The 265755-nt window shown below is 38.3% G+C and overlaps 7 protein-coding genes and 3 pseudogenes across 15 annotated transcripts; 5 read left to right on the top strand and 5 right to left on the bottom strand.

Annotated features, from left to right (window-relative positions):
* Positions 1 to 546: 546 nt before the first annotated feature.
* DHX33 (DEAH-box helicase 33) lies at positions 547 to 28888 on the top strand. 2 transcript variants are annotated; one of them, XM_079132435.1, is made up of 12 exons: positions 548 to 1468; positions 3926 to 4086; positions 4975 to 5202; positions 5392 to 5562; positions 9253 to 9438; positions 10142 to 10253; positions 11966 to 12125; positions 12299 to 12387; positions 21165 to 21292; positions 21686 to 21889; positions 25370 to 25456; positions 27338 to 28888. In XM_079132435.1, exons 1-12 carry the CDS (start codon positions 1171 to 1173, stop codon positions 27644 to 27646), a joined length of 2133 nt encoding a protein of 710 aa, XP_078988561.1. In that variant the 5' UTR covers positions 548 to 1170; the 3' UTR covers positions 27647 to 28888. The 2 variants fall into 2 exon arrangements, with proteins under 2 accessions (XP_078988562.1, XP_078988561.1); XM_079132436.1 differs by lacking the exon at positions 25370 to 25456 and having other exon boundaries at positions 547 to 1468.
* Positions 22488 to 23421, bottom strand: LOC306657716 (cytochrome b-c1 complex subunit Rieske, mitochondrial-like; annotated as a pseudogene). The gene has a single exon. The product of its transcript is annotated as a cytochrome b-c1 complex subunit Rieske, mitochondrial-like (transcript).
* Positions 28889 to 33324: 4436 nt separating the features above from the next.
* C1QBP (complement C1q binding protein) lies at positions 33325 to 38846 on the top strand. The gene is made up of 6 exons (XM_079132450.1): positions 33325 to 33669; positions 34439 to 34589; positions 36635 to 36728; positions 37845 to 37940; positions 38183 to 38305; positions 38445 to 38846. Exons 1-6 carry the CDS (start codon positions 33438 to 33440, stop codon positions 38592 to 38594), a joined length of 846 nt encoding a protein of 281 aa, XP_078988576.1. The 5' UTR covers positions 33325 to 33437; the 3' UTR covers positions 38595 to 38846.
* RPAIN (RPA interacting protein) lies at positions 38572 to 47585 on the bottom strand. Of its 2 annotated transcripts, XR_013762657.1 has the most exons (8): positions 47149 to 47585; positions 45897 to 46067; positions 44504 to 44564; positions 42440 to 42551; positions 42218 to 42281; positions 41000 to 41140; positions 38974 to 39054; positions 38572 to 38880 (listed from the first exon to the last, which is right to left on the bottom strand). XR_013762657.1 is itself a non-coding variant. In XM_079132456.1 (7 exons), the coding sequence occupies exons 1-7, from the start codon at positions 47227 to 47229 to the stop codon at positions 39025 to 39027; spliced, it is 660 nt and encodes a 219-aa protein (XP_078988582.1). In that variant the 5' UTR covers positions 47230 to 47585; the 3' UTR covers positions 38902 to 39024. The 2 variants fall into 2 exon arrangements, 1 of the variants encoding a protein (XP_078988582.1); XM_079132456.1 differs by lacking the exon at positions 38572 to 38880 and having other exon boundaries at positions 38902 to 39054.
* Positions 47586 to 47709: 124 nt separating this feature from the next.
* Positions 47710 to 78105, top strand: NUP88 (nucleoporin 88). 3 transcript variants are annotated; one of them, XM_079132434.1, is made up of 17 exons: positions 47711 to 48120; positions 50715 to 50884; positions 51589 to 51714; positions 55984 to 56070; positions 59405 to 59581; positions 62953 to 63139; positions 63602 to 63749; positions 65508 to 65606; positions 71600 to 71690; positions 73674 to 73775; positions 75587 to 75745; positions 76164 to 76289; positions 76395 to 76460; positions 76592 to 76672; positions 76957 to 77062; positions 77235 to 77353; positions 77873 to 78105. In XM_079132434.1, exons 1-17 carry the CDS (start codon positions 47818 to 47820, stop codon positions 77934 to 77936), a joined length of 2211 nt encoding a protein of 736 aa, XP_078988560.1. In that variant the 5' UTR covers positions 47711 to 47817; the 3' UTR covers positions 77937 to 78105. The 3 variants fall into 3 exon arrangements, 2 of the variants coding, with proteins under 2 accessions (XP_078988560.1, XP_078988559.1); XM_079132433.1 differs by having other exon boundaries at positions 47715 to 48120; positions 76936 to 77062; XR_013762656.1 differs by lacking the exon at positions 77873 to 78105 and having other exon boundaries at positions 47710 to 48120; positions 76970 to 77062.
* A 2370-nt stretch (positions 78106 to 80475) lies between these two features.
* Positions 80476 to 219130, bottom strand: RABEP1 (rabaptin, RAB GTPase binding effector protein 1). Of its 2 annotated transcripts, none has more exons than XM_079132431.1 (18): positions 218896 to 219130; positions 172855 to 172983; positions 142377 to 142580; positions 139950 to 140110; positions 136657 to 136776; positions 122720 to 122855; positions 117284 to 117462; positions 113602 to 113733; positions 106974 to 107441; positions 105630 to 105734; positions 103386 to 103502; positions 96842 to 96940; positions 89454 to 89594; positions 86732 to 86921; positions 85895 to 85950; positions 82924 to 83022; positions 81630 to 81746; positions 80476 to 80944 (listed from the first exon to the last, which is right to left on the bottom strand). In XM_079132431.1, the coding sequence occupies exons 1-18, from the start codon at positions 218927 to 218929 to the stop codon at positions 80843 to 80845; spliced, it is 2589 nt and encodes an 862-aa protein (XP_078988557.1). In that variant the 5' UTR covers positions 218930 to 219130; the 3' UTR covers positions 80476 to 80842. The 2 variants fall into 2 exon arrangements, with proteins under 2 accessions (XP_078988557.1, XP_078988558.1); XM_079132432.1 differs by lacking the exon at positions 218896 to 219130 and adding an exon at positions 181905 to 182017.
* On the top strand, positions 89601 to 93103 carry LOC306656881 (low molecular weight phosphotyrosine protein phosphatase-like; annotated as a pseudogene). The gene has a single exon. The product of its transcript is annotated as a low molecular weight phosphotyrosine protein phosphatase-like (transcript).
* LOC306656885 (non-histone chromosomal protein HMG-17-like) lies at positions 93108 to 96832 on the top strand. Its single transcript, XM_079132463.1, has one exon. The coding sequence runs from the start codon at positions 94439 to 94441 to the stop codon at positions 94760 to 94762; it is 324 nt and encodes a 107-aa protein (XP_078988589.1). The 5' UTR covers positions 93108 to 94438; the 3' UTR covers positions 94763 to 96832.
* Positions 152539 to 154656, bottom strand: LOC306657518 (vesicle-associated membrane protein 3-like). Its single transcript, XM_079133609.1, has one exon. The coding sequence runs from the start codon at positions 154628 to 154630 to the stop codon at positions 154319 to 154321; it is 312 nt and encodes a 103-aa protein (XP_078989735.1). The 5' UTR covers positions 154631 to 154656; the 3' UTR covers positions 152539 to 154318.
* A 31347-nt stretch (positions 219131 to 250477) lies between the features above and the next one.
* On the bottom strand, positions 250478 to 250950 carry LOC306658588 (large ribosomal subunit protein uL23-like; annotated as a pseudogene). Its single transcript has one exon. The product of its transcript is annotated as a large ribosomal subunit protein uL23-like (transcript).
* Positions 250951 to 265755: the final 14805 nt, after the last annotated feature.

Below are 265755 nucleotides of genomic sequence, written 5' to 3'. Positions count from 1 at the left end.
ATGGAGCTTATACTTTATTCTCTGAAGGTCATATTTCCTGTATACAAAGCAAACAACTTGTCAATCTTCCCAGAGTGAATTAGCAAGTCATATAATAGCTTTTAATTTAGGAGGGAACAGAGGAACTAGTTATATTTCCTCTCCTGGAGTTCTGAATGTTTTCATTGGCTCAAGTATCATGACAGGGCTGGAGAGTTGTGTAAGGAATTTGAGAATCTGGCAGCAATGATGGAGAGAAAGGAAGCTTAAAGACCATTTTAGTTCCATTCAACTCCCTCTTTCTCTGCTTGTATTACTGAAGCGCACCCCATTCATCCAGATGATGACTTTCTGAGGAAAAGATGATTATCAAAGTCATGGGATTCGTCTTTCTCTTCTGTTAATAAAGATGATCACACTGTCCTTTTCAAAATTGATTTTGTGACATCTGAATGATTTCACAAAACTCAATTTCTTCACTTGTAAATTGAGAATGTCAGGATCTATCACTTAACTTTATAAGGTTAATGCAAATGTTTGTATTTCTTATTGATTTTAAAGACGTAATTCCTTTGAAGAGCTACGATTATTGTGGACAGAGATGGGCAAACGCATATGGGAAGGGGTACCGGGGACCAAACTCGGGGGCACTGGAACAGTGAGCCACATCCCCAGCCCTATTTTTTATTTTATTTAGAGACAGCGTCTCACTGAGTTGCCTAGGGCCTAGCTTTTGGTAAGGCTGGTTTTAAACTCGTGATCTTCCTGCCTCAGCCTCCGGAGCCGCTGGTTTTACAGGCGTGCGCCACCGCACGCGGCAGGAAACGCATTTTTGCTGAAAGTAAACGGTATTACTAAAACTAAACGTCAACGAGAACATAGCTATTCTAGACCAACGTCCCACGGAACCGTTATATCCTATCTTTCTCTGTTGTAGTTCCGGGCTTTTTTGCGGTTGTACATCAGCCTTTACTCTGGCCGCCCCCAAGAACTGAAAGCCTTCCCAAACCCCCAGTGCATTCTGGGAATTGTGGTCTCTTCCTTAAAGACTAGCGCCGGCCGTGAGGTTATCGGTGGTCGCCAGGAACCGGCAGCACATGGCAAGAAAGGGGCGGTGCTTGATTGGTGCCGGCAAGTGAAACGGGCAGGAGCTGCCTGCTCTGACGCCTCCTGCCGCGGCGCACTCCCGATATGCCGGAGGAGGCGGGCTTCCCGCCGGCCAAGAGATTCCGGCCAGGCTCTGGGCCTCCCAGCCGCGCCGGGTCCTACCCTCCCGGGAGGCGAGTGGTGATGCTGCTGACTGCGGGCGGCGGCGGCGGCGGCGGCGATAGAGGTGGAGGAGGCCGGCGACAGCAGCCGCCCCTGGCCCAGCCCTCCGCCAGTCCCTACCGAGAGGCCCTAGAGTTGCAGCGCCGGAGTCTGCCCATCTATCAGGCGCGGGGACAGCTGTTGGCCCAGCTCCGAAACCTGGACAGCGCGGTCTTCATTGGTGAGTGGCCGCGCCAGCTGGTTCCTCTTTACTTTGTTCCTGCTTTGCCAAAACAGTTTCTTAGGTGTTTCTCCCTTTCATTTGCTTCTTTAACAAACTCGAACGCCTTTTCTGTGCCAGACCTGGAGAGGGACCTCGGAAAACAGTGGAAGTGACTGACGGGTGTAGAGAAAGACTCACCTTCGCTGAAAGGGTAGAGGAGCATATCGGGGGCTTTGGAAGCTTAGACGAGTGGATCCGATCTAGTCTGTGAGGAGATAACTGGGGAGATGAACATGGTAGGAGTGCGTTCTATGCAGAAGAGAGCCTGTCTGAGAGATTAGAGACTGGAAACAGTCCGTTGGGACAGAAAGAAGTAATTCTGATGCATGTAAGGAGCTGAGCAGAGTTGTGAGGCAGGGACCGATTTCAAGGGGTTTTGATCTCCCACATTTAGTAAGAGGAGCTCCCGAAAGACCTCAAGATGAGCTACCAAAGAAGGAAAGGAGACCCAGGAGTGCTGATTATCAGAGGAATATAGCTATAAGAAGGTAGTGAGTAAATGGAACTGTGAGCTTCTGTAATACGTTAACCCCTCAAAAAATTGCCCACTGGATTTGATTGGGACGTATTTCAACAGAACCATGGCGGTAAAAGCTAATTTGGCATTGGGCTGAGTAGGCAGAAGGTGAAGGAATGAAAGTAGAGGGAGCAGTTTTCTGTTTGAAGAAAAAGGAGAGGCTGAGAGGAACTTACAGATGCTCTTAAGTTAAGGGGAAGAACAGAGAGAGAGGCTGAAGACAGAATAGAACTAAAGGCAAAGGTCAGAGGTGCACTTGTCAACAAGGACTAGAGGAGAACTGACCTGGATAGGAGGAAGGCAGTCTCAGAGGAATGGCCCTGGAGATAGGAGGCAGGAATGGTATGATTGCAGATGGACTTGTAGAGAGAGGTAGAGGGAGATCACATCAGAGGATTGTTTTTTTCTTGAAAGAGTTGTGCTGATAATGGGAGTCTCAGGGCTTCAAGTAGGTCCTTGGGGAGACAGAAGACAGGCTGCAAAAACAGGAGCAAGATCCATGGTAGAATTGGTGCCCACATGTCTCTTAGGCCAACATCTGCAACGTTTGGTTATTTTATTTTAGCAATGCTCAGTTGCCCTGCTATAGAAACAGGAAGGATGCATTGGGCGACATGGATTCAACTTGTTAGAGTTATGCCTAGTAGATTCAACATGAAGATTGCAAAATAATCAAACTCTTAGTCTGTGATTCTTGGCTGGGTCAGAAAGGATGAGCAGTTAAAGGGGTCTGATGACTGAGAGAAATGGGACTGTGTAAGGCTTTGAGGTTAGAGAGGATGCCCAGGTTTCCTGAGTTCTTGTTCTATTCTAAACTGTGGAGGAGCTAGGACATGAAGCCTGCTTCTATATAAATGTCTTTTGAGCTCCCCCTGAGTTCTTTAACCTAATTAAGCACTGTTAAAGGGACCCACAGAGGGTAGAAAATAACACTTATTGGGCACTTACTGTGTGCAGGGTACTCAAGTCCATGGAGAGTCAGAGACCAACTGTTTTCCAGGACCTTCTGGTGTTGGAAGAGGACAGAAACATTTAAATATTTCTCTACAAACTAGTCTGTTCAGTATTAGAAGAGGGACGAACATAGCACAAAGGAACCACCAGTATAGCCCCAGGGCCCCTAAAGGCCTACCTCATCTTGTAGCTTTCTGGGTAGCAGCATGAGGGCAAGTATCAAATTCTGTAATAGTGTGGGCAAAGGCAGAGGGCATGAAAGAAAATGGCAGGTCAGGGAATGGCCAGGAGTTTGTTATGGTTGCATGTGTGAATGACATCTTTTCATGCTAATACATACCAATCTATATGACAGTTGTATGTTCATTTTATCTTATAACTCTACCAACTACCTATTGTTGAACACTTTATATTGTTTCCAATTTTTAAATGTTAAGAACCAAAATTTTTTATTTAATTTTTGTTGATGCATTATAATTAAACATAATAGTAGGATTCATTGTGACATGTTTATACATGTACATAACACAATTTAGTTAATTTCATTCTCTAGTACCTCCCTATTTCCCCCCACTCTCTCTTCCTCTGGTCCCCTTCTTATATGTTACTGATCTCCCTTCTTGTTTTTATGAGCCAAGTTGAAGAAGGCATCTTTAATCATTGTCTTAGGGTCAATTCCTGCAAGTGAAATTGTGGGTCAAGTGGCACAGATATTTCAAAGATTTTTTTAAAAATATAATTTAACTTCCCCAGAAACAATACCAGTGAACACTCTCAGCAGTAAACATGAGTGCACATTCTTCTGAGACTTTTAACCAACTCAGAGTATTTTCTTATATCTTTTTCTTATATCTTTTTCTTCTGACTTTAAGCTATTTGTTTGGAGAATTTTGTGTCAATTTACATTTATGTGAGACTTTTTTTGTTGTTTTTTTCATTCCTAGGGGAAACTGGCTCTGGGAAGACAACTCAGATCCCTCAGTACCTCTATGAAGGGGGAATCAGCCGCCAGGGCATCATTGCTGTGACCCAGCCACGCCGAGTAGCTGCCATATCTCTTGCTACTAGAGTGTCAGATGAGAAGAGAACAGAACTTGGAAAACTGGTACCTCATTTCCTTGTTTAATATCAGTACTATTTACTGAACAGTGCTCTCGCTGTGCCTCCTGCCTTTTATTTTTCTGAACAAGATTTCTTATACATTGCAAACTTCTTTTTTGCCACCACTGTTTAGGCCAGTCTCAGAGTTCTTTCCCAGTTCTGGAGAGATCAGAGGCTCTAATAGGACAGTTCCATTTGCTTTGCTTTCAAAAGCTGTTGGAGCTGGGCACAATAGTGCAGGCCTGTGACCCAGCAATTCAGGAGGCTGAGGCAGGGGGATCACAAATTTGAAAGCATCCTCAGCAACTTAGTAAGACCCTGTCTCAAAATAAAAAATTAAAAGGGCTGGGGATGTGGCTTAGTGGTTAAGTATCCCTGGGTTCAATTCCTAATATCAAAAATAAATAAATAAATAAAAGCTGTTGGAAAGTTAGATAAATTATTTTCCTTGAGTATTTTGAGACTTTAGTAACCTTGGTTAAAATATTTTTATATCTTTCTAGAAAAACTGTAAGCATCACTCTAGCATATATGTAGGTATTTAGAATGAGTCTCAGAACTGTATAGAAGACAGATTTATATTTGTGTTTGTGTGCATGTATACTAACTTCACTTAAAAACATCTTGGACATCTTCATATCTGTATACAACTTCATGTGAAACTTATTTATTAACTGGTAGGAGGTTAGTTTAAAATTCTTTGTAACACTCAACATAATTGCAGTTAAAGGCGCATGTCCACTGTCTGTCTCCCTTCGTAGACCATATGATCCCCAAGGGAGCAGGCCAGGTTAGTGTTGGTCTTGTACACTGTGATAGGTGCTTAGGACAGTGCTGGATACAAAGGGATGCTCAATAAATGTTTGATGCACCAAGTTGTTTCTCTATACAGGTTGGCTATACAGTGCGCTTTGAGGATGTCACCTCAGAAGACACCAGGATCAAGTTCCTAACTGATGGCATGCTACTGCGTGAAGCAATTTCAGACTCCCTACTTCGGAAGTATAGCTGTATCATTTTGGATGAAGCCCATGAACGGACTATCCACACAGATGTGCTCTTTGGAGTGGTGAAAGCTGCTCAGAAAAGGAGAAAAGAACTGGGGAAACTGCCTCTCAAAGTATGTGCAGCCCATATAAGGAACCAGGCCTGTTTCTTCCCCGTGTGTTTTCTTGCTTCAGACTCACAGAAGAAAGATAACCATGATGGGAGTGGCACAGGCCTTGACCATCTGCTTTAGGTCTTGGGAGGGGCTTAGAAAGGCTGCCCAATGCCTACTTGCCATCCTCCTTCTTGTTCTCTTATGAAGGTGATTGTGATGTCAGCTACAATGGATGTGGACCTGTTTTCTCAGTATTTCAATGGAGCCCCTGTCCTCTACCTGGAAGGTCGGCAGCATCCAATCCAGATTTTTTACACCAAACAGCCTCAGCATGATTATCTACATGCAGCTCTTGTCTCAGTCTTCCAGATCCACCAGGTATGGCATGGGATGCAAATTCCTGACAAATTGTTTTCTGTACAGTTGGTAGTGAGAGCATTCAGCCCCAGAGAGAAAAGCCACTGCCAGGCACAGTGGCACACGCTTGTAATCCCAACAACTCAGGAGGCTGAGAAAGGAGGATGGCAACTTCATTGTCAACCTCAGCAACTTAGTGAGGCTCTAAGCAATTAACAAGACCTTGTCTCAAAATAAAAAACAAAAGAGGCTGGGAATGTAGGTCAGTGGTAAAACACCCCTAGGCTCAATACCCAGTTCCAAAGGGGAAAAGAAAAGAAAAGCCAGTGAATACAACCACTTTGTGAGCATGTCATCAAGATAAATATGAAGGATTGGGGGCATAACTCAGTGGTAGAGCACTTGCCTAACATATACCACCACCCCCCTCCACACACACACATAGTCAAATAAGGAGTTCAATTTTCATTTTTACAGTATCTCTTATTTTCTCCGGGGGAAAAAAATTTTAACTCTGACCAGCAACTTTCTTCCACTGAGCCAGAAAACCATCATATATTGGAGCACTGGCCTACTTGGCTTCTTTTTTTTCACTGTCATAACCCCCAGTGAAGAAGTACATTTTATGTTGTAGTAACCCACCTGCTCCATACACACACACACACACTTTACTACTTGGGATGTACTCTGATATTTTCTACCTCATTAAAAAAGTCAATATTGACCTAATAAAGAGTTGCAACTAAGAGTTGTTGTTTTTTTTTTAACTCTATTAAAAGAACTATTTCAAAATACCTTCTCATTTTATTAAACATTTACTTTAAAAAAATGAGTTATTAAATCATCTCATTTTTGTTTAATTTGCATAAATTTTTTTTTAATTTTCCCGTTAATTTTCTGAGAAAATCTAGAGGCAGAGAATTAATTTTTACTAGGTCTGTGAAACTGTCATATTGACATCCTCTTGCTGCTTTCTCACAGCGATGCCCAGTCCTGCTTCCTGTTTTTTCTCAGTCTGGCTGCACTGGGTAGGGGAGGGAACCTGAGTTAAACTGAACTGTACTTAAGACTTTGAGTCAAATCCTAGATTTCACTCTCCTGCAACTTAGCTCCACCTTGCTCACACAAGTCCTCAACCTTTCTGGCTTCTCCAGGGAAATCACCTCATCTTTTGTCACTAGTTCCCTTAGGAAGCACCCAGGTCACAACTTTCCATGCCTAGCCAAATCTTTCAGCCACCCTCCCCATCTGTTTCATCTTTCAAAACTGAGTTGAACCCTCTCATCTCATTGTTTTGTCATTTTGGGACAGTGACAGTCAATTTGAAAGTATTTGGGGAAGAAAAAAGTCAGTCTGACTTGTTTAACTGCCAAAGCAATCTTGAAATGATGGATTTTTCGTGAATGGTGGTTGCTGGTACATTCAGGATATATGGTGGCTTTGATGAATTCTGCTACTGATGAAGTTTTGGCCATTTTACATTTTATCCTGTTTGTATATACCTCTGAACATTTGTCCTGTTGATAGTAGGCTCAAAAAAATACACATAGGAACTGGTCATGGTGGTGCATGCCTGTAATCTCAGTGACTCAGAAGGCTGAGGCAGGAGAATGGTAAGTTTGAGGGCTGTGGTAAAGCACCCCTGGGTTTAATCCCTAGTACCCAAAAAATAAAAAAATAAAAAATACACACATATATAAATATACAAATGTATGTACTTAAATATGCAATCATCCCTGAGCATCCAAAGTATGGGTTAGTTCCAGGACCATCCTTAATACCAAAATTTGAGAATGCTCAAGTTCTTACTAAAATATCATGGCATTTGCATATAATCTATACATACATCCTCCTGTATATTTTAAACCATCTCTAGATTACTTACAATACTTAGTACTATATAAATGCTATGCAAATAATTGATATATTGTTTAGAGAATAATGACAAGAAAAGAAGTCTCTGTATTCAATACAGGCTTAGTTTTTTTTAATGCTTTTGATCTATAGTTGTTTTTAAATTTTTTTATTCTGTTTTAGAGACACATGACAGTAGAGAGTATCTTGACATATTATACATACACGGAGTAAAACTTATTCTAGATAGGATCTCATTCTTGTGGTTGTATGTGATGCGGAGTTTCACTGGTCATATATTCATGTATGAACATAGGAAAGTTGTGTTTGATTCAGTCTACTGTTTTTTCTAATCCCATCCACCCACCCTTCTCTTCATTCCCCTTTTTCTAGCCCGCTGAACTTCTATTCTCCCTGCTACCACCCTTATGGTGTGTTAACATCCACGTATCAGAGACATTTGGCCTTTGTTTTTTGGTTTTTTTTTTTTTTTTTTGGGCAGGGTGGGGGAGTGACTTATTTCACTTAGTAAGATAGTCTCTGGTTCCATTTTTTATCAGCCAATCCCATAATTTCATTCTTCTTTATGGCTGAGTAATACTCCATTTGTGTGTATATACCACATATTCTTTTTTTGGTGCAGGAGAATGAACACAAGGGTTCTTAACAACTGAGCCACATCCCCAGCCCCCTTTTTAATATTTTATTTAGAAACAGAGTCTCACTGAGTTGCTTAGAGCCTTGCTGAATTGCTGGGACTGACTTTGAACTCACAAACCTCATGCCTCAGCCTCCCAAGCCACTGGGGTTATAGGCATGCACCACCATGCCCAGCATACCACATTTTCTTTATCCATTCATCTGTTGAAGGGCACCTAGGTTTGTTCCATAGATTCTATGGAATTGAGCTTCTTTAAACATTGATGTGACCTTGTCACTGTAGTACGCTAATTTTATGTCCTTTGGGTATAAACCAAGGAGTGGGATAGCTGGGTCAGATCTATAGATGTTTGAATCTGTGAGTGTGAATCCTGAGGATATGGAGGGCCAACTGTATACACATACATACACACATAATTATTACTAAACATTTTTCAATTATTTTGCCATCAAGCAGTATATATAATCTGTCCGACTGAACAGATGTTGTTCTCTTTGAAGGTGAAGAATCCAGTTAACCTCAGTGTGTCAAGCAGTTATGTAGTGTACTTTTCTTTTTTTTTTTCTTTTTTTCTGGCACTGGGAATTAGACCCAGGGGTGCTTTGCCACGGTGCTGTATCCCTAGCCCTTTCAGTGGTGGGGGATAGGGGGTAGCGGGGATGGGGTCTTGCTAAGTTGCTTAGGGCGTAGCTAAGTTGCTGAGGCTGCCCTTGAACCTATGATTCTCCTGTCTCAGCCTCCTAAGTCACTGGGATTATAGCCATGTGCCACCATGCCCAGCTGTGGTGTACTTTTTGGGTGCATGATGGCATCAGTGACTAAGTTCTCCTTTCCAGCATGATTGCTTCTGGAGACTTCCATAGATGAGGATTTCCTCAAGTTGCTTTGGGTTTATTTTATCAGTGTCATCTTTCAAGATGCTTGGAAAGGAAGGAAGCTTTATATAGATTTTATTTCCTTGCCTGATTGTGCTTTCCATGGTATTATCCCTACAAAAAAGCCATCTGGTAATTTTCCTTCAAAATGGTCTTGACTAGTTTCTAAACATAGCTGACTAACTCACACATGTTATGGTTCTGTGCATTTCTGGTAAAAATTTTCTCCCAGGGAGCTTTCAACATTTAGGCTTCTTATGTCTCCACACTCTGTGAAACATCATCAATAAACATTTTTTTTTTTTTCTACCTTTTTTAAAGGAAGCCCCTTCTTCTCAGGATATCCTAGTGTTTCTCACTGGTCAGGAGGAGATCGAAGCAATGAGCAAGACCTGCCGAGACATTGCAAAACACCTCCCTGATGGCTGCCCTGGGATGCTGGTCCTTCCTCTGTATGCCTCCTTGCCCTATGCACAGCAGCTCCGAGTCTTCCAAGGGGCCCCTAAGGTGAGGTCCCTGCTGCTTCTGTCCAGCTCCATCCCTGGGTACCCAGTCAGATCCACCAGTAGGGTCCATGTGCTTTTGCTGGGCTCCAGATAAGGTATGTGGGAGGGGTTGTCCAGGCTTCACTCAGCTAGTTGAGGAAGTGCAGATATATAATACACAACTACAGGTAGAACTGTCCTCTGAGAAGAACAGGGAAAGTTTCCAGGGGATGAAGGAAAGTACAAAGGCCAAGATGAAAGATAAGTGAGTGACTCTTCTAAGGGCCAGTATAAACCACATTTTGTTCATACTACTAGTAATGTGTGCCTCTGCTGTGCCAGGCACTGTGCTAATGCTCACATACATTGTCTCTCATAGTTTGGACTCTTCTAGGGGTACCAAGGCCCCGAGAGGGCAATGTTCAGTGGGCACAGTGAGAAATTGGCAGGGCCAGGATCCCAACTCTCATCTACTTGCTTTTGAATCTTGTGCTTGTCCCACTACATCTCATCACCTCAAATTAATCTTTAGGACTGCCATGTCATTTTCTCCCTCCCATCCCTGTCTAGTTTATGACCAACTATTACTACTAATGACCACCATTAATAAAAAAATCATCTTTTCTTGGTCGTGAGTGATGGTGGAAATTAATGGTGAGAATATGTTTTGAACTTCTGAATCATATGTGTGTCATGTGGCTTTTTGGTTTTCTTCCTCCTTTTAGGGCTATCGCAAAGTGATCATTTCAACCAACATCGCTGAAACCTCCATAACCATTACAGGAATAAAATATGTAGTTGACACGGGCATGGTTAAAGCAAAGAAGTATAACCCTGGTGAGAATTTGTAGCTCATGAATGTCTCTCCTGTGTATAGTGAGCAACCATTGAAACTAGTCCCGCATTGTTCCCCAATTGAGCATTTCATGTTTGTAAGTAACTGATATTGAATGGCAGGGACTATAAGTGAGATAGTCTAGAAATCAAGTCCAAAAAGGAGGCCTAAGGCAGGTATATGAGACAAGAAGTCAAAACAGGAAAGAAAAGCCCAGGTTTAGCAAACCTGAGAACATGGTTAGGGACCTGGCAGAAGATTTGAAAGCCCACTGGAAGTTGGGCTAGAATGATCACTGGAAGGCCACAGACAACCTGGTAGCAATCAGAGGCTCTTATGAGAAATAATATTTTGTGTATGCCTGGTTTGTGCTCTCAGGTTTCCGAGAAAGGAGAAGGATCCTTTAGTCTGGGGTAAGGGGCGGCAGATGGAGCACCATCATCTCCTACAAATATTCAGTGGGAGACTTGCTTGAAGTTGTTTTTGCTCATTTCTATTTTAGACCTTGCTTTATTCTACAGAAGATTTGAAGCAACTGAAATAGCCATTCCCCAATATTTAATTGAAGTGCTCTGTAGGCACTGGAGGGGCTCACTTTCACAGGTAGATTTCCTAGAGACAGTGTATATGAAAGGATGTGGGTCTCCATGCCTGGCACGGAGTATACCTTTGCCTAGAACACTGATGTTAGCCAGGCAGCTGGTCCATGCCTGTAATCTGAGCAATAAAAGGGTTAGGGATATATTTAATGGTAAAGCACCCCTGGGTTCAATTCCTACTATCCAAAAAAAAAAAAGTCATTTACTCCTAGAAAACCAACTTCACATGACTTGTTTTCTCATAGACCTGGGAGAGAGGATAAAGCACACTAGTGACTTAGAGGCTTTCACTTTCTGAGTCATTGATCAATAGTATGACCAACCTTCCTAGCTTGCTAGAAACCATCTGTTAGCATCAAAATCCTCATATCCACTGGGTACAGTGATGCACACCTGTAATCCCAGCAGCTCAAGAGGCTGAGGCAGGAGGATTGCCAAGTTTGAAGCAAGCCTCATCAATTTAACAAAGCCCTATGCAACTTAGTGAGACTCTGTTTTATAATAAAAAATTGAAAGGGCTGCGGATGTGGCTCAGTGGTGGTGCATCTCTGGGTTCAGTCCCCAGTACCAAAAAAACCAAAAAAGCCTCATATCCTAGAAACCCTAAGTCTCAAGGATACTAGGGTGGTTGGCCATCCTATAATCTAAGCCAAGACTTCTGAAACAACTCTTCAGGCCCTTTGCTATGAACATGAGGCTTTTCTGATGTTTTGTCTGCTTGTTTTGTTTTTTGGGGTTTTTTTGTTTTTTTTAGTTGTCAGTGGATCTTATTTTATTTATTTATATGCAGTGCTGAGTATCAAACCCAGGGCCTCATACATGCCAGGCAAGGCCTCTACCACTGAGCCACAACTCCAGCCCCATTTTCTGATATTTTCATAACAGATTCATGTAGGACTCATTGCAGGGCCCTTTTTTACTGTGGGACCAAAGCACTGTGGAGCAACCTGGTTTTGTGCTTTCACACTTAGCCTTGAGTTTTTCTGGACCCCCTGTATTACAGAAAGACTCAATGGTGTTCTGAAGACTGTTACATTTTATCATCACTGTAGAAACAGTTTTTTTTTTTTTTAATGTGATTAGCAAAGCACTGATGAGTCCCATTCTCCCTCTAGACAGTGGCCTCGAGGTGTTAGCTGTGCAGCGAGTGTCAAAGACCCAGGCCTGGCAGCGCACAGGGAGGGCAGGCAGAGAAGACAGTGGCATCTGTTACCGGCTATACACTGAGGACGAGTTTGAGAAGTTTGAGAAGATGACCATGCCAGAGATCCAAAGGTTGGTTCAAATCACGCTTGCACACTTGCTGTCTGCCCCTGTGTCAATCTTTCCTGTTGGCTTGTGTTTTCCCAGGGCTGTGGTTTTTGTTAATGCACCTCAGTGAACCATTCTGACTCTCTGGGGATGGGTGGTCGGGATGAATAACAATCCTGGTCTACCACTCTTCACAGGTGTAACCTGGCAAGTGTGATGCTTCAGCTCCTAGCTATGAAAGTCCCAAATGTGCTCACCTTTGACTTCATGTCCAAACCATCTCCAGGTAAGTTGGGTCCTCAGTATGACAGAAGGCAAATGAGTAGATAACAAGTGTACTCTTCCCCAAAAAAAGTATTTGGGAAGAAAAATAAGTATTTCTATCATCTCCTTTTGCTTATTTAACTTGTTGAGTAACAACACTATCGTTTAGAAAAGAGTCTCAAAACCATGAAATAACAGAGTCTGGGCTGCCAGACCCATCATGCAGGGACTTACAGTCAGGGGACTTGATCTCTGGAACCAGTGAAGTTCATCAAGGGAATCCATGGGATACTACAGAAATTAATTGTGGGAGTTGGGATTGTGGCTCAGTGGTAGAGTGCTTGCCTAGCACATGTGAGGCACTGGGTTTGATCCTCAGCACCACATATAAAAATAAATAAATGAAATAAAGGTATTGTGTCCATCTACAACTATAAAATATTTTTTTAAAAAGAAATGAATTGTGCTTTCATATGCAAAAGGATAGCAAAGATCAAATTTCTTGACTTTAAATTGGAAATTGATTGTTCCCTGCCCTTCATAGGTAATCTCTCCATGGTGGAAGAAAGTAACAACTAGATTCCTAATGATGGTAGCTTGTGGCACCTGACATCACATCAGTACTCTGTTGTCCTTTTATTCAGTTTTTATTTTGGTACTTGGGATTGAACCCAGGGCTGCTTTATCACTGAGTTATAGCCCCACCCCTTTTTATTTATTTATTTTTATTTGAGACAGGGCATCACTAAGTTGCTGAGGCTGACCTGGAACTTGTGATCCTTCTGCTTCTGCCTGCTAGGTCACTGGGATTACAGGTGTATACCACTGTGCCTGTCTTGATTTTGTTTTTTTTTTTTTTTTTTTTTTTTTTTTTTATTGTAAACAAATGGGATACATGTTGTTTCTCTGTTTGTACATGGCGTAAAGGCATACCATTTGTGTAATCATAAATTTACATAGAGCAATGTTGTTTGATTCATTCTGTTATTTTTTTCCCTTCCCCCCACCCCTCCCACCCCTCTTTACCCTCTATACAGTAGTTCCTTCCTCTATACTTGCCCCCCTCCCTAACCCTAACTCTAACCCTTCCCTCCCCCCCATTATGTGTCAACCTCCACTTATTAGCGATATCATTCGTCCTTTGGCTTTTTGAGATTGGCTTATCTCACTTAGCATGATATTCTCCAATTTCATCCATTTGCCTGCAAATGTCATAATTTTATCATTCTTTATGGCTGAGTAATATTCCATAGTATATATATACCACAGTTTCTTTATCCACTCATCAATTGAAGGGCATCTAGGTTGGTTCCACAGTCTGGCTATTGTGAATTGAGCAGCTATGAACATTGATGTGGCTGTATTTCTGTAGTATGCAGATTTTAAGTCCTTTGGGTATAGGCCAAGGAGTGGGATAGCTGGGTCAAATGGTGGTTACATTCCAAGTTTTCTAAGGAATCTCCACACTGCTTTCCATAGCGGCTGCACTAATTTGCAGCCCCACCAGCAGTGTATGAGTGTACCTTTCTCCCCACATCCTCGCCAACACCTGTTGTTGCTCGTATTCTTGATAATCGCCATTCTAATTGGGGTGAGATGGAACCTTAGGGTGGTTTTGATTTGCATTTCTCTTATTACTAGAGATGTTGAACATTTTTCCATATGTTTGTTGATTGCTTGTAGATCTTCTTCTGTGAAGTGTCTATTCATTTCCTTAGCCCATTTGTTGACTGGACTGTTTGAATTCTTGGAGTAGAGTTTTTTGAGTTCTTTATAGATTCTGGAGATTAGTGCTCTATCTGAAGTATGATTGGCAAAGATATTCTCCCACTCTGTAGGCTCTTTCTTCGCATTGCTGATGGTTTCCTTTGCTGAGAGAAAGCTTTTTAGTTTGAATCTATCCCAGTGGTTGATTCTAGCTTTTATTTCTTGTGCTATGGGAGTCCTGTTAAGGAAGTCTGGTCCTAGACCAACAAGATGAAGATTTGGACCTACTTTTTCTTCTATAATCTGCAGGGTCTCTGGTCTGATTCCGAGGTCCTTAATCCATTTTGAGTTTAGTTTCGTGCATGGTGAGAGATATGGGTTTAGTTTCATTCTGTTGCATATGGATTTCCAATTCTCCCAGCACCATTTGTTGAAGAGGCCATCTTTTCTCCATTGCATATTTTTGGCCCCTTTGTCTAGTATGAGAAAATTGTATTTATTTGGGTTTGTGTCCGTGTCCTCTATTCTGTACCATTGATCTACCTTTCTATTTTGGTACCAATACCATGCCGTTTTTGTTACTATTGCTTTGTAGTAGAGTTGAAGATCTGGTATTGCAATACCCCCTGTTTCACTCTTCCTGCTAAGGATTGCTTTAGCTATTCTGGGTTTCTTATTCTTCCAGATGAATTTCATAATTGCCTGCTCTATTTCTGTAAGGTACGTCATTGGTATTTTAATTGGAATTGCATTGAATTTGTATAGCACTTTAGGTAGTATGGCCATTTTGACAATATTAATTCTTCCTATCCAAGAACATGGAAGATCTTTCCATCTTCTAAGGTGTTCTTTAATTTCTTTCTTTAGTGTTGTATAGTTCTCATTGTAGAGGTCTTTCACCTCTTTTGTGAGATTGATTCCCAAGTATTTTATTTTTTTCGAGGCTATTGTGAATGGGGTAGTTTTCCTAATTTCTCTTTCTGAAGATTCATCACTTATGTATAAAAATGCGTTGGATTTATGGGCATTGATCTTGTAACCTGCTACTTTACTGAAATCACTTATGAGTTCTAAGAGTTTTCTGGTGGAATTTCCAGGTTCCTCTAAATATATAATCATGTCATCAGCGAACAGGGATAGTTTGAGTTCTTCTTTTCCAATTCGTATCCCTTTAATTTCTTTGGTTTGTCTAATTGCTCTGGCCAGAGTCTCAAGAACGATGTTGAATAGAAGTGGTGAAAGAGGGCATCCCTGCCTTGTTCCAGTTTTTAGGGGGAATGCTTTCAGCTTTTCACCATTTAGAATGATATTAGCCATGGGCTTAGCATAAATGGCCTTTACAATATTAAGGAATGTTCCCACTATCCCTATTTGTTCTAGTGTTTTGAGCATGAAGGGGTGCTGAATTTTATCAAATGCTTTTTCTGCGTCTATTGAAATAATCATGTGATTCTTGACTTTAAGTCTATTAATATGGTGAATTACGTTTATTGATTTCCTGATGTTGAACCAACCTTGCATCCCTGGGATGAAACCCACTTGATCATGGTGCACTATCTTTTAATATGTTTTTGTATGCGATTTGCTAAAATTTTGTTGAGAATTTTTGCGTCGATGTTCATTAAGGATATTGGTCTGAAATTTTCTTTCCTTGATGAGTCTCTGTCTGGTTTAGGTATCAGTGTGATATTGGCTTCATAGAATGAGTTTGGGAGGGTTCCCTCCTCTTCTATTTTATGGAATACTTTGAGAAGTATTGGAATGAGCTCTTCCTTAAAGGTTTTGTAGAACTCGGCTGAGAACCCATCTGGTCCCGGACTTTTCTTTGTTGGTAGGCTTTTGATGACTTCTTCTATTTCAGTACTTGAAATTGGTCTATTTAAATTGTTTATGTCCTTCTCATTCAGTTTAGGCAATTCATATGTCTCTAGAAACCTGTTGATGTCTTCGAAATTTTCTATTTTGTTGGAGTATAGATTTTCAAAATAGCTTCTAATTATGTTTTGTATTTCCATCCTGTCTGTAGTGATATTTCCTTGTTCATTCCGAATTTTAGTGATTTGGGTTTTCTCTCGTCTTCTCTTTGTTAGTGTGGCTAAAGGTTTATCAATTTTGTTTATTTTTTTCGAAGAACCAACTATTTATTTTGTCAATTTTTTGTATTGTTTCTTTTGTTTCAATTTCATTGATTTCAGCTCTGAGTTTAACAATTTCCTGTCTTCTACTACTTTTGGTGCTGTTCTGTTCTTCTTTTCTAAGGCTTTGAGCTGTAGTGTTAGGTTGTTTATTTGTTGAGTTTTACTTCTTTTATTAAATGCGCTCCATGAAATAAATTTCCCTCTAAGTACTGCTTTCATAGTGTCCCAGAGGTTTTGATATGATGTTTCTTTGTTCTCATTTACCTCTAAGAATTTTTTAATTTCCTTCTTAATATCTTCTGTTATCCATTCATCATATAATAGCATATTGTTTAACCTCCAGATGTTGGAATAGTTTCTGTGTTTTACTCTTTCATTTATTTCTAACTTCAATCCATTATGATCTGATAGAATACATGCTAGTGTCTCTATCTTCTTGTATTTGCTAACATTAGCTTTGTGGCATAATATATGGTCTATTTTAGAGAAGGATCCATGTGCTGCTGAGAAGAAAGTGTATTCACTCTTGGTTGGATGGAATATTCTATAAATGTCCGTTAAGTCTAAATTATTGATTGTGTTGTTGAGATCTATGGTTTCTTTGCTCAATTTTTGTCTGGAAGATCTGTCCAGTGGTGAGAGCGGCGTGTTAAAATCACCTAGTATTATTGTGTTGTGGTCTATTTGGTTTCTGAAATTGAGAAGGATTTGTTTGACATACATGGATGAGCCACTGTTTGGGGCATAGATGTTTATGATTGTTATATCTTGCTGATTTATGCTTCCCTTAAGCAGTATGAAATGACCTTCTTTATCCCTTCTGACTAACTTTGGCTTGAAGTCCACATTATCGGAAATGAGGATGGATACTCCAGCTTTTTTGCTGAGTCCATGTGCATGGTATGTTTTTCCCCATCCTTTCACCTTTAATCTATGGGTATCTTTTTCTATGAGGTGAGTCTCTTGCAGGCAACATATTGTTGGATCTTTCTTTTTAATCCAGTCTGCCAGTCTATGTCTTTTGATTGATGAATTCAGGCCATTAACGTTCAGGGTTATTATAGAGAAATGATTTGGTTTCCCGGTCATTTGGTTCATTTTTAAAATTTTGTTTATTTATTTGTTTGACACAACTTGTTTCCTCCATTATTTGACAATTCCTTTAGGATATTTCCTCCCTTTGCTGATTTGCTTCTTTGTTTTTCATCTCTTCCTCATGGAATATTTTGTTGAGAATGTTCTGTAATGCTGGCTTTCTTTTTGTAAATTCTTTTAGCTTTTGTTTATCATGGAAGGATTTTATTTCATCGTCAAATTTGAAGGTAAGTTTTGCTGGGTATAAGATTCTTGGTTGGCATCCATTTTCTTTCAGGGCTTGAAAAATGTTGTTCCAGGACCTTCTAGCTTTTAGGGTCTGGATTGAAAAATCTGCTGATATGCGTATTGGTTTCCCCCTGAATGTAATTTGGTTCTTTTCTCTCACAGCCTTTAAAATTCTGTCTTTATTTTGTATGTTAGGTATTTTCATTATAATGTGCCTTGGTGTGGGTCTGTTGTAATTTTGTGTATTTGGAGTCCTGTAAGCCTCTTGAACTTGATTTTCCATTTCATTCTTCAGATTTGGGAAATTTTCTGATATTATTTCATTGAATAGGTTGTTCATTCCTTTGGCTTGTTTCTCTAGGCCTTCCTCAATCCCAATAATTCTTAAATTTGGCCTTTTCATGATATCCCATAGTTCTTGTAGATTCTGTTCATGATTTCTTACCATCTTCTCTGTTTGTTCAGCTTTGTTTTCAAGGTTAAATATTTTGTCTTCAATGTCTGAGGTTCTGTCTTCCAGGTGTTCTATCCTATTGGATATGCTTTCTATGGAGTTCTTAATTTGGTTTATTGTTTCCTTCATGTCAAGGATTTCTGTTTGGTTTTTTTTCAATATCTCTAACTCTTTATTGAAATGATCTTTTGCTTCCTGTATTTGCTCTTTTAACTGTCGATTGGTGCGATCAATCAATGCTTGCATTTGCTCTTTCATCTCATCATTCAATGCTTGCATTTGCTCTTTCATCTCCTCGTTTGCTTCTCTGATCATTTTAATTATGTACATTCTGAACTCCTTTTCTGTCATTTCTTCTGCCATGCTGTCATTGGGTTTTATTGATGTAACATCTAGATTTGTTTGCAGCATTTTCTTTCCTTGTTTTCTCATGTTGTTCAGATATCAGTGGACCGCTGAGATATTGCAGATTTCCTCTGTTGATTTACAATGACCCTGAAGATTTCTATATATATCCCCTCTTAGCCTTCAGTAGGCTGAAGTCTTGGAGGAGGTTGATAATGCGGTGCTCCACAAGGAAGCTGCCTCTCTAGGAGTAGTGGCCTTCAGGTGGGGTATATTCCCTGCTAGTGGGCAGAGGTGCCTCCACTTGTTGACCAATGGTCATCCAAAGGGGACCTAGGCTGTGGGCTGAGGCAAGGCCTGTTTGGGCCTGAGCCTCTGGTTTTACTGTCCTTGTGGGAAACCTTGCCCAGCAGGGAAGACTCACCCGGTGGGGAGGTCTCGCTGGTCAGTTTCCTCCTAGAGGTTCCCCTCAATTTACATCTACTGCCTGGGCTGGGCTGCCTTCCTCTGCAAAGTTTCCAGGGGCCCGGCCCTACCTCCTGGGCCTGGGAGCCTCACCCTTCGCAGATGAATCTCCTTAGGCTGCCCCTCCTCAGAGAATTTGCCCATAGGCCTGGAACCTTCGCTCCGCCCTAAGCCTGTCTCTGTGCGGCTCTTCCACCCAGAAGCCTCCTAGATCCTGGGACCCTGTTCTGCACCTAATCGCCTGGCTGCGTGGCCCCTCCTCTGAGCAGCCACCTGTGGCCCCGAACAATCGCTCTGAGTCCCAGAGACCCGCCACAGGCCTCTTCCTCCAGACAGCTGCCCAGTATGCCGGTGCGGTCACTAGGAGTCCAAGAAACTCACTTCGTGCCTCCTCCTCCCACCAACCACCCGTAGCCCGGGGCAATCAATCACTCCGAGTCGAAGTGACCCTGCCCGTTCCTCCTCCTTCTCCAGATAACCCCCCGGGTGTTCAGGAGCAGTCCCTCTGAGTGGCTCTGAATCCACGTGACCCGCTGCACGGGTCCTCTGGGCCACCGCCCGGAGCTCTGGTGTGGTCCTTCAAGACCAAGCGTCCCACCACGCTTCTCCTCCAGGCAGCCCCCCTGTGTTCAGGAGCTGTCACTTTAAGACCAAATAACTCACCACTCGCCTTCTCCTCTGAGCAGCCGCCTGGAGCGCTAATGCAGTCACTGCGAGTCCAAAGGACCCGCCGCGCTCCTTCTCCTCCTTCTCCTACTCCTCCGGGCAGGCCCCGGGGTTCAGAAGTGGTCAGGGTCCAAACAGCTCGCCACGCAGCCCCTTCTCTGGCAACCGCCTGTAGTTCCCGTATAGTCGCCCGAATCCAAGCGGCCGCTCCTCTTCCTCCTCGTCCTCAGGGCAGGCCCCGGGGTTCAGAAGCGTCGTTCTGATTCCAAACAGCTCGCCGCGCGGCTTCTCCTCTGGCAACCGCCTGCAGCTCTGGCGCAGTCTCTCTGAATCCAAGTGGCCACGCTCCTCTCCTCCTCCTCAGGGCAGGCCCTGGTGTCCTGAGTCCACACAGTTCTCCCCGCCTCTCCTCCCCCGGGCAGCCGCCGGAGCCCCAGTGGCTGTTCCGAGTCCCAGCGCTGTGCCGAGCGGCCTCCTCTATGGCGCTCCAGCGGGGGGGAGGGGCGTCTCGCCGGCAGTTCTACTTCACAAAGTTTCCTGCGTTCCGGGACCCCCGTCCCATCCGGGGTGCCCCCCCAGGGGGTGAGAGTCACCCGGCTACTTTGAGTTGGTCCCAAGCGTCTCAATATCTCCTCTCTTGAATCCTGAGTTCTGGAGCAACACGTAATGCAGCCACCCTCTAGGCCGCCATTTTGAAAAACCCCCTGATTTTGTTTTTTTTTTAAGTAAAAAAAATGCAGTTGTAGGAAGGAAGGAGAGGAAAAGTGAAAAATTTATGCTTATGCAAGATGGTTATTCACTCTAATCCTTACGTTCTTAGTTTTCCTTTCCTACAGCAGCTGCTATGGTCATTTTCTAGTTGTTTTCTACAGAAAATGTATGGCATGCGCAGGAACGCATAGTCTCTTTAAAAACACCTATATCCCTGCCAGGCAGGGTGGCACACACATATAATCCCATGTAGTTGGTTCAAAGCCAACCTGGGCAACTTAGTAAGACCCTGTCTCAAAAATAAAAGGACTAGCTGGGTATAGTGGCACAATGCCTGTAATCCCACCAGCTTAGGAGGCTGAGGCAGGGGAATCACAAGTTTAAAGCCAGCCTTAGCAACTTAGTGAGGCTCTAAGCAATTCAGGGAGACCCTGTCTTAACATAAAAAGATACAAAGAGCTGGGGATGCAGCTCACTGGTTAAGTGCCCCTGGGTTCAATCCCTAGTATCGTAAATAGATAGGCCAAGGATGTAGTTCATTGGCACTTGCCTAGTGTGTGAGGTCCTGAGTTCTAACCCCAGCACTATTAAAAAAAAAAAAAAAAAAAGCCACAGAAATAAAGACACACATAGCAACACATATCATGTACTATTCTCCACGTGGGTTTCTCTTTTCATTGCTAAGTTTCTACAGAGGAATGAAATATATAAGGTGTAAGGAATAAGAAAAGCCAGTATCTGTGTTGCTCTTACTGGTGCCATCAAACCCCCAGGGACCCTGCTTGGCTGCTCCTGTATCCTTCCCAATGCCTCAGAACAACTTTTATTTGTAATTCTTTGGCTTTTTAGTGGTGTCATTAACAGCTGTGAACAATGTGCTGCGGCATGGTCGGGTATGTTTTGCTCTTATTTGGTGTGAAATTATCAAAAGCTCCCAGAAGTACTGAATTCTTTTTGGAATTTTGGTCCTTTTTATGTCTCTTTCTTTAGATCACATTCAGGCAGCCATTGCCCAACTGGACCTCTTAGGTGCTCTTGAACATAAGGATGACCAGCTTACACTGACGCCAATTGGAAGAAAGATGGCAGCATTTCCTTTAGAGCCCAGATTTGCCAAAGTAAATGATACCTTCTCCTCAGTCCCTTTTCTGTACGTTACAGGTTAGCTATCCTAAAGTTAACAGCTGAGCTCCGTGCTTCTAGACTTATCTCACTCGTTCTCTTACATAGTTATCAACCCCTACTTTTTTATAATGCTGGTTTATGTTGTGTGTGGGATTCAAAGACATAAGGCATGAGCCCTGTCCACAGGGATTTGGAATCAGTCAGGGAAGGCAATCATCCCTTTTACAAAAATGTAAAATGACACGACTTTGACATATAAAGTCATGGTTTTAGAGACACCGGCCCTTTAATTCCTTTGAACAAAAGCTAGAAAGAGTATACAGAAATACTCGATTCAGAAGCTAGGAAAATACTTGGCTTATACATTTTTAAATTTTGATTTTCAGACCATCCTCCTGTCCCCCAAATTCCACTGTACAGAAGAAATTCTGACCATCGTTTCCCTACTGTCTGTGGATAGTGTTCTCTACAATCCTCCTGCCCGGCGGGATGAAGTGCAGGGTGTCCGGAAGAAGTTCATATCCAGTGAGGGGGATCACATTACCCTGCTCAATATCTATCGGACCTTCAAAAACATAGGTGGAAATAAGGTGAGCCTTGTTTTGTTCCTTTTCTCAAGTACTCCTTTTTTAGGCATGTGTTTTTTGTTTCTTTTTCAGTGCTGGGGATTGAACAGGACGGGGAGGGATGTGGGGACCCTACCACTGAGCTACACACCTGGCCTTTTATTTTTCATTTTGAGACAAGATCTCACTGAATTACCAAGCATGGCCTTGAACTGCCGATTCCCTTTCTCAGCTTCCCAAGTTACTGGGGTTATAGGCGTGCACCACTACACCCAACTCAGGCATGCACCTTCCCTTTTTGGCTGAATCATCTGAAGAGCCACACAAAGAATGCCAGATGTTATTTCAGAGATGTCTGAGCAGTGGGATATCACCTGGAAAGAAATTTAATTATGGACTTTGTTTTGCTTGTGTTTAATTTGTACTTGATGTGGACAAGTTAGTTAAGTGTTTGGTGTTTTAATTTTGTAGCTACTGTATTAGTTTGTTTTTTGTTACTATAACATAATACCTGAGACAGACTAATTTTTTTTTCTTTTTTTTTTCTTGTACACCAGTCTATAATTTTTAATTAGAATTAGCTATCAAAGACATTGCACCTTTCAAGTCTGACTGAGCTTAACAGTATTCAACAGTGGCTTTATTAAGTGAATGCTTGTTAAGTACTCAACATTGAATTCAATTTACTTCACATTCATGTTTGCAAGTACATTATTAACAATTCTTAAATATTTCAAATCAACCAACTTAGAAGTACAGGAGGCTTGCCCTCAATTCTTCTGAGGTGACATGAAAAATGAAAGCAGCCTGGGACTTAAGTTCAAGTTTCTAACCAACAATTACTATATCATCACTGGTGAACTCATACGAGGGAACTTCCAGGTTGAGAGGCGCAGGCCCCTTCCTGATCCTGCCTGATGCATCATAGTGTGACCCATGGCAAGGGCAGTAATAACCACCAAAATCTCCTGCATTTGCAATGGGTACACAACCAAGATGAGTACAAACACCTATCAGGATAACCCATTCAGGTTTCTTTACTCCATCCAAATCATGCTGTGGGTCCCTCAACTGGGACACTTCAACTGCAGCTTCCTGGTCGATCTCCTTCTTGGTTCTGTGGCGCACAAACAGGGGTTTGCCTCTCCATTTGAAAGCCATGTTCTTGCCTTCAGGAATATCGGATAACTTGATTTCAATTTTCGACATGGCCAATACGTCAGCAGAAGCACTCATGCTGGAGACAAACTGGGAGACAACATTCTTGGCAGCATATGCAACACCCACAGTAGCTGTTGCAGTTACCAAATAAGAGAAACCTTTTCTAGCCTCGCTGCTCTCTTTTGAAGACTTTGTGCTATCTAACACTTCGGTGCGACGATAGTCAGAGAAATCAGGCACTTTGACATCCGTGTGGGAATAACGAACAGAAGCAGGGACATTAAGGCCCATGCAGGCGACCAAAGGCCGGCCCACGGCCTGGCCACTCAGCGACTCCTGCACAGGAAGGGTCGCTTCACGTCCAGCACAGGCGGCTCCGGGGTGGCGGGCTGACAGACCAGACTAATTTATTTGTAAAGAAAAGAGGCTTATTTGGGCTCACAGTTGTGAAAGTACAAAATCTATGGGCCTCATCTTGTGATGGTCTAGCAGAACCCTGAGGAGGCACAGAGCATCACATAGAAGAGAGAGGGCAGAGAGAAGGGGTGGGAGAGAAAGGGATTCAATGATGAGGGGTTCACTCTAGTGGCTGTATCTAAACCTAGCCACTTTTCAGAGGCCCCACTTGAAAACATCATAATTGGATTAAGTTTCCACTTGTTGAACCTCACGATGGGGATTAAATTTCTTTTATTTATTTTCGTTTTGATACTAGAGGTTGAACCTACGGGAGCTTTACCACTGAGCTCTATTCCCACGCCTTTTACTTTTTATTTTTAAGACAGGATCTTGCTAAGTTGCTTAGGCTGTCCTCCAACTTGTGATGTTCCTGCCTAAGCCTCCTGAGTTGAATGAAGCTTTAGGGAACATTCATACCATATCCAGACCATAGCAACCCCAAAATGTTTTTTTATCTCACCTACCCTTAACTTTCTTCACAATAGTTTTTGCTGGTATGATATTTCAGTTCCTTATACCAAGATAGAAAATGACAATATGTTCTCTTGTACATTAATAAAATCAGTAATTGTGTTATAGTGTGTATACTTTTGCTTTAAAAAAATGTCACCCCTCAGCTCTAGTACACATGTACTTTTTATCATGTGTACCTTACTTTTATTTATTTTTGTACCAGGGATCAAACCTAGAGATCCTTAACCTCCAAGCCATATCCCCAGCCCTTTTTATTTTTTATTTTGAGATAGGGTTCTTACTAAGTTACTTAGGGCCTCACTAAGTTGATGAGGTTACTTGCGATCGTCTGCCCCAAATCTCCTGAGCCGCTGCAATTACTGGTGTGCAACCACCACACCCGGCTCCTTGATTTGTTTCTAAAGGAATAAAACATTATTGATCACTGTCCTATAGTTGGTGTGCATTTTTTATATGTGCAACTCATTTCATATCCATCCACTTTATATACTCTAAAAAAATATTTTTTTACACTATCCTTTGGCAGCTTCTTTCTTACAGCACTGCAATGACCATTCAGTTCAGGTGTCCCTGTACACATGAAGGAGAATTTCTCTGGGGTTGACACCTAAGAGTGTATCTCCTGGGCCTTGGGATAGCTGTAGTTCAGTTTTACCAGGCTGGAAGGTGGCTCTCTCAAATTGTCTACTGTCCCTCTTACAGTTTAAGAGTTTCCATTTCCACAATCCTTTCCAACTCTTAAGTTGAAATAAATTTTAGTCTGGTTGATGGATGCAAAATCATATCTCAGTTATTCTAAACTGCATTGCCACAATTCCCTAAGAGACTGAACTTCCCTTACATAAGTTTTTTGGGCATTTATACTCCTTCTTCTGTGAGTTCTATCAGTTCATATCCTCTGCCCCTTTTCTTCCTGCCTTTTTTTTTTTTAAATATATTCTGGAGGTACTAATACTTTATTGGTATGTGCATATATATCAGTCTATAAGCTTTTCTCATGGTGAATTGAAATAAGGACTATTTTAGTTTCTCTTTAAATTATTAATTTTTGTTTGATGGTGGTACTGGGGATTTATCCCAGGGACACTTTACCTCTGAACTATATCCCCAGCCCTTTTTATTTTTTATTTTGAGATAGGGTCTCACTGAGTTGTAAGGCTGGCCTTGAACTTGTGATTGTCCTTGCCTCGGCCTCCCAAGTTGCTGAGATTACAGGCATTTGCCACTGCACCTGGCAAGATAATTTTGTTACTTCTTTTTGGCATTGGAAATTTTCCGTCTGAATTCAGCTGTGTTCTCAAAGTTTTGTTTACACACACACACACACACACACACACACACACACACACACACACACATTTTTCAGTGTAGAAACAAGAGAATTGTGATATTTCTTTTTCTCCTATTCAGGACTGGTGCAAAGAGAATTTTGTGAACAGCAAGAATATGATGCTAGTAGCTGAAGTCAGAGCACAGCTGAGGGAAATCTGCCTAAAGGTATTATCTCTTCCTTATGTTCTTTGGGGAACTAAGCTCTCACTCTTTTCTAGGGTAATATTTTAAGTTGCCTGTTGCAAGTGATTATAAAAGGAATTCTCATTGTAAAACAATTTAAAACTAAGCAAGAAAGTAAAAAGTACCCATAATTCTACCTTTTACTATTTTGGTTTATTTCATAATAGTGCTATTTTTAAAATTATTTCAGTTTTTACACAGTTACAGTGTGTGTGTGTCATATGTATGTATACATAGTTTATGTTCAGTTTTATAAACTTTTTGTTTTCTGTCATGCTTGGGATGGAACCCAGGGCCTCATGTATGCTAGGCAAGTGTTCTACCATTAAGCTACACCTTGAGCTACATCTTGACAAATGAGATAAAGGAAAGAAATAAGCTGGCCAGCACATACCTGTAATCCCAGCTACTCAGGAGGCCAAGACAGGAGAATTGCAAGTTCAAGGCCAATTTAGTGAGACCCTATTGCAAAATAAAATTTAAAAAATAGGGCTGGAATATAGCTTAGTGGTAGACCACTTACTTAGCATGTATGAGGCCCTGGGTTTGATCCCAGGACAACAGGAGGGGGAAAAAAGCAAGGAATAGCTGATTGACAAAAACAAAAGTTCTTGAGCCATCAAAGGAAAAATGGGATTTTTCAAAGGATAAAGAGAGCCAGGTGCAGTGGCACACACCTATAATCCTAGCAGCTCGGAAGGCTGAGGCAGGAGGGTCATGAGTTCAAAGCCATCCTCAACAAAAACGAGGTGCTAAGCAACTCAGTGAGACCCTGTCTCTAAACAAAATGCAAAACAGGTCTGGGGATGTGGCTCAGTCATTGAGTGCCTCTGAATTCAATCCCTGGTACCCTCCCAAAAAAAGGATAAAGAGGACAAGAAGTAGTCATACCTGACAAGAGATTGGTACAAGCAACTGGAACAAGCAAGCCATCAGGAGTTGCTGGTCCTCTTGTTCTGGCTACTGTCTGCTTACTTCCTTTCCCCTTTTCACTTCTACCTCCACGTGTACACGGTGGCTTTACATGGCCTGTCCACACAGAGTCCTGTGAGCAGAAGTCTGACAGAGATTGATTAGATTTCCTATTTTAGACTTAAATGCCTGGAGGAGAGCAGTTTGCCAGCCTAGGTCAGGCAAGTGTCCACCACTGGTCTATAGGGCCACAACCAGTGGTGCAAGGTTCCATCATCCACTTAGCAAGGGCATAGAGCAAGGACATTGACTGAGGACTAACATCCTCACTGCCCAGATGAGGGCAGCCTTTCCACTAGGAGCAGCATATGCAGAGGCCATGGATCTAGAGAAGAAAAGGCAGTTGATTATGGAGAATGTCTGCAGAAGAGGGGTGGGGGAAAAACAGATGGGGTGGCCTGGCAGTGGCTCATCCTCAGCTTTATCATAGGAACTTTTCAGTTTTTTTGCCAAGAGCAATAGAGATCCCAAGGGTTTTGAGTGAATAAACAGTGACTGGAATTATTTCTTTGGCAGCAGTACATGAGATAACTTGGAGTGAGGAGTTCATGATGTAGTGAAAATGAAAATGAAAAGGAAAGTCTTTTCCTTTCAGGGAAATCCTGATGGACCTTCCTGTGGTGTGGTTACGTGTATGAATATTCTCTTCCCTGTCCAAACTCTCCCAGGCAGATGTTTCTGTTTTCAATTTTCTCTCCTTGGACCGTGCCTTCATCCCCTGCCTGTGCTGATGCCTAAGGCAGTTGAGCTAACCACCTTTGAATGTCAAAATCTACTTTGACACACTTGGCAGTGGGCTGCATTTTAGGTCCAGTTGTTCCTGTGCACTATGTAATGTTGAGTAGTATTTATGATTGGGGTCTTTCCATCTCTACATATCTCTTGAAACAGATGTCGATGCCAGTCATGTCATCACGAGGAGACATGGAGAGCATCCGCCGATGCCTGGCTCACAGCCTCTTTATGAGCACTGCTGAACTCCAGCCTGACGGTACCTATGCCACCACGGACACCCACCAGCCAGTGGCCATCCATCCCTCATCTGTCCTCTTCCACTGCAAGCCAGCCTGCGTCGTGTACACAGAGCTGCTCTACACTAACAAATGCTACATGCGAGACCTCTGTGTCGTGGATGCTGAGTGGCTGTATGAGGCTGCACCTGAGTACTTCAGGAGGAAGCTGAGAACCGCCAGAAACTGAGCTGCCCCAGGATATGGCACTGTGGCTTTTGCTTGGAGCTTGAACCACAGCTGCCTCCCAGCAGATTCCCAGGTTGGCACCTAGAGAAGCTGTGAGTTTCAGCACAGCCAAATGCGCCCAGTTTCTAGGAGTTTGAAATCATCTTTGCTGAAACTCCTCAGACTGAACTGTGTGGACATGTACATATCATTTCAACCTTGGATACTTCAGAATTATGCTTTTGGTCCTTGCTGGGTGACTTTGGGTAACATGTGAACCTGTTTCTCATCTGCCAGTTGGAGATAATAATCATACTAACTTATAGGATTAGTGTCATATGTTGAGAGAAAATGAATGGAAAATTACCTAGAGCTTTGCCTGATGCAAGAGACACATGTACAGTGAATTGTGAGCCATCATGCATAATGTAGCTGTTTTCTACCTGATGTGAATTAAGAACAAGACACCCTGAGTTCTTGAGACTGACAGGTCACAGAGCTTAGATTGTCCTTGATTCTACTTTTAATGTCTATCTGTATACAGCTTTAAAAAAGAAACATAAGAAATTGCCTTCTGTAGAAGTTTCAAGAGGGAGGTGCTGTTGTCTTTTATCCCCTGAGATGGCCATCCCTACTGAGCCTTATGTCTCAGGGTGCAGACCAGTCTTTGTCTATCTATCTCCAACCAAATCAGTGAAGGAGTCTCTTGGCCCTTGGTACATGTTCCCATCAGTAATTTCAGGAGACATGTAAGTTACCTCTGTGAAAGTTGATTTGTACCTTCTGAATCATGTCAAGTGTATACACAGGAAACCAATCTGTTAGTTTAATAGCCCCCCAACATACCCAGTAGTCATTTTTCTCTTTACCTAAGCACCTATGAATGTGTGCACATGAGGGGTAATTCCATGCTCCCTTTCAGCCATTTCTGTGTGGGCAGGGCCCCTGATCAGAGCTGCTAGGGGTAAGAAGGAGGGAAGAGGTGCATGGTCAGTGAGAACCCAGAGGGCATCTGCTTCTCCCATTCACCACATCTGGCTGTTACATTCTTGCATCTTGTTGATTTTGTGGGGTTTTGTTTTTTTACCTTCTTTAAAAAATAAAAAAGGGCTGGGGATGTGGCTCAGTGGTTAAGCACCTGGGTTCAATTTCTGTTGCTAGTACCACACCTGGTGGTATGGATTAGAGCTTCCTCTAGAAAACTTCAAGTTTTTCCCTTCAAAATGGAATTGAGGCTGGGCACAGTGACGCATGCCTCCCAAGCTGGTGTGCCTGACTCCATTTTCTCTTGGAAAGTTCTCAGAAACATTCACATCAGAGAGAAGAAAGACACATTTGACAAGCAATATTCTTTCTGAGCATAAATGTTAAATACTGGAATTAATACCAGTTTCTCTTGTTCCATTGCCTTTAGAGTTTACTTTTCATGCATACAAAGATAAACATATATATCCTGGAAAATGTTTCTCCCTCATGATATTTCTTTTCTCTTTTTTTGGTACCAGCGATTGAACCCAGGAGCACTAAACTATTAAACCACATCCTCAGCCCTTTTTTATATTTTATTTAGAGACAGGAGGTCGCTAAGTTACTTAGAGCCTCTCTAAGTTGCTGAGGCTGGCTTTGAACTCTGAGAGATCCTCCTACCTCAGCCTCCTGAGTCACTTGGATTATGCGTGTGTGCCACCATGCCTGGCTCCTCATGATATTTCCAAACACTTCCATAGCATACACCATGTGCCTGCCTCTCTCTCTTTTTAACCATGGAGTTTTCTGCTTTATTCAGGGATTTTGAATTTAATTTTCTGGCTTTCACATACATAGACACAATGCCCAATGTCCTTGGTGAATATTTTGATGGGAGTGCTCTTTGGATAATCCTTTGCTTTTTCTAGATTGATATAGGAGAGAGAGCCATTTGTCCTTTTGCTCTGGAGAACTAAAAGTGACCACATAGTTCACTGTGGGCCAGCCCAAGACAACAGATGTTATGGAATTGATGCTGCCTTCTTCCATTTCATCCATACAGCTTGCTGTCCACCTATCAGTTAGTTTTATTTTGTTTTTTACCTTTTAAGTTATTATGATTGATTTTTCACTAAAAGAGATGCCACTTCTGCCTCTGCAGGCCTCTTTTGAGTTCTATCCTTCTATCAGTCAGCACAGTCCTACTGGTATTGGGCTGTTTTTGTAGGACTTATTTGTGAAAATGGATTACTCCTCTTTCTTTCTGCTCGTGATTTCATTTTCATAGAATTTATCATGAATTTGCACCACACAGAATTTTGCAATTCCTTTCATTTCTTGTTGAAATCCTCCTTTGTGACTTGTTAGCCTCACTTAATTCCTACCATGAGGGCACATTCCAAATTTCTCTTACTCCTTTTTATTTTGATAACACTTGTTTCCAAACATTTCATGTAATTTATTATATTAAATACTTTCTGTGTCTCTGAGACATGTAAGCTTCTAGACAGCAGGAATCTTTTGTCCATTTTTGTTCTCTGTTAAATCCAAAGCACCTAAAGAAGTACCTGGGAACTTTCTAGAAAGCAAGCACTTTCTTGCTGGATAATTAAGAAAGGCTTCTGACGAAGCTGTGGCAAAGACCGTCCTCAGACTTCACGGACAAACGGGTTTTCCTCCTGCTGAATATGTTCTCAAGTCAGACCCTTCCTGGCTCCTCCTGGAGTTCTTGGAACCGGCTGCTCTTTAAATCAACTGATGAAAAGATTATAATTGCTCTTTAGCTGATTGGTTGTATAAGAATACAACCATGTCTTCCTTTTGACTGTCAGCATCACTGTTATCAGGTAAGGTTCTATTTTCTGGTTTCCTAGTGTCATTTTTTTGCTTCATCCTTCCTGTATTGATTAGAAGCTTCACGTAATTCTTTTGGGACATTCTTGATACGACATTGAAGTTGACCTCATTCAATGTAAGGCAGGAATTGCCAGAATCAGTTTTATTAGGAAATCTTGTTAAAGGATCATCTTTAGAACTTCCATCAAGGTTTCAGAGGTTTTAGTGACTGCTCTATTCCTTGGGACTCAAGGTGAGGCTGAACATCATGGCAGAAGAATGTGGCATAGGGAAGTAGCTCACTTGATGAACAGGAAGCAGAGAGCAAAAATCTAGTTTTTTGGTTTTTTTTTTTTTTTTTTTTTTTTTGGTGTCAGATATTGTACTCAGGGGCACTTTAACTACTGAGCCATATCCTCAGCCCTTTTTTTGTATTTTATTTAGAGACCAGTTGCCCCGATTTGCTTAGAGCCTCACTAAGTTGCTGAGGCTGGCTTTGAACTCTTGATCCTCCTGCCTCAGCCTCTCAAGCCACCAGGATTATGGGCGTGTGCCACTGCACCCAGCTAAAAATATATTGTATTTTTAAATAAAACATTAATCAAGCTGGTGATTGATGGGGAGAGGAGCAACAAATTATCTCTATATAGAGGAGTTTTGGGGGTCAAGTAAAACTTGAAGTAGTTTATGTCCAGCTTAAATACCTGAATAGTTTCTGGTGTATTCTCTGAGGAGTAAAGAATGTAAAGAGCTTCTAAGTAGTTTAATGTTTCTGTATAGATATACATTTAGCACTGTAACATTATGGTAGGGTTTTAATACAGTAGTTTTTTTATTGGTCTTTTTTAAAAGCTGATTTTTAACATAGCTGCTCAGGGATTAAATCAGATGGTAAACCCATTCTGACTCCACATATTACTACAAGGAAATAAATGGTTATTTATATTGAGCTGCAGGGGTCAGTGCACTTTAAACTTTCTTAAGAAAGGTGAATGTTTCACAATGAATAATGCAGTATAATTTTGAGCTACTCTTTTTCAATTGGTAAAATCTCTGATAGTGTGATGCCTCTTTTCCAACCTGTGCAATCCATATCTGGACAATCACTAGTTCCCATGAGCAGCTTCATGTAAATAGATGCATTCCAAGCAGCTCTGCATGCCTCAGGCGTTTGTCTTCTATTTCCAGTAACCATGGAGTATGAAACACCCGGGTAACACATTCTGTTACAAGGGGAAGGACTGCAAACACAGGTCCTTGGTGAAATTCCAGAGATGCCAAAATGGGAGCAAGTTTTGCATTGTGCATAAAACTAAATATTTACTATGATACATAAATCCAAGTAATCCAGCCACCAGGAACTGCTTAGAACCATGGCCATGCATCTGAGATGCCATTCCTTGAGCATATAAGGAATTTATAAACAAAACAAGAATTCTTATATATTGTCTTTGATTAGATTGTTATAACTTGCAGACAAAGCTAGTGGGGGTGGAAATCAAGTTGCTGAATTTTGAGTCTGGTCTTGGCCAACACAACTATAGAAACATCAGCTCTTGTATATAATGCTCAATTTGCATTTGACTGTCAAATCAATAAAAATGAAACTTGTATATTTTACATGTGGCTTCCTTGTTGGATTTTCCTTTTCTAGTTTACAGAGCATTGTTTAGGAACTATTAAGTCTTATTGGCACTAATTTGGTAGCAATATGTCTTAGTACAGTATATATCCCATGTATCCTGGGAAGTTAGATCATTGTGATTTTTTTTCTTTCTCTCTCTCTTTTTTTTTTTTTCCCCCAGTAGTGGGACCCTCTACCACTGAACTACATCCCCAACCTTTTTAAAAAAGTTTTATTTTGAGATAGTGTCATGCTATATTATCCAGCTGGTCTGGAACTTGAGATCCTTCTACCTTAGCCTCCCAAATAGCTGGGATTAAGGTGTGTGCCACCATGCCCAACTTCCACAACTTTTAAAATACTATTATATCTAATGCTTCAAAGTCTCATTAGGGAATGAACCATTACAAGCATTACAACCATCCTCTACTAGTACTCATATTTCTAATCATACTTGCCCTCATTTGGTAAAATTAAAAACGTATCTAAAAAAAATGTATCTGCAAACTATGCGGAATCAGAAAAAGTACATTACAAAAGGAGTTTTTGTGACAGTAGTGAGGACAGAACCCAGAAGTGCTCTACCAGTGAGCTACATTCCCAGTCCTTTTTAATATTTTATTTTGAGACAGGGTCCTGTTGAATCGCCCACACTGGCCTCCAATTTGTGAGCCTCCTACATCAGCCTCAACCTAGCTGAGATTACAGGTGTGGCCATATGCCCGCTGATTACTGGTTCCTAACCCGAATCTGACTTAAGCCACGGGCTTCTTGCCCCCAGAAAAATGTTCCATTAGAATTAAGATGCAAAGTTGGAGGGTGCATAGAATGGCGACTGAAATTAATCATGGATCCTGCCCTAACAGGATATCATACTCTGGGATGAGGGGGAGCTGTCAGGTGCACCAGTACTGCCAAAAGGATTGTGTTGGAAGGAGAAGCAGCAAAGGTGTTGAGTGAGAAAGTCTGAACAAAAACCTTCTGGTGATAAGGAGAAGGTTCCAGGAAGGCCTCTTAAGGGAGGTGACCTTGGAGACTGGTGTGGTGGAGTTGAAGCGACAAGAGCGTATTCCACGAAGTCAGAAAGTCGGACATGGTTTGAGAAAAGTTACGTGGAAAGTTGGAGAGTAGGCAGCCTCTGGAGAGAGCATCAGGGACTCAGGCCAACTCAGTTGAGAGCAACTGCTCCGAAGTAAGGACTCCCCGGGGGCTGCACCGGAGGTCCCCAGCAGAGGGCGCGATCCCGTCCGGTTGCCTTAGGTCTTTACGGAGCAGATGTCGGAAACACTCCCGGTAGAGGGAAGGGCTTCCGGCGGCGCGTTAGGTCACGGTGCGCCTTGGCCGAGCTTGTCCTTTGCGTTCGCACGTGTCTCCCGCCTCTTTCGCGATGCTGCCTCTGCTGCGCTGCGTTCCCCGAGGCCTGGGCGCCGCGGTCGCCGGCCTCCGCACTGTCGCGCCCCACCCTCCGCTCCGGCAACTGCTGCAGCCAGCGCCGCGGCCGTGCGTCCGGCCCTTCGGGCTGCTCTGTGTGCGAGCCGGGTCGGAGCGGCGGCCCGGCCTCCTGCAGCCTCCGGGGCCCTGCGGCTGCGGCTGCGGCTGCGGCGCGCTGCACACGGAAGGTGAGGTTTGCGTACTCGGGCCTGGTCTTGGGGGTCTGAGAGGGAGAGCGTAGGCCAGGAGAGACTGCCCGGAAGATACACGGGGTCCGAAACACTTTCCCATTGATTGACGACCAGCGGGTTGAACCGTGGTGATCGTAACTTCCTCCCCCATTCACCAAGAGTCTCGTGGCTTTTGTTTTGAAATGGAAATAACATTAAATACTGGAGGGTGCCTTTACCCGTAGTTTCTCTTAGTCCCTTTTATTTTTGGGGGTGGGGGCTACAAACCCAGGGGCGCTTTACCACTGTTAAATCCTCATTACATCCTCGGTCCTTTTCATTTTTTGTTTTGAGACAGGGTCTTGCAGAGTTGCTGAGGCTGATCTCAAATTTGCGATCCTCCTGCTTCAGCAGCCCCAGTCGCTGGGATACAGGCACATGCCACCCGCCCAGTTATCCTTAAAGTCTCTTGAAAATGGAACTTTGCGAAGGCCCAAAGTCGTGGTTGAAAATATAATTATGTCCGTTGGCAAGTGGAAGAGGGTAATGAGTTAGTTATTGCAAATAAGTTCCAGAATCAAGCTTAGCTTCCCACTAATATATCATGGTACTTTTACAGAGAAGGAAACTCAGGCTTTGTGGTGTGAACTGGAATAAGGTCCAAGAACAACCATAGTAGAAGAGAGATTAGAAACAGTCCAAGTCCAGGTTTCTCACTGCAGTTAAGTTGGATATTTGTTTTAGACTAATTGACTTGTCTTTTGAATCATCTACATTTCTTTTCTAGGAGACAAAGCTTTTGTTGAATTTCTGACGGATGAAATTAAGGAAGAAAAGAAAATCCAGAAGCATAAATCCCTTCCCAAGATGTCTGGTGGTTGGGAACTGGAAGTGAATGGGACAGAAGCTAAATTAGTGCGGAAAGTTGCTGGGGAAAAGTAAGTACTGGTCCAGGAACTCCAGGTGATCAAATCCATGACCTTGTTGGGCACGGTGGCACATGCCTGTAATCCCAGCAACTTGGGAGGCTGAGGCAGGAGGATGAATAGTTCAAAACTAGCCTCAGCAACTACCAAGGCCCTAAGCAACTCAGCGAGACCCTGTCTCCAATAAATATAAAAAAGGCCTGGAGATGTGACTTGGTGATTAAGCATCCCAGGGTTCAATCTCTGGTACCCCCCCCCAAAAAAAAAAAAAAGTCCACGACCTTGCAGGACCTGTCCGGAACAATCCCCAGGATGGCTTTGGATTAGGCCCAGCACTTTGTTAACACGGATTCATTAGACAGCATCATGAGGTTCAGGTTGCTTATTCACTGAATACAAATTTGCTGTGGGCTAGTTATTAGTGAGGGATGCTGAATCCTGCCTACATTTATTTTTTGATTTCTGCCCCCCTTTATTTTTGTGGTGCTGGGGGATTAAATATAGGACCTCACATATGCTAAGCACTTGTTCTTCCATCAGGACGCCCCACTCCCAAAGTTTTAAATTTTCTTCGTCTTTATTTCCCCTCCAGTAGTGGAAATTGAACTCAGGGCCTTGTGCATGCTGTGCAAGTGTTCTAACACTGAGCTACACCTCCAGCTAAAAAGGGTTTATTTTCTTTTGTCACTTATAGTATTTGTGGCACCTTTAAAAAATCATTGCCTAACCCAAAGTTGTGGAGATTTATGCTTGTGTTTTCTCTTCATTAGTTCTTCTGTTTAGGTCTATATCCATTTTGCAACTTTTTTGTGTAGTGTGAAGTAGGAATCTGATTCATTTGCCTACGGTATAGTGTGTTTTTTCTCTACATAAGTCCGTTGTATATTCTATAACTTCACCTAATACCCCTCACTCCTGTTTGTTGTTGTTTTGCAGTATTGGAGATTATACCTGGGGCACTCAACCACTGAGCTACATCCCCATCCCCAGCCCTTTTTGTTTAAGACAGGGCCTTGCTAAGTTGCTCAAACTTATGATCCTCCAGCCTCAGCCTCCTGAGTTGGCTGGGATTATAAGCGTGTTCCACTGTGCCTGGTACCTAAGTAATTTTAGTAGGGTTTCCATGACCATTTTGGGGCCATTATAAATAATGCTCTGATGAACATCATAGCATTTCTGTGCCCAGGAACTCAGCTTGATCAGCAGTGTTGCAGATCAGACATTTGTGGCTGAACCTCAAAACTGCCATTCTAATAGGAAAGTGGCTTCATGGTAAGGCAGCCAGTTAGTGCAGCTCCGACTCAGGGAGCAGCATGTAGTGTATTCTTGTGTGGGGTGGGACCTGCTGGAGTAGCACACTTCTAGTTCCAGCACTTCCAGTTCCAAATCTCTTGTCACAGGAATTTTGACCCAAACTTTGAAACATGATTTGTCAGGTGAGGATTCTTAACTCTTAAAGCTGTTATTAGTTGATGTTTCTAGCCTGTTTTGTGATTATGAAGAATGAGTCTATACTGCAGCATTTATGGTGATGCCACCTTCTCAGGGGCAGATTTTGTGATGGAGAAAGTTCGTTAAAGGACTTCTATTCCATCCCATCAGCTTCTCAGCTGCTCACCTCCAGTGGAGGATTACCTGGGAAGACAAGGGTGGACAGTATCAGCTGGCTATAGCATGAGATGGCTAGTGGACATGTGGCATTGGGCACTGGGATGCTTGCCTGATGGAAGTAGCCCAGGTACGACTGGGTTTGGTTGAAATAACAGGGCCTGTTAATTCCACCACCCAATTCCTGATGTTTGGGACAGAACCCAGGGCTTCATATATAGTAGGCAAGTTTCTACCACTGAGCCACACCCCCAGCCAGGGCATAGTAATTTAACTTTGAGCTGTTGACACATGTAGGCAACCACCCCGTTTTGGAGTTCTACAGATATTCACGATGTACAGCCAGCTAGGGTAGAGACATTGTTTTAACAAGCCTCCATACTTACCTGTTACATTACTCAATCAAAAATACACCTTCCTATTTATTGTGTTTTCATCTGCTTTTCTAGGATTACTGTCACTTTCAACATTAATAATAGCATCCCACCAACATTTGATGGTGAGGAGGAGCCCTCACAAGGGCAGAAGGTTGAAGAACAGGAGGTAAGCTTGTGCTGTTAACCAGACTTTCTGTCAGTTCTGATAGGCAAGAAGTACTGGTTCTTTTTTCTTTTAATTTTTCTAACATTTGAGAGAAGACAAGGGGCACATCCTTGGACTTACAGAACAGCTGAATCAGTGTTAGCCCCAGTGCTTGTGACCCCTCCTTTCCCTGGGGTTGAATCCATTGCCAGGAGCAAGCTCAGGCTTCATAGTTAGGCCTGAGTTCTATTAATGGAAAGAACTGAAACTTTCATTCCTTTCTGTGATGGGGACATGTATAGAGAGTTTATTACTAGGAATATGTTCAAGATAAGGAATGTTCCTAACATGTCATAAGCTGGTAATAAACACCGCCCACTTAACTGACACAGGAAAGCCAGGGGCCTCAGAGATTTTAACACTTGGCTAGGTGAGATCATTCCTTAGGTTGCTGGCTTTCTTGGTTGGATCTGGATGGTACTCTGTCTTCAGACATTTTAGGAAGTGGTGTGCCTAACCAGGAAGCCATCCAGTGAGAGGGCATGGGGTCCCCAGACTCACTGAGCAGGTATCAGTGCTGACTTATTACCTATGAGAGCAGGCTCTCTGGTGTGCTTGTTTTAGCTATCCTGACTGGATTTTCTCTGATCTTGGACTTGATCTGTTCCCAGGGTCACCATGAGAGGAAAAGCTGCTGCCATTACTTAGCCAGTAGGATGGCCATTTGACCAGAACCAGTGTGCCAGGCTTTGATCCTGGTCCATAATTAAGGAAAGATTCCTGTAACAACTAAACTGGAAAGAATGTCTTAGAGTTTTGGGTCATGGGTGGAGAAAAAACAGGCCCGGGACAGTTAAGGGACTGATGTGCATCTCAGTTAACTGGTACCATTAACTAGAATTCAAATTTCTTATTAAACAACTGTTCTTTTACAAAGTAGGGTGCTAACAAGTAAAGCTCTTCGTAATACTGTGTTAAAGATTCTGGGCTCCTTATCTGAACACCGTACCATAAGACTATAAAAAATGGCTAGATTCTAATATTGGTGGCTATCACTGAACTACCTGACACCTTTGGTCCAGGGATGGACCCCTTTCAACAATGACTTCTACTGACTTTTTTTTTTTTTTTCCCCAGCCTGAACTGACATCCACTCCCAATTTCGTGGTTGAAGTTTCAAAGAGTGATGGAAAGAAGGCCCTTGTATTGGACTGTCACTATCCAGAAGATGAGGTATGTGAGATGGAATGACAGTCCCTTGGCACCCCCAGGCAAGGAGTGTCCTGGGACCTTTCTGGTCCTTTTAGCAGATACTTGTGAGACTTTCTAGACTAGCAAAGCAGGGAAAGATGTGCGCGTGAGGAGAGAAGGTGGTTAGAACCAGGGGGGTTTCAAGCTGCAAAAAGCCTTTCTTTGCTTAATTCTGGCCTTTCTTGGAGAACCCTTCAGTTTCCCTAAATACTGTTTCTTCTTAGATTGGACAAGAAGAGGAAGCTGAAAGCGACATTTTCTCTATTAAGGAAGTTAGTTTTCAGGCCACTGGCGACTCTGAATGGAAGGACACTAATTACACTCTGAACACAGATTCCCTGGACTGGGTGAGTTCTGGGTAGGATGGCGAGTGATCAGGCCTTGCAGGGGAAGGTCCCAGTTCAAGGAAAAGAAGAAGCATCTTAATTAGTAAGTATTACTGATTGTCTTTTACTTCTTTAAACTAGTAAATGTTTTTCTTTATAGGCCTTGTATGACCACCTGATGGACTTCCTTGCAGACCGAGGGGTGGACAACACTTTTGCAGATGAGTTGGTGGAACTCAGCACAGCTCTGGAGCACCAGGAGTACATTGCATTTCTTGAAGATCTCAAAAGTTTTGTCAAGAGCCAGTAGAGCAATCAGAGACACTGAAAGCCTTAATTTTATGGTGAGCTTTGACCAGTGAACAAAAACTACCCAGACACCAGACTGTGTGCTTTGAAATGGTTATAATCCTAACATCATGGGGAAAAAATAAGCAAATTTAAATTATTGCTATTATGCTCTCATTTACTATTCATTTGGAAGTTTTCCTGTACAAATCTATTATTTCTAGATTTTTGTATAACATAATGAAGGACAATAAAATTCTTTTATCTCCTCCAAGGAAGGTTGTCTTTTCTATTTCTTCAGATTCAGCCTGCATCAAAACACCAAAACAGACATGTTTGGAAAGTTTTAATACAAAATAAATTATAAGTAAAATATTTGTATACACAGGGAACCCTCTTACAGGGAGTGAGTTGTTTTCAAAGCAGAAGAATGACATGAGTCCAGCTTGGCTCTAAAGGATCACAGCCCATGTATCACAAACCTTAATTTAAACAGAAAACAACTTAGCATAAATTGAATTTTAGTCACAAAAAGTTACCTTAAGATACGGTTAAAAGTTGTGATCAATACTGACATTTAGTTGCTATAATTAAAATTACTATACATTAGATGGTGCTGCCTGAGTTCAGTTACAACTATGAATTAGGTTGATGGAATACTTTATCAAGGAGGGCACTGACAAGCCCACCTTTTGGGCTTTGTTGGACCTCTGTCCTATAGCCTTCAAAGCCATTAGCAGTAATGTCTTCAAACAAAGATAAAATCTTAGAGATAAACCATAAAATATCCTCACTCTTAGGAAACCAGCAACCGGAGAGATTAAATAGGTTGATAGGTTAGAGCTTGTACATCCCTTACAAATGTAGGACTTCAACACAAGATGGAAAATGGCAAAGGGGAGGTAAACATACATGTTCACACAGGCAGAAACAACTTGGAGGTGTACTAATCTCATATGCCTTCCCCTGATATCCTGTAATATGATCAGTAAACAATCCTTGCTGACTTGGCCCCACCACTATGCTAAGGAATCATGTCTGTCCTTTACCTCTCTACCTCCAGGGTGATATATTTATTGGCTTTCTCTGAAAGATGCCATAACCCTAACAGGTAGCTTAGTACATTCCATCCCCTGGTCAGTTTCACACTGTCATATTTCAAGCAGTTCAAACCCTTGTCATAGATTACCATCTTTTGTACCCACACCTACTTTCTACCCCATCTTCATCTGTGCCGAATGGCCCTACAGCCTGATCTCACTAGATCTACAAATGTAGGGAGAGCCACAGGTGTATACTCAGTAATTAGGCAATCTTTTGATGCTTTTTTTTGTTTTTTTCTTTTTGGAGACAGTCTCAGTAAGTGGCCCAGGTTGGTCTTGAACTCCCAGGCTCAAGTGGTCTTGCCTCAGCCTCCTGAGTAGCTGGGAATCTAGGGACATGCCACTGCTCCTGGCAGCTTCCCCTTTTTAACTCTCACTCTCATCCTCTTCAGTACTTGGTCTGAGACTCATACCCAAGGGGCACCCGCTACCCTGCTACTAACATCATCTCTACAGGAGACTCACTAGTTCAAGAAGGCAGAAGCTGAAGCCATGTGACCTGTGCCTCTTCAGATCTCCTTCCTCTATTTTAACTTATTTATAATAAATACTAAACACCTATTTTGGTGTCAAGGCCTGAGAGTAAAATAATACGATCCTTGCCCTAAAGGTCAAAGATATATCAATAGGTTAAGAGGAGTTATAGTATCAGGTAGAGCAGGAGCCCATAAAAGACTGGTCAGTTTTGTGTGAAGGGTTGGGTTTTATTGAGTATCTGGCATGCTGTAGTGCTTGCTAACACCAATGTTCCTCTTGCCTAGAGCCTAGAGCCTATAACAACATATGTCATAGTGATTCCTACATCATTACTTGGATTACTGTAAGAGATACTAGTTCCCATATCAAGCTTAAGGTTTCTAGACAAGTGGCTCCCATACCTACTGTGCTACTGTCCCTCATACCTGAGTTGCCACTCAAGGACCTAGAGCCTGACCTTCACCTCTGTGAAGATTTTTGCTGAGAGACAAACCTGATGTTGCTGTGCTGTGCTTCCTGTCCTGTATCCATTTGCAGAGGTGGTGCCATGATGGTTACCTGGGTCTTATGACCATCACCATCAGGTGATCTGAGGAGTCCAAGACAACTACAGCAGGTCTAACAAGAGCAGGCAGTGCAGCTGGATGCCAGATCCTAGGCTGCCTCTTTGCTTTTCAGGGAATAATTGATCTTTTAGGTGAGGTGACTTCACTTTCTATGAAGTAAATGCCTCAAAACATAAACTATTAAACATTTACGTGTCTCTAAGGATTATTTCCACCAAGATGGGAATAAAACAAACACCTGACCTGCTCTTACTACTGCCTGGGTCCCATGGGAGACTTACCAGACAGCTCATGAGAAGACTGGGCTTTTCTTCTATTCCATCAGTGACTGAAAACTCAGGGGTATGGGGACAATGTGTACTGTGGTCATTTACACTATCTTCTAAACAGGCACGAAGCTTCTGTTCTGACAATTCTGGAGACTGAAAAAGTTTAACCGTAACTAAGTTACTTGATTTTCTACAGGTTGAAAATAATGATTCCTCACGCCAACCAATGTAACTCTCGCTCACTTGCTGTGACTGGCTTGAGTCCTTAGAGCTTTAAAGACAGTCTTAGACTTAAGACTGCCAAGATCTCTTAACCAATCTCCCCACATTTAACCACCTCCCCAGTGCCATCTCCTTTAAAACACTGACTGCCATTCAAAGCAGGAACATTCAGCGCTAGTGCTAGTAGGTTACTTTCTAACCTTTTGCTTCTGCAGCTACTGTCTCAGTGTATCCTTACCATGAATCAGCAGTGTCTGCTCCCAGGTATGTTTGTGCTAACTGAACTTGCTACTGTATCTTCAGTGATTTTATTACAGGTTATATAAACCAATGATATTGTATAGGGAAATGAAAATAAAGTTTCATTTTTATGATAACAGAGTTTAGGAAACACTCAAAAGGATAAGTTGCTAAAAAAAAAAAAAAAAAAAAGCTTTTAAATTTAATTTAAAGCTTTTAAACTAAGTAAAAGAAAAATCCTAAAGTTCCATATCCAGCTTCTTGATTAACTTCAGAGATGAAACTGGACAACTCCAGAATGTGCATTACAGGAGTTGTTTTCAAAGCAGTTTGAAACTCACCATAAAATGTGTCATTTTTATAATTTGCCACTTTAACCAACTGCTCAATGAACTGGCAAACTTGCTGTCCCCAGCATGTCAGAAAAGAGGGTTCTTTCTGCATTTTAAGGTTACTGAAGTCTACATTCTGAATACTGGTGTGTCTCTATTTACAGAAACTTTCTATGGAAGATCAGAGTCAAGTGTTTCCAGACCTAAACTGTGATAACTCTATAGATTGGAAATGGTGGTGGTACTTTGTAGTGTTGGCCAATTCCCATGCTGCATATGTTCTTGGCATGACTGATGTGACAGTACCAATGTGATGTCACTGAACACAAAATTTGGAAGAGATGTGCACATCAGTTCCAGCCCATGACTGGAGGTTCTTCAAAACACAGATATATTTGGGAAGAGGTGACACAAAACCTTTATGTGGAATACTTACATGAGATGGGATATGCAAGCCACATTGACACACAACCACACCACTTGTTATTCTCAGGTTGTACCTAGAATCAGAATTAGGATCTTCAATCATCATGGTGGACAGACTTGACTCCCAAAGACCTTTTCATACAACAATTTTTTTTTTTTGGATGGGGGATCCCACTCACCTTAAAATGGGGGATGGGAACCAATAATGCCAAAAAGGTTTGAAAACTCTTACTTTGTACAAACAGGACAGATGATAGGCTTCGCTTCCCACTCAGCCAGCATGATGCTGAGATACTGTTCATCAAACTGCAAGCTCTTCTCATACTCCCTGATGATGCACTGTTCTGCAAGGCAAAAGGCAGCAGAAGTGCCTCACCATGTTTTCCTGAGGATGCCCTGTACTTAATGCCAAGCTTCACCTTCAAGAGTTTCTTCTACCTAATGTAAAGATTCAGGCAAAACTCAGGCTAATATCTTGTTGAATCTCCCCTGCCCGCATCTACCACCTCCTTGTGAGCACAGGAGGTGAAGTAGGCTAAGTGACAAAAAGATAACTTTCACACATCTCTGTAGGCTATAGGAGTAGAGATGTGAAATGTCAGAGTCTTGGGGGCAACTGGAGAAAGCTGATACTTATAGAGCATTTATTTCAAACTCTAGGCTCACTTGAGCCTCAAGTGATCAGTTCCTCAATGTCTGTGCACTCAGAACGTGTGTAGGATTGTGAGCTGAAAGCCAGTATCAGCAATTTAGCAAGGAGCTAAGCAACTCAGTGAGACTTTGTCTCTAAACAAAATACAAAAAAGGGCTGGGGAAGTGGCTCAGTAGTTAAGTGCCCCTAAGTTCAATTCCCGGTACCAAAAGAAGAAAAAGAAGCAACCAACTACAGCTGCACTTATTTGTTTACATACTGTCAATAACTGCTTTTCCATCACAACAGTAGAGCGTAGTCGGGATATCTAGCCCTTTACAGAAATGTTGCTGCTGATCTCTGCTTTAGAATGTTCCTTCTGGTTGAGTGCATAAATCCTTATCATTTTAGAATTTTTAATTAAATATACCCCCAAATAAAGATTTAGTGGGTTATATGTTTCACTACTTAGACAAGTTTTGTAGGTAGGGGGAAGAGATAATCAATTACAAAAGAAGATGACAACTAAACTTAAGAACCTCACAGTCTAACCGGAGCCAATAGTAACAATTATCATTGGTAGAGCACTTAGTATGCTTTAAATGCTGTTTAGATCCTTTATATATATTAGCTTCTTCACTATAATTAACCTTAGCTCAAAGATGAAGGAACTGAGACACAGGAAAATTAACTCTTTGCTCAGTTGCACATAATTTAAAAGTAGTAAAGCTGAGAAATGACTCTTTAAGGTCTGGTTCAAGAATATGTGCTCATGAATTACCAGAATAATAGCTATTGATTACTGAAAGCTTTCTACATGAAAGACACTGCTCTAAGTCTTCTCTACATATATTATTTAAGCCTTATGATAAACTTACAGGGCAGGCCTATCATCTCTATTTTACAGATGACAAAGATGAAACCTAGTCAAGATAAGGCTATAAGGGATAAAAGACAATTATATAAGGTGTTAAATTATTATTCTCTATAGTGCTATGACATCTCAAGGAATGATGCTCACATGATCCTAGAGAATCAATAAAGAATGGATGAGAGAGATGGCACTGAAATTGGATAAAGCAAGGGATATGACCATGTACCACTCCACTGTATCCTGTAAAGTAACGTGTTTCCTAGTAACCATTTTTTCTTTTGTTTTCCTTTGTTTTGTTTTTTAAATGAGAAGTCTCATTTAAAAATTCTGGGTTCTTAAGCCAGAATTGCCCAGGCTGGCCTCAAACTCCTGGGTCCAATCAATCCTCCCATCTCAGCCTTCTGAGTAGCAGGAACCACAGGATCAGGACACTGCACCTGGCTTAACCTGTTAGTAGAGAGCAGGACAGAATAAACATGGAACTGGATTCACAAAATTTTGCTTCCCAGTTCCACTACTTAACTAGTTGTGCAACCTGTGTGAACACCACTTTCTATTCTAATATGGTCTTCTAGGGTAGTCACAAAGGAAAGCAATATCATGGAAGGAAAAGTTATTGGCACAAAACCTCGTAAAGCCCAGCATCCCAGAGACCCTTATTATTGCAAAGATAGATAGTCAAAAATTCATAGTAAAACCAAAGACTTCCAGACACTTTGACAGAAGATGGTGGTAGAAAAGGCCAGTATTAAGAGTGGCTAAATATAGGAAAGACCACTCCCCAGGGTTACCTTGATCAATCAGCTCCTGTTGGATTTCCTTTAACACAGCCAAGTCCATTGGTAAGCTCAACTACAAGAGAAAGTGGAATCATCTTACATTTGAATTATTAATCTGCCACTAAGTCCAACAGTGATTCATGCTTACAGGCTGGCTTAAGAACCCATAATTGCTGAGCATGGCACCACATGTCTACAATCCCAGAAATTCAGAAGGCTGAGGCAGGAGGATCACAAGTTCAAGGATATTCTCAGCAACCTAGAGAAGTCCTAAGCAAGACCTTAACTTAAATTAAATAGACTCAGGATGTAGCTCAGTGGTTAAGTGCCCCTGGCTTCAATCTCCAGTACTCAAAACAAAACAAAACAAAACAAAAAACAGATTTACCTGAAAAATCAGTCTAGTCCTCCTACAGACTATGCTAACACTGGGGTAATGTGGTCATGATGAGAAGTCATTGGCAGATGATTAAACTACCCAGTGATAAAATAATGTCATCAAATTTGGGATAGACAGTATAGGGTAACAATAAAGTATATATTCTTCCAAGGTCATGTAACCACAGGAAAATTCTTAGTCTTTGTAAGCCTCAGTTTTGGTCTTTGTAAAATGGGAATAAAACCTACCCAAGAGGATTATCATGAATATTAACGGTAGTGATGTAAGGCAAACACTTAGCATATTGTAGGACACATAGATGTCACTGAAAAATGCCTCATCACAGAGTTTTGTCCTATAATCATATAATCCTCACAATATTGACATTATTTTATCCCTTTGTATTTGGTTTCTCTTTTTCTTTTCTTTTCTTTTCTTTTTTTTTTTTTTTTTTTGCGGTGCTGGGGATTGAACCCAGGGCCCTGTATAAGGCATGCACTTACCAACTGAGCTATTTCCCCAGCTATTTTATCCTTTTGTAAAGGTGAAAGCTAAAACTCAAAGACTGAAGTTAAGAGTTAGTAACAAAACCAGAATTAGGATTCCAGAACTCCCAACCTCCAATCCAGTATTCTTCCTTTTACACCATAAATGATTTCCTATTCATATTCAGTTCCCAACTCTGGCTGAGACTGTAATCAGAATGTTCCTAGAAACTTTTATAAAGCCAAATTCCTAGTTCATGCCTAATGAATCAAAATTTCCAGGAGTGGAGACAAAAAGAAATTTCTTCATAGTTTCATAGTGATTATGTTGTAAGTATATAGCAGTCTAGTATTTAAGAGTCACTGACCTGTAAGAATTTAATGTTAAAGGCAGAAGAGCCTGGATCAAAGGCTGTTAGAATTCAAATTGGGGGGGCTGGAGGTCAGCGGGTTTAGAGGAAATGGATAAACAGGTACAGAGAAGACACTAGAATTTCTTCCTGGTGCAACCCCTCCCTGAAAACACATATCAAAGCCTGACCTGAGTCAAAGCCTCTGGATAGCACTCTCTTGATTGCAAAGACTTCCACTCTTCTTCCATCACCTCTTGCACTAGAAAGGCATTCTGACCTCTCCCTGGCATATTGCTTCCAATCTGGCGGTACTTGTTCAGGAGCCTGTCACGGCTCTTTCTCATTCTCTCCAGGCATCCCTTGGAAAAAGCAGCAAGATGGGGGAAAATCAATTTCATTAAAAACAATTATAACAACAAAACCTCAGATTACTTGATAAAACATTTAAAAAAATTTATAGACACAAAATTTTCATTATACTCCTATCTAGTTATTTTTGCATATCCTTGTCCAGTCCTTAGTCACATGTAGATAAGTAAAATTATAATGCTTTGTTCACATATTCCCAGTCTACCATATTTCATATTCTCTTTAATGCCAGCTTCCTTAATGGTTGGGATCATAATATCTTATCCACTATCCTACTAAAGGACATTTATATTGCTTTCAATTTCTTGCTACTTTAGAGATGGCTGTGATAACAACGTTTCCCAATTCAGGGGTTTTTGTTTCCCAGGGTACATGTGGCAAGGCCTGGGTGACATTTTTGGTAGTCATAACTCTTATGGTAAGACCATATGAAAATCTAGTGGGCTAGAAACCAGGGATATTTTTTGTTGTGGAACAGTCCTCCACAACAAAAAATTATCTCCCTCTAAATGTCAATGGCCACGGTTGAGAAACTCTGCTATACACTATCTTTCTAACTTCAAATAATTTTCCTGGAATATACCCATCTAGAGAGAGGCTGTACCTTACTAGGAACTATACTGACTACTGAAGAGGTGAGGTACAATTCAAACTTAGTAACTGAGGCTCTTCTGACTATTCTCTGGAATAAAAACAATTTCTACCTCACATGACCAAACTATACGAAGTGCTTCTCTTCGTGTCCACTTAACAGTAGAGGGTGGTGTTATTGTAGAGGTGTGGAGAGTATGATCACGACCACACTTCAAGTATGAAACTAACCCGAATTCAAAAAGTTTACAGAGATTAGCCCACACAGGGTAATCCCACACCCAGGGGGCCAAAAACCCGGGAGGAGGCAGGGCGGAGATCAAGACTCAGGAGGCGCTGGAGGTTTGGGTTCCGGGTTCACCTCCACTGGCCAGAAGCTCCAGGCACCTGCTTTTTAGAGCAGGGCAGAGGTGAAGGCACGGAGGACACGGCCTTTGGGATGAATTAAGGGAGTGACCATGGCCCAAACCCCACACTCACCTGCCTGAAAGCCTCTTTCCAGGACGCCGAGCCCACCTGTTTGTACAGCGAGCGGCGCTGAGACCCAGCGGCTTCTGCCATCACTTCTCAGGAGTCGCGGCCAAGAACCCCGCCCCTGGGAGCGCGCATAGACCTCTGGGAGTTATAGTTTCTGGTGAAGATCACACGTAGCTAGCAAGGAATTGTGGGAAGCGTCTTTCAAGCCAGCCCCACACGGAGACAAATTTGGGCCAACCAAGGGCAGGAGGATGAAGTAGTGACATTTATGAGGTCAACCCAATCTGGACTGAGAGCGCTGCCTTGATGGAAAGTCCTGGATGCCTGGGTTTACCCAGATGGAGGTGTTCAAGAGGCAATTAGATAAGCAGATCTCAGATACCTCAGGTACTAGATTTCAAGCACTAGCGAATCAGTCTCTAAATAGGCACTGTTCTGTTAACCTTGTCCCGCCCACTTCGATTTCTTAATGAATGCCAACCTGGCAATTGGCTTTCCCCTGAAAATGCCCTTGCTTGATAGGCTAGTTCTTCTTAGCCCCTCCCCGAGGCCGACGTCCTGTTTCTGGGCTTCCTGCTCGATGATTGGCTGCAGCAGTGGATGACTAGCCGAGGGTAGGCTGCGCTCAGCAGCGGGTCGAGCAACTGGAGCTAGGAAAGCAGTTGGGACAACATGGCGGCTGCCGAGGGGCAGGTGGGCGACGGTGATCTGTGGCAGACCTGGCTTCCTAACCACGTAGTTTTCTTGCGTCTCCGGGAGGGACTGAAAAACCAGAGCTTAGCAGACCCTGAGAAACCGGCTTCTTCATCATCGTCCTCATCGCCGCCTTTGCCGTCGCAATTGCTGACGAGAAACCTGATCTTCGGCCTCGGCAGAGAGCTCTTTCTGTGGGACGGAGAAGGCAGCTCCTTCTTAGTGGTTCGCCTTCGAGGCCTCGGCGGCGGTGGTGAGGAGCCTTCGCATTCCCAGTACCAGGTATGGCCTGGCCATCGTGAACGCGACCCTCGGCCGGGATATGAACTTGTTTTTCTGTTTCGTTCTCACTTCATCTTTTTCATCTTCTGGTGGTTGTGCTATTCCGGGAAAACCCACTTCAAGCAGAAAAGCGCTCCAATCCAGCATGTTTACTGACTTCAACCCTGCCCGACGCTTGCAAGCTGTTCAGGTGCTTGTGTTCTGAGGGTCTGGGAGGAAGACGAGAACGGTGGGATACTTACTAAAATGTCGGTGATAAAAGTGCTCTGAAGAAAACCAGCAGGGTAAAAGGGATAGAGAACGTGTGGTGGAGTTGCTGCTTTTAGCGGGTTGGTTCAGAGAAACCTATTTTATGACTTGCCACTCAAATAGGTATAATCATAACTTTGTCTTGGGTTGTTTTGAGCATTGTCATAGAGTAGATTTGAAAGCAAGTTTCAAGCCTGACATTGAGGAACTCATTTTTAATGATTTCTCCCTTTTAGTAAATTAGGTCATCTCCAAAGATGGAAATTTTTGATAAACCAGTAGTATGTGAAAGTGGGTGTGATCAGGAAGTATGCTAGATTTGCAGTGATCAAACTGTGCTTTGTGTAGATGTTTATTTGTAGAAAATTGATTCTCCTTTTACATTTTAAAAGTAAATGTGGCAACCATTTTAATGAATAACATCTGTTATGTGTCATGGATTAATTCTTTTTGAGAAGTGATTTTAACAAGCTACTACCAATGCTTCTGCAGTTTCATACAAGGTCAAGAGTCTACAATGTACTTACTGTAAAATTTCAGTTAAGAATAATTATTAGATGTTCAGCACCCAGTGTTTTCCTTCTTTTTTTCTTTTTCTTCTTTTTTAAGAGATAGGGGACTTGGCATGTTGCACAGGCTAGCCCTAAATTCCTGTCTCAAATGATCCTCTCTCAGCTTCCCAAGTAGCTGGGACTATAGGTGCATACTATTGTACCTGATTCCAGCACACAGTATTCTGGTAGCATTCTACATTACTATGCAGCATTTTGAACAGTAAACTATTTTAAATTATTTATTTATTGTTTGTCTTCTTTCTAGACTATAAGCACCAAATGGGTGTGGGGTGCCTTACTCATTTTTGTATGCCCAGCACTTGACAGTACCTGTAATATGTAAGCTCTGAGTAAATACTGGTAACCATCTTCAAAACCTTCAGTCCTCTAGAATCTCAAATACTCAAGAGGTTAGAAAGAAAGCAGCTATCATGCATTGAATATTAATAAAAGCATGAGTAGTGACTTTAAAAACAATAACAAAAACCTACATTCTGTGATTGTTACAAATAAACTATTGTGATTGGATATGTAGCAGAAGCAAGATTTCAGGAGAAGCCTCTGGTTTGAGTTACTGTCAAAATCAAGTAGAAAGGTGGGAGTTGAATATAGGGAATAGAAGGAAAGAACCTCTGATGGAAAAAAAAAAGTCAATATGTTTAGAATCAGCAAAGGCAGCTAAAAGACACAGGCTTACAGACATCCATAACAATTAATAGAAATATCATTGTATTTTGGAACAGTCTGATCTAAAAAGATACTGATGTAGGGTGCTTCTCTATACATAAGGAAGACAACACATTGGTAGTCTCATCATTTATAACTGAAAGTGAAAAGAAAATAAAATGGGGAACTAGAACTTATCAGAACCCCCTTAAAATATCACTGTTTCATATTTTCTATAAAGCAGCATTCTTGAAACCATTTTATTGTATTACTTATGATATTTATTAATTCTTCTGAGTTCATTTTTCTATTCATTAAGCATATGTGTGTGTGTATGGATATATATACACACACACACATATATATGTATATATGTACTAGGGGTTGAACCCAGGGGATGCTTAATTACTGAGTCCTATCCTGAGCCCATTTTTATTTTGAGACATGATCTCATAAATTGCACTAAGTATATGAGAGTCCATGATGTGCCACATGTTAAGCTAGAAATACAGAGAAGAGTGGTACATTTCAAGTAATCCATAGTTATGTGAATTCAGCAAGTAAAAAAGTCAGAATTCAGAATAGTGGAATTATCCAGAATGAACTATGGAACTACAGAGAAGATACTTTTATTCCTGCTCACAATATCAGAAATATTTTCTTGCATGGGGAAAAGGTGTAGCCCAGTCTCTGAGAATATTTTAAGTCTTGTTAGCTGACTAAAAAGAAAAATGTTGCTGCAGCAAGAGGAATAGCTGTACAAAGACAAAAAGGCATAATCACAAAGACACATCAAGATTTCCCAGAAATGCAGGTTAATCTGATTGGTGTAAATAACAAGTAGGGAATGATAGAAATTTGAGATTGGAGTTGTAGGTATCGGTTGGTTTTGAAAAATTAGGTGTAATGGTCTTTAATTATCAAAGTTGGAAAAGCTGATGCATTTGTATATCATTTCAGTCTAAATGGCTGAAAATATTTCATCAACCCAAGTGTTGGTACTTACCCAGAATGTGTCATTATCCTGTAATTATAGAAAACTAGAGCATTATGGTGGTTTTAAATATCTACCACATATATCTACATTAAAATTAACTATGTTGACCAGTTTGCTTTAATTTTCAGAGATTGCTTTGCATAAATCCACCTCTGTTTGAAATTTATCAAGTCTTGTTAAGTCCAACTCAACATCATGTAGCACTTATTGGAGTAAAAGGACTTATGGTATTAGAATTACCTAAAAGATGGGGGAAGAATTCTGAATTTGAAGGTGGAAAAGCAACAGTGAATTGTAGGTAAGTTGTATGTCCACTTAGTGTTTTTCTACATAATTTGTAATACATACAGAAAATTGTCCAAGATCAGGGATTCTTAAAAGTGTGGTTATGGTCCCCAGACTGGCTTTCTATGATATGAATGCCTTTTGTATATGTGTGGGTATACTTTTATTCTGCTTGAATTATCACATTGTTGTTTTATTCAAAGTTTGGCTACTCTTTGAATTTGTTAGAAATGAGATTTTTAAAAAGCAGATTTTGTCTAGGAGCCAGAAGTTTGCTCAGATGTTTAGGTTTTATTAATAATTTTTTTCAAAAAATTCAGAAAAGTGAGAATCTGAATGATCTACTGAGAAGAATATAAGGTAGAAACCTATTATTAGCTCTATAAAATATAAGGGAAATCCATTTGAACTGTATATTTTCAAGATCTGTTTCCTAAATTTCAAAATAATGATAGTATCTGCCCTTGCAGTTTCCTTACAAGTGTTAGTAAAAAGATCAGGTACTGTATTGAAAAATGTAAAGCACTGATAAAATATGCTATAACTGAGAAAATATTTTCATTTAAATTCTGCGATATTGATTGGATAAGTACTTTGAATGTTCTCTCAGCAAGATTTAACAAAAATTTGAAGAAAAGAAAAGCAGTGAATATTAAAATAGATTTTTGTTTCATCCAAGTTCTATGAAATTTTTTGGAAAATTGTTCTTTATTTTAGTACCACTCCAATTGCTGAGAGATTTTTCACCAGTTCTACCTCTCTGACTCTAAAGCATGCTGCCTGGTATCCAAGTGAAATGCTGGATCCCCACATAGTGCTGTTAACATCAGACAATTTAATAAGGTAAATTTTCTTTTTACCTCTCTTGTCTTTGCAAATGTGAAGGCTGTGTTCCACTTTGCTCATTCACAGCTCAGGTTCACAACCAAATGAGTCACTGGATGTTGGAATGCTTTTATTTGATGGCTGTTGTGACCCATTCTCATTCATAAGATTTGCCAAACTGCCTGCCCTAAGTTACATGCTTTAATTTTTGCTGTTCCTTCTCAACTAGTCTTTCTGCCTCCAGTATGTCTTTTCCTAGTCCCTCCTATTAGTACTGTTCCCCAAACTTTTCATTATGTCACCCTATGGTGATAGTGTAGCATAGGGGAAAAAGAATATAAGTAGAGATGAGAAATTTGAATCCTTCCTCCACAGTCACTTCTGTCATCTGTCATCTGAGATCTTGAACTTCTTTGGGGGGCAAAGGGGCTTAGTTTCTAATTTGTAAAAAGAGCAGATTTGATAATTTCTAAAGCCCTTTCCAAGCTTTATATTCTGTGATTAAATGCTCTGTCCCCACTCAGTTAACTTTCTGGATGTGCCTTTGGTAAAAAGTTTATCAGGAGCACTCAACTAACCAGAGGTATTATTTTTATCTAATCACTGCTTTTATCTGTGCTCTACCAAATCTTGCTTCCCTGCTGAATGGTTGACCCCCTTAATAGCATTTTATACAGATTCCTTAGCCTTCTGGTTACTTATAATTATTAAAACTTAGTATGTCCCATTTAAAGCTCTGCTGTCAAGTCAGTTTTCAAAACCATCATCCTGGGCCTTTATAGGTCAGACTTATATCTTGAGGGACCTGAAACGAATGGATAGGTTGTGTGCTCCTCTTTTCATAATTTCTTTCGATCCCAGCACTTTGTGCTACAGAGTGAAGTGTAGGGATTGAGGCTGCCTCCTCTTTCTTCTGACTCTTAACTTCTTCAGAGTACAGATAGAGAGGGGAATAGGTGAGACAGAGATCTTACCTAACTGTTTGCCTGTCAGGAAAGGGGAGGTATTCTGATCTTGATTTAATCTATTATATCTGCTGCTTATTACCTCTGTTGATGTGGTAATCTCTGCACAGATGGTGTGTGTGTGTGTGTTTGTGTGTGTTTGGGACCCAGTGTTTAAGTGTTAGCTCCTTCCATTACTGAGGAACTCTTTCTCCCGTTGACTCCTGTCAGCTATTCATGCCCTAAACCCTCTCTAAAGATGGAGAGAGGAGATGGAGTGTTTGCAAACATGATGTCTCCTGTGCCTTTTTACTTGCTGTGGTCTTTCATATGGAGCCAAGTTCTCTTCTCTGCCTTCCAAGAGCTGCAGAAAACTGGATGCACTATACCATTGTCCTTTCTTAGGCTATTCTAACATATCTTCTTTAGAACTTTCCAGATAAGGGGTTGGGGTTGTGACTCAGTGGTCAAGCACTTGCCTAGCACTGAGTTCAATTCCCAGCACCACATATAAATAAATAAAAAATGAAGGTTCATCAACAATTTAAAAAATATTTAAAAAAAAGAAATTTCCAGATAAATAGATACTTAAAGTATATGCATACTTTTAGACCCTTGGGTATGACAAGATTCATCCAAGAATTTCCTTGGTGGCTTAAAGATTTCTGCAACACACCTTGCATTCAGGTAGGAATAGAGGTACCATTCTCCCTTATTACAGGTACCTCCAAATCTGCCTGGTTCTTCTCCAAAGAGTCTTCCCTGCTTACCCATTTGGCTTTGGAGTTGAGTAAAGAAAGAGGGGAAGGTAAACTGCCCCATTACAGCATCATTCTGTAATCCCAAGGATTCTTAGACACCCTTTCCTCTTAATCTTCTTTTTATATGCTGGAAAAACAAATGGTAGTGAGATAGTATAGGTCAAGTCCTTACTTCCTCATGTTAAGCTCTGAAAGAGGTACCTGGTCACATTTCTTTTTCTTTTTTAGATACTAGGGAATTGAACCCAGCCAAGGGTGCTTTACCACTGAACCACATCCCCAGCCCTTTTTATTTTTTAAGTCAGGGTCTCATTAAATTGTTTAGGGCCTTGCTTAGTTGCTGAGGCCGACCTTGAACTTATGATCCTCCTGCCTCAGCCTCCCAGGATTACAGGCCTGTACCACCACACCCGGTCCTATATATATATTTTTTTCTTCCTCCCTCCCTTCCTCTCTCCCTCCCTCCCTCCCTCCAGGGATGCTTTACCCATCCCTTTTTATTTTTAGAAAGAGGACCTTGTTAAATTGTTGCAGTTAGTCTTGCTTACCACATCCCCATCCCTTTTTATTTTTAGAACAGAGGACCTTGTTAAGTTGTTGCAGTTAGTCTTGAACTTGGAATCCTCTTCCCTCACCCTCCAGAGTGTCTGGGACTACCCTACCTGGTTGGCCCTAAATATTGAAGATTCTTTTTAAAATATGGGTTATTTAGTAGTTCTCATTCCCTAAACTTTGGACAGAAAGAACTTTGAGGACAAAAGGAAATTCCCACTCATTGCTCATGAGAAACTATTGTTCTCCAACAAAGTATTGCTGTCTAGTATTACTGTGTCTTTTGAAGTCAGTGATGCTTGTAGGAATCTAGGAAGACCATAGTAAATGTGCATTCATTTAGATCAATTTGTCATTACAAGTATTAAGTACTTATGACATTTTATTGATAATGGAGTAAACCAAGTTTAAAAATTCTTGGTGGAAAAAGATAAGTGACCAATTTGGTGCAGACTTTATGGGGACTTTTTAAAAATAGTTTCCCCTTTAACAATAGCCATATATGCTGTGAAGTATGTTACCTATTTTTATTTGGTTGGTTTTTGTACTGGGGAATTTAATCCAGGGGCACCACTGATTAGCGCTTTTTTATTTTTATTTCAAGATAGGGTCTCACTAAGTTGCTGAGATTGACCTTGAACTTGCTATCCTCCTGCCTCATCCTCCTGAGTTGCTGGAGTTACAGACATGTGCCACCCCACTGGTTAAATTACTTTCATTAAAATGATTTTGGGGGAAAAATTTTTTTTTTACTTTTATACTTTTCCTTTGAGAAAATAGGGATGACATGATATGGTGCCTTCATATAACAAAACACATATAGATTGCAGGCTAAATGTTATTCACTTTGCTGGGCATTTGGGATTTAAAGAAGAGTAAGATATGTTTCCTTTAGGTGTCTAATAGAGACATAATTATAACTGAAGAGAAGCTAGTAGGCTTGGGGGAAATAATGAGATGATTAAGCAAAGAGTACAGATGCAGGCTCAGGATGGAAAACATGAAGTACAATGGTATAGGCTTCTAAAGAATTTTGACTCAGCCTGGACACTTATAATCTAACTGACTTGGGAGGCTAAGGCAGGAGAATTGCAAGTTTGAGGCCAGCCTGGGCAACTTAGAAAGACCCTGTCCCAAAAAAAGAAAAGGGCTGGGAATATAGCTTAGTGGTAGATACCCCTGAGTTCAATCCCCATTGCCAGGAAAAAACTTTTTTTTTTTTTTTTTGGTAAGGGAGAGGGGGACACAGCTCATGGTGGAGCATTTGCTTAGCATCATACTCAAGGTACCAGCACTGAAAATAAAAAAGAAGAAATATTGATACAAATAGAGAACATTACTTCAGATCCTAAGGAAACTTCCCTCTCATATAAAGAACAAAGGAAGCAGGGTTCTTTGGCAAAGAAGTGGTTAACCAATGATGTCCCATCATTCTATATATAGAACACCCATAAAACTTAAAGCAAAAAATATACCACTTATGGTTACCTTGAAATATTATGTTTTTGGAGTTCTATTCTTTTGAGAAAAGTAATAGGGGAATAATTAGAATATTTGAAAATACGTGTATTTCACACATATAAGAAAAATATATTCCTTACATATATGAAAAAATATATAAAGGATATATGAGCTCTGGATCATGATTGCCAACCCATTTTAATGCACTTTTGTCAATTTCACTGAACTATTTGGAAAACTGAAAACTTGGGATTTATGGGTTTTAATAATTGGTAGGAAAATTCTCAAGTAAAAACGGATTGGTGGAGAGGAAAATACAATTTTAGGAAATGAATTTGCCGGGGGGTACTGGGGTTTGACCTCAGGGTCACTCAACCAATGAGCCACATTCCCAGCCCTATTTTATTTAGAGACAGGGTCGCACTGAGTTGCTTATTGCTGAGGCTGGCTTTGAACTTGAGGTCCTCCCGCATCAGCTTCCCAAACTGCTGGGATTACAGGTGTGCACTATGGCACCTGGCAGAAATGAAGAATTTTAAGTGCTTGTTTTCTTCTCTTTTGATTGTTAGAATTTATTCTCTACGTGAGCCACAGACGCCTACTAAGGTGATTATACTTTCAGAAGCAGAAGAGGAGAGTCTAATACTCAATAAAGGGTATGTTTTTATTTGTGTCATGAAATGTTTGTTCAGTTGTTTACTGAGATTATAAATGCAGTTTTAAGAAATTTCAAGATTCTCCAGATGTGACTTTGCATGCTTTTGATAATGTGAGAAGTAATCAAAGGTAGGCAATGTAAATAGGTAACAAAAGTTGTCTGGAAGCGGGCGATTAGCTTGGCCTATAGAGCGCTTGCCGAGCGTGTGCATGGGCCCAGGTTCGAATCCCCAGCACCTCAGAAGAAAGCAAAAAAATGAAAAGAAGTTGCCAATCTGAATGTCATTGTAACATTGTTTTCTTTTTAATAAACTTCCAAAATGAGTGCAGAAACATATTTTCCTGTTGCAAATTGATGAGAATACATTATAAAATAATGACAAAATTATGAAAAGTGAGTAAGCTGGAGACCTACTTAAACTCTTTGATTCTTCCATGATCTTAGCTTCTTTTCATGTTTTCTTACCAACTACTGAATCAAGTTCCTTTCTACTATGACTACTTACAGAGTGACTGAACTCACAAACCTCTGGCCTCCTGATCATTTTTCTGTGATCACACAATAGCAATATTTCTGAAATTCCATGTCTCTGTGATGGTCATATCTAATAGTTTTATTTTGTTTTTGTTATTCTTTTATTCCTTCAACATTCTATATATAGTTACTGTATATTTGACAGTTTCGGTATCTGAAGTCCTTGTTGGGTAGAGGAAATACTGTAATCTGTTCTTTCCTCAATTGCAGTCATGTTGCTTTTCTTATTGCCTATCACTGTGAACTTATATATACTTGGTCCTAATATTTGGGAATATTGAGAGTCTAAATTGGGGATATGTTCCTCCCAAAAAGATTTACAACTGTTTCTGCTAGGAGCCAGGGGTTGCTACTAACCTGAGACCATTTTTAATTCTCTTTGATGGTCTCAGAACTGAAAATTTCAGTTACATGATTGAATGTTTTATAGCACTAGCTTAAATTCCAGTGCATCCATCTCCACATTGGCAAATACCTGCCTCTGGGGTTGATCCTGTTCCTGTATCAGGACATTGTCTTCTGCAACATGCTTCCATGCTGACCAACTTTCTTTGGGGAGACACATGATCTAGATAAAAAGCAGTAGAGTACATGCAATGTTGTCAAGAGATTTGGCCCTGGTATCAACCCACCAACCCTCACCAGCTGTGACTTCTGGGCAAGTATTCCAATTGCCTCAAGCCTCATTTTCACGACTATATTCCATGAGTATAAAAAATTTTACTGGTTGTTTTTTAGGTTATTGTACAGAATAAAATGAGATGCATAAAGAATTGCTTAGCTCCTGGGTATGTACCTGAAGGAAATAAAGTCAGCATATGAAAGAGATACCTACATACTTATCTTTATTCATCACTATTCACAATATCAAAGCTATGGAATCAGCCTAGGTGCTTGTCAGCAGATGAATGGGTAAAGAAAATATGATATGTGCACATATATGCACAATAAAATATTATTTTGCCACAAAGGAGGAGAAATCCTGTCATTTGTAGAAAAACAGTTGGAACTGAGGTCATTGTGTTAAGCAAAATGAGCCAGACACAGAAATATAAGTATTGCATGTTTCCTCTCATATATGGAAACAAACAAAAAAGATGTCCTTAATATAGAAGAGAAACCATTAGGCAAAGGGTAAGTAAGAAAGAAGAGAGCTGGCATCATGGGGCACACCAGTAATCCCAGCGACTTGGGAGGCTGAGGCTGATTATGAGTTTAAAGCCAGCCTCAGCAATGGCAAGGTGGTAAGCAACTCAGTAAGACCCTGTCTCTAAATAAAATACAAAATAAAGCTGGAAATGTGGCTCAGTAGTTGAGTGCCCCTGAGTTCAAACACTGGTACCAAAAAAAAAGAGAGAGAAGGGAGAGTTACTGAGGGAAAAAGGGAGGGTGGCTACAATGAAAGCACAATATTGTGTAAGTGGGGAAGTGTCACCGTGAAACCCATGAATTTGTATAATTAATATGAGTTAATATTTATAATAGAAAAGTACTTGGCATGGGGCTTGCATAGACTAAGTATTCATTCATTGATACCTAATGTCATTAGATATATTACAGTATTTATTAAGCATCAATTAAGTTTCAATGGCTTGGGATTCATTTGAGTATCATTAAATTAACTTCTCTGTTTGTTCCCATTCCTTATCTTGATTTTTTAGTTTAACTCTGCTTTTATTCTATGATTTGGAGAGATGTTACTTATAATACCTTCCAATGATGTTGATTCTCTAAACTTTGTGAAATTGTGATTTTATTTTAACCATATTTATTAACTTTTTATAGATTTATAATCTTTGCATAACTTATTCTACTATACTATAAAATATAAAAGCAGCATAATTTTTGTCCTTCCTGATTATACAGGTAATGTATCTATTGTAGAAAATTGGGGAAAACAGAGAAAAGTATTAGGAAGAAAATGGAAATCTTTTGTAATCTCCTATTGCCTACCTTCAATATAGCTGCCAAAATGATGCTTTTGCTTTAATACAGTTACTTCACTTCCTTGCTCTCCACACCTCATTGATTTCCCAGAATCTACCAAGACTTGTAAGCCTGTCACCTGACTCCCTCTTCAGCTTCATTCCTCCCACTGTGCCCTAGCTTTCAGAGCTCCAGCCACCTTGTCCTCTTTGACATTCCTCAGATACCAAGCACCTTCCACCTAAGACCTCTGGCATTTATTCTTCTTCCACCTTAATTGTTCCTTCTCCAGATAACCACAGATCCTTCAGATCTTTGCTCAAATATCACCTATCAGAGTCCTTCCCAACTACCTAGCCTAATGTTGCACCTCCATCAGTATCCCTCTTGCCCTACTTTATTTTCATTCATAACAACATTTTCTGAATTTATATTATGTTTATTTCTTTCCTGTTTATTATACATCTCTCACCAGATGGCAGGACCTTTAATTTTGCTGGTGTATTCCCAGAACCTAGAACAGTATCTGGCACAGAGCAGGTGGTTAGTAAGCATTTGTGGAATTAATAAATCCTGCTTCTTGGAGACAGTTATCCATGTTTTTATGTGTATTTGTACATGTGTGCATGAATACGTTTTTGTTATTTGTATATCTATATTTAAACCATCTAAAATTAAAGTAGCACCAAATAATTTTATGACCTTTTTTCACTTAATTTTATGAAAATTTTCGAGTGTTAATGACATTATTCATAATCATAATTTTTTGTGTTTTTACTCCATTAAGTCTAAATTCCATACATACCTACCTCCTGTTAGTGGAGATTTTTTGTTTTTGTTTTCAACAAGTTGGCTTTCAAATTTCTTTGCAGAAGGGCATATACCGCATCTCTAGGTGAGACAGCAGTTGCATTTGACTTTGGACCATTGGCAGCAGTTCCAAAGAATATAGTTGGACAAAAAGGCAAAGATGAAGTAGTGGCATACCCACTGTACATCTTATATGAGAATGGGGAGACTTTCCTTACATATGTCAGTCTGTTACATGGGTAAGTTGGGGTGGTAACCCATATGAAATGAAAACTCAAGCTTGATTGTCATGATTAGACCTGAGAATCCACATTTCTGAGTTTGTGGAAGTGAACTGCTTTTAGATGCTTGCTTTGCACATTTTGGAGAAAGAGTTGGTACAGATCATTTGACCTTTCAGTTCCTCATTATTTGAATAAGCTCTGTAGTTTAAGATAGGACACAATTTGCTTGTGTTTAAAAGGCTATTTAACTGAAAAGATATTGTGGTTTATCTTATATGAACAAGGCACTATGGAAATGATTAGATATAATCTGGTGTCTTTTTTTCCCTTTCATGGAGAAAAAGATATACATATACATGAAGAGGTAATTACCCATACCACATTACTGGGACACAGTAAGAACCCAGAGCAAGGAGAGATCATTCTGACTGGAGAAATTAAGAAATTTTTCATAGAGAAAGACTGATGTCATGTGGGACTTCGTCTCATGCAGAATTAAATGAAGCACCAAGGAAGAGTAAAACTATTTCCATCATAAGGGCAGTATAAAGTAGAGTGTGAAAACAAGTTACATGTTTCATTCAAGGGTCAATGATTAGACATCTTGGCCTAGAGCAAAAGATTCATGGAAAGAATGAAACTGTTGCAAAATTGAGTTTGTGTTCTAGGAAAAAAGAATTTGAACTATGGTGGTGGTAGATTAAAGGCGGAAATGAAGCATAATAGATACTACAGAGGAATGATCAATAAGTATTAGTTACTGTTTGGATAAGGAAATGAGCCATTAACAGAAATACTGAGGTCAGGAAAGGCAACTATTTTCAGGGGAAGATTTCTTATTATAAATGTGAGATAGCATTGAATTAATAAAGTAAAAATATTCTATGAATGCTTAGAAAACACAGGATGTTGATAGACAATTGAGAGGATGTGAAAATCATCTGTCAGGTTGAGAGAGTAAATGGGATAAGATATGGGGAATGTTTGTAACCAGAGGCAAATGGGCAAGGGCTGACCATTTATCAGTCAACTTGACATATTTATTCAGGGTGCACCTTGTGGCAGAAGATGGAAATACAAGTTTGAAGGCAAGGTCCCTGCTGTATGATTCCTTGTCAACAAAAGGGCATTCAATTAAACCAATAACTGTAGTACAGTGTAATGTGCTTAGGTCATCACGGGTTGTTACAAGCATCTAATGAAGTAAATACTAAGGCCTATTATTTTAGGCCTATTACTTTTAGGAAATAGTAATACAAAAGCTTGAACTTGGAGGATTTAATTGACAGAAATGGAAGCTGAAGTAATTCCAGGAAAGAGAAGAGGGAGTACCAAATGATTAGAAAGACAAAAGAGTTTGATGTTGCAGAATGGTGGAGATTTACTCTGTAGTACATTCCCTTGGCAGAAATGTTCTCTACCTTTCACATGTTTTACTTGGGAGGGTTTTTGTGGTGTTTTTGTTTTTTTGCAGTGCTAGAGATTAAACTCACAGTCTTATGCATGCTAGGCAAGCACTCTACCACTGAGTTACAGCTCCACCCCATTTTGGGAGGATTTTGTGGTGACATCATCATCCTTACCCTTCTTCTCCTTACTGTTTGGCCCTCATTTGTCCCCATCATGATCTACCTAGTAGTATTAGTCCCAAACTGATGGCCGTCTACATCCTCTTGCATCTAATTGTCCCAAAGTTTTATTGATTTTATAGAAGTTTCTGAAATGTGTACATCCATATCACCATTCTTTTGTTCCTGCTCCAGATGTTCACCTTCTGCCTAGATCATATTCTCTTAGTTTCCTTTAATCCAAATTTGAACCCTTTTTGTCCTCCTCAGTGCTACCAGATGATGTTTATAAAATGAAGCTCTGTCACTCCTGACTTACATCTCTGGTGATACACTCACCTAGGAGATAAACTCTGAATAATTTAACATGGCATGCATGTTAAATCATACTCTCTGCTTCATAAACCAATTCTGGATATCTGTCTAGCTACTTTTCTGTTGCTTTAGACCTTGTACTTTGCTTCTTATCATAGTAAGCTAAGGTTCCTTCCTATTAGTTCCTTGTCTTTTGTGCTTCCAGAACTTTGTATAAACTGCTTCCCAGCTTGGAATCCCCACCCCCCAAAATAATTTGCTTCCCATTTTTTATATTTTTTTTTAACCTGCCTCATGTCTTTGTATCTTTTTGTTATTCTGTTGTACCCAATATATCCTTTTTTTGTTACAATTATTACATGGTGAAGTAATTGTGGTTAATTGTCTGCTTTCCCAACTCAATCATCAGTTCATTGGGTGTATCATCTAGGACTCTAATTAAATAAAACATATGCATCCAAAGCCCTGAAGAGAAGCTGCATCTCAGAAGAAAAGATGTGGAAGTCATTAGAATACAGGGGTAGTTAAAATAATATGCTACCATGTAAATGTGTATTTTGAAAATAGACCACTGGAGTACACCAATATTAAGAGACAGAAATTAAAAAAGGACATTAGAAGGCCAGGAATGTAGCTTTTTGGTAGAGAGCTTACCTAGCATGCACAAGGCCCTGCAAAAACAAAAACAAAAACAAAAAAACAAGAAGAAATTGTTAGAGGGTGTTAAGATATCAAGCAGCAATACTTGTTAACCAAAGTTAATGTAGCAGAACATCACATTAAGCCTTTTGGATTAGAGAATCCAAAAGGATGAGAATCATATGGATAATCTTTGCCAGAGTAGTTTCAATGGACTAGTGAAAAGGTTAACCATAGGAAATTCAGGGCAAAACCTTTCAACCTCTGCATTATTGGCATTTTGTTCTGAATAATTCTTGGTTGTGGGATATGGGTGGTGCCCAGCAATAATTCCAACTACTTAGAAGGCTGAACAGGACAGCAAGTTTGACCTAGCCTGGACAACTTAGCAAGTACCAGTCTCAAAAAAAAAAAAAAAGAAAAAGAAAAAAAAAAAAGGCCTGGAGATGTAGCTCTGGTAAAATGCCCCCTGGGTTCAATTCCAAGTACCAAGGGAAAAGAAAAAAGTGAATAGTCCTTTTTTGGGGGGATGGGGGAGGCAGGCTTTCCTGTGGAGGAATGTCTAGCACCATCTCTGGCTTCTACCTACTAGATACTAGTTTCACACACACAGACCCCTGTTGTGACAACCCAGAATGCTTTCAGATATTAACAGTGTCCCCCTCAAGGGCAAAATCAGCTGTGGCTGAAAACCACCACCAAAATGTTGGAAGGAAAGTGAAAAAGTGGAGACATTAGGAATACTTTATATTGGTAATGAGAGTTTAATACCTAGAGGAAGACTAAGTCAAAGAATGGCTTTAGGGCATGGGCATGGCTATCTTGTGTCAAAATTTCATAAACATGTTTTTATTCTTTCTTTAGCCCTGGGAATATTGGAAAGCTGTTGGGTCCACTGCCCATGCATCCTGCAGCTGAAGATAACTATGGTTATGATGCTTGTGCTATACTTTGCTTACCCTGTGTCCCCAACATCTTAGTGATTGCTACTGAATCAGGAATGCTATATCACTGTGTTGTGCTAGAGGGGGAAGAAGAAGATGACCAAACAGTAAGTGCAGGCTAGTATTGGTCTGTTTCAGATTTTTAACATCAGCTATAGTTCTTGGTCCAATATGAATATTTAATGAAGAATTTTAGCTTATATCTGATACTTTGGAAATTAAACACAAGTAACTGAAGCACACTTAAAAATCTAGATGGCTAGAAGTTAGGTTGCACCAAGTTGATCCACCAGTTTGCCTATTTCTTTTTCTGACCTCTGTATTGTAGCCCCTGGTAGCAAATAAAGGAACCTTTCAATCACTCAACTGGCTTTTCTATAGACTTATTAACATAATCTTCCTAAAGGAGGAGACTTCTTTCACTCAAGAACAACAACACACTGTTAAGATAGGGGATGGAATTAAGAAGAATTTGAAAGCATTGTTTGACCTAGCTTTTTCCTCCTGTTTTTAATTGTGTGTATTTTCAAATGAACATGCAGTTTCAAAATTATAATACTTCTTTACAGTCAGAAAAGTCCTGGGATTCCAGGGCTGACTTCATTCCTTCTCTATATGTGTTTGAATGTGTTGAACTGGAACTTGCCCTAAAACTGGCATCTGGAGAGGATGATCCCTTTGATTCTGACTTTTCATGTCCAATTAAACTTCACAGAGGTAAGTTATTCACTAAATTTAGCTCTTTTATTCCATTTTATTTATACTAAAACAGTCACTGGCTGTTACCATATAATTTGTTTTGTGGTTCCAGTCTTTAACAAAGTTAACTGGGTTCTTTTTTACCTTTTATTTACTACATAGTATACTTTCTGTCTAGTGAATATCAAACAAATTTCTCAAGTTTTAAGATAGTGGTCTTCAAACTGGATTCACTCAGATGTGTAATAGTGACTTTTTCCTACCCCTATAAAAAGTAGATTTCATGGTCAATGGTAGGATGCAGGGGAATGATACTGGCCATATAACATTGTTAGAGTGTGTGCATGTACAAATATGTAACAACAAATCCCATCCTTATGTACAAACTATAATGCACCAATAAAAAAAAATGTGGAAAGAGAAAAAAAAGTGTTACGCAGAACTCCAGTATATAAAACAAAAATAATGTAACATTACTGTAAATTCAACATTAAGGAAGTAAAGCTATTAATAGGAAATTTTAATTTAGATGCTTATGGATTATTGTTGCCATCTTATCAAATTTACTATGTACATTATTTGTATATTTTGTTTTATTTCAATATTTTAAAATTCTTAACCATAGAGATAAATAGCTATAAATGATAACATATTCAGGAGCTCATCTTTTAGTCTCAGGATTGTCTTTTTTTCAGTATTTATTTTTAGTTGTAGATGGATACAATACCTTTATTTTTTATTTATTTATCTTATCTGGTGCTGAGGATCCACCCCAGGGCCTCACATTCTAGGCAAGTGCTCTACCACTGAGCTACAATCCCAGCCCTCAGGATTGTCTTAACTGATATGTAGGCTCAGAAGGAAGTTCAGAAATTTTTGTTTCAAAGCCAGTTAATTATAAAATTATGTAACAGGGCTGGGGATATAGCTCAGTTGGTAGAGTGCTAGCCTTGCATGCACAAGGCCCTGGGTTCAACCGCCAGCACCGCCAAAAAAAAAAAAAATTATGTAACAACTGCTCCCATTTCTTGGTGTAATATAAATAATTATCAAAAAGAATCCAAAACTGAAAATAAACTTTGGACTTATCTATAAATCAACATTATGAATATACATAAAACTTGGCTTCTTGTTTGATGCCTAACTTACTACATATGACAGAACTACTATTCACTGAGTGGTTATCCTGAAGTCTTTTCAGTCTCTGTGCTGTAGGAGAGCACTTACTTCAACAAGTTCATGTAAGTAGATGTGTGCAAGCATAAGTTTTCTACTTATGCTACCATTCTTAATCACCATTTTATCTTGAAGAACTTGAAATAAATGTATAAGTAAACCAAAAGCATAAATGAGTTATCTGACAAGTGTTCATGCTTTGGTGAATTTCATTTTGTTATTTTCTAAAAAAATAACATTTGGATTTTATTATAATTTTTACTTAAAATATATTTGAAAATTAAATATAAAAATTTTAGGGGCTATGGTTGTGGCTCAGTGATAGAGCACTTGCCTGGCATGTGTGAGGCACTGGGTTCAATTCTCAGCACCACATGGTAATAAATAAATAAAAATAAAGGTTCATCCACAACCCCCCCCAAAAAAAAAAAAAAAAAAAAAAATATATATATATAAAGTTAAATTTCAAAACCCCTTGACATAGTGCCACAGTATGAAATGAAATTCATATAGACTTCCATCAACAAATGTAGAATACTAGGGTAAATTATTTCAGTTTTCTAATGGCTACCTTTATGTCATTAATGAGTCTATTTACAGACCCCAAGTGTCCATCAAGATATCACTGTACTCATGAAGCTGGTGTACACAGTGTTGGGTTAACCTGGATTCATAAACTCCATAAGTTTCTTGGATCAGGTGAGTTTACCAACTTTCTGTGTTTTTCAGTAGGATTCAGATATTCTGTCAAACAAGTGGTTTGGTATAAGAAAACAATAGATGAAATTGGTTAAAAAAATTTGTTCTCTGGAAAGTTCCAGAGAAATTGACAAACTTTGCTGGGCATGGTAACACATGCCTGTAAACCTGGCATCTCTGGAAGCTGAGGCAGGAGGATCACAAGTTTAAAGTCAGCCTCAGCAATTTAGCGAGGCCCTGCACAACTTAGTGAGACCCTGTCTCAAAAAATAAAAAGGGCTGGGGATATGACTCAAGGGTTAAGCACCCCTGGGTTCAATCCCCAATATCCAAAAAAAAAAAAAAAAAAAAAGACCTTTAGTTAGAGTACAAAAAACTAGAACAGAGAAAACTCAAAATCATAACAATCGGGTACAAAAGAGGGAATATTACTTCCAACCTTATAGAAATCAAAGAGAAATAAAGGGGAGGGGCTACTATAAAAAACTGTATGCCAGTTAGATAACCTAGGTGGAATGGACACATGTCAGTAAAAAAAGAAATGACCAAAACTGACTTGAGACAAAATAAAAAAATTGAATCTATCTGTCAAGTAAAGAAATTGATGAGGGGAGAAATTAAGAAACAAAAAACACTACCCAAAAAGAAAGCCCAGGACCAGTTGGCTTCAAATTTAAAGAATTCTTTGAAAGCTTCTCCAGAAAAGTAGATGAGAAGGGAACACTTCTTAACTCGTTCTGTGAGGTCAGTATGACATTTGTAACTAAAACCAAACAAATACATCCAAGGAACAAACTATAGACAGGTATCTTTTGTAGATGCAAATGTAGATGCAAAAAATCGTCAGCAAAATACTAGCAAACCAAAATCCAGCAACATGAAAAAAAGGATTATGCGCCCCAACCAAAAGGGATTTATCCTTGAAAGCAAAGTTAGTTTAACATCTGAAAATCATTTAATGTACGTATGAATAGAATAAGGGTCAAAAACCATATCATCATCTCTATAGACACAGAAAAAGCATTTAAGAAAATCCAACAACTTTCATGTTAAAAAAAAGTCCACAAACTAGTAATAGAAAGGAATTTAGACTGATAAAGAGCATCTCTGAAGAACCCAGAGTTGACACCATGCTTAATGAAGACAGAATAAATGCTTTCTATATAGCTTTCTATTGCTTTTGTAATAACTCACACAAACTTATTGATTTAACACACCCCAAGTTTATTACAGTTGTATAGGTAAGAAGTTCTGCATCAGTTTTACAGGGCTCAAACTGGCAGAACAATTTTCCTTGGAGCTTAGTAGAAAATCTATTTCCTACCCTTTTCTAGATTATACCATATTCCTTGGTTAGTAGCCCCCTTCTTCTATCTTCATATGAGCAATATATCCTCCATCTTCAGAGCCAGCATTAGTGGGATGGGTTGAGTTATTACATCGTATCACTCCAACCTTTTCTGATTCTTTCACTTTCAAAGAAACTTGTGATAACATTGGGTCCACCCAGATAATCCAGGATCATTTTCCTAATTTAGTCATCTGATGAGCACTTTTAATGAATTGTTTGTGACCTTAATTCCCCTTTACTATGTAGGCTAACATTTTCAGTTTCTAGTGATTGGGGTGTGGGCATCTTTGAGAATCCATTATTCTGCCTACTGTAGTCCACTCCTTGTCTATCCCCACCCCTGCAAAATTCACGTCTGACCCAAATGCAAAATACATCCACCTTATCTTAATATTCTCAAAAATCTCAAACCATATAGCAGCAACACTAGTTCAACATCTCATCCAAATCTCATGAGCTCGAAAATATCCCATATCTCATCATTTAAATCAAATATGGGTGAATTTTTTCTGTTTATGGACCTATGAAACAAAACAAGATACTAGTTCCCAGAACACAGTGGCAGGACAGGCATAGGATACCATTTATAGACATTTCAGTTCAAAAGTGGAGAAAATGAAATTGTTACAGGACCAAGCAATTTCCAGATTCAATACGCATAGATTTGAAGGCCTGGGAATAATTCTCAAGTTGACTTGTCCTGAATTTTTTAGAGATGGTAGCATTTGTTTTTAGTCACGTATTTTCATCAACTTGTTTCTTACATGTAGAATTTTAGGGTAGAACAGCCTTCTCTCATCATCTTTCTGACCTTTTTAGTCCAAACCAACACTGTTCCAGCTGTTATAAAATTTTCGAGAAACTTTTGGGTTTCCTGTGTATATCATAGATTCATTTCAGTAGGTAAGTAGTTTATCCACCACAGGTCCTTCCTAGATAATCCTAACTCTACTTTTGGATTTCTGTTGGGAGGGCTAAATAAGTCACACTTAAAATCTCTTTATTCTGTGTCACTAAATATTCTGACTTTAATGAAATTAGGATAAAGTTAATCAGTAGGGATAAAGAAGGACATTTCATACTGCTTAAGGGAACCATAAATCAGGAAGACATAACGATAGTAAATATTTATGTCCCAAACAATGGTGCATCCCTGTACATCAAACAAATCCTTCTCAATTTCAGGAATCAAATAGACCACAACACAATAATTCTGGGTGACCTTAATGCACCGCTGTCACCACTAGATAGATCTTCCAAACAAAAACCAACCAAAGAAACCATAGAACTCAATAACACAATCAATAACCTAGACTTAATAGACATATATAGAATATTCCATCCATCAACGAGTGGATTCACTTTCTTCTCAGCAGCACGTGGAACCTTCTCGAAAGTACACCATATGTTATGCAGCAAAGCAGCCCTTAGTAAATGCAAAAAAATAAGAGATACTGCCTTGTGTTCTGTCAGATCGTAATGGACTGAGAGTAGAAATCAATGACAAAAAACAAATTACTCCAACACTTGGAGACTAAATAATATGCTATTGAATGAAACATGGATAACAGAAAACATCAGGGAGGAGATAAAAAAAATTCTTAGAGGTCAATGAGAATGATGATACAACATATCAAAATCTCTGGGACACTATGAAAGCAGTACTAAGAGGAAAATTCATTACATGGAGCGCATTCCAGAAAAGAATGAAAAGTCAACAACGAAATGACATAACATTACAGCTCAAAGCCCTAGAAAAAGAAGAACAGAATAACAGCAAATGTAATAGAAGAAAGGAAATAATTAAAACAGAAATTAGTATAGCCACGTTCATGGCCTTTTCTCTATAGCATGTTTTTCTGACTGACTCTCTTTATCATCTTTTGCCATCCAGATAGACTGAGAATTTCTCAGGTCATCTGGTCCTTGTTCATTTTTGTTAATAGTTTTTCCTTTGATTTTATCTTTCCTTGTATTATACTATAGTCAGCAAGAAGAAACCACCAGCCTAAATGTACTTCAAGACTTTGCTAGGTAATCACCTCAAGTCAGTGTCCAACTTAATTGTACACGTTCTCTTTCCCCTTAAGGAACCAAAGCTATCTCTTCATGCTACTTGAGCATTGTAATGGGGGTCTTAGGAAGTTAGCCAAGAAAAGGAAATAAAAGATATCCAGACTGGAAAGAAGTTAAACTCTCTTCTTAGATGACATGACCTTTTATATAGAAAATCCTAGGGAACCTGCCAAAAAATTACTTGAACTAGTAAATATGTTCAAGTTTATAGGATGCAAGATCAATATATAAATAGCAGTTTCATTTCTGTGCACTATCAATGAACAATACAAAAACTAGAAAACATTCCCATTTATACTGGAATCAAAATGAATAAAATGTGAATTTAACAAAAGAAGTGAATAATACACTTTTTCCCCCTCCTTTTTGGTGCTGAGGAATGAACCCAGGGATTTTTACATCCCCAGCCCTTTTCATTTTTTATTTTGAGATAGGGTCTTGTTAACTTGCTTAGGGCCTTACTAAGTTGCTGAGGCTGGCTTCGAGCTTTTGATCCTCTTGCTTCAGCCTCCCAAGCCGCTGGATTACAGGTGTGCATCACTGTGCCTGACGCAGGATATACTCTCCCTACTTCCAAACAATGAAAGAAAATAAAACGTAAATGAATGGAAAACATCCCATATTCATGGATCAGAGAATTTAATGTTAAATGGCAGTACTCCCTAAGTTGATCTAATGATTCAGTGCAGTCCTTATCAAAGTTGAAATTGACTTCTTTGCAGACATTGACAAGATTACCCTAAAATTCATGTGGAAATTTCATATAGAATATGCAAAACAGTCTTGAAAAACAAAAAGAGGGAGAACCCACACTTTGCAATTTCAAAACTTCACACAGAACCATAGTAATGAAAACAAAGTGATGTTGGCATAAGGATACAAATACAGATCAATGAAATAGAAATTGGGAGTGTAGGACTAAACCTTATGTACAGTCATTTGGTTTCATCAGTGGTGCCAAAATAATTCAGTGGAGGAAGAATAATCTTTTCAACAAGTGATCCTGGCACAAATGAGTACCTATATACAAAAAAAAAATGACCTTGGACTCCTGTTTTACACCAGTTACGGAAATGAACTCAAATTGGATCAGATCCAAATGAAAGACTTAAAACTATAAAATTTTTAGAAGAGGCATGAATCTTTGTCAATGTGACTTAGTTTCTTAGGTATATTATCAAAAGCACAATAAGTGAGAGTAAAAAATAGATAACTTGGTTATCTTCAAAATTAAAAACTTTTATTCTTAAAGGACACTGTCACAAAAGTGAAAATCCACAGAATGGGAAAAAATATTTGTAAATCTTGTATCTGGTAATGAACTTATATTTAGAACAAAAAACTCTTAGAATTCAATAATAATAAAATAAATTGCCCAACCTAATAATGGGCAAAGTAGAGCTGGGCGTGTAGCTCAGTGGTAGATTGTTTAGTGTGCATGAGGTCCCAGGTTCCATCTCCAGAACCACAAAAGGATGAAGGAGGGTGGGGAGGGCAGAAGATTTGCATAGACATTGTTCCATCATTGATACATAAATAACACAAAATTTTTTTTCAACATCCTTAGTCATTATAGAAATGAAATATTACAAAACCAAAGTGAAATATCATTTAGTATCTACTGAGATGGCCAAAAGGAAAGAAATGGACAATTACAAGTATTGATGAGGCTGTGGACCCTCATAGATTGCTTACTAGAATGTAAAGTGGTATAGTGGTTGAAAAACAGCTTGGCAGTTCTGTAAAAGATTAAACATAATTACAATATATCTAACAGTTCCTCTGTGTATATACTCAAGAGAAATGAAAACTGTCCATACAAATACTTACATACAAGTGGTCATAGCAACATTATTCATAGTTGTTCAAAAACCAAATAAGTATGCATCAACTTATGAATAGATTATTAAAAAAGGGGCAATCTGTCCATAATATGAAATATTATTCAAACATAAGAAGGAATGAAGTACTAATAACATGTTTCAATATTGGTGAACCTTGAAAACATGCTAAGTGAAAGAAGTCAGTTAAGCTACATATTTTATGATTCCATTTATATGAAAAATCCAGTATAGGCCAATCCAGAAGCAGAAAGTAGATGAGTGTTGCCTTGCTCTGAGAAGGTTGGTAGAAGCTGGAGAGTGACCGTTAATAGGCCTGGGGGTTTCTTTTTGAGAAATGAAAATATTATAAGCTATTTGTGGTGATGGCTATCCAGTTTTGTTAATACACTAAAACCCACTGAATTGTACACTTCAGAATGGGAGAGTTTGGTGGCCCAAAAGTATTATTATTAAAAAGAAAAAAAAAAATCAGTGTTGATAAGGAAGACAGTAGAAGGGAATTATTTGAGATTATTCTCAGTGAAACATTTCTACATTTAAAACCTGATCAAGGAAAACCTTACTTTCCTTTCTAAAGCAGAAATCTAGACCCCTGAGGTAAGGATATTTCTGTCTGAAGGGCATAACCCTTGGGAAGCAATGGTTTGAGTAGTACTTAGTTGCAATTTAATTTGGAGCCTTGTCTACGCATCAGTTAATTTATATAATGCTTTCCTTTATAGATGAAGAAGATAAGGATAGTTTACAAGAACTTGCTACAGAACAGAAATGCTTTGTAGAACATATCCTTTGTACAAAGCCATTGCCATGCAGGTAAGGTGCAACTCTCCCACATATACAAAGATAGTAGTAGTTTATTTCAGTAATTCAAGTACATACGGATATATGGTACTTAACCCCAAGAGTACCATGTTCATCAGAAGTTCATCAAAACCTTTCTCCTGCTTTGGAGTCATTCCACATGTTATTTCCTCTGTTCCAGTCCTGATCCCAGCTTACCGTCCTCTTGATTAACTCTTAAATCTTGTTTTTGAGACAGGATCTTGCTATATCATAGGACTGGCCTCAAATGCCTAGGCTCAAGAGAGCCTCTCACTTCAGCCTCCCAAGTTCCTGGGACTAAAGGTTGTACCACCACACCTGACTCCTACTCTTCTTTCTGATCCCAGTCATTTCTTCAGAGAGGACTCTCTTGATTCCTCAATCTAATTTAGGGTGTTCCTGTTCTTTTTATCATGTTATTTTATATTTTATATATTTTATCATATATTATTATAACTTGTATTTTGTGTTTCTTTAATGTCTGCAATCAGACATTACTTTCTTTAATTACTGCAATCTGTGTTTCAAGAATGCAGTTTTTTATTCTTAGTATATACTGTTGATCTTTTTTCTGTCTACTCAGTGTGTAACAGAGTGCCTTGTAGATACTCAGTGAATATTTGATGAATAGGAAAAAAGGAGGCGCCTAGAATGACTCCATGGTTTCTTCTTAGGATAAAGGGAAGATGTGATATCTTTTAGACAAATGGGGACATAATGAGTGGATTTGGGAAGATAAGAGATGAATTAATGTAGACTGGAGTTTTATGTTCTCTATAGGAAATCCAAGTGGAGGAAGCCTACTAGCAGTTAGATGTATAGGTCTGAAGATTGGAGAGATCTTGGATAGGACTCTAGGGACATGGGAATTGTCAGCATTGGAGTGATGATTCTGGCTCCACTGTAAGGTTACACAGTAAAGGGCCTGGGACAAGTAGAGGAGAGCTGAGAAGAGAAGTGAGCTTAAAGTATGAGCAGTTGAGTAGAGACAGAAGCCCAGCCCCGGAAGGCAACAAGAGCTACCAGAGACACTGAGGGAGAACCTGGAGGGAAGGATGTCAAGGATACCAGTGAGGAACTGTTTCTAAGAGAAAACAGCAAGCAACATCAGATAAGCACAGCAAGATACTGGTGAGCAGTGGAGCCTAGACTTAGCAATACAAAGAACCACAGGACTGAGGCTGCTGCAGCGTTCTGATTTTTGTCCTGGGTGCTGGTTACATAATATATATGTACACTCTCAGTGTGTGCTTCACACTGGTAGTAAAATTCTAGAACTTCCCAGATTCCCTCCTTTTCAAACAGAGGAAGGGAAATAAGTGTTGTTTACTACTGTCTACAGACTACTATTCTAAAGCAGAATTGGTTAAAGGGAGCAATTTTCAGATGTGAGAGGAGGTGGAGTCACTGTTCAGGGACAAAAATGTGCTATGGGATTTCATGGGGGGAGGGTAGTTGTGGAATGTGTTGGCAGGGAGGGCAGTTCTCATTCGAGAGCCACAGTTTGCAGTTTCTTCAGGTGAAGTAGGAAGGAAACTGGAGATGTATGCTAGGCACACTAAATGAAGTCCTAAGACAGATGTTGGGCTTCATTGAATGAGATACATTCTAAAGTTTACTGAAGTTTCTGAAAGCTGAATCTGTTAGGCACTAGATGAGACATATATAGCTGGTGTTTACATGTGAGTTGAGAAGATGCATAGAGTGAACTTGAGTGGACTGTGATCACCAAGATAATTATAAGCCCCATGAGCCTGTAGTTCCTGAGTGATTTGGTAAGTGGCCTCTAGACTGACAAATGGCATCTTGGTTCAAACCAATCAGAGGTTTATTACAGGTTTCCACATCTGATAGCATATCCCAGGTAACTGTCAGCCCAGGCCTGAAAAGGCCACAGACTGGTTACATCTTTGTTCTTGGTATCATTGTCACATCTGTTGCTTTGTAACTTAACTGTAACTTTTTTTCCTCCAGGCAGCCAGCTCCAATTCGGGGATTCTGGATAGTTCCTGATATTCTTGGGCCCATAATGATCTGCATCACCAGTACCTACGAGTGCCTCACAAGGCCTTTACTGTATGTCCTATTTTATATTCTCTACATAGTATCTAATTCAAACCTACACAGACATGGTTTTTTATTTTTGGCACTAGGAATTGAATCCAGAGATACTTTTTACCACTAAGCCTCATCCCCAGCCCTTTTTTAATTTTTGAGACAAGATCTTAGTAAGTTGCTTAGGGCCTCACTGAGTTGCTGAGGCTGGCCTTGAATTTGCAATCCTCCTGCCTCAGCCTCCCAAGTCACTGGGATTACAGGAGTTTGCCAAACTAAATTTATTAGTTTGTTTTGGTTTCTAGCTTGAGGGTTAAAAAGGAGATGACCATTGTCCCTGCTATGTCTGGAAGTTTTCATTTTTAGGCATGGTTTGTAGTATCTCCATCAAATAGCTGAAAAGTGAGAGCTTTTCCTTAAAGTATGGGGGAAAAAATACTAAAATTTATATTGAACTCCATTATTAATTTCAATTAGATTTAATGATTATCAAGCTATACGTGCCAGACTCAGAAGGTAAGCCATGTTCCTGCATTACCTCCTGCAATTATCAGATCAACCTTCAAAGAGAACACTGTTTCCCCATCTTACAGAGAAGGAAACAGAAGCGTGAGAGTTTAAGCAAATGCAGAAGTCACAAGTAAAAGACATCTAGGATTCAGGTCTGACTGATTCCAAAGTCCAATTATTCACACTCTTAATTTCTTCCTCTCTGCTAGCCTCAGAGGAACATCAGGGAGTGTTTGTAAACTCTAGAAGAAAGATGATATAAAGCCAAACTCACAGTCCTTGTTCCTTTTAAGAAACTCAGATATTAAGCTATAATCACCATTTTCCTTTTCCAACAGCCTTGGAAGGTCATTCTGAATTTTATAAATGCAGGAATAGGAGTATCAAAACCAAAATTTGGTTCTGCATGTCAAACGCTGGACCCCCTAGTCTTTTGGTGTCAGTGTGGACCATGTGCTTCTATATACTGATTTATGTGGAAAATACAGGCATTCATTTACTATCTTTAAAAGGTCTTCCATGGTTTTTAAAAATTAATACTAATACTACTTGGATGGGGAAAAAAAAGATTCAAATATAAATTTTGTGTTGCTTCTACTGAGACTGAAAACTAGCAAGGCTTAACAAAATAAAATCACTGGGAAAATATTTGCTCTTTGCCTCAGCATATTTCTCAAAAGTCCACACTACCCTTAGTAAAATAAAACCTAATCATACTAGTTTGAGAATAAAGATATGAATCCCAAATGGTGGAAAAACTCAATTATCTGGATACCTTCAAATCAGAGTATCTATGTTACTGTTTAACAAATTTGAATTGCTACTTTCAAAGTAAGCTACTTACCATGCTGCCAAAGTTTATAGTCTTTCAAGTACTTTCTGAATTTGCCTTTGCAAATATTTATGGTTGAGTTGATGTAATTTTTAGGAATCAAGTTCTCTACAACCAAATATGGCATATAGTAGTTACCTTAAAACTATTGTTGATAAGTCTATACCTAAGAAAGGAGTGACTTGTTTGTGGCTCTAGCTTATAAAGCAGGTTCTTTTCAGAAAGGATCTGTGATGAATTCATATTTTTGTGCTGCCTTCAAAATTTCAAAAAATTTGACATGGTAAGAATCCAAAATGTTTTCACAAGTGGCAGCATAAGGGGACAGCTTCCCAAGGTGGTCTCTTCAAGGCAGAAAACGTATGTTCTTGTGCTTCTGAGTAACAACTTTTTGTTTATGTTCTCAAAGTTCTGAATAAATGTGGTTTTTGCTTTCATTTAATAGAGTAAATAAACTCCATTGGTAGATGTTGATTTATCTGTTTTGTAGAAGTACTGTCCATCCAGCTTCTCCTCCCCTGCTGTGTACCCGAGATGATGTTGAAGTGACAGAGTCTCCTCTCCGTATTCTGGCTGAGACCCCAGACTCCTTTGAAAAGCATATAAGAAGCATTTTGCAACGTAGTGTTGCCAATCCAGCATTTCTCAAGTATGTGATCTTGGGCATGTAGATTTTAAGAATGGGTTCTCAAAAAAAAAAAAAAAGAAAAAAAAGAATGGGTTCTCTTCTCTGCAAAATTACTATTCATCCTTTCTGTCCTCAGCTTTTTCATATCTGCTTTATTGTGGTGGAGTTAGAAGAGACACAGGGCATATCTCATCAGCTAGTGAGTAGAGGGAGAGAAGTGACACCTGAGAGTGATAAAGCGCTGAAAAGGAAGCTGGGCATGGTGGTACATGCCTGTAATCCCAGTGACTTGGGAAGCTAAGGCAGGAGGAGCACAAGTTTGAGGCCAGCCTCAGCTACTTATTAGCAAGACCCTGTTTTAAAATAAAAAATAAATGCTAAAAAGGAAAAAAGCAGCTATGACTCAAGTCTGACAAATATGATAAAAACTTGTTTTAAGATCATCCGAAAAGGATTTAGCACCTCCTCCTGAGGAATGTCTTCAGCTCATCAGCAGAGCCACCCAGGTGTTCAGAGAACAGTACATTCTTAAGCAGGACCTGGCAAAGGAGGAGATTCAACGGAGGTAGGATGTCCTGTGTTCACAACCATTAATCCTGGCTGGTAGCTGGTGCTGTATTAATAGCCCAGATCTGGCTTCTGGCTAAACTTTTTATTTTTCTTCTTGAAGGGTTAAATTATTGTGTGACCAAAAAAAGAAACAGCTGGAAGATCTCAATTATTGTCGAGAGGAGAGGTAAGTGTCAAAACTAGGGAGAAAAAAACAATAAGGGTAGGGGACTGATCTCACCTCAAGATGCTGTGCACATCAGCTGGCTTCAACAGCCAAGGGAAACAAACCCAAGAGTCTTGTTCCTTATGCCATAGGAAGAGTCTACGGGAAATGGCTGAGCGCTTAGCTGACAAATATGAGGAAGCCAAGGAGAAACAAGAAGATATCATGAACAGGTCAGTGGGTGTAATATTCAGTACTAATAGTGTTATGAAGAAAACAGACTTCATACTTAGGTGCTCACATACCTAGAGAACTGAATGGATCCCCTATTCTCTATAAAGTATATGTTAGGAAAGACATGACATTTTCTCCTAATCTATCCTGTGGAGACCTCCTTCCCAGATATCAGAGTCATGAATTACAAGCTTTATTATGATTATATTTCTCCTGATTAGCAGAAATCTTAAGCTGAGATGTTTGCTTACCTTATCTAAAGGATGAAAAAAGTACTTCACAGTTTTCACTCTCAGCTCCCAGTTCTCTCTGATAGTGAGAGAGACATGAAGAAAGAATTACAGCTGATACCGGATCAACTTCGACATTTGGGCAATGCCATCAAACAGGTAGGAATGGATGCAAGGCGGCTAAATTCAGTCTTTTTTTTTTTTTTTTTTTTTTTTAAGCATTGTTCTATAGAAAATAATTTCATAAAATGTAATAAGAACAGATTAAAACATATGTGAAAACATGTGGCAAAGCATACCAAAATATCTACATTCTGTTTGACTACTTAAGGTTACTATGAAGAAAGACTATCAACAGCGAAAGATGGAAAAGGTGCCAAGTCCTCAAAAACCGAGCATCACCCTCAGTGCCTACCAGCGGAAGTGCATCCAGTCCATTTTGAAGGAGGAGTAAGTAAATACTTACAAATCAGCTATTATTGTGAAAATAGTTTTTTTCTTTGAAGTGTGCCTAAATCAACCTCTCTTCTGTCTGCCTAGGTAAAGACTCCCAAGTTTTAGTTTCTGCACATCAGTAATTACTAGGATCAGTAATTACTCATTAAAAAATGAGTATGGTGGGAGGGTGGAAAATGATGGCTTTTCTATAATGTGATTTTTGTTGTGTGGTCAAAGTATTTCCCAGAGACTATGTTAAAAAATATTTCCTGGGGGTGGAGGATATATATAGCTCAGTCGTAGAGCAGTCGAGTAGCATATCCCCAGTACCTTGCCACAAAAAATAAATTCCAGTAGTTGAACCAGTTTGCTGCCTTAAATGAGTAAATACCTGCTATCCATCTGAAACCTTAAGTTGTTAATTTAAGCAAAAAAGTTCTTAGATAATTCAGCATTACTAGTTTCAGTTCTTAAGATTCTGTTCTAATGACTTATTCTTCTCCAAAAGTGATTGGCTTTATGATTTTACAGGGGTGAACACATAAGGGAAATGGTGAAGCAAATCAATGATATCCGAAATCATGTAAACTTCTGACACCAGGAACACATTCACAACTGAAGTTAACAAAACTGAAGGCTCAAACCCATATTGTAAAACAAACAGCACTAATTTATAAAGAAGCATTTTTGGATGAATTTAGTGTGGTTTATCATTTTTAATATTTGTTTTATAATTACTGAATAAATATATTTAAAAATTGAAATGTGCTTTATTACTGAAGTCGATGATTGCATGCAACAAGGGCCAATTATCATTTTAAAAAACAAAGCAACCCTGAGACACAGGCTTTCAGCTGCACACTCCCAGATCTCATTGACCCTATTGAGCTTTCTCCATATTGAAGCAAGAATAAGAGCTCTATTTGAAAGTAGCAACACCAGAAATGTGACTCTGAAGCAGGTCAGAACCCTAAAATTCAAAGGAAAAGGCCACACAGTCTACTGGGCAGCAGCTTTTTTTTTTAATTTGAACACTTTCTTCTTAAGGACACGCCTTCAGTACAGTTAGCAAACAGTTACACCTGCAATCTGCTCAGAGCAGAGCTAAAGATCCACAATTGCCAAGACCACCTCTGCTCACTTCTTGCAGGCACTATTACCTTTCAGAGCTGAGTTTGGCTGTGCTGTGTCTACTGAGTAGGTACAAGGTGCAAGTGTTAGCACCTTAAAGGGAGGAAGAAAGAAATAGCTTGGTGTAGGCAGTATATAGTTTTGTCTCAGTTTTACATCTTTTTATACCTGCCAATAGGAGTTCTGAAAGGTAATACAATGCCTGCCTAGAAATGGCTAAGTAACTGCCAATTATAAACCACATGGTAAGGTACATTACAAGTAAGAAGTAAATCGGGTTAGACATGCGAGAGAACAGGTGTACACAGACTGAATACAAGCACAGGAACAACTGTGAAACCCAACTGATCTTTTCTCTAGAAGGGATAAGTTCCACCTTCTAAATCAGATCTCATCTTATGTAGAAAACCCCATTTAAAGAATTGTTTCCTACCTGGATACAAGCAGTTTGTTTCATACCAGAAATAGACTGTTAAAATGTAGTCTTGGTTTGGGTTTTTCTAGGATATTTTTCTTAATTGAGTGGATTACAACAATTGGCATCTGCCACAATTCCCTAATCACAGTTTTATTGCTCCAGTACCCATCTTCTGGAGAAAAAAATCTATAAGGTGCTTCAGCAGTTAACTGGGAACAATGGTTCAGAAAGGTAACAAAATTACCCCTCATGATTTATAGTGCTAATTTTAATAATCTGGATCAAATTGGCTTGGGGTCTATGAAAGGAACTAGTCTTAAACATGTAAATCATATTCTGTAACTAATAATGTTCCCTGTAACTCAAAGAGGACATGTTTCCTTTAAACCAGGTAACACTTTATACAAAAGACTTTTAACCAATTAAAATGTTTCATGCATGACAAGCCTCTAGCACTACTTCATAATTAGTATGTACTTTTAAATTCATAATCATGAATGCAAGACCACAAAAATAATCCATGGGATGATGTAATGTAGTCCTTATTTATCCTGTGGAAGAAAGATCTTTAGGACAAGTCCATACTGACTTCATTTATAACATAGTTCACTAATTCCTATAAGGTTCCTTCAGGTATCCCACTGCTATTCAACACCAATCATAAAAAAGTACTTAAAACATTGTTACTTTTGAATGTTACACAGAGTGAATTAAACAGTAGAGCCTTTCACTAGCTGCTCTTGGGGCAATACTACAGCAGGTGAACAGTGAGCATGACACAAATCTGTTTTTGCAACACTTCATGAAGCTATGGCAAAGACAACCTGTTCCACTGAGGCTTTCTTCACACAAGAATCTCACCTCTTGGAAAATGACAAAGCAGATTTCCAAACTGATATACTATCTGGCTTTCCCCCAACTTCACTGTGAGCATTGTCACTTATGCTCTAGGTCAGAATTATAAAAGAAAATACAAAGTAAATATCTGCTAAACCTCATTACTTTTCTGTATTTAATGCTTTTAAAACAAACAGTATTCAAGCCCACTGATTCAAGTTGAAAATAAGTAGCTTTATAAATATATAGTAGATGATGTCAGATATAGCTTGTTTATTATTTTTTCACTGATCCAATAACTAGACTAAAACACTTCAAAAGAATAGATGGTGCCAGTTCAGTTTTACCCTGGTACCGGTGGGGCCCATGAAGATCTTCCAGGTATGCAGAAAAAGTGCTTCCAAACAGTTTCTTGTGCTTTTCCTTTAAATTCAATTTCCAATAATACATATATATATTTATAGCCTCATCCAAGTTTTCAAATCCTAATTCTGTACTTGAATTGGTTTGGTTTGCCACAGTCTTACAGTTCTTACGCAAGTTTCAGTAGCATTTAAAGTCCTCCAGTATAAGATAAAATGGTAAAAAGAAAATGCACTGAGCAAGGGAAATACAGTCAGTAGCCAATGGCCTGCTCTCAAACTTCATATTTTAATATAAAATATTCATACAGCATACTACACCTCTGTCTGCTATCTGAATACTGTTACTGATGAGCTGTAGACAACAGAAAAAGAAATTCTCCCACTATGAACAGAAAATGTAATTCCAAACACTACTGGGAAGTTGCTTTAGGGTAAGGAAATGTGTTTGAAAATGTTGGAGAAATCAGGCAAAGAAACAGCACTTTTTCTATCACCAAATCTGATTCCACACCTGTTGGAATCAAGCCCGGAGTCTGGTTAGTGTTCATTGGAAAGGTCTGTTGGCTGCAAATCACCCTGGCTGCTGGCTGTCCCTGTGCTGCAGTCTTCTCTCACAGAAATAAGCATTTCTTCAATCTTCCTTTTGTTGTGACTTCTGCTTCTTCAGTTAAGAGTTAAATAATAATTAATGTTGCTCTAAAGATGAGTTAAAAACCCCAAAGTGCAGGCTGGAATCCTGCTGTCAGGGTGTCATGTCTCAGGGAGCTGGTTAATGTCTGTCAGTTTGGTATCATTCAGAATTGCCCGGATTCTCTCCAAAGAGTCTGCTTGTCGGATCCTCTCTAACTGCACCTGGAGAAACAATGGTGAGATAAGTGCAGGTGGTCCCTTGCCTAGATTTTCTTAGCCTTTGATTTAGCTGAGATGTAGCAGATTAACTCACCAGAGTAGTCACTTCAAAGAATGGAGGCAGCAAGAACAATTAATTGTTAAAATTCCCCAAAGCTACTAGGTAACACTCTGGAATTAAATGTAAATGCTGGGATTATGGAGACTTGACTCTTAATCCCCAAGAAGCCACAGTTCAGCTGGAAAGAAAACAAGCTGACAATCTACTAAATGTCACAAGACATTGACAGAGTACCAAGGGAGCATGGTGGAGGAAGGAGGCACTTCAGGCCCAGCTCAGGGACCTTAGAAGTTTCCACTGAGAGGACAAACATAAGCTGGGCCTTCAAGAAAAGGAGTCAGGGGGAGAAAAGGAAGTTTACCAGAGGGAACACCAGGCTCTGGGCAGGAAACTATAAGTAGTTTTTTTTTTTTTTTTTTTTTTAAGTTTGGACATAAAATACAAGTTTATACTCTTAAGGTGGTAGAATTATCAAGTCTGCAGATTCTGGCTTGACTGTCTAGGTGGATATTTGGGGTAGATGTAAAAGCAGCTGCAATTACTACATTGCTAGCTACTCCAGTACTCAAGTGAGGGATGGCAAGATTCTCTCCACAGAGTGTCATAGTGGTTCCCCAAATGCCTCACCTGAAGGGTTTGAGAAAGCTTTACAAAATCTCTCTGGACTTGTTCACTGACATCTAATTCTGTCTGTAATCTCTGAGCTTTGTTCTTCTCTTCAAACATTAGTTGCTCAACAGCAGCCTAAAAAAGAAAAGTTCTGAATGTTAATGCCAAAGAGGGAGAGGTAAGAATTATTTAAAAACTTAAACTTGTTACCTACTACTGGGGCAGAATTCTCCCATATCCCAGTAATCTCTCTTTATCTACAGGGCAAGGGTAGAGCTACTTGCTCTGAGTTCTAAAATGAACTGAACACAAAAGCCAGAATAAAAAAATGGATTAAAGTACTGCACCAGCTATCACCAGCAACTGGTAACAGTGATTAACATAAAAACAGGTAATTAAGATCAGTAGCTATCACAGCAACAGGGACAGAAACCTCAGGAATTTCCTCTGACAATCACAACAAACATCCACCAGGAAAACTCTCAGAAAATATGTCCCAGAGAGCCCCTGCTACCTCCAGTCTTCCTTACACCACAAAACTTCAGCAGGATGTGAAGTGTTGCCTTTCTAAAGACAAGTGGCTATTGAACAACACCAACAGAGCATTTCTGCACTTAAATGTCTGACCACACAGCTCACTAAGATGGTTTCTAGGCAACTTGCCCCACAATTAGCCACATGCCCTTCTATCCTAACTGGACCAATCAAAATTCAGGCAGTAAATATGGTTCAATGCAATCTTATGATCTGACACATCATTCAAATGAAATGAACATTTCAAAGATGTTTCTAACTGGGTTTTGCCCAAGCTTGATTCAACAGCCCTGATATATAATGGGGGTGGGGGGATAGGGGGTGAGGGAAGAATGGAGGACCTTTAGATTACATAGAGGGAAATGAGAGGGAGGGGGGGTGGGGGTATGAAAGATGGTGGAATGAGACAGACATCATTATCCTGTGTACACATGAATGGTATGAATCTACATTGTGTACAACCATAGAAACGAAAAGTTGTGTCGCATTTGTGTACAATGAATCAAAATGCAGTTTGTAAAAATAAAAAAATTTAAAAAATAGCCCTGATGGCCAGTATGGCCTACTAAAGCTTATGACAAGAACTCCAGCACCGGCAGAGTGAAGATTTACTCCAACTCTAACCAATTCAATTCATTTTCTTTTTGCAAGTGGCTAATCTTCCCTACTTTTAGAAGGTGACATTCCATAGAGGCAATATTGGTTTGGTTTGGTTTTGTAAACAAGATGTGATCCTATATTCTTAGATTTTTAAGTTAAATGACCACAAAAATATCACCTTAGCAGCAGTCTCTTTCTTTAACTGGTCTTCCAAATTGATCTTTATCTCTTGAAGACTCTCAAGCTGTTGTGACTTCTCTCTGAATGTGGACTCCAACTGTAAAATTAAAAAGGAAAAAGCTGAACCTCACAAACTCCATGTAGGCCACAGCATGCTGCCTAGAGAAGCCTGCAGGCTATGTTTGGAATGTACTTCTCACCTTTTAATGTCTAGATTCTGTTTTTAATTCCAGTACTATTCTCTCTTTAACTATTTATTGGGTACCTACCATATTCTAAGGTTTAGAGATGGAGAAATTAGGAGACACAGACATGTATATAATTGTAGCATGTGAACACAGAAGGAAGAAGTATTTAATTCTGCCACAAAACTTGAGAAGTGTTTCCTAGAAGAAAAGCTGCTTCACTCTTAAAAAATGAAAATTTTTATAGGGCGGAGAAGAAAGAAAGATATACTCAAAAAAAGGGCAATGGGTGGCATTCATAAAAATGCCTTCAGGAATGCTGGTGGGTTCTTACCCACAGCAGTGTTGGGGATGTGGAGGCTGAGGCTGGAGAAGTATGTGAGGCAAGAAGAGATCTCTGGCTGGCTAAGGAATACCAACTTGGTCCTGTGATAAAGGGAGCCACTGGAGGGTTTTCAACCAGAGAAGTCATAGTCAAGTTTGTAATTTTTTGAAGATCATCTGGCTTTTAATATAGAGATGAACTTCAAGATGCTAAATTTTGGAGACAGGAAACAAGCTCTTTTCTTTTTCTTTTTTTTTTTTTTTTTGGTACTGAGGATTGAACCCAGGGGCACTTAACCACTGAGCCACATCCCCAGCCCCACTCCCCCTTTTTGTATTTTATTTAGAGACAGGGTCTCACTGAGTTGTTTAGGGCCTCCCTAAGTTGCTGAGGCTTGCTTTGAACTTGCAATCCTCCTGCCCAGCCTCCCAAGCCCCTGGAATTACAGGCATGTGCTACCATGCCCAGCTAGGAAACAAGCTCTTAAAATAGGTAAGATAAGGGCTGGGGAGATAGCTCAGTTGGTAGAGTGCTTGCCTTGCAAGCACAAGGCCCTGGGTTCCATCCCCAGCACCGCAAAAAAAAAAAAAAAAAAAAAGAAAAATAGGTAAGAAGTGAGTGAACCCACACAGGTGACAGTGGAGTAAAATGATGAGGTGATAGCAGTGTTCATTTCCCCCTCCTTCCCCTTCCTACTCCCAATCCCAGTTCTCTGGCACTAGGGACTGAGCTCAGGGCTTCACCCACACTACCAGCCCTGAACACTGGTCATCTCTATAGTGCAGTCATAGTAGTCAAGGGGAGGTAGAGGTAGAGGCAGAGGCACGCTGCATGCAACAGGTAAGGACTGCCTGTGAGGTCCCTCATCAAGAAACATCAGCAAGCCAGGAACAGTGGCACACACTTATAATTCCAGCAAGGTAGGAGGATCACAAGTTCAAGGCCAATCTGGGCAATTTAGTGAGACCCTGCCTCAAAAAAAATAAAAAAATAATAAGAAGAGCTGGAGGTATAGCTCAGTGGTGGAGTACTTGCCTAGCATGTGTGAGACCCTAGGTTCAATTCCCAATACCTTAAAAAAAAAAAAAAAAAAAGATGTTGCACAAAAGCCAGGTATGCCTATAGTCCCAGCTACTTAAAAGGCTAAGGCAGGACAGTTTAAGATCCAGAGTTCAAGGCCAGCCTGGGCAACGGAGTGAGATCCTGCCTCAAAATAAAATTAAACAAGGGCTGGGGATATAGCTCAGTGGTTGCCTAGCATATGCAAGGACGAGAATGCAATCCCAAGCATTAAAAAGAAAAATTGTGGCAGTCAAGAGAAGAAAGGTAGCTTGAGAGAACTGCAATCCAAAGATAAACTTTTCCCCTTTTAACGGGAGACATCTGAACATGTTTGTGAGTAATAGGAAAGATTAATAAAAAGCCCAAGACTGGAAAACATGAGCGGGATTTAATCAAAGCACCTATGCAGTGACATACTATGGTGAGAAACAGGTCATCATTTTCTCAAGAAACAAGAAAGCTGGGAATCAGAGCAGAAGAACAAGTGACTGAGGAGCCTAAAGATGGCCCCGCCTTATGACTGGGAGTAAGCTCAGCCTCTGCTGAGCATGAGGGATTTGAGGTGATGATGACCGAAATAGCCCCCACAGGTAATGGAAGAGGCACACCTTAGGACAAATGAAAGGCTGACGGGGAGCACCACAGACCCATCTAACAGCATGAGTAGAATTGATGGCATCAATAGCCAGGGACACCAGGTCTAAACCAGAGCTGGTCAGTAGTTAAACGAAGGCAGCAGAAGGACAAGGAGTCTGGGGATTGGAAAGTGTGCATGGGAGACTAGCTGAAGAGGTAAGTTGTTTTAAGTTGCAGCTTGAAAGGAAAGAAAGCAAAGCCATGAAGGAGTTACTTAATCCAAGAGAGAGAAAAAGTTAAAAGTTAAGGGAAGTGAAGGGCAGGAGGAAGTAAGCAGCAGGGCCTGCAGGAGTAAGACTAGGAAGATGAAAACTGGCTAAGAAGGACAGAGTGGAGGTCAATAAAGGACTAAAGGAGTAAAGCAATGAGAAGGCCAGAAATTGAATGGGGTCACCTGACATAGGTGTTGCTGCTATCTAGAATAGGACACTAAGCCAGCTAGAAAGTATGCCCTTTTTAGAAAAGTTTTCTACACTCCTACTGTAGCTTTACACACACATCATGTCAGGACCACCATGTCAGCCTGTTTCCCATGACACTGGAGACTCCAGGCTACAGTCAAGTCTTCCTCTCCCCGATACCTCCTCCAGTCAACACAGCCTGACACACAAGAGGCTCTCAATGAATGTTCTTTATGATCGTCCCAATGTAGTCCACCTTAAAGGCAAGTACTGTGCTCAACTATTTTTTATTCCTTGGCTCTAAGACAGATTAAATAACAACTGGTTGTTGACAGAATTAATTTTAAACTTATGACTCACCTGTCCTTTTTCTACTTTTATTCTTTCTAATTCAGCTTTTAGACTAGAAATGGAAGCTGTAGGGGAAAAGGGGAGAAATATTAGCAATCATCTACTATTGTGCATTAATTTTTTTTCTTAAACTACACGAAAGGACTCAAATATAAACTAAACATGGGGAGGAAGTTCCTGTCTCAAAATTATCCCCAACCAAGCAGCATCATAATCAAGCTCAGGTAAAGGCAGAGTCCACATGAAAGGGCACTGTTATAAACTACCTCTCCGTCAAGTATCCACATGTAACTGTCAGGGGGAAAAGATACTCCTAAAGGTTAACACATCAAAGTTCTGCATAGAAATACCACCCATCTAATTGCATTCCCAGTGGTCTGGGTTCCAGTGTTGTTGGCTGTGACAAAGGAAGGTCATCAGAGTTCCTAAAAAACACAAGTTTTTTTTTTTTTTTAATTTTCTTTGTTTTCAGTTTTTTAGTTTCCATTACTAAATACATCAGAACATCTGGAAAAATGGATTGAGTCCTTACTTTTTTCCTATACTTTCCTATTTTCTACATTCCATACTTCTCACAATCAGAAAAGTTTTATTTAATCCCAGTGACTCAGGAGGCTAAGGCATGAAGATCCCAAGTTCTAGGCCAGCCTCAGCAACTTAGTGAGACCCTATCTCAAAATAAAAATAATGAAGGGCTGGGTGAGGAATAGCTCAGTGGTAGAGCACCCCTGGGTTAAATCTCCAGTACCACTACCCCCACAAAAAAAAAAAAAAAAAAAAAAAAAAAAAAGGAAAGGAAAAGTTATATTTAGTAACCAATTCTACACATCATCACTTTATCTTCACCTATTTCCTCCTTGCAGTTTTCTATTTCTAGCTGCAGAGTTTCTTCAAGGTTTTCTTTTAAACACTGTTCTGCTTGAATCTGCTCTTTTAGAAAAAGTATTTCAGCCTTCAGCTTTTCTTCCATGTGGTCTGCTGCTGTCCGCACATGAATGATGTTCTCACGGTATTTTAATACCAATTCCCGGAGTACCTGGATTCAAGAAACAAGTGGTTACTGGATTTGTTAGGGTGAAAGGAAATAAAGAAAAGAAACAAAAGATCTTCTAAATTTCAGATATTGTTTTACATGATTTAAAAATTAAGACTTGATCTTTAACCCACATAGGGCTTCAAAGGCACATGTCATATCATGTTAACATGCAATATGTTTCAGAAGTAAGACAATTCCAGTCAAAACTGTGTTGTGAAGTACGTGTTTCCCTCAACCTATTTCATAAGCAAAATAATTAAAATGTTAAGTGACTTACAATATGAGGTTCACTAGAAATAATAGCTTAAGTGAAGGGGGAAAAAAAAAACGCTCAGGAGTAAGTATGAACTCTAAGAGAATAAAATTTACTTACTTACCTATTTCTTCATTTAAAATGAACATCTACCATAGGCAAAATACTACATCAGGTCAGAGCTAAGTAGCAAAGGACGCTTTCTAAGGTGATCAGTTGTTTTTCTATAATAAATTCAATTTAAATCTTATTTTCCCCTAAATTTTATTTCTGTCTTCTTCTAGAAATATTTCCAATTATATCCTAAAGTAACTATAAAGTAAAAAATGGTATTCTTACTTTCTAAACCTAGGAATAAAAAGTTTCTAGAGAACACAGAAATTTTTCCTGACAAAAGAGAAAAGTGTAACAACAGAGGCAGAAGATGATAGTACAGTGATTTTAAGCTGAGAGCAAAGCAGTTTCCCAATACCTTCTTCTGATGAGCAGTGCCCAGTTGAGCAAGGAAGAAGGCTCTGAACTAAAGAACAAGCTGGGGAAAGGGCTGCATGGGGTTAAAGGCAACATAAACAACTGAATCTTTATAAACCATCAAATAAAAATAAAAAATAACAATAATGTTAACATGAACATAAGAAAAAAGAATGAGATCCAAACTGTAGAGGTTGAATCTACAGAGCAGGATTAAGGGAAACTTACCCAAACCATAAATTTATATAATGTTTAATTTTAAAATACTTTTTAACAATTATAATTTAAGAAACAAAAGAAGAAAAATTACAAACAACATTTTTCTATTTCATTTTGAAAACTGCTCTAAGAAATCTCATCTTTGCCTGTATTGCTTATAGGGTTTAATAGGTTTAGTCCAAGAAGATATTTTTCATGTGTTCAACTATCTAGAAATAAAAGTAAAAATAAATAAAGAAAAGGGTATAAAAGTAGGATCAAGTTAAGGGGACAAATTCCTGAAGGAAACGGTTTTGTAACCCATATTCACCCAACCACAGAAGAATATAAGTGACCCAAAGACTCTTACTTATAAACAGAAAGATGGTGATGTATTATGACCTATTAAGAACTAGACAAAAAAAAAACAAATATAAGGAGCCAACATGGTGACCCCTACAAACATTTAATTTCTGGCATCCTCTCCATCTGGTTCTGAATAACTACACAGATCTTGAATTTGGCAAAGCATTCTTACATGTGACACCAAAAGCACAAGGAACAGTAGAAAATAATGGATCAAATGAACTTTATTAAAATTAAAATCTTTTGTGTTTCAAAGGATACCACCAAAAAAGTGAAAAAAGACAACCCCCCAAAAGGAAGAAAACATTTGCAAATTATATCTCATACAGGACTTATAGCTATATAATACAAATAATTCTTATGACTCAGTAAGAAAAAGACAATCTAATTTTAAAATTAGCAAAGAACCTAAATAAATGTTTCTCTAGGGAAGATATACAAATGGCCAATAAGAACATGAAGTGATGTTTAAGACCACTGGTCATTAGGGAAATGCAAATGAAAACCACAATGAGTTACCATCTCAAACTCAACAGGATGTTATAATCAAAAAGTGAAACAAGAAGTTCTGGCAAGGATGTGGAGAAATCAAAATCCTTACACACTGCTGATGGGAAGACAAGATGGATCTGTATCACTGCTTTAGAAAACAGTTCAATGATTCCAATGACTTGAACAGAATTTCCACATAACCCAGAAATCCCACTACAAGATATATGCCCCAGAAAGATGAAAACATGTCCATACTAAAATCTGTATGTGGATGTTATACAGCATTGATTTCCTCCCAATGAAAACAACCCAAATGTCCATTAACAGATAAACAAAACATCTATACAATGGAGTATTATTCAGTCATTAAAGAAAGTGCTGCCCAGTGAAAAAAATCAGACTGAAAATACTATGGAATATGGTATGATTGCATTCACATGAAAGGCCAGAATAGGGAAATCTATAGAGATAGAAGGTAGATTAGTAGTTGGTTAATGGGAGGGAAGGGGAAGAGGAGTGATAGCTGAAGGGTAAGGGTTTTTTGTTTTTTTTTTTAAGGTGATGAAAATGTTCTAAAAGTAACTACACTTATTTGTGACTATACTAGAAAACATTGAATTGTACACTTTAAAAGACTGAACTGTTTGGTGAATGAATTATACCTCATTAAAGTTGTTTTAAAAAAGAATTTACAGTCATTTCAAAAAACATACTTGTTTACATTTTGGATCATCACATAGGAAATACATTACCTCTATCGTGTCTGGGAGGATGAAGTCTTCTGCTTGCTGTAAGGACACATGCAAGGTATGCTTTCCCTGGAGGCTGTCATTGTCTTTCTGTAACCTTAGCAGCTCTTCTGAAACCTGTTCCCGTGACTGCATCAGCACTGCCTGAAATAGAAATAGATACGAATCATAGCCAGAAAGGTAACTCCAGTCTGGTGATAGCCAGACCACAGGAAAAAATAAAGGCCAAACCCAATGAGGTTTGAGGATGGAGGGGTATGTAATAAAACTTGGCAAGACTTATAAAGAGAAGCTCGGAATTTTTTTCTGATTTGCAGCTTTCTGTATTCAACAAGGAGATAGGCAACAAGGCAAGCACCTAAGCTCATTTTCCCACATTTATATTAATAAGTTAAAAAATAATGAGTTTTTCCCCCTTCCCTCATCTCCCTGGACTACAGAAAGACCAGGATCTCCAGCTCAGTGGAAGTGACCAATAGAATCAAGGCCTACATAGAGGAGTGTGGCAGAAAAGGCCACATCTACTTGGGAGGCTGAGGCAGGAGGATCACAAGTTCAAGATTGGTTAACTTAGCAAGACTCTGATTCAAAGAATAAAAAGGGCTGAGAGCTGGACACAGTGGCATACATCTGCAATTCCAGCAGCTTGGGAGGCTAAGGCAGGAGGCTCAAGACCAGCCTCAGCAACTTAGCAAGGCCCTAAGAAACTTAGTAAGACCCTGTCTCAAATATTAAAAATTTGAAAAGGACTGGGGATATGTCTCAGTGGTTAAGCACCTCTGGGTTGAATCCCCAGTACAAAAAAAAAAAAAAAAAAAATGCTGAGGATGTAGCTCAGTGGTAGAGCACCCCTGGGTTCAATCTTCAGGGAAAGGAAGAGAAGGAAGGAAAGAAAAGAAAAGGACCTTACAAAATGGAGTATGTCCTCGAAGACAACTCCTATGTCCCTATGGCATGTGTTGAACAGAAGTATGGAGAAATAAAAAGCAATGTCTTCCTCTTCCATTACACACGTCTGCTCAAAATCAGGTTCATTGTAAATGGCCCAGCAGTCCCAATGCTGCAAGTCATCAAGAGGATCTAAGTTCAGTTAACATGGTCCTTGAGAAGCTCATTTTTAAAACAGAATATGCTTATATTTCTTCCGCTTGCTCATGTGTAAAATAATTTTAGATATTTCATATTCATTTCTATCAATATAAAAGTTATTCTAGGGGCTACTGTTGTAGCTCAGTGGTAGAGCACTTGCCTAGCATGTGTGAGGCAATGGATTCGATCCTCAGCACCACATAAAAATAAATAAATAAAATAAAGGTATTGGTCCATCAATTTTTTTTAAAGTTATTGTAGACAGTGGCTGGGTGCAAGTGTCTGCGTTTGAAGATGGCGGAGAATGGTCCCAAGTCCATGCTGTTTGTGTGTCTGGGTAACATTTGCCAGTCATCCATCACAGAAGCAGTCTTCAGAAAACTTATAACTGATCAAAACAATTTAGATAACTGGACCATTGACAGTGGTTTGTTTCCAACTGGAACGTGCGCCGTGCCCCGGACCCGAGAGCCATGAACTGCCTAGGAAATTATGGCATTAGCACAGCCCATAAGGCAAGACAGCTGACCAAAGAAGATTTGACCACATTCGACTATATGTTGTGTATGGATGAAAGCAATCTGAGAGACTTGAATAGAAAAAATAATCAAGTTAAAAACTGCAAAGCTAAAATTGAACTACTTGGAAGCTATGATCCACAGAAACAACTCATTATTGAAGATCCCTATTATAGGAACGATGCTGACTTTGGAGTGGTGTACCAGCAGTGTCTCAAAGCCTTCCTGGAGAAGGCCTACTAGGACCACAGTGACCGCCACCAGCTGGGGACTCGCCTTATCCATGTTCTGCATCCTCATCCTGTGCTCTGGTGTGCTGCTACTCCTGTGCTTGAGAATCCACCTGCCCCTTCAGCTGACCTGTTGTCTCTGACTTGACAGATCACTACAGCTGGAAACCAGCTGGGTCTGCAGAAGAATCAATAAAAATGTTGGACTCGACAGTTTGTGGGGTGTAATGAGAGTTCTTAGACTAGTGGGGCCTCCACTTTGCCCTGATTACAGGGTAGTGGAGCAAGCAGGGAGACAGCAACAGTACCACACTGCAAAGTACATACACACAACCTGAAAGCCCAGGTCAGCCTCTGAGCCCAGTGAGGTTGGATGGCCTGGTCTTCCTGTAGTGCTTGTATGTGGCTGGTCAGTGCAGTCAGTGCACCTGTGTACAGAGTCACAGTGACTCCCTCCATCCATAGCAGCTCTCCATGGCTGCAGTGAGTCTTTAGCTCCCACACGCACAGTGCACATGATAGCAGACAGACTGGTAGGATTAATCTTTTGCACCTTTAGTACTTGTTGGATTTTGTCTGGTTTATTTCATGAAGTCAGCTTATTTGCTCCCATTTGAGCCACTTTGTGTCCAAAAATTTAATTATATCTGGAAAGGACACTTGTCTGCAGCATATCCTATGGTTGGTTGAGGGGCGTGTTTGTTTTATATGCACAGGTAACCCAGATGTCAAATGTAAATTGGCTTAGGTGTGAAAAAAATAAGCAGTTATGTTGTGTCCTTAAGTACTGATATGTTAAGTGTTTCATGAGTGTTAAATAAAGCTATAGGTAAATACAGGTAATTTCAGTACAATCTCAAATTCACATGGATATATGTCAGAAAAGATTGTTTTCAAAATAAATTGGGGAGTTATAAAAATGCAAAAAAAGAGTTATTCTAGCTAATTTGAGTAGAAGCTACTGTTCTATAAAAATATTTCATTTCTGCTAATTTTTAATCCTAAATCATTTGTGATGAGGGTATACATAATGTAGATTACTCATTCACCTAACATTTATTCAGCAGCTTCTACTCTGTGATAGGTGTTTTTCTGCCCATGGGGAATATAAAGGAAAAAAAGAGAGAGGGACTTTGCCCTGGAAAAGCTAAAGGTCAAGTAGATAAAAGTATACCAAAGAAAGTGCTATAACAAAAATTGTACTGAGCAATAAAAAGACAAAGGGGTACCTAATTAGGAGGAAGAAGAGGAGGTGAGAATGAGCTGCATTCTGAAGGACAAACAGGCTGCAAGTAGGCAGTCAAGATCATGTGCAAATTTTGGTTGAGCTCCACTGGCTCTTATTTTCTTTAGGCTACAATCAGCTGTGTTTTATGATCACTTTCCATTCATTTATAACTAAATATTAGTATCCTAGTACCTTTTGGATATGAAAAAAGAAAAAGAAGAAGATGAGTGTTTCTTTTTTCTTCCTCTTTCTCTTCCTAGTATTAAAAAAAAAAAAAAAAAAAAACAGCTGCGCACAATGGTACATGCCTGTAATTCCAGTGACTCCATGGTTCAGGCAGGAGAATCACAAGTTCAAAGCCAGCCTCAGCAACTTAGCAAGACCCTAAGTAACTCTGTCCCAAAATTTTAAAAAATATAAAAAAGGGCTGGGGATGTGGCTCTATGGTTAAGTACCCCTGGGTTCAATCCCTGATACCAAAAAATAAAAAATTTTAAAAAACAGAAGTATAAGCCCAAAACAAACTGACATGATTATATATGGGAGTGGATGGAAATTGGATGAAAGGAATAGGGAAGAGAAGAGAGACCTGAGTATACACATTTATAGTTTTATGAACAAGGCCACGTATTTTTTTTTTTTTTTTTGCAAAGCTGGGGATTTGAACCCAGGGCCTTATGCTTGCAAGGCAAGCACTCTACCAACTGAGCTATATCCCCAGCCCTAAGGCCACTTATTTTTTTTAAAAAAGTAATCAAGAAAGAAAGTACAGATATGAAAAAGTAATACAAATAGAAACAACTATGTATCAAATTGATAATACAACCAAAAAGAAAATTCAACTCAAGTAACTTTGAACACAGTACCCAAACTGTAATCCTTTACCTTGGATACATTCTAAGTGGAGAAACAACTGTAAAGAAATGTTAAATTTTAGTTGGTAAATTAACTGTTAAAAGCAATACTGATGTAGCCTAAAACTATTTTATCTCCACTTTAACCAAATAATAATTAACATCATCAATAATGGACACAATAATGTGCCTCATAATGCTATATACTTCCCCCTGAATCATTTCATCTAGGTAATAGTCTTGCCAAATGTTTGACTTGAACTTAATCATGAGGAAAGAATCAGACAAATACATTCTGCAAGACAATTAGCTTAAAACATTCTACAAGGTAACTGTATTGGATTCCTCAAAAATATTTTGTCATTAAAAGGGTCTGTTGTAGATTAAAGGAGACTAAAGTAACACAACAAAATGCAATATGTGATCGTTGATTGGTTCCTGAACCAAAAAATTGAAAAGAAAGAAAGAAAAAAAAAAAGTCACAACCACCACACCAAAAAAAGAAGAAAAGAAATCCAGGAAATTAAGGACAATTAGCTAAACTTTAAGAATATAATGTGTATTGTGGTCATGTAGAACATCTTTGTTCTTAGGAGATACATACTGAGATATTTAGGAGTATCACAATGTCTACTACTTAATTCCAAATAGTTCAGCAGAAACACAAACCACAACATACATAAGCACATATGATACAAATGTATGCAGCAAGTGCCCTGAGGTAGCAAAATATTAGCAACTGGTTTACTGACGTGAAGGTCTTTCAAGAGTTGATTCCATAAACTTCCCTGTAAGTTTGAAATTTTTCAAAATAAAATATTAGGGGAAAATATTCAGATTCCCAAGTACTACTATAGTCACTCTGCAGGGGTCTGAGAGATTGAGCGTCTCTCTCAGCAAAAGAACCATTCATGCTAATTTTGAGAAAATGATAAAAGATTAGAGTTAACAAGACCTCAACCTTAATTCCAACAATTCTCCAACGTCACATGCAACACATTTTTTTAAAGTGGAATCAGGAGCAGTGTGAAGAAGAGGCGAGAACGACCCCCGGATCAACCAAAGCCGCATGCCGCTGCAGCCACACATCCAGTGCCTGCGTGCCACTGCCGTCGCCACCATGCCCAAAAGAAAGGCTGAAGGGGATGCTAAAGGAGATAAAGCCAAGGTGAAGGACGAACCACAGAGAAGATCAGCAAGGTTGTCTGCTAAACCTGCTCCTCCAAAGCCAGAGACCAAGCCTAAAAAGGCCCCTGCAAAAAAGGGAGAGAAGGTACCCAAAAGGAAAAAGGGAAAAGCCGATGTTGGCAAGGATGGGAATAACCCTGCAGAAAATGGAGATGCCAAAACAGACCAGGCACAGAAAGCTGAAGGTGTTGGAGATGCCAAGTGAAGTGTGTGCATTTTTGATAACTGTGTACTTCTAGTGACTGTATGGTTTGAAATACTATTTTTTATCAAGTTTTATAAAAATGCAGAATTTTGTTTTACTTTTTTTTAATTTTTCTTTTTTTTTTTTTAAAGCTATGTTGTTAGCACACAGAACACTTTATTATTGTTTTCAGGGGAAGGAGCATATGTCATTAGTAGAATGTCTCCAAAGCTGGATTGCTGTCGGGGAAAACACCTTCCCCTGCTAGTTTTGAGAGACTTCCTCTTTTGGCTCCCAAGAGGAAGAATTCCCTGATGTTGGCACACATAGGCACCTTGGCACAAACGCCTTGTGGTATGGAAAAACTCAAATTCATCTTATGTCCTCCTCTCCCTCTCTGCCATCAGCATAGACTTAACTCCCCTAAACTCAGACCTGTTGGGACCTGTCTCCCAACAATTGATTTTACCAGTGTGTTGGCAATCTGGACTTCCCAGTGACATCATTGAGATACTGTCCCTCAGAAGAGCAACAGTTCCTTTTCTAGATTGTGGATCTTCAGATTAATAATTTTTGCCATTTTCATTTCATTTCCTGAAAGTCAGGATCAGCTTGTGAAAAGTTGTTTAACAACATGCTAAATGTGAAATGTCAACCCTCATTCTAAACTTTCCCTATTCAGAGCATCAAATGAGGATTTCATTGGGTTTTATAGTGGCTTTCTGATTTTGGAAGTCCATCGAAGAAGGGAGTTTGAAAGTTGTTGTATACTGTTAACAATTGTCTGCCCATGTCCTGCCTGATATACCATGATTGTTTATGAAAAGTATCTTTAATAAAGCCAGATACAGTTTGGCTTGGAAAATAAATAAATAAATAAATAAAGTGGAATCAACTTGAAAAGTGTTTGCAAAGGAAGAGGGGCTCCAAAAGACAAAAAGGAAGAAGATGCAAGGGAACCTTGTCAGCATTTAACAGTTGTGATATTGTGTTCTCTGATTACAGAAACAATTTGAACTCTTCAGTCAATGATTAGGATGAGGCCAGAATTCAGGGATCTGTCAAAGGTCATTCAAAACACTGACTGAATGCCAATCAAAAACAAATCATTACCATTCCACAGCTTTTCTTTTCTTTTAGTTATTTATTTATTTTTCAATCAGTCATCCCTGAAACTAGAGAGGAAAAGGAATAGAAAGTTGGGGGGCAAGGGGGTTTCATGAAAATCTAAGGGAGACCAGTAGAGTAAAAGAAAGGAGTAGGGGGAGGGGGTAGGAGGAGAGGAAATGGGGAAATATTGACCAAATTTTATTGTTATGTCATATGCTTGTATGAATAAGTAATATCAATCCCACTATTGTGTATAATTATACACCAATAAATACGTGAAAAAATTAAAAAAAATAAACTGTCAGGCCTAGAAGAGCCGAGTAAGAAGCAGCTTTGTATGGTCATGCCAATAGGACCAACTCTGCCATAATTTACCCAGGCTACCAGATGCAGGGTTTCAACTTCGAGAAAAAGGATGAATGATGCAAATATAGCCAGGTTGGTGAGGAAGGAGGCCTGAACCTGAGAACTTCTCTGTAAAGGATCCAGTCAACCCTGCTCTTGAAGCCCTCTGCTTTCATCCCTTTCAGAATTGATGGCCTTCAGAAAGTTTCCCTAATCCACAATGGGTACAATATATATTTTTTCACATCCCCACAAAATTACTGAAGTTATTCCAAGTAAATTAGCTGTCCAGGAAAAGCACATGAGTGTTCAAAAAGCTGAACCAGCTAAAACTCATGAGAGATTTCAATTTTTTAGCTTGTATTTGGAATTGAAAATTAAACACTGGTCCACACTTTTATTGTGTTTAAGTTTCCAAAATCAGAAAAATAAATTACATTAAATAAAGAGAGATTGAGGAGGGTGAGACTGGTTAAAAAGAGGAAAGATGTCTTCAAAGTATTTTATCTACTACTTATATTCCATAGGCTCTGCAGAAGTAATAGTAACCACTTTGAGCAGGGTGATAAAGTCATATCAAATGATTTCAAGATAGAAAAGAAATAAATACAACATATGTAACATGTATTTAAAATGTTGACTTACCATCTGTTCTTGAACATCCCTCTTTGCCTGGGAAAAGCCCTGCTGCAACTCTTCAAGTAAGATCTCTGAGGCTTGGGCTCTCAGGACAAGTGCAGAGATCTTAAACAAAATGCATACATGGAAAATAAACAGCAAATTGGTTATTCTGAAACTAACCCTGCCATCTTCTGATTATTCTGGGTCCAGAATTGATATTTTACTGGTCCATGATAACCATTTCTCTCTCCTTTTAACAGATGCATGCTCATGTGCTGTATGCAAAGCATCAACCTTTCAGATAATCCAAGGCAGCAATGAGTCATGTGCTGCCATGAACAAACAGTATTGTATGGCTCTCTAGACAGATGTGAACCCATATGAACTAGTTACAGATAATACTTTTTAAAAGATTAATTTTTTTTTAAAAATCAATAAAAATTGGAGCCATCTTCACACCCAAAATGTACACATTTCAAGGAAAAAAATTAATCTTTTCTGAACTAGCTATGATCTTCAAGATGGAATACTGAAGGGCAGTACATACGCAATTAACATCACTGAACTCTAAACACCTTTGAATTAGTTTTAATGTTCCTAAGGAGGTGATTACTTGAAAATGGATGACTCCTTCATAAAAAGTATAATATAAATGGGAATAATTTGTCTACATGTTTTTAAAATGATTACTGTCTGAATTCTAACAGTGGCAGATTAGGAAATGTGAACCAACCTACTTAAGAATCAGAAAACCCGTATAAGAGTATAAAATATATTACTTGAAGGCACTAGAAAACTAACAAATTAAAAAAAAAAAATCCCAGAGCCAAGGACCAGGCTGGGGACATGTGGGGAGTATAGTATCTGATATAGTTCTCTAGAAGCATGTGCCAACTCAGAAGAAACAGATACGACACTCAAAAGCAGAGCAGGATGTTTAAGAATCCCAGGATAGGGTAGCAAAAGTGAAGAGCCTGGGACCTATCAAGCAAAGGGATCCCTAGTAAACATCCCACACTTGGGTTGGGTCCCCCAGGGGCCAAACCATAGGGAAAGGGAAAAATTTTAAATAATCTAACCTTCCTAACTACATATAATGCCAATTCCTGTAACTAGATTAAAATGCTTTAGCATTGTGAGTACCACTAGGTCTCCCTCTCATAAGAAAAATGACATCATCCTAGGTTTTATAATTATTTCAACAACTTTTTTACATACAGTGTGCAGCACTCAAATATAAGTACAGAAATACTTAAAAACAGGCAAAAGAAACAGTTCTACAATACCAGATATGTAAGTTATTAGATACTTGACTTATTTAAAGATTAGTACACTGAAAAAAATCAACTGTCCTAAATAAGAATTCAATGGATGGGTTTACAGAAAAGATCCATTTGAAGAAAAAACTGGTGCAATAAAAACAACAGATTTGAAGAAAATAAAGATAATGAAAATACAGACATAAAAGGTGCACAGATGAAATGAGAAAGTCTAATATGCATATAAACATTTGAAGAAATACAGCTAGTGGAAATATCTGGTAGAGCTAAAAAATAAGCCTATGCAACAACCTTGTAATTTTACTCCTAAATTCTAGATGTACTCACGGGAAATGAGCCTACATGTGTACCAAAAAACATGTACAAGAATATTCATATAAAACTTACTACAATCAAAAATCAGAAACAACCCAAATGTCCCTCAATTTTATCAATGTAAGAGAATATTCAAAGCATTAAAATAACTGCCAATACAGAGAATAATATGGATGAAGAGACATGATGAAGATCAAAGAAACAAGACACTAAAGGCTATACACTATACAATTCCAATTATATGAAGCTCAAGAACAAGCAGTAACTGAAACAGTGTCAAAATGCATAATACTGGTCACCTCTATATGCATGCAAGTGGGGTATTTACTGACTAGAAAAGGGCATGAGATATATGAGAAATGATCTGAATCTTGATCTGGATGATGATCCTGGTAATATCTTTCATATGTTAAAATTCATCAAAACAATACACTTGAGATTTGTGAACTTCACTTTGTATACTGTTCAACAAAAAACAAGCTCTTAAAGAGATGTAATGGCTGGGAATTTTCCAATTATGATATAAGACATCAATTCAGAGATTCAGAAAACACGGTGAATCCCAAACAGGAAAAATATAAAGAAAAATATACCTAGGTGTAGCTTAGTAAAATAAAGAAAAATGAAGGACAAAAAGAAAATCTTTAAACTAGCTAGGAAAAATATGACATTTTAGCTTCAAAGAAGACACAATAAGACCAATAGCTGACTTCTCACCAGAAACATGGGAGCCAGAAGCAATGGAATAATAACTTCCAAGTGCTGAAAGAAAATAGCATAAGTGCTGAGAATTTTAATACTGGCAAAAGTCTATCTTGAATGAAAGTGGAAAGAAAAAAGATATCTCTGAGAAATTAAATGTGAGAGAATCAAGACTTCAGGTGCTGTCTGAGATGGACTCTGCAACTATGACCTTTCTCTGACTGATGAGAACTAAAAACTCTGGATAAAAATACAAAAAGCAATTACTGGGGACCATGAAAAAATAGATGAAAGCAGACAGATTGGGAAGAAAAATCAAAAACAGAAAAAGCAATTTATACAGGAAAGAGTTTCCTGTTTATTTGTTCCCCCCACCTCCCACTTTCTCACTGTATCAATCTGAGGGCAGTCTTAGTTGTGAAGCTACAGCAGGATAGAAGGTAATACTTTCTGTCTACAATGCCAAGAACATGCTCTCTGTGTGCCAGATAGGATGGGGGTCATCTGAGAGAGATGAGAGCTAGAAAAAGGATCCATTATGAATATGAGCCAGCAAAAGTCCTATACTCACCCATGAATTGGCATAAAGGACCAGATCCAAAGCAGCATAAGAGAGTCTTTGGAAACTGAACAGGCATTAGAGAAACTACCAATTCAAAAATTAAAAGAGAACTTGGAATTAAAACTCCCTGAGATTTCATCTCACTTCAGTCAGAATGGCAATTATCAAGAATACAAATAACAATAAATGTTGGCAAGGATGTGGGGAGAAAGGAACACTCGTACATTGTTGGTGGTACTGCAAACTGGTGTCATCCACTATGGAAAGCAATATGGAAATTCCTCAGAAAACTTGGAATGGAACCACCATTTGATCCAGTTATTCCACTCCTTGGCATATACCCAAAGGACTTAAAATCAGCATACTACAGTTATGCGGCTACATCAATGTTTATAGCAGCTCAGTTCACAATAGCTAAGCTATGGAACCAACCCAGGTGCCTTCGATAGATGAACGGATAAAGAAAATGTGGTATGTATACATAATGGAATATTAATTAAAAAGCCATAAGGAAGAATAAAATTATGGCATTTGCTGGCAAATGGATGGAACTGGAGACTATCATGCTAAATGAAATAAGCCAATCCCCAAAAAACCAAAGGACAAATGCTTTCTCTGATGTGTGGATGCTGACTCAAAATAAGTGGAGGTGGTGGTGGTGGTGGGAGACAGAAATTCAATGGAATAGACAAAGGGGAATAAAGGGAAGAAAGCAGAGATGGGAATGGGAGAGACAGTAGAATGAACTGAACATAACTTTCCTATGTTCACGTATGAATACATGACCAGTGTTAACTCCACAACAGTACAACCACAAAAATGGGTTATATTCCATGTATGTATGGCAAAATACATTCTACTGTCATATGTAACTAAAAAAAAAAATAAGAAATTAAAATAAATAAATAAGAGAGAACTTGGGCACTGAATCCAATCATGTTGAATGCCTCCTAAAACAAAACAACACAAAACCATCAACATTCTCCAGAAAATTTTAACAGAACCCAGAGTCTCATGATAAAATATTCCTAATTCCCAAGACACTGTAAATATACTTGACACAGAAAGAACAAGGAAAATGTGACCAATTCTCAAGAGGAAAGAAAATCAACAGATGCCAAACCATAATGATCCAAGTTAGATTATCAAAGACATTGAAGTAGCTATTATAACTAAGCTTCATCAGGTAAAAGTAAATGCTTTGAAATAAATGAAAACATGGCTCTCAGTAGAAAGAACAAAAAAGAACTAAGTAGAAATTTTGTTGTAAATCAGTATAGAATCTTGCACAAAAACAGACTAATGGAACACAAAGTCCTGAAATTAACCCACACATATATACACTTGATAAATGGGAACAAAGTGATCTTTTCACTAGCCAGAACACAAACCATCTAAATTATTTTTAATTTTTAATTTTTACCTATTTACCTGAGGGATTGAACCCAAGGCTTTGTACAAGCTACTAAGTACATACTACACCCCCACCCCTTTGGTTATATATGTGAAAACATAAAATTTTACCATTACCTACAATGGACAGATAGTGGCATGTATGTATAAACCAATTCCACATAACTTTTGATATAAACATGAACAACTCATTCAATGAAATTTCTATAAGCTAAAATATGAAAATATCTTCATAATTACAGTACAAGGGAAGATTCTTTTAAAAATCAGGACAGGGTTGGGGTTGTGGCTAAGTGGTAGAGTGCCTGCCTAGCATGTGTGAGGCACTGGGTTCAATTCTCAGCACCACATATAAATAAATAAGACAAAGGTATATCAATGACTTAAAAAAAGGACAAAAATTAATAACCATAAAGATCAATAAATCTCACATTAAAATTAAGAACTTCTACTCATCAAGGTACTATTTAAAATATAAGCTACTGAATAAAAAATGTATGCAACACATATAACCAAAAGGCTCTAATGAGATCATATAAGGAACACCAAGCAAATCAAGAACTACCAAAAAGGATAAAATAAAACTGACAATTGTAGAAAAAAGAGCATAGGACTTGAACAGGATTCTCTTTCATTCTCTCATATATACACACACAACACACACAATCCCAACAGCCAATAAATGTGAAAAATGTTAAATAACTTCGATGGTCATCAAAGAAATGCAAACTAAGCCACAGTAAAATATCTTTCATTACACACCCAACAAAATGACTATAATTAAAGCAACAAAATGAAGTTTTTTCAAGACCTTGGGTTCTTCTCATACATCGCAGGTGGGAGTATAAACTGGCTTAACTGCTTTGTTTGGATGGGTGTTATCATCTACTAAAGCTGAAAATACATATTTTGACCTTTTTTATTTGCAGTACTAGAGATTGAGCCCAGGGGTACTTTACCACTGAGCTATATCCCCAGTCTTTTTTTTTTTTTTTTTTTTCCTTTTTTGAGATTTTGAGACAGGGTTTGGCTAAGTTGCCAAAGTTGGCCTTAAACTTTCAATCCTCCCTGAGGATTAGCCCCCTGAATAGCTGGGATTACAGGCATATGCCACTGTGTCTGGTTATTCTGAGCATTTTGACCCAGATATTCTACTCCTAGATATATACCTAAAAGAAAGATGTTCACCAAATCTTATGCAGAAATTTCAAAGTAACATTATTCATAATATCCCAGAACTGGAAACAACTAAAATGTTCAACTTTAGTATAGATAAACTATGGTATAGCCATACAATAGCACAACCACATGACATTAAAAATGAACCAATAGCCAGGCACAGTGGTGCATGCCTGTAATCCCAGCAGCTCAGGAGGCTGAGACAGGGGGATTGCGAGTTCAAAGCCAGCCATAGCAACTTAGTGAAGCCCTACGCAACTCAAAAAGACCCTCTCTCTAAATAATAAAATATTCTAAAAAAAGGCCTGGGGATGTTGCTCAGTAGTTAAGCGCCCTGGGTGCAATCCCTGGTACCAAAAAAAAGAAAAAGAAAAAAAAAAAAAAAAAAACACCACATGCATCAAGACAGGACTTTCATAACCTACCAAGTGAAGGAAGACAAATGCAAAACAATACCTACTGTATATCCCCTTTGAAAATTAGAACATGGACAAAACTAATTTAAAACTAAGCTGTTAGGACAATGATTACTTCTGTGGAGGAGGTTGTGAGTGGTGAGGGCTTAAGTGAAGGCTTCTGGGATATTGGTTAATTGTTTAACTTGATAAAAACGGTGGTTACACAGATGTTACTTGTGATATGCTTGATATAGCTGTGTATATTTGATTATTTATATGTATGTGATAATGCAAATCACAGTAATAAAAAGCTGGGCAGAGTGCTGCAAGCTTTTAATTCCAGCTATTCAAAGGCAGAGGCAGGGAGATCAAAAGTTTGAGGTCAGCCTTGGCAAATTAGTGAGACCTCGTCTCTAAATTTGAAAAAAAGGGGGAGGGGGCTGGGGATGTAGCTCAGTGGGAGAGAATCCCTGGGTTCAATCCCCCAAATAAACAAATAATAACTAATAAAGGGGAGAAGGAGAATCACCGCCCTGACACTAACCAAATATTAATTAAAAAAAAAAAAAGAAAGAAACTTATAAAACAGATACCATGAAAAGACCAGAAACAGATTTTTATCTGAGAGAAAATAAAACTGCCAAATCTTCAGGGCAAAAGAAACATGACTATATTTTTACCCTGTCATCCCTATGGTCACATTCTAAAACCCCATTTACCTGATGGCTTGAGTCCTCAGTGCTCTGCTTAATAAAGTCTTCCAGCTCCTGTTTATCTTTCATTGTCTTCTCCAGCTGGTCATTAGCTTGTCTTAGCATCACCTGCAGTTTTTTCACCTATGTAATTTAAAAGTCAATTAAAAGGGAGAACCAGCTTTTTTTTTTTGGGGGGGGGTGGTGGTAATAAGGATCAAATCCAGGGCCTCACACACATTGGCAAGAGCTCTAATACTAAGCTATATCACAAGTCCAGAATTATTTTGTAAATTTAAAAAACAAAAAGATAAAAACTAACTCTTTTTGAATCTTTATTTTTTTTCTGAGAAACACCACAGATTTGTCAATTTGGAAAGAAATGAGACAAATGACCTCAAGAGACAACTGTGCAGTGCTTTATAGTTAACAAATCATTTTTCACATATATGATCTCATTTGAAAATTGATTTTCTTCTGTGCCCTCTCAGCCCGAACAATGAATTCTCTTGTTCTCCTCTATCCTCTGCTTCTGATCTATAAGCCACACAAACACTATAAAGTTTAAAAAACTAAATATAATAATTTCCCTACTTAAAAGTACATGAATGCCTCCCAAGGCCATCAGAGTCAATTTAAAATCCTCCCATCATCGGCCCTCAGTGATGTCATTCTGGCCTAGGGTTACTTTTAAACACCCAATGCTCAGTCACAGAACCACTCACACACTTTTCTTTGATAACTCTTTCCTCTCCCTGAACTCCCTTTCTCTCTTTCACCACTTCTTTTCCCAACTATTTTTTTGCCCAGGCTCTAAAAAAAATTTAGCTTTGTTGCCTTTCCTGAACCCATGGTTAAGGTGGATGCCCTCCTCTACTTCTATGTGTACATACATATCTAGGAACAAATTATACTCAACTACTGTTTTGGTTCACAACACTAATAGCTCCACAAGGGTTACAATTGTCTTCTAGCTGCATCTGAATCGCCAGGACTCAGCATAATCCTAGGTGCGGATGAGATATCAGTAAATGTTTATGGAAATGACTAAGGAATTCAAGATAGCCCATTCCCATGCTACACTACCAAAGACCAACTATATTAGTTGGGCAAATAGTTTTAGAAATTTACTTTTGAACTATCTATGAAAAAAAGCCATATGGAAGAACTCAAAGCCAACGATATTTGAAATATATGTATATTTTTGCTTGCTTGTTTGTTTGGTACTAAGAATTGAATCTTGGGCACTCTACCACTGAGCTACATCCCCAGGTCATTTTTATTTTTGATTTTGAGACAGGGTCTCACCTAAGTTGCTGAGACTAGCTTTGAACTTGTGATTCTCCTGTCTTAGCCTCCAGAGCAGAGCTACCAGGATTATAGGCATGCACCACTATGCCTGGCTGACATTTGAAAATATTAAACCAGCATTCTAATTTGCTTAAAGTTCTTTTTGTTGTTGTTGTTGTTGTTGATGGACCTTTATTTTATTCATTTATTTATATGCAACGCTGAGAATCAAATCCAGTGCCTCACACATGCTAGGCAAGCATTCTACCACTGAGCTACAACCCCAGCTCTGCTTAAAGTTCTTTTGAAGACTAAGAATAATCTTCATAACAACCAAAGAACAGTTAGGAAATAGGAGAAAAAATAATCTTTTCCTTACATATACTTTCAACAAATCTATGCTCATAAAATTCTACATTATTTCCTAAGTGTTACTAAGTGTTATACTGTAGTTGAACTAGTACTTAACTATCAATTTCAGCATGCCAAATCTACCAAACTTAATCTTTGTGACCCTGTAAATTTTTAATCTTAATCAATTCAACAAATTTATGGCAAGTAGGTATTAAGCAATGAAGATTCCAAATTCTGACTAATCACATTTAATTAAATTTTGTTTTATCAGAGGCCACATTCATCCTCTTCTGTCCCTAATCTCCATATCATGAAGTATTTCCTGTGTGTAGAAGATCAGTGCCAACATCATGTATAGACACTGGGTGGAAACAGCAGGTTGGGAGAGGAGATGAGTGTGCTCCTCTAAGAGCTGAGCTGACCCATGTGGTATTGGCATATTAATGAAGCACAGACACACCAAGGGGACTCCCACTGGAAATATAACTGCCACTGCATGTGCCAGATTACTTCATAATTTAACAAGACAGATATGCTCCATAAAGCAAATGGGGGTGGGGGTTAATTCTGCACTTCCAATGAAAACTACAACAGCTCACCTATTTGGCATACCCAAATGAAACTCACCTGGTCTCTTGTTTCAGCCTCCTGAATTTGAATTCCTTGTAACTGTTTTTCATAATTGGAACACATATCACAACGTCTACCAAGTTTATTTCCAGCATTATGTACCTGAGGGACACCAAAATTACCTCTTATCAGGCAGAACAAAATAATCCTACATCACATACTTGAGGAATACATGCATAGTGTTCACTGAAGTTACTCAGAGTATAATATGGAGTAAACAATTTCTCCAGGGACTTTCAGGAAGAGTTTCAATACAGGGTCAAATTCTAAAAAATCATAATCTCCAGTACAAATATGAGAGGAAAAGGAGGGAAACAACATATCACCAAGAGACAGAGGGCCACTAAACACCATATTTGAGGAAAACACAAAGCAAGCAAAAGGTGCTACACCGCAGCACTCACAATTTAAATCAATACAGCCCAATCAATGGGAAAGGTAGAAAACACACACAAACAGTGCCAATTCCCCAATTTCACCAGCTCCACTTATGAAATAAGTGTGAAACTATTAACTAGCACCTCCTCATACATGCTTTGAAGGAGGCCAGGGAGAATAGTTTCTTTCAGGCTTAAAACAGGCCGCTCCACTTACTGATCATGCACTTCTTTAAAGAGAAGTAGCCCTGAGCAAAGGAAAGCCCTGGAATTCAGAAAACCTGAATTCCAACCCAGGTTTTGCTACCAGGTCAAAGGGAACACTTAAGCAATGCTTCATCTCTCATCGACAGTTTGCTCATCTGGAAATTGGGGACAATCATGCCCTGATTGCCTCATTCTTATCATAAAATTCAGAGAGATGAGGTATGTGAAAGGGCTTTATAATCTGTATTATGTCATATTTAAATTCCTATCTCCTAATTTTCTGAGTTTGCAAATATCCTGTGGAAAATTAAAGTTTGCCTTCTTTTCTCTCCCATATTTTTCACCTGCTCCTTAAACCACAACTCTGCATCAATCACTGATAAGCATTTGCATTTCAGACCTAAAGGAAAGACGGACTGAATCCTGAAATAAAGTTTTTAAGAAAACTGCAAAGTAAATTCAGCTATTCTAACTTAATGATGTTAGTCAGGTAGGTTGCTCCAACTTCTGCAGTATGACCTCAGAGGGAGAAGTTCACACTGAACACCATTAGCTGGTTAGCTCCCTTCTCTCTCACAATCAGCAGGAAGAACAAAAGCAGACTTTGACAGGCAGCTGACACTCTGAATTAACACCTACTTGCTGGAATCACAGGCCTGCATTGACTCTAGGGACTATCTACTCAATGACCAATAAATCCCAGAGTCACCTTATGTCCCTCACACTGAGCAAGAGGAACAGATCATGAATAACTCACCTCTTTCTGCAGGAGATTCCACTCCGTCTCACTGACTAATCGGTAACCACTGGGGGACACGTAAGCACTCTCCATACCCTGGGTAACACTGGAGAGGAGGGATGCAGTCTCCTCCTGTTCTGGTGTCATAGCTTTGATTGCTCTTTCCTGATCTTTGGTTAACATAAACCCACTTGGCATCTGCAGCGACCCAAGGGATGCAGTATCAAAGTTCTCAGACACTGAATCTGCTCCTACCAGAGGTCCAAAATCAGACTCGTCCAGGTTTCCAGCAGATTTTGCTTTGTAATTGTAGCCTAAAGCTTTGGATTGCAATGAGCCAGAGGTTCCCAAGCTGTCTGTAGACTGTGCTCTCCTGAGTCCATCTTTAAACATGTCATTGTCTGATTTACTAAATGAATCTCCAGATGGTAACAGTAAGTCTGCATCTAAGGAATGAACTGAACCATGGGTGCTGTCTAAATGCTCCTGAAATGTAAAAAGAGATATTGCCAAATTAGACAATTTTCTATATCTTCAAAATAAAGCATATATTAAATATATTTTACTACATTACATGTGATAATCATTAACACACAGCCTTCATTTAATTGCTGAACACTTTTTTCAGTATCTTCTGTTCTGTTGGGCACTATGCAAGGTACACAGGCTAGACACAGTGGCACAGTTCCATAATCCCAATGACTTAGGAGGCTAAGGCAGGAGGAGCACAAGTTCAAGACCAGACTCAGCAACTTAGCAAGACCCTAAGCAACTCAGCACAATCCTGTCTCAAAATAAAAAATAAAAAGGGCTGGGGATGTAGTTCCCTGGTACAAAAAAACAAAACAAACAAACAAAAAAAAAAACTAATTAAGGTACTCAGAATATATGAGCAATATACAAACTCCGACCTCAAGATATGTAGTTTCACGAAAAAGAAAAGTAAACAGGTTATTACAATGCTATATTTAATAAAATATTAGGCTAGAGCCATGAACTGCTCACTCAGGGAGCCCAAGGAGAGAAATTTAGCCCAAACTTGAGTTGGAAAAGGTTACCTGCAATGCAGTGTTGGGGATGTCGAGTATGAGATACCAGTGTACATCCAAGTGGAGATATCCACCTGATAGGGGGTCATGGAAGTCTTCAGATACAGATTTGAGAGTAACTACTGTATAATGACAACTAAAGGAAAATGTGAACACCTAATATGAGTATGTAGGATAAGAGATCCAAGAGCAGAACACTGAGAACATCAAGATTTGGAGAATGGGCAGAGGAAGGAATAGCCTGAGCATAGAAGGGAAAGGAGGAGAATGTGGTTTTCTGAAATCAAGTTTCATTGTTTTTTGCTTGTTTGTTTGTTTTGTTTTTTGTACTGGGATAAGAACCTAGGGGTGCTTTACTCCTGAGCTTCCCATCCCTTTTTTTTTTTTTTTGAAACAGGGTCTCACTATGTTGCTGAGGCTCACCTCAAACTCACAATCCTCCTGTTTTGGCCTCCTTCATTGGGATTACAAACATGTGCCACCATGCCCAGTCATCAAATTTCAAGGAAGGTCTAATCAACACATTAAATGTGGTACACTCAATGAAAGAAGCTAGACACAGATTACATATTATATAATTCCATCTACAGGAAATGTCCAGAAAAGGTCAATCCACAGAGACACGAAGCAGACAGTGATTACCAGAGGCTAGGGGGAAGTGGAAATGGGGAGCAATTCTTTAATTGGGAATAGGGTCTCCTTTGGGGGTGATAAAAATGTATACAAACTACACAGAAGAGATGGCTGCATAATTGTGTACATACTAAATGTCAGGGAATGGTATACTTTAAAAGACTAATTTTAGATTTTGTGAATATCATCTCAAAAAAATTATTTTTTTGGTACTAGGGATTTAATCCAGGGACACTGAACCACTAAGTCACATCCCCAGCCCTTTTTATTTTTTTATTTTGAGTCAGTCAAATAAATTTTGAATCTTGCTAAGTTGCTGAGGCCTCAAATTTGTGATCCTTCCGCCTCAGCCTCCAGAGTCACTGGGATTACAGACATGTACCACTGCATCTGGTTCAATTTTTAATACACACGTAGTACAAGACATTCACATTCTCAAAGTCAAATAGTGGACAACTGCCATTACACACAGCAATTGTGTATTTACTGGGAAAATAAGAAAACAAGGAAAATACAAAAAGTTTTTTCTTAAAACTGAATTTATTCAATTTAAATGACTGCTCTCTTGTTTTAAGATATCTTTCCTACTTTTTGTTGTTGAATGCCCTTTCTTTTATGGACCAACTAGAGGAGAATATGGAATACAATTACTGGTTTTATTAAGTGTTTTTAAAATATTCTAACTAGCTGGGCAGTAGCGCACACCTATAATCCCAGCAACTTGGGAGGCTTGAGGCAAGAGGATTTCAAGTTCAAAGCCAGACTCAGCGATTTAGCAAGGTTCTAAGCAACTTAGCAAGACTCTGTAGCACAAGAAAAAATTTAAAAAGGGCTGGGGATGTGGCTCAGTGGTAAAGCACCCCTGGGTTTAATCCCCAGTACAAAAACAAACAAACAAATAAATAAATAAATATTCTTACTTGGTACAATAAAAACTTGACAGTTTTTATGTTAATTCCTCTCTCTTTTCAAAGATTTTTACTTCTCTGAAACAGATGCCTGAAAACACAAACCTAAGCTATATAAGGGTAATGATGGACAAAGTCCCAAATTATGTAACCTAATAAAAACTGGAATAGGAACCAATTCTGTTAGCTTACAAAAAAATTTTTTTCTAGTCAGGCATGGTGGTACATGCCTATAATCCCAGCTACTCAGAAGGCTGAGGCAGGAGGATCACAAACTCAAAGCCAGCCTGAGTAACAATGAGACCCTTTCTCAAAATAAAATTTAAAAAGGGATGAAATGTAGCTCAGTGGTACAGCACTTGGCCTAGCATGTATGAGGCCCTGGGTTCAAGAGCCAGTACAGAGGGTGGAAAAACATTAGGAATATAATCAGATACATCCATACTGATTTTTGCATAAGGAAAAATTATATATAATAGCATTATTTAATGAAAACTTTATAGTAGTAAAAAATAGAACCAACTTGACAATCTTTGTGTTTATCCTATTTTTTATTTCCTATATTTCATGATGTTTTAGTGTCTTGGAGGCCTGATGGCTAGAGAGAGATCATGCCTTCCAGAGCTAGTCATGCCTAAAGATAATAAACAACTCACTTACCTGTAAACAGGTCTTTCATACGTAAACCAATCAATCCCAAACCCATACTCTAATCATCATCTTTATCTGACTCTCATGGCAAGTCACAACTTTCCCTGCCCTAAATCATTCCAGGAACAGATAGGGAACAACAATTAAGAGATCCTATAAACTCCAAAGTCTGTGGGAATCATTCAAACTAACCAGTACAATACTGTTTGCCCTGCTCTGCCTTGTTTTTCCCACAGAAACCCCAATGACCGTGGTCCATGTTGTCCCTTTAGAGGCCCTGCAAGTCATGCTGTGCCTCTCATTTCTAGGGGAATTTTGGACTCAGTGATGGGAAGCTTGCCCAGAATGCACAAGCCCTGGGTTCATTCTCCACCTCTGGGGCAGAGGGTGGCGGGCAGTTAACATTAAACTTCTTCCAATGACCTCTCCATGTTAACATGTTATAAATTAAAACCTGGGCATAAATTACTGACTAATGGAATTTTGGTACATTTACATTGCTAAAATTCTATCAGTCATCAAAGTTGTTTTTGGGAAAAACATTTAATGATGTGCCAAAACCTTAGAGTACATTTAAGTGAGGGGAAAATGTATCTAAACTATTATGTAGTTGCAATATAGAATATGTTTTAAAATTACAAATGGAAACATTTATGTTATCTTTAGTAAAGAAAATAGAGGGAGAGGAGAGACATACCAAAAACATTAGAGGTAAGGTTAACTCTGGGTGACAGGACTTTTATGACCTTTTCCTGTACTTTCCAAATTTTCCATAGTATTTGCATATTACTTCTATACTGAGAAAAGCATATTCTAAGCATCACATTAAAGAAAATACAAGGTCCAATAAATATCAAATGTCTTTAGCAATAGATCTAAGTCTCCATAGCATTCCATATTAATTTTAAACGACTGACTAAAGTAAAATTGTCATGAATTTCAAGACCAAACAATTATACTCAAAATTCACACTGATCTGAAATTTTAAGAGGAATTTTAAATGTTAGGAAGTAATGTTATATACAATGTCATACAGATCTGTTAAGACATAATAAAAAATAAGAAAAATACTTTATCACAAATCATAACAAATTTCCCTTTCCTGTTTTTCTGATTTTCAAACATTCCTGGATAGATGACCACATGAGGCAAAAAACCACGTAATATTTGGCTGTACCCAAAAATTGAGACATTCTCCTGGGAGTTAACTATTTACAAAATGCACAGCAGAATTGGGCCAAGTAGTTCTCAGTGTATGTTCCAAAATGAAGACTGTACAAAAACAACTACATTGTAATTTTCAGTGTCTTATGAGGATATTTTTAAAAGTATTAACATTAAACTATCCACAAATATGAAAATATAAGCCACCAAGATACAGATCATACATGAATCAGAATAAATCTTCAAACTAAAGAGAAATGTAATGGCTCTCACAGTGAAGGAAAAAAACCCTTTATCTCCCACCCCACCTCTTTTTTGTACCAAGGATTAAACCCAGGAACACTTAACAACTGAGCCACATGCCCAGCCCTTTCTACTTTATTTTTGAGATGGGGTCTTGTTAAGTTGCTCAGAGTCTTGCTAAGTTACTGAGGCTGGCTTTCAACTTATGATCCTCCTGCATCAGCCTCCCAAGCTGCAGTGGGATTACAGGTGTGTAACTGTGCCCAGCCCTTTATCCCAATTTAACTAACACTTGTTCACCAGACTGGGAAAGGAGGTGGAGGTTAAGAAAGTGTGCATGGAATTCTTTTTCATTTTGTTTGTTTGGTACTGGGGATGAAATCTGGGGCCTTGCACTCAGAAGAGTTAAGAGTGTTCAACCACTGAGCTACATCTCCAGCCCCTGTAAGTAGCAGGGAAAGTAAAAAACAAGGCATATAAAAATAAACAGCAAGCAGACAGGTCTGGCTGTAGGGAAATGAGAGTAGGGGTTAAGGGCTGAAGGGTTGTTCAGCTGAGAAAGCCCTTATATGCCCAAACTAGGAACTTACTTTTTATCCTAAAGGCAATAAGGGAAGCATTTTTCTTGATTAAAGAGAAGAAATCAGTGTGAGTTTTGAAGGATGAGTAAAAGGATTTCAATATTCTGAACAACAGAGGGAAGGGCTAGGGATGTAGCTCAGTGGTAGAGTGCTTGCTTAGCATGTGCAAGGCCCTGGGTTCAATCCCTAATGGCAGGGAGGCAGGGGAAGCAGGAAAGAAAGAAAGAGAGAGACAAAATTCCACATGAAGGAAATATACTGCAGAGTGTGGCATAGTACAAAGACCAATGTGGCCAAAATGGAATGAATCCTTATTATGAAGAACCTCAATCCTCTCACTGAGGGATTTGAATTCAGTGACATAGGTAATGGAAGTTAGTGGTGGTTTTTTTTTTTTTAATTTATTTTTATTGTAAACAAATGAGATACATGTTGTAGGGGTGGTTTTTAAGTGAAGGAATGGCCTGAATGCAGCTGCACTTAAGAAAATTAATTTGACAGTGATGCAAGGGTACAATGGCGTGGGAAAGGCTAAAAGGTAAGAAAGCCAATGAGGTGGTCCTCGTGACACTGCAGGTGAGAGGTGATAAGACTACAGGAACACCACCTTATACTTTCCACTTCTGAGACTCTCTACTATATCCATTCCCAATACCTGCAATGTTCTATCAGACTTCACCACAATTTGCCAAACTTTACCATCTGTTCTCAGAGCTTAAGACTTAGTTCTGAAAATGTGGCGGCACACTCCTGTAATCCCAGTGATTTGGGAGGCTGAGGCAGGAGGATTCCAAGTTTGAGACCAGCCTCAGCAACTTGGCAAGACCCTGTCTCAAAATAAAATTTAGAAAGGTCTTGGGATATAGTTCAGAGGTAAAGCACCCTTGGTTCTATCCCTAGTGCCACAAGAAAAAAAAAAAAAAAAAAAATCCTAATGCTAGTTAAAACTCACACATGTGCTACTGGGAGCTAAATGTTTCCATACTTTAATCTCTTTTAAACAAACTCAAAGTATTAAAAATACTTACCATTTACTTCAAAAAAGATTGTATATATTCTAAAGTGTCAAATTTTGAAATTACTGGTAAAAACATCTAATTATTTCAGAGGGTGAATGAAATTCCAACATGTTCCAGATAGTGCTACCTATAATGCTTTCTAAACAACTGACAATAAATACTATTATTTTACCTAATTTCCAGCTATTACTTACAATATGAAAAATGTAATTGACTGATGTTTGAGTAACCTAACTATATGTGACATTGCACATATACTATTTTTGTTTTTTGAGATGCCTTCAACTCCTGGGCTCAAGTGATCCTCCCACCTCAGCCTCCCAAGTTCAGGGACTACAGGAGTGTACATACCTCTGTGCCTGGCTAATAAAATAATTTTAATTATAGATTCACTATACCTCTTCATTTGATAACTGGGCTGAAGATTCCTCTTGAGGTAAAGCACATACTACTGGTATTTTTACTTCTTCCTCAGTATCTGTTTTTTTGTGATCCTTTCTTTTATTAATTCTTTGTTGTTCATCGTCCTCCTAAAAGGAAGAAAAAACATTTATCAAAGGTAATCTTAACGAGCCATAGTTCTTTTTTTAAGTTGTAGAATGACCTTTATTTAATTAATTTATTTATATGTGTTGCTGAGAATCGAACCCAGTGCCCCACACATGCTAGGCAAGCGCTCTACCACTGAGCCACAACCCCAGCCCCAAGTCATGGTTCTTTAATCACACTAAATAAATAAGAAAGAACAGAGAGCTTTATGACAACAGAAAATTGGACACTTAAGCTTATTCGTTTTGCAATAATATCTAGGGGCTTTGGTCATGACAAAATGTTTTAATACTGCAAGCACAAAGTAAGAACTCTGCAATAAAGAAAAATATCAGGAAGCAGCTTTCAAGAAAAGCATACTATATGAAAGTAAGGTAAAAGAAAACTAACTTCTCCTTTCAAATGATCAAAAAAATTTTTTTAATATTTTGGGTTTTTTAGTTTTACATAGAACATCCTCTCATGGTTTGGATGTGAGGTGTTCCCCAAAATCTCATATGTGAGACAATCTAAGAAGGTTCGGAGGAGAAATGATTGGGTCTTAAAGAGTCTTAACCCATCCCCTGATAAGGATTAACTGAGTGGTAACCAAAGTGGTAGGGTATGGCTGGAGGAGATTGGAATTGGGGTGTGGTTTGTGGTATACTTGTATCTGGAGAGTCAAGACTCTCTCTCTCTCTGCTTCCAGATGATGTGAGCTGCTTCCCTTTGGCACATTCTTCCGCCAGGATGTTCAGTCTCACCTTGAGCCCTGAGGAATGCAGCCAGCCTTCTATGGACTAAGACCTATGAAACCATGAGCCCTCAAATAAACTTTTCCTCCTTTATACATTTCTGGTCAGATCACTTAGTCACAGCAGCGAAAAAGCTGACTAAAACACATTTTTTCTGATTATTGTAGAAAATACGAAAAAAAGTTGTTTTGACACTACACACTCATTAGATATGTAAAAATTTATATAAAATACCAAAGGAGGGCTGAAATTGTGGTTCAGTGGCAGAGCGTTTGCCTAACAGGTGTGAGGCACTGGGTTCAAACCTAAGCACCACATAAAAATAGATAAATAAAGGCATTATCTCCGGCTACAACTACAAAAATAATTTTTAAAAAACCAAAAGGAATAATCAAAGTTGATATAGAAATTCTTTCAACAAAGATGAATATGATATACTTCTATGCTCCCCCAAAGACTGTTTACTAAGGAGGTGCAAATACACAATTACAATACAAGTAGGTACAAAGTTCTGCAGGAGAAACACAAGACTGATTTCATTCCAGGGAGCGAGCAAAGGAGTCTCAAAGGAGGCAACACTTCAGATGGATCTTGGAAGATCAGTAGGATGAGTTTGCCACTTGCCTGAGAGAAGACAAGCAAGGGTTCCAGGGAGAAAGGAAGCATGTACAAAAGAAAGATACCTGGAAGGCAGGCTTATGATGGAATGCTGAATAATTCAATATGTCTGAAAAGTGGACAGGCACATGAAAGGTGAAGGACACAGAAAAAGGGCAATGATTAAGTGCTTAGACTCTGGAATCAAAGACTGGCTCAAACCTCAGACTGCCATTTCCTCTTGCAGTCTGCTTCCATGTTTATAACATAAGGATAGTTCTGTAATGCCTACCTCATAGGGAGTTTTGCTGTTTTCTGACAACCATTTGAGATAAAGCTTTACATATGAAGCCTTAGCACAATGCTAGCACACATAGTCTAAGAGTTCAATAAATGTTAATAATGGCATTAAACAACCACCTTAGTAAGCTTAGACTGTTTCAAAGGGCAACAAGAGAGGCATGACAAGATCTGTACTTTAGAATCTAAGCCCTTAGGCTGATTGTGTCTACACATAAGATAAATGAGCCTGAATTAAGAGACAAAAAAGAAATTTATTTATTTATGACTGAACCCAGGGGCATTTTGCCACTGAACTAAGTCCCCGGCTCTCTTTATTTGTTATTTTGAGAGAAGGTCTTGCTAAATTGCTTAGGGCCTCACTAAGTTGCTGAGGCTAGCCTCAAACTTGTGATCCTCCTGCCTTGGCCCCTAGGTTGCTGGGATTATAGACATGCAACATCGTGCCCGGTGAAAAACAAGAAATTTAAAAGAGAAACTTCTGCAAAACAAAATTTAGCTGGGCACAATGGGACATGCTTGTAATCCTAGCTGCTTGAGAGGCAAAGGCAGGAGGATCACAAGTTTGAGGCTAACCTGGGCAGCTTAGTGAGACCCTGTCACAGAACAAATACTAAAAGGGGGTGGGGATGTAGCTCAGTAGCAGAACACCCCAGGATTCAGTCCCCAGTACCTAAATAAATAAATAAAATTAATCCAACCTAAGTCACATAAGGCAATTTAAATATTTCTTAAAATACCTAAAAAAGCAATGCAGACTTTTATATATCTACCTAGGGAAATATTTGTGCACATACACAACATGGTATGGGATATCAGTTACGACATTACTTTAGATGACAAAAGGAGGAGGGTGGAAACCTAGATGTCCATGAGAAGAAATACTAAATTATGATATATACATGCTACCAGTTAATAAGAATGAAATAGGGGCTAGGGAGATAGCTCAGTCGGTAGAGTGCTTGCCTTGTAAGCACAAGGCCCTGGGTTTGATCCCCAGCACCCCCCCTCCCCCCCCACACACACACACAAAAGAATGAAATATATCCAGGATAATGCTTATGAAAAAATAAGTTATAGAATAAATATTTATATGATCCAAGTTATTTGGGGTAGAGGAAGGAACCATCCCAATTATATGCTAACAAATACACAGAAGTGTTCTGGAAAACTATCAAACTGGTAATGCAGCTACTTCTGGAAAAGGTGTGTTACAAAGAGGGATTGTCCCTTGATCACTTTTAATTACTTTATTATTTCATTTTGTATTTAAAACAAGCAACTTTTAACATGAAAATGCATTTGTATATTATTCATATAAATATTTTTAAATGATGAAAGACTTTGCAGTACTCTGGACAACTATCTTTTCATATCACTCAGTTTCTCTATCCCTACCTTGTCACCTTATAATCAGGCTCTTAGAACAAAGCCACCAAAAATGTAGCCTAGACTGACATAACTCAGGACAACTGAACAGCACTGTAGTCAAAGATTTCTCAGAAACATGTACTGCCACATCCTGCAGTCTCAAAGAGGATCATTTATAAATCAGTATCCCCTTCCCAGATAAGGCCATATGTAAAGCTAAAATATAATACTTCTCAAACACAGCTACTATTTTTTTTTTTTTAAGTGGCATTCAAAAAAGAAAAAAGCAACAAAACAAACAACTATGGGCAGTACATGCAGCTCGGTGATAGAACCTAACATGGGCAATGTCCTGGATTCCATCCCCAGCACTACAATAATAATAATAATGATGATGATAATAAAATGGCTCACATTACCCTGTTCCAACTTAGGTCAACACACATAAGGTAACATACAATAATGCAAACACAGGGAGGTAGGTGCTGTTATTAACAATATAAGCACGTCCTACAAAACTGCTATTCACCTGATCTTTCTTCTTCAGTTCTTCAACTTGTCGGAGCTGTTCTGAAGTCAGCACAATTTCCATTCGTTGCATGTCTCTCATTAGTAAACGCTGAGACTCCAGAAACTGGTCATTTGCCTTCTGCCATGTATGTTTTAACTGGTTGTGTTGTTGTCGCTCTTGCTCCAACAGATGGCAAACTATTAGGAACCCCCAATCAAAAACACTGAATTTTAATGGAAGGCAATTTCTTTAGCACAGGGCTACTAGATCAGGACAAGTGGTCCATTTTATCTAAATGTTTGCTCTTGACTGGCCCCAAAGGGCAAACCATAGTTGAACATGGCAGGGTATCTCCACACCATCTCTCTAATGCAGAGTCTCCCAAAGTGTGTACCCAAGAACATATAAAGAAAGGGCTTCTGTGTCCATTTAAGTTTTAGAAATTCTAGGTTAAGTAAATTGTTAAAGATTACTGCAGGATTTTGAGCTGAGGGGTCTTCATTATGTCTGTTTTCTCTTAGAAGGTGATATATGCTGGGCATGAGGGCACACATCTATAATCCCAGGAGTTTGGGAGATTGAGGCTGGAGGATCACAAGTCAAGGCCAGCCTCAGCAACTTAACCAGGTCCTAAGCAATTTAGTGAGACCCTGTCTCAAAATAAAACACAAAGGGCTAGGAATGTAGGAATGTAGCTTAAGGGCCCATAGGTTTAATCTACAGTTAAAAAAAAAAAAAAAAAAAAAAAAAAGTGATGATATGTAATATAGCGTTTCCCAAATTTATTAGGCAAATTAAAACAAGGACCAGGGATGTGGTTGAGTGGTAGAGCACTTGCCTAGCATAAGTGAAGTACTGGGTTCAATCACCCAGTACCACAAAAACAAACAAATAAAATAAAAACAATATTTATAGTTTGAAAAAAATGTAGGAAATATACTTTGTCAAAAGTTGTTCTACAGGTCCAAGTGTAGTAACCACTCCTAAATATGTTTAATACATTTAAAAAATATTTTTTAGATGTTAGCAGACCTTTATTTTATTCATTAATTTATATGTAGTGCTAAGAATTAAACCCAGTGCCTCACATATGCTAGGCAAGTGCTCTACCACTGAGCCACAAACCCAGCCCCTGTTTAATACATTTTGATAAAACTGTCATTCCTGAGCCCATTAGTTCTGCCTCCTTAGGATAAGTCAAGAAATCTTTGTAAAACATAAGCACTATGATACCATCAGCTCAGCCACCTTTCTTAGAAGACATAGTAGCACCACCTACCTACCTATCTACCCAGCCACCCAAGCCAGAAACTTGAGAGAGAACCACATTTCTGACTTCTTATCCCAAACCATTCCCACAAGACAGAGACCTACTAGTTCTGTCTCCTTTGCAATATAGCACATCTACCTTCCAACTTCTGGCTTCTGCCTTAGATCAGTCCTTAAGATTTAAGACAAATGGTAGTCACATTTTCATTCTTCCTGCCACGGCCTTTACAGAGTCTTGTGCTCTCTTTCCTATCCTTCATGGTGCTATTAAACCAAACCTTTTTTTTTTTTTTTTTTTTTTAAGTGCCAGTGATCGAACCCAGACATACTCAACCACTGAGCCACATCTCCAGCCCCACCCCTTTTTTTTTGAGGCAGGGCTAAAGCTGACTTTGAACTTGGGATCCTCCTGCCTCAGCCTCCCAAGCTATGGAATTACCACTGTGCCCAGCTTAAACTGAACATTTTAAATCTCAAAAATGATATTACTCCCCAGCTTAAAATTCTTCAGAGAAGCCAGACACAAAAGGGCACATATCATATGTTTAATTGTTACAAATTCCATTCAGATGAAAGTCAGAACAGGAAAATCCAGAGACAGAAAGTAGATTTGTGACTGTCACAGGCATGGGAAAAGAGAAATAGTGAGTGACTACAAATGGGTAAGAATTTTTTTCTGAGGTAATGAAATGTTTTGGAATTAGATAGTGGTTGATGACATACAATTCTAAATTAAAAACCATTGAGCCAGGACAGTGGCACACACCTGTAATCCCAGTGACTCAGGAGAATGAGGCAGAAGGATATGAGTTCAAAGCCAGCCTCAGCAAAAGTGAGGTGCTAAGCAACTCAGTGAGAACCTGTTTCTAAATAAAATACAAAATAAGGCGGGGATGTGGCTTAGTGGTTGAGTGCCCTGAGTTCAATCCCTGGTACCAAAAAAGAAAAAAAACAAAAAAACAAAACAAAACAAAATAAAAACACATTGGGCAACTTCTCTTGGGACCTCCCTCATGCGTGCTCTACTTTCTGTGTCAAAAATAAATTGCTACTTTGCTCTCAAAAAAAAAAAAAAAAATTTCAATTTTAGACATTAAAAGGCTGAATATGAATTGCTTCTCAATAAAGCTGTTATTTAAAAATCAAATGAGACAGGAAAATCACAAGTTTGAAGAAGCCTTAGCAACTTAGTGAAGCCCTAAGCAACTTAGTGAGATCCTGCCTCAAAAAATAAAGAGCTAGGGATGAAGCTCAATGGTAAACAGCCACTAGGGTAAATGCCCAGTACCAAAAAAAGAAAAAAAAAAAAAACAAAAAAAAAACAACAACAACAATAACAAAAAACCCTCAGAGGCTCCTTAAAGCCCATCTGACAAAGTTTAACATCCTTAGCATAAGGCCTCTATGATCTAGTCCATGTCCACTATTCTAATATTATATTTTGCCCATTTTCTCTTGCATTCTAATCTTGCTGAAGCTTCTTGTACTTTGTTAACTAGCTGCACCAAATGGAAATGGCCTTGCATGCCACACTCCTCTCAGACTATTGACAAGTACTTACTCTTCTCTCAAAACTCCACTTAAGAAAAAAAAAAAAAAAAAAAGAATAAGCTAAACTATACTAAGAATAACTTTTTTAGCCAGGCACAATGGGACAGTAGTCCCAACTATCTGGGAAATTGAGGCAGGAATTTCACCTAAGACCAGATGTTCAAGATCAGTTTAGAAAACACAGTGAGACTCCCATCTCAAAAAACAAATTTTTTTTTTTAAAAAGAAGAATTTATTTTAAAAAATCCATCTATTCCTAGGACAAAAAGAATTGACCAGTCTTTGTTGGTGTCAATGCTACATCCTAACATACTTCTTGACACAGCACCTATAATAGGCACTTACAATAATTTGATTGCACATCTAATTCCCCCAGTTTAGGCAGCAAATTACACTTCTAGTCAACTTTTTTATCCCTCTCTCTCTCACTTAAAAACACTATTTTTGGTATAACCATTTTAGTACAGAATTACTTCTCATATCCCCTTCCTCATTTTCATTAAACTTCTCAAATACTTGTCTTGGATATATTAGAAGTTTTGGTAATATCAACAACTTATTCTAGAAGGGCTAGGATACAAAGTTTAAACCAAGATTGTATTCTTTTGGACATCCTTTAAAGTATGGTTATCTGTTTGACTGTAACAGTATATTTGAAAAGTATTTCCTGAAGGCCAAAGACCTACTCAAGTTGGGGTTATTTTCATGACGTTTTCTGAAATAATTCTATAGGCTTATATCATTTTAGCTTTCCACTATTTGGAAAAAAAATAACTCATATATAAGCCTAAGTTGTTCATAACTCTAACATTGAATGTATTTAGAAGTATTCACTTTAGAATTCTATCACCACAATCCAAATCCTGCATATTAAAATACTACTAGTATAAGCTGCCACAAGTCTAGGATTTCAAGGGATCCATATATTGGGATAAGAAAAGAAAAAAAAAAAATCTCTATTTTCAATATTCTCTAACTGAAATTCACCATTTCCTTCACTATAAAATGTAGGCAACGTTTTATAACTATAACTTGATCACTAATAGAAATTATAGATATTTTCATCTGTATTACAGTTGTTATAGATATCTTTTTTTTTTTTTGGCAGATATCTTAATATATCATTTAGGCTCAACATTATCTCAAAATTACAGTAGTTAAACCCAGCATGATGGAGCACACCAATAATCCCAGCAACTCGGGAGGCGGAGGCAAGAGGATCTAATTTCAAGAGGACCAGCTTCAGCAATTTATCGAGATCCTGTTTCTAAACAAAAATAAAAAGGTTTGGGGATATAGCTCTATGTCCCCAGGTTCAATTCCCAATACAAAAAGAAAAACAAAAAGTTATTAAACTTGCTGCTAGACCTTGTTATTTAATGTATTAAATTAGCCCATTCATAAATTTTAAGGCTGGGCACAGTGGTGGCACATGCCTGTAATCCCAGCTGCTCAAGAGGAAGAGGCAGGAGGATCTAGAGTTCAAAGTCAGCCCCAGCAACTTAGCGAGGCACTTAGCAAGACCCTGTCTCTAATAAAATTTTTAAAAAGGGCTGGAGATGTGGCTCAGTGGTTGAGCACCCCTGGGTTCAACCCCCAGTACCAAATAAATAAATAATTTAGTTTTAGGGTTTTTTATTTTCAATATCTGTTTTAGAGAATACAAAGTAAATGAATATATCACTCTCCTACAAGACTAGTAAAATCCAAAATAGTCCTTTAAAAACAAGGATGTTAACTGAGAGTGGTAGTGGATATCTGTACTCTCAACTACAATTGAGGCTGACGCTAGAAGATCACAAGTCTGAAGCCAATCTGGGCAACTTACTTACTGAGATACTGTCTCAAAGTTTAAAAAGGGTTAGGGGTATAGCTCAGTAGTGGAGTGCCCCTGGGTTCAATCCCTAGGACAGTAGAAAATAAATAAATAAACAAAAATAAAACAAAAAGGGCTGGAAGTGCAGCTTGCCTAGAAAGCAGGAGGTCCTGGGTTCAATACCCAGAATCAGGAAAAAAGAAAAGGATGCTAAACTGGATGCATGGTACAAACATATAACCCAGCAACTCCGGGGGCAGAGGCAAGAGGATCACAAATTCAAGGCCAGCATGAGTAACTTAGTGAGACCCTGTCTCAAAATAAAAAACAAAAATGGCTATGGATATAGTTTAGTGAAAGACTGCTTGCTTAGCAAATGTAAGGCCCTGGGTTCAAGTCCTGGTACTGTTTGAAAAAAAAAAAAAAAAAGGAATGTTAATAAGGCCCACAGAATACATTGTCTATCCTCCCAATCCCATTCTCACTTTTGCTAATTCATATCCATCAAAAAGGGTACATAAACAAAAGCAGTTTAAGCAGATATTTCCAGCCTTATCTTTCTCCTAAGAGCTCACACCTTGTGCAGTTATTGCTGGAGTCACGGAGGAATACAAAAGCACTAACAATCCAAGTACCCTCAGTCATTCTCACAGCTTCAGCTTTGCATAAGAACATTCAAATTAACCACGAAGCTTAAAATGAATCACTAACATTTTGAATTGATATTTCAGAATTTGTTATTATTAGTAGTCAATATCAAATTTGCTAACATAGTTGTCATAGAGACTGAAATAAAAATATTTAGAACATACATTTACCTTCATGTAATTCTTTCCGCAGTTTCTCAGCATCTTCCTGTAGAACAGATTTCTGAGTATTCAAAACAGCTACATACATCTCTAGATCAGTTCTACAAGATTTCTCAGCTTCCAAATAATGATTCAGTTCTTTAACCTGAAAGATGATGCATGTATCAAACTGAAATTTTGTAACAGTTTCTATCTTAGGTATGTCCAGTAACCAAAAAAAAAAAAAAAAAAAGGTTCTTGAAAAAATTTAATTTTACATAAATTTACATCTATACAAAATTAACATTGATAATTTTAATTATAAAATAGATACATACTTTTGAAAGAAAACTTAGAAAATAACATAATAGATGTTATCCATAATTCCATCACCTGAGTAAATATATAATTGAGATTACATATAATAATTCTGTGGACTGTTTTTTCAAAAAAGTTCCAATTTGAATTTCAGAGCAATGCAGGTGCTTATTTTATTCCATACTTAGTAACACCAGGTATGATTTGTGTTTTTTAAATAGCAGCTAATTTCTAAGGATAAAAATGATAACCATATTCTTGCAACTTTGATTTTCTTCAATTTCTGGTAATTCCAACTATCTTAAATTTATAAAAAGGAGACAATTTTCACCAACACTTATTCATATAAATTAAAGGAGAGGAAGTCATGATTGGAAAAATAACTGGTTTGCCACTAATCACATAAACTTGAAGCCAAGGGCAGAATACTTTTTAAAATCACATCTTTCTATAAAATGCTTTATTTCTGTTAAACAATTAACTGTAATACTTAGAATAGTAACAGTACAGCCTAATATTTGAAATAAACATAACCGAAATAGATATAGGCAGAAAATGCAGGATTATAAATCACTTGTTTGCACTTTCACACAAATTGCTCATTCTAAATTCTAACCATTTAGTTAACTTTTAGCTTTTTCACATGGTTATACCTAATTTCATACTCAAGGTCATTTTTATGCCTTTTCCTATTTCTTCAAACTTAGAATAGCTGGCTTATCTATTTTCAATTATCTTTACTCCTAGACCATTACATGGTACTAAAATGATTACTGAAGCTGTTTTGATGCTGGAGGTTGTCAGTCAACCACAAGGCACTAACCAAAGTGCTGTTATAAGGCACCTTCCCTGACACCTGTTATTACCAAAGGGTAACAAAGAGACAAAAGAGCCATTATAAATAATGGTATATAACTCTTAATTCTACCAGTTATTACTTCTTAGAATAAAGATTCAACTGAATTAAAAATTGGTGAATTTCTAATATTTGAAAGCTATTGAGAAGCTGGGAAGATGATAAAAGCAGCAGCATAATATTTTAATCTTCTTGAATTCCACGATCCCTAACAACTCATATCAAAAACCTATGAACATGTACAAAAACCCAGGTAACAGAGTGGCTGAGGACAAACCACTGAAAGAGAAACCCCAAAATAGTGAACTGGGGATCTGATGTGATGACAGTGCTGAAACACTCCAACAGTAAACTGAATGTAAAGAACTTATTCTGTAAGATTTATAATCTGGCTAAAATGGTACCCCATTTTTATTTTCATTTTTCTGATTTCTAGTGTAGCCAAATTTTTTGTTTACATTCCTTGACTATCTAGTTTCCTCTTTTTTTAAATTTATTTTTATTGTAAACAAATGGGGTACATCTTGTTTCTCTGTACATGAAGTAGAGGCAGACCATTTGTGTAATCATACATTTACATAGGGTAATGGTGTTTGATTCATTGTTATTTTTTTCCTTCCCCCACCCCTCCCACCCCTCTTTTCCCTCTATACAGTCCCTCCCTCCTCCATTCTTGCCACCCTCCCACCCCCCATTATGTGTCATCATCCGCTTATCAGCGAGATCATTTGTCCTTTGGTTTTTTGAGATTGGCTTATCTCACTTAGCATGATATTCTGTAATTTCATCCATTTGCCTGCAAATGCCATAATTTTATTCTTCTTTAAGGCTGAGTAATATTCCATTGTATATATATACACCAGTTTCTTTATCCATTCATCAACTGAAGGTCATCTAGGTTGGTTCCACAATCTGGCTACTGTGAACTGAGCAGCTATGAGCATTGATGTGGCTGCATCACTATATTATGCTGATTTTAAGTCCTTTGGGTATACTCATTCATTACTTTACCTGTTTTGTCACTGGGCTTTTGGTCATGTACAGACTTGGTAATCTTTGTTAATTTGAGCTATCAATTATCAGGAATAGGAGCTACAGATATCTTCTCACAGACTATAGTTTCTCTCTTTCAACTTTTCGTAGACCTTTTAACAAGGAACTTTATATTCTAAGGTAGCCAAATTTGACAGTTTCGTCTATAGTCAATATATTTTTTGGTGGTGGTGGTTGGGGTGGGTACCAGGAATTAAACTCAGGGCACTCAACCACTGAGCCACATCCCCAGCACTATTTACATTTTATTTAGAGACAGGGTCTCACTGAGTTGCTTAGCGCCTCACTTTTGCTGAGGCTGGCTTTGAATTCATGATCCTCCTGCCTCAGCCTCCCGAGCAACGGGGATTATAGGCATGTGTGCCACTGCACCCAGCTAATATTGTCTTTTTAACCCCAACAACTTTTGTGTGCACATATGTGTGAACTCCAGGGCCTTGCACATGCGAGGCAAGTGCTCTACCACTGAGCCACACCCCAGATCTATAGTTTTTTAACATCTGAAAGTTTTAAAGATTAACTTTTCACTTTTAGATTTTTTTAAACTTATCTTTTATATATTTTTAGTTGTAGATGGACATCTTTTTTTTTTTTCTTTAATGTGGTGTTGAGGATCGAACTCAGGGCCTCACATGTGCTAAAAGCAAGTGCTGTACCATGGAGCCACAACCCCAGCTCAGACTGAAATTAATTTCCATAGGTATGAGGTATAAAGTTAATCTCACTTTATTCTGAACTTATAACTATTTGAAAATATTCCTACCTCTACCCCCCCCCCCAATACTGAGGATTGAACAAGGGGTGCTCTACCACTGAACTATAACCCCAGCCCTTTTATTTTGAAACAGGGTCTCATTAAGCAGCCCAGGCTGGACTCCAACTTGAAATCCTCCTGCCTCTACTTCCTGAATCACTGGGATTACAGGAATGCATCACAGTGCCCAGCAAAAAGGATATTTTAAAAATCCATTCCTTCTCCATTAATTTGTAATGTCACCTGCCATGTACAAATTTCCAGAGACATACAGGTCTGTCTCTGGGCTCTCTATTCTATTTCACAGGTCCACTTGTTTATCCAGAAATAAGAAACAAATCGTCTTAGTATCTGGAAGATAGAGCAAGTCTCCTGCCATGTCTTCTTTAAAATTTTGCTGGGTGTATTCCTGATCTGCTACCTCTCTGTAATAATAATAACTGTCAAGTTCCTTATTAAACTCTTCTGGATTCTGAATTTACACTAATTGATCTTTTTATCAGGAACATACACAAAGGTCTTTGTTTATAATATATTATATAAAAATCTTAGCCATTTTTGTTTATTCTTAGGTAAGTAAGAGGTTTTTCTGCTGTTGTGAATGGGATCTTTCTTCCCATTACATTCTTTTCATTGGATATTACTGGAGTATAGAAACACTTCTTTTTTTATGCTGACCTTGTTGGAACAGCTTTCAACTGGTTGATTCTTACTTGGTCTACCATCTGGTGTGAATTTTCTGGTTTTTCTATATAGACCATCAAATCAATTTCATCAGATTCTTTCCAGTTGTTCTGACTCATTTCTTTATGTTGCCTTGCTATATCATCTAGGACCACAAAACACCTCAACAAAATTCCTGAGCATAGTCTCCACATAATGTTTCCAACACTGCTAAACATTTGTTAACTGTTTGCTGAAGGTTTGATAAATGGTCCTTTATTTAGTGTTTAAATTTATCAAAGGCCTTTCTGAATCCAAGAGAAATATATTGCTCTTCAGTCTTTTCATGTGGTACATCACAATAATAGGTTGTCTGATGATATGCCATCCTTAAATTGTTGGGAATACTCCCTGCTTGGGTGTGATGTATATTTTTCCCTTCTCTTCAGTACTGGGGAGTGAACTCATTGCCTCACACAGGCTAGGCAAGTGCTCTACTACTGAACTACTTCCCCAGTTTTTTGTTTTATTTTGTTTGCTTTTGTTTTTGAGACTGGGACTTGTGAGCTTGTCCAGGGGGCCCTTGAGCTTGCAATCCTTTTGCCTCCCTAATCCCTAGGATTACAGATGTGCACAACTATGCCTGGCTGTTTTCCACCCCCACCACCCACAAATGTGAAAAATTTCACTGTCAGATTCCTAAGTGAGACAAATCTATGATTTTTTTTCTTATACTACCTTTCTATGTGTTGGTTCTTTGTAGTGAGGATCTACTAGTCTCATAAAATGAGCTATAGAACTTTTTTTCTCTTCTATTCTCTGGCACAGTTTATAAAATATAAGGATTATCTCTTTCCAGAAGATTCTGAAAAATTTGCCTACAAAACTGAGTTTAATGTCTTGGAAAGAGGAGGGCAGGAGGAAGAAAGATTTTGATTCTAGACTCACTTTCTTCAATAATTACTACTTTAGCTTTCCTATGTCATCTTGGGATAATTTTGACTATACTTCATACATGCTAGACAAGTGCTCTACCACTGAGCCACAACCCCAGCCCCTCCTTTACATTCTTGAGTTAAATATCACCATAGATTTAAATATTTTGTGGTTGGTTTTTCCATGATTTCTCCCCCATTTCCAGGCATTTTATTTTGACTGTCTTTATGTTGTAAATAACTGAATAATCTGGGATTGGCAAACTAGATCTGTAGAACATCAATTCTTTGAAATTTGTTAACACTTTCTGATCTTATGAAAAAATGTATTATAAAATACACTATAAAAAACAATGTATCATAATGCTAATATATATCATGAAAAGGATAATGTATCTAAAAATAATAATAATCCTATCCCACATACTATCCTAAGGGCTCATATCTATTAATGCGAACCAACCTTAGGGGCATTATAAAATGTCCCCATTTTACAGCTGAGAAAAGCACAGAAAGATTAAGTAATTTTCCCAAGATTGCCTACACTACTAAATTCTGTGATTTTTAACTATTATGCTCTACTACAATATAAAATATTATCTTTCTTTTGGGTACAGGGCTTGATATGTCTATTAAGTCTAAATTATGATCCAGATTTTTCAAAATTCCTGTAGCCCTACTAATATTTTTTTCTCCTTGCCCTCTCTAAAGGTCAGTTCAAATTTCCTACTGTAATTGTTTCAATTTCTTCTTGTAGTTGTCACTTTTTAATTCACATGTTTCAAGACTACACAAGGGGGGGGCGATCCAAGATGGCGGACTAGAGGGTGACTGCATTTCTAGTCGCTCCAGAACCCAGGATTCAAGAAGGGGAGGCATTGAAAGACTCGGACTAAAATAGAGCCACGGGGTGAGTCTCTCCCACCCGGTGAAGCTCAGCCCGGGCAGCAGGCCCTGATACGTGCGGCTTATTAGAGTAGGGCAGGGCAGCTAGAGTCCTCCCCAGGCACCCCTGCGCACTCCAGCGGTGGGCTCCTCCCACAGGGCCAGATTCTCCAGCTTCTCGGAGCAGGCCCCCCAGTAAGAGCCTTTCTGCACAGAACCAGCTCCAAGTCCCTGAGCCATTGTGGCAAGATCCGGCCCACAGGTTGCTTCAGGGAACAGGACAGGGCAGCCAGGGACTTCCCCAAGCAGCCCGGCTCCGTCCGGCGGGAAGCACCTGTCTAGGCTAGCTTCTCGGAGCAGACTGCCCAGGGAGAGCCTTTCTACACAGAGCCAGCCACAAGTTCCCGGGCCAGCAGAGACCTCCGACCCACAAGCAGCCTCTGGGACCAGGGACCAGAGGCCTCTCCAGGCGGACCTACCCCCTTCGGCCGCAGGCTTTTTCCATGGGGCGATCCAAGATGGTGGACTAGAGGGTGACTGCATCTCCAGTTGCTCCAGAACCCAGGATTCAGGAAGGGGAGGCATTGAGAAACTTAAGACTAAAATAGAGCCACTGGGTGAGTTTCCACCACCCGGTGAAGCTCTGCGGGGTAGCAGGCCTGGATTCGGGCTACTTATTAGAGTAGGGCAGGGCAGCTACAGTCCTCCCCAGGCACCCCTGTGCACTCCAGCGGTGGGCTCCCCGCACAGGGCCAGATTCTCGAGCTTCTCGGAGCAGGCCCCCCAGTGAGAGCCTTTCCACACAGAGCCAGCTCCAAGCCCTGGAACCAGTAGCGGGCTAGGGGCAGCTTTCTTCGGAAGCATTAAATTATCAAGTTATTCCAAGACTTCAGGCTACTGAAGGCTGGGAGGCGATACACTAGAAATCTACAGGGACACTAAAAGCCAATAGAGGAAATCTGCAATATCATAGAGTCCCACAGACATCTGACCAATATGAGAAAACAAGGGAAGAAAACGTCCCAAACAAACCTAGATACTAAATAAAACCCAATGACAGCACAGCAGAAGAAATGTCAGAAAGGGAGTTCAGAATGTACATAATTAAAACAATCAGGGAAGCAAACGAGGAGATGAAAAAGCAAATGCAGGCATTGAAGGAGGAGATGAACGAGCAAATGCAGGCATTGAAGGAGGAGATGAAAGAGCAAATTCAGGCATTAAATGATTGCACCAATCAACAGTTAAAAGAGCAAATATGGGAACCAAGAGATCATTTCAATAAAGAGTTAGAGATACTGGAAAAAAAAAAAAAAAAAAAAACAGAAATCCTTGAAATGAAAGAAACAATAAACCAAGTTAAAAACTCCATAGAAAGCATAACCAATAGGATACAACACCTGGAAGACAGAACTTCAGACATTGAAGACAAAATATTGAATCTTGAAAAGTGAGTTGACCAAACAGAGAAGGTGGTAAGAAATCATGAACAGAATCTACAAGAATTATGGGATATCATGAAAAGGCCAAATTTAAGAATTATTGGGATTGAGGAAGGCACAGAGAAACACACAAAAGGAATGAACAATCTATTCAATGAAATATCAGAAAATTTCCCAAATCTGAAGAATGAAATGGAAAACCAGGTACAAGAGACTTATAGGACTCCAAATATACAAAATTACAACAGACCCACACCAAGGCACATTATTATGAAAATACCTAACATACAAAATAAACACAGAATTTTAAAGGCCGTGAGAGAAAAGAATCAAATTACATTCAGAGGGAAACCAATAAGAATATCAGCAGATTTTTCAATCCAGACCCTAAAAGCTAGAAGGGCCTGGAACAACATTTACCAAACCCTAAAACAAAATGGATGCCAACCAAGAATCTTATACCCAGCAAAACTTACTTTCAGATTTGATGATGAAATAAGATCCTTCCATGACAAACAGAAGCTAAAGGATTTACAAAAAGAAAGCTGGCATTACAGAACATTCTCAGCAAAATATTCCATGAGGAAGAGATGAAAAACAATGATGCAAATCAGCAACGGGAGGAACTAGCCTAAAGGAATAGCCAAATAAAGGGGAAACCAAATCATGTCAAAAAAAAAAAAATGAGTCAAATGACTGGGAATACAAATCATATCACAATAATAACCCTGAATGTTAATGGCCTGAACTCATCAATCAAAAGACATATACTGGCAGATTGGATTAAAAAGAAAAATCCAACAATATGCTGCCTGCAAGAGACTCATCTCATAGAAAGAGATACCCATAGACTAAAGGTGAAAGGATGGGAAAAAACATACCATGCACACGGACACAGCAAAAAAGCTGGAGTATCCATCCTCTTTTCAGATAATGTGAACTTCAAGCCAAAACTAGTCAGAAGGGATAAAGAAGGACAATACATCCTGCTTTAAGGGAAGCATAAATCAACAAGACATAACAATCATAAATATCTATGCCCCGAACATTGGCTCATCCATGTACGTCAAACAAATCCTTCTCAATTCCAGAAATCAAATAGACCACAACACACTAATACTAGGTGATTTTAACACACCTCTCTCACCGCTGGATAGAACGTCCAAACAAAAATTGAATAAAGAAACCATAGATCACAATAACGCAATCAACAATTTAGACTTAACCGACTTATATAGAAATACCATCCAACAAAGAATGAATACACTTTCTTCTCAGCAGCACATAGATCCTTCTCTAAAATAGACCAAATTTCATGCCACAAAGCTACTGTTAGCAAATACAAGAAGATAGGGATACTACCTTGTACTCTATCAGATCATAATGGATTGAAATTAGAAATAAATGACAGAATAAAAAACGAAAACTTCTCCAATACCTGGAGATTAAATAATACACTATTATATGATGAATGGACAACAGAAGACATCAGGAGGGAAATAAAAAAATTCTTAGAAGTAAACGAGAATAAGGACACATCATATCAAAATCTCTGGGACACTATGAAAGCAGTACTTAGAGGAAGATTTATTTCATGGGACGCATTCGACAAAAGAAGTAGAAATCAACAAAGAAATGACTTAACACTACGGTCAAAGCCCTAGAAAAAGAAGAGCAGACCAACACCAAAAGTAGTAGAAGACAGGAAATCTCAGAGCCAAAATCAATGAAACTGAAACAAAAGAAACAATTGGAAAAATTAACAAAACACAGAGTTGGTTCTTTGAAAAAATAAACAAAATTGATAAACCCTTGGCCACACTAACAAAGAGAAAGAGGGAGAAAACTCAAATTACTAAAATTCAGAATGAACAAGGAAATATCACAACAGACACAAGTGAAATACAAAACATAATTAGAAGCTATTTTGAAAATCTATACTCCAACAAAACAGAAAACCTCGAAGACATCAACAAGTTTATAGAGAAATATGAATTACCTAAACTGAACAAGGAGGACATACACAACTTAAATAAGTCAATTTCAAGCAATGAAATAGAAGAGGTCATCAAAAGCCTACCAACAAAGAAAAGTCCAACACCAGATGGGTTCTCAGTTGAGTTCTACAAAACCTTTAAAGAAGAGCTCATTCCAATACTCCTCAAAATATTCCATGAAATAGAAGAGGAGGGAACCCTCCCAAGCTCATTCTATGAAGCCAATATCACCCTGATACCAAAACCAGACAGAGACACTTCGAGGAAAGAAAATTTCAGACCAATATCCTTAATGAACATCGACGCAAAAATTCTCAATAAAATTTTAGCAAATCGCATACAAAAATATATTAAAAAGATAGTGCACCACAATCAAGTGGGTTTTATCCCAGGGATGCAAGGTTGGTTCAACATCCGGAAATCAATAAATGTCATTCACCACATCAACAGACTAAAAGTTAAGACTCACATGATTATTTCAATAGATATAGAAAAAGCATTCGATAAAATACAGCATCCCTTCATGCTCAAAACACTAGAGAAAATTGGGGCAGTGGGAACATTCCTTAACATTGTAAAGGCCATCTACGCTAAGCCCATGGCCAATATCATTCTAAATGAAAAACTGAAAAACTGAAAGCATTCCCCCTAAAAATTGGAACAAGGCAGGGATGCCCTCTTTCACCACTTCTACTCAACATCATTCTTGAGACTCTAGCCAGAGCAATTAGACAAACCAAAGAAATTAAAGGGATACAAACTGGAAAAGAAGAACTATCCCTGTTCGCTGATGACATGATTATATATTTAGAGGAACCTGAAAATTCCACCAGAAAACTCTTAGAACTCATAAGTGAATTCAGTAAAGTAGCAGGTTACAAGATCAATGCTCATAAATCCAATGCATTTTTATACATAAGTGATGAATCTTCAGAAAGAGAAATTAGGAAAACTACCCCATTCACAATAGCATTGAAAAAAATAAAATACTTGGGAATCAATCTCACAAAAGAAGTGTCACTGTCTCTTTGCAGTACCAAATCCACGGGTATTTGTCACCGCCTGCAGCAACATTTTGCGTGGGTCTTTATGGATGGTGGACTGGAAACTGAGCTACTTCTATCTCTGGGCTACTTCCTTGCTTGCTTGTTTATAGAGGATAGAGGAAATGAGGCTTACTTGCTTTGAGAGGAGAGAGAGAGAGGCTTTGCATAAGAGAGAAAGAGAGACTTTGCTTAAGAGAGAGAGACTACACTTTCAGAGATATCTATATCTTCTTAGTTTTCTGCTCCTTCTTAAAGGTGTGTCCTGCATCCTGTGAACTAAGGGTGCGTCTACCTAAGGTGCTCCAGTGATGCATCCCTCTTACTGTGATCTGCAACCTAAAGATGTGTTCTCATTCTCCACTCTACTATCTGCCTTCCGCCTCTGCCCCTACTCGATGCTTCTATCTGCTTGCTGCCTTTTCTTCTTCCTTTCTGCTAGTGGCTTCTCTCCGCCTCTTGCTGCTAGCTGCTGCTTTCACTGTCACCCCGCCTTCCGCCTACGGCCTGCTTATATCACCTCCAGGAGGCGGAGAGTAGGGCCATGCCTCTTACGCAAAGATTAAGCGAGAAGTTAGATGTCCAAGTAGGCACGATTAGGAGTGCTCGAGAACACATGCGCGTGCATTGTGTGCGTGGATGATAAATCACCTGAGTGTGCTTATGTCAATTAACCTCCTCGGTGCCGATGTGATTGGGCGCCATTCTGGCACCGTCCTCATGGCACAGCCCCCAACAAGAAGTGAAAGACCTCTACAATGAGAACTACAGAACACTAAAGAAAGAAATTAAAGAAAACCTTAGAAGATGGAAAGATCTCCCATGTTCTTGGATAGGCAGAATTAATATTGTCAAAATGGCCATACTACCAAAACTGCTATACACATTCAATGCAATTCCAATTAAAATCCCAATGACGTACCTTACAGAAATAGAGCAAGCAATTATGAAATTCATCTGGAAGAATAAGAAACCCGGAATAGCTAAAGCAATCCTTTACGGAAGAATGAAACAGGGGTATCACAATACCAGAACTTCAACTATACTACAAAGCAATAGTAACAGAAACAGCAAGGTATTGGCACCAAAATAGACAGGTAGATCAATGGTACAGAATAGAGAACATGGACACAAACCCAAATAAATACAATTTTCTCATACTAGACAAAAGGGCCAAAAATATGCAATGGAGAAAAGATAGCCTCTTCAACAAATGGTGCTGGGAAAACTGGAAAGCCATATGCAACAGAACGAAACTAAACCCCTATCTCTCACCCTGCACAAAAATCAACTCACAATGGATCAAGGACCTTGAAATCAGACCAGAGACCCTGCATCTTATAGAACAAAAAGTAGGTCCAAATCTTCAACATGTCGGCTTAGGATCAGATTTCCTTAACAGGACTCCCATAGCACAAGAAATAAAAGCAAGAATCAACAAGTGGGATAGATTCAAACTAAATAGCTTTCTCTCAGCAAAGGAAACTATCAGTAATGTGAAGAGAGAGCCTACAGAGTGGGAGAATATCTTTGCCACTCATACTTCAGATAGAGTGCTAATTTCCAGAATGTATAAAGAACTCAAAAAACTCTACACCAAGAATACAAATAATCCAATCAACAAATGGGCTAAGGATATGAACAGACACTTCACAGAAGAAGATCTACAAGCAATCAACAGATATATGAAAAAATGTTCAACATCTCTAGTAATAAGAGAAATGCAAATCAAAACTACCCTAAGATTTCTTCTCACCCCAATTAGAATGGCAATTATCAAGAACACAAGCAACAGTAGGTGTTGGCTAGGATGTGGGGAAACAGGTACACTCCTACATTGCTGGTGGGGTTGCAAATTAGTGCAGTCACTTGGAAAGCAGTATGGAGATTCCTCAGAAAGTTTGGAATGGAAACACCATTTGACCCAGCTATCCCACTCCTTGGCCTATACCCAAAGGACTTAAAATCAGCATAGTACAGAGATACAGCCACATCAATGTTCATAGCTGCTCAATTCACAATAGCCAGATTGTGGAACCAACCTAAATGCCCTTCAGTTGATGAATGGATAAAGAAACTGTGGCATATATATACCATGGAATATTACTCCGCCATGAAGAATGATAAAATTATGGCATTTGCAGGCAAATGGATGAAAATGGAGAGTATCATGCTAAGTGAGATAAGCCAACCTGAAAAAACTAAAGGACGAATGATCTCGCTGATAAGCGGATGAGGACATATAATGGGGGGTAGGAGGGGTTAGCATTAGGGTTAGGGTTAGGTTTTGGGTTAGGGATAAGGAGGGTGGTAAGAATGGATGAAGGAAGGGCTGTATGGAGGGAGAAGAGGGGTTGGAGGGGAAGGGAAAAAATAACGAGAATGAATCAAACAACATTGCCCTATGTAAATTTATGATTTTTAATAAAAAAAAAGGCTACACAAGGCACATTCAAGTTCATAATTATCTTACTGATGAATTATTAAGTAGGTTCCATCTTTATTAGTTTTTGCCCCCTTATCCTATCCATTTGATATTACACTTAATCTATCAGTTTTCTTTTGGTTGGAATTTACACAGGATGTTTTTCTATTTTGTTTTTTCTTTGTTTGTGGTTCTGGGGATTGAACCCAGGGTACTTCTGCTGATCTACACCCCATTCCTTTTTGAGATGGAGTCTAAGTTATATTTATTTCAATCTTACTTTGGGGTTTTATTATAGGTAAATCTCTTATAAGCAATATAAATTTATGTTTATCAGTTAAACTGATAATCTTTTAGTAGGTCTCACAGGTCGAAATTTACATTAACTAGGATTATTGATACATTCCCATTTGTTTCTATATTCCTGTTTTGTGCTGTTGTTTATCTTTTTTGTTTGTTTCTTTCCCACTTTTAATATTTGCCTATTTTTTTTCGTTTGGTGGTCCTAGAGATGCAACCCAGGGCTGCATACATGCTAAGTAAGCACTCTACCACTAAGCTATACCTCTACTTTCCTTTTAGTTTTTGGTACTGGGATTAAACCCAGGGGTACTTTACCATTGAGCTACGTCCCCAGCCCTTTTTATTTTTTATTATGAGACAGAGTCTCAAAAAGTTGCTTAGGGCTCGCTAAGTTGTTGAAGCTAGCCTCAAACCCGTGATCCTTCTGCCTCAGTCTCCCAAATCTCTTGGATTAGAAGCATGCACTACCACACCTAGAACTAATAAAATTTCCAACAATCCATTTGTATTTTCTCTGGTGTGTCTTTATGGACATCTGTCATTATTATAGCTATATTGTCTCTAAAAGATCAAGTCTGGGGATGCCATCAAAAAACAAAGTCAACACTGAATAGTTTATTTTCCTAGATAAGAAAATTATTGAGATTGAGTCATTTTGATAAGAAAACAAACACTAGATTTGAAATAAGGTAGTAATTTACAATAGGACATTATTATAATTATTTAAAATATCCATAAGGGAGAAACCATTTCAATGCTTCTACTTATTTATTTATTTATTTTAGTGGTGATACTAAGGATTCAACCCAGGACCTCACATGTGCCAGGCAGGTACTTAAGCACTGAGCTACATCACACCCAACCCCCACCTCCTCCACAATTTATTTATTTATTTAGTACGAGGGATCGAACCCAGGGACAATATCTCCACTCCTTTTTATTTTTTATTTTGAGTCAGAGTCTCACTATGTTGCTGAGGCTGGCTTTGAATTTGCAATCCTCTTGCCTCAGACTCCCAAGCAATGGGATTACAGGTTTGCATGATATGCCCGGCTCCTTTTTTCATTTTGTGACAGGGTCTCCCTAAATTGCCCATGCTGGCCTCAGTTTACAATCCTTCCTCAGTTTCCAGAGTAGCTGGAATTACAGGTGTGAACCACCACACTGTGCAGTTTTTTGTATTATAAACAAGAGCAAGATTCTTAAGATTCATAGTCTAAATTAGTTTTTCCCCCTTAGTGATTCTAATTTTTCTCATGGCATTCAGGCAGATGGATTTCAATGGTTTACAACCTTTGAGGCCTCCAGCTCTTTAATCTTGTCTTCAGCCTCTGTCAGTTTATCTTTCAGAGCTGCAATTTCCTTCTCCATCGGCATCACAACAGACCGAAGTTTTTCAGCATCTTCTTGGGCCTACAGTTAACAAGAATTAAATGGTACAACTAACTCATTTATGGTTTTTCTAAGAAACCCTGACCCATCTATAAACTAGTATTACAAACAATTATACCAAGCACTTTGTTAACAGTCACAAAATTAAACTGAATCTATTTGAAAGAGAAAAAAATGGATTCACTGTAACAAATCTGACTTTTTAGTTGAGTAACTGAGTTAGTAAATATCTCAAATAGAAAAGGAAATACACACAACAATTATGTTTTCAACTCCTGGTTACTAAGTTAATAAGACCATAATTTTTTTTTTTTTTTTTTTTTTTTTTTTTAACCTCAGGGGTGCTCTTAACCACTGAGTCACACCCCCAGCCCTTTTTTATTTTGAGATAGCATTTCACTAAGTTGTTTAGGGCCTTGCTAAGTTGCTGAGGCTGGCTCAGTCTCCTGAGCCACTTGGACTACAGGCATGCTATTTTCTTTTTAATTTTGAGACAGGGTCTCACTGAGTTCCTGAGGGCCTTGCTAAATTATTGAAGACTGATCTTGAATTTAAGATCCTCCTGTTTCAGCCTCCCAAGTTGCTGGGATTATAGACAGAGACCATAATTTCCTAAGAATACTCAAAGAACTGATATTTTATACACAAAATAGAATAATGTATTTTCTAAAAGGTTAGAAAATCGTGTTGCTGTAAAAAGGCCTCCATCCATGTTTGTAAAAAGAGTACTTTACATATTCTTTTACTTTTTAATTCTAAATGAGACAAACCCAAAGAACAACTCATAAAACTATGTCATTATTTTCTGAATTCCATTCTCAAAACCATGTAGTAAAAGGAAAAAACCCTATAAACTTGTAAACTGAAGAGAAACTAAATTTTCATTTTTTAATATATACAAAGACAGAGAAACAAAGACAGACTTAAAAAGTTGAAGTTCTTCCTGCTAGCAAAAATGAAAATTAACCTTAGGCACTGAATGTAAATGAGCAAAAATTTATCCCAAATTGTTCAGGACAAGGAAACATATATGCCAAAATATGAACAGGATTTAAAAAAAAAATACCCCTGGAAAAAAAGGGATTCAGATTCACTTTGTTTTCAAATCCTTACAATTTTCATTTATTTTATTTTGAACTAAGTACTGTTTGGAAAAGACATGTTAGTTATAAACATCTTCACAGTCAAGATTAGTTTGGGATGCTTACAGAGGTCACTTGACAAAGATCATCAGGAAAAAAAGATGAGAGAAAGTAAAAAATGTATCAGTTATTTAAAAAAATATTTTTAGTTGTAGTTGTCAACAGATTTTTATTTTATTTATTTATTTTTACGTGGTGCTGAGGATCGAACCCAGCGCCTCACACACACTAGGCAAGTGCTCTACCACTGAGATACATTCCCAGTCTCTGTAGTTATTTATAAATACAAATATAATCTCACAATTCCAAGTGTTAAATGTCATTGGAAGCGAGCTTTTAAAGAGCATCTTTAGAAGAAAATGAGAGGAAGAGGGGTACGAAAAATGGTGGAATGAGACAGATGTCATTACCTTATGTACATGTATGATTACATGAATGGTATGAATCTACATTGTGTACAATCAAAGAAACGAAATGATGTACCCCATTTGTGTACAATAAATCAAAATGCAGTCTATAAAAATTTTTTTAAAAAAATGAAAGAAAGGTCACTAAAGATAAGGAAAAATCTGAGAAATTGTTAAGTCTAAGAAGACCCATGAGGATGTGACTAAACTCAATGTGGTATCCTGGAAAAGATAGTGAACAGAAAAAAATGACATTAGGTGAAAACTAATGCATTCTGAATATAAAGAACATACCTTAGTAATAATGAATGGATATAAGTTCATTAACTCTGACAAATATATTAATATAAGATTAATAAGAAAAACTAGGCATGGAGCATACACGAACTGTCTGTTACCTTATAAATTTTCTGCTAATCAGAAATGGTTCTAGTAAAGTTTATTTTAAAAATTAAAAAATTTTAAATAACAAAGTGGCATACTGTGAAAATAACAAATACATTATTTGGATTAGTAATAAAAGATCATAATCCTATTGAAAAAAATTATTTTGAAAATTTTAAGATAATGTCATTTAAAAAATATGTTTGTAGGCTGGGGTTGTGGCTCAGGGGTAGAGCACTTGTCTAGCATGTGTGAGACACTGGGTTCGATTCTCAGCACCACATAAAAATAAATAAATAAAATAAAGGTTCATTGACAACTAAAATATATAGTAAAAATGTTTGTATATAAATCAAAAATACTTAGCTTACATAATCAAACTAGGTAAAAGGTTTTTTTATATTCTCAATGATAAAATGTCTCATATTTAGTAGTTCCATATTCAGGCATTATATGGTAATATGCTCAAGCATTCTTTCACACAGGAACCAAGGTAAACTGAGAAAGAAGGAAAACTGACATCTATTCTATAACTTTGGTTTAAACACAATTATTGAGCAACAAGCCTTACTAAAAAAATATTTATCGAACACCTATGTGGTAGATACTAATCCAGGCCAATAAAGATTTCTACTCTCATAACAAAGAAAGTTTGCAAACAATAAACATGAAAAATGAACTCTGTTTTATAAAGAAATATGTGCTTATGAAAACACATGCAGTGCTTTATAAAGAAATACGTGGTTTCTTATGGTTCCCAAGACAAATATAACATGTCATGCTATCTGCCTACATGAAAGTGGGAAAAAAGGGTTTATTTCTATATTTTACTATAACCCAGGATTTTAAATTGAGACAATTCTAAGGAAGTGTTCATAAAGATGACATTAATATAATTTTAAAACATTATTTGACAGACAAGGAAAAAGAAAAACTGGAGTAGGATATGGGAAATCACGAGTTGTGATAGGTGGGAGAGGGAGGTTGCAACATGAAATAGGGAGGTTGCAAGGTGAAATAGGGAGGTCAGAACGGTCTCATGAGGTGGTGGCATCTAATCAAAGATTTAAAGATGGTAGGGGAGTGAGTCACACACATTGTCTCAGGGAAGGACATCACATTATCTAGTACTATATTTAGGTCTCTGTCCCAACAATTCCCCTGGCAGAAAACATAAAAGTACTTCTAGTACTACAACAACATTCATTAAAGCATATGCATCTAGATTCAAATATTTCTACAGATAAACATTCTTTCATACCTTTTTCATTTCGTTTTCTAAATTTTCTTCCTCTTGACCTTCAGACAGCCTTCTTCTTAAATCAGCTATTTCCCTTTCTGCAGTTTCTCGATACTGTGCCCACTGTGTTCGCTCCTGTTCCAGCCTAAGGTGAAACTGGTGCTCATAGTCACGAACTGTTTCTACAAAACATTACCATGTATTTCATGTCTAAGCATTGTGGGGGAAAATGTCTTGTACACTGAAATTTTTTAAGTCATAAAAAGATCTTATGCTTAATTTCTGAAAAACTATTAACTCACAAAACAATTAAATGAAGCTGACATTCCTAGTTCTTAATGAACAAAGTCTGAACTCAAAGCCAACTCCAAAATCTATGTTCTACCACTATGGATCCCAAGACAAATATAACATGTCCAAATACCTGGAAGTGGAGGAAAATGGATTTATTTCTTATATATTATACTATAACTAAAGATTCTAATTTGAAATAAATTCTATGAAGCATATTTAATGTAATCTTAAAACTTTATGTGATAGACACATTAATTAATTAATTATTCATTTCCACTCTTGTCTTCTTTACTAATAAAATCAAAGTTTTAGTTAGGAAGTCAATGTGCCCAATTTAAAATCTACATTTTCAAGCTGGGTGTGGTGGCACACCCTATAATTCCAGTGGTGCTGGAGGCTGAGGGAGGAGGATCTCAAATTTGAGGCTATCCTCAGCAACTTAGCAAGGTCTTAAGTAACTTAGCAAGATCCTGTCTCAAAAAAAAAAAAAAAAAAAAAAAGTACTGGGATGTGGTTCAGTGATTAAGTGACCCTGGGTTCAATCCCCAGCACCCACACAAAAAAATAAACATTTTCATGCTAAGGGTGTAGTTCAGTGCTTGTTTCACATGCATGAGGCCCTGGGTTGGATTTCCATACCACAGAAAATAAAAACAGAAACTATACTTTACAGTTTCCTTGTAATTATGGGTGACTGTATCAAAAGAAGTATTAGGGGAGTACATGTTGGTTGTTTCTTGAAAACTTGCTCTTCTGATGTAGACTGGAGGAGAAGCAACCATTTGTGAGCTATGAGGCAAAGACAAAGTTGAAAACCACATGCAAGGATGAAGCAACAGATGGACTGCAGAAGCTAGGGACAGTGGTGACATCATAGGACCATTTTAACCAGCCCTAGATTACCTGCAGCTGAACTTCTGTGAGAAAAATGAACTCCTCTTTGGGGAAACCACTATACCAGATTGCTAATGGATGCCTAGAGTAATCCTTATTTAATAATATAGATTCAGAAGGGCTTGTCTTCTCACAAAGAACGCTGAGGGAAAAATGACATATAAATGTGAAGGTGCTGCAGGAATCACACTTATCATGTTAACTAATTCTATAATCCCAAAGATTCAGGGGGAAGTTATTTCATTTTATCCTTATCTTCTTGGAAATGTGGGAAGCAATTAAATATTAGTGCCAAAAGGAGATAGAGACCAAACTACAATACCTCCTTCAGACAAATGTCAGAGGCTGGAAGCCCATAAAGTATATTCTAACCCTTAGATTATTCTATCTCTGACTGTAGTAGAGATTTCACATGTAAATACAAATTTTTCTTAAAAATCTAAACAACATGGCAACACTCGACCAGAAAAGCAATAATTAGTTACAGCTATTAAATGTACATAATCACTTTGCCTTTTGCATAGCAGCTCTCTCCAGTTCATCACATTCCCTGTGCCCACACAGCTTTATTCAATGACATTATATGCCTAACTCTTATAAAATCCACATTTAAGCCCTGCTTTAAACCTAACAATTAACTATAGTCTTCATTTAATGCAATATCTCTATAACGCTCTCATTGTAACTCTTTATTATTAAATCTGTTAAAGACAGAATGATACACCATTTACTTCCTTTTTTTTTTTTTAAGTAGTGCTGGGGACAGAGCTCACGGACTTATATATGCTAAGCAAGCACTTTACCAGAGAGCCACATCCCCAGTCTTTTTTTTTTTGGTAACAGAGATTGTACCCAGGGGCACCTAACCACTGAGCTACATCCCTGGCCCTTTTTATTTTGAGACAGGGTCTTGCTAAGTTGCTGAGGCTGGCTTTGAACTTGCAATCTTTCTGCCTCACCTTCCCAAGTCACTGGAATTACAAGTGTGCACCACCATACCTTTCTTTTTAATTTCATTTTGAGAGAGGGTCTTGCTAAATCACCCAGGCTTAAACTTTCAATCCTCCTGTCTCAGCCTCCTAAGTGACTGGGATTATAGGTATAAGCCACCACACCTGTCCTATTTCCCTTTTAGCTGATAGTACATCTTTAAAGATGACAGGATAAAAAGTCAGAAATGAACTCAGACCATGTGAAAATGTTCTTAATTACAAACATTTAGTTATCTTATAAAGCCATAGAACTGATTTTTGTCTTTACCTTTCATAACTGCCTGAAGTGAAGCAACTTCTTCCCTCCACTGCCTTTTCACTTCATCTATAGCTTCTTGCTTGGTATTTTCAGAGACTGTCGCAATAGCCTTAATATTCTCCATCTCTGCTTGAGCTTCCCACAGCTGTGTCCGAAGGTGTCCCAAATCATCCTGTGCAGCTTGTAACACTGCATTTTGCCTCTTCAGATCCTCTGGAAAAAAGTAAAAGACATTCTATTAATGAGGCAGTCACTTTATCAGACTGGTAATCTAGTGAAGAAGTTGAATTTAGATTTTAAAATGTTGACATAGAAAGTGACACACCATTTGTGAGATAAAATTTAAACTATGCTGTGTACCACATAAATTATTAACTATCTAATGATACAGTGGTTAAGGTCATAGTTTTAAAGCTATATTTAGGCTCTTCCACCACTGACTAAATGAAACCTGGTCAAGTTATTTAAACTCTCTGGTCTAAATGTCCACATGTACAAAACGGGGATTAAAAATTATCAGTACAACAACCTGTGAGTTCTCATTATTCCATAACCACTGTCCCAGTCTTTTCCCAATTTGATATTGTCATCTTTGTCATGGATCAAATCTCCACATACAAGAGTCTGATTTGGGGAACTCCATTCTAAAATATGATCTATTTGTCTATTCTCATGCCAAATCTGTCTAATCTAACACAGCATTACTTAAAGTACTTTGTCTACTCTTGCGTACTTGTCGTTTTGTTTTGTACTAGAGATTGAACACAGGGGTGCTTTACCACTGAGCCATATCCACAGCCCTTTTTATTTATTTATTTATTTTTGAGACAGGGCCTCACTACATTGCTGAGGCTGATCTTGAACCTGTGATCCTCCTGTCTTAGCCTTCTGAGTTGCTGCAATTACAGGTGTGTGCCACCTCGCCTAGCTACACTTAAATTTTTACATAATAAGTTTAAAAACAAAGGTCATAATAGTTTCAAATAATGTAGGGGAATCTGCCCTACCAAATATCCAAAGTTATAAACCTCGTGAATCTACCAGCCAGCTCCATCAACCAAACACCATGACAAATCCTGCCTGATCCATCCATATGCACTCCACATATATTGAGACAACTATCAGACTTATTAATAAACTTTTTCTGAGCGGCTTTAGATTTACAGCGAAATTGAGCAATAAGTATAAAGATTTCCCACACACCCGATATTCCAATATACACACCACTTTATCCCCTCTAGATATCCTGCACTACAGTAGTATAATAGTACACCTAATGAACCTACATTGGCAATTATCTCCCATGGTCCATCATTTACATTTAAGGTTCACTCCTGGTGTACATTCTACAGGTTTTGACAAGTGTATAATGATATGTATCATCATTATAGTATCTATTTTCTGAATAGTTTCACTGCCCTAAAAATCCTGGGCTTTGCCTATTCATTTCTCCCTTCTTCCCACTCCTAGCAATCACTGGTCTTTTTCAAATATGTATCTTTTTCAAATATCTTCTCCCAGTCTGTGGCTTGTCTCAATCTCCTCATAGAGTCACAGAGTAGAAATTTTTAATTTTAATTATGTCCACCTTACAATTTCCTTCATGAATTGTGCCTCTGGCTTCACATCCAAGGTCATCAAGATTTTCTTTCACGTTATCTCCTAAGAGATTTACAGTTTTAAACTTTACATTTAGGTCTATGATTCATTTTGAGTTGACTTTTGTCAAGGGCTTAAGGGTTAAATCTATATTCACTGTTTTGTATGTGGATGTCCAGCATCCTCTGAAAAGACCATTTTTCACCAAATACTATTTTTGCTCCTTTGTCAAGGATCAGTTGAACTATGTTTACAAGCATATAGTTCTAGGCTGTCTACTCTTTCTGTTCTATTGACTTATTTGTCTATTCTTTAACTAATAATACTGTAGCTTTATGTAAAGTCCTAAAGTCAGGTAGTATCAATCTTTAGTCTTTGTTATTCACCTCCAATACTGAGTTGGCTATACTAGGTCTTTTGACTTGCCATATATAACTTTTGAATCAATTTGTCAGTGTCTACAAGATAATATGCTGGGATTCTGATTGGGATTATGCTGAATCTACATACAGGGCAGGCTGTGAAGAACTCACCCTTGACCCTATTGAGTATTCCTAGCCACAAATATAGGACATTATTCCATTTACTTGGTTCTTTTTTTTTTTTTTTGACCCCCTTGCAGTACTGGAATCCAAGATCACTGTACCACTGAGTCATAACTCCAGCCCTTTTTGAGACAAGGTCTTGCTAAATTGTCAAAGCTGCCCTCAAACTTGAGATCTTCCTGTCTCAACTTCCCATGTAACTGGAACTACCGACATGTGCCACCATGACTAGTTCTTTGATTTCTTTCATCATGGTTTTAGAGTTTCACTCATACAGATCTTATACATATTGCTAGATTATACATGAGCATTTTGATTTTGCAAGTTAATGTAAATGATAATGTTTTTAATTTCAAATTCTATTTGTTCACACTGGTATGTAGGAAAGTAACTGACTTTTCTTAATTAACTTTATATCAAGGAACCTTTGCTATACTTGCTTATTAGTTCCTGAACTCCCAACCCTCACACCCAGTTCTTCTGCATTTTCTACATAGAAAATCATGTCATTTATGAACAAATACAGTTTTATTATTCTTTCCCAATCCATATACCTTTCATTTCCTTTTCTCATCTTACTGCATTAGCTAGGACTATGTTAAAAATCAATGGTGAGATCCAAGATAGCGGACCTGAGGGTGACTGCATCACCCGTCATTTCAGAACTCAGGATTCAAGAAGGGGAAGTATTGAGAGACTCTGACCAACACAGAGCCGCTGGGTGAGTCACTCCCACGGAGCGAAGCTCAGCCCAGGTGGCAGGCCAGGACAGTGGGCAGCTTCTTGGAGCAGGGCAGCGAGTGACTTCCCCGAGCAGCCCGGCTCCCTCAGGCCCGGTCCACAGTCAGCTTCTTGGAGAGGGCGGCCCAGTGAGAGGTTATCCCTGCACAGAGCTAGCCCTTAGCCCTGGACCCAGCAGCAGGCCCCGGCCTGCAGGCAGCTTCTCGGACTAGGGCAGGGCAGAAAGAAGCTTTCCCCAGCAGTCCGGCTCCCTCCGGCGGTAGGCCCGGTCCACAGCCAGCTTCTCAGAGCAGGCCCACCCAGTGAGAGGTTTTCCACACAAAGCCAGCCCCCAGCCCTGGACCCAGAAGTGGGCTAGGGGCAGCTTTCTTTGGAAGCACTGCATTATCAAGTTCCTCCAAGAATTCAGGCTACTGAAGGCTAACAGGTGAGTTATTGGAAATCTACAGGGACACTATAAGCCAATAGAGGAAATCTGCAATATCTCAGAGTCCCACTGATATCTGGCCAATATGAGAAAACAAGGGAAGAAAATGTCCCAAACAAACCTATATGCTATATCAATAAAACCCAATGATAGCATGGCAGAAGAAATGTCAGAAAGGGAGTTCAGAATGTACATAATTAAAATGATCAGGGAAGCAAATGAGGAGATGAAAGAGCAAATGCAGGCACTGAAGGATGAGATGAAAGAGCAAATTCAGGCATTAAATAATCACACCAATTGACAGTTAAAAGAGGAAATACAGGAAGCAAAAGATTATTTCAATAAGAGTTAGAGATAATAAAAAAAAAAAAACAGAAATCCTTGAAATAAAGGAAACAATAAACCAAATTAAAAACTCCATAGAAAGCATAACCAATAGGATAGAACACCTGGAAGACAGAACCTCAGATACTGCAGACAAAATATTGAATCTTGAAAAGAAAGTTGACCAAACAGAAAAGATGGTAAGAAATCATGAACAGAATCTACAAGAATTATGGGATATCATGAAAAGGCCAAATTTAAGAATTATTGGGATTGAGGAAGGCACAGAGAAACACACAAAAGGAATGAACAATCTATTCAATGAAATATCAGAAAATTTCCCAAATCTGAAGAATGAAATGGAAAACCAGGTACAAGAGACTTATAGGACTCCAAATATACAAAATTACAACAGACCCACACCAAGGCACATTATTATGAAAATACCTAACACACAAAATAAAGACAGAATTTTAAAGGCCGCGAGAGAAAAGAATCAAATTACATTCAGGGGGAAACCAATAAGAATATCAGCAGATTTTTCAACCCAGACCCTAAAAGCTAAGAAGGGCCTGGAACAACATTTACCAAGTTCTGAAAGAAAATGGATGCCAACCAAGAATCTTATACCCAGCAAAACTTACCTTCAGATTTGATGACGAAATAAAATCCTTCCATGATAAACAAAAGCTCAAAGAATTTACAAAAAGAAAGCTGGCATTACAGAACATTCTCAGCAAAATATTCCATGAGAAAAAAAATGAAAAACAAAGATGCAAATCAGTAAAGGGAGGAACTAGCCTAAAGAAACAGTCAAATAAAGGAGAAACCAAATCATGTCAAAAAACAAAAATGAGTCAAATGACTGGGAATACAAATCATATCACAATGATAACCTGAATGTTAATGGCCTGAACTATCAATCAAAAGACATAGACTGGCAGATTGGATTAAAAAGAAAAATCCAACAATATGCTGCCTGCAAGAGATACCCATAGACTAAAGGTGAAAGGATGGGAAAAAACATACCATGCACATGGACACAGCAAAAAAGCTATGGAGTATCCATCCTCATTTCAGATAATGTGGACTTCAAGCCAAAACTAGTCAGAAGGGATAAAGAAGGACATTTCATACTGCTAAGGGAAGCATAAATCAGCAAGTCATGACAATCATAAATATCTATGCCCCAAACATTGGCTTATCCATGTACATCAAACAAATCCTTCTCAATTCCAGAAATCAAACAGACCACAACACAATAATACTAGGCAATTTTAACACACCTCTCTCACCACTGGACAGATCTTCCAAACCAAAACTGAATAAAGAAACCATAGGTTTCAATAACACAACCAATAATTTAGACTTAACGGACATTTATAGAACATACCATCCAACAAAGAGCGAATACACTTTCTTCTCAGCAGCACATGGATCCTTCTCTAAAATAGACCAAATTTTATGCCACAAATCTAATGTTAGCAAATACAAGAAGATACAGATACTACCTTGTATTCGATCAGATCATAATGGATTGAAATTAGAAATAAATGAGAGAATAAAAAAGACACTTCTCCAACACATGGATATTAAATAATACACTATTATATGATGAATGGACAACAGAAGACATCAGGAGAGAAATAAAAAAAATTCTTAGAAGTAAACAAGAACAAAGACATCATATCAAAATCTCTGGGACACTATGAAAGCAGTACTTAAAGATTTATTTCATGGAGCATATTCAACAAAAGAAGCAAAAAACAAAGGACTTAACACTACAGCTCAAAGCCCTAGAAAAAGAAGAACAGACCAACACCAAAAGTAGTAGAAGACAGGAAATAGTTAAATCAGAGCTGAAATCAATAAAATTGAAACAAAAGAAACAATAGAAAAAAATCAACAAAATAAATAGTTGGTTCTTTGAAAAAATAAACAAAATTGATAAAACCTTAGCCACACTAACAAAGAGAAAGAGAGAGAAAACTCAAATTACTAAAATTCGGAATGAACAAGGAAATATCACAACAGACACAAGTGAAATACAAAACATAATTAGAAGCTATTTTGAAAATCTATACTCCAACAAAACAGAAAATCTCTAAGACATCAACAGGTTTCTAGAGAAATATGAATTACCTAAACTGAACAAGGAGGACATACACAACTTAAATAGATCAATTTCAAGTAATCAAATAGAAGAAGTAATCAAAAGCCTACCAACAAAAAAAAAGTCCGGGACCAGATGGGTTCTCAGTTGAGTTCTACAAAACATTTAAAGAAGAGCTCATTCTAATACTTTTCAAAGTATTCCGTGAAATAGAAGAGGAGGGAACCCTCCCAAACTCATTCTATGAAGCCAATATCACACTGATACCTAAACCAGACAGAGACACATCGAGGAAAGAAAATTTCAGACCAATATCCTTAATGAACATTGACACAAAAATTCTCAACAAAATATTAGCAAATCGCATAAAAAAATATATTAAAAAGATAGTGCACCACAATCAAGTGGGTTTTATCCCAGGGATGCAAGGTTGGTTCAACATCCGGAAATCAATAAATGTCATTCACCACATCAACAGACTAAAAGTTAAGACTCACATGATTATTTCAATAGATGCAGAAAAAGCATTTGATAAAATACAGCATCCCTTCATGCTCAAAACACTAGAAAAAAATAGGGATAGTGGGAACATTCCTTAACACTGTAAGGGCCATCTATGCTAAGCCCATGGCTAATATCATTCTAAATGGTGAAAAACTGAAAGCATTCCCCCTAAAAACTGGAACAAGGCAGGGATGCCCTCTTTCACCACTTCTATTCAACACTGTCCTCAAAACTCTAGCCAGAGCAATTAGACAGACCAAGGAAATTAAAGGGATATGAATAGGAAAAGAAGAACTCAAACTATCACTGTTTGCTGATGACATGATTATATATTTAGAGGAACTGGGAAATTCCACCAGAAAACTTTAGAACTTATAAGTGAATTCAGTAAAGTAGCAGGTTACAAGATCAATGCTCAAGATCAATGTTCATAAATCTAATGCATTTTTATACATTGATGAATCTTCAGAAAGAGAAGTTAGGAAAACTACCCCATTCACAATAGCATCGAAAAAAATAAAATACTTGGGAATCAATCTAACAAAAGAGGTGAAAGACCTCTACAATGAGAACTACAGAACACTAAGGAAAGAAATTAAAGAAAACCTTAGAAGATGGAAAGATCTCCTATGTTATAGGATAGGCAGAATTAATATTGTCAAAATGGCCATACTACCAAAAGTACTATACAGATTTAATGCAATTCCAATTAAAATCCCAATGATGTACCTTACAGAAATAGAGCAAGCAATCATGAAATTGATTTGGAAAAATAGAAGACCCAGAATAGCTAAAAAAATCCTTAGCAGGAAGAGTGAAGCAGGTGGTATCACAATACCAGAACTTCAACTATACTACAAAGCAATAGTAACAAAAACGGCATGGAATTGGTAGCAAAATAGACAGATAGAACAATGGTACAGAATAAAGGACACGGACACAAACCCAAATAAATACAATTTTCTCATACTAGACAAAGGGGCCAAAAATATGCAATGGAGAAAAGATAGCCTCTTCAACAAATGGTGCTGGGAAAACTGGAAAGCCATATGCAACAGAACGAAACTAAACCCCTATCTTTCACCCTGCACAAAACTCAACTCAAAATGGATCAAGGACCTCGGAATCAGACCAGAGACCCTGCATCTTATAGAAGAAAAAGTAGGTCCTAGTCTTTAACATGTCGGCCTAGGATCAGACTTCCTTAACAGAACTCCCAAAGCACAAGAAATAAAAGCAAGAATCAACAACTGGGATAGATTCAAACTAAAAAGCTTTCTCTCAGCAATGGAAACTATCAGCAATGTGAAGAGAGAACCTACAGAGTGGGTGAAAAATCTTTGCCACTCATATTTTAGATAGAGCACTGATTTCCAGAATCTATAAAGAACTCAAAAAACTCTACACCAAGAATACAAATAACCCAATCAACAAATGGGCTAAGGATATGAACAGACACTTCACAGAAGATCTACAAGCAATCAATAGATATTTGAAAAAATGTTCAACATCTCTAGTAATAAGAGAAATGCAAATCAAAACTACCCTAAGATTCCATCTCACCCCAATTAGAATACAAGCAACAATAGGTGTTGGCGAGGATGTGAGGATAAAGGTACCCTCATACATTGCTGGTGGGGTTGCAAATTAGTGCAGCCACACTGGAAAGCAGTGTGGAGAATCCTTAGAAAGCTTGGAATGGAAACACCATTTGACCCAGCTATCCCACTTCTTCGTTTATACCCAAAGTACTTAAAATCAGCATACTACAGAGATGCAGCCACATCAATATTCATAGCTCCTCAATTCACAATAGCCAGATTGTGGAACCAACCTAGATGTCCTTCAACTGATGAATGGATAATGAAACTGTGGTATATATTTTATATATATACACACACACACAATGGAATATTACTTAGCCATAAAGAATAAAATTATGGCATTTTCAGGCAAATGGATGAAATTACAGAATATCATGCTAAGTGAGATAAGCCAATCTCAAGAAACCAAAGAAGGAATGATCTCACTGATAAGCAGATGATGACACATAATGGGGGGTGGGGGGGCAAAAATGGAGGAAGGAAGGACTATATAGAGGGAAAAGAGGGGTGGGAGGGGTGGGGGGAAGGGACAAAAATAAGAGAATGAATCAAACACCATTACCCTATGTAAATTTATGATTACACAAATGGTATGCCTTTACTCCATGTACAGAGAAAACAACATGTATCTCATTTGTTTACAATAAAACAAAAAAAAGAAACCAGGATATAAAACAGTATTTAAAGTTGTTTTATTATTATTGAAATGCATATTTGATCAACTTTTGTGTATTTACAGATGTTTTCTATAATATGTAAACTTATAAATTTTATGCAAAAATACATAAAGGTATTATCTTCATGTTAAGTAAAAATCAATGGTGAGCTTCTTGCTCCTGATTTTGGTGGGAAAGTTTCAAGTTTCTCATCATAAAGAATTATGTTATTACTGGGAAGAGATATTAACCAAATTATACCATTATACTGTGTGCATGTATGAATATGTAGCAATGAATTGCAGTTATGTATAATCATAATGCACTAATTTAAAAAATAGAAAATAACTTCTCACTTTGGTAGAACACATACTAAAGTTGGAACAATATAGAGAAGATGAGCATGGCCCCTGTACAAGGATGACAGGCAAATTTAATGAGGCATTCCATTAAAAAAAAAAAGATCTAATGTTAGGAGCTGGGCACAATGGCACATGTCTGTAATTCTAGCTACTCAGAGGGCTGAGACAGAAGGATCCAAACTTCTAGGCCAGGTTGGGCAACTGAGTGGGACTCTGTTTCAAAACAAAATTTTAAGAGGGCAGGGATGTGGCTCACTTGACTAGTATGCACAAGGCTCTAAGTTCAATCCCACTACAACATTTTTTGTTGTTTTTTCCCCCTCTGCTATACTGTTAAGCACTAAGTCACAATTCCAGTCCTTTTTTTTTTTTTTCTTTCTTTTTTTTTTTTTTTTTAAAGACAAGGTCTCACTAAATTATGGAGGCTGGCTTCAAACTTACAGTTCTCCTGCCTTAGCCTCACAAATTGCTGGCATGCACCACTGCACCTGGCTGTAAATATTTTCCCCAGAACTGGTGGTTAGTGTCAGGGGTACACCACCACTGAGTTACAATTGCAGTAACCTGCCCTCACCCCTTTTTTAAATATTAAGGCAGGGTCTGGCTAATTGCTGAGGCTGTCCTTGAAATTGCAATCCTGCCTCACTATTCTGAGTCACTGCGATTACAGGAATGAGCTACCATGTCTGGCTCTTGTAATTTTTGTGTTTTTCTGATGACTTTTGAGTACCTTACCATATGTCTACTGGCCATTTGTACATTTTCTTTTCACTTTCTTGATGGTGTCCTTGAAAGCACAAGAGGGTTTTTTGTTTGTTTGTTTGTTTGTTTGTTTTTAATTTGGATGAATTCTGATTTATTCTGATTTTTCTTTGGTTGTTCCCACTTCTAGTCAAAATATAATTGCGTAATCTAAGATCACAAAGATTTACCTCTATTTTCTTCTAAGAGTTGATAGTTCAATTTTTACATGTGTCTTTATGCATTTTGCATTAATTACTGTTAATTAATTATTTGTTAATTATTGTAGATGATAGAAGTTCAACTTCATTCTTTTGCATGTAGGTATCCAAACGTAAGCACAAAGACAAATCTTTGTCTCACTGAATTGTTTTGCATCTGGCAGAAAAGCAACTGATGTATAGATAAGGATTTATTTCTGGATTCTCAATTCTATTCCACGGATTTATGTCTCTCCTTATACCAGTGGTACAGTTTCTTGATTATTGTTGCTTTGTAGTAAGTCTTGAAGTCATAAAACATGAAAATTCAGTTTGTTCTTTTTTTTTTTTTTTCATGTTTATAAACACTTTATTGAGGTCATTAGAGTGGGTGAGTTCCCAGCTAAATGCATGAATACAAGCGAGGTATTCCTGGATGAATGCAGGAGCCTGTGGGTTACGTGGGACCGAGTATTGATGCCGAGGAGCGAGCACCAAGGAGTGAGCACCAAGGATTGAGTCAGACCTGGCCAGGGATCCCGTGGGGAGGGTGTGCTGATGTCTCCAAGCCAACAGCTGCTTTCTCACAGCTGGGCATACTGCAAGGCATGTCTCCAACATTAACTCATCTCAGCAATATCAGGGAAATAGATATTAAAGAAACGGAACCATTTTCTGGTGCAGCTCAGCTGTTGCTGCTTTGAAGTCATACGAGCCTGTGAACAAGCAGTTTAGTAACAGTGGGCCACAGAGCAATGAAGCTCACCTGCTTCTCTCTCGGTGCCTCCTTCCCTGCCTTCATTCACACTGGAATTCCCACCTTTGAGCCACATACTCTGATGTTAAAAGTCTCATGCACATAACAAAGTATCTCAGATGGGAACAGCTATTTACACAGCAGCATCCTATGCAGTTTGCCACTGAAGAGAGCAGGCATCTCGGTTAGCTATCCTCTGTGAAGAGTCACCACCCATGACCAATGCCTCATCACAAGCATAATTTACACGACTGATTTAGGAAGCAGAATATGAATAAAAATAGGAAACAAACTTCAAAAAACTATCACCTCTGAGGACTGGGCTAAGTAATGATCATCTTCAGAGATGGTCTTACTTAAGGGTCACAAAATTGTTGCTCAAGTAATTATCAGAAAGACACTGGAGCCCACAGCTGATGATCTCCAAAATGCTGGGAAAACACTGTCTGCTGGTAAGAGATCAAACGATGAGAGTCTAGCTCCAACCTCAACCCCAATGAAAAATGCCAGATCAGAAGGAATGGGCTAGCATTTCAGAGGCACGGCAGACTTCTTAGGATACAGAAGGTTCACACACAACACTACCATTTTCCTTTTTAAGGGCACCTTGAGTCCCATTTGGCACTTTTCTGAATTTATCTGTCAGGGACGGATGTAAAGACAATTTATTCATACTTAACTTTTTGGCAAACTAGGAACTTTGGTCATGTTGATACTTCTATAAAAAACTTTTTAAAGGTGTTATTTCTGATTAATATTTTAGCAAGTGATATATAACAATAACAAGAAAGTAAGCATCTTCATATCTAACAAAAGAAAAAAAATTCTTTATCAGTATCTTATTTTAAATATAGCAAGAGTCAGTAGTGCTTACGAAAAGAAGAGGGCTTACAGAGAACCAGGAAAGTATCAAAATAAGGCACAGCCTGTTATTGTCACAGATCAGATTAGGCAGTAGTGTTCTTCCTGGAAGGCACAAGTTGGAAATCTGATTACCCTAAGGTTTAAATGTGGCTCTAAAGATAATGTCAAATGACCAGGATAGTGAACTTGCAATGGATTCCCTTATCTGGAGTCAATGACAATGAATGAGTGATAACATTAAGTCTAGATTACAGCCCTCTGGAGTCCAGATGTCCCCTATTGCTCATAGGTAGATCTGTGAAGGCACTGTGCAAAGCGTGGGTGGGCTGGTCCTCTGGTTTGGAGTGCGTATTAAAAAACAAGGGCACACAGCCTAGAAACCAAACTTTACATGAACTAACAAAAATAATCATTTTGCAAATAAAGTAGGTAAGCTGGATAATATAGCAGGTTCTAAGTCAAAAGTCTTGAAGAGGTTTCCTGGACAGCAGGCTTGAGTTTCACCAGTTCTTCATTAAGAGACACTCCATACAATGATGATGACAACGATAATGACCAGAATGCTGATCCCTATTGCCCACATCTTGCAATTCTTCCACCAATATTTTCTCTTCAACTTGGCAGCACTTGTCTCAAATTGAGAAGCTCCTGCCTGCAATGCATCTGCACGGTCATCTAGCTCAGAGAGCTTCTGGTCTCTTTCTAACTCCTTGTCCACATTGACTCTCATTATGTCCACAACCTCATCCACTTGGTTCTGTGTCTGCTGAATTCTCCAACTGCCGCCAGTGGCAGCACTGGAACCTGCAGGGGCGCTTGCAGACATTTTGGCGGCGGGCGAGGGTCCGCACAGCTGCAGTTTGTTCTTTTTTAAAAGATTTTTGTAACTATTCTATATCTCTAGAATTTCCACAAAGATTTTAGGATCAGTTGGTCAGTTTCTACAAAGACACCACGTGGGATATTGAAAGAAAATGCACTGAATCTGTAGATCAATTTGGGGAATAATGCCTCATAATAATATTAAGTCCTCTGATCCATGAACATGGGATGTCTTTCCATTTATGCAAATTTCCTTTAACTCAATAATGTTTTAAAATTTTTGGAGTACAAGTTTTGAACTTATTTTGCTACATTTATTAAGTACATTATTTGTGTTGATCCTTTTGAAAACAAAAAAACAGAAAAAGACAATCAATAAAATTTAACATTCCTTAGTAGTGGAAACTCTAAACTAGTAACTGAAGGGGGATTGTCTTACCCTGTGACAATGTTTGTTTTAGAAACCTATAACATATATATCATATCTCCAGGTGAAACAAGAAAGCCTGTTATCAATTCTTTAATTCATTATTTTATCAGAAGTCTTCCTAATCAGTGCACTAAAATAAAAAGAAATTAATCATAAAATTAGAAAGTTAAAGAGAGTTTTTTTCCCCCAAGAGGAGATAACATTTTTAAAGAATTTTCAGCATTATTAGTGTATAATGACATATTATTTAATGTAATTTATATTACTGAATATGAAGGCAGAACTAACACCATTACTTTCTAAAACTATGGAAAACTATAGATTAGGGGAACATTTTGTGAGGTTAGTATTATCCTACCAAAACCAAAAAAAGACTTTAGAACCAAGAAACCTAGAACAATATTTCTTAGGAATATGGATGCAGAAATCCTCAACAAAGTATCAAGAAATCAAATTCAGCAATGCATAAAAAGAATGACAGCATAACCAAATGAGATATATCCCAGGAATGCAAGGATGTTTCAGCACTTAAAAATCAATGTGATAAACCACATCAATAGGATAAAAAAACTAAAACTACATAATCATTCCAATAGACAAAGTATTTTACAAGATTCAACAACCTTTCATTATAAAAATACTAAACCAGGAATAGTAGGAAACTGTCAACCTGATAATGCCTATCTACAAAAACTCACTGCTAATATCACCCATGATGTTTACAGTCTGAATGCTTTCCTCCTAAAATCTGGAACAGAACAGTGATGTTCACTCTTATCACCTCTTTGAGCACTGAATTGAGGTTCTGTTCAGGACCATTAGACCAAAGTGGGGAAAGGAAAAAGAAATAAATAAAAGGAATCCAGATTGGAAAAGAAGTCATAAGAAGTGAAACTATTAACTATTCTCAAATAGTCTTTTGTCCTTGAAATCCAAGGGAATTCACTAATCAGTTAATGTAGTGAGTTATATCAATAGATGTTCAATGGTAAATTATTTTTGCATTCATAGTAAGCACTTCTAGTGGTATACTGTTTTTTAACACTCTACTAACATTAATTTTATTTAAGATTTTAAGCTCTATGATCATAAGTGACATTGGTCTGTTACAGTAGTTATTAGTGCTTCTTGTTTAGGCACTGAGGTCATAGTAATCCCATAAAATAAACTGTATAGCTCCTTCTCTCTTTTTCTTTTTTCTTTCTTTTTTTTTTTCTTTTCTTTTCTTTTCTTTCTTTTTTTTTTTTTTTTTTTTTTTTTTGTTTTTTGTTTTTTTTTTTTTTTGGTACTGGGGATTAAACTCGGGGGCACTCAACCATTGGGCAACACCCCCAGCCCTATTTTGTATTTTTTCAGAGACAGTGTCTCAATGCTTAGCACCTCACTTTTGCTGAGGCTGGCTTTGAACTCACAATCCTTCTGCCTTAGCCTGCCAAGTCACTGTATTACAGGTGTGCTCTTTCTTTTCTCTGTCTGACCCAGTGTATAAAAGACTGAGACACAAAATCTTCCTACAAAAGTTCATAAGCCCGTGGCATCTTTCATAAAAGAGAATTCTATTTTATTGATTCAGTTTCTTCTAAGGTTATTGGTTTATTCACGTTTTCTAACTGGGGTAATCTGGGTAACTCAACTTTCCTGGGAAATTATTCATTCTATCTAAATTTCCAAATTTTGGAGTATAGATACAAACAATACACTTTTTCTTTTATATCTCTATTAAACCAATAATTATGTCTTTTTATTAATTCCTTCTAGAAGACAGGCTTTTCATTTTATTGAGCATCTTAACTGTCACTTTCTATTTCATTTATTTCTATAGTTACTTTCCACTTTTGGGGGTTTCATTCTAGGTTCTGGAGTTGAATGCTTAGATCATTTATTTTTCAATCTCTTATATGTCTTTTTTTTTTTTTTTTTTTTTTTTTGACACTGGGGATTGAACCCAGGGGCGCTCAACCACTAATCCACATCCCAACACTTTTTATTTTTTATTTTGAGACAGAATCTTGCCAAGCTGCTAGGGCCTTGCTAAATTGCTGAGGCTGGCTTTGAATTTGTAATCTCCTGCCTCAGCCTCCCAAGCCACTGGGATTACAGGCATGGGTTACCAGGCCCAGCACCTTATTTGATCTTGATCTAACAACTGTTAAATATCTTCCATGTGTGCATTTATCGATTTTTCTTGTAATTTTATCACCTTTTGTTTCCTATGAAGTGTCAAAACTTTTTGTTAGGAGCTTAAAATTTCATAAATATTACAGTCCTTTGGTAGATTTTTTCTTTTATTATGAAGTAGCCCCCTTTATTCCTTCAATGATTTTTTATTTTTGTATTACACTGCTGGAGATTGAACCCAGGGTTTCACACATTCTAAACAGGCACTCTACCACTGAGCTATACCCATAAGAATTTTTTGGTAAACCATTAATCTTATTATTGCCTGCTTTTACATTTCCCTTTAAGAAAAAAGAGAATTAGAACTTTTTTTGGTGTTGTTTAGTAGTTGTATTTACCAATTTCTGTGTTTTGTATTGTCTCCCATATCCTACACATTCCCTCAGTGTTTGTTTCTCTTCTCAAAAACACGTATCTACTATTTCTGTAGGTAATAAAGGCTCTTAGCTTTTAAATGCCGGAAATATGTATTTGCCCTCACTCTTGAATAATTCAGTTGAATACAAAATTTTAGGTTGACAATGTTTTTCCATGCACTTTGAAAGTCTTATTTCATTGTCTTCTGGTAACTATTGTGTTTATATGGTATCTCCTATCAGTATGTTTCTTCTTTCTTTTCTTTTTTTTTTTTTTTTTTTTTTTTTTTTTTTTTAAATACTGGGGATTGAACCTAGGGATGCTTTGACACTGAGTGATATCCCAAGCTCTTTTTATTTTGAGACATGGTCTCACTAAGTTACTTAGGGTCTCACTAAATTGAGAGGCTGGCCTCAAATTTATAATCTTCCCACCTCGGCTTTCCCAGTTGCTGGGATTACAGGCATGCACCCACATGCTCAGATCTATTTTTTCATTCTTTTTTTTTTTATTTTTATTTTTTAGCAGTAAATGGACACAATACCTTTATTTTATTTATTCATTTTTATGTGGTGCTAAGAATCAAACCCTGTGCCTCACACATGCTAGGCAAGCAAGCATTCTACCACAGAGCCACAATCCCAGTCCCTTTATTTTTCATTCTTGACATAGTTTTAGATGTGTCAAGGTACAAATTTATTGTAACTTACCTTGCATAACATTAAGTATTAAAGCTGAGGACTCCTATTTCTTTAACATTTATAAAATTTCAGCTATTATCTCTAAAATACTCTCTACTATGCCTTTCATTCTCTTCTCCTAGAATTCTTCAGACTTCAGAGTTTAGGGGCTAAGGGTGGAATACAGTGGTTTAGCACTTGCTAACATGCACAAGGTCCTGAGTTCAACCAACAGCATCACAAAAAGGAAGGAAGAAAGAAATATAGTTTAAATGTGTGTTGTAGGGGCTGGGGTTGTAGCTCAGTGATATAGTGCTTGCCTAGCACACGTAGCTACTGGGTTCAATCCTCAGCATCACATAAAAGTAAATAAATAAAATAAAGGTATATGTCCATCTACAAACTAAAAAAAAATTTTTAAATGTGTGTTGTAGACTCAATTCATCTTCTACATCTTTAATACTTTCTTTGATATTTCCATCTTTTTGTCTCACTAGAAAGGATAACTCCTCACTACTGTTTTCTTTCTTTTGGTAATGAGGATTGAACCCAAGGGCACTTTACCACTGAGCTACATCCCCCACCCTTTCTATTTATTTATTTTGAAACAGAGTTCTCACTAAATTGCCCAGGCTGGCCTCCAGTTTGTGATACTCCTGCTTCAGCCTCCAGAGTTGCTAGGATTACAGATGTACACCACTACACTCAACTTCCTTAATACTATTTTTTAATTCACTAAAAAAGTGTCTTGCCTGCAGTTTAAACCATTTATTAACCTAATTTTCAATTTCTACATTTTGTTTCTACTATTTCTAAACATTGGAGGTTTTTAAATTTACCTCTTTTTCTCAGATGGTTTTTATTATGTTTTATATGCTAATTTCATTTCCATATCTAAGTGCATTTATTGCATGTGTACCATAAATAGCTTCTTAAACTTGGCTTTTCACTATTAAAATTCTGGTTAGCTAGTTTCAGAATTCTATATAAATTATAACCATGAATAAAGTCCTTTTGAATACCACTAGAAAACTTCAATGTCTCCTGATGACTGACATGAGCTTCATTTCTACTATTTTCTTTCAAACTTAGAACTGTATGGCCTTTCATTTTGTTTGGTGTTTCATATAAGAGCCTCTTACTCAAAGCTCAATACTAAGGATTTCCAAAGCACAAACATTGCTGCAGTGCCAAGCTTTGTATTTCTTAAAGGAACAAAGCCAAAACAGAAAAGTTTTTTTTTCAAATTCAACAGAAAACCAACAAAATTTTCGCAAAATGTGTAACATTCCCAGTTGAAGTCAGTTGGGGAGGGGGGAAGCGTATAAGACAAAGATAGGCAGGAAGAGAAGTCAAAAGTAGTAATTTCTTTCACTAGCATTCCTTATTGCTGTTTGTATTTATATCTCAGCTACTCAAATAAATGCATGTGCATTACACAAAAATGCAAGCTATTACAAAACTGAAGCAAAAGCTGTACCTACAGAGAAAAAGTGATGTTTGGACTTTCAAGGTTACCTTGACCTGGTCTGCTGAAAGGTAAAACAAAGACTGCTGAGTATATCAAAACTGTGGCTTATACAGTTAACACCTGACAATCACAAGACTGAGTTCAGACTTCATAATAATATAATAATATAAGCTGCTGTTTTAGACAAAAGCTTTAAATTTTATTTTTTATTATGAAATAGGAAAGCAGCCAAGAAGGAAACTAAATCAGAAATGACCTCTTACATACTGTTCACTGCCTTTAGGAATGTCATCAAAAACTTCCAAAAAGGATCACAGTTTTCTTTTGAATTCTTGTATGAAGTCACTTTACTCTCTATGGCCAGCTTAAATTTATCAGAACTTCACAGAGTAAAAATACAAAAGTATACCAAAGATTACATATTAGGTCTAAATGTCAAAGTAATATTAACATACCAACTATGTTTTGTAGCTAACCCTCATTATAAGCTGTTCAATTCAGAAATATAAAACTGTAATTGATAATTCTCCTGAGAAACAAGAGGTTCTTAGTCATTTTCATTTCTTCAGAATTTCACAGAAAAGCCAATTTTATAATTTCAAGGAAAATAATAAAACAAGGGAAGACCTAATAGATTTGAAAACAGAGGAAAACAAAAAACAAATAAAAAAAACTGTGGGCAAGTTTAACTTCAAATTAATGAATAGAGAAAAACCGAAAGAAAAAGCTATAAAAGAATAATCAAGCTATAAAGTTAATGGTGTGAGAGGTTAAGGAAAAACGGAACTACATTAGCCAGTATAATATTGAATTTAAACCCGTCATCAGAATAAACACTACCATGACTACACACACACACACACACACACACACACACACACACGTTAAATATATTACACATCATCTTAAAAAGAACATGCCACTGCACACTATTTAAGGTGGTGGCCTTGCCAACTCAGGGTGTAAACAAATACAAAAAGGGAGGAAGAACTGCGGGTATAGCTCAAGGTAGAGCACTTGCCTAGCACTTGAGAGTTCTGGGGTCTGATTTCCTGTACCACAAAAACAAAAGGAGAAAGGGGATAAAAAGTTACATGAGCATATGAAAGAACCAGAGAGAAATTATTTCCCATGACACTTAACATGTATTCAAACAATTATGATACAATTTTGTGCAAATGTATGATCTATCCTAGTAGACTACTTTCTTAACAGAAATCATATCTCATTCATCCCAACCTCCAGTTTCTTGCAGAGTACTATCATGCCTATGTGTCTAAACATGAACATCAGGTTTCCCATGTCATAATCAGCCTATGAAGGAACTATATAAAACAGGAAATAACCCTACTGCAAGTAATGAGAAGATGGAACCCCACCCTGTAACACAGCCAGTAAGTCTTTCTAAGTCTAGGCTAAATCTTTGGGGTCTAAAAACCTCCCATGCTACAACACAATGGCTTTCCAACTCCCTAAACACAATTTGCGGCAAGAAATTTATTTTACTTATATTTTATATCATAACCTCATACATACATATATGTAACTAAAACAAAAAACTTTGTGTGGCTATAATTAACCTTACCAAGTATAACATACTGTTATTTTTTCATTTTATTCCTCCTTTAAAATTTCAAATTCATTCAATTTTGTTATCCATCAGGGCATCCTAGTAATACCACTGGAAAGCAGTGGTCTTCAGAATGAGGTACTGTACCCCTGTGGGTATGCAGAGGTTTTCAATGGATTCATAGGGAAATGCTTTAAAGGAATAAACTTCTAGAGCCTCAACTTTCATAAATATTCTTTCCTAAAACAAAGGTGTGTCTGTGTACAGATTCTCTTTCATTGCCTTCCCTTTCAATATCACTTTTCTCCTACTTAGTAAAAGAAAGGCTTTTCACCCATTCTGAATTTTAACTATGGTTCACTGTCCTGCTGTATAAAAACTCCTCTGTGATATTATACCAGAGAGACAACAAGGTTGAGAATTTAGCTCCCTGGTACAGCACTTGCCTATCGTGCATAAAGCCCTGAGTTTGATCCCTAGCACCACAAAAATAACTAACTAACAATAAATAAATAAATAAATAGGCTGGGGGTGATAAAGTGGCCCTTGGTTCAATCTCCAGTACCAACAAATAAATAAATAAATAAAATTTTTCTCTTTCTTTATTCTTTTTGGTTTTTTTTTTGTTTGTTTGTTTGTATTAGTATCAGAAAATTGAACCCAGTGGTGCTTAACCAATGAGTTAGATCCCCAGTTCTTTTTTACTTTTCAATTTGACAGGGTCTCACAAAGTTGCTTAGGGCCTCACTAAGTTGCTAAGGCTGACTTTGAACTTGTTCTCCTCCTGCCTAACCTCCCAAGGTGCTGGGATTTCAGGCATGCATCCCTAGCAATAAATAAATAAATTAAAAATAAATGATCAGTGATGATAATTAAAAAGGGAATGAAAAATAACATAATGAATCTTTTGGGTGAGGTAATTATAAAGTCTTCTTTCAACAAAAGTAAAGGAAGACCTAAATGATTTATTAGCTGGTAGAATAAAAAAATTTTGAAGAGGAGATCCAATATGGCAGACTAGAGGGAGGCTGCATTCCTTGTTGCTCTGTAACCTGGGATTCGAGTGGAAGAAATACTGTTTCTCTGTAAGGCAGTCATCGCTGCCCACCAATCCCCCTGCTGTTTACCCCATTTGTCCACCACAATCACCCGCCATCTGCCTGCATATTGCCTACTTTTTAAGTGTGAATTGCTCACTGACTGCCGCCTATCATCCACCATTTGCCTGTTTGCCTGCCTCTTGCCTGTCCATTGCCCAATGTCCACTTGCCAACTGTCTGCTGTTGGCCTACAGACCACCCCAGACTGCCAGCGGATCACCTGCTGGGGACTTAGGCCAGGGTCTGGAGATATATTGGGGCACCTGCAGGTCTGGTGGCCCCTGAGCTCTTCATGGTAGTGGCTGCCATCTGTCTGCCTCTTTGCAGGGTCCCTTCTTGGTGTGAGCACATGCCTGGTGGTCTCTCTCCAAGTTGAAAGGGCACTGAGATCTTGGGACTGCAGCAAGACAGGGTCTGGGGAAGCTGAAGCCTAGGTCTATCAGATTGCAGCTGGGTTTCTGTGGGTCAATCGGTCTGGCAAGCCTGTGGAAAGCCGGAGACTAGGGGCAGATCCCCCTGGGGAGCACAGGTTGAAGAAACTGGAGAAAACTGGGCTCTCTCCAGCTCAGTGAGTCCTGAAGTGTGCAGGGACAGAAGGGGCCAGCTACAATGGGTAGGAAGACTGGAAGAGGGTGTGAGGGCATCTTGCTATCAGCTCACCCACCCAACTGGTCTGATACCCAATGGAATGGAGCTAACATCAAACTTCAGATAGCCCCACCTACTGGTGGAGAAGGGAAGCGAGAAATTTTTGAAAGCCAACTGAAGCAACCATTCAATTTTCCACTGAGACATTTCTCCCTTTTTTTCTTTTTTTCACCCTCTGTATCACACCTCTACCATCTTTGAATCTAAATATTTTTCATTCACCAATTTACTGAGGAATAAAATGTCTGAATAGTATATGACAGTTTTGTGTATATTCCTATATTTTTACTTTTTTAAAAAAAGTGTACATATTTTTCTCTCACCTACCTGTCTCCCTAGATTCTCTTTCTCTCATACTTATAGCCAACCTCTATTAATTCCTCCCTTGCTCTTACTATAAATTTTTACCTCTATATTCTCTCTCTCTCCCTCATAAACATCACGTCTTCCACTACTTCTGTTCCTTCATTGTCCATAATTTGAAACGGTAAACACTTTTAGCAAACTTACTGTTTACATTGTAGACAATAATTGAACATTTCAGTTCTGTCTATTGTGACAAAACTGTAAAAACCTTAATAGGAGCCTTTTGGTTTAAGGTGGTATATCATTTGCATTGAGTGCTGTTAATATTGGTCTTCCCCTTAAAGGTGAGGTACTGGAAGCCTTCAGAGACACTAAAAGACTACAGGGTAGAATCTGTACTACCTCAGCTCCACACTACTAGATGCAAAGACACACAAACATGAAAAAACAAGGGAACAAAGTGCCTCAAACAACCAAGATGTTCCAACAGAATCCACAGACAACACAGAAGAAACATCAGAGATAGTTTAGAAAACACATTTTAGATTGATTTTTGAAATAAAGTATGGTATTGGAGAGAAAATACAGGAAGTCAAAGATCACTTCAAGAAAGAGGCAGAGATTACAAAAAGGAATCAAGCAGAAATCCTCAAAATGAAGGGAACAATAAACCAAATTAAAAATTCAGTGGAGGGGCTAGGGAGATAGCTCAGTCGGTAGAGTGCTTGCCTTGTAAGCATAAGGCCGTGGGTTCTATCCCCAGCACCAAAAAAATAAAAAATAAAAAAATAAAAATTCAGTGGAAAGTATCACCAACAGACTAGACCATGTGGAAGACAGATCCTCAGAAAATGAAGACAAAAATATATACTCTTCAAAACAAATTGACTGCATAGGGAAGACGGTAGGAAACTAAACAGAACTTCCAGGAAATATGGGATAACACAAAAAGACCAAATTCAAGATTTACTGGAAAAGATGAAGGCATGGAGATACAAACCAAAGGAACGCACAATCTTTTCAATGAGATAATATCAGAAAACTTCCCAAATCTAAAGAAAGAGATGGAAAATCAACTACAAGAGGCTTACAGGACTCCAAATGTACAAAATTACAGCAGACAAGGCACATAATAATGAGGATGACTAATGTATAGAATAAGGACAGAATTTTAAAAGATTGAGATGGAAAAAATCATTTTATATATATAGAGGGCAACCAATTCAAATCTCAGCTGATTTTTCAACCCAGACCCTCAACACCAGGAGGTCCTAGAATAACATATCAATCTCTGAAAGAAAATGGATACCAACAGAGAATTTAATATTCAGCAAAATTAAGCTTCAGATTGGAAGATGAAATAAAAACCTTCCATGATAAACAAAAGTTAAAAAGAATTCACAACTAGAAAGCCTGCACTACAGTACATTCTCAGCAAAATATTCCATGGGGAAGAAATGAAGGGAAAAAAAAAAAAAAAAAAAAAAAACACCAATGAAAACCAGCAAAGGGAGGAATTACATTAAAGGAAAGGTCAATCAAAGGAGAAAATAAGTCAAGTTAAAAACTAAAAAAACACCAAATGACCAGGAATACAAATCATATCTCAATAACCCTGAATGTGAATGGCCTAAACTCATCAATCAAAAGACAGAGACTGGCAGATTGGATTTTTTAAAAAGTCCCAACAATATGCTGTCTTCAAGAGACTCACCTCATAGAAAAAGACATCCACAGAGTGAAGGTGAAAGGATGGGAAAAAAAACATACCATGCACATGGGCTCAGCAAAAAAGCTGAAGTATCCATCCTCATATAAGATAATGTGGACTTCAAGCCAAAGTTAGTAAGAAGGGATAAAGAAGGACATTTCATACTGCTTAAGGGAATCATACACCAATAACACACAACAATCGTAAATACATATGCCTCAAACAATGGAGCATCTACATACATCAAAAAACCCTTCTCAATTTCAAGAATCAAATAGACCACAATCCAATAATACTGGGTGACTTTTAACACATCTCTCTCACCACTGGATAGATCTTCTAAACAAAGAAACTATAGAATTAAATGATACAATCAATGATTTAGACTTAACAGACATATATAGAATATTTCATCCACCACTGGGCAAATACACTTTCTTCTCAGCAGCACATGGATCCTTCTCTAAAAGAGACCATATGTTATGCCACAAAGCAACTCTTAACAAATTCAAAAAACAGATATACTACCATGCATTCTATCCGATCATGATAGAATGAAATTAGAAATCAACAATAAAATTAAAAATAAAAGCTACTACAACAACTGGAGACTAAACAATATACTATTAAATGATGAGTGAATAGCAAAAGAAATCAGGAATGAATTAAAAAATATTTAGAGGTAAATGAGAATACTGATACAATATACGAAAACCTCCAGGACACTACGAAGGCAGTGTTGAGAAGAAAGTTCATTGCTTTGAGCTCATTCATTAAAAGAATAGAAAGTCAATGAATAAATGACCTAACATTACATTTCAAAGCCCTAGAAAAAGAAGAACAAATCAACACCAAACTAGCAGATGACAGGAAATAATTAAAATCAGAGCTGAAATCAATAAAACTGAAACAAAAGAAACAATTCAAAAAATTGACAAAATGAAAAGTTGGTTCTTTGAAAAAATAAATACAATTGATAAACCTTCAGACATACTAACACAGAGAGAAAACTCAAATTACTAAAATCCATAATTAAAAAGGAAATATCAAGATGGATACTACTGAAACACAGAAGATAGTTAGAAACTATTTTAAAACATATATTCAAATAAATTAGAAAAACTTGAAGACATCAACAAATTTCCAGAGATATATGATCTACCCAAACTGATGTAGGAGGACATACACAATTTAAACAGATCAATTTCAAGAAGATGCCATCAAAAGCCTACCAACCAAGAAAAACCTAGGACCAGATGGATTCTTAGCTGAGTTCTACAAGACCTCCAAAGAAGAATTAACACCAATACTCCTCAAATTATTCCATGAAATAGAAAAGGAGGGAAACCCTCCAAACTCATTCTATGGGGCTAGTATCATGTTGATTCCAAAACCAGACAAAGATACATCAAGGAAAGAAAAATTCAGACCAATATCCCTCATGAACACAGACACAAAAATTCTCAATAAAATTCTGGCTAATCGCATACAAAAATATATTTAAAAGATAGTACACCCCAATCAAGTGAGGTTCATCTCTGGAATGCAAGTTTGGTTCAACATATGGAAATCAATAAACGTAATACATCACATCAATAGACTTAAAGACAAGAATCATATGACTATCTCAATAGATGCAGAGAAAGCATTTGACAAAATACAACACCTCTTCATGTTCAAAACACTAGGAAAACTAGGGATTGTGGGAACATACCTCAACATTGTATAAGCTATCTATGCTAAGCCCATGGCCGACATCATTCTAAATGGACAAAAATTGAAAGCATTCCCTCTAAAAATTGAAACAAGACAGGGATGCCCTCTTTCACCACTTCTATTCAACATCATCCTTGAAACCCTAACCAGAGCAATCAGACGAAAAGAATTAAAGGGATATGAAAAGGATAAAAAGAACTCAAACTATCACTATTTGCCAACATGATTCTGTATTTAAAAGATCCAAAAAATTCTACCAGAAAACTTCTAGAACTCATAAATGAATTCAGAAAAGTAGCAGGATATAAAATCAATTCCCATAAATCAAATGCACTTCTATATATAAGTGACAAATCCACTGAAAGAGAAATTGGGGAAGCTACCCCATTCATAATAGCCTCAACAAAAATAAAATACTTGGGAATAAATCTAACAAAAGAGGTGAAAACAACAGAACACTAAAAAGAAAAAAATTAAAGAAGATCTTAGAAGATGGAAAAATCTTCCATGCTTTTGAATAGGCAGAATTAATGTTGTCAAATGGTCATACTACCAAAAGTATTATACAGATTCAATGCAATTCCTATTAAAATTCCAATGACATTCTTCATGCAAATAGAAAAATCAATCATGAAATTTATCTGGAAAAATAAGGGACCCAGAATAGTGAAGGCAATCCTTAGCAAGAAAGAAAGAAACAAGAGGCATCAAAATTCCTGACCTTAAACTATACTACAGAGCAATAGAAACACAATAGACATGTAGATCAATGGTACAAAATAGAAGACACAGAGACAAACTCACATAAATATAGTTATCTCATACCAGACAAAGGTGCCAAAAATATGCACTGGAGAAAAGATAGCCTCTTCAACAAATGGTGCTGGGAAAACTGGAAATCCATATATAACAAAATGAAATTAAACCTCTATCTCTCACCCCGCACAAAAATCAACTCAGAGTGGATCAAAGACTTAGGCATTAGAACAGACACCCTGAGCCTAACAGAAGAAGTAGTAGGCTCAAATCTTCATCATGTCGGCTTAGGACCTGACTTCCTTAACAAGACTCTGAAAGCACAAGAAGTAAAATTAAGAATCAATAAATGGGATGGATTCAAACTAAAAAGCTTCTTCTCAGCAAAGGAAACAATAAATAATTTGAAGAGAGAGCCTAAGCCTATAGAATGGGAAAAAATCTTTACCATGCACACTTCAGATAGAGCACTAATCTCCAAGATATATAAAGAACTCAAAAAACTTGACACCAAAAAAACAAATAACCCCATCAATAAATGGGTTAAGGAACTGAACAGACACTTCACAGAAGATATACAAACAACAAACATATGAAAAAATGTTCATCATCTCTTGCAATTAGAGAAATGCAAATCAAAACTGCTCTAAGATTTCATCTCACTCTAGTCAGAATGGTAATTATCAAAAATACAAGCAATAATAAGTTTTGGCGAGGATGTGGGGAAAAAGATACATTTATACATTGTTGGTGGAACTGCAGATTGATGCAACCACTTTGGAAAGCAGTATGGAAATTCTTCAGAAAACTTGGAATGGAACCACCATTTGATCCAGTTATCCCACTCCCCAGTCTATACCCAGAGGACTTAAAATCAGCATACTACTGTGACACAGCCACATCAATGTTTATAGCAGCTCAATTCACAATAGCAAAACTATGGAACCAACCTAGATGTCCTTCAACAGATTAATGGATAAAGAAAATGTGGTACATATACACAATGGAATATCACTCAGCCTTAAAGAATGAAATTATGGCATTTGCAGGTAAATTGGTGGAACTGGAGAACATCATGGTAAGTGAAATAAGCCAATTCCAAAAAACCAAAGGCAGAATGTTTTCTCTGATAAGCGACTACTGATCCATAGTGGAGAGTGGGTAGGCAAGAATGAAGAACTTTGGATTGTACAGAGGGAAATGAGGAGAGAGGGGTGGGGCAGATGGGGATGGGAAAAACGATAGAATGAAACAGATATTATTACCCTATATACAAGTAGGAAAAAAATTTTTTTAAATAAAAAAAATTCCAAAGCTAAAAAGCACTATGAAATTTACCATATAATTCAGAAAAAGAGAATCAAATAATAATTTCTATCATAAAACTACTTCTTTTTGTCTATTTATGAGGCCAAGGGTTCTCAGCACTTATATCTATCTTAAAGATAAAACACTGTAATAGAAGTGATGCTGAAACCTACCTTATTTTTTTAAATGGTACTTATAGAGTGCTCTACCACTGAGTTGTATCTCCTGCCCTTTTTATTTTGACACAGGGTCTAAGTTGCTGAGAGCCTAATTTGCTAAGGCTGGCCTCAAACTTGTGACCCTCCTGCCTCAGCCTCCCCAGTTGCTGGGCTTACAGCTTGAAATCTATATTTTTCTATCTATATATAACATTCATCTAGAGATGAATGACTTAATTGGGAAACCCAAAGTACATCCCAAGAGATGCATTTTCAATAATTTTTATAGTTTAATATTTTTAAATACATAAAATATAGTGTAATCAACTGTATATTTTCAGTGATTATAATAATATTGCAAGACAGAAGAAATTTACATATGTTTTTGTTGCAGAGAATTCTAACCAAATTATTTTTAAGACTTTCAAGCACAAGATATTACTTTAGACCAGTGATTATCAAAGTGTAGTACCAGAACCAAAAATATCAACAGCACCTGGCAACTTGATGAAAATGGAAATTTTGGGATCCCAGGGACCAAGTTATTCATAAATTCCAGTGGTGAAACACAGTCATTTTCTTCTACTTCTTCAGTACTGAGAATTGAACCCATAAGTACTTTACCATTGAGTAGGTCCCCAGCTCTTTTTTCTTTTTTTTCTTTTAATTTTGAGATAGAGTCTCAGTAAACTAGCTAGGCTGTCCTCAAGTTTATCATCCTCTCACCTGTAGTCCTCGCAGTCTCCCGAATTGCGAAGGCTACAGGCATGTACCCTGCCACACTCAGTTTTGTTTTAACAATGTCTTTTGTTTGTTTGTTGTTTTTAAGTACTGGGGATTGAACCCAGGGGCATTTTGCCACTGAGCTACACCCTTAGTCTTTTTTATTTTATATTTATTTATTTATTTATTTTTGGTATCAAAAATGAATATTCGTTCATTCATTCATTCATTCATTTTTGGTACTCGGGATTGAACTTAAGAGCACCACTGAGCCACATCCCCAGTCCTTTTTCATTTTTTATTTTGAGACAAGGTCTCTCTAACTTCTTAGGGGCCTCACTAAATTGATGAGGCTGGCCTTGTCAAACTTGATATCCTCTTGCCTCAGCCTCCTGAGCCACTGGAATTACAGGCCACTGCACCCAGCTGATTTAACAAATCTTATAGGTGATTCTAATACACACTCAAGCTTCAGAATCACCTTTAAGAATAAAATTCTAAGACGTAAAAAAAAAAAAAAAACTCAAGGAAGACAATGAGCAGGGCCTTATGGTACTTGCCTATAGTCCCAGCTACACAAGAACCTGAGGCAGTAGAATCACAAGTTCAAGACTAGTCTCAGAATTAGTTATGCCCTAAGCAACTTAGGGAGATTCTGTCTTAAAACTAAAAAAGGGCTGCGGTGTAGCTCAGTGGTAAAGTGTCACTGGGTTCTCACTGGTATCAAAACAATGTCAAATATTATCAAAAAAAAAAAAAGGAAGACAGGGGCTGGGGTTGTAGCTGAGTGGCAGAGTGCTTCCCTAGCATGTATGAGGCACAGCGTTCGACTCTCAGCACTACATATAAATAAATGAATAAAATAAAGGTCTATCAACATCTAAAAAAATATTTTAAAAAAAGGAAGACAATGTAAAATTTCTGCCAATAAGTATAATCATTTTTTGTTGTTTAGTGAAGGATATTAAATCAGCATGAAATTTTGATTGAACTGTTTTAAATCATGAACTTTAAATTTTATGTACTGATAATGATAGAATGTATCCTTTATATCTTTTTTAAAAAATATGTAATGATTCATGAATTTGCAAGTAATTCTTGTGCAGGAGTCATACATAATTCTAATTTTTGTATATATGCTACTGTAGCATTCACCCTTCATATCTTTTGAAATGTAAAAAAATTTTTAATTTATAATTTATTATTTTGAAAGTGCAGACTGAACTCAGTGCACTTACCACTGAACTATACCCTTAGCTCTTTTTATTCTTTTATTTTGAGATAGGATCCCACTAAATTGCCCAAGCTGGCCTTGAACTTGTAAACCTCCTGCCTCAGCCTCCCAAATAGGTAGGATTATAGGTATGCACCACAGTGCCTGGGTGAACTTAAAAAAATGTTAAATATCAACTTAAGCAGGGGCTAGTGGTGCATGCTTGTAATCTCAGCAACTCAGTAAGCTAAGGCAGGAGAATCACAGGTTGGAGGCCAGCTCCAGCAATTCAGCAAGGTCCTAAACAACTTAGGGAGAACTTGTCTCAAAAAATATAAAGAGCTAAGGATATAGTTCAGTAGTAAAACACCTGAAATCAACCCCTAGTTCACCCCTCCCAAGGAAAAAAAATATATATATTATTAGAAAATGTATGAGCAGTTTATATAAGTACTTAAATATAAAGTACAGAAATTAAAAGGCAAGATAATCCAGCAACTCGGGAAGCTGAGGCAAGAGAATCCCAAGTTCAAAGCCAGTGTCAGCAACTTAGTGAGACCCTGTTTCAAAATAAAAAATAAAGAGGGCTAGGCATTTACCTCAGTGGTTAAGTGATCCTGGGTTCAATCTCCAGTACCAAAAAAAAAAAAAAAAAAAAAAAAAAAAAAAAAAAAAGGTGGTGGAGAGGAGAATAATCACTAGTGTAGAGCAGGGGTTCTCAAATTGTAGTCATTGGATTAGCTGAAATTGGAATAACCTATGAGCTTAATAGATGCAAAATTTGGGAACCCCACCCAAATATACTGTTTTAAATCATTTCTCCAGATGATTTTTATCCCAGTTAAAGTTTGAGAACCACTGTTCTAGACCAGAGTAGTTTTAAAAATTTAGCATGCACCTATATCACTATAGAAAGGTTGTGGAAAACACCAACCAATGGATCCTAATCTCCATTCTTGACTCAGAAAATGTGAGATGGGACCCAAAAATTGAGCATTTTTAACAACTTTTCCTGGTGATGCTGCTGTTCTATAATAGCATTCAGAGAGCCAATGATCTACAGGACAGTGGAAACTACATCCATATTGTTCTAAGTCAATATCCCAACCCTTCAAATTAGGTCCCCGATCATGTTCTCTCACATATTTACCTATACACTTTCCACACAATTAATCTCCATCTCTTTTCCTCACGTAAATTCAATCCAATTAAAGAACTACATGAATCTTGCACCTCTGCACACCCAACACCTAAGTACAATGTCTGTCTCATAGTAGATACTTAAGAAGTCACTGAAAAATAACATTTGTCATATTAATACCATGAAATGTCAGTTTTGATATAACATGGTGAAAGTTATTAGAATGCCAATAGTCCTGAAGCTATACATCAAGTGTTAAGAGCACTGAAAGTGTCAGGTCACAGGATTATATATCAACACTTAAGATCAGAAAACAAGAAAAAATCAGAATAATGTTTTTTCTACTTGTTTTTCAATTTCATTATTAATTCTAACCTTTAAATAGCTTTTTTAGGTGGGAGAGAGGATGGGTACTGGGGAGTGAACCCAGGGCACTTTACTACTGAGCCATATCCCCAGCCCTTTTTATTTTATAAACCTCTACTTGTACCCTTTTTATTTTAAGACTAAGCTGCTTAGGGCCTCACTAACTTGCTGAGGCTGGCCTTGAACCTGCAATCCTCCTGCCTCAGCCTCCCGAGTAGCTGGGATCACAGGTGTGTGCCACCATATCTGGCCTTTTAAATAGTATTCTTTTGTTACACAGCATAAGTGCACATAAAATCAAGCTTTATTCAATGATAAAATTAATACAATACTGCCAAAAAACAACATTTTATGGCAGTTTTAGCATAAGGGTTTAGAAGAGACTTATGAACTTACCCTCTTTAGCCAAATATAGCTCCTTAAATTTTGCTCTTTTTTGATTAAATTCTTGCTCAAGCTGCTGCTGTGCACGTAAAAATTCTGCATTAATTTTTTCCAATTCTGCTACCCGTTGCTGAAGAGAAACTGGAAAAAAAAAAACAAAAAACAAAACACTAGGTTAACAAGTAATTTTGTTTCCAAATTAAGTAACAAAAATAAATTAGTATTTCAACAGCACATTGCTATACATGAAACAAGTAGTCAAGCTATTCCCAAGATCCATTATATTCTAGGAAATTCTAATTTTAAAACTTCTATTAGACTTAATAAACTGTGAATGAGTCATGTATAGTAAAATAGCATATAAACAGAGAATCACTTACAGCAAAATTCCATAACCTCCAAAGTTCTTTTGTACAACTGACAGAACTTAAACCTGAGGTAAGGTAGAAGAAATAAGAACAAGTAGAAAGGACAGAAACACGGATGGAAAGGTCTATACCTTTAAATCTAAAAACTCCGTAAATGTACTCTCCTTCAACCCCAGGTCTGTTTTCTTGCAGGCCTGACTTCTTAAAAGGTCTAATAATTCTTAGATTACTCTAAGTCCAGTTAATGAGTGCCTCTATACCTTATTTGCTTACAGAATGCATTTTTAGACAAATTTTAAAAAGCCTAAAGAGAGATTATTAGAGACCCTTGATATGGGTACAGTCCTAGCACATATTAACTAAATAATGTTAACATGAAGATCCTGAGAAAATCCAGACTAACATGACCTGTTCTGTACTCCACAATCAAAGGACTCAAGCTCATTAGGCTGACAGCACTCATACTTCTCATGTTCAACATGTGTAAGGTTTCCTTTGAAACCTGGCCAGGATGATGGCACACACCTGTGATTCTAGTGACTAGGGAAGCTGAGACAGGAAAATCTCAATTTCAAGGCCAACCTAAGCAATTTAGTGAGATGCTGTCTCAAAATAAAAAATAAAAAGGCCTGGAGATGTAGCTCAGTGGTAAAGTGTGCCTGGGTTTAATCCCAAGTACCAAAAAAAAATAAAAGAAGCCTGAGACCACCAAAGAATATCTCACTTTGGAATACTGGCACACTTTCTCTTTGTGTACGTATCCTGCTCTATGGTTTGCTTTCCTGAATAAATCTCCTTGCTTTCCTTTTTTCATTTTGATTCTGGGGATTGAACCCAAGGACACTCTATCACTGAGCTATACCTGCAACCCTTTCTAATTGAGACAGGGTCTCACCAAGTTGCTGAGATTGGCCTCAAACTTGGGATCCTTCTGCCTCAACCTCCAAAGTTATAGGCAAGCACTACCACATCCAACACCTCGCTTTTCTAAATAAACCTCTACTTGTACCCTCAAATTCCATTCTGTGCTACAAATCAAGAATCTACCAAGACTGAGCTGAGGTCCCTTTTTCTCTTCTGAGGATCTCCTCAAACCTCATCTGGTAACAAGTCCACTTTCAAAATTGTTAAATATTGGATTATTTAAGGTAATTATCCTACAATGAAGTCCACAGCCAATACTGCTAGTTCCTGTTTCTCTCAAGTGTTATGAACAAAATCGAATGGTTCCCTGATTGGGGTGGTTATACCAGTCAGAACTATTCTTCCAGTTTCAAAATAATCCATTAACATAATACTGAAATCATAATCAAATAGGAAGGAAAAAGAACTGTCCATTCTGCTTGAAATCTCAAATACTAGGAGATTATGTGGTTTTCTTTTGAGGGGGTGGAATACTGGGGATGAACTCAGGGGCACTGGACCAGTGAGATACACCCCCAGTACTATTTTGTATTTTATTTAGAGACAGGGTCTCACTGAGTTGCTAAATGCCTCACCATTGCTGAGGCTGGCTTTGAACTTGTGATCCTCCTGCCTCAGCCTTCTAAACTGCTGGGATTATTGGTGTGCACCACTACACCTGGCTATGGTTTTCAAATCACTACTGATCATGGTGTAGAAGGGTCTGGGACACATTTTCGTCAAAGGGACTTTAAATTTGGCCACAGTTCATTAAAGGACTGCCAACTCTGGCCAAGTCCAGGGACTGTTTTGGCTGAAGAACATACTCTTGACCTCCTTCCTCCTTTGCTCCAATTGGACTCAGCCTAAGGCTATGGCCATAATCCCTTCAGGAGCTATCCATCAGTACTAATTAGCCACTAATTACCTAGGTGAGAAGTCTCAGTTCCCTACTATAAACCACCCTGAGATAATGATTTTCCTGTAATTAAAAACAAAAATTTTGTAGTTGTAAATGGACAGAATTCTTTTGTTTTTATTTTTATGTAAGGCTGAGACTCAAACCCAGTGCCTCACAAGCGCTCTGCCATTGAGCTACAGTCTCAGTCCTTGCCTGTAATTTTAACCAAGATCTGAGATAATCTTTGAAGGCATACCTGCTCCCCAATCCATTGCTCCATTTAATTCAGAGCTAATTTTATAATGCACAGAAGAAAAAATACTAGAAAAACATACAAATGATATACCTACATGTAATAGAATTATGGCTCATAAATTGCTTCTCCATGCTTTTTGAAGTTCTCTACAATGAGGGTATGCACTCCTCTAACAATACATAATAACTAAAGTCGGTATTTGTTCATTTCCATAACATCACCAGACTAGCCTCACTACAGATTCAACACTATTAATGCAATCCATGGCAGAACAGGGAAATGTCAACTGCTTTGAGTTATATATCATTATATTCATTTTGAGGGACAAATATCTAGAGTCTTCAGGTCAAAGCAATGACATCATTTGAAGGCTTATAACATGCTGAGAAAAAGAGGGGTGGAGAATATATCATAAAGAGAAAATGTGTGAGGATCTTATTTTTACCACTTAAAATAATGAAGGAAATTTGTTCTCTGGCTCTTTATTTCTACTGGTATTTTTACTGTTACATTCCAACAGTTAAATAAATAACTAACTTTTCCATTGAACATTTTTGTTTGTTTATTTGTGTTGGGGACTGAACCCAGGATGTTGTTCCAGTGGGTTATATCCCCAGTCTTTTTTATTTTTTGAGACAAGGTCTCACTAAATTGCTAAGTCTGGCCCCGAACTTGCAATCCTCCCAACTCAGCCTCTTCATCACTGGGATTACAGGCATGAGCCACTGGGCCCAACTCCACTTAACACTGGTAGCCATTAATTAGTGCCAAAATGGGGAAGGGAGCCTGACCTGGTAGCACATGCTAGTAATCCCAGCAACTCAAGAGGCTAAAGCAGGAGGACTATAAGTCCAAAGAAATCCTCAGCAACTTAGCAAAGCCCTAAGCAACTTAGCAAGACCTTTTCTCAAAATAAAAAATTTTCAAAAAGGGTTGGGGATGTGACTCAGTGGCTAAGCACTGAGTTCACTGGGTGCAATCCTCTGTACCAAAAAAAAAAAAAAAAAAAAAAAGCCAGGGAGGGGCCCTGAGGAATGAAGAATGAAAATAGGAAATATAAATTCCACTCTGTATGTGTACTTCAAAACATCAGATTGAACATGGTAAAAACACATAATGTTTTCTATCAATTTAAAATAACAGCTGGGTGCAGTGGGAACCACTAAAAACCCAGTGACTTGGAAGACTAAGGCAGGAGGATCACAAGTTCAAAGCCAACCTCAGCATCTTAGCAAGAATTTGTCTCAAAATAAAAAGGGCTGGGGATGTGGCTCAGTGGTTAAGTATCCCTGTGTTCAATCCTTGTTAATAAATAAATAAACAAATAACATGAAGAGAAAACAAGATCTCTCTGTTCTTATCTTTTTCCCTAACAACTACATCCCCAGCACATTCCACCAAATCACAAACATGCATGCGCAAAATGCCTGCCGTTCAACATTTTTACATTTAGGTCAAATAAGGCTAAAGAATCCACAAAAACAAAAGTACAGTCTTTAAAATTGTAGCCAGAGCCAGGTGTGGCAGCAGGAGCCTGTAACCTCTGTGCCTTGGGAGGCTAGACAGGAGGATTACAAGCTGGAGGCCAGCCTTAGCAATTTATCAAGGCCCTAAGTTAGTGAGACCCTGTCTCAAAACAAAAAACAAGAAAAGAGATGGGAATGTGGCTCAGTGGTAAAGTGCCCCTAGGTTCAGTACCCAGTACCCCAAAAATAATAAATTAAATTAAATTAAATTGCAGCATACTACCATAATAAAGCTGCTCAGGAGATTGAAGCAGGAGAATCAAAACTTCAAGGCCTGCCTAACTTAGTAAGACCCTATCTCAATATAAAATTTTTAAAAAAGAATGAAAAAAAAAAAAGAAACAATAATGGAACTTGAGAATATCATGTTAAGCAAAACAAGCTAAATTCAGAAAAAAAAAAAAAAGAGCAAGCAAGGGAGCGAGTGATGCACTGGGTTTGATTCTCAACACCCCATATAAATAGGTAAAATAAAGATCAGTTAACAACTAAAAAGTATTAAAAAAAAAAAAAAAAAAAAAAAAAAGAACTGAAAGTATAACTCAGGCAGAACCCTCCTCAGTTTGGTCCCCAGTACCACCAGAAAGGGGGGGGGGGGGAAATTGCAGCCTAAAACTAAATATGTCTCTCCACCACTCCTAACAGTATTTTGGCTTTTATTCACACATCTTACTGGCTCTCTAGGATTCAGGACAGTTTTCAATTCCCGGAATCCCAATCCATTTGAGAATGTGCCAAGTAACTCCCTTATTCTCTTTTTGTTTTTTGCTATCAATTTTTAAATAATCCATCTCAAGCACTTCTAACATACAATTGTACAAATACTGACAAACCCAAATAACTCCTTTTTATAAGAATGCCTTTACTGCCATGCCTTTAAAAAAAAATCAAGATTACAAATAAGCATAATACATTAGAAAGCAACCACAAAACCAACTGAAAACTGCTCTCATCATACAAAATACTGCATTATTTTTCTAACATGGTAATTAATAGTTCACAATAACTAGATAATAGTTCAAGTAAAAAGTACTTAGCATGGCATATAGAAAATTTGATAACTATTAGCATTTATTAAACTAGTGGTAATTATTTAAGGTTTAATGAGAGGTTTATTTTGACTCCTGAAGATGAAGGATGTGTAACTTGTTGGCAGAGTCCTGAGGCAGTGCAACTTATCACCCAGTGAGAGACAGGGACTGTGTATTATATGCCTCTTCTAGTCCCCCACCCAGTGCTGGTAACTGAACCCTGGGCCTTGTACAAGACCAACAATCCCAAACCATATTCTCAGCCCTAGGGAGGATGAATGAATAAAGAAAAAAAGCAGAGTGATTAGGTGTCTTTGTATGTAGCCACAAAGACCAGAAGTCATTTCCAATCTCATCATTTTGACTCAGTTCCATGCTTAGACTTCCAGCTCATACTTTTCCTTTATACCTTGTATCTTGCAGCATCATGAAATTAGTGTCAATGACAGCCTCCACATAGTACTAAACCTTCTGAAATTTATCAGTTGAGAGTTTCAGTCTTTTTGAATCATCCCACAAATTCCATATATTGTTACCTTCATTCGAGTAATTAGAAAAAGGGAAAACTTAATAAAATAGGTACTTTTAAGGCTTGACATCCAAAGGGAAAAATTACTGAACCACTTACTGAAAATGTGTGAATTAAGCAACAGCAATACAGAAAGAAAGGAAAAAGAAGAATATCATAAAGGAAAGATCCAATAATTTGTTTACCCAGTATACTGCCTACATGACCTAGCTGAATTTCTACTCCACTCTGATCTTATTTATATTTGCAACAGAATGCCTGAAGCCACAAATTGCTCTTCAGATGGCCTAGCCAGAAACCACTGAATCTAGCCAGGCAAAGGGGGTGTACACCTGTAATCCCAATGATTCTATAATCCCTGGGACTCTGCAGGCTGAGGCAGGAGGATCTCAAATTCAAGGCCAGTCTCAGCAATTTGATGAGACCCTATCTAAAAATAAAGAGCATGGTGACACACGCCTGTAATCCCAGTGGCTTGGGAGGCTGAGGCAGCAGGATCGCAAATTCAAAGCCAGCCTCAGCAACTTAGTGAGTCCCTAAGCAACTCAGTGAGACTCTCTCTAAATAAAATATTTAAAAGGGCTTTAAGGAATTTAGGAATATTAAGAAAATTGTGCACCACGATCAAGTGGGGTTCATCCCTGAAATGCAAGGATGGTTCAACATCCGTAAATCAATAAATATCATCCATCATGTCAATAGACTTAAGGATAAGAATCATATGGTTATTTCAATTGACGCAGAAAAAGCGTTCGACAAAATACAACATCCCTTCATGCTCAAAACACTAGAAAAAATAGGGATAGTAGGAACATACCTGAACATTGTAAAGGCTATTTATGCTAAGCCCATGGCCAACATCATTCTTAATGGAGAAAAACTGAAACCATTCCCTTTAAAAATGGGAACAAGACAGGGATGTCCTCTTTCACCACTTCTATTCAACATTGTCCTCGAAACTCTAGCCAGAGCAATTAGGCAGACTAAAGAAATTAAAAGGATACGAATAGGAAAAGAGGAACTTAAGCTGTCACTATTTGCGAATGACATGATTCTATATTTAGAGGACCCAAAATCCTCCTCCAGAAAACTTCTAGACCTCATCAATGAATTCAGCAAAATAGCAGGCTATAAAATCAACACGCATAAATCTAAAGCATTTTTGTACGCAAGCGACAAAACAGCTGAAAGGGAAATGAGGAAAACATTTGCAATAGCCTCAAAAAAAAAAAATAAAATAAAATAAAATACTTGGGCATCAATCTAACCAAAGAGGTAAAAGATCTTTACAATGAAAACTACAAAACATTGAAGAAAGAAATTAAGGAAGACCTTAGAAGATGGAAAGATTCCCCCATGTTCTTGGATAGGCAGAATTAATATTGTCAAAATGGCCATACTACCAAAAGTGCTATACAGATTCAGTGCAATTTCCAATTAAAATCCCAATGACGTACCTTACAGAAATAGAGCAAGCTATCATGAAATTCATCTGGAAGAATAAGAAACCCAGAATAGCTAAAGCAATCCTTAGCAGGAAGAATGAAACAGGGGGTATAGCAATACAAGAACTTCAACTGTACTACAAAGCAATAGTAACAAAAACAGCATGGTATTGGCACCAAAATAGACAGGTAGATCAATGGTACAGAATAGAGGACACAGACACAAACCCAAATAAATACAATTTTCTAATACTAGACAAAGGGGCCAAAAATATGCAAGGGAGAAAAGATAGCCTCTTCAACAAATGGTGCTGGGAAAACTGGAAATCCATATGCAACAGAATGAAACTAAACCCCTATCTCTCACCCTGCACAAAAATCAACTCACAATGGATCAAGGACCTTGAAATCAGACCAGAGACCCTGCATCTTATAGAACAAAAAGTAGGTCCAAATCTTCAACTTCTTGGCTTAGGATCAGACTTCCTTAACAGGACTCCCATAGCACAAGAAATAAAAGCAAGAATCAATAACTGGGATAGATTCAAACTAAATAGCTTTCTCTCAGCAAAGGAAACTATCAGCAATGCGAAGAGAGAGCCTACAGAGTGGAAGAATATCTTTGCCACTCATACTTCAGATAGAGCACTGATTTCCAGAATATATAAAGAACTCAAAAAACTCTACACCAAGAATACAAATAACCCAATCAACAAATGGGCTAAGGATATGAACAGACACTTCACAGAAGAAGATCTACAAGCAATCAACAAATATATGAAAAAATGTACACCATCTTTAGTAATAAGAGAAATGCAAATCAAAACTACCCTAAGATTCCATCTCACCCCAATTAGAATGGCAATTATCAAGAATACAAGCAACAGTAGGTGTTGGAGAGGATGTGGGGAAAAAGGTATACTCATACATTGCTGATGGGACTGCAAATTAGTGCAGCCACTCTGGAAAGCAGTGTGGAGATTCCTCAGAAAACTTGGAATGGACCTACTATCTGACCCAGCTATCCCACTCCTCAGCCTATACCCAAAGGACTTAAAATCAGCATACTACAGAGATACAGCCACATCAATGTTCATAGCTGCTCAATTCACAATAGCCAGACTATGGAACCAACCTAGATGCCCTTCAATTGATGAATGGATAAAGAAACTGTGGTATATATATACAATGGAATATTACTCAGCTATAAAGAATAATAAAATTATGGCATTTGCAGGCAAATGGATGAAATTGGAGAATATCATGTTAAGTGGGATAAGCCAATCTCAAAAATCCAAAAGATGAATGATCTCACTGATAAGCGGATGATGACACGTAATGGGGGGTGGGAGGGGAGCAAGAATGGAGGAAGGAGGGACTGTATAGAGGGAAAAGAGAGGTGGGAGGGATGGGGGGAAGGAAAAAATAACAGAATGAATCAAACATCATTACCCTATGTAAATGTATGATTATGCAAATGGCATGCTGTTACTCCATGTACAAACAAAAACAACATGTATCCCATTTGTTTACAATAAAAATAAATTAAAAAAAAAAATAAAAGGGCTGGGATGTATCTCAGTGGTAAAGCGCCCCAGGATTCAATCCCTCAGTGGTAATGATAATAATAATAATAAAATAAAAAGGGCCAGGGATGTAGCTCAGTGGTAAAGCACCTCTATACCCAGTATTAAAAATCCCCAGTTTAAAAAAAAAAAAAAAACTAAGATGGCTGCCAGAATGACCACCAGACAACCTCTAACTTCACTAATTCTATCAGCATACTATAATCTTTCTCCCCCTCCCACACACACACAGACACACACCTCTCCCACCCAGTGACACGACCACTGACAACTGCCATGGTTACAACCAAAAAGAACCATAAACCATAAATTATGCTGTGATCATGTAAGAATATGTAATGAATCTCACTGTTACAATTAAAAGGCATACATAATTTTTTTAACCACAAAAGGAACAAAAAGAGCATCTGAATTCCCTGAAAATCTCCACCTATTCTCAGAAAAGACATGAATATTCCTCCCTTTTATTAGCCTTTCTCACCTCACTTCTTTTACCCTATATCCACAGCCTCCTCACCTCCAAGGGTCAAGAAGCTGATTGGTGGGACTTTCTCCCAGCTTCCATTCTTTGGTCAAGAATACCCTTTTATCACTGCTCAGTCCAGGTCTGTCTTGTTTATTCATTACAAGATTCTAAGAAGGAAAAAGAACCCAGTTTGGGGTCAAAACTGGTAACAACTTTTAGATATTTTGTTTTCCCTAATTTTGATATCAATGAGAGAGAGCATGCAACAACTTGAAATTACTTTTTAAGCCCTCACTATATCCTAATGCTACAGTCTCTAACAAGAAAAATACTGTACTTAATAAATGGGCAAATGAATTAAACAAATACTTCTCAAAAGAAGAAATACAAATGGCCAACAAATATATAAAAAAATGTTCAACATCATTAGCAATTAGGTAAAAACAAATCAAAACTACACTGAGATTTCATCTCACACCAGTCAGAATGGCAGTCATCAAGAATACAAATAATAACAAATGCTGGAGAGAATGTGGAGGAAAAGAAACACTTTTCTACTGTTGGTGTTATTGTAAATTAGTACAACCACCATGGAAATCAGTATGGACATTCCTCAAAAAAACCAGGCATGAAATCACCATATGACCCAGTTATCACTTCTTGGTATTTATTCTAGCAAACTAAAATTGTCATACTACAGTGATACATGCATACCCATGTTTACAGCAGCACAATTCACAATACCAACCTATGGAACCAGCCTAGGTATCCTTCAACAGATGAATGGAGAAAGAAACTGTGGCATACATACACAGTAGAGTTTTATTCATCATAAAAAAATGTAATTATGTCATTTGCAGAAAATGGATGGAACAAGAGACAATTATGCTAAGAGATATAAGCCAAATATCAGAAGGTCAAGGATTGTATGTTTTCTCTCATATGTGGAAGCTGGAGAAGAAAAAAAAGAAAGAAAATGGGAGTGGGGGAGATCTCATGAAATTCAAAGGGAGACCAATAGAGGAATGGAACTGTGGGTATGAGGATAGAAGGGAGGTGGGAAGTGCTAGGGAGTGATACTGAGGATTGAACCCCAGGGTGTTCTACCACTCAGCTAGATCCCAGTGCCTTTTTTTTTTTTTTTTTTTTTTGATGGGGGTCTCACTAAATTTCCCAGGCTGCCTTTGAGCTTTCAATCCTCCTGCCTCAACCTCCCTAGATGCTGTGATTATAGGCATGAGCCAACTTGCCCTGCCAAAATAAATGTTCAAACATTTTCACCTAGCAAGTTCTCTAAAACTTATCACCTCCAGCCTTTTATAAGAATAAAAGTGATTATTATTTATTGTAAATCCACCCACTGAATTATACTTAGCATACCTCACAGAGGAAGGGAGGGAAGGAGAAAGTACAGTGGGGATGGTAGGGATTACCAACTAACAAATACTCATGACAGACAACCCACGAGCCACATATTGTGATGGGCTGACAGATCTGGCTCCATGAGAATGTTATAGGCTAGACTCTATGGGAAATGACTAAACAGACTCCATTTTACTCTGAGACTCCATGTTATATAGGAAATAAGCTTCTCCCATGGGAACACCCTGCCTCTGTGCCCATCATCAGTTACTTAGTGTGACATGTTTAACAATACAGAATGATAATTCCTATGTAAAGAAAAATTGCTCTCTTTTGATTCCTATTGCTCCTAAACAATGTACCATGTGAACAGTGATTTTGTGGATGTTAGTAAGCATTCTTTAGTTTGTACCTAGGTAAGGATCATTTTGACCCACTTCCCCCTCTGTCGATGATCTCATGATGTTAATGTGTAATTTCGAATCATAGCAACAAACACTTATGATTAATGTGATTTTTGGTATAAGAACCCCTACAACCCTGTGGTTGGGGCTGTTCTCCCAAGAGTCATTTTTGGGGGCATTGTGTGAGACAGTCAGCCAGCCAGCTTAATACTCTCAAATTTGGACTTCTCAGTGGTGATCGGTCTGTTCTTAAGTTGCGCCCCATAACAATATGAGTAATAGAGTTACATACCAAGCATTTTACAATATTAGAAAAAACAGATATGGTATTAGGTAATCAAATATCGTATTCAGTTTTTCCATAGTACCAAAGATAATAATTCTTTAGTGCAAGAAAAATTGTTCCACCTCACGTAATTCCATTTCAATTCATGTAATCCCAAAGACACCTGACTTTGACAACGTTTAGAATACGTAGCCTTTTGGCCCTACCCATTTATAAAGATAAACCTGCCCTTTTTTGGGGGAAAGTACTGAAGATTAAACCCAGGGGCATTTTACCACTAAGACACCTCCCCAGTCCTTCCTATCTATTTGAGGCAGTGTCTCGCTAAATTGCTTAGGGCCTTGCAAAGTTACTAAGGCTATCCTCAAACTTGCCTCAGCAAGTCCTCTTGCCTGCATAGCTGAGATTACAGGCATGTGCACTGTGCCTGACTTCTTTTTATTTATCTGAGACAGGGTCCCATTAAGTTGTTTAGGTGCTCACTAAATTGCTGAGGCTAGTTTCCAAACTTGTGATCTCCTGCCTCAGCTTCCTGAGTCCCTGGATTACAGGTATGTATCATGCCTGACAGAAACTAAACTCTTAATAATATTCAGTAAGCTTATTCTAGTGGGATTTGTTTGTTTGTTTGTTTGTTTGTTTGTTTGTTTTGGAGCACAACTCCACATTGTTAATGCTAGCCCTTAAGATTAACATAATCTTAAACTGTTCTTAAAACCCTTTGCACTTAAATTGCTATTAAGTCAATACTCCCTCCAAACTAAATCTAGCATAGTTTTAGCAATATTGCTGATGTTATTTACAAAGTTTTAAGCTAGGATTTTGGTACATCATCTAGATCTTAGTAGAGGTTTATACTAATATATTAGAAAGATCATTCTATCCAACCATCTTTAGTACCAAAACGCACATCTTAATCATGACTTTAGAAAAATTAAAAACTGCCAGGCATGGTGGGCAGGCCTTAATAACAATGACTTGAGAAGCTAAGGTAAGAAGATCATAAATTTCAAGCCAGCTTCAGCAAGCTCCTAAGCAACTTGGTGAGAACCTATCTCAAAATAAAAAATAATAAAAGCAGGAATCAATAATTACGATAGAGTCAACCTAAAAAGCTTTTTCTCAGCAAAGGAAACAACAATGTGAAGAGAGAACCTACAGAATGGAAGAAAATCTTTGCCATGCACACGTCAGATAGAGCACTAATCTCCAAGATATATAAAGAACTCAAAAAACTTTACACTAAGAATACAAATAACCCAATCAATAAATGAGCAGGCACTTCACAGATCTACAAGCAATCAACAGATATATGAAAAAATGTTCAACATCTCTAGTAATAAAGAGAAATGCAAATCAAAACTACCCTAAGATTTCGTCTCACCCCAATTAGAATGTCTATTATCCAGAATACAAGCAACAATAGGTGTTGGAGAGGATGTTGGGAAAAAGGTACACTCATACACTGCTGGTGGAGTTGCAAATTGGTGCAGCCACTCTGGAAAGCAGTATGGCGATTCCTTAGAAAACTTGGAATGAAACCACTATTTGACCCAGCTATCCCACTTCTTGGTTTATACCCAAAGGACTTAAAATTAGCATACTACAATGACACAGCTACATCAATGTTTATAGCAGCTCAATTCACAATTGCTAGATTGTGGAACCAAATGAGATGCCCTTAAATTGATGAATGGATAAAGAAACTGTGGTGTGTATATATATATATATATACACACATATATATGTATATATATACACACAATGGAATGCTATTCAGCCATAAAGAATAAAATTATGGTATGTGCAGGTAAATGGAAGGCACTGGAGAACATCATGCTAAGTGAAATAAGTCAATCCCAAAAAACCAAAGGTGGAATGATTTCTCCAATAAGTGGATGATGACATGTAATGGGAGGTGGGGGAAGGTAAGAATGGAGGAAGGATGGATCACAGAGAGGAAAATGAGGGGTGGGGAGAGGGTAGGGGAAGGAAAAATAACAGAATGAAATAAACATCATTACCCTATGTACATGTTACGCAAATGGTGTGACTCTACTTCAAGTACAACCAGAGAAACAAAAGTTGTACCCCATTTGTGTACAATGAATCAAAATTAAAAAAAAAAAAAAGTCCTTAACCCTCATTGGCCACAGGGCTAAGGACAGTTAGCCCTGTCCTTAAGGGCTAACTCACAGTTTGAGATTCAGGTCAAGTATTATCTACTCCTTGGAACATTCCTAGAATTTTAGAAACCTTCCCTCCCTTCCAAATTTTTTCCCCTAATGAGGTAGGCCCATCCTCCTCTGGATTCCCATAAAACCCCAGGCATAAAAGCTTCTATTGTAGGGGTATTGTCACACCTTTCAAACGTTCTCACTTCAATCACTACTTTGTACTTGTTGAAAGAAATTGGGTTTATCTTGTATATCCTTGTAGCCTCACTGCTTAACACAATGCCTGGCACTGATAATTAAAACTCAATAAATATTTAACAAATTAGAATTAGACTCTCTACTCAATGTAGTAATAGAGATGCACATTAATGTAAGTGTAAATGATATTAAAATAATATTAAAACAAAGTATTTGGTTTTCATAATAAAATTAAAATATCAAACTTATAGGCACACAAGAAAATTCTGGACTTTCATGCTTTATTGTTTTAAGTGCTCAAAAATCCCATCTAAAAAAGTATAGTGGTTATAATTTAAGAACCGGTTGACACATGCTATATTAGTTGTTTATTTGGTCACTGTTAAGTAGAATATACTTTCTCTTAAACTACAATGAATGTAGATTATGCTATTGTTTATTTAATTTTTTTCCCTAAAGCAATGCCCATATGTAGAATGAAAAGATTTTCATTATCCTTTAATGAGATGAATGTCTTATTTTGTATGATTTGGGGCAGTTTCTTACTGAGCTTCTACCTCTTATGAACATTATGACTTGCAGATGTGTTGTGTGCAAAGAACAAGATATAATGAAATATTAGTGATGATTATGTACTGGACAAAGAAACTGGACAGTGTTTCCAAGGACTAAAGGATTGTGGAAAATGAATGCTACTCAAAGTAGAGTGGGGAGTTATAACCAATTTCTGTGTTCAAATTAGGACACAAATAAAAGAAAATTTAAACAAACAAACACACACACACAAAAAAAAAAAATAAAAATAAAAAGGGCTGGTGATGTAGCTCTGTGGTAGAGGGCACATGGGTTCCAGAAATTGTATTCAAGCAGAATTACAAATTAAGACACACAAATTAAAAAAAAAAAAAAAAAAAAAAAAAAAACTTTTGACAAAAAGACAAAAATACAAAAGGGAAATAACTGGAAATTTTTTTTGTAGTATAATAGAAAATAATAGAAGAAATAAAATGCAAGCAGAGAAAAAAGTCAGTAGGCTCAGGAAAGGGAAAACAGAAAGGTCTGGGGTAATAATGAGCAGGATAGCAAAGCAGAGGGAGTTCATTTAGGGCAAGTATTTTGGGATGACTGGATGTGAGTGAATGTTCAATAGATTACTGATGCAGTATTAATTATATTGGAGGGTTTCTTCCTTTATTATCATCATACTAAAAACTGCATTTCCATTATGTATTGCCAAATGGAATCCCTAGTGACACTCAAGAAGTCTAAAATATTTGCCAAACAGGATTCTTTTAGAATCAATTATACAGTTAAAATATACTATAAAAACCAGGTGTGATGGTGCATGTCAGTAATCCCAGCAGCTCAGGAGGCTGAGGTGGGAGAGTTACAAGCTCAAGGCCAGCCTAGGCAAGATGCCTTCCCAAAATAAAAAAAATAAAATTTAAAAAAAATCTAGAAATGAGGTCAGAGACCAAGTGTCCCTAGGTTCCATCCCCAGTACCAAACACACACACACACACACACACACACACACACACACACACACACAGAGTATATAACTAATCTTTTTGCTGTTTAAGTGAATATTTTTAAGTTTTAAAAGTTCCCCTGAAAGCTGTGGGGTTTGGGGGTTTTGTTCCCTCCCCCCTCCCCATGGGTAGGGGTAGGTAACCTGAAATTGAACCTGGGGCACTTAACCACTGAACTACATACCTAGTCCCTTTTATTTTTTTAGTCAGGATCTCTTTTAAGTTGTTGTGCCTTGATAAATTGCTAAGGTTGGCCTCAACCTTGTGATCTTCCTGCTTCAGACTTGCAAGCAGCTAGGATTACAGGCATGCACCACTGTGCCCAGCATAAAAATGTTTTCAAATAAAAGAAAGAAATCAGGTTAATCTTTATTTCAATCTTGTCATTTCTGTACCTGAGGGTTTAACTCAAAATTAGCTGAAAAATAATGTACCCACATAATACCATTGCTCCACCATTCCAGATAATGGGGTATTTATTATACATATACACATACACATACAATTCACAAGAAAACTATTAACTTAAAAAATTTGATTATCAGAATGGTATGTAGCTTTGTGGTAGAGTACTTGCCCAGCATGGATGAGACCCCAAGTTGAATCCCCAGCATTACCACCAAAACACCCCCACACACACACATAAACTCCCTTGTTAAATTTCCTTAATATAAAATTGTAATTGGTTTAGAATATTCTAAATATCTTTACCATTTTTAGGGGAAAATTGCTAATGCAACAAAAATCATCTCTTAGAACCATGTTTGATTATACCAAAAAAACAAATCAAATACCTCATGTATTTACTGTTATTTAACAGAAAATTTTAATGTAGACATAATTATTTTTTCCCTATACTTGGGTTATAAAAAGGTTACTTTATAGCTATAAATTCTACACCAGGGATTACTTATCAGAAGAAAAGTTTCATCATAAATAAGTAATAAAAACATGAGGATCATTTTTTATTTACAAGGAAAGTTGGATGCATTATTTATAAGCTTCAGAAATATCAAGGTCATAGAGATGGATTCGAATTTTGAGAAATACCCAACCTGCCTACATGTGGATGAAGAAGATCAATTGTATGTCTAAGGAGGGGAACATGAGAACCAACAGGTTAAAGAAGATTCAAGGACAGAATGCTAATGTCAATATTTAAGGGTGGGGTGCTCAAAGCCACAAAGAAATGAAATGGGTAATAACAATATAAAAATTAAGTATGGGGGGGGGATTCAAGATGGCGGACTAGAGGGTGGCTGCGTTTCGTGTTGCTCCAGGACTCAGGACTCAAGAAGAGGAGATATAGAGAGCCTTGGGACCAACTCAAAGCAGCCGGGCGAGAGTCTCCCACTGGGCAGGCATCCCGGACGGGGCAGGAGTCCTGGACGGGGCAGTAGCCCCAAAAGCAGGGATCTTTGCAAAGTAGAACGGCCGGCGAGGCGCCCCTCCCCCCGCCGGAGCAGTGATCGCAGACAGCTGGGAGCATTGAAGAGGGGTCTGCCCAGAGGAGAAGGAGAAATACGGGCTCGGCACGTCGCTTCGAATTGGATCAGCTGCGCCAGGGCTCCGGGCGGCTATCCGGAGGAGCAGCGTGGACTCAGGACTCAAGAAAAGGAGATATTGAGAGACTTGGGACCAACTCAAAGTAGCCGGGGGGCTGCCCAGAGAAGAAGGAGAAATACGGGCTCGGCACGTCGCTTGGAATTGGAGCAGCTGCACCAGGGCTCTGGGCGGCTATCCGGTGGAACAGCGTGGTGAGTGGTTTGGTCCTAGAGCATCCGCTCCTGAACATAGGGGGGTTGTCTGGAGAAGGAGGAGGAGCGCAGCGGGGTGCTTGGGCTCGAAGTGACTGCACCAGGGCTACGGGAGGCAGTCGGGACAAGAAGGTGCACAGTGAGTTCTTGGGACTCGTGACGCACCAGATCTCTGGGTGACTGTCTGGTGGAGAAAGTGGTGCGTGGTGGGTCACTTGGTCTTAGAGCGACCGCATGAAACAACAGGTGGCTGCCGGAGGAAAAGGCGTGTGGCGGGTCACTGGGACTCAGAGCGATTGTAAGGGGCTCCAGGTGGCTGCTCAGAGGAGGGGCCGCATAGCCAGGCGAAAAGTGCAGAGCAGGGTCCTAGACGGCTTCTTGGTGGAAGGGCCCCACAGACAAACTGAGGGGCAGAGCGAAGGCTCCAGGACTGCAGGCAGCTTCTCTGAGGAGAGGCAGCCGAAGGAGATTCGTTTGCGAAGGGTGAGGCTTCCAGAGTCAGGAGGTAGGTCCGGGTCCCTGGGAACACTGCAGAAGAAGGCTGCCCAGCCCAGGCGGTAGTTGTGAATTGAACGGAACCTCTGGGAGGAAAACCGACCAGCGAGACCTCCCCACCGGGTGACTCCTCCCTGTTGGGTGAGGTTCTCCCAAAAGGACCGTAAAATCAGAGACACAGGCCCAAACTGGTCTTGCATCAGCCCATAACCTACTTCCCTTCTGGATGACCATTCATCAGCAAGTGAAGGTACCTCTGCCCACTAGCAGGGAATATACCCCACCAGAAGGCCAACACCCCTAGGGAGTCAGCTCCCTTGTGGAGCACTGCATTATCAACTTCCTCCAAGATTTCAGGCTACTGAAGACTAAGAGGGGATATAATAGAAATCTTCAGGGATATTATAAGACAATAGAGGAAATCTGCAATATCACAGCGGTCAACTGATACCTGAACAATATGAGAAAACAAGGAAAGAAAATGCTGCAAACAAATCTAGATGTTACATCAATGAAACCCAACGACAGCATGGCAGAAGAAATGACAGAAAGGGAGTTCAGAATGTACATAATTAAAATGCTCAGGGAAGCAAATGACGAGATGCAAGAGCAAATGCAGGCACTGAATGATCGCACCAATCGACAGTTAAAAGAGCAAATACAGGAAGCAAAAGATCACTTCAATAAAGAGTTAGAGATATTGAAAAAAAACCAAACAGAAATCATTGAAATGAAGGAAACAATAAACCAAATTAAGAACTCCATAGAAAGCATAACCAATAGAATAGAACACCTGGAAGACAGAACATCAGACATTGAAGATAAAATATTTAACCTTGAAAACAAAGTTGAACAAACAGAGAAGATGGTAAGAAATCATGAACAGAATCTCCAAGAACTATGGGATATCATGAAGAGACCAAATTTGAGAATTATTGGAATTGAGGAAGGCTTAGAGAAACAGACCAAAGGAATGAACAATCTATTCAATGAAATACTATCAGAAAATTTCCCAAATCTAAAGAATGAAATGGAAGATCAAGTACAAGAGGCTTATAGGACTCCAAATATACAAAAACAACAGACCCACACCAAGGCACATTATAATGAAAATGCCCAACATACAAAATAAAGACAGAATTTTAAAGGCCGCAAGAGAGAGGAATCAAATTACATTCAGGGGGAAACCAATACGGATATCAGCAGATTTTTCAATCCAGACCCTAAAAGCTAGAAGGGCCTGGAACAACATTTTTCAAGCCCTGAAAGAACATGGATGCCAACCAAGAATCTTATACCCAGCAAAACTTACTTTCAAATTTGATGATGAAATAAAATCCTTCCATGATAAACAAAAGCTAAAAGAATTTACAAAAAGAAAGCCAGCATTACAGAACATTCTCAGCAAAATATTCCATGAGGAAGAGATGAAAAACAAAGAAACAAATCAGCAATGGGAGGAACCATCCTAAAGGAATTGTCAAATAAAGGAAGAACCAAGTCGTCTCAAAATAAATAAATAAATAAATAAATAAATAAAATGAACCAAATGACCGGGAATACTAATCATATCTCAATAATAACCCTGAATATTAATGGCCTGAACTCATCAATCAAAAGACATAGACTGGCAGATTGGATCAAAAAGAAAGATCCAACAATATGTTGCCTGCAAGAGACTCACCTCGTAGAAAGAGATACACATAGACTAAAGGTGAAAGGATGGGGGAAAACATATCATGCACATGGACTCAGCAAAAAAGCTGGGGTATCCATCCTCATTTCAGATAAGGTGGACTTCAAGTCAAAACTAGTCAAAAGGGATAAAGAAGGACATTACATACTGCTTAAGGGAACCATAAATCAGCAAGACATAACAATCATAAACATCTATGCCCCAAACAGTGGCTCATCCATGTATGTCAAACAAATCCTTCTCAATTTCAGAAACCAAATAGACCATAACACAATAATACTAGGTGATTTTAACACGCCTCTCTCACCACTGGACAGATCTTCCAAACAAAAATTGAACAAAGAAACCATAGATCTCAATAACACAATCAATAATTTAGACTTAACGGACATTTATAGAATATACCATCCAACCAAGAGCGAATACACTTTCTTCTCAGCAGCACATGGATCCTTCTCTAAAATAGACCATATATTATGCCACAAAGCTAATGTAAGCAAATACAAGAAGATAGAGACACTACCTTGTATTCTATCAGATCATAATGGTTTGAAGTTAGAAATAAATGAAAGAGTAAAAAACAGAAGCTACTCCAACACCTGGAGATTAAACAATATGCTATTACATGATGAATGGATAACAGAAGATATTAGGAAGGAAATTTAAAAATTCCTAGAGGTAAATGAGAACAAAGAAACATCACATCAAAATCTTTGGGACACTATGAAAGCAGTACTTAGAGGAAAATTTATTTCATGGAGCGCATTTAATAAAAGAAGTAAAAATCAACAAATAAACAACCTAACACTTCAGCTCAAAGCCCTAGAAAAAGAAGAACAGACCAACACCAAAAGTAGTAGAAGACAGGAAATAGTTAAACTCAGAGCTGAAATCAACGAAATTGAAACAAAAGAAACTATACAAAAAATTGACAAAATAAATAGTTGGTTCTTTGAAAAAATAAACAAAATTGATAAACCCTTAGCCACTCTAACAAAGAGAAGACGAGAGAAAACCCAAATCACCAAAATTCGGAATGAACAAGGAAATATCACAACAGACACGATTGAAATACAAAACATAATTAGAAGCTATTTTGAAAATCTATATTCTAACCAAATAGAAAATTTCGAAGACATCAACAGGTTTCTAGAGACATATGAATTGCCTAAATTGAACAAGGAGGACATACAAAATTTAAATAGATCAATTTCAAGTAATGAAGTAGAAGAGGTCATCAAAAGCCTACCAACAAAGAAAAGTCCAGGACCAGATGGGTTCTCAGCCGAGTTCTACAAAATCTTTAAAGAAGAGCTCATTCCAATACTTCTCAAAGTATTCCATGAAATAGAAGAGGAGGGTACCCTCCCAAACTCATTCTATGAAACCAATATCACCCTGATACCCAAGCCAGACAGAGATAAATCGAGGAAAGAAAATTTCAGACCGATATCATTAATGAACATTGACACAAAAATTCTCAATAAAATTTTAGCAAATCGCATACAAAAATATATTAAAAAGATAGTGCACCACGATCAAGTGGGTTTTATCCCAGGGATGCAAGGTTGGTTCAACATCCGGAAATCAATAAATGTAATTCACCATATCAATAGACTTAAAGTCAAGAACCACATGATTATTTCAATAGATGCAGAAAAAGCATTTGATAAAATACAACACCCCTTCATGCTCAAAACACTAGAAAAAATAGGGATAGTTGGAACATTCCTTAACATTGTAAAGGCCATCTATGCTAAGCCCATGGCTAATATCATTCTAAACGGTGAAAAACTGAAAGCATTCCCCCTAAAAACTGGAACAAGACAGGGATGCCCTCTTTCACCACTCCTATTCAATATCATTCTTGAGACTCTAGCCAGAGCAATTAGACAGACCAAGGAAATTAAAGGAATACGAATAGGAAAAGAACTCAAACTATCCGTATTTGCGGATGATATGATTATATACTTAGAGGAACCAGGAAATTCCACCAGAAAACTGTTAGAACTCATAAGTGAATTCAGTAAAGTGGCAGGTTACAAGATCAATGCTCATAAATCCAATGCATTTTTATACATAAGTGAGGAATCCTCAGAAAGAGAAATTATGAAAACTACCCCATTCACCATAGCATCGAAAAAAATAAAATACTTGGGAATCAATCTCACAAAAGAGGTAAAAGACCTCTACAATGAGAACTACAGAACACTAAAGAAAGAAATCGAAGAAAACCTTAGAAGATGGAAAGATCTCCCATGTTCTTGGATAGGAAGAATTAATATTGTCAAAATGGCCATACTACCAAAAGTGCTATACAGATTCAATGCAATCCCAATTAAAATTCCAATGACGTACCTTACAGAAATAGAGCAAGCAATCATGAAATTCATCTGGAAGAATAAGAAACCCAGAAGAGCTAAAGCAATCCTCGCAGGAAAAATGAAGCAGGGGGTATCGCAATACCCGAACTTCAACTTTATTACAAAGCAATAGTAACAAAGACGGCATGGTACTGGTACCAAAATAGACAGATAGATCAATGGTACAGAATAGAGGACACGGACACAAACCCAAATAAATACAACTTTCTAATACTAGACAAAGGCGCCAAAAATATGCAATGGAGAAAAGATAGCCTCTTCAACAAATGGTGCTGGGAGAATTGGAAATCCATATGCAACAGAATGAAACTAAACCCATATCTCTCACCCTGCACAAAACTCAACTCAAAATGGATTAAGGACCTTGGAATCAGACCAGAGACTCTGCAGATTATAGAAGAAAAAGTAGGTCCCGATCTTCAACATGTCGGCCTAGGACCAGACTTCCTCAACAGGACTCCCATAGCACAAGAAATAAAAGCAAGAATCAATAACTGGGATAGATTCAAACTAAAAAGCTTTCTCTCAGCAAAGGAAACTATCAGTAATGTGAAGAAAGAGCCTACAGAGTGGGAGAATATCTTTGCCAATCATACTTCAGATAGAGCACTAATCTCCAGAATCTATAAAGAACTCAAAAAACTCTACACCAAGAATACAAATAATCCAATCGACAAATGGGCTAAGGATATGAACAGACACTTCACAGAAGAAGATGTACAAGCAATCAATAAACATATGAAAAAATGTTCAACATCTCTAGTAATAAGAGAAATGCAAATCAAAACCACCCTAAGATTCCATCTCACCCCAATTAGAATGGCGATTATCAAAAATACAAGCAACAGGTGTTGGCGAGGATGTGGGGAGAAAGGTACACTCATACATTGCTGGTGGGGATGCAAATTAGTGCAGCCACTCTGGAAAGCAGTGTGGAGATTCCTTAGAAAACTTGGAATGGACCAAGTTTCCATTTGACCCAGCTATCCCACTCCTTGCCCTATACCCAAAGGACTTAAAATCAGCATACTACAGAGATACAGCCACATCAATGTTCATAGCTGCTCAATTCACAATAGCCAGACTGTGGAACCAACCTAGATGCCCTTCAATTGACGAGTGGATAAAGAAACTGTGGTATATATACACAATGGAATATTACTCAGCCATAAAGAATGACAAAATTATGGCATTTGCAGGCAAATGGATGAAATTGGAGAATATCATGCTAAGTGAGATAAGCCAATCTCAAAAAGACAAGGGACGAATGATATCGCTAATAAGTGGAGGATGACACATAATGGGGGGGAGGGAAGGGTTAGTGTTAGGGTTAGAGTTAGGGTTAGGGAGGGGGGCAAGTATGGAGGAAGAAAGTACTGTATAGAGGGTAAAGAGGGGTGGGAGGGGTGGGGGGAAGGGGAAAAAATAACAGAATGAATCAAACAACATTACTGTATGTGGATTTATGATTACACAAATGGTATGCCTTTGCGCCATGTACAAACAGAGAGGCAACATGTATCCCATTTGTTTACAATAAAATAAAAAAAAAAATTAAGTATCACTTATATGCTCCATATTATATGGGAAACAGTATAGCATAATAGTTGGAAAAACAGGCTCCAGAAAAACTAAGATTTAAATTCAGCTCTACCACTTATAAACTGATTTCTTTGCTCCATCTGCAAAAATAGGAACAGTAACAGTACTACTCTCAAGGGCGAAAGGATTAGATAATCCAAATATAGCTCTTTACTGAGTGTCAGTTATTTTATACATTGGCTCAATAAATTTTCAAAACAATGCACAATGCAAGTATCATTACCCCCACTTACAAATGAAGAAATATTCTCTAAGAGACTGAGTAATCTCTCTATCGTTACATACCTAATAAGTGGCAGAGTCAAAACACTGACCTGTTGAACTGACCTAGTTGGATTTCCCTGTGACTACAGGTGTTTAATATAGGAAACTAATACAGGAGATTGATGTATCACATGAGCAGAAGTTACAAACTATTACAATACCATCTCTCCTAAAGGGGTTCTTTTAATATAGCCCCACTATTCATTTACATGCTGAAATACAGATTATTTAATTATAATTAGTTTCCTCTATAGTAGTAAGGGCATTATACTTTGGGCTTTGAGGGATTTTTTGTTTTGAGGATTGTTTGGGAAGTGTTTTGTTTTGCTTTTCATAATACTGGGAACTCAACCCAGGGGTGCTCTATCAACTGAGCCACAACCCCAACCCTTTTTATTTTGATACAGGGTCTCACTAAGTTGCCCAGGCCAGCCTCAAACTTGTGATCCTCCTATCTCAGCCTCATATGTCACCAAAGTTCTAAAAACTTTTTTATTAATGAAGAAGAGGGCCATAAGTAAATAAATTTGATTTCTTGTTCCATATTCAACCAGGTCATTCAATAATAGTCAAACAAAAAGGTTTCTACTTTCTTATCACCAAACAAGAAATATTCTAATATGGAAATAAAAAGGTTTTATCCTCCAGTGGCTTCTATATAATCTTCAAGGCTCTTCAAGAAATAAGTTCCATGGGTACCCAATGTTTGCATCAATTACACAGTCAAATCAGGTGATGAAGGGCAATAAAGCCCACATTAATCAAAAAAAAAAAATTCTTATTTTCCGTTGGTTATTTTGACAAACTAACTTAAATTATAGCAATAAAATCTTAGCCTCCACCCCCCCAGAAAAAAATTTGGAGTAATGCCTTGGTACAGAAAGCTCTTCATATCAATAAAATGACAGAAAATTTGCAAAGTAACTTCAAATTCCAATAGAAACCAAAGAAATACAAATTTAAACAATACTTTTTGCTCATCCAAATTAGCTAACTTGCCAGAGACAGTGGTGCACACATGTAATCCCAGGGACTCAGGAGGCTGAAACCAGAGGATCAAAAGTTTAAGAAGCAGGCATAGTGGTGCATGCGTGTAATTCCAGCAGCTTGGGAGGTTGAGGTAGGATCACGAGTTCAAAGTCAGCTTAAGCAAAAGTGAGGTGCTAAGTAATTCAGTGAGACTCTGTCTTTAAATAAAATACAAAATAGGGCTGGGAACATGGCTCAGTGGTCGAATGCCCCTGAGTTCAATCCCCAGTATCCCTCCCCCCAACAAAAAACGTATCAATTCCTAGTAGCAAAAAAAAAAAAAAAGCTATTTGGGGGGCTTGGTAGGATGCTTGCCTAGCATGTCCAAGGTCCTGGGTTTGATCCCCAGAACATGAAATGTAAAAAAGACAAAAATAGATAATGTTTTTGTGGATCTCTTTCTAAAGATATCACTACCAGGTATTGGCATGCTCACACACTGCTGTTGAGAGCAAAAACTCTGAAAACCTTACACACAAAAAATTAATAAAATATTAATCATGTTTCTTATTTTCAATATAACTCTGACATGTGGAAATATTTAACAGGGAGACTGCCCCTCCAAGAATCAGCTAATATTGAAAGCAAACAATTTCCCCCACTCCATCAGAGTATACCTGTCATTTGCATACCAACCAATCCAAAATCCATAGGCCCAACCAACTCTTTTATCTAACTCGCACTCAAGTCACTATTCCACATGCCCTAATCATCCCAAGGTAACAACTAGAGACCACCCCTACAGTTAAGAGTCCATCAACATTATTCAAACTATCCAATCCTAAATTGGCTTAAACTTGTATATTCTACCCTGCCCTGTCCATTCCTTCCCACGGAAACCACAATAAAGGTTCTGGCCCATCCAGTCCTGTGGTCTTTCTGCTTCTCGCTTATTTGTGTAACCTAGGTGGCAAGGCATGTCCTTTCTCCTGGGAACTGTAAGTAATAAACTCTTCTTTTAAAGACAGTTGTCTCCTTACACATATTCTTTTAAAAATCCAGAGTACATTTCAAGATAGATGGCTATGTGATAATCAAGAGCAAAACCTTAAATTCAGTTTATTCTTTAAGCAATTTCATTGCCAGGAACTTATCATAAGGAAGTAATCATAGATAATATGTAAAGATTTAATTGTAAGAATCTGACTACAGCACCAGTTAAATTTCTAAAACATTAGGAAAAAGTCAATACAATGGACTTCCCTTATCTATGGTTTCACTTTCCATGGTTTCAGTTACCAGGAGTCAGCAGTCAGAAAATACAAATTGTTTCTAGAATTCTTCAATTTAGTAAGTAATAAATTGTGCACTGTTCTGAATAGCATGATGAAATCTCATGTCATCCACTCCCATCTTCCCAGGATACAAATCAACTTTGTCCAACATATCTACAGTGTACACACCAGCCACCTGTTAGTTACTCAGTAGCCATCTAGGCTATCAGATACACTGCCACAGTATCACAGTGGTTGTGTTCAAGTAACCCTTATTTTACTTACTTAATAAAGGTCTCAAAACCTAAGAGTACTGATGCTGGCAATTTATATATGCCAAAGTGAAGCCATCGAGTGCTTCCTTTGGGCAAAAAGATGAAAGTACAATAAGATATTTAGAGAGAAAGAGAACACATTCATGTAACTTTAATTAAAAATTATACTGTCAAAAGAATTCTATTTTATAATTAATTTCATGCTAATTTATAAATTACATTTTATCATAGGTATATACACAGAGGGAAAAAACATAGTATATATAATATAGGGTTTGGTACTAAAACATTAACAGGAAAGTAGAAAATAAAAAACTTGGATCTCTGACATCTTTGAATAGTTAAACCAGCCTTAAAATGTTCTATTTATGAATACGTTACACATAAAAATTCTGAATCTTTTACTTTTTAAGCTACTGGACATTCCATTTGCTTTTAGATAAATGTATTCCTAACTCATACAAAGGAATACACAAACTGGGCACTCTGGTGCATGCCTGTAATCCCAGTGTCTCAGGAGACTGAGGCAGGAGGATCACAAGTTCAAAGTCAGACTCAGCAATTTAGCAAAGCCCTAAGCAATTTAGCAAGACCCTGTCTCAAAAGAAAAAATAAAAAGGGCTGGAGTTGTGAGTCGTGGTTCAGTGGTTAAGGACCCCTGGGTTCTGTGCCTGGTACCCAAAAAAAAAAAAAAAAAAAAAAGGTCAAAATTTAAATATATCAAAGTATCAAATTTTAAACATATATAACATTTGAAACAACAGATTAGATGGAAGTATTTGGACAAATAATGAAGAGAAAGACATGCCTGTGGTACCAGCGGTTTGGGAGACTGAGGCAGAAGGATCATGAGTTTGAAATCAGCCTTAGCAACAGCAAGATGCTAAAGCAACTCTCAGTGAGACCCTGTCTGTAAATTAAAAAAAAAAGGAGAGAGAGATACTATCCAGATGTTTATGATAGCACCATTTGAAATCAGAAGACATAAAAAACCTTTAACTTCTGAATATTTATCAGAAGATTAAACATATTATGGATTCTATGGATTCTATTCATTAGAATATTATTAGTTGTTCAGTACTATTTAAAATAACAGTATTTAATATGTCACAGTCATCACTTCATTTAAGGGGAGAACAACAGGTTGTAAAAGTGTTACAACAGCTGGGCTCCATGGCACATAACTCAAATCCCAGTGACTCAGGAGGCTAAGGCAGGAGTATGACAAAGCTAGCTTCAGCAACTTAGTGAGACCATGTCTCAAAATAAAAATAAAAAGGACTGGAGATGTAGCTCAGTGGTAAACTTCTCCTGGTTCAATACCTAGTCAAAAAGAAAAAATGTTATAATGCTTTTGTTTCCTGAGTTGTTTGCAATGGGCAATAAACTTCATCTAGAATTATTACTGTTGCAGAAAAGAAAAATAAGTTAACATAAAATGTAGAAGACCCAACTTAAAAAACAGCACACAAAAAAGGAACTTTTTTGGGGGGGGGCGGGGGGTTCTGGGGGTTGAAGCCAAAGGTACTTTACCACTGAGCCACATCCCCAACCCTTTTAGATTACTTATTTTGAGACAGGGTCTAAATTGCTTAGGGTCTCAATAAATTGCTGAGGCTAGTCTTAAATTTGCCATCCTCTTGCCTCAGTCTCCCAAATTACTGGGATTATAGGCATGCACCAACACACCTGGCAAAAATAAGTAACTTAATTAAAATGATACTGAGCCAGATGTAATCACAGCAGCTGAGGAACTTGCAATCTTCCTGCATCATTAGGATTACAGGCTTGAGTCTCCGCAACTAGCCAAGACAGAAGAGGTTTTTGAAATGGTCAATGCATTCCCAATAAAGTTGTTCAAATAAATCATAGATTTCCCTATACAAAAATTACCCCAAAAGATAAATTAAGACAAAGGACAGGACAGGCCCAGTGGTGCATGCTTAAAATTCCAGTGACTTGGGAGGCCGAGGCAGGAGAATCATAAATCAGCCTGGTCAACTTAGTGAGACTCTGTCTCAAAATAAAAAAATAAAAAGGTCTGGGGATATAACTCAGTGGTAGAGCACCCCTAGGTTCAATCCCTGGAACCAAAATAAAGTTTATTAGGTTCCATACAGACTTTCCTTTCATATTATACACAACAAATTGTTTCCCTAAGACTACTACTTTGATGCAAAAAATTAATTTCATTAAGAAATGTATCTGTATGTGGTGGTGGATATCTGTAATCCTAGCAACTCAGGAGGTTGAGGCAGGAGGATCACAAGTTCAAGGCCAACCTCAGCAATTTAGCAAGGCCCTAAGCAACTTGGTGAGCCCTGTCTCAAAATAAAAAATAAAAAGTGTTGGGGATGTGTCTCCATGATTAAGCACCTCTGGGTTCAATCCCTGGTACCAAAAATAAAAATTAAAAAACTAAAACCACAGCATGAAAGAATAAACAGATACATTAGTGGAACAGAACAGAGAGCCCAGAAATAAACCCACACAAATATAGTCAACTGATCTTTGGCAAAGGAACAAATGATTGACTTTTCAGCAAATGGTGCTAGAACAACTGCATATTCACATGCAAAAAAAAAAAAAGAACCTAGACACTAATCTTACATTCTTCACAAAAAATAAACTCAAATGATATCACAGACCTAAATGAAAAATACAAACCTATAAACTCCTTAAAATATAACATGGGAGAAAATTGGTATGACCTTCGCTTTGGAGATGACTTTTTAGATGTAATACCAAAAGTATAATCCCTGAAAGAAATAACTGATAAATTGGTCTTCATTAAAAATTAAAACCTTCTGCTACACCAAAGACACTGTACACTATCAAGAGAATGAAAAGACAAGCCATAACTTGGAAATGACATATCTGATAAAGGACAGTTATCCAAAATATAAAAAGAACTCTTAAAATTCAACAATAGGAAAATGAACAACCTAATGAAAAAACAGATGAGATCTAAATGGACACATCACCGAAGAAGATATACAGATGGCAAGCAGACATATAAAAAGATGTTTAGTATCATATGTCATTAGGGAACTGCTATTTTTATTATGAATATGATACAGTGGGTTGAAACAAATTGAGGGCCAGGAACAGTGGCATAAGCCTGTAATTTCAGTTACTCTGGTAGCTGAAGCAGAGGATTGAAAGTTCAAGCCCTGCCCCCCCACCCCGGCAACTTAGACCCTGTCTCAAAAATAAAATTAAAAAAATAAATTAATTAAATTAAATTAAATTAAAAACACTGGGGGTAGAGTACAATTCCCCTGAATTCAATCCCCAGTATTCCCCAAACAAAACTGAGGCAAAGTTGGCCTATACTGAAGATAATTAAGGATGCTTTCAAGAGAGAAATGTTTTTACTGTTCTTTGCACAAATCACATAGGTTCTGTCTGGAGTGCTGCCAATTTTTGGTGTATCACTTTAAGAACACTAGTAGCAAACTACATGGTATTAGAACACCTGGCTAGCATAGTACAGGAGACCAATACAACACGCTGCAGATATTGCACCCTCATGTGAGGAAATGCCAACATAGAAAGGTCCTTAATATTTGAAGACCTTGTGTGTACAAGATAAATAGCTCCATTTTGATCTGCTCAAAAGCCTAGGTGAAGAAGGCGAAGTAATCTGGGTCCAAGAAAATTAAGAATACTCATACTGACCAATATCACAAAAAGTGGAAATTTTCTAAAGAAACTAGATTTCCATGTGGTTGCAGAATTTTTTTTTTTTTTTTTTTTTTTTTGCAATAGAGACAGACCTAAACTGTTAATGTCCTTTCATTACACTCTACAGAGCCCTAATAGGTTCACAGTGAACTGACAGAAAGCAGCAGTTTCATAAAGATTCTGAAACTTGAGTAACTAAAAAAGCTGAGGAAATGAGACTGAGATGGGGAGGGACATCAGTTTATTATAGACAATACATGTAGCAGTAGTTAAGAGAAAGTATACATCAACCGAGGATAAAAAGGAAAATAACCTGTATCTTGATCTTTGAGTGCCTTAACCAATCAATCTACATCATGGTTTACTCCACAATTCATCAAATTTATAATACAAACCCAATCATATCCTGTACTTACTATCACTCTACCAGTCTTTTTCACCCTAGTTTCCATGAAAAAATCAAGCACTAATGCCCTGGGCACTCTATGTATATAAAGAATTAACTTTTTCCCTACATATGCAGAATGGTACTGGTTATATTATCTTTAGGATAACTGGGAAAATGGCCAAATTATTGTGTTCTTTAAGATAACCCAAAGCAGGGCTGGGGTTGTGGCTCAGTGGTAGAGCTTGCCTAGCATATTTGAGATACTGGGTTCAATCCTCAACACCACATAAAAATAAAGTTATTTGTGTCCATCCACAACTAAAAAAAATAACAACCCAGGAGAGACCCAGAAGAAAATAAACAATGTACTCTGACTGAAAAGTTCTCAAAAGTATAACCTTCATGAGTACAGACAGACATCTGATCTATATTGTTCAGAGTAGTTACTCAAATCATGTCTGAATAAATGAACAAAAAAAATGGAGTTCCAGAGGCTGAGGCAGAAGGATCACAATTTTCAGGTCAGCCTTAGCAATTTAGTAAGGCCCTAAGCAACCTAGTGAGACCCTGTCTTAATTGTAACGATAAAAAGGGCTGGGGATGTGGTGCCAGTGGTTAATCACCCTTCAGTTCAATGCCAGTATCAAAACAAACAACAACAAAAAAATGGAGGGTACATCCAGCCAGTTTCTTCTGAGTTTTCTCTTCCTCTCACTCATCCTTTCTTTTCTCTCTTCAGTTGTGGAGGGCAAGGCCCCTGTCTGACACCCAACCTCTTGATCTACCTCAGCTCTCCTTATTCCTGAGCTTAGCCCCACCTATCACCTCGTTTTTATTTTCAGGCTCTCCCTTTCACTGGTAGTTTCCCCAGCATCCAATTATTTAAACCTCTTCTTACACACAAAACCTTTCCACAACCTTTCTATTCCCTCAAGTGACTGTCCTAATTTTAATGCTTATCTCCATAACTTCAAAGTTTAGTCTACACATGCTGCCTATTTATTCCTTCTTTATTGAAATTCTTCTTAGAGGTCTTAATTGCTTAATTGCTAATTTCAGTGATATCATCTGAATTCTCTGCAACGTTATTGGTGATCATCCCTAACTCTCCTTCGGACATTCTCTAGTGCCGATTTCTCCTACTAATCTTCTAACCAGGTTCACTGGTTGCCCTTTCTTCATCCGAACTGTTATCTGTGGCCTTCCTTATCATCTATACTGTTCTCCATGAGCAGTGTTCATCTTTGGTGATTTCTAAGTTATTTCACTTCCCAATCATCACTGACTTCTTCCCTGAACTCTAGGCCTATATTTGCAACTCTCTACTATATATTTCTACATGTCAGCCCTACTAGTACTCCAGAGTAACCTATCTAAAACTAAATATGCCACTTCCTACTACAAAGTTTGCCCTAGCTCCCTAGATTGGTAAACAGTATCTACATTCTCAGGATCTGAGTTCAATCTCCAGTACTGCCAAAAATAAATATATGAATTTTGAGGAGTGCTTAGATATATACATATCTCACCACTAGATATATATGTATACATTTAGATCATATGGTCCTTAATTTTTTAATGGAACATCCATACAATTTTCCATTATGACTGTACCAATTTATATTCTCTCACTAGTGTGTAAGGGTTTTTCACCACATCCACTAATTACAACGAAAAAAATTTTAATAGCACTGGGAACTGAACTTAAGGGTGCTTTACCACTGAACTACATCCCCAGCACTTTTTTTCCGGAAGCAGAGTCTAAGTTGCAGAGGTTGGCCATAAACTTGCAATCCTCAGGTATGCACCAATGCACCCAGTGCCTGGTCTTGACAACTATCATTCTAACTGGAGTGAGGTGTTATTTCACTGTGGTTTTGATTTATATTTCCCTAATTAGCAGTTGTGTACATTTTTTCATATACCTGTTGGCCATTTGTATATATTCTTTTGAGGAATGTCTACTCAGGTGTTCTGCTCATTTTTTAACTGTTTTCTTGCTATTGAGTTCCTTATATATTGTGGATATTAACTCTTTTATCAAATGTCTGGTTTCAGATCTTTTCTCCCACTCTGTAGGTGTTTCTTCACTGTTGTTTCCTTCCCTTGTGCATTAGCCTTTTAGTTTTATGTTATCTCGTTGGTCTATTTTTGCTATTGTTGCCTATGCTAGTTATTTGAGGTCACATAAAAAAAAAATCAATGACCAGAACAATGTGGAGATGTCCCCATTTTCCTTCTAGTTTCACAGTTTGGGTCCTTACATTTAGGTCCTTGACAGTTTCTGTTTGTATTTATTTCTTTTGGCAACACTGGAGATTGAACTTAGGGCCTAGTGCACATGCTAGGTAAGTGGTCCATTACTGAGCTCCATCCCCATTCCTTTTATTTGGAGGCAGGGTCTTGCTAAGTTGCCCAGGCTGGCCTCAAACTTGGGATCCTGCAACAGCCTCCCAAGTAGCTTGAATTATAGGCCTATGCCACCATGCCAAGCCCTTCACCAACTTTGACTTGACTTTTGTACATGGTAAAAGGGTCTAATTTCATTCTCTGCTTGTGGATATTCAGTTTTCCAACATCATTTGCCTCACTATGTACTCTTGGCATCTTTGTTGAAAATCATTTGTGTTGTACATATGTGGACTTATTTCCAGATGTTCTATTCTGCTCCATTGGTCTATATGCTAGTTTTTAAGCCAATATCATATTGTTTTGATTGCTATAGGTTTTGGTATCAAGTAGCATGATACTTCAGCGTTATTCTTTTTGCTCAGGGTTGCTTTGGCTATGCAGGGGTTTTTCTTATTCTACACAAATCTAAAGTGTTTTGTATTTCTCTAATGAATGTGAGAGGTATTTTGATTAGAATTTCGATTAACCCATAGATTCCTTTTGGTACAGACATTCAAACAATAGTAATTCTTCCAATTCATGAACATGGAATATATTTCCATTTATATCATCTTTCATCAATGTTTCATGATTTTTAGTGCTAAGATCTTTTACTTCCTTGGCTAAATTTATTTGTAAATTAATGTTTTCTGTAGCTATTGTAAATGAAATTGTTTTCTTCACTTGTTTTTCAGATAATCAGTTGTTAGTTCACAGAAACCCCACTGATCTTTATAAGTTGTTTTGTGCCTGCAACTTTACTGAATTCTTGTATATATTCTAACAGTTTGGTAGAGTTCTAGGGTTTTTTAATATAATATCACTAGCAAACTAGGACAGTTGAACTTCCTTTCAAATTGGATTCCTTTTCTTTTTTTCTCTCGCCTAATGCTCTGGGTACGGACTTCAGTAACTCCAGTACTATGTCAAACTGAAGTGGTAAACATGACAACCACAAGAATGGGAAGTTATACTCCATGTATGTATATGTCAAAATACACTCTCAAGTCATGTACACCTAAAAAGAACAAATAAAAACAATTCATGGAACTTAGATTTAAAAAGTTAAATTTTCCTATCATCTAATGAATATGAAGAGACAAAATGTGGGCACAATAATGGTATCCAAAGATGCCTATATTTTGCTACCTGTAACCTGTGAATATGTTAGGACACATGGGAAAGAATTAAAATTGAAATTAGAATGAAGGTTAGTAATCTCACTATAAATGTGTGGGATTATCTTGGATAATCTGAATGTGTCCAACGTAATCTAAATTTCCTTAAATGAAGAGGGAAGCAGAAGAGGCAGTCAGAGAGATTTGAAGATGCTAGCCTTTTGATTTAAAGATGGAAGAAGGAGAGTTGGGGTTGTGGCTCAGTGGAGCACTTGCCTAGTGCGTGTGAGGCACTGGGTTTGATTCTCAGCACCACAAATAAATAAATAGAAATAAAGGTCCGTCAACAACTAAAAAAAAAAATTTTTTTTTTAAATATGGAAGAAGGAGCCATGAGTCCAGAAATGCAGCAGACTCTAGAAGCTAGAAAAGGTGAGGAAATGGATTCTCTCCTACAGCCTCCAGTAGAAGCCTGCCAACAACTTAATTTTAGCTCAGTGAAGCCAACTTCAAACTTCTGGCTTCCAGAAGTAAAGGTTAATAAAGTGTGTTATTTTAAGTCATGAAGCTTGTTTATAACATAAATAGAAAAATGTTAATACATTATGCGGCTACATAAGAGTATAGCTGAGACTGAGTAATTTATAAAGAAATTTATTCCTTAAAAAAAAAAAAAAAAAGTCAGGCATGGTGGTGTATACCTGTAATCCCAGCAGTTTGGGAGGCAATTGAGAGTTCTAAACCAGTCTCAGCAACTCAGTGAGACCTTATCTCTAGTAAAATATTTTTAAAAGGACTGGGGATGTGGCTCGTGGTTGAGCACCCAGTACAGTACAAAAAAAAAAAAAAAAAAAAAAAAAAGTGGTAAACATGGGTATCCTTGTCTTGTTCCAGATGTTAGAGGAAAAGCTTTCAACTTTTCCCCATTCAACATATTTGCTGTGGCTTAAAAACACCTTCATTGCATAGAAGTTTTATTCCTTCTATACCTAATTTCTTGAGTTTTGGTCATCAAGTGATATTGAATTTCGTCAAATCAATTTTATCTGCATCTACTGAAATGATTATATGTTGGTGTGATCACTTCTATGGATTGTCTCACGTTAAAACATCATTCAATCCTAGGATGAATCTCACTTTGTCATGATGAATAATCTTTTTAATTTATTGAATATTCTGTTGAAGATTTTTGCCTCTATGTTCATCAGGGGTACTGGCCTGTTTTTTTTCTTTCTTGTATTCTTGCCTGATTTAGGTAATGGTAATGTTGGCACTCCATTTTTCATAATGTCTGAGAAGAAATGGTATCAATTCTTCTTTATATTTGGTAAAAATTCAGCAGTGAAGCCATCAGGTCCTGGGCTTTTCCTTTGGGAGACTTTTTATTACCAACTTAATCTTCTTACTTGTTATTGGACTGTTTAGATTTCTTTTCTTTCTTTCTTTTTTTTTTTTTTTTTTTTTGCGGGGTGGTGGGGAGTACCAGGGATTGAACCTAGGGGTACTCAACCATTAAGTCACATCCCCAGCCCTTTATTTTATTTAGAGACAGGGTCTCACTGAGTTGCTTAGCATCTCACTTCTGCTGAGGTTGACTTTGAACTTGAAATTCTCCTGCCTTAGCCTCCTGAGCCGCTGGGATTACAGGCATGTGCCACCACGCTCAGCTAGATGTCTTTTCATCATGATTCAATCTTGGTAGGTTTTGCATGTATCCAGGAAATTATCCATTTCATCTTTCAAAAATTCTACACAAGCTGGGCACATGGTACACCCCTGTAATACCAGCAAAGTGGGAGACTGAAGCAGGAGGATGGCAAGCTTGAGGCCAGCCTAGGAAACTTAGCAAGAACCCATCTCAAAATTAAAAAAAAAAAAAAAAAAAATTTAAAGAGGGTTAGATATGTAGTTCAGTGCTAAGTAACCCTGGATGCAATCCCAAACAGTTAAAAAAAAAAAATTCTACACAATACTCAAGACTATTCATACGATGTCTCTGCTATGTTATCAAAATACTGTGACTGGAGCCAAGGGGCAGTGATGCACACCTGAGATCCCAGCTACTCAGTAGGCTGAGGCAGGTTTTCAGGTTCAAAGCCAGTCTAGGCAACTTAGAAAGACTCTATCTCAAAAGGGTGTAGTTCAACCCCTGGATTCAAGTACCCAGTACTGCAAAGAAAGACTGAGTATATTTACACTTACATAAAGAGAAAGAAAGAGAAGTGAATGGGAAAGAACTACCACATAATTGTAACTGAATGCTTTTGTTTGACTTTCATTCAACAAGTATTTACTGTTTATATTTATTCTATGACGAGCATTACGCTGGAGATATCACTAGCAGGCTGTCTCTCCCTCTGGAGATAGCACACATTCTCCCTTAAATGTGTATTCCTTACTTACCCCAAAGGTGTCTCTTTTGAGATTGTCTCATTTCTCCTTGACTAGATTATCCACTTTCCTAAATAAATCACTGTCTATGCTTTTGGAAAGAGAGAGACACAGAAAGACAGATACCACTATTAGTCAAATTGTTCTTTGTGGTATTCAGCACTAGACTTTCAAGCCTCATAAGGAAAGAACCATTTCATTTTGCGATAATATCTCCGGTGCAAAACCCATTATCAATAAGCATACGCAATAAATTATCTTTTTAAAATGAAAGTACTGGGACTATAGGTATAGCGCAGTGATTGAATGCATGCTTTGCATGTGCAAGGCCTGGGGTCTGATCTCCAACACCAAAATAAAAATAAATAGATGTATTAAAAAACAACGATTATCAAACAGTCTTAAGTGTTCTGACTAATCAGTCTTTAGCAATTCATGATTCTTTCCAGGCTATATCATAATGAGGGTTCTAAAGAAAGCTACATAAAAAGAAGCAGTAACCAGCAGAGAGGTGATAGCTCCTTGCTACTCCTAAATTCCAGTATTGGCTCTGCTACAATGTAAATCACTTCTATTTTAGTCCTTAGTTTCCTAATCTGTAAAATGAGAGAAAGATAGCTGAGTGTCTAGGATTCCGTTCAGTTTAATGACCCCACTACTTTCTGTAAAGAAATCTACAACATCAGTACCACCAAAAGTCTTTAACAACTGGAATGCATCTGAAAGAGAACCAAAAGAACATTAAGTAGATTCAAACCATACAACAGGAGAAATAAGTTAGAAAAAAAGCATTATCATCGAATTTATTCAGGACTAGGAGCTGGGGTTGTAGCTCAGTGGTAGAACACTTGCCTAGCAGATGTGAGACACTGGTTAGCTCGTCAGCACCACATGAAAATAAATAAATAAGTAAAATAAAGGTATTGTATCCATCTAAAACTAAAAAAAAAAAAAAAAAAAAAAAAAAAAACAGTAAGGACTAACATGTAGAAAAAGCTTTGAATTTCCTCTAGGTGGTTCTAGGGAACAGAATGTAAAACAACAGGTAGAAGTTATAGTGGGACAAGTTTCAATTTAATTAAAGGTAAAATAAAACATCAGACCCAGTTAAACTAGGAGGTAGTAAGCTCCTCTCCAGAAAGAACAGAACTCAGGCTACCACTTGAAAGAGATTCATGTGTCTAATGAGAAAACTAACTGAAGAGATCTTCCTTCAACAGGGCAAGAGAGAAGAGGAAGGAAAGAAGTAGTACTGGGGACTGAAATGGAGCAAATGCAAATGATCTTCCATGTGTGTATAATTACATCAAAATGAACTCCACTTACATAAAACTATAATGCAGTAATAAAAATCATTTTTTTTTAAAAAAAGACACCTTTCTTCCTAGCTCTTCCTTTTCTTCCTCAAAACCAACAGCAATGACAATTTCTGTTTTCTCACTGGGCACCTTCTCAGTTCATATTAGTGTTCTAAGGCCTATTCCTTCATTATAGCACATAAAACTCTTAAAAACAAAACTAGATAACTTTTACCCCAACAGTACTGGGGATGACCCAGGGACCTTACCCATTACCACCACTGAGTTACATCATCTTTTTTTTTTTTTTTAATTTTGCTAGAGTCCTGCTAAGTTGCCAAGGCTGGCCTGGGAACTTGTGCTCCTCCTGCCTCAGCATCCCAAGTCACTGGAATTACAGGCATGTACCACACTGGGCTTATGTATCATTAATTTCTATTCCCCAAACACACATTACCCAGCACAATTGTACCACACAAAAATAAACAATAAATGTCTAGTAGATACTGTTATAAAAATTAAACTCATTATTGTTATAATGACTATACAAGAGTATATCAAATTTCACTCAATAAACCAGGCACGGGGTTGGGGTTGTAGTTCAGTGGTAGAACACTTGCTTAGCATGTGTGAGGCACTGGGTTCGATCCTCTGCACCACATAAAAATAAAGTTACTGTGTCCATTTACAACTAGAAAAATTTTGAAAAAAATAAATAAAGCATGCACAGTCAGGCATGGTAACACATGTCTGTAATCCTGGCAATTTGGGAAGCTGAGGCAGGAGGCCAGCCTTGGCAACTTAGTGAAATGCTGTCTCAAAATAAAAAGAGAAAAAGAACTGGACATGTAGCTCAGTGGTAAACAACCCTGGTTCAATCCCCAGTACCACAAAAAATAAAAAATGTTGGGGAGTAATATTGGCCCAATTATATTGTTATATTGTGCGCATGTACAAATACAAAACAAAATTCATCATGTACAACTATAATGCACTAATTAAATATGTGGGGAAAAAACAAATACATGTGTATGTGCAGATTCTTATGACAAAAGCAATGCATAGGTGGGGTTGCAAATTAGTGCAGCCACTCTGGAAAGCAGTGTGGAGATTGCTCAGAAAACTTGGAATGGAAACACCATTTGACCCAGATATCCCACTCCTTGGCCTATAACCAAAGGACTTAAAATCAGCATACTACAGAGATACAGCCACTTCAATGTTCATAGCTGCTCAATTCACAATAGCCAGATTGTTGAACCAACCTAGATGTCCTTCAATTGATGAATGGATAAAGAAACTGTGGTATATATATACACAATGGAATATTACTTAGCTATAAAGAATAATAAAATTATGGCATTTGCAGGCAAATGGATGAAATTGAAGAATATCATGCTAAGTGAGATAAGCCAATCTCAAAAAACCAAAGGAGGAATGATCTCGCTGATAAGTGGATGATGACACATAATAGGGGGTGGGAGGGGAAGGGAAAAATAACAGAATGAATCAAACACCATAACCCTATGTAGATGTATGATTACACAAATGGTATGCCTTTACTTCATGTACAAACAGAAACGTGTATCCCATTTGTTTACAATAAAAATAAAAATTTAAAAAGCAATGCATATATTTACACACATAAATTTTAATATATTAAATATTATATTTAATATATTAAATATACCTAGAATCCCACTCCCAAAGGCACACACCCTTTATAAAGTTTGTATTTCTATGCTTTCACTATTTTCTTCTATGTTCTTTTAATAGTCATTCAATTTCCATTAAGTGATACCATGTATCAGGTACCATTCTAGATACCACTTAAAAAAAAAAAAAAAAGCTAGAAAACTGATTTAAAAAATAGATAAGCCAGACTCAATAGCAATTCCAGCTACACAGAATAGTAATTCCAGCTACACAGAAGGGTATGGCAGGAGGACTGCAAGTTCAAAGACAGCATGGTCAATTTAGCAAGACTGTCTCAAAATAAAAATAAAGTTTGGAGATATAGCTCAGTGGTAGAGCACACACAGGTTCAATCCCCAGTGACCAAATACAAGGATTATTTGAATAGTGTTAAGACAACTGGCTGTCCATTTGGGGGGTAAAATAAGCTTATATTCCTATGTCATAGCAAAAATAAATTCCAGATGTAGGCAACTTCCCTCAGCAAGGTAGGAAGCTGTTTCCAAGCAAGTTCTGCTGTAGTAGCCCCTCAGTGAACTCTGTCCTGTAGAAAGCCACAGATGCATCCTCTTCTCCCTAGTCAGGATCTCGGTTCTGAAAATTGCCTCTTAACAAATGCCCTCCTTCCTTGTTCTCTCTCAGTCCTGGAAGCAGTGGCTACTTCTATTATTACTGCGATCTTTAAGATTTTTACTCTTATTAGGTAATCTGTTGATGATTCTTGATATTAAACTTCCACTGTTTAAAAATAAATTCCAGATGAATTAAAAACCAGACAAAAGACAACTATAAAGGTGTTGAAAAAGAGATTGGGGGGATGGCAAGCAAGACAGATGAGGAGGTCTTCCTCACAAAACAAGAAACTCAGACACCACAAATGAAAACAAAGATCAGATCTACATAAAAATTGCTTTCCGCAAAATAAGAGAGAGAACTGACAAACTGGGAGATCAAAATTTCTAAAACATACAGAAAAGTTAATATAATTTACAAAGACCTCCTCAAATTAATGTGAAAAAAACAACCAATTGGGGGGGTGGCATTGGGCATGGTGGTGCATACCTTTAATCCCAGTGGCTCGTAGTAAACTGAGGTTAGAGTATGGTGAATTCAAAGCCAGCCTCAGCAATTTAGCCAGGCAATAAGCAACTTAGAGTAAGACACTGTCTCAAAATAAAAAATAAAATGTGTTTGGGATATGGCTCAGTGGTTAAGCACCCCTGGGTTCTTAAAGAAGAAGAAAAAAAGGGCAATAGATATAAACTACCAATTCATAAAAGAAATAAAGGTGGCCAAAAAGCCAAAATATGCTATAATTAACAAAAATATACTCAGCCAAGCCAGGTTGCACACTCCTAATAAGTCCAGATACTTGGGGGCTGAGATAGGGGGATCCCAAATTCCAGGCCAGCCTTCACAACTTAGTGAGACCCTGTCTCAAAATAAAAATTTTTTTAAATGGGGTGGGGAACCATATTATCAATATAATTACTAATGATCAGCAAAGTACAAATTAAAAGTTAACATGTCATTTACCTACTTAAAACCTACTTAGTGAATGGCTTCCTCTACAGCTCTAAGGATAAAAGGTCACATACGCTAGCCCATGCCCATTTTACACCCTCTCTCCCCATCTAGTCCAGGCACACAAACCTTTCTTCAGTTCCATTACTCAATCTGCTTCCTCCAAGAAAAAGGACTCCCATTCATCCATTAGATCTCAGATCCAGGAACACTTCCTCAGAAACCTTTCCCAACCTCCCCTAAATGAATCAAATATCTCAATTACAGGCATCATAGCACTATGTACATCTCACAGTTGTTCAGACTGAAAACCTGTAGAATTCCTTGACTCCTCTTTCTATTCCGCCCCATATCCAATGTATCCAAAAACTCTATTGGCCATACTTTCAAAATGTAACTTCCGTCCATACATCCTATCCAGGGCCTATCATCTTTTTCCTACATCCATGCCTCCTTTGTCTCCCTATTACCTTACTGCCAATCCAGTAACTACAGTATTTTTTTTCAAAATTTAAGTCTGATCACATCACTCCTCCATTCAAAACTTTTTCAATGGTTCCCCATAGTGAAAAGTCAATACTTAATATTGCTTCTAGAGCCCTACATCTCACTGCCTCTCTGATCTCATATCCTACTATTCTCCCCCTCCTTATCATCATTCTGGTCACAGACTTCCAACATGGCAGACAGGCTCCTCCAAGGTTATTTGGAGAAAAAAAAAAAAAAAAAAAATCCCTCTGTAACACTCTTTGTCCAGATATCCCGGGTCTATCTCCTTCAAGTGTTTGCACAAGTGTCATCTTCTCAATAAGGTTATCATCATCACTTTACTTACAGCAGCCCCACCCCTTCCCTTTACTCTGTTCTTTTTTTGTTTCCATGCACTTTTCACTTAACAATCCATATCTTCCATGTTCGTTGTTCAATATCTTCTTGTCCCACACTAGGGCAGTGTTATCTGTGTTGCTCATTGAGGTATTCCAAATACCTAGAATTGTGCCTGGAAAGTAGTACACATTCATATTGACTGAATAAATAAATGATTTTATACCTGTCTATGGGATTCATTTGATTAATGACTAAATGATTCAGTACCCAGGAACACGGACTAGGTCTGTTTTTGTTCATCCTTGTATCTCCTAGAAACTAGCAGAGGGTTTGGCATAATCTAGGTACCCAACTATTTGTTAAATGAAGAATACTACTTTTTTTTTTTTTTTTTTTTTTTTCAGGATGTGATCACACACACCTATAATTCCAGTGACTTGAGATTGTGGCAGAAGTATTACAAGTTCAAGGCCAGCCTAAGCAACTTAGTGAGACCCTGTCTCTAAATAAAATACAAAAAGAAAAAAAAAAAAAATGCTGGGGATATGGCTCAGTGGCTAAGTGCCCTCTGGATTCAATCTTTGGTAACCCCCCCCCCCCACAAAAAAAAAATTTTTTATTAAAGGCTGGTAGAAGACTCAAATTTAAAACAACTGACATCATCCATAGCTTGTAAGACTATAGGGAAAATCCATCATCTCATACACTGTTGGAGGGTATGTAAATTGATACCTTTGTGAAAGTAAGCAAGAAATAGCTATTAAATTTAAATTACCCAGAACTCATCCTCTTTAATCCAACAGTCTTATAGGAGTAAAAGGAAGTATATTTGAAAAATATGTACCAGGACATCCATTGCAACACTGCTTATAAAAATGAAAAAAAATGTTTTAAATCTACTGGTCCATCAAAAGTGGAAAAGGTAAATGAATCAAGCATGGCACATACCTATAATCCCAGCTATTTGGGAGATACCGGAGGGGGATCACAAGATCAAGGCCTGCCTGAGCGAGTTAATGAGACAGTGTTTCAAAATAAAAAATAAAGGGCTGGGTTGGGTATGGTGGCACATACCTGTAATCCCAGTAACTGGGTAGGCTGAGGCAAGAGGATCACAAGGCCAGTAACTTAGTGAGGCTCTATCTTGAAACAAAACAAAAAGGACTGGGGATGTGGTTCAGAGGTTAAGCACCCTTGGGTTCAATCTCCAGTACAAAAAATAATAAAGGCCTGGGGATGTAGCTCAGTGGTAAAGTACCCCTGAGTTCCATCCCTCCTCAAGGTGGTGGGGGCTGTTAACAAGGATGAGGCAGACTTATAATACTGACATGAAAGTGGTCCATATGGTCAAGCAACTCAGTCGGAGGGTGCTGGCATCAAATAGTCTGTTTGTATTCTGGGTCCCCTATTTACTAGCTGCATGTTTCTTTAACTTCTCTGTGCTTCAATTTCCTCATCACTAAAATAGGAGCAGTAATATTATAATAGTATTCACTTCACTGATGTGAAGATTTCCTAGGATATTACTTACAATGCTTGCATAACATTCCATGGTCATTACATGGTCCATGCACAGCTATGTAATAATGACAGCTAACATTTGTTAAGTGAAATAGGCAAGTTGTAAAACTATGTATGTAAGGCATGTCTATAGTGGTTACCTCTGGAAAATGAAGGAAGACATACTTCTACTTTTTAATATATACATTCTTTTCTGATACATAAAAGCATAAAAGTTACATATATGAAAAGCATACCAAGTCACATTTTGATACTTGTATATGATGTGAAATGTTTAAATCATTTTAAACATATCTTTCACTGTCATTTATGGTGAAAACATTCAAAATCCTTTCTATATACACATACTTTTTTTTTTTTTTCCAACATCCCAGTTCTTCCTTTTTTTGAACTGGGAGTTGAATCCAGGGATGCTTTACCAGTGAGACACATCTCCAGCTTTTTTATTTTGAGACAGGGTCTCACTAAGTTATCCAGTCTGGCCTTGAACTTGATATCCTTCTACCTCAGACTCTGGAATAGCTGGGTTACAGGCCTATGCCACCACACCTGGGGGGTTTGCTCTCCCCTGGTACCTTTTTCTCCCTAAGTTCCTTCCTCTGCCTCCTATATATACATATATGTATTTTTTTTAATGGAGGGATTATAGAAAATAGTAAACTTAAAGTAATGAAGTAAAGTCAGAATAAATGCTTCTAAAACACAATTTAAGTCAAATTAAATTAGATTATGAAGATTTCTACAATATCTTTGGGTTCGCAAGGGAAAACAAATCAACTGAAATCTGGCTATTACAATTACCACTAATCTAAATGAGTAAACTAAGATACACAATCAAAAAAAGGTAAACTTTTTCAAAAATTTATAAAGGAATTAAAGAGAAATTTTAAATGACATTTCATACAGTCAATTTACACACACATCTACTCTTTTCTAAATCTTTTTTTAATTTTTTTTTTAGTTGCTGATGGATCTTTATATATTTATATGTGGTGATGAGAATTGAACTCAGAGCCTTACATGTGCTAGGCAATCACTTTACCAGTGAGCTACAGCCCCAGTCTAAATCTACTCTTTTCTTAACCTACTATATCCCCATGAAAAGAAATTCAAGGTATATTAAAAAGGAAAACAGTCATAAGAGACAATCGCTTCTGAAATGGGATAAAAGCAAGATAAAGTCAAAGACTAAGCAGTTTTACTGCCAGTTATGCAAAAGAATTTTGCAACAATTTTTTTAAATCAGCACAGCTGGGAAATTCAAGTGTGCTTAAAAATTAAGAGTGACCAATGAGTTCAACTGCAGAGAAAAATTAAACCCCAGGATGAACTGGTAAGCAATAACACAAAGCACTCAAACACAGGAAATTTTCTTTTGTGAACAGTAGCTGTAGCTACCCATTTACTACATTAATTTATAATAAAAACTGCAATCTATGCAAGCTAAAAATCTCATCCAATAGTCATAAGATTTGAAAAATAGGAAATAAACCTGTACTAAGAATAGCAAGAATTCAAGATTTCCCAAAGCTAATGTTTTCCTAGCCTCTTTTAACTGCTTAGTCACTTCTCCCTATTTACAAGGAAGACCATTTCACATCTTGAAAGAGGCAGGGAATTTAGATTGCAGACTGTCATGTCACCTGAGCTGCCCAAGCGGTTTGTTTCCACACAACTCAAAAGAGAAGGCAGAAGCCGTAAGGCATACCTACCACCCCAGATCAGAGACAGAAGCCACTGGGCTTTCTCTGTATTGTCTCAATCTGCAGTATCAAAGAGGGTTTGGAAAGTGCAAAGTTTTCTTCCCTGACATCAAATGCAAAAAGCGACGATCAAATTGTCACTTGAAAACATCCCAGTTTCCTCTGTTAGGTCACCAGATGTGCCTCCCTTCCCTTCTACTGGAATAGAACCAGCAAGGTGATTCTTATGTCCACTTTGAGTGCTGGACATCTTCCCTCAGGCAACTAACATAACCCACCATTTCAGGCTAACAGGCTTTGGAGTACACTTCCCAAAGAGCAGAGAAAATCTGATAACATTGTTTCCAGTTCCCCAAAGGCAAGAAAAAACAGTAAGGTTTTCATGAAAGGTTATTTCCAGAGACTACCCTGGGCAAAGCAAATTTTTAAGTAGCTTCTATGCCTAGCACCATATCTCAACATTCTACTCACACTTAGAGATGTTAGGCACAAAGGTCGATTATAGATCAACCTAGATAAAGGAGGATCGTGACAAAAACTAAGCATATTCTTTCCAAACTTAACTCCGAGTAGTATATTATGGAAAAATGTGGTCCATCTCTGAAACAGAGCTCAGTCCACTTTCCAGAGAGTCATAAAGGGCTCTGATAACCAACTTAGATTATTCAGGTTGAGGCTCTATTTCCTCCCAAGAACACAGATTCTATAAGAGACACAGCTGGGCCAAGGTTGTGGCTCAATGGTAGAGCACTTGCCTTGGAGTTGTGAGGCACTGGGTTCGATCCTCAGCATCACATAAAAATAAATAAAATAAAGATATTGTGTCCATCTATCTACAACTAAAAAATATATATATATATATATTTTTTTTTTTTTTTAAAGGAGACACAGCTAGGTGTGCACCTGTAATCCTGCTACTCAAGGGGTCTCCTAACCCAAGAGTTTGAGGTCAGCCTGGGTAACAGAGATCCAATCTCTTTGAAAATAATAACTGGGCTGGGGGCGTGGTTCAACGGTAGAGCAGCTGCCTAGCAAGCGTGAGGCTCTGGGTTCAATTCCCACCACCACAAAAATAAATAATAATAAACATTTTCTCGATTTTGGCATTCTCATTATTCCCAATACTCTCAATATTACAAAGCTATCGTCTTACATAAATAATGTTGCCTTCTTAGTAAATAAAACAGGCAGGAATTAACCTCTTCTGAGAATACTGAGACTCTAAGAGGCTAGTATGGTCAGTTTGTTAGTGAAGGATTCCATGCCCTAGCACTTAACCATTAAGAAACACTGTCACTGAAGGAATGCTACTAAATCCAGTTACTGATCCCAACTAGTTGTATGCCACAAAACTGGGTGCAAAGGGCGCTAGAGCGTGGACTTGGGAGATCCTGGCTGGGGTGAGAGGATACATCACCACTAACCAAGATTTTTTTTTTTTTTTTTTTTTTTTTCTTTAACCAATACAGCACATGTTCCCGATCTCCATCCTCCCCACGGAATCCACGTGCCGGTCCCACGGCAGCTTCCTCGCCACACTCCCTTGCTTCTCCCAGGTTCTGCAGCCTCCCTACGCCCTTCCCTCTACCCGCCTGCAGGCGATGCAGCCGGAACCTCTCGCCCCCTCCCCAGCGACGGCCGCCCAGGCCCCTGCGCCGCCCTCGCGCGCCGCCCGCGCCGGGTCCCGCGAGCTCCCGCCTCCGCCCGGCGGGGTCACCCCCGGGGCCTGCGCACGCCCTTCCCGCCGATAGCCCCAAGGTTCCCCCGCGACGCCGGCGCCGGGCAGGCCGCGCCCGCCGCGCCTGCCATGGTGGGCGCCTCACCGTCAGGCTGGGGAGCCGGGCCCGGCTGCGCCATGGCCAGGGGCCGGCCTCGGGGAGCGGGGATGGGCGGGAAAGCGGCGTCCCGGGCTCCCGCGGGCTCAGCTGGCGGAGGAGGCGTCGACCGAGCCGCCGCCACCGCTGCCCAGGGAGGAACCGCTAAGGCTGGAGCCGCCGGCGCCGCCACAGCCGCGGGCAGAGACGGACCCGAGCGCCGACCTCCGCCTCCTCATCCTGACAGCGGGAAATAAGCAGTGCGCAGGCGCGGGGGGATGGGGCGGCACGTGACGTTGACCTGAGGGGAGGGGCGGGGCTTCTCCAGGATTGGGGTAGCGCGGGGAGGGTAGGCTTTAGAGTGGAGGGGAGGGGTCGGTAGACCCAGCTACGGAGGGAGGTTTAATACCAAGGAAGAAGTGAATCTGCAACTTCGGCGGGAAAGGCTCGACCTCTGGGAGGGTCGGCTCTCAGCACAGAGACAAAAAAAAAAAAAAAAAAAAGAAAGAAAAGGATTAGAGAAGAGACCGAATGGTGGAGTACAAATCATTCTTCCTAGCTGTGTGACCTTGGGAGAGTCACTTAATCTCTTGGAACATTCATGCGAGTAATGGCTAAGAAAAGTTTAAATGAAGTAAAAGAAAAATTAGGAAGAACTGTTTCCGACAGAACTGTGGCTGGTCTTGTTTTGCAGAGGCTGGTTTACTTTGCATTAAGCAAATAACTCTTACTTGCCAGGCACAGAGAGAGCTTGCTGGGGATACAGCCAGACACTGCCTGTACTTATGACAGGAGAGGACAAATTATATACAGAAAGTACTGCCTTTATACCTGGGCCTGCCCTGGGCCCCCATACTTCACAGGCTCCTCTCTGCCGTCCCGGCTTCTGGCGTAGAGCGAGGACTTCATAGAATTTGGCACTTTATGACCAAGTCCTGGGAATATGTGACCCCAGAATTCCCTCCCCAAATGACTGAAGCTGTGGCCTCTTTCGCAGGTTCATTCTTTCTAGGGCAGAATCTGAGCATTGCCCAAAGTGCCAAAGGGCACTGAGTTTTGAGGAGGTGGCCACAGCACTTGAACATTTAAGCAGTTATGTCCACAGATTCCTGGTGGTGCAAGACTAAGGTGAAAAAAGAAGGTATGTGAGCCATGGGCCAATAGTTCAGCCAGAGTTTATGCTACCTTTACCTCCTCAATCTATTGCATAAATCCCAGGAGTCCAGCAAATGTAAATTCAGGCCTGCTCTTCAGGGTCATTGAAGATGTATATTTGTCAAAATAGAAGAATAGACTATATTAAGGTTAGCAGTTAACTTGAATGGTTTGTAATATTAAATAACTTAGGCAGACATATGACATCCATTTGTACTTTTGCCCCAGGTATTCCTAACATTAGAGGAGAGATTTATTCAGACTTGGGTTTTTTTGAGCAGTTAATAGCCTCGTGGCTGGTGTGCCTGAGAAATAGTAAGGAACGCTGGGCACAGTGGCACACTCCTATAATCACAGCAACTCAGGAGGCTGAAGCAGGAGGATCACAAGTTTCAAAGCCAGCCTCTGCAATTTACAAAGGCCCTAAGCAACTTGTGGAGATCCTGTCTCAAAATAAAAAGGGCTGGGGATGTGGCTCAGCGTTTAAGTGCCCCTGGGTTCAATCCCCAGTATCAAGAAAGAAAGAAAGAGCAAGCAGGGGCCCTTTCTACCCCACCCCCTTACATGACTTTCCTGAATGAGCAAATCCATACTTAACAGAGACCTTTGACCAGAATGGGCAACCCCAGTAGTTGTGATGACTAACAGGATGCAAGAGCCATAAAGATAACAGATACTGATGTCATCTGCAGGAGGGGCTTCTTTCAGTGAATGAGTGACCATTGATAATCAGGCTTGAAACCAGGCTCTCAAGATCAAGGTCACTCTGAAATGGTCAGTCATCTGATTTGGACACCTAGAGTCCCCCACCCCCACCCTGCCAAGTGTTGAAAAGCAATTTTGAAATCACATCAGAGCATCAAGAGTTATATACATTTTTATATTTTTAGATAAACCCTAAGACACAGCAATTCTACTCCTAGGCTTTTATTCTAGAGAAGACTAGTGTGTGCTCGAAGCCTTTTTTTTCTTTTCTTTTTTTTTTTTTTTTAGTTCCCCTGGAGGGGTGCACCATTCCTGGATGTACTGCAATACCGGATCAATGTGTGGAGTGGACAGAACAAGCCCTTATTCCATCTCCCTGCTCCAAAATTCCATTTAATTTATTGTTCTCCAGTAGAGGACTTATCAGATATTAAACTGATAAGAACAAATACTACACTTGATCTTAGCCAAAAGGCTAAGAAGCGATACTCAAAGCCTTTATTAAGTGTAAAAGATGTGATTCTTGGGTTCTGAAAAAAATTGAGAAGACATGAAATAAATACATGTCAATTATATTGCATGTGTGCACCAGTAACATATACAAGAAAGTTAATAGTCCAGGCTTTGTGACATATGCCAGTAATCCCAGTAACTCAGAAGGCTGAGGCAAGAGGATCACAAGTCTGAGGTCTCAGCAACTTGGCGAGACCCTTTCTCAAAACAAAAAGTGAAAAGAACAAAAATGGGATCATAATTAGAATATGTTATACTCCATGTATGTATAATATGTCAAAATACACTCTACTGTCATGTATATCTAAAAAGAACAGAGAAAAAAAGTAAAAAGGACTGGGGATGGAGATCATTGGTAGGACATCCCCAGTACCACACACACAAAGAAAAGACCAATATTTATAGGAGCATGGTTCATAATACAATAAAAAAGTGACCCCACTCAACAATAGATTAAATTTTTTGAATTAAATATTCATAATGTTGGATGTTTAGTAGAATACTCAACAGCAATAAAATGAGCAAACTACAACCACATAGTCATTGCAGATGAATCTCACAAATATAATTTTGAGAGAAATTATAAAATATATGATTATATTTAAATTATAAAATATATGATTCCACTTACATAAAGTTCCCAAACAAGTAAATATTATGAGTAAATAGGAGATGCTCTACAAAAATAGGAAGAGAACCAATATCACAGAAAGACCACAGTCACGACTGGTTCCGGGACTACGGAAGGAGTGGCGTGCTGTTAAGAAGGGTGCCTAAAAGCCTATTTTCTAGGATGCTGGCAAAATGATTATCTTTTCCTGGTAATAGAGATTGAATACAGACAAGCTCTACCACTGAGCTACATCCCCAGCCCTTTTTATTTTTTATTTTGAAACAGGGGTCTCGCTAAATTGCTAAGACTGGTCTTAACCTTTCAATCCTCCTACCTCAGCCTCCCAAGTCTCTTGGATTACAGGCGTACACCACTGTATCCAGCTCCAATGTTATATTTCTTAATCTGAGTCCATTTAATTGATTCTCCATAGCCATGGGTTCCACATTTGCAAATTCAACCACTTGCATGTTGAAGTTATTTTGGAAAATATTGCATCAAAATATTGAACATGTACAAACTTTTTCTCTTGTCATTATTCCCTAAACAATATAGTGTAACAATTTACATAGCATTTACGTAGTGTTAGGTATTATGAGTAACCTAGAGATGATTTAAAGTATATGAGAGGATGTACCTATGTTATATTGCAAACACTAAGATATTGTATAGAACCGACCTCAGGCATCCATGGGGTAGGGAGAAAAGGGTGCATCCTGGAACCAATTCCATGGATACAGGGAATTGTCTGAAAATATGAGATGCACAAATTTTTATATAATTTAGGTGAAAAAAATTTAGTGATATTTGCCAGTTATAAAAAATGAGCAAGATTGATGGAACTTTTGGAAAGCACTCACTTTCTGCTTCATTAATAGAATCACACATTGTAGATTATAGGTGGTGATGCCTTTCATGCAATTTGTCCTGACAGGGTCACATCAGTAGTGTTGGTTGTGTTTGTTCTGGGCACCATTATTAACAAGGGTGATACTGACTAACTGCAGTGAATGGAACCCCAGGGAATAAGAATTTAAAAATTATTTAATGCAAAATACATGGAAATTTCAAAGAAACTGAGACTGGGAGGTGTAAAGAGATGATTTCTGGCCATGAAGAGTTTTCTCCAGTCATGGAATTTGAATGAGTGTAAGCAGATCCAGGCATGGTAGTGCATATCTGTAGTTCTAGTGATTTGGAAGGCTGAGGCAGGAGGATGGAAAGTTTGAGGTCAGCCTCAGCAATTACGCAAGGCCCTAAGCAACTTGGTGAGAACTGTCTCAAAAAAACAAACAAAAAAAACAAAAAACCCCAGGCGTGGGGCGTTTAGTTCAGTGATAAAGTGCCCATGGGTTCAATCCCCAGTACCAAAAGAATAATAAATAATAAAAATAATAAAGAATGCAAGCAGAGCTGGCTGGTGACTCAGACATGCTAGACAAGGAATTCTTGCTATGATTAGGATATTAGGCTGGATTATTTTATCATTATCTTCAGCTCCCAAGTCTCCATATTACTAAGGACAATAATTTTAAGGCAGTATTTTTTTCAAGTACTGGAAATTGAACTCAGGAGCACTCTACCACTGAACTACATATCCAGCTTTTAAAATTACTGTTATTTTTTATTTCAAGACAGGGTCTCACCAAGTTGCGCAGGTTGACTATGAACTTGCAACCCTCCTGCCTCAGCCTCCCAAATTGCTGGGATTACAGGCATGGACCACCAAGTCTGACTAATTACTGCATTTTTTTTTTTTTTGCTTCATTTAAGTTTCCTAGGTGCTTTCCCATAAGTATTATGTCATTTTACTTATCACAGTAACCCAAAAGGTGGACAATAAACAAAGCAGATAGCCCAAATTCTCCTTGATAAATTCTACTTCAAAAATTCTACCCTGTGATTTGTTACATACAAACATGGCTGTCAGACCAAGTGTTCCATCTCAGGACTCAGTTGAAAGTACTTACCATTTTTAGTGTTTCTCTCTCTCTCTCACACTTAAAAGACTTCAGGGTAGGAAGGGACCAGAGAGTAGGACTGTGGCATCATATTTCCCTGACCTTCAATAAGCAAATTTTTTTTGTAGGGGTAGTGGGGATTGAACGCTGGGTTGCTTAACCACTGAGCCACATCCCTAGTCCTTTTTAAAAAATTTTTTTGTTGTTGTTGTTGTTTTGTTTTGTTTTGTTTTGTTTTGAGACAGGATCTTCCTAAGTCCTTAGGGACTCAGTAAATTGCGGAGGTAGGTCTTGAACTTTCAATCCAGGCAGCTGGATGTGCACCACTTCGCCCAGTAAGGGACATTTTCAATGCAGGCTATGGGACTAGGGATCAGAATCAGACATTCTTCCCTAGAGAATTTGTCTGTTCCCAGGCATTTGGAGACTAATGAAAAGTCACAACCTGGGTACCAGTTTCCTTACTGTTGCCTCCCAGAAAAAAAAAAAAAAAATCAAAAGTAGACACCCATGATGGACTCAGCCAGAATGATCCCCTACCCTGGTCCCTCTTTCTCCAGTTATCACCTAATCCATTTGACCAAGAGTACTTGGCTTCTGTTCCTGGAACCTAGAGAAGAAAACATGGCAGGTGCCTATCATTGCTCCAGTTCACCCTTGCCCCCATCCCTCTCCCAAGAAAAGTCTATGGGAGAGTGCCCCAAACAGAAAGTTGGCTTCTCTTACACTCTCCTAAGATGCAGGCTGCTAGCCAGGGAAGAACTCCAGGTTTTAGATCAGAAGACCTGGAAATTCTGGCAAGGATTAAGTGTTTACCCAAAACACATTATTTAACCTCTTTGAGTCCTTATTCACATATCTCTAAAATAGACCAAACTATTGGTCTATTTTAGACCAAACTATTGGTCTATTTATTAAGGTGGTGCATCAGGAGACTGAAGACACCAAATATCCTGACACATGGTGGTTGCTCTATAAATACCTGCTTTCTCCTCCCCTTCTCTCTCTCTCTCTCTTCTCTCTCTCTCTCTCTCTCTCTCTCTCTCTCTCTCTCTCTCTCTCTCTCTCTCTCTCTCTCTCTCTCTCTTTTTAGCATGTGAATTTTTTAAAATAAAAAAAAAAAAACCTTCACACACATATTCCTCATGTAGGTTTAATGATCTTTTCTCAAAAGTGCTTAACAGGTATTCGTGTCATAGTGTGAAGTTCAGCATTGTGTCCTACTCTCCTTTTTATCCTCAAAGAGTAGTTTCCATCCTGGGAAATAGGGGTCTGGACCAAAAAATTCAGTATGTGAAGGTTTTCCTGGGAATCCAGGGCAGAAATTGCCAGTATTTGCAAAAGTCTAACGGAACTGTTCCATTTATACTAGATAAGGTACTAGGGCTAAAATGTCAAGTTTCTTTGCTTTGAATAGAAATTATATCACATTTCTTATCTCACAATGATTAGAAGCTCTTGTTTCAGTTCTTTATTAGCTATCAATTAATATTGCAAAGAGGGATTCATTATTACTTATATATTTAGTTTCCTAGATAGACAAGTATTTTCAGAGCTTGTGTATGCTCCCTTCTCTTGCAATTACCCCTTTATAACATTAACCAAACAATGGCAAAATTGTGTAGAGATAAAAACAATTGATATTTGCTAGTGTATACCATGTGCCAGGCAATAGAAAAAGTGACTCACCCTTGACTTTTTTAATGTCCTTAACAACATTGTGATGAAGATATTGGTTGTGGGGAACCTGTTGTCAATCCTGTTCTGTATATGATGAGAACAAAGAGGTTAAGGGCCTGGCAGTTGCACATGCCTTTAATCCCAGCTACTCAGGAGGCTGAGGTAGGAGGATCATGAGTTCAAGGCCAGCCCAGGAAAAAGGTTAGAGATGTAACTTTAGTAGAGTGCCTACTACATATGAGGCCCTGAGTTCCATCCACCACAAAGAGGTTAAATAATGCATCCAAGATCACAAAGGTAGTCAGTGAAAGACTCACGTTGTCTGGAGCCAATACCCATATGCATAACCACCATGATGTGGCCAGCCAGATAGCTATGTATGTCTTTCTCCCACTGGGGAAAATGTCAAGTCTCAGAAAATAGCATCGGAGTCTATTTCTAACACTATTTCTAAGACCAACATAACAAGTGCTTACTTAATCTTTTTGAATGAATGAATAAACAAATGACTATCAATAACAATATGCAAGCAAACAATAAGGAATTCTTAATGATAAGAAGATCTAAAATCTATAGATTAAGTCCGCGTGATTCAAGTTTATTTAGTCACCATTGTATACGTCTCACTTCTTATTGGGTTATAGGCCATAGTTTTTTTGTATGGGGAGGGTACTGGGGATTAAACCCAGGGGTGTTTTACCCAGGGTGAGCTACACCCCCAGCCCTTTTTATTTTGAGACAGTGTCTTGCTAAGTTACTGAGGTTGTCCTGGACTTCCAGTACTCCTGCCTCAGCCTCCCAAATTTTTGGAATTACAGAAGAGTGCCACTATGCCAATTATAACAGCCCCTTGAAGTAGACTCCATTATTGTGCCAGAGCTTAGAGAAGTTAAAGGACTTGCTTGAGACACACAGCAAATGGAAGAACCAACATTCAAATCCAAGTCTCTCTGGTTCCAAAAGGTAGCCATTTTTTCTTTTTTCCTTTGGTGCTAGCTAATCATGTCTATTAGATAACAGCAAACACCTCTAAATTCCTATGTCATTATCAGTTGAATTAATTTTTTAAATTGTCATATGGCTTCAAAAGTTCTCCCTTATATTTCTTGTTTATTTGTTTAAATTACTCCAGTGAAATTCTAATTCTAAATTTTTAAAAAATACATTTTTTTTTGGAAGGTCAAGGCAGGAGGATTGCAAGTTCAAGGCCAGACTGAGCAACTTGGGAAGACCCTGTCTCAAAATAAAAACCAAAAAGGGCAGGGGTGTAACTCAATAGTACAGTGCTCCTGGGTTCAATCGCTAGTACAGAGGGGTGGGGAGCGGGGGGCTCACACTAAAGTATATTCCCACTGACAGTGTGGGAACATTAATTTTTAATTTTTTATTTGTTCTAATTAGTTATACATGACAGTAGAATGCATTTATGCACTTTAATATATCATACATAATATATTGTACATTGTAGAATCACATCAATCATGCAGTTATATGTGTACATAAGGTAATAACTGTTTCATTCTACTATTCTTCCTATTCCCATATCCCCTCCCCTCTCTTCTCTCCCCTCTACCTAAAGTAACTATTCTTCCCTAACTGCCCCCCCAATTTTGAATTAGCATCCGCATATCAGAGAAAACATTCAGTCTTTTGGGTTTTTGGGGATTGGCTTGTTTCACTTACCATGATATTCTCCAGTTCCATCCATTTACCAGCAAATGCCATAATTTCATTCTTCTTTAAAGCTGAGTAATATTCCATCAAATATATATATATATATATATATATATATATATATCACATTTTCTTTATCCACTCATCTGTTGAAGGGCACCTAGGTTCCTAGGTTGGTTCCATACTTTAGCTATTGTAAATTGAGCTGCTATAAACATTGATGTGGCCATATCATTATAGTATATTTGATTTTAAGTTCTTTGTGTATAAACCAAGGAGTGGGATAGCTGGGTCAAATGGTGGTTCCATTCCAAGTTTCCTGAGGAATATCCATACTGCTTTCCATAGTGGTTGCACCAATTTACAGTCTCACCTGCAATGTATGAGTGTACCTTTTATCTCACATTCTTGCCAATATTTATTGTTGCCTATAGACTTAATGATTGCCATTATGACTGGAGTAAGATGAAATCTTGGAGTAGTTTCAATTTGCATTTCTCTAATTGCTAGAGCCGTTGAACATTTTTTCATGTATTTGTTGATCAATTGTATTTCTTCTGTAAAGTGACTGTTCAGTTCCTTAGCCCATTGATTGATTGGGTTATTTGTTTTCTTGGTGTTAAATTTTTTGAGTTCCTGGAGATTAATGCTTCATCTGAGATACATTTGGTAAAATTTTTCTCCCAGTTTATAGACTTTCTTTACATTATTGATTGTTTCTTTTGCTAAGAAGCTTTTCAGTTTGAATCCATCCCATTTACTGATTCTAGATTTAACTTCTTGTACTTTAGGGATCTTGTTAAGGAAGTCAGATTCTAGGCTGATATGGTGAAGATCTGGGCCTATTTTTTCTTCTATTAGGCTAAGTCTTTGATTCACTCTGAGTTGAGTTTCATGCAGGTTGAGAGACAGAGGTTTAATTTCATTTTGTCAAAATGGCCAGACTACCAAAAGTGTTATACAGATTTAATGCAATTCCTATTCAAATCCTAACAACAGAGTTCATAGAACTAGAAAAAGCAATTATGAAATTCATTTGGAAAAATAAGAGATCCAGGATAGCCAAAGCAACCCTTAGCAAGAAAAATGAAGTAGGAGGTATAACAATACCACACCTTAAACAATACTACAGCGCTATAGTAACAAAAACAGCATGGTATTGGCACCAGAACAGACAGACCAATGGTACAGAATAGAAGACACAGAGCCAAACCCACACAAATACAACTATCTCATACTATACAAAGGTGCCAAAAACATTCACTGGAGAAAAGATAGCCTATTCAACAAATGGAAAAAATGGAAATCCACATGTAACAAAATGAACATATTCATTTCTGTAGACCTTGCCAATACTGACTTTTATCAGTCTTTACATTGCCACAGATTGTATACAGTATCAATGTGATCATTGTGGTGGTGGTTTTTCTTTCCCCAGTACTGGGGATGGAACATAGGGCTTTACCCAGCCCAGGCAAGTACTCTGCCACTGAACTATATATCACCTTTTTAATTTTTTTTAAAAAAATTTAATACTTATTTGTTTATTTATCTTGAGAACTGAACCCAGGGGCATTTTAGCACTGAGTTACATCCTTAGTCCTTTTTCCTTTTTTTTTTTTTTTTTTTTTGAGACAAGTTCTCACTAAATTGATAAGGGTCTCCCTATATTGCCAAAGCTGGCCTCAAGCTTGTCATTCTCCTACCTCAACCTCCCAAGTCTCTGGGATTACATGCCTGCAACACCACACCCAGCCATCCCTTTTTATTTTATTTTTTAGACGGGATCTTGCTAATTTGCCCAAGGTGGCTTTGAACTTGTGATCCCCCTGCCTCAGCCTCCTGAGTACCTGAGATCACAGTTATGTGCCACTATATCCAGGTTGGTTTTGAACTCCTAGACTCATGTGATCCTCCTGCCTCAGTCTTCTGAGTAGCTGGGACTACAGGAGTATGCCATGGTGTCTGGCTATCATCTTTAGTGTTGAAAGAGTTATATTTATCTATCCATATACATATATATGCATATGTGTACTCTATTTTTTATACATATATGTATACATATGTGTGTATTCCATTTTTTTTTATGGTTCTGGGGATTAAACCCAGAGGAGCTTTATACAGAGCTACATCCCCAACCCTTTTTATTTTTTGTTTTGAGACAGGGTCTCACTAAGTTGCTCAGACCATACTTGAATTTTTGATTCCCTTGCCTTACCTTCCCAAGTTGCTGACTGGTAGTAGAATGATTCAAGGCACCACCAAGCCTGTCTACCTTTCTACATTTATATTAACTAGAATTATTATTATTATTATTTTATTTTTATTTTTTTTGGCGGTGCTGGGGATCGAACCCAGGGCTTTGTGCTTGCAAGGCAAGCACTCTGCCGACTGAGCTATCTCCCCAGCCCTAACTAGAATTGTTTTTATTGCATGTTTAAAACAACAACTGGTTTGGTGGTGTACCCCTGTAATCTCAGTGACTCAAGAGGCTGAGACAGGAGGATTCCAAGTTCAAGCCAGCCTCAGCAACTTAGCAAGACTCTGTCTCAGAATAAAAAATAAAAAGGACTGGGGATGTGGCTCAGTGGTTAAGCACCCCTGGGTACCCAAAACACAACAAAACAATCAAACAAAAAAACCCTCAAACTGGCTTAAGAAAAGAAGAAAAAAAGAAGAAATATTTGCTCATATAACTGAAATGTTGCTGGTTTGGAAGAGATTTTGAATAAAATTAATTAGAAAGAAGTTAGGGGTGGGGCTGCTTCTGCTGAGACCTAAGTGGGAAGATGGCAGCAGCCATAAGAGATATAGAGGACAACATGCTTGCAAAAAAACCAAAAATTTGTATAAGCTAAGAGTATAAGAAGTATGGCTTGTTCATGGAACAAAAGAAAGCTGTGGCAGATGAAGTGGATTGAATGAGGACTGGGTGATGGAACACAATCAAAGCGGGGACAAATCCTATAAGACACTAATGCCACATCAAGGAGTCGAAGCAAATTCCACTTTATTCTACCTCCCGTAGGAAGTTATGGGAAAGTCTAAAACAGAAGGGCCAAAGGATTCAATTTACACTTTTGAAGAGATCATCTCAGTCACTGTTTAAAAAATGGATTTTGAGGGAGAGAAGTGGTAAAGGTGGAAGTGAGCAGGTATTGGCATAGACAAGGAAGGAAATGATGGTGTCTTGCTCCACAGAGAGACAGGAAAATAGCCAGATTGGTAGGTGTTATTTATTGAGATGAAGATGTATTAGAGGAGAAAATATAGTTCTATTTATTTATTAATTTATTTTCATACTGGGGATTGAACCCAGGGGTACTTAACCACTGAGTCCCATCCCCAGCCCTTTTTACATTTTATTTTGAGACAGGTTCTCACTAAATTGCATAGGGCCTTGCTAAGTTGCTGAGGCTGGCCTCGAACTTACTATCCTCCTGCCTCAGCCTCCAGAGCCACTAGGAGTACAGTTGTGCACCTGGCTAGTTCTGTTTTTACAATGGTAGAAATCAGTCACCTTTTTAGCCTCTAAGTACAAATGTCATGTAGATAGTTGCATATACAAATCTTCAGTTCAGATATGGGGCTATGAATTTGGGGTTCAATAGTATTTAGATGATATTTATAGTCAATGGGTAGGAATATATAAAGAGATCTGTAAAAAAATTCTAGAGAATCAAAATTGAACGCCTGATTTTTAAAAACGGGGAAAGGATGTGGAAGTCCATTTCAAGGCATGGCAGGACCCAATGGCACATGCCTATAATCTCAGCTGCTCAGAAGGCTGATGAAGGAGGGTTGCAAGTCCAAGGCCAGCCTGAGTAATTTAATAAGACCCTGTCGCAAGATAAAAAGCAGAAAAAGGGCTGGAGATGAAGTTCAGTCATAGATCACTTGCTGAGTATGTGTGAAGCCCTATGCTCAATCCCCAGTACTACATAAAAAAGAAAAAGAGCATCAAACACTTTTTAACTATATGAGAAGATGTCCACATCATTCAAAACATAATTCAAACTGAAACTACACTGATATGCTGTTTCTCAATCAATAAATGGGAAAATTCAAAAGGTGTCAGCCTACTCTCTTCATGAAATTATGAGGAAAATAAGCACTTTATTACATTGCTATTGGAAATGCAAAATGGAACAAACACTACAGAGGAAATATTTGGCAATATTTAACAAAATTTCATATTCGTATTTATTTATTCTCTGACCCAGTAATCTCTTTCATAGTAAATTATCCCAAGAAGACATCTGCAAAAAATAAAACAAGTGCACAAGTTTATCAATTATGACATTGTTTTTCATAACAAAATGAAAGAAACAACTAAGTGCCACATATATGGGAAATTTGTTGAATTAAAGATGGTATAGCTACCAGGCATGGTGGCACACGCCTGTAATTTCTGTGGCTTGGGAGGCTGAGGCAAGAGGATTTCAAGTTCAAAGCCAGCCTCAGCAATTGAGTGAGGCCCTAAGCAACTCAATGAGACCTTGACTCAGATAAAATTTTAAAAAACAAAAAGGGTTAGGGATGTTGCTCAGTGGTTAAGTGCCCATGGGTTCGATCCCCAGCCAAAAAAAACATGGTATGGCTACACGATTGAATACCATGTAGCCATAAAAAAGAATGCAGAGGAGTGCAGCACATTAATATGAAGGGAATGCCAGAGTACATTAAGTGAAAACAATGTCAGAGTTCAAAAAATATAGTAGAGCACATTTTGTTAAGAAAAAGGAAGAAATAAGACTATATTTTATGGATTATCTAAATTTGTATAGTTTTATTGAGCTATAATCCATATAACTTAAAATTCACCATTTTATAATATATACTCCAATGATTTTTTAGTACATTCACAGATAATAACCATCACCCTGATCAATTTTAGAACATTTTCATGATCACACATAGGAACCCTGTATCCTAGTCCCCTTTCCCACCAACCATTGACTTCTCCTGATCTGTTTTCCTCATCTATGGATTTTCCTATTCTGGACATTTCATATAAATAGAATCATATATGTTGTCTTTTGTGCCTGGCTTTTTTCATTAGGCAATGTTTTCAAAGTTTATCGTGTTGTGACATGTATCAGTATTGTGTTTTCTCTTATAACCAAATAATGTTCCATTGTATGGATATATCATTTTTTTTATCCATTCACCAGTTAAGAGACATTTTGGGTTGTTTCCATGTAACACTGCTGTGAACGTGTGTGTACAATTTTTTACGTGGACACATATTTTCATTTCACTTGGGTATATAACTAGGAGTAGAATTGCTGAATCCTATGGTAACTGTGTTTAGCACTTTGAAGAACTGTCAAACTGTTTTTCAAAGTGGCTGCACCATTTCAGAATTCTACCTGCAATGTAGAAGGATTTCAAATTCTTCACATCTTTGCCAAAACTTGTTATTATTGTCTATCTTTTTAATTTTAGCCATCCTAGTAGAGGGTGAACTCGTGTCTCATTGTGGTTTGAACTGCATTTTTCTGATGACCATATTGAACATAACTTCATGTGCCATTTGTTTATCTTTGGAGAAACATCTATTTAAATTCTTTGCCCAAAGGAACTAATCAGGCATTTCACAGAAGAAATATAAATGGTCAACAAATATGTGAAAAAATGTTCAATGTCTCTTGCAATTAGAGAAATGCAAATTAAAACCACACTGAGATTCCATCTCACTCCAGTCAGAATGGCAATTATCAAGAATACAAGTAACGGGGCTGAGGTTGTAGTTCAGTGGTAGAGTACTTGCTTAGCACATGTAAGGCACTGGGGTCAATCCTCAGCACCATATAAAAATAAAATAAATAAGGTGTTGTGTCCATCTACAACTAAAAATTAAAAAAAATACAAGCAACATTAAAGGAATACAAGCAACAATAAATGTTAGTGAGGATGTGGGGGAAAAGGTACACTCACACATTGCTTGTGGGACTACAAATTGGTGCAACCACTGTGGAAAGCAGTATGGAGATTCCTCAGGAAACTTGGAATGGAACCACCATTTGACCCAGCTATTCCACTCCTCGGAATATACCCAAAGGACTTAAAACAGTGATACAGCCACATTAATATTTTTAGCAATAGCTATATGGATTCAAAAATGAATTCAGTTTTCATGTATTTCTATCCTTCTGTAGGTTGTCATTTTGCTTTCTTGATGTCCTTTAAAGAAAAAAAAATGTTCTTTGTTTCTTACAGTGATGGAAATTAAACCCAGGGCCTTACATGTGATAAGCAATTCACAGTAGCTAAGCTATAGAACAAACCTAGTGCCCTTCAACAGATGGATGGATAAAGAAAATGTGGTATATAAACACAGTGGAATATTACTCAGCCTTAAAGAATGAAATGATGGCATTTACCAGTAAATTGCTGGAACTGGAGACTATCATGCTAAGTGAAATAAGTCAGTTCCAAAAAACCAAAGACCAAATGTTCTCTCTGATATGTGGATGCTGACTCACAATAAGGGGGAGGGGGAAGAAAGAATAGAACTTCATTGGATTAGACAAAGGGGAAGGAAGGGAAGGGACAGGGTAGGAATAGAAAGACAATAGAATGAATTGGATATAACTTTCCTGTGTTTGTATATGAATAAATGACCATCTAACTCCACATCATGTTCAACCACAAGAATGGAATCAAAACCATAATGAGTTACATCCCATGTATGTAATATGTCAAAATACATTCTACTGTCATGAATATCTAAAAAGAACAAATAAAAAAAATAAAAAAGTCCCTTTGCCCATTTAAAAAATTGGGTTATTTTTAATATTTTTGTTAAGTTGTAAGAGCTCTTTCTACAATGTGGATTAGACTTTCACATATTTCTACCCTTCTGTAGGTTGTCATTTTGTTTTCTTGATGTCCTTTAAAGAAAAAAAGCATTCTTTGTTTTTTACTGTGATGGAAATTAAACCCAGGGCCTTATACATGGTAAGCAAGCATGCTACCACTGAGCTACATCCCCAGGCCTTTTTCTTTTTCATTTTGAGCCAGGGTCTTGCTAAGCTGCAAAAAGCTGACCTTGAACTTGGGATTCTTGCACACCTGTAAACTAAAGAAATGCAATTGATTTTTGTGTATTAATCTTGTATCCTAGCGCTGTGTAGTGGTACACTCCTGTAATCCCAGCTACTTGAGAGGCTGGGGCAGGAGGATTGCAAGTTCAAAGCCAGCCTCAACAATTTAGCAAGACCTCCAGCAACTTAGCAAGACCCTGTCTCAAAATAAAAAATAAAAAAAAAAAGGATGCAGCTCACTGGTAAAGCACACCTGGGTTCAAGCCCCAGTAACAAATAAACTTTTTTTAAAGTTTTTTTTTTTTGTATCTTTTCTGGACACATAATTAGTCCTTATAGTTTTTAATGACTTCTTTGGAATTTTCTGTATAAAAGTCAGATCAGGCAGGGCTTGGTGGTACATGCCTGTAATTCCAGCAGCTCAGGAGGCTGAGGCAAGAGGATCACAAGTTCAAAGCCAGCCTAAGCAAAAGTGAGGTGCTAAGCAACTCAGTGAGACCCTGCCTCTAAATAAAATACAAAATAAGGCTGGGGATGTGGCTCAGTGGTTGAGTGCCCCTGAGTTCAATCCCTGGTACCTAAAAAAATAAAGGTTAGATCAGATGCAAGTTTAGTTTAGTTTACTACTTTACTAAGGTGCAAGTTTACTAGTTTACTAAGGTGCAACTTTAGGCTATTTATTTGAAATCTTTCGCTGAGTGCAGTGGCATACACCTGGAATCCCAGCTACTCAGTAGTCTGAAGCAGGAGAATCCCAAGTTCCAGGCCAGCTGAACAACTTACTGAGACCATCTCAAAGAAAAATTTTAAAAAGTCTGGAGCTGTGACTCAATGGTAGAGTGCTTGCCTAACATGTGCAAAATCCTGAATTCCACCCCTAGTACAGACAAAAATTGTTTTCTTCTTTAATATACTCAGTTATAATTATAAATTTACCTCTAATCAGTACTTCACTTGCAGTCTATAAGTTTGATATCTTGTGTTTTCACAATTTTCATTCTTCTCAAAAGTATTTTCTTGCAGGGTGCAGTTGTGTACACCTATAATCCCAGCAGCTTGGGAGGCTGAGGCAGGAGAATAGCCAGTCTCAGTAACTTAGTGAGGCACTAAGGAACTCAGTGAGACCCTGTATATAAATAAAATAGCTCTGTGGGTAAGTGCCCCTAAATTGGTTTGTGAATTTTCTTTGACCCTTGGTTATTTAGAATATATTGTTTAATTTCCACATATTTTTGAATTTCCAAAATGCCCTTTCTCTACTGATATCTAATTTCATTCCATTATGTATAATCAGAAAATGAGAGATTATACTCTATTTATGTGTGATCTCTCAAAATGTATAAATGCATTCTACTGTCATGTACAATTAGAACAAATAACATTTTTTAATTTAAAAAAAGGATACTTTGTGTGATTTCAATTCTTTTAAATTTATTGAGGATTATTTTCTGACCTAAAATATTCTCTGTCTTAGAAAATGTTCTATGTTCTCTTGAAAACCCTGTGTTTTCTACTTTTGTTGTGTGTCTTTTATATCTAGTTGTTTTAAAGTGTTGTTCAAGTATTCTGTTTCCTTCTGTCCTTTCTAGTTGTTTCATCTATTATTGGAAATGAGGAAGGGAAACCTCTGACTGTTACTGTTGAGTTGTCTATTTCTCCCTTCAGTCTGTTAGTTCATGTTAGTTCATGTTAGTTCTGTTATTAGGTGCATATGTATTAATAATCATTAGGTTTTTCAGTGGATTGATCTTTTATCATTATAAAATGACTTTGTCTTTATTAATTATTTCTGTCTTAAAGTATATTTTGTATGATAATAGTATAAACAGCTACTTTGGAGGCTGAGGCAGGAAAATTGCAAGTTCAAGGCCAGCCTGGGCAATTTAGCAAGAGTTTCCTGTCTCAAAATGAAATTTAAAAAGAGGGCTGAGATGTAGCTCAGTGGTATAGTATGCTCAAGGCCCAAGAACTGCAAAATAACAACAACAATAATAGTAATAATAATAATAATAATAATAATAATAATAATAATAATAATAATAGTGGCGGTGGTGGTAGTATACTAGAAGTACTAGTAGTAAAGTCATTATTTCTCTTTTAAATACTATTGGCAGGGCTGTGGTTGTAGCTCAGTGGTAGAACACTTGCCCAGAACTTGTGAGGCACTGGGTTCTATCACAGCACCATATAAAGACAAATAAATAAAACAAAGGTTTTGTGTCCATCTACAACTAAAAAAAATAAAATAAAAAAATACTATTGGCACCAAATATTCTTTCCATACATTTAGTGTATTTGTCTTTAAAGTATAGCTCCTGGTATAATACATAGTTAATGGGGTGGTTTAAAACCATTGCCTATCTTTACATTTGATTGTAGTATTTAGTCCATGTACTTTTAATGTAATTAATGATAGAATAGGAAACAAATATACCCACAAACACAGCTTTATAATTATTGTTTTATACATAAAAGTATAAATACTGTTGTCTTTTTTTTTCTTTTTGTACTGGGGGTTTAACCTGGGGTGCTTAACCACTGAGCCACATCCCCAGCCCTTTTCATTATTTGTAGGGCAGGTCTACTGACAATGTATTATCTTTGTTTATCTGTGACTGTTTTAATTTCGAAGGATAATTTTGTTAGATCTGTCCTTCTTGGTTGATAATCCTTTTGCTTCATCACTTTGTATATGCCATTTTCCTGCCATCTGCAACTATGGTTTCTTTGTGTTTGGCTGGTTTTGTTTTTTGGATACTGGGGACTAAACCCAGGGGTGTTTAACCACTGAGCCACATCCTCAGCCCGTTTTATTTTTTATTTTGAAACAGGGCCTTACTAAGTTGCTGAGGCTGACTTTGAACTTGTGATTCTCCTGCCTCAGTTTCCCAAACTGCTGGGATTACAGGTGTGTACCATCATACCAGGCTTGGCCACTATGGTTTTTGATGACAAGTCACCTGTTATTGAGGATTTCTTATACATGGGAGTTGCTTTTTATACTTTTTATTCTTTATGCTTTTATTTTCAAGGTTCATTCTTTGGCCTTGGCTCTGAAGAGTTTGTAAGATATTCATGTGGGCATCAGTTGAATTTATAATACTCAAGTTCATTGAGTTCTTGGATGAGCAAATGAAAGTTTTTCATCAAATTTGAGAAATTTTATGCCATTGTTTCTTTAAATGTTCTTTTTCCCCTCATTATTCATACATTTATTTTCTTGATGGTATCCCACAGGTCTCTTAAGACTTTGATCTTTATTCTTTACTCTTTCTGTTTTGTTTTGTTTTTTCTTTTTTTCTCTTTTTTGATGGTGGGAATTAAACCCAGGAACATTTAACCACTGAGCCACATTTCCAGCCATTTTTCTTTTTCACTTTGAGACAGGGCCTCACAAAGTTGCAGAGGCCGACCTTGAACTTGAGGTTCTCCTGCCTGTCTCCACAGTTTCTGGGATTACAGGTATGTGCCTCCATGTCCAGGTTTTGATATGGTTTTCTTTGTTTCTGGTACTGGGGATTGAACCCAGGGACGCTTGACCACTGAGCTACAACCCCCAGTCCATTTTATTTTATTTTGGTACTGGGAATTGAATCCAGAGGCACTTTAACACTGGCTACATCCCCAGACCTTTTTATTTTTGTTTATTTTGAGAAAGGTTCTCACTAGATTGTTGAGGGTGGCCTCAAACTTGCGATCCTCCTGGCTCAGCCTCCAGAGTTGCTAGGATTACAGGAGTACAAGCTACAGCATCTGGCTTGTTCAAATCATCTGTTCAGCCTCACTATGAATTTTTTATTTCAATTATAGTACTTTTCAACTCCTAAATTTGTATTTGGTCCCTTTGTGTTATTTCCATATCTTTATTGTTATTCTCTATTTTTGTGAGACATCGTTTTCATATTTTAATTTAGTGAGTTAAACATGTTTTCTCTTAGTTCTTTGAATATATTTATAATGACTGGCTTCAAATATTTAATAAATCCAATGTTTGAACTTCCTCAGGAACCACTTCTATTTAATAGTGTTTTTCCTGTGTATGTGCCATACTTTTATGTTTCTGTGTGTAGTTCATTTTTATTGGAAACTGGACATTTTAAATAATATAATGTGGCCAGATATGGTGGCGCATGCCTGTAATCCCAGCAACTCAGGAAGCTGAGACAGGAGGGACTCGAGTTCAAAGCCAGTCTCAGTAACTTATTACTTAGTCTCAAAATAAGAAATTAAAAAAGGCTGCAGTAGTGGTTTAGTGGCTAAGTCCCCTGGGTTCAGTCCTGAGTACAAAAATAAAGAAATAAATAGATAAATAAATAAATAAAATAAAATAATGAGGAAAGTCTGGAAATCAAGCGCTCCTGTTCCTAGTATTTGTCATTGTTTCAGTGTGTAGTTGCTGCTATTGTTTTTTTGAATGACTCTCCTGGACTAATCCTATAAAGTCTGTATTTCTTATCTATACAGTTACTAACATTCTTCTCAATTAACTTAATGGTCAGTGAACAACTAGACAGAGATTTCCTTAAATGCCTTGAATCAGTAAGTCTCACAGCCCTTACCAAGGGGCTGTGAGTATACTGGATTGCACTGATAGTTTGCTCCAAAAGTTTGCAACTCTGCCTTCCCCTTCATTTTCTGCTTATGCAAAGGCTCAAGGTCAGTGAGAGGTAAAAGACTGCGGGTTTTCCCAGATCTTTCTTGGGCATATACATAGCCCTCTACATACATGTGTTCCAAGAATAAGTCAGAGTGTATCAAATTCCTCTATGGGTAACTCATTAACCAACTTTTCTTTTGGGTATTTTGGTCAGTCAGGCATAGTGCCACACATCAGTAATCCCAGCTACTTGAGGCTGAGGCAAAGGATCACAAGTTCAAAGCCAGCCTTGGCAACTTATGAAAATCCATCTCAAAACATAAAAAGGGCTGGGGATGTAGTTCAGTAAAGAACCCCTGAGTTCAATCCCCAGTACCACAAAAAAAAAAAAAAAAAAAAAAAAAATCTAGTTCTTTCTTAAGCTTCCTGTTAACCCCAATTGGTATTACTGATTGCAGCTGATTCTTTGTTTTTCAACAAATGCACTGTGGATAGAATGTTTGCCTGGTTGAACTGAATCAGTATAAATAAACAAACACCTGGATGTTTTCAGGGAGCTGTCAGACAGATCAAATAGGGTCAATTCTCTGCATTATAAGTTGAGGGGGAAGCTCAAACCTACTCTGTCCCATTGAGTGACTGCTGATTTTTTTTTTTTTTTTCAGTTTCAAGATCAATCAATGCAAAATTAGAGAAGAATGGGACTAGGCTAACTTAAAACTGCACAAAGCTTTCTGTTCTTATCTAGATTCAGCTGTTTTCCTTGACTAAATCCTTTTTTGATTTTTGTTAGGCTTTGATTAATTTCCAGAGCTTTGAGAAAGTTGGTTTTGACAATTTTTGCCAGCATTATTCTTTCTAATATGGAAGAGCAGAGAGCTGTGGGTGAAGTCTAGTGGCAGAATGCTTCTCTAGCATTTGCAAAGCCCTGGGATCAATCCCTAGGAGCATGAGTACACACAAACACATACATACACATGAAGAGCAGATTTTCAGAGATGTTTACTCAACCATTGTGGAAATGTTTCTTTCTGTATTTACTTTTTCTTTGAGGTAATGTGGTTTGAACTCAGGGGAGCTCTACCAACAAGACACATTCCCAGTCTTCTTTCTTTATTTTTATTTATTTATTTATTTTTTTGTGGTGCTGGGGATTGAACCTAGGGCCTCCTTGTACTTGCAAGGCAAGTACTCTACCAACTCAGCTATATCCCCAGACTTCTTCCTTATCTTTTATTTTGAAAGAGGGTCTCACTAAATTGCCTAGGCTGACCTTGAACTTGTGATCCTCTTGTCTTAGCCTCTCAAGTTGCTGGGATTGCATGTACCACCATTGTAATACAAAGCTGCTCTTTCCGGTGCAGCCATTTTCCCCACCTCCCAACCACTTGTCAGTCTGTGAACATCCCAGCTAGCTATTGGTTCATCAGTCAGCTTGCAAGTATCCTTCTCCGATATTGGTCCCCTGTTAGCCCGGTGGAATTCAACTGTTTACTGTAGCTACCCCGCCATCTTTTCTTATTCTTCTTCTGTCTCTCCTCCTCACTTTCTCTATCCTCCTGGCTTTCATACTCTCTTTAGAGTGCACCCTTTCTCTTTCTCTCATTTTCTGTCTTACCCTGCAGGGAGACACTCTGTTTGCTTAATAAATTCCCTTATGTGATTTCCCATGTCCGGCATGGTTTCATGGGATTTCCTTACATTGGTGCCGTGACTTGGGATGGGATCTTCCACTGTCTCTTAAGCGAGTGGAACCCCATCTAAGCCCCAGTGCCCCCCGGACACAACCCCACCTTCCATTCTGCCCTGACGCTCTGCTCTGCATTCATTACTGAACTTCAAATTGGTGAGTCCTCTAGGCCGGTTCCCCTAGGCCAATTTATACCCTCGAGGCAGCTGAGGGGTGGGGGTACCCTCAGCCACAACTTTTATAGTTACGGCAGGCCCCCTTAGTCGGTCTTATCTGCCAGGTGGATTCCTGATTTTATGGTGGAGATTCTCTCAGGGTTGAGGCTCATCTCACGCTAATGCACTCACACTCGAAAACCCTGATATCAGATCCTCAACTCTTCTCGGCTTTTGCCCGGCACACACATTGGTGCTTGTGTGATGACACAATCAATGTGCTGCCCCTCATCTCCAGCCTCGGGACACCCTGGCCACAGACTCGGCTGTATCAGTCCCCACCATGGAATCTGGGTCTTCCAATCTGGCAGATTCAACCCTGGGAACCCTTCGCCCGACCCCCGGAACTTAAAGCCATCAAAATTCGTTTATGTAATGGCACACAGCTTCCACGAGGGAGCAGGCAGATGGAAAGGAATTCCTTATCTTCAAGTCTCTTCTTTCTTGCTTCTTGGCTCTTCCTGCAGGCTCAAGCACATCCAGACCTTTTCCGTCTTCCCCTGCTGCCCCATGTAATATAAGCAGCCCCATTCCCCACAAGTAGTGGGAGATAATTGTTTGACAATTTTCTGCGTCCAAACCTAAATTAATTACTAACCAGGAAAAAGGGTTAAAAGGACCTAAGCATCAAGTTTCTGCTAGAACATTTTAGCCCCTTTCAGATTCAGATCTCAGTCAAGGCTTACATTGAAATGTAAATGGAGGAAGGCATAGTGGGAGACCAGTCTCAAACCCAAGGGGAAAAAAAAGTGCCCATTTTAAATTTCTCCTAGGCTACAACTCAGAATACTTTTCTCCCTTTCACCTTTTCTCTCCTTCTCATTTTCTCATGCTTTAATTAATGACCATTATTATTTTTCTTCTAGGACTTTTGTTTTTCTTAAATGCTATATTTTTGAGTTCACAATTTTGATCCTACATACCTAGGTTAATGATTTTTGATCAGTTCTTTTTATCCAACTCTAGAGTTATTTTTGAACATCTGTTACATTGCAATGGAGATAAATATTACAAGGCCTTTGCTTTTGTGTTAAATATAAGCACTCATAAAAATTAAAAATTTAAAAATGGATCCAAATATTTTTAATTCACATGATTTAAAAGTGTTCCAATTAAATTTGGTAAACTAATAGAAATAAAATGTCCTTAAAATTAACTCATAAGTCTCTAGGTGGTCAAACTAATAAAATGTGGATGTTTATAAAATGTCTAGCATCAATTTTTCTAGGACTTTTCTTCAACATGAAAGAGACGGCAAATAGTGTTTACACTTGTCTGACATCTTGTTTTTTTACACTTGTCTGATATCTTGGTTTTTTTACAATAAGATGAGTGAATTAGAGTTGACATGTATGGGATTACTCAAATGTGTTTGTTAGAGACGTGATTAATTTACAAAGTTATTCCATGGGGTAACATACTTAAACATTATTCTTTGTATATTAAATGTGTTCATATTTTCCAGGTATACAAGCCTTTAAAGCAGAAAATTTATCAAGCTGCTATTCTCCAAATTAAACTTGTCTGTAATGGTAAACCTATCATTTAGTGTTCTATTATAAGACCCATCATCAATAGGGTATATGTAAAATTTGTTAAATGTATTTCTAAAAGTTATTGAGAGTCTGATTTGTTTAAAGGTTAAGCATGAAAGCATTTTACCACTTTGCCACAGAAAGGAAAATTAAAGCTCTCTCAGCCTTTCTTTAATTCTTGTTTTAGATATAATGTTAAATTATGTTAACTAATGTTCATATAGACTCAGGAGTCAGTATATGTAAACTTCTTAAAATGACATTTAAGAAAGAGTGTAATATGCAGTAGCAAAAATGGGACAGCAGTGACTGAGACCGGGGTCTCTGATGACCTCATGGCTGTGGCATGCCTGGTGCCTGGGAGTGCTCCTGGGCACTCCCAGGGGCAGAAGATGCCTAACTGCTGTGGCAGTACATTGATCTCAGGCACACAGCTCTTGGGCAGGAAGGAATTCTTTTGCTAGATAACCAGTGTTTCATCAGCTCCCTTCTCTGGTTCCTGCCCACCTTACAGTAACTTTGGAACCTAACATTGCACATATATAAAGATTGCTGACATAACTCTTTAGATTCGCATTTCCATCAGAGAACAGAGCTCCATCCGATCTCAGCTTAATCTTCAAAATCTGTGTTTATAACCCTTTATTTTCTAATACTCTTTTGCCCCTCACTGAAAAGCCCCACATTACCTGAGATAAGGCTCTGCCTCACAACCCTGCTGCACATTATAATGGCTCCAAAATAAGCCAGACTTTAACTCATTTAGTTGTGTTCAAAAGTTTGATGTTTGTTGTAAAGATTACTGTGATCTCAAACGGGATATAACTCAGCCAAAATTCAAGAAAGCTATTGCACAAACTGAATGTTTTACTGTTGGTGATTCCATTTTGTATTTTCCTTGTAAACTCTAACTGTTGCCTGATTAATATTTTGCAGAATTACACCATAGATTAACTTGAAAAGCCATCACCTATAGGACAGATAATGTAGACTCCAATTAGATAAAAGGGGATAAATAACTATAAAGTTATAGACATTGAAGCTAAAGCCCAGTACTCTTACTTTATGACTGGTGAGACTGACTTGCTTGATGGTTAAGATCAAACTTAGAGATTGAGATTAAATACAGTGGTCAAGAAAAGTCCATATTTGGATCTTGCCCTCAAAGTCAGCCTGAACCCAGGGAACAAGAGGACTTCTCTAAGGAGGTTTGCAACTCTGGGTCACACAACCTCCTGAGCAAGGAGATTGATGAGGCCACTAGAGGAAAAGCCACTCAGTGCAACTGCTGCAGAGGAGGGTCAAGGAAAAAGGGAGACATTCCTGGTGCTTTCAAGGGAAGCCACCTCATCGAGGAGACCCTGCGTAATCAATGGCACTAATGGAGCTAAGAAGCTGCTCTTAAGTTCTCTATGAGTGACCCCTGTGGAAACTCAGCTGACTCTTTAACAGACAGGAACAGGTAGGTCACTTTGACCAGCTTGATCTTAAACACCTAGCAAAACAGTTAAGACCAAAATATAGCCATTCTTGGGCATTTAAAAGAAATAATACTTAAATGTAACTTAAGATGTACACTTGTGTTAGCCCACTAGAATAAAGACTAAAAGCTACAAAAGAGTTTCTTAGGCAAATGTGCCTGATAACTATCAAGAGAAACTGCCAGAGTCAGAAGTTTTAGTCAGTTTAAAGCCTACAGACACAGGTAGGCTTAATCTATGTTTGCTAGGAACAGAAGTATAGAGATCTCTACTAAATGTTGTGTTTACATTCCTGATAACCTGAACAATGTTAAAGTTCCCAAATAAAGGCCTTGTCTTCTCTAGCCTTTGCTAGGCCTTGTTATGGAAACAACTTCTCAGTTCTTCCACCCCCTGGTGAGGAATTATTTACTTCTGTCATCTTTATGATATGCATTGGCATGTTCCGGATTCTGCAACATTTATGTTGTATCAATCTCATTTCAGTACTCATGTCTTTTTGTTCTTCTCTCATAGAAGCACCCATCCCCAGATGCCTTCACAACCTGCTCTTCCCTACTGGACTTCTACCTTGGACCCCTCAATTGACCCGATTTCTAAAAAGGGAACTCCAAACTCCTTGCCCCTGCTGCCCCCTTCCAGCTTGAAGAAGCCAGATCGGTCATCAACCCCCTTTCCCTACAACAAAGGAGTTCCTAAAATTAGAGGGGTGAATGAAGCCAGGATTGGGGACAGGCAGTTAATGTAGAAATAAGGGATCAGTCAAATCGAGGAAATGAAGTCCATGAAAACCATCTGCCTTTGGAAGTCTGGAAGGAGAATGGACTTTTTACATCTCACCTGCAAAACCAGCCCCAGTCACTTAGTCAGGAAGGGAAGAGAAGTCTTCAGAAAGAACTGGAGAACAAAAGATTTTCTTATAAAAACAGAAACGGGGGAATGTAATACAAAGCTTCTCTTTCTGGTGCAGCCATTTTCCCCACCTCCCAACCACTTGTCAGTCTGTGAACATCCTAGCTAGCTATTGGTTCATCAGTCAGCTTGCTAGTACCCTTCTCCGATATTGGTCCCCTGTTAGCCCGGCGGAATTCAACTGTTTACTGTAGCTACCCCGCCATCTTTTCTTATTCTTCTTCTGTCTCTCCTCCTCACTTTCTCTATCCTCCTGGCTTTCACACTCTCTTTAGCGTGCACCCTTTCTCTTCCTCTCATTTTCTCTCTTACCCTGCAGGGAGACACTCTGTTTGCTTAATAAATTCCCTTATGTGATTTCCTGTGTCCAGCGTGGTTTCGTTTGATTTCCTTAAATCATGCCCAACTTGTATTTTTTAGAAAAAAGAAAGAAAGAAAGAGGGAGAGAGAGAGAGAGAGAGAGAGAGAGAGAGAGAGAGAGAGAGAGAAAGGAAGGAAGGAAGGAAGGAAGGAAGGAAAGAAGGAAGGAAGGGGAGAAAGGGAGAAAAGAGAGGAAGGGTGGGTAAGGAACAAAGAAAAAATGTTCAGGATATACCAGAAATTAATAAAAATGAGTACTATAGGGACTAATTCTCAAACTATTTTGTGATTTTATGGGATAGGGCAAGTGAGAAAATATATTGACTTTGTTAAAAACCAGGATTGTTATGGTACAGAAGGAAAAAGCAAATGTACAAGCATAAAGGTGGAATGGTATTTGTAGTAGTAATACTAAAATGACAAAGAGAAAAAGAAATGAAAAACTCGTTTACACAAGAATGCCAGCGAATAATCATAGAAGGAATAATAGACTAAAATAACCCTTCTGCAACAATTAGTGTCATAGTTGGTTCAGGCAAGGATCAATCATGGATGCTGAAGTATTGCAAAAAATATATTTTGGCAATCGAATATTCACAAGATCTCCAAGTATTATTTCATGGATTACTTAAAAATGGGGGAATGGGATCTGAGAACAGTGGTACCTGCCTTGCAATGCTGGTGACTCAGAGACTGAGGCAGAGGATCACAAGTTCATGGCCAGCATCAGCAAAATCCTATGCAACTTAGTGAGACGCTGTCTCAAAAAATAAAATGGACTGGGGGGGCGGTGGTCAGGCTCTGTGGTGGAGTGCCCCTGGGTTTAATCCCCAGTACAGCAAAAAGCAGGGGGAGTGTGTATCTGCAATGGAGAGATAGAGCAGTCCCTGCTTAAATAACTGCTCAGACTTAGGGACCACCAAAAGGGACAACTTGACAGGAAGAGCCTCCTGATGAGATTCACTAAAAACCGTAATATCATTTGTATAATATTCTCTGCAAAAAAAATGTTGGATATTAATTTAATCATGAGTAAACAATCAGATAAGGAGCTGGGCTGTAGCTCAGTTGTAGAGCACTTACCTAGCATGTGTGAGGCACTGGGTTGGATCCTTAGCACCACATAAAAATAAACAAACAAAATAAGGGCATTCTGTTCATCTACAACTACAATTTTTTTTAAAAAAGACAATCAAATAAGTCTATACTGGGGTTTCTCAACCTCAGCACTCTTAAACAATCTTTGTTGGCTTTATTTTGGGTGTGTGTGTGTAGTACTGGGAATTGAATTCAGGACCTCAAGTGCTCTACCACTGAGCTACATCTCAGCCTTTTTAAATTTTATTTTGAAACAGGATCTCACTAAATTGTCCAGGCTGAACTTACACTCTCAATTCTGCTTCAACCTTCCCAAGGTGGAGGTGGGGGGAGGAGGAGGAAGACGAGTGGGAGGAGGAGAAGAAATAAAAAGCAGATTGGTTATTTCAAACTTAGCTTCCTTGTAAGGTGGGGACAGGAAGATAGAACAATAAAGAAATAACTGATTGGTTAACCTCAGGTTATTTTAGATAACTTCTTTTGTGTAAGGATTAAAGTAGATGGAACTTCAGTATCATGCCAACTGAAACTACTCTGTTTGGGAAATACAGCTGTTATCTCTATAATCCTAATTTCTTGGAAGGTCAAATAAAGAGTTTGGTTTCAGCTTGGAACTTCAAGTGTGAGTGATACCATTTTAATTTTCAAGCTAGTATGTGGCTCTGGTAGTTCTTGTCTAGCGTGCACAAGGCCCTGGTTCAATCTGTAGCATTGCCCCCCAAAATAAAAAAAACTAAAACAGAAACAAAAACAAAAAAACGGGCTGTGTAAGTAACTCAGGCTGGTAGAACACCTCTAAATTCAATCCCCAGTACCATGCATAAAATAAAGATAAAATAAAATAAAATAAAATAACTTAAAATAACACAAAATGGTAGAGAATGTAGCTCAGTGGTAAAGTGTTTCCGGGTTCAATTTTCAGAGGCACCCCCTTCCCCTAAAAAGTGAAGTCTTCATGATCATACATTTCTTTGAGTTCTCCTTCCACTCAAAGAGAGACAGTGTGATGCTCATTAATGGCATTTTGGGCTGGATAATTGTAGGGGCTGTCTTGTGCATGGTAGAATGTTTAGCAGCATCCCTGGCCTCTTCCCACTAGATGACAGTAGCACTTTCATAGTTGTGATAATCAAAAAGTGTCTCCAGGCATTGTCAAGTATCCCCTAGGGGGCAAAATTGCCCTGGTTGAGAACCACTAATGGACAACACATTCTACAAGAGCAGACTCTTCAAAGAAGTCAGTGTTGTGAAGAAAAAAATAAAAAAAAATAGATGAAGTGTCTGTTTATCCTATAATAAAAGAATAGAGAGAGAGAGTGACTAAATGTAATAATAGAACCTTAATTGATTTGGGGTTTGGGATTTGAAAGAAAAATTTTCTTTAAAGTCATATTAGAGAGATCTGGGAAAATTTGAACGTGGACTGCATATTAGATATTAGTTTGTTGTTAATTTTTATCTTTCTTCATTCCTTCACTTTTTCTTTGGGGCGTGTGTGGCAACAGCAGGGCAGCCCAGGGCCTTGTGCAGGCTAAGTGTGTGCTCTACCACTGAGCTACATCCCCAGTCTTATTGTCAATTTTCTTAGATATAATGATAGTATTATAGTATAGTTTTTTAAAGACAATCTTCACTCCAATCTTGGAATATACTTGATAAAATATTTCAAGGAAAAGTACATTGATTGAAACTTGTTTTCAAATGGTTTGGCACACACAAAAAATAAAGTCTGTAGGGCACGGGAAGCGGTGAGAAAGAGTGTGTACACACAAATGTTGGCAAACTGCTAGCAAGTAGTGAACTATATTGAAGAGTATATAGGTGTTCACAGTCATTGTTCTTCCTGCTTTTCAGTAAACTCAAAATTTTTCAAAGTTGAGGGAAAATATAATAAAGTCATGGAGGCAAAAATTAAGTTGAGAGGTTAGAAATTACTTAGGGAGAGAATGTAGCTACAGGAGAGAAGGTAACTTAGAAATAGCGAGGTGCCACAAGAAATCAAACATGACCTTGGAAATGGGTGAGCAAGGCAAATGTACTTCTGTAGAAGCGTGGCTCCCAAAGGGAATCCCGGAGCAAGCACACCTGGGTGGGCAGTGGGCCAACATTTATCCCTAACGAGGTACTTTCCCTCCCTCCTGATAGGAAGAGCTCAGGGTTACAATCTACACGACTGGTTATGCTTAGAATTAGGGGCGGGCAAAAGGGAAGTGTAATAATTAAGGCTGAATACTAGATTTTGAAAAATGAACCACCACTTTCTGTTTCTCGCTTAACTAAGGACAGAATCCAGAGAAATCCAAGCAGATTGAGAAGAAGGAGGAGACAAAATGGGGGCGGGGTATGAGGCCATGGGATTCTCAGAAATAACCTGTTTCAAAAAGAACAAAATGTTCTCCTCAAATGTCACTAAGAAGTTTAATAAGATGCCAACAGAAAAATCAAACAAATGAACATTGGCTTTAGCAAGATGTAGGTCATTTGTGATCTTGATTGCAGAGTGAGGACAAGAGCCCAATTGAAGTGGTTTAAGGAAAAGTTGGAGATGTCGGACAGTGAGAACAAAAATAGAAAACCAAGTGATGAGGTTTACTGGGAAAGAGGAGGTGGAAGAAGACATGGGTTTGAAGCATATTTTTGTCTTTGAAGATGAGTGATATTCAGACATGTTTATGCCAGCGGGATGATCCAGTAGAACATGAAAGAGGAGATTATAGAGGCAAAGTCTTTGAGTAGATAAGAGGGGATGGGTTGCAGAGAACCAACAGAAGGGTGGCACTGGTGGAAAAAGAAGGCCAATAGAATAGACCTCCTGGGTATGCATGTATTTCCCCTAGGGATCACTTAGGAGGACACCATTGGATGAGGTGAGATCCTGGAGCTGGAGCAGAGAGAAATATGAAATGCTTTCTCAGAAAATTAAGAAAAAGAAAAAAGAAGAAGAAAAAAAAAAAGGCCAGGCATGGTAGTGCATGCCTGTAATCCCATCCACTCAGGAGGCTGAGGCAGGAGATCACAAGTTCAAATCCAACTTCAGCAATTTAGCAAAATAAAAAGGGTCGGAAATGTGGCTCAGTGGTTCAGTCCCTAATATAAGAAAGGAAGGAAGGAAGGAAGGAAGAAGGAAGAAAAGAAGGAGACAAAAAAAATTTACTAGGAAAGTGGATAGCAGAGTCCGGCAGTGTTGCATGTTTGTTTGAGACTGTGGCTATACATTGAGAATGAGTTCAATCAGTACGGTGAAGTGATTTTTCTCTTACGACATTTACTTGTTTGGCCATAAGTGCAAAGTAAGAGGATGATTTAGGTTCACCAGATAAAATAGACCTTTACTGTTTTTATTTGCTACTCAGACTCCTGACATATTGGAACCCCTTTCCTATATTCCCTATACTTTCCCCACTCTAACAGTTTTGGTGAATGGCATAACCCTCCTCCCAACACAGAAACTGAAATTGCCAGACACTCTCCCAGTCATCTTTACAGCAAGGACTGAGCACATGACTGAAGCAGTTCAAATCAGATGCACTGTATTGACTTTTTAATCAGGAGCTAAGAAATAAACTTCCTCACTGGCAGTAGTGGAGATGGTGGTGACATCAGTGCCAGCAGCAGTGGCCCTGCAGCACCTACCTCTCTGGAATGGCAGTGAATGTGTCCTCACTAAAGCAGTTCTATGCCATAATTTTGGTTGTGGTTCTTACCACAGAATCTCAAACCTGATTCTCCAGCTTCCTCAACAATTCTTTGATTTTTCCATGCATTCATTATAAAATGGTATATTAATTATCATAAAACCATTGAGCTCATTTCAAAGCAAGTAGGCAAATTAAGTTTACTACAACAATCATCTTTTGTAGCCTAAATGAGTAAATGTAATGTCACAATAAATACATTTTACAAATTCTATTATTTTCCCAAACTTGTGGTTAAAGGTTACATTCCTGTGAGGTTAAGCAACAAAAAGCCTCTTGTACTCAAATGGATGGACAGCTCATGGAATCCCTTTCCTTCATTCTCCTTGAATACCAGTAAACACCGTGAGAGGAACTACCAACACAAGGACAGGGAAGCAAGCATGTGTAGTTTAATCACAAGTTAGATCTTTGGTGACACCTGGCTAGTCTCCCAACATGCTAACTTTTTCTTTCTTCTTGCCAAGATAATAATAACCAGAACAATGCTAGCATTCTCAAATAATTTTGGCAAAAATATACTTGTTCTCCAGGCCACTCATGAAATATTGTGACCAACAGCGTTCCCACCTGCCAAGGCTGAATTGAAGTTTTTTGTTTTTTTTTTTTTTAGGTTGAAAAAAAAGGGTGTATTTAGAATTAGACAGCTGGACTCTGTTTAGATGATCCCAATTTTGTTCACAAAATCCAAAGCATCATAATCAGGAGCCAGTCAAATGTATGCCTTCTTCTCTCCAACAGGCCTGATCAGGGTGTTAACCTTGGCCACATAAATGTCATAGAGCCTCTGTACAGCTTGTTTGATCTGATGTTTGTTGGCCTTGACATCCACAATGAACACAAGTGTGTTGTTGTTGTCTTCAATCTTCTTCATGGCTGACTCAGTGGTCAGGGGGACTTGATGGTGGAATAGTGATCAAGCTTATTTCTCCTGGGGGTGCTCTCCTGAGGATATCTGGGCTGCCTCTGGAGCTGAAATGTCTTGGGTCTCCAGAAGGTAGGTCATGTGCGGATCTTCTTCTTTTTATGGTTATGGACACCTTTCAACACTGCCTTCTTGGCCTTCAAAGCTTTTGCTTTTGCTTCAGCTTTGGGAGGGGCAGGAGCTTCCTTCTTAGCTTTCAGCACCATCTTGGTGATGAATTGAAGTTTTGAATCTATATGTCTTTTTTTTGGAGGGGAGGAAGGTGTAAGGTAGCTTGGGACCTGCAGCGATAGCCGCGCTGCGCGATCCCGCTGAACTGCTGCCCACTCGCTCGGCTTGCCAATAGCTCCCAGAAAAATGCACCGCAGACATGAGGTCTCACGCAAGAGACTTTATTATGTGGATGACTAACACGACTGCTCAGGGCGAAAAGAAAGGAAAAAAGAGAAAGATGGCGTGTGGCTTCTCCTAGATATTGAAATCTCTTAGGCTGGAAGGAACCAATAGTGGAGGAGAATACTTGCAAGCTGACTGATGAACCAATAGCTATTTAGCATATTAGGACATAAGGTGGAAGCAGGAAAATGGCAACAGCTAAGCCGGGAATTCCTGTAACGTAAGAGGTGGGCAGAGCGCAGATTGACAGGTGGTTGGGAGGCGGAGTATCAGCTTTATATTACAGAGGGTACTGGGAATTGAACCCAGAGGCACTTTACCACTGAGCTACAATTCTTTTTATTTTAAGACAGGATCTCACTAAGTTGTTAGGGCTTTGCTCAATTACTGAGGCTGGTCTCAAACTTGCAATCCTCCTGACTGTCTCAGCCTCCAGAGTCGCTGGGATTCCAGGCATGTACCACCACAGACCCAGTCTCATGGTCATTCCTTTTACTTATGCAGTTGGGCTCATAATTCACTTACCAGTGTAAATCTATTTTCTAGCACAGTTCTAATGCTGGATGATGGGAGAGGATAAAGCAGGTAAAATTTGACTGTATATATCTAATCCTTCTTTTTATTGATCTTGGCCTGCTATTCTTCCCTCTGCCCTCAATAATCCCACCTTTGTTTTTCAAACTTCATATGTTAGTAGTTTTTGTTTTGTTGTTTTTCTGGTACTGAGGGTTGAACCCAAGACACTTTTACCACTGAGTTACAACGTCAGTCTTTTTTATTTTTTATTTTGAGAGAGGATATTGCTGAATTGCAGAGACTGGCCTCCAACTTGAGATCCTCCTGCCTCAACCTCTTTAATGCTGGGAGTACAAGCCTGTGTCACCAGCCAGGCTTTGTTTTGCTTTTGAGATGCTCTGTAACTGACTTGCCCAGGCTGGTCTAGATTCTTGTGCTCGACCAATCCTCCTGCCTCAGCTTCTCAGTAGTAGCTGAGACTTACAGGCCTGTGCCACTTCACCTAGCTGTATTAGTTTTATCTTTGTTGTTAATTTCCATTTTGCAAGCGAGTTATGTGAGTCTCCAAGGTTGGAGTTTGAAGTCACACAGTTAATTAGTGACTGCCAAGTCTGTCCTCAGAAGGGTGGGAGCAAGTCCAAACCTTTTTCAGGATATTCCACAGCTGCTGCATTCTGTGATTTAGGTTTTGATTCTAACTTAAGATCCTAGTAATGGATTTTTTTCTACATTTATATAATGCAAATCACTCAGCCAATGAGGACAGACCTACAATTGAATTCAATGCTATATTAATAGAAAAAAATTTTGATTGAATTTTTTTGGAAAAAACTCTGAAGCTTGAACTGAGAAAGTAGTTCACTGGTAGAGTACTTGCCAATATTCACAAGACCCTGAGTTATGATCCTCTCACCAGAAAAACCCAAACACAAACAAAAATCCCTTGAAGCTTATTTTTTAAATGTGTTTGTTTGTTTGTTTGTTTTTTAATGGTACTCAGAATTGAACCCAAGGATACCATTGGGCTCTCTCCCCAATGCTTTTTGTTTTTTAAACATTTTTTCAGTTGGTGATAACCTTTATTTTTCATTCATTTATTTATATGTGGTGTTGAGAATCAAACCCAGTGCCTCACACATGCTCTACCACTGAGCCACAACCTCAGCCCCCTTTTTATTTTTTCCAACAGGGCCTTGCTAAATTGCTGAGGCTGGTCTTTAACTTGCCATCCTGCTGCCTCAGCCTCCTGAGTCACTGGAATTAGAGGTGTGATTTGCCCAACCACCTGAAGTTTTTAAAAAGAACTCTTCATACAAAAGTGTTTCATTTTGATAGGAAATGCAAATATCATAAAAATGAATGACCAATAATATTCTAAAATCACACTCTCCAAAATATTAATTAAGTAAAGCTGGTGCAGTGGCACATGCCTGTAATTCCAGCAACTCAGGAGGCTGAGGCAGGAGAAACACAAAATCCAAGTCAGTCTCAGCAAATTAACAAGACCCTGTCTTAAAATAAAAAATAAAAAAGGCATGGAGGGTAGCTCAGTAGTAGATCACCCCTGGATTCAATCCTAGAGTACAGCAAAAAGAAAAAGAAAAAAAAAAAAGATATACTTTATACTTTCAGTGATTTTTTTCTTTTCTTTTTTGGCACTGGGGATTGGACCCAAGAACAATTTACAACGAGACTACAACCCAGCTCTTTTTATTTTTTTTTTGATGAGGTGATATTTGAACTGAAGGTGGAATGATGAGGAGTTGGCTGTGCCAAAAGCTAGGGAGCAGTGTTCCAGGTGGAGGACCCAGCCAGTGTAAAGTCCACGGAAAGTAGAAAAACCTTAGCACTGTATAGGACCAGAAGGAAGACCAGCATGGTTAGAGTTTTGTAAAGGAGCAGAGGGACATGAGATTAGAAAGGATGGGGTCACTTTCTAGGATGATATTTCATTCCACTTTTCATATTTCACTGCATCATAATTAACACTGCAAAATTGTTGCACCTTGGTTTTTAGTCCAAAAACTGGTTTATAACCTTTCATCCTGCAATCATTACGTGGTGTAATTCTCTTCCTCAGGCCACTTGAAAAGGTAAACACAGTAGCAATGTATTCACCAGTGGCATGTGGATGCGCATTGTCTTTGAGCACTGTGAGCCTTGAGCCTGGAATTCTCATCGCACTGCGCATGGTCAGTAGATTTCCGAAAGCTGACTTGCTGTGGTTGTTAGCAGCGGTGCTGTAGTTTCTGAGGTCATATTGTGAACAAAGTGAAGCAACTTCTCCATGAAAATAAGATGCAACAGGTAAGTCATTCCCTGTGGCCAACATCCTTCTTGGAGTCACTGGTCGTATGTATAAACAAACCTTTGAAGATCACTTCTGTTGCTTCTACAAAAGTAGATGATGAGTGGTGAAGCCTATTAGAAATAATAAAGGCCTGTCCTTGGAACTGTTATGTACGTGAGTAATTAAGAGCTGGGATCTTTTACCATACTAAGGTCAAAAAGCTTCAAAAAGACAAGAATTTCAGGTGCCAGCCTGTAACCCCAGCTACTTTGAAGGCTGGGGCAGGAGGATCTCAAGTTCAAGGCCACCTTGGGCAACTTGAGACCCTTTCTCAAAATAAAAAATAAAAAGGGCTGGGGATGTAGCTCAGTGGTAAAGGACCCCCTGAGTTCAATCCCCAGTACCAAAAAAAAAAAAAAAAAAAAAAAAAAAAAAAAAAAAAAAAGCAAAACAACAACAACAAAAAAATAAAACCCAGAAGTTTGAATGTGCTAGAGGGATGTGAAGGTGAAGCATGGGCAGAGGGAAGAAGTAAGCACAACAAAACCAACAACAGAATCACAGAGTCATCATACACAGAAAATTAAATCATAATATACAGAAAATTAAAATTATATTTTACTTTGCAGCACTGTAGCAAATTTTCTTAAGTGTCATATTTTGGTTATAAAGCACAAATCAATAACAACTAATGTGCTCCTTTTGTGATGGACTGACAGATCTTGCTCCATGAGAATGTTATAGGCCAGACTGTAAGGGAAATGACTAAACAGACTCCATTTTGCTCTGAGACTCCTTGTAATGTAGGAAATAAGTTTCTCCCATGGGAACACCCGCCTCTGTGCCCATCATCAGTTACTTAGTGTGACACGTTTAATAATATACAATGGCAACTCCTATGTAGTAACCAATGTACCATGTAAACGGTAATTGTGTGGATGTTAGCAACCACTCTTTAGTTTGTACCTAGGTAAGGGTCAGTTTGACCCACTTCCCCCTCTGTCGATGATCTCATGATGTTAGTTTGTAATTTTGAATCATAGCAACAGACATTTATGATTGATGTGATTTTTGGTATAAAAACCTCTACAACCCTGTGGTCAGGGCTGTTCTCCCAATAGCCATTTTTTTGGGGCATTGTGTGAGACAGTCAGCTGGCCAGCTTAATAAAGACTCTCAAATTTGGACTTCTCAGTGGTGATCGGTCTGTTCTTAAGTTGCGCCCCATAACACTTTTTTTTCCCAGACCAGAAAAAATGTTCACTAAACTATCGCAAAGACATGATGTGTGCTGATTTGGACTATTCGTTTTAATGCATATTCACGAGTATATTCCATGCATTGTAATACTTGCACCAAAGTCAGTTTAGTAATAACTGATTTTTAAGTAATGCTGGGACAATTTTTTTTTTAATCTAAGGGGACCTTCAGACATGATCTGGGAGAGGGTGATAGGTCAGGGAAGGTTTGCTGGAAGCAATCCCATTCAGGCTCAAGCCCTGAAGGGTTAGTAGGAATAAGCTAAGAGAGGTGTCCAGGGTGGGACAGATGGACTGGACTTGTCTTCAAGGAACCCTAAGTAGTCTGGATATTGGGCACTTAGGGTGAGATGGGTGTGGAGGATGGGATATGGTGAGGCAAGGCTGGGCAGGTTGGCAGGCTTATGGATCTCAAAGGTCTTCATTCATTGGCTCATTCACCAACTAATTGCACAAACATATTGAGAACAGTACTCTAGGTCATTGTGGTAGGGCATTGAGAATATGCTAAAGGGCTGCAGATATAGCTCAGTAGTAGAGCCCTTGCCTAGCATGCTTGAGGCTCTGGGTTCAATCATCAGTACTGAAAAAAATTTTTTAAATGAAAGAGACAGAAACAGGGACAGAGAGACAGAGACAGAAAGAATAATCTTAGATTCATTAAGAAATTTGCAGTCACTGAAATATGAGAATCCTATCTAGACTTAGGTAAATCTAAACTGAATAAGAACCTTCTTTTTTCCTTTTTGAAGTCCCAATAACACTTTTGAACACACACTTCTAATTTTTTTGTTTGTAATTGCTCATGTTATTATGATTATTTTTCTTAAAACAGACTACACGTACAGGCAAGAAAGATAATTAATGATAGAGGATATAAATGTGTATTTCAAAACTCCTTTTTGATAATTTCTCTCATTCTCTCACCTGCTTGCTAGATTTTGGTCAGATCTGATTAGCTCATCTTGTTTTGGTCTCATAACATTGCTGACAAAGAACTAACAAGCCAGGCCCAGTGGTACACAGCTATAATCTCAGTGACTCAGGAGACTGAGGCAGGAGGATTGCAAGTTCAAGGTTAGCCTCAGCACCTTAGTGAGACCCTGTCACAAAATAAAAAATAAAAAGGGTCGGGGATATAGCTCAGTGGTAGAGGAAACTTGGGTTCAATCCCCAGTAACAAAAACAAAGCAAAAACAGAAAACCAATTTCTATCAGAAGTAAAAGCATGAGGTCTGTCATTTCCTTGTTTGGGGTTTGTGCTGGACTGGCTTTATTAATTTATAGTCAATGGGCAAATTTTTGTGAGCCTCATGTCCAGTTTTTAAGAGTTAGGTTAGTGATAACTGGATAATATAATTAGAAAATCTGTTTACCTGGGCCCGTTGAAGCTGCAATGCATCACAATATGGTGAAATCAAAGATCACGGTTGCCACTGAGATCCCCCCATCAGCAGGTGGCTTCTCCTTCATCTCTCAGGACACCTTGTGCACCCTGCCCTACCTGAAATGATCTGATCTACCCAGCAGGATGCCAGTGTTAACTGCACAATATACATAAACTACATTTGATATATTTCACTTTTTGGGGATTTAATACAAATACACTGCAGGTGGTCATTTTGTGGGATCTGTGCAAACAAACCTATGGAAATTGCCCTGTCTTATTTCAGGGGCAGAGAAAGCTCTGACATAGCCTTCAGGAAGCATCCAGTATGGGATCCTCAATTTCCCTGCCTAAAATTCAAATTCTTTACTGTGGCCTGCCCTAATTTATCATCCAAATCCAAATACTTTCAAAAATGGAAAAGCAGAACAAGTCAGACAATAGATATAAACTGGACTCTCCCAGGCAACTGTACTGCATAATGATAGCACATCTTATGCCAATTTTTTTTCTTTGCAAAAAAGTGGGATGGGATTATTAGACGAAGCTTTTCTATTTATTTAATTAAAGTGAGTTTGGCTCAGTTGCTTCTTTGTGGGAGAGTGGGTATTGGGGATTGAACCCAGGGGTGCTTTACCACTGAACTACATCCTGAACCCTTTTTTTTTTATTTTGAAACTGTGTCTACATTGCTCAGGGCCTTGCTAAATTGTTGAGACTATGATCCTCCTGCCTCAGCCTTCAGTCACTGGCATTATAGGCCAGCAACCATGCCTGGCTATGTGAAGCACTTTAGTTAGATGAAATCTTAGGGTGGTTTTAATTTGCATTTCTCTAATTACTAGGGATGATGAGCACTTTTTTATATATTTGTTGATTACCTGTATATCTTCTTCTGTGAAGTGTCTGCCCATTTCCTTAGCCCATTTATTGATTGTATTCTTTGTATTTTGGGTATAAAGTTTTTTAAGTTCTTTATAAACTTTGGAGATGAGTGCTCTATCTGAAGTGTGTGTGGAAAAGATTTTCTCCCACTCTGTAGGCTCTCTTTTCACATTATTAATTGTTTCCTGTGCTGAGAAAAAACTTTTTAGTTTGAATCGATCCCATTTATTGATTCTTGCTTTTATTTCTTGTGCCATGGGGGTCTTGTTAAGGAATTCTGGTCCTAAGCCAACGTGATGGAGATCTGGGCCTACTTTTTCTTCTATTTGGTGAAGGGTCTCAGGTCTAATTCCTAGATCCTTGATCCATTTAGAGTTGAGTTTTGTACAGGGTGAGAGATAGGGGTTTAATTTCATTTTACTGCATATGGATTTCCAGTTTTCCCAGCACCATTTGTTGAACAAGCTATCTTTTCTCTATTGTAAGTTTTTGGCACCTTTGTCTAGTATGAGGTTACTGTATTTATGTGGGTATGTCTCCATGTCTTCTATCCTGTACCATTGACCTACCTGTCTATTTTGGTGCCAATACCATGCTGTTTTTGTTACTATTGCTCTATAGTAGAGTTTAAGTTCTGGTATAGTGATACCTCTTGCATCACTCTTACTGCCCAGGATTGCTTTGGCTATTCTGGGTTTTTTGTTCTTCCAGATGAATTTCATGATAGCTTTTTCTGTTTCTATGAGAAATGTCATATGGATTTTAATTGGAATTGTGTTAAATCTGTATAGCACCTTTGGAAGTATGGCCGTTTTGATAATATTAATTCTGCCTATCCAAGAACATGGGAGATCTTTCCATCTTCTAAGGTCTTCCTCAATTTCTTTCTTCAATGTTTTGTAGTTTTCATTGTAGAGATCTTTCACCTCTTTCATTAGATTTATTCCCAAGTATTTTCTTTTTTTGAGGCTATTGCAAATGGAGTTGTTTTCCTAATTTCCCTTTCAGATGTTTCATCACATATGTATAAAAATGCTTTAGATTTATGTGTGTTGATTTTATATCCTACTATTTTGCTGAATTCATTTATGAGGTCTAGAAGTTTTCTGGAGGAGTTTTTTGGATCCTCTAAATAGAGAATCATGTCATCAGCAAATAGTGACAGCTTAAGTTCCTCTTTTCCTATTCGTATCCCTTTAATTTCTTTAGTCTGTCTAACTGCTCTGGCTAGTATTTCAAGTACGATGTTGACTAGAAGTGGTGAAAGAGGGCATCCCTGTCTTGTTCCCATTTTTAAAGGGAATGCTTTCAGTTTTTCTCCATTAAGAATGATGTTGGCCATGGGCTTAGCATAAATAGCCTTTACGATGCTCAGATATGTTCCTACTATCCCTATTTTTTCTAGTGTTTTGAGCATGAAGGGGTGTTGTATTTTGTCGAACACTTTTTCTGTGTCAATTGAAATAACCATATGATTCTTATCCTTAAGTCTATTGACATGATGGATTACATTTATTGATTTACGGATGTTGAACCAACCTTGCATTCCCAGGATGAACCCCACTTGATCATGGTGCACTATCTTCTTAATATGTTTTTGGATATGATTTGCCAGTATTTTGTTAAGGATCTTTGCGTCTATATTCATCAAGGATATTGGTCTAAAATTTTCTTTACTCGATGTGTCTTTGCCTGGTTTGGGTATGAGGGTGATGTTAGCTTCATAGAATGAATTGGTACAGTTCCCTCCTTTTCTGTTTCCTGGAATACTTTGAGAAGTATTGGAATGAGTTCTTCTTTGAAGGTCTTGGAGCACTTGGCTGAGAATCCATCTGGTCCTGGGCTTTTCTTGGTTGGTAGGTTTTTGATGGCTTCTTCTATTTCATTGCTTGATATTGATCCGTTTAAATTATGTATGTCCTCCTGGTTCAGTTTGGGAGGATCATGTGTCTCTAGAAATTTGTTGATGTCTTTGGTATTTTCTATTTTGTTGGAATATAGATTTTCAAAGTAGTTTCTCATTATGTTATGTATTTCAGTGGTGTCTTTCATGATAGTTCCTTTTTCATCAAAAATTTTAGTCATTTGAGTTTTCTCTCACCTTCTCTTTGTTAGTGTGGCTAAGGGTTTGTCTATTTTGTTTACTTTTTCAAAGAACCAACTTTTTATTTTGTCAATTTTTTGAATTGTTTCTTTTTTTTCAATTTCATTGATTTTAGTTCTGATTTTAATTATTTCCTGTCTTCTGCTACTTTTGATGTTGTTCTCTTCTTCTTTTTCTAGGACTTTGAACTGTATTAGGTCAATTTAGTTGTTGACTTTTTATTCTTTTCTTGAATGTGCTCCATGCAATGAATTTTCCTTTTAGTACCGCTTTCATAGTATCCCAGAGATTTTGATATGTAGTATCATCGTTCTCATTTACCTCTAAGAATTTTTTTTATCTCCTCCCTGATGTTTTCTGTTATCCATGCTTCCTTCAATAGCATATTATTTAGTCTCCAGGTGTTGGAGTAATTTCTGTTTTTTATTTTGTCATTGAGTTCTAATTTCATTCCATTATGATCTGATAGAACACAAAGCGGTATCTCTATTTTTTTGCATTTACTAAGGGCTGCTTTGTGGCATAATGTATGGTCTATTTTTGAGAAGGTTCCATGTGCTGCTGAGAAGAAAGTGAATTCGCTTGTTAATGGATGGAATATTCTATATAGGTCTGTTAAGTTTAAGTTATTGATTGTGTTATTGAGATCTATGTTTTCTTTGTTTAGTTTTTGTTTGGAAAATCTATCCAGTGGTGACAGTGATGTGTTAAAGTCACCCAGAATTATTGTGTTGTGGTCTATTTGATTCCTGGAATTGAGAAGGATTTGTTTGAAGTACATGGATGCACCATTGTTTGGAGCATAAATATTTATGATCGTTATATCTTCCTGATTTATGGTTCCCTTAAGCGATTTGAAATATGTCTTTCTTTATCCCTTCTGACTAACTGTGGCCTGAAGTCTACTTTATCTGAAATAAGGATGGAAACCCCTGCTGTTTTACTGAGTCCATGTGCATGGTAGGTTTTTTCCCATCCTTTCACCTTTAGTCTGTGGATGTCTTTTCTATGAGATGAGTCTCTTGAAGGCAGCATACTGTTGGGTTTTTCTTTTTAATCCATTCTGCCAGTCTATGTCTTTTGATTGATGAGTTTAGGCCATTAACATTCAGAGTTATCATTGAGATATGATTTGTATTCCAGTCATTTGGGCTTATTGTTGGTTTTTAACTTGACTTGGTTTCTCCTTTGAATGGATTTTCCTTTAAGGTAGTTCCTCCCTTTGCTTACCTACATTGTTGTTTTTCATTTCCTCCTCATGGAATATTTTGTTGAGAATATTCTGTAGCACAGGCTTTGTATTTGTAAATTCTTTTAACTTTTGTTTATCATGGAAGGATTTTATTTTGTCTTCAAATATGAAGGTTAGTTTTGCTGGGTATAGGATTCTTGGTTGGTAATCATGTTCTTTCAGAGCTTGAAATATGTTGGTCCAGGCCCTTCCAGCTTTTAGAGTCTGGGCTGAGAAATCTGCTGATATCTGTATCGATTTCCCCCTGTATATAATCCGATGCTTTTCTCTTGCAGCCTTCAAAATTCTGTCTTTATTTTGTATGTTAGGCATTTCATTATAATGTGTCTTGGTGTGGATCTGTTGTGATTTTGTGCATTTGGTGTTCTATAAACCTCTTGTGTTTGATTTTCCATTTCATTCTTCAGGTTTGGGAAATTTTCTGCTATTATTTCATTGAATGCGTTGTTCATTCCTTTGGTTTGTATCTCTGTGCCTTCCTCAATCCCGATAATTTTTAAATTTGGTCTTTTCATGATATCCCATAGTTCTTGATTTCTTACCATCTTCTCCGTTTGGGAAACTTTATTTTCAAGATTAAATATTTTGTCTTCATTGTCTGAGGTTCTGTCTTCCAAGCGGTCTAGTCTGTTGGTGATGCTTTCCGTTGAATTTTTTATTTGGTTTATTGTTTCCTTCATTTCAAGGATTCCCATTTTTTTTGAATCTCTATCTCTTTGTTGAAATGATCTTTTGCTTCCTGCAGTTGCTCTTTCAACTGTTTATTGGTATGACCGTTCATTGCTTGCATTTGCTCATCCTTTGCTTCGTGAATCATCTTAATCATGTATAATCTGAAGTCCTCTTCTGACATTTCTTCTAACATACTGTCATTAGATTCTATTAATATAGAATCTAGATTTGTTTGGATCATTTTCTACCCTTGTTTTTTCATATTGTTCATGTATCTTCCCCTTTAGCAGTGCAGACCTGGAGTACTGCAGTTTCCTCCCTATAGGCTTATAGTGACCCTATAGGTTTCCAAAACCTCCTCTTTAAGGGGGAGATCAATATTAGCAGTGCCCAGTTTAGACAGTATGCAACCCAATACCAAATAGCCACTATGATGATGATAACAATATTGTCATAAGAAGCAGAATGAGCTCAATTATTATCTCCAGTTTAACAAATAGATTTGCAATAAGGTCTGCAGTTTCTAATGGAGGACAGAGAGGATGCAGAGGAATGTAGGATGTAGCTGTTAATGGGATAAGAAAAGAATATATAGAAGTTCTAGATCATAGAAAGAGTGACAGTGTAATCAAAAGAAGTCAGTTGTTAGCATGGAAAAAGGGAGAAAGAGACTCTGAGGAAACAGGTAAACAAAAGGAAAAAAGAGCAAGAAAAGTAAAGAAATGAAAACTTAATATTTTTCAATAAGGAGAAAAAAGAAAATCTACATTATAACAGTCGTATAGTATTCAAACCTCCAAGTCTTCAGTAGCCTGATGTATGAAAGGTACCTGACAATGAGCTTCCAGCAGATGTCTCAGGATGGAATTTGCCCCACCTAAAGATGGGAGCTACTGCTTCCAGGATAATCCAAGATGGCTGCTCTGCCTTCCAAATGTGTTGGCAAATGGGGAGCTGCAGTTTGGGATGTGGGCGTGATTGGCTGGAGGTCCTGGAGGTGGAGTGTGGTTGGTTGGGGAGGGGTCCTAGAGGCAGGGTGCAATCAGTCGGTCTGGGGGTCCTGGTGGTAGGGCGTAGTCAGTTGATGTGAGGGCCCTGGAGGCAAGGAGTGATCAGTTGGGCTGAGGGATCCTGGAGACGGGGCTCAGTCAGTCCAGCCAGGGGTCCTGCAAGTCCTGGCTGTTATCTCAAAATGGTGGCAGCCACAGGTAACCAAACCTCCAGGTACTGTGACAGTGAACTTCCAGGCAACAGCAGGCAACTGGTGCTCCACTGGCGGTCTTTGGTCAGTCTATTGACTGCTATTGGATGATCAGGAGGTGAACCTCCTCCTTCCGAGTTTTGAATTTTAACTCCCCCAAGGAATCTGTCTGCTTATTTTTACTCTCTAGTGCCTCCAGGTATTTGTTGGGAGGTCTACATTATAGTTGATAATCTTTTAGATTACTGCTTCCTTGGAGTCCTTAATGGCTAGGTGCACAGATTTTTTGTAGAGGGGTTGAGGTCAGCAGTTGAAGAATTCCAACTTCAGGCCAGGAACAAGCACAGTGCAGGTATTATCTGGATATTGCTTGACACTGCCTCTTTACAGACTATTCTCGATGGATTTCCCTACTTTGCTGAGTTTCAAAGCTTCCAAGATCTTGGCAGCTGGGTATGAAAGAGGAAGAAGCACAAGACTGGAGCACCACCCAAGTGTGTGCCCACTGGGGTAACCTCCTGAGGCACTTGGGGTCTGAGGGCACAAACTCCCTCACAGGGACAGAGTGGGGCTGCGACTTGCATGATTCTTAATTCTACCTCTGTTTTGGGTTTGACTCACAGCTTTTTCTGGACCAAGCTCTGTCTCCATCTCTGTGTATAAGTGTGATCAGACTAAGAACTCGTGGCTGGCTGCCCCAGGTGTAAAGATCTGGGTCTACCAGCTTTGTGAGTGTACATGTTCTGGTCTCATGCCTTTTGCACACAGGAAGCCAGCCAGTCAGTTATATTTAGATTCCTGTCACCTGATGGTGTCACCCATTAATCAGGGCACAGTGGCAGCTGCAGTTTCAGGAGTAAACTGAGGTGGAACGAGGAAGTGGGCAAGAAAGCCAGACATTGATTCCAGGCTCATTTAAGCAAGTCACAGGACAGGATGAAAATGTCCGCCTTACATTACATCTAGAGAGTTGGCGGACAGCCAGAGGAGGAAATTGACTTTAGAGAAAAATTACTTCTTCGGCTTGCGCAGGGTAAAGTGGGAGCCCCTGACATCAGCAGGAAGAAAACTGGGTCCCTTGGGGCCCTTTGCCGCCTTGAGGCCAGGTGGAGATGCAGGGGCAAGTTCCTACCTGCTGGGTAAGCCAGACCTGAGCAAGTGGTTCTTAGACAGGCAGTAACACCCAGCTGTGGTCAGCAGAAAGAACTGCAGTCACGGGACACCAATCACAAGGGAGAAATCAAAAAGAAGCAGACACGGCAGGATTTGTTTTTACAAGCTCCCAAGGGCCTTCTTTGCCCCAGATTTGGTTTATCAAGTGACTGCCCTGTGATTAGGGCATCAGCCCTAGATTATCATGGATTCAGTTGTTTCTCCTTCCTTTTAGCTCTAGAATCCATCCTCACCACCACAACTCTTTACTTTTCCCCAGTGATCTGTTCCAGATCTCCTATCCACAGCATTGACTTTCCGCAGAAAATCTGAAATGCTTGGATTCTTGCCCCTCGCCTTGAAATCATCTACACCCCTCATTCTGGCTTCGAAGTCCCACCTCACCCCAGACTTACCTTTTTGGTTTTTTTGTGGTACTGGAAATTGAGCCTTGGGACACTACCACTGAACCACATCCCCAGTCTTTTTTATTTATTATTTTGAGACAGGGTCTCACTAAGTTGCCCAGACTAACCTCAAGCTTGGAATCCTCCTGCTTCAGCCTTCTGAGTTGCTGAGATTACAGGTATGAACCACTGTACTAGGCTCACCTTTTTCTTTTGACATGAAATAAACTGCATATATTTAAAGCCTACAATTTGAAGTCAGGCATGGTGGCACAGCCCTCTAATTTCAGCTAACCATGAGACTGAGGCCAGAGGATCCCAAGTTCAACACCCACATGGGCAATTTAGCAAGACCCTGTCTCACAATAAAATTTTTAAAAAGAGCTGGGATGTATCTTAGTAGTAAAGAGCCCCGAGGTTCAATCCCAGCATTGTAAATAATAAAATAATAATAATAATAATAAAATAAAAATTAAATTTAAAAAGGCCTGGGGCTATAGCTCAGAGGTTCATTTCCCAGTACAAAATAAATAAATTTAGTCTACAGTTTGAAAACTTTGGACATATGTATATACTCATAGAATCATCATGACAATCACAATAATTAACACATCTTTCAGCCCCAAAGTTTCCTCTTGCCCTTCTCACATCTCCCCAGGCCCCGCAACCCACCTCCTATATAGTAACCCATGATCTGCTTTCTGTTACTATAGACTAGTTTGCAATCTGGGGAGTTTTACACCTCAGGAGATTCATACAATATGTATTCCTTTTTGTCTGGCTTCTTTCACTCAGCATAATTACTCTGAGACTCATCTATGCTGCTGTGTGTATCAATAACTCATTTCTTAGTCTGGCACAGTGGTAAACACCAGCTATTGGGGAGGCTGGCAAGTTCTAGGCCAGCCTGGGCAACTTAGTAAGAACCTGTTTTAAAATAAAAAATAAAAGGAACTGAGGATGTAGCTGTAGAGTGTCCCTGGGTTCAATCCCCAGTATTGCAAATGAATGAATGAAAAAAAGGGATTAGGGATATAGCTCAGTGATAAGAGTGCCACTAGATTCAATCCTCACAACTCCCCACCACACACACAGAGAACTCATTTCTTTTTATTGCTGAATAGTATTCCATTGTATGTATATATTACCATTTGTTTATGTATTTACCTGTTTTTGAACAGGTTGTTTTCAGTTTTTTACTTCAAATAAAGCTGCTATGAACATTCGTGCACATGTCTTTGCATAGACATTTGTTTTCACTTCTCTTGAGTAAATATGTAGGAGCACAATGGCTGGTCATACAATAAGTGCATATTTAACTTTTTAAGAAACTACTAGATGTTTTTTCAATTGATTTCTACTTTTTACACTCCCATCAGCAGTGTATGAGAGTTCCAGTGCCTCCATGTCCTTGTCAACACTTGAACAGCCAGTCTTTCATTTTAGCCATCTAATGGATATATGCATTTCCCTGATAATTAATGATCTTG

This window comes from Sciurus vulgaris (genome assembly GCF_902686455.1).
Source record: "Sciurus vulgaris genome assembly, chromosome: 3".
Taxonomy (NCBI): domain Eukaryota; kingdom Metazoa; phylum Chordata; class Mammalia; order Rodentia; family Sciuridae; genus Sciurus; species Sciurus vulgaris.
The sequence above is the reverse complement of the archived record's forward strand: the minus strand, read 5'-3'. Positions and strand labels throughout refer to the sequence as shown.

Excerpts from the sequence above, each read along its gene's own strand:
- DHX33 (XM_079132435.1), top strand. The coding sequence starts at position 1,171 with ATGCCGGAGGAGGCGGGCTTCCCGCCGGCCAAGAGATTCCGGCCAGGC. Across the intron at positions 5,203-5,391 it reads TGGGGAAACTGCCTCTCAAA|GTGATTGTGATGTCAGCTAC; the intron begins GTATGTGCAGCC and ends TCTCTTATGAAG. Across the intron at positions 5,563-9,252 it reads CAGTCTTCCAGATCCACCAG|GAAGCCCCTTCTTCTCAGGA; the intron begins GTATGGCATGGG and ends CCTTTTTTAAAG.
- C1QBP (XM_079132450.1), top strand. The coding sequence starts at position 33,438 with ATGCTGCCTCTGCTGCGCTGCGTTCCCCGAGGCCTGGGCGCCGCGGTC. Across the intron at positions 36,729-37,844 it reads AGAAGGTTGAAGAACAGGAG|CCTGAACTGACATCCACTCC; the intron begins GTAAGCTTGTGC and ends TTTTTTCCCCAG. Across the intron at positions 37,941-38,182 it reads GTCACTATCCAGAAGATGAG|ATTGGACAAGAAGAGGAAGC; the intron begins GTATGTGAGATG and ends GTTTCTTCTTAG.
- RPAIN (XM_079132456.1), bottom strand. The coding sequence starts at position 47,229 with ATGGCAGAAGCCGCTGGGTCTCAGCGCCGCTCGCTGTACAAACAGGTG. Across the intron at positions 44,565-45,896 it reads ATCCAGAGGCTTTGACTCAG|TTGAGCTTACCAATGGACTT; the intron begins GTCAGGCTTTGA and ends TTTCTCTTGTAG. Across the intron at positions 39,055-40,999 it reads GTCTTCTCATGAGCTGTCTG|GTTTGTGATACATGGGCTGT; the intron begins GTAAGTCTCCCA and ends GTTTAAATTAAG.
- NUP88 (XM_079132433.1), top strand. The coding sequence starts at position 47,818 with ATGGCGGCTGCCGAGGGGCAGGTGGGCGACGGTGATCTGTGGCAGACC. Across the intron at positions 65,607-71,599 it reads CCATAAGTTTCTTGGATCAG|ATGAAGAAGATAAGGATAGT; the intron begins GTGAGTTTACCA and ends TTTCCTTTATAG. Across the intron at positions 73,776-75,586 it reads TGCCTCACAAGGCCTTTACT|AAGTACTGTCCATCCAGCTT; the intron begins GTATGTCCTATT and ends TCTGTTTTGTAG.
- LOC306656885 (XM_079132463.1), top strand. The coding sequence starts at position 94,439 with ATGCCGCTGCAGCCACACATCCAGTGCCTGCGTGCCACTGCCGTCGCC.
- LOC306657518 (XM_079133609.1), bottom strand. The coding sequence starts at position 154,630 with ATGTCTGCAAGCGCCCCTGCAGGTTCCAGTGCTGCCACTGGCGGCAGT.
- RABEP1 (XM_079132431.1), bottom strand. The coding sequence starts at position 218,929 with ATGGCGCAGCCGGGCCCGGCTCCCCAGCCTGACG. Across the intron at positions 89,595-96,841 it reads GGGATGTTCAAGAACAGATG|GCAGTGCTGATGCAGTCACG; the intron begins GTAAGTCAACAT and ends TTTCTATTTCAG. Across the intron at positions 86,922-89,453 it reads TCCTCCCAGACACGATAGAG|GTACTCCGGGAATTGGTATT; the intron begins GTAATGTATTTC and ends TCTTGAATCCAG.